We start from the raw sequence: 288,358 nt of genomic DNA, 5'->3' as shown, positions 1-288,358 counted from the left end.
TTGAGATAACGTTATAGCATAAAAAAAAGTGAAAAGGAAATTTTATTGGCATTAAATTTTATTGAAAATTATTTCTTAATTCCTGCAAACCTCAATGCTATGAATTCTGAAACTTATGATTGAGTTCTGAATCGTTCAAGTCTATACCACCAGACATTAGGGAGTTATGCAAATGGAATACCTCGTAAACATTCTATAATGATAAAGTTTAGATTTTTGGAAAAAATCAAATTTCTGATTTTCGTAATAACAGCTGATAATCCAACATGATGAAAGTCTTCTGCCATGGTATAATGCAGTAAGAACTGTTGCTATAAATTCTGAAACTTATGATTTAATTCTGAATCAATCAGACATCGAAAGAATTGATTTAGAACAATTTTGGAATATGGAACAATATCTGATGATCAACCCATTGCGTCTAAATCAGTTATATGTCATGTCATAACAGAACAAATGTTACCTAATCATCATATTTAACCATCATGTTCTGAAAACTTTTGAAATTAATTTAAATCGTTGATTACTTATATACATACAGTGTAAAACAAGAAAATCAGATCGGCATTTACCGTGTTAAATAAAAAGAAGTAAAAGCGACTTTCCTATCTACCACTTTACAGATATCTTCAGGTTTCAGTTTGTTGTAAAAAAGTGGTTTGTAGAAAATCCGCGGTCCTTATAAATCGCCATCAGGACCTGGAGCATTAATATCCATTACTCGTCGGGGAGTGCGGACCGGTAAAGTGCCCCCACTGTGTGCTATATAAATTATTCGGTCTCAGGGGCCCCGGAGCGGTTCGCGATGTCGCCCGTTTCGTTCGAAACGAGTGGCGGCGGCGGGTTCCAAGAGGGATGTAAGGGGGGAGCGGTGGAACGACGACGACTACGAGGACTACGACGGACGGGGGCCACGGGATGTTTTTTCTCACGCGGCCGGAGCACGGCAACGCCTAAATTACCGAGAACAGGGGCCGCGGCGATTTTAAACTGTGTCAACGTGAATGGGTACAGCTACGGGTTGGAAAATTTGTCTTACCCAAGCAGAAAAAAAGAATAAAAAAAAAGAAACCGTCCTCGAGAAGTACGAAGACTACGAGGACTACGAAGGATCGACCCCGTTCTTGTTGTTGGTCTTTTAGTGTTATTGTCCCGAAGGACGATACCAAGTAAATAAATAAAATCGAGGATTTATTTAACACGAAAAATAACGCATTAACTTACAATTTTTTACTATAAATACTTAGATTTCGATATTTATTTTGTTTGTAAACACAATTTATTGTTTGTCTATAAAGGGATCGTCAAAGTCGGTCTCTATGGCCAGAAATGAAATTCTTACAGTAGTCAAAAAATGCTTGGCGCCCGCGGAATGTCGGTGACGGGTCGGGCCCCTCGGGGCACTGCGCCCCTCGGACGGGGGCCGACAAAGCCCGCGCTCTTGTCTCAAAGACACAGATTTAGTATTAAGTCGACGCGGCGGCGCAAAAATAAAAAGCGACAAATTTATGGTGCCCGGCAGTGTTTATAAAACATCGCGGCGACCGCGGACGGCCGTTTAGCGGCCCCCTTCGACCCCCAGACTCTCTTCTCTTCCTTCTCAAACCGTTAATGGACCCAAGAATCTCACTTTCAAGACGATACGTTTAAAAATAATATTTTATAACCACAAAAATCATTTCCCATTTTAGCCGAAAAGTTCTAGTTTTAGTTCAATGAAAAATAGATTACATTAGACCTAGAAGTCTTAAGAGACATACGGCTAAACCCGAATGGTTCTAGTTCTAGGTCTAGTGTTGCAATAACACTGTCACTAGAATTAACATTGTCTTAAGAGACATACGGCTAAACAGTAGCTAGAACTAGAAACGAATGTTTCTAGTTCTAGCTTTAGTGTTAGTTCTAGTGACAGAGTTAGTGCAACATTAACGAACGATTTTTTTTTGCTCGCTAAAGTTCGCAAAAAAAAACTTTCGTTCTCGAATGCAAAAGTGTCATTTCGCTATCTTGTATCAAAAATAACTATTTTAATTCCTTCAAACCTCGTTGCTATGATTTTTTTAGTATAACTTTGTTCATATAACATAGTTATTGAGATTAGACTGATTTTTTAACAATCGTATCACAAGAATTAATTAAGATAACGTTATAAGATAAAAAAATATTGAAAGAAAATTTGATTGGCGTTAAATTGTATTCAAAATTATTTCTGAATTCCTGTAGACCTTGTTGCAATGATGTTTTAAATAGAATCTTGTTCCTATAACTTAGTTATTGAGATTAGATTCATTTTTAAACAATCGTATCTCAAGAACTAATTGAGATAACGTTACGAGATAAAAAGATGTTGAAAGGAAATTTAATTGACAGTAAATTTTATTGAAAATTATTTCTTAATTCCTGCAAACCTCGTTGGTATGATTTTTTAGGTATAACCTTGTTCCTATAAGTTCGTTATTGAGGTTAGACTGATTTTTAAATAATCGTATCTCAAGATCTAATTGAGATAAAAAATATTGAAAGGAAACTTAATTGGCATTAAATTGCATTGAAAATTATTTGTTAATTCCTGCAAACCTCGTTGCTATTATTTTTTAAGTATAACCTTGTTCCTATAATTTAGTTATTGAGGTTAGACCGATTTTTAAATAATCGTATCTCAAGAACTAGTTGAGATAACGTTATAAGATAAAAAAATATTGAAAGGAAATTTAATTAACATTAAATTGTATAGAAAATTATTTTTTAATTCCTGCAAATCTCGCTGCTATGATTTTTTTAGTCCTATAACTTAGTTTTTGAGATTAGACTGATTTTTTAAATAATCGTATCTCAACAACTAATTGAGATGAAAAAATATTAAAAGGAAATTTAATTAGCATTAAATTTTATTAAAAATTAGTTCTTAATTCCTACAAACCTCGTTGCTATGATTTTTTAAATAATCGTATCTCAAGAACTAATTGAGATAACGTTACGAGATAACAAGATATTGAAAGGAAATTTAATTGGCATTAAATTTTATTGAAGATTTTTTTTTATTATTGCAAACCTCGTTGTTATGATTTTTTTTGGTATAACTTTGTTCATATAACATAGTTGTTGAGATTAGACCGAGTTTTAAATAATCGTATCTCAAGAACCAATTGAGATAACGTTATGAGATAAAAAAAATTGAAAGGAAATTTAATTGGTATTAAATTTTATTGAAAATTAGTTCTTAATTCCTGCAAACCTCGTTACTATGACTTTTCAGGTATAACCTTGTTCCTATTACTTAATTATTCAGATTAGATTGATTTTTGGACAATCGTATCTCAAGAACTAATTGAGATAACGTTATAAGATAAAGAAATATTGAAAAGAAATTTAATTGGCATTAAATTGTATTCAAAATTATTTCTGAATTCCTGTAAACCTCGTTGCTATGACAATTTAAGTATAACCTTGTTCTTATAACTTAGTTATTGAGGTTAGACTGATTTTTAAATAATTGTATCTCAAGATCTAATAGAGATAATGTTACGAGATAAAAAGATATTGAAAGGATAGTTAATTGGCATTAAATTTTATTGAACATTATTTCTTAATTTCTACAAACCTCGTTGCTATGATTTTTTAAGTATAACCTTGTTCCTATAACTTAGTTATTAAGGTTAGACTGATTTTTGATTAATCGTAACTCCACAACTAATTGAGATAACGTTTTGAGATAAAAAGATATTGAAAGGAAATTTACTTGGCATTCAATTTTATTGATAATTATTTCTTAATTCCTACAAACCTTGTTACTATGATGATTTTAATAAAACTTTGTTTATATAACAGAGTTATTATACAGGGTGTTAGATAAAAAACGCCCCAAGCTGTAACTCTGTCATTTATATTCCGATTTTCATGAGGGAGGTATCAAATGAAATGGTTTGATGAACACTATGATTCATGCTATGATTTCACTATGATTTCATGCTTTTGTTTTTCAAATTGCTGCGTATATTTTTCTTCGCGTCATTGGGTAGAGTTTGTTTTTCTGAATCCATTGATGTAGGTACAATACATCCATTTTAAATGTAATATTAGCAGGGAAAAGACACCTGTATATACAGGTTACCACACAAGAATGCCACAAGCTGTAACTTTGTCATTTACATTCCGATTTTCATGAGCGAGATATCAAATGAAAAGGTTTGATGAATGATTCATGCTACAAATAAACTTTTACAAATAAACATAAATATTGGATAGAGATTTTTTTACTAAATCCATTAATGTACAATACATCAACATTAATTGTAATTGTAGTAGAGAAAAAACATTCTCTTAAAGTCACTTGTGTTATACTGTAGTGTGCCATGGGAAAAAATAATCAACCTGTATATACAGGTGTCTTTTCTCTGCTAAAATTACATTCAAAATGGATGTATGATTTTTAAATAATATCTGAAGAATTAATTAAGATAACGTTATGAGAAAAAAAATTAAAGGAAATTTAATTTGCATTAAATGATATTAATAATTATTTCTTAATTCCTGTCTTCTCTTGTTGTCTATATATTTATTTTATCATGTCTTTATTCAATAGATGTTTTAAAATACTTTATAAAAAAATCTTTCAGTTTTTAAAATTGTAACTCACAAGAGAACTTTACTTATTCACCTATAGGTCTCCATCGAGAATCGTTCGAGATGCCGACGTGGCATTCCGCAAATTTCCTATTAGAGTCTTAAAGTGTCCGCGAGCTTCGCGCAAATTCGCCGCTTAAAATACACTCGCGGTTGTAATCGTTCACCTCTCTCTCCTGTTTAAGACTCCGTTCGGTTTAAAACGCGTCATTATCGAATTTATGGCTCGACGAAGCGTTTTTAACGATTCGGTCGGCCGGGTTTTGTTAGATTCGAAGAGATTTCAGATATTGTTTCGAAAACGACGGGGTCCCCACGGCTAACGACTACCGGGTACGATACCCCATCGGGGGAATAGAGGGGGGCGCCCTCGACTTTCCGACTACCGGCACCTGTACATTCCGCCGACAAATATTTGAATAGTTGTCGGACGCGCGGCGACTCCGATCGTAACTCTTTCGCGATGGGGCCCCCAACGCAACAGTAAATTTTCGGACCCGGCCCAGTCCCCTGACTGTCTTCCACAGTCGTTTGTCTCCTCTCCTTTTTCTTTGTTTCAACCAATTTTAAAAAATTCAAAACGGTTCTTTTAAAATAACTAGATTTTGAAATTTTTTTGGTCAACTCTTACGAAAATTATTCTTGGGATATTTTATGATGTTCGGTTGTCAGTGTTAGCTACCGTTAGTAATCGAAAGAAGAAACTTTACGATGTGACCCCCCGATTAATTTATGCAAAGGAGAAGCGTCGATGGCCCTAATGGGTCTTGGAGGGGCGCGGGGGTCGCTATGTCGATATGGGCACGCGGTATCTTCCATGGGTTATTGTAGTCCGACGACGGTCTTAACAAGGCCACCCAAGAGGCTGCCGATCGTTCTTATCTTTACGATGGTGCCCCTATCCGGTCACCGGGCGCATCGACTACCGGCGATAGCGCGTAAATTACGACCCAACGTTCACAACCCGTGGGTCGTAGAAAGAGGAACCCCTCTCGGCACCTCAAATGGACATCATAACGGCACGACTCCAGATATTACCATCACAATTCAGCTACCGTTTTGAAATAACTCAAAATCTAATTATCTAACTTAATATCATATAAACAATAGTTATTTACTTAATTCCATTATAAAAATTAAATTTTACATGTCTTTTTGACGTTATGTAACGTCACTTTTTTTATAACTAGTGATGTAATTGCAAAATTTGACTTGATTTATCAATTTGTAGTTAAGTAATGGAATTCATTATATCACTAGTGATGTAATGAAATCATTACATCACCAGTTATAAAAAAAGTGACATTACATAACATCAGAAAATCATGTAAAATTTAATTTTAATAATATATTTTATTATTAAATAAAAAACTTTATAGATTGAAAATAAATTAATGGAAGTTTAACAAATAGTTTGAAATTGACAAGATTCTTATAAAATTAACGACCACTTTCCATGCAGGGCACATAGAATACACGATGGCACCGGTATGTCTGGAAAACGAAGAGAAGCGAACCTCTTCAATAGCTCCTTGGGTCTTTAGGGTTAGAGTAGATCACGCGACGCGCGAGCGGAGTAAAAGCGGTCGGCACGAATCGACCATTAGTCTCTTGGATGAGGTAATATCGCAGCCGTCATAGGCGGCCATGGAACGGCCACTTCTTTAATCGGACGATATTTCACCGGAGGCGGCGGCGGCGGCGTCGAATAAGCTCCACTTGGCCCCGACCAAGAAGAAACGGGTTCGAGGGAGACGGAGTTTTCGCGGAATCGTAAACGAGAACGAAAAGGACGCAGAAGATGGGGCGGGGGTTAAATTCAACGTCTCTTATCGAGCTTTAAAAGCTTGAGCGTCGGTAGTAGTAGAAGTAGGAGAAGAAGCGACGGGAATTTCAGTTGATTTCTTTTTAAAAAATTGTGTTTGTCGGATTGAAATTATTCAAAATTTTTATTTGATTTATTATTTTGTTGTTATCATAAAAAAAAGTTTTCTTATTATAAAGAATTTTGAATGAAATTAAAGATATTTTTCATAGATTGACTCGATTAGTTAATTCTTTTAAATTAGTGCTTAATTAATTAAGGGAACCAAGAATCGCAGAACCTAGTTAGATTAATTCTTGTGCTAAAGTGAATAAATAATTAATTTTATTTATTTATAACACACTTATTTAGTTTTATTTTACCTTGTATGCGATGAATGATGCAGTATGCGATATTTCACACAATTCACAAAACCCTACATGCTTATTCCCATGGTTCATAAGAATGAACATCAGTTTATTACAACAGATTTATTTTTTAACTTTTTATATCATATCAAAAAAATTTAAGAAAACGATGTTTACGCTTAAATGACTTTGAACCTGACTCTGAATCTTTTCTTGATGAATGACTTTTGAGTAGGCAGAGAATTTGAAGTTACCATGCAAGCTCAATAAATAATTTCGTGAGATTGCTTATCCCAGGCATGATTCTTTTCTAAGGAACAATAGAAAGAGGAAAGTATTAAGTATGATTTGAAAGAAAAATAAAATTTGGCCATCATTGTGTAATCCTTCTGAATTCATAGCTTATATGTCAAAAAAATCTGCTTATGTCAACAATAAATCTTTTTGAAATTGGATGAGGCAGTAATTTAATAATTCAAAATTTATTTTCAAAAGAAAATTTAGACAGCTTTTTTGCAAAATTGCTAAGCAAATTTTGTTTAGATGGGAGGCTCATGCCGATCTTTCGATCTAAAATATTTTCAACGCCTCAACTTCGTTATTTTAAATGGAGTGCTGTAGTTTTTATTGCACCTTTTAATTGTATGTGAAAAAATATGTTGACTTTGATAAATGTTACTGGTACCTAGCATTTCTTGTTTTCGAGTTATTTCGTTTTCGAGTTTTTGTTTGATAAATTTCACCATGCTTTTAAAACCAAGCAAATTTTCTTTCTGGTGAAGTAATAAAATATGGGACACTTGAAAAATAATCGTGCTAATTTAGAGCTTTTTTGAATGAACGTTTGCTCAGATATGCAGTTTTAAAGAGCATGGTGAAAATTGCCATAATATCAAAATAACTCGGAAACGAAAAACGTTGGGTACCAATAACTTTTATCCAAGACAACTTATTTTTTCGCATATAATTAAAAGGTGCAATAAAAACTATAGCATTCCATTTAAAATAACGAAATTGTGGTCTACTTTCGGGGGACACTGTATAAGGCGATTTTGGCCAGTGCTAATTTACGGAGCAGAAATATAGAGAACGAAGTAAAATCTAAGCAACTAAGAGTTAATAAGATACAACGCACTTGCAATAACCAAAACCAAAACATTGCAATAATTGCAGAACATTCGAGGAAAAATGAAGAAGATGTGGACGCACAGACTGATAGATATAATGTATATAAAAAGTGCTACTTGGATAATGTTAAAACGGCTCAGCTTTTGATGTATTGTACTCAAACTTGATAATATTACAACCGTCTTTAGGTCTTTCCCCAAGTTCAATTATCGCTTTCTGGATTATAAAAATAATGTTCTGTATGAACTTGACTTTTGCAAATAGTAATCGTATTGAAATCTACACAGTCAGTAGTTCCTGAAACTTTCTAGTTTTAGGTCTAGTGTTAGTTCTAGTTTTAATTTTTACGCAGTGTTAGACCACGAACTAGAATCATTCGGGTTTAGCCGTCTCAAGAGACCTACGGCTACACCCAAATGTTTCTAGTTCTAGGTCTAATGTTAGTACTATTGACAATGCTAGTGGAAAACTGGAACTAACACTATACCTAAAACTAGAATCATTTGGGTTTAGCCGTCTTTAGAGACGTGCGGCTAAATACAAATGATTCTAGTTCTAGGTATACTGTTAGTTCTACATAGCAACAGTGCTAATGTAAAACTAGAATGATTGGAGTTCTAGGTATAGTGTTAGTTCTACATAGTAACAGTGCTAGTGTAAAACTAGAAGTAACATTAGACCTACAACTAGAATCATTTGGCTTTAGCCGTCTTTAGAGACGTGCGGCTAAACCCAAATGATTCTAGTTCTATGTCTAATGTTAGTACTATTGACAATGCTAGTGGAAAACTGGAACTAACACTATATCTAAAACTAGAATCATTTGGGTTTAGCCGTCTTTAGAGACGTGCGGCTAAACCCAAATGATTCTAGTTCTAGGTATACTGTTAGTTCTACATAGCAACAGTGCTAATGTAAAACTAGAATGATTGTAGTTCTAGGTATAGTGTTAGTTCTACATAGTAACAGTGCTAGTGTAAAACTAGAATTAACAATGGGATAGGGCTGCTCTAAAGAACGGGCAAAGTATTAAGTATGATTTGAAAGAAAAATAAAACTAGTTCTAGGTATAGTGTTGGTTCAACATAGTAACAGTGTTGGTGTAAAACTAGAAGTAACACTAGACCTACAACTAGAATCATTTGGGTTTAGTAACACTAGGCTAAACTAAAATGATTCTAGTTCTAGGTATAGTGTTAGTTCTAAAAGTTAGTTAGTTTCGAAACTTTCTAGTTCTAGGTCTAGTGTTACTTCTAGTTTTAGTTGTTACTCATCATTACTGCTGTTGTACATTTTTCATAAAACTAAAACTAGAACTCACATTAAACGTAGAACTAGAAAGTTTCGGATTTAGCCGTACATCTTCAGCCGTTATATCAAATTTGTACTATATTAAGAAATGAAATTTTTATTTCTTATTACTCTCTTAATGTTTCTACATTATTAACCTCATTTTTTTTATCGATTAGATGATAAATCGTAAAAATGACCATTGTAGAATGTAATTTCTGAAAGAATTTTTCAATACTTCTGTTATTTGAACGTTATTAAGTTGGTGCGTCGGTTCGCATGAGAACAACTTTATTAAAGCCCATCGGGCACGAAACAATGGCGGATTCCCGCACATCCTCTCTTGCGGTCCGAGAGACGCGGTCAACGTCGAAATTGCGCCGTCGCCATACGGTCCCCCATTCCCCGGTCTCAATATCGTCACAGTCATAAGCCATAAAGGAGCCGTAAAATTTTTACTGCCCCTTGTCGCTTGCGACGTATGAAATTTCCAGGATTCCGTAGCGGGCGTCGCAATTAAAATTTCGTTAGTTGAACTTAAAAAAGAAGGAAAAAGAAAAATAAATAGAGGAGAAAGAATTTTTTTTAACGTCCGTCTTATGGGCGTCGACGGATGTTAATTTTCTTCATTCGCCCGTCAGCTATTACACGCTCAATTTAACCGGAATTTTCTCGTACTTATCATTAATTTGTCTTCAACTAAATTAAAAGACAAAAAACGGCTTTATTGTTTTTTTTTTATTGACGATGTTGATTCCGTGGTTGAATTCGTAAATTTTTGAAGATGTTGTTAAACGAGGTTTGGAGAAGATGAGTTAATCCAAAATTCGATCGCCGGATCAACGGCCGGAATGGCTTTTGGTGGTGAGCAAAAAGCGTCGGACGCGTGGCTCCAAAATTTTTCAAGCTGCTCGTACATAAGCGATTCCGTCGCGCGGCCTGCTAAAACCGGTGCTGGTGAATTTAAACTCGACGAATAATTCAGCCCGAACCGATCGACCGAATCAGCCCTGTCAACTACACCAACCCATTCGCAATTTGACGACATGATTCAAACACACGCCTTATTTTATATGGTAAAATTTTAAGAAAAATTTATTTTATATTAAAATTCTCATTGAATTTGTAATATTTCAAGATAAAAATGCTTTTAAAATATAAAGATCAGAATTTTTAACAATCTTTAACAATTTCTTTTATTGATTATATAAAATATCTTAAAATATTAAGATTATGTTTCAATTTAATTTAAACATTATTAATTAATCCTTCCTTCTGAATAATGTTATTTTTATATATCATATCAATTTTCTATATTCTTGGATAACAGTAAGAGGTGGCCCAAGAACTCTTATCTTCATTGCGAAGTTCTATGGTTAACTACATCATGTTCAAAACCCGACATTGTCTTTCACTGATAGTTTCATTCGCAGAATTTTCATTCAGGTTATATACTCTTCGATACCCATTTAAAATGATTTAGCCATAGGTCAATTTTCATAGACGAATATCGATAAATTAAGTTTTCTTTTGCCACTCCTAAGAACAACATAAAAATTATGTTTGTAGGGTTTCGCAATAACTTTGAAACACATCTTCTTCATTTTTCTTCGAATGTTCTGCAATTATCGCAATGGTTTGGTTAAAGGTGCGTTGTATCTTATTAACTCTAAGTTGCTTAGATTTTGCTTCGTTCTCTGTATTTCTGCTCCATAAGTTAGCACTGGCCAAACAATCGCCTTATATATTTTGACTTTATTGTATGTATTAGTTTTTCCAAAAAACTTGTCTGAGGCGATCTTTAAAAACTCGATCTTTAACGAGTTTTGTGACTCCCAGATTTCTTTTGATTTTCTTTGATTTTGCCTTCTAGTTGCAGCTTGCATCTTTGCGGTTCCCTAAACGTTTCTTTCTTACCACGATAGAAATTAAGACAAAGCTGTATTAGAACTTATTAGAGTCCAACACTAGTCGCTCATCATGCTATCATCCCAAAATCCTTGGTATCGTCTCTCAATTTTCACTATGTTTTGGTCTAACTGTTCAGGGAAAATATCAAGATGAGAATGCAAGAAATGAATCTTGAGAGACATTCGAGCTTCAATCTTGCGATAATTTTGCAACAAATTGCGAATTATTAAGTTGGGAATAAGGCCAAGATTGATGTGAAAAAGTGGAAGAATTATGTCTTGTAGATTTGTAAGGGACAACTCTACCTTTTGTTTTGATAAGCTCAAATCATTAAGTTGACGGAGATGTAGTTAAACTTTTAGGGCATTTTCACATACACCTGGGTAATCTGGCAAAACTCGTACGTGGAACTGATGATGATATTTGATGATATTTGTTATGCTAGTTTTTTTGTATTAATACCGACAACATTCATCAAGCAAAAGTAGCAATCTTTTACATGATTTTTTATTTCTCTCCGAAGCATAGCACTTGTACAGCTTTGTTCTGCACTCATAACAAAAATAAGGACACGGCTTCCAAGTGTCCCATATAGAAAAACCAAAATAATGCAAATACTACTTTTTGTTAAAATAATAAGAAATGCGCTAACATTTCTTATTATTTTACCACTTTTAAGTTAGTTCTAGCTTTACACTTGCACTGTCAGTACTATTAACATTAGACCTAGAACTAGGAACATTTGGGTGTAGTCGTAGGTCTCTTGAGACGGCTAAACCCTAATGATTCTAGTTCTTGATCTAACACTGCGTAACAATTAAAACTAGAACTAACACTAGACCTAGAACTAGAATCATTTGGGTTTAGCCGCACGTCTCTAAAGACGGCTAAACCCAAATGATTCTAGTTCTAGGTATAGTGTTAGTTCTAGTTTTATACTTGCACTGTCAGTAGTACTAACATTAGACCTAGAACTAGAAACATTTGGGTTTAGCCGTACGTCTCTAAAGACGGCTAAACCCAAATGATTCTAGTTCTAGGTATAGTGTTAGTTCTAGTTTTATACTTGCACTGTCAGTAGTACTAACATTAGACTTAGAACTAGAAACATTTGGGTTTACCCGTACGTCTCTTAAGACGGCTAAACCCGAATGATTCTAGTTCTTGGTCTAGCGTTGCATAACAATTAAAACTAGAACTAACACTAGACCTAGAATTAGAAAGTTTCAGGTTTAGCCATGCGTCTGAAGACGCTAATTTATCTTCAAAAGTAGATAAAATTAATAAGACTGAATTAAAATAAAACCTTTTATATTACTAAATATTTCTATATCACTAATTTGACTAAAACTAATTTTTAAACAATTTTTTGATCATTTTCAAAAAAATAAAATATAAAACTAAATGTTTTAATAAAAATATTTCTTAATCATTACAATACACAACAAAAACATAAAAGCTCCCCATTATCATCTTCGTTATGCAAATCCAGAATTCTTCATTAACCGGGTTATTGAATGCAAAAGAGGTTTGTTAAAAAAAGTTACGATAAGATATCAACTAAAGCTGCTTATAACTTATAACTATATACATTGCAACTCGTTAATATTAAAAAAAGGCAAAGACTTTTCGCATTTAATGATACTGGCGGTGTGAACAAAAGGTTTGGGGTGCGATTGAAACAGGATATTAACTTTGGCGGCGTTTTAGAAGAAATAAGTACTTAGAAATGGAAAGAGAGATAATTTATGCAGAGTCTCGGGTGAATTGCGTCCAGGTATGCGACGGACGTTAAAACGGCGATATACGCAACGGTATCGGTTAAGAATACTGCGGGTTCAATTATGTATACGATACGTTTTGCCCCCTTTTGCGCCGCTTATGGACAGCAGTTTGTACGGGGCGGAAGTAGTCGTTTATGCGAAAAAGGGAAAAAAATAAAATAGAAATGAGGTTCAATTGAGTACAGTAGGGTAGTGAAACTAACTTCTTACATAATCGAATAGTTGGACGGTTATTTAGCTGTTTATTTTTTCGTCGTGAACCACATATAAGTGAGATTTCTTGTTTCTTAACCGCAAAGATCTAATTGAAGATTAAAAAATGAATGAATTGGTTTAATATGGGAAGTTTCTAATTGATTAATTCGCTCTATATGTACTGAGTAACTCCGTTTTATTGTATAATGCGTTTTATTAGAGGTTATTTAGTTGTTTTAATAAAATAAATAATTCAGTTGGTATATTATTTATGGCCTTACAAGATAGAGAACATTAAGTTATGTCAAAAACTATCTATGCAGTAAACTATCTAACATGTCATTCAAACCAAATTTGGAAACGTTTCCATAAACGTAGCAAATGTTATTACTGTTTACTACTATTTACATTGTCATTTGGTTGAAATGTTGATCCAGTATAGAACTCTGCTGATTTCGTACTATAATAAGAGCTCTAATAAGATGTCGTGGTAGTTGTTGTTTCTTTCCTTTTTGTTGGTGTCCAAGATCTGACTTTAACCTTATGATATCTGACTTAGAAAGGGGTAGAACTCTTCACAGGAAAAGCAATAAGTAAGTAAACCGTAGCACACCTGCCGAAAAATGAAGGAGCGAGATCGGAAGTTCATAAAATCGACTATAATGGTCAAGGAATTAATGAATGAGTTATCGCAGTGGCAACTAAGCGCAATGCTTTTGGTGGGTAGTTGGGACTTCTAAGCAGTTTTACAATCTTGTCCGAAATATTAGATATCTATTTTCCGCCATTATTTCCAGGCGCCACTAATAGAGAAGACTGACATGCGTCAAAAGAAGAGATTGGGTTGTATTGAGTTCGATTGGATTAGGTTAACTAAGAAGAACTAGAACTAGAAGAACTAGAGCTAGAGCTAGAAGAACTAAGGATCCTCCCGTATGACGCATATTGCTGATTGCGCAGATCTACTCTAAAAACACATCACTATAGCTTAGTGGTATTACTCTGCAGATGAATTCCAACATGAACAAGTGATCTAACAAGAAATGATTATAAGAAGCTGCATTCCGTTAGCTTCTCCTATCCAATTCTGATTCTCATCTTGTCTTATTGTACCACCTGCCCATAGAACTTCATTATTTCAAAGATCTTTCTCTTATCATATCTATAAGTCCTATAACCTCATTATGGAATCGGATTGGACAGCCAATGTCTCGGTTTTCAGGTCTCGCCTTTTTAGACGAATGTTTGATTCACAGACTGAGGCATTGAGACGAGGTGTTGCCTTATCTCAATGTGCTGCTCGATACGCGTCATAGCTTCCCTTGTTTTTTTGCTTTTTCTTGTTTCATCCATTTCTTTTTTTTTATTTGGCTACAAGATTCATTTTATGCTTTTTTTATGATGCTTACTGTTTAGTTTTATTATATTATATATATATTTATTTTTGGTTATTTACTTTATTTATTTTATTTTTAGTTACATATTCTTAGATATTGGTGCCATAATCAGTACTTATAAATGCGAATTTATTGTTTCTGTTTTTTATGTTTCTTATTGTGCTCTTTATTCTCAAATTTACTTGGCTTTATTTTGTTGAGGTTCCAATGGAAGAACAGGAGCTTCGGCTTCCTGAATTGGCGCCTTGTGGTTTGTACCAAAAAAGAATTATTCATGTTTAATTTTCTTTTTTTTTCTGCAATTTGTATTTTGTTTTTGGTACAATAAAGTGTATTATTATTATTATTATTATCTTCTAGCTGGTGGAGTAACCCTATGAAAGAGTGTGGAAACCAACCCAGTGTAAAGCAAGGTCAGTGTTAATGAGAGCGAGATAAATGCTTCTCTGAAAAGAACTCAACTACCAGCTACCGTAACAATAATACTAGTTATGAACGACCTCACTTAAGCTGTAATTCAAAACCTTCTTCACACATACATACCACTAAAGACGATTCTCCTCCTAAATGGAGAGCACAATAAAATCTTTGCTTTAAAACAGGTGGAGAAGAAGAGTCTGGGGTTGTTGGATACGTGGACAATCTTGCGATTGTAGTGGGAGGAGCAATAAAAGAATTAAAAAATAATTGATAAAGCCGAGTAATTCATCAAAATAGTCGCTGAATGCCTCACAAATATGGGCCTCTATGGGGACGAATCAAAAACAGAAGTTATTGTTCTTGAGGAAATAAGAAGACTCAGTTAAATTACCATAAAAGTGAGTGACACAATGATCTTCAGTATATTTTGCGTAAGGTGTCTGGATGTAACTGTATATCTAGAACTTAGAATGACAACCCACTTAAAATCCATATTTGCAGCAGTCCAGTTGCAAAGCGTGATATCCAGATTAATGTCCAGAATCAGCGGACCTTCACACAAGAAGAAACGAGTGCTTGTAACAACGATTAGATGTTCTGAACGTCCTGAAATGTATAAAAAATGTCAACATCCTAAGAAAGATCGAATTCCTAGTCTAAGAGAGGGCAAGGCACTGGGAGAATAATAGAATCACTAAAACATATAGATAAACCAGCAAATGATGGCGAAATGGCAAAAACAATAGCAGGAATATGATAGGTGAGTGAGTTTATAGAAAACTTGTCGGTATGGCGCAGTAAAATCCTTCAGACATGAAAGCGATCACCGGCCATGATAGCTTTTTAAGCTACCTAGCAGAAATTAAGAAGCTTGAGACTGATCAATGCGGGTTTGGATGCGGCGAATCGTAATCTCCTGAGCACCCAACCTTCCATTTTGCTTGATTCCTGGAGGAAATGAAATAGGCAGAAAAAACGGAGGGGCGAGGTTGGAAGTTCATAAGGTCGACTATGATGGTCAAGTAACGTGCGGAGTGAAGTATAAGGAGTAAATGAATGAATTATCGCAGTGGCAACCATGCGCAATGCTTTTGGTGGCAGAGCTTTTTGGCCGAAATATCAAATTTTTGTTTTCATGTCATTATTTCCAGGCGCTACTAATAGAGCAGGGTGACATAACGCATTTTCTCCACCTCAGCCTCAAAAGAAGAGATTGGGTTGCTGGGACCTCTAAGCAGTTTTACAATCTTGGCCGAAATATCAAATTTTTGTTTTCATGTCATTATTTCCAGCCGCCACCTCAGCCTCAAAAGAAGAGATTGGGTTAGGTTAGCTTGAATTAGGTTATGTCAGTTTTTTGAGTACTAGATTTAAGTACTAAACATTAGATTGGACCAACATCGACTATATTTATATTTTGAATTGGACAAGACAAATTAAAGATAACCTCAATAATTTTGTTAAGGAGATTTGTTAAGATACTGCTGGAAGAAGTCACATTATGATTTTCGACATCAATTCATTCAGTGAAATAATTTTTGCCAATCCTTTAATGATCTAGTACAAGTTATTTTAGTACTTCATAGTTATTGAATTAAGATTACTTGAATTAATCAATTTTATTGACACAACATAAAAATTCTAATATAACCCAAGAGTTTGTTCACCTTTATTTTTCTTTAGCCTTCCTAAATTTTCCAATTTCGCCGAATAAATATGTTGTATAAAGGTACAAACGAATATTGAATCAGGTAGATTGTGAGTGAACTATGCCGTTGGAGTCCCGCGGTATAGTGGTGGCGGTAGCTTCGGCGGCGGGCCGTTTGAACTTTCCTCCGGGAGTGTACCACGCAAACATCAAATGCGGCAAAGACACGGGCCAGGCCGACAGTCGCAATTCCGAATGTACGCGCGCCGGCCGAGGTGGCGGCCCCGCGACAGGGGTTCCCCCCGACATAAAGGGGGCGTCGTCATGGAGACCGTATTCCGCCAATCGGCGCGTCCATTACACGGCCGCCCCGCCGCCGCCGTTCAACTTCAATTAGCATATTCGGTACTGCCCGTAATGGAGTTCAAACCTCACCGTTTTGTTTCAATTTTACCCTTAAACACGTATCTATTTATAATTTAGGCGTTTATTTTAATTTATAGGTTAGTAAACATTAAGTCTTTGATTTTATAAAAAATTGTAAATCAGTTAATAGAAATTAAATGCAAAAATTTTCAATATCACGGTTCAAGTAATTAGAAGAAATAATGAGTGTCCTCAGATGTGATCTACAATTAAAGTGGAATAATACATAAATAAATCATGATTTTGAGCAAATTTTTTAACTTGTTCAGCAATTTTCGACTTATTAAATGTAATCAATTTGGCCAGACAAAAATATATTTATGTAGTTGCTTTGAAATCATTATTGGACTTGCGCCATTTATTAACTTCAAAAAACGATTTTTAACATGTCGTCATCACTCAATTCTAAATGTAGAAATACGCGCAGTCAATACAGGATTTATGGTTATAAGGTCAACTTATATGGCAATAAGAAAAAGAATTATTGCAGGGATATTAAGTTTAATCCTATAACCAGTAGTCGTTTGTTATCAAGAAATAGGTCACACCCAATCTGCTGTCCATAAATGTTTTCGAAGATATTTTTCGAAGAATCATCAATCATCGGTCTACATTTTCTGCCAAAAATCCGGAATACTCTAACATGCAGTAATTTTTGCGAAAATATTTTGCCAGGTTTCCGAAACGACAACCTTTACAACAACATGCAATAATATTTTTTCAACAATATGGAGCGCCTGCATATGCTATATTATCAGTACGGGAATTTTAAATCGTTGTTTTCCTAATAAATGGATTGGGCTAGGTCATAACGTGGTCACCCCGCTCTCCTGACATAACAACAAAAGATTTCTGGATGTGTGGATACATAAAAGGAAAGGTATATTTTAATATGCCTGTCGATGCAGTTGACGTTATTGTCTGTATTCAGGAAGCAGTAGCAGAAATAAGTGATAATTGCAGATACTTGGCAATCTATCATAAATTTGCCCTAGGTGTGGCTGTATGTATTAACCAACTTATCAATATTAAACCTTATCTAATTTGTGCAACCCAAACTATTGTCTTTTGTACACACAACTTAAACAACGATTTGAAAATCAGAATGCTGAAAGAAGAGAGAACGCTGAAAACTTGATTATTTTGGATATATATTATGTGTTCAGACTGCCTAAAAATACGTTTTACTGTACTTCTAATAAAGCAGGGGAAAATAATGGGAAGAAAAAGTGTCAGAAGGAGTTTTTTATGGCTAAAAAAAGTTATAGCGTGGTAGTGATAGCTAATTTAATTGCCAAAATAAAAAAAAACATTTTCTGACAACACAAAGAGAAAACATATAACAAATAATACCTATACGAACTACTTATATGGAAAACTATTCCATAACAATGTTTTTACCAGTTTTGGTTTAATGTGGTGTTTAATATAGTGCTTCAGGCGCAAGCGTTAATCACTTTTGACTTGGTATGGTATTAAATATAGCGTCTTAGCCACAAGCAACCTCAGCTTAATAACGTGAAATCATTCATTCTTTGTCCAAAGTTTAGTATCTATGTGCTATCAATTATAGCACCTTGGCCGCCAGCGAGCTCGTCTTAATCAAGCAGATTGATGTAGTCTCCGTCATAAACCTAATCATGATGTAATTATATTGACTACTTTTTGATTGATATGATATTAAATACAGCGCTTCGGCCGCTAGCAACCTCGGCTTAATTAAGCAGATTCATGCATTCTTCATTATAAATTTAGCTAAGGCGTTGCTATACATATTGACCAGTTCCGAGTTGATATCCTCTAAGTTTAGCTGATGCAGTACAATGTGTTGCCTAATTTGTATCAAAGTGGAATCAATTGTACCACCACGACCGCAAGCGACATCAGCTTAATTAAGCAGAATTGAATAGAATAATTTATCATCAATTTAGCCGAGATGATGCAATGTATATTGACCAGTTTTTAATTGATATGGTATTAAATAACGTCTTATACTCGGTCTTCATTAAATAAAATCATTTTTTGCCTTAAGTTTAGCCGATATCAACTTTTGTATAAATGTGGAATGAATTGTAGGAGAATCACACACTATCCACAATAAATTTAGCCAAGGAGTTGCTAGGCATGTTGATCAGTTTCGAGTTGGTATGGTATTAAATATAGCGCCTCGCGCGTAAGCGATCTCGACGTAATATGGCCAAATCATACATTTTTGCTCTAAGTTTACCACAAGCAACCTCAGCTTACTAAAACAGAGTCTATAGTCTCGACCATAAATTTTCCCCAAATACTGCAATATTATAGTGATCAGTTTTTATTTAATTTTAATCGTATTTCAACATGACATTTAGGAAGCCTTTATTTTTGCAAATTGTTTTTCTTGAATATAAGGAAAAATTAGAAGAAATTTGTTTATTTCTATTTTATCTAAAAACGACTCCTCTAACAGATAGAGTAATTGAATCGATATAGGAGGGCGGTGAAGTGAATATTCAATATACTCACCTTGTGTATGGAATGCTTTGATAGATCTAGTGTGCAAATTTCTGTCCAGAGGACTTAATATGTTTGCCGTCTCTAAACTCGGTTGTGGAATGAATCAAAAATACCCGCGTCATGATCCATCCAATTCTCCTTACAACTGTTGACGGACGACATAGTTGCGTTAATCTCGTTCTTTGTCATATGCATTCATAAAACTTCACTAATAGTAATGCGTAGATCGTCTTCATTTCTAGAATAGTTGTATATAGGTCATTTAATGTGTTATATTTCGGAGCTAACTCAAAACAGCCAGTTACCAGCTTTTGCACTAATAATTCTTTGTTAATCGGGTGTATGCTTAGGATTATTTTTGTGATTAACATGCTCACTGGTGCAGTTAAATGGAGTTAAATGGTGGAACGTTGCAAAAATCTTCATATCTTAAACTAAGTTGATGTTTTATTGAATCTCTTAAGCCAGATATTTTAGTTTAGATATCTAAACATAAATATCTTGTTGAACTTTATTAAATATGGCATTTAATATTTTCATAATAAATTATGCAAAATAAACTCAACCGGTTTCCCTGTACACAGCGAAAGTAAACGAGCGTAAGAAAATTTCCTTCATTAAACATCGCTGAAATTTAATAATAAAACCACTCGAGAAGCCCGTTAAGAGAGATGATCCCCGACCATATAACCCCGCGTTCCTCGCTCCCATTAAATTTTAATATACCCCTTTTAAATTGGGCACACTTACTTCAATCATCCCCACGTAAAACGAAACATTAAAAATGTTACTTACTTATTAAAAGGTTATGTAATTACGGTTAAAAAGTTTCGATGATTCAAAAGTGGGGGGTTAATATATTATTATAATATATTCCCATTAATTATGGTGAAATTAATATAAATATCTTTGTGGTCGGATACACGGATGGTCGCTTAATCGTACAACGTAAACATTATAGTGCCGGTTTACGGTTGGTTATAATTCAAAACCCGGACTACGAGAATCCATAAGCAGGTGACCGGGAGCGATGACGCGCCGCGACGATCGGGGAATTCGGCTTATTCGGTTGGCATCCGTGCGGATCTCCGGCCGGCCATTTTACGCGCCCGCGCCGTGCGCAAATTTCGGATTCCTGAAGGCTTTCCGCGGTGTTTATTGAGGTCGGAGAGGAAGGAATACTTGATGCATTCACCGCCCTCTACGTCAATTAGGCATCGAGTGCATGAAACTCCTGATAATGGGGAACCATCCCCACAACCCCCCAAACTTCCTCATATTTCACATTCTCTTACGTACATATAAATTCGAAATATTCGATTTAAAATTGTGATTTGCATTGCACCGCTAATACGGATTTGATTTAATTTTTGTTATCTAAAAGATCAAAATAATTTGGTGTACCGTACTGAAGAGTCATAACTTAACATTTCAATCGAAACGATCTGTCAGCGGACGTCGACAGGTACAAGATGGGACTGGTTGGACCGTCATAAGTCAGGGGCTAACGAGGGTGACCCGGCCCCCTGCCGGTAACCATCATTATCCCTCCCCATATTACCGACACGTTCTAATCGTCAGTGTAATCAATTTTCACGGGTCGTATTATTAATCGTCCTTTGACTATTCTCTAAAAGAGAAATCAAAAGAGTTTAATAATGGTCCAATTTATTATACTTTTTTTAATTGATACACAGAAAATTTGTACTAGAAACATTTGGGTTTAGCACTGCGTCTCTTAAGACGACTAAACCCCAATGTTACTTGTTCTAGATCTAGTGTTAGTTCTAGTTTTAGTTAAAGGAAAAATATAACAAACATCACAACTAAAGCAAGAACTAACACTGGCAGAAAAACTAACACTTAAGTTAGTACGTCTCTTAAGACGGCTAAACCCGAATGTTTCTAGTTCTAGGTCTGAACAATTAAAACTACAACTACTATCCTTGATCTCTACATCGTATAGACAACTCAGAGAGTCTCCTGAGTTAATCTATGAACATGAAATAGAGCAACTTGAGCAATAAATTAAGTTGGATTCTATCAGTAAGGCCTTGTAATCCTTTCAGGGCCTTGCAATCATTCATCATATTCATTAGTGGTGAAACGGATATCCGGTATACAGCCTATCCAGCAATTTTTTAAAATCCGGCCGGATACGGGATAGTTACCAAATATCCGGTTTCGAAAATTTTGCAATTTTCGCAGATTGTGTTTTAAAAATTCGTATAAAATCCAGTTCTTGGAATATGACTATGAAAATGTCCCAAAATATTAATAAAAGTGTCCTCTTTCCAATGAACCAATCCGTTTTGAAAAGTAACATTTACTTTTTGAGAAAACAATATTTGAAGTTTTGATAAAATATTCGATGTTGCAATTTCATCGATAACTTTCAAAATTCGCTACAAAATTAATTTCTTAAAGAATCCTTGTGGACATATCACCAATTATTAATTAAAGTATCCTCTTTTTAATGCAAAAAGCCGTTTTGAAAAATTACTTTTAGTTTTTGAGAAAACAATATTTTGGCAATGTTGGTATCACTTCAAAAATGCACCAGAAATTATAACCATAATGGCCGGATAGATATGCCGAATAACCGGATATCCGGCCGAAGGGGATGCCGAATATCCGGTATCGGGCTTTTCGCAGAATCACTATCCGTTCCATCACTAATATTCATCATCTTGGGAATAGATATCAGAACCATATTAATTTAATTCTGACATGTCATTTACGAAGCAAGAAAGCTTAAAAACCAGCCTGATATGTCTATGATTGAGTTATCAGAATCGAGTGATTAAACAAAATTAAACAATGACCAAGATACCCAAAATTTAATAAAGAAGAACTAAGGATCCTCCCAAATGACGCATATTGCTGATTGCGCAGATCTACTCTAAAAGCACATCACTATCATGATCATGATTACTTTTATTGATATTAACAAAAGTTTGAACGTCTTGAGTCTTCTTACTAAACCGAAATTGTCAAGGACTTGGATAGTTTTGAAGTTAAAGGAGCTCCTATAACATCGTATAAATCTTTCTGTACTATGAACCAAGCTCTATGCGTTTCTTTTCGGCATTCACTTTTCAGTGTAGTTTTATGACCAGTGTCCTTCCGTGATATTTTGATTTTACATAAAGAATCTAAGCATTGTTTATTAGTAAGGAAATATGTTGGCTCTTTTTACTGGTAAAGTTGACATGAAAACATTTGTTTCCATTTTTTTTCATTCAACTTAATACGCCCTTCATTTCCTTCAAGTACTAATTGGGTGTACATATATTTGAAATTTATTGTTAGCTTCCTCATGGTCTTCTGAGGTCTACTGCGAGGTATTGTTCTTTTTAATAGGTAAAATATTAAGAGTTCTGTATATTGTCATGGTGGTAAAGTCTTCAATTTGTAGTTTAGATTTTGGAGTCCAAACTTTAAAGAAAACTATGGAGCAGATTTTCTTTTCTTCTAGGACCACATTGAATGAGAGCTTTTGAGAAATAATATTTCGTACAGTTCTGAGATGATAGGCACGTGTACGATGTAACTTCATAAGCAAGTTTTTTTGGCTAGAAATCATTATTACCTCCACCATATTCCACATCTGTGGTACATGCTCCCATGCTTTCATGAAAATTGTTTACAACTTCTCTAGTAATAAGCCTTCTTCGTCATTGGACTGGAAAGTCATCAGTAGCTTTCCAACGAACTTATTTACTTTTTGAGTATTGTCTCAAGAACAACATCCATTTTCATTATGTGTAATTCTATTTTCTTCTGATATTTTTTCTGATATATGGTATCTAATCTTTTTTGAATGAACATGTATCAAGAATGGAGCAGTCGTGTCTGGCAAAACTTACAAGAGAATCTGTTTTGAATAGTTGTTGCATTTGTTCTAGATCTAAGCTCTAGATGGATTATTTTCTGTAGTTGTGTGCAGCATGTTTTGTCAAAGAGTTCAACCTCGTGATGTCTTAATGTGAGAAATATTTTGGAATGCTCTGAGTTCATATTTCAGCGTTACATAATTTGATAAGGTATTCCTTGATTATTATAGAGAAATTATGAGATTTTGAGGAATTTCATTACAATATCTAGGACAGGGCATTTACACTTGAGTTGATTACATGTTATTAATAGTTAATTGCCTTAATTTTTGTCAATCTAGATCTCAAGTGAATATGTTCTGCATTAAAGTCTCATCTTCCTATGAATCTTTAGCCTTCATGAGCAATATAAAACAAGTTTTTGTCATGATTTTAACAGTTTCGTTTAGACTTGCGTCTTTGATTCATACATCGTACCTATAGAGCAACTTGAAGAATAACCCGAGTTGGATTATATCTATAAGCTCTAACATTTATATTTAAATATACTTAAGCGATTACTATTTTTATTGCAACAATAAAAGATGCAATAAAAACTTTTCCTACAATGTATTTTTGAATGCGTAGTTTAGATTTGGCACGTTCTAGAAGTGGCTGTTAAAAGCCGATACCTCGTGTCAATCTAAAATTCCTTGTTTATATTGGATACCGGCCATAGTGTCCAAACGAGCTAATCATTCGCACCTGAACTTTTGCGACGTTCCGAACATCGCAACGACGACGACGCCATTGGCGACCGACAACGTCGCGACGCCCCGGTCTTTTATAAATACACTAAACGTCAGACGGGCATCCATCTGACCCGGTGACATTTAATCGAGGACGTTGGACATCACGTCGCGGAATGTATTTTAATAGTTGCGAGAGGTCCTAATTGCGTTTCCTAGTCTTGAAGTGAAGGGGACCTTAAGGCTGTGGTCGTAAATTATGAAGAGGGAAAGATTTGGGATACACCGGGTACGTTGCTGCTATACGTTGGAACGGGCGGTTAAAGCTCAAAGCGCGCTTAAGTTGTTCGCTGGTCGAAGCTCGACCGTCCAGATCGTTATCTGATTGCCGCCGAAGAGGCAACAGCGTGGTTTCGAAACTGTCCCAGACCAACGAGGACAGATTTTTACGAGGAACGCGTGAATCGTGTGTGTGAAAACGATTGGCTACCAACATATTCAATCGGCAAATTTTTTATCCGAGATCTACATCGCGATCGCAAATAATTGAAATGATTTTCACAACTTTATTATCAACGTTATTTTATTTAATTGTTATGTAATATTTAAGTTAGCTTGAAAAACGTTTCATTTTACAACAAAATAAAGTCACCTGACAAAGACAATAGCAGCCCTACACGATGACCAGTTAGAGATAAAGTCAGGTTTTAAGGGTAGTTTGGAGGCAGATGTCGCCGTGAAGAACGGTCGTTTTTCTCCGCGACCTTAACGTCTGTAATAAATGATGATTAACCACCGCCAGATAAGACATAGAATCCCCGAGTCACACCGGGCTACGACGTCGACGTCTATATTTGTTCGGTGGACAACGTTTTTATCTTAATCGCATGCATTTTTCATTCTATCGATCAGAGACGAACAATACTGAAGATAAAAACTAAAGATATCATCTCAATTTTTTTTATTTTGATTTATTAAACAAGTTTGAATGCTATGGTATTATATGCATATCATCATTCTTTAACTTTTTGTTGGTTTTTCGATGGAAATTTTCAGAAGCAACGCCCTTTTGTTAACGGGTCGATAACCACCCCTTTCGCTTGAAGGGAAAGCTCCCTCCCCCTTAAAGCTCTCTCTCAGGATCAATTGTTATAGCGGAGGCGAGGACGTCTCAAGACGCCGTAGGAGCGGCTCTTAGTTAATTTAATCAGCAGAGGATCCCGCGGGAGAGTGGTAAAGCGAGTAAAGCCGACCACTTCATAACCAACCCGGAGAGAGGAGAACTTATTTCGAACGATCGAGGAAGATTATTAGTTTCCACGATGAGGTATCCAACAAATCGAAATTTAGAGAGTCACGAAAGCATTCTAAAGAGAGCAAAAAATATCTACTTCTTTTTTTTTGGATGTGACGTTTGCAGGACTAATTATACTTTGATGTATGGGGCTTATCAAAAAGCAATAAAGTCCACGCAATCGTCGCAAGTCTTTCAGAAAAAAACCGCAATGGTTGAATAACACGCGAGTAACTAACTATTTTAATCCGACAGTAAAAAGAAAATAGCGTAATTAAGTTTTCATTTATTTCTTAGGTATTAATTGTTAAAGTATTGTGTCAACAATGTTTATTTAGTGTACAATAATTAGAACCTTGGTTGGTGATAAAATTGATAAAAAGTGATAAAGTGATAAAATTCTGACATTAATTTCCCTTCACTTAAAATAATGCCATAAAATAATTAATAAGTTGGAAATTGTGGAATGTAAGAAAGTCTTGTTACATCACCAAATTTTGCTTGAAGCTTGCCCTAGATTATTGATTGAAGAGTTTTCAATAAAATACGGAATGTTCAGTAATTGCATATTTTTGGATCATCAAAAATTTCCAGATCTGAACTAAAATCAAAGATACTATCTTATTAGGAAGGCGAAACTTGTATGTGTACACACAATTTTATTTGAGGTAAACAATATAATAAGCTTTATGACTTGTTATGACGCATCGTCATCCCTGGTTCTCCTTGTCTTCTTTGATACTAAGGTCCAGCTATCTTTCCATCGCTTTGAAGGTCTTCTTATCGGTCTTTTTGTGTATTTTTCCCATCTCTTGTAGATTTTGCCAAACACGATTTCTCCATTCTTGATACATGTTCATTCCATTCTCGTCATCTTTTCCGGATCTAACATAAATAGCTTGGCAACTTATATATTTACTGATCTCATATCAGAATCAATTTATATGAGGAGGTAACCCTCAAAACGAGATTTGTCAAAACGCAGAAAGAATCAATCATAACTTGTAATGTTAAATCAGAGCTTTTTATCGCAGTGGTCAATAATTAAAAGTATTTATTTATCAAACTAGACAGCCGACATAAAAACAATAAATTAATAAATAAGTTGGGAGCATACTTGAGCAACTTATACAAAAAACGTTTCTTCTATCATTTATCCAGTCACCTCATCATCAAGTTTCAAAAATGAAATTGAGGAATGCTTTTACCCATGCAAAATTAATTTTCTTTCCATCATTGTGTAGTTCTCAGTAGATATTTGCTATATTCAGAGATTGGATAAGATGAAGTAGCACGTCCAAAATTAGCTTAGTATAGCTATGTTACTGTTAAAATCATATTTAAAAAAAAAGGTATTTCAAAATAGATCAGAGAGAAACAAACTTTCATTTTAGAGAAATAAAGACAACAATACCTCACAGAAGCAGATAAGAAAATCACGAAGGAGCTAACAGAAAATTTCAAACATATTGTAATAACCGATTACACATAATTTGGTCATAGGTATTTGATTGTCGTTTTGATCGTAGAAGAGTTTATGAACAATTGTAAAATAATGTTAGATACTATACACTAGTGAATTTCGATACATTTTATTGTTGTTTAATGTTCTAATCCTAAGATATCACTCGTAAAGTCGATATGAATTAATTTTAAAAATTCTCGATATCAGATAACCTCAATTTAAATTTTTCAAAATTATTTATTTAAATCTTTATGTACCCGGTTCAAACCTATTGAAAACGATAACCTTAACTTAGTTAACAAAGAAAATAATCAATATTTGTATGGAATAATGCAATTTGGATGAAAATTTACAAAATTAATTTGAACATATTGGAAAATTTATCGTTGTAATCAGAAGAAAATGAATAGATATTTGAAAAGTGATTTAAAAGAGGATCAAAATTACGAAATATCACGCATAATTAAAAATAATTTAAAATTTTTTAAATAATAATTTGACAAATTGAATTAGAGATATTTCAAATGTCAAAGTTGGTAACATTGAAGAAACTAAAGTACAAATTTCAAACCGGTGAATTTAACCAATCAGGAGACGTTATTTGAAAATTTAACATTTGAAAAACGGAATTTATCAACAATAATGGTGGTTTCTGTTGTCTGAAGAGACGCACGTATTTTTTTTGCTCTCCAAAAAAATAAATTAAATCAACGTTTAAAAAAAATATCCGTTCCTGTCCAACCACGGAAGAAATCATTCTTCTGGTGAAGAGAAAAATTGGTTCCCAATCCTGAATCCAACTGTTCCTGTCACGAAGAAAATATTATCCTGAGTTTAACCTCCGAAGTTTTCACAAAAACAAACTGGCTAAGTTAAGTTATTTTTTTTTAATAATTTATTGTTTTGTTGATTCAAACTTTAAAAAACTCTTCTTACCTTCAATACGAAAAGTTTCTTGATAAGTTCACTATAAAATTTTGAGGTTAGGATTACAATTTCCCTAATTAATTTAACGTTTCACGAATTTAAAACCATAACAATATCCGAGTTGATAAATATTACTTCGTATTAACTAATCTAGAGAATTTGTTTCTTATGTTCAGTAAATTCTGTTAGTTTTGTCAACATTTCACCTTAAGTTTCACGTGTTTGTCTGGACCGTTGGTCTGGACCGTCTGGACAGTGTTGCCAGAACCTGCTTTTGACCCTGAGATATAATTCGACAATTATATCTAAATATTTAAATTTTTTAATTTAATAAAAATCAATTTATTAGTAAATTTAGTAATGTAATTTTTATTAAAATAATTTCTTTCGAAAGAAGAGCCACATTACAATATGTACACCAAATTAATACTTGAAGGAATCAACGACGTATTAAGTTGAATGAAAAAAATTGAAACAAATGTATTCATGTCAACTTTACCACACTGAGAGGAATGGATTGTACTACGCACTAAAAATATACTATAAGGTAATATAATATTTAATACGTATGTGATAGCGAGACGAGATTGTACTGAAGCATTAAATATAATATATACAGGGTAATTCAAATTCGACCCCCCCACCATTGGGATCTCAGAAACCATAAGAGATACAGAAATGGTTAAATGGGGGCAATGTTGCGTATCTTAATAATACATTGAATAACATTGTTGAATAATTTATTGTTTTTTAAATGAAATACACTGTGTGACATATCATTGAAATCAGAATTAATTATCCTATTTTTTTTTGTGTGAAAATCAAATATAGCGTTCATAAGTTCTTCTTTATTAAATTCTGGGTATCTTGGCCAATGTCTAATTTTGTTTAATCACTCGATTCTGACTACTCAATCACAGACATATCAGGCTGGTCTTTAAAATTTCTTGCTTCGTAAATGACATGACAGTGTCAGAATTAAATTAACATGGTTCTAATATCTATTCCCAAGATGATGAATATGATGAACGATTGCAAGGCCCTGAAAGGATTATTTTTGTCATGATTTTGTGTCCTATTGATACTGTCATGATTTTGTGGATTGAATGTACTTTTTGCGAATTGATGTAAACACCTTTTGTATGTTCTTTCAAATTTGGGCTGAAAATAACACAATTGAATATCTGCATGTTGCCAGTTCAAGTTTATGCTTAGGTGTAGCAGTAGTGACACAAAACGGTAAAATCACTGGTTCGGTAGTGTTATCTTAGCTAATCAAACTATGAGCATTATATCTTAGAAATAAACTAAAAGTTTTAATTCGATTCAAGTATAAAAATCTTTTTTCAGACTTAAACTAAAATGTATCTAAATTGTGAAGGTGACATTAAAAAAAAATTTCATCTCGTTAATTAAAATGACTATTTCGTTGTCTAAAGTACAATTATGTCCTTTAAATTACGAGTACCACATCGATGTTATCCGGTTGAATTAATTTTATTTCCTCAGATCTAGCACAAGAAGGAAAGCCGCCCGCTGTCAACTTATAAATCGTCCCGCGTATCAAGTTACGAAAACGTTTTAACTTTTTACCCGTTTCTCAAATGGCGTCTCTACACAATAAGTATTCTCTTACACTCCGTTTCTTTATTTATAACACTTCCCTTTTTACGTTTAAAATATTTTTTTCTTTAAAATTTAAACTTGTATAACATAGATGTTTGTAAAAATAAAAAAATAAGATAAAGAAATAATAGAAGAAAAAGTCGGAGTGTAAATGTTTTGAAGAGATAATAACTTAGTTTGTTTTGACTTATGGTCGGTAATTACCAAAGACGGGAAAATAAATCAGGGCCGTAACGTTGTCGATTGTGTTCGGAAATAAACGCGGGTGACGTGGTGCGGGATTTTTTGTGTCGTCTATGGGTAAAAATAGCGACGGGGTTGGAATGTTCTCCGGTTCTAAAACAAGAACAATGCCGGGAGCTTCGTGCTCGTTACCGATTTTATTCAATGATGTGTCGAATCCCATCCAGAAATGAAAACGTAACAATAAAAACGGAATTTCGTACATAATAGAAAAAAGACCCGTGAAATAAGACGTTTCCGAATTCTAACGCGGTAATTAAACCCGAAACGGCCCCACGGCGAAAGTAAAACAGGTAACTATTTTTATTACCACCATAGTAATGATAAAACGGTTTGATACGAAATCGTAACGGGGCGGAACGTTGAATAAAATTTAAGCGCCGTTAAAAAATGCTGTTTATGACGAATTCCATGGCACCCAGAATCCGATGTAGATAAGCTCAATTAATACGGCTCCACGACGTCATTTAAATAGTTTCCTTCCGGATTTAATCATTCTTAAATCGCCCGAAAAGATCAAACGTAAAAATGTATTTCAGGAAACTTGCAACTCTATAAAGACGAGGGTTGGGGCTAATAATAAACCGAGCCATTTGTCAGGAACCGAGAGCAAAGCGACTCGCTTGGCGTATGAGCGATATCAACGCCTCCGAGTTGATTCCTTGCATGAAATTGCTAGCTGCCGGGTGAATTTTCCGGAACGTTTACGATGAAATAGAGCCGTTTATTAAGTTTTGCTTGATGATGATGTCTCCAAACATTTAACACTTTAATTATACGCCTCTGAAAAGTTTTTGATGACTTCACCTCATATATTTCACTAAAAATATACAACAATTAAAACTACTAAAACTAATACTACTATTAGAACTAACACTATACCTAGAACTAGATACGTGCGGCTACACCTAAATGATTCTAGTTCTAGGTCTAGTGTTAGTTCTAGTTTTACACTAGTACTGCTACTATGTCGAACTAACACTATACCTAGAACTAGAATCATTTGGGTTTAGCCGTCTTTAGAGACGTGCGGCTAAACCCAAATGATTCCAGTTCTAGGTATAGTGTTAGTTCTAGTTTTACACTAGCACTGTTACTATGTAGAACTAACACTATACCAAGAACTAGAATCATTTGGGTTTAGCAGTCTTTAGAGACGTGCGGCTAAACCCAAATGATTCTAGTTCTAGGTATAGTGTTAGTTCTAGTTTTACACTTGCGCTGTCAGTAGTCCTAACATTAGACCTAGAACTAGAAAAATTTGGGTTTAGCCGTACGTCTTTTAAGACGGCTAAACCCGAATGATTCTAGTTCTTGGTCTAGCGGTGCATAACAATTAATACTAAAATCTGTATTAGTTCTAGTTTTAGTTCAATGAGGCTCGTTACTACCATCTTCTGGTTAAGCTATCTAAGGGATTATTACCATGGTTACGGCTATTTTACGCGCTCTCATTGGCTAGTAGATGGGTTTATCTATTAGATAAATTTAACTAAAAGATGGTAGTAATGGACCTGAGAAATATACAACAATCGAGATTTTACTGTATTTGGATATCTTTAGGAAATGTTCTCTTCTAAGCTTCTCTTCAAATTGTATGGAAAGAATTTGAAGATATGATAAATAATGTTGAAATGTTGTTTTATTTTAAAGATTAAAGAAAAAGTATAGAGTATAAGTAAGTTCGATCAAGGACTAATTTTAAAATTCAGAAAGTGATTCTTCGATCCATAGAACACCGAAGCAATCAATACCCATTCCGACGTCGGGTCGCACGGCATCATTCCGGTGTGCTATTGGTGTCCTTAGGGCCGTACCGGTGCCCGAAACAAAGGCGCAATAACTATATCTCTTTTGTTTTTGCGCCGCGACCGGCATTGTTCGATATCGAGTAATGTTCCGGGCGTCTCTCTTGGTCTTTGTCCGTTCCAAACGTTGGCTCATGGAATTGGGAAAAGGACGGATGGCGGAGACGGCAGCCTCCGTTATCTGTCGGCCCATCGCGCGTCCTTTCTCCGGCGTCCGCAGGAATGTTTGTAAATTGGCCTTTATACAAGCCGCTGTACAAGTATTTATTGGGTCCCGGTGTCCGGCGGCGGACCCGGCCACGATAAAAGGCTTCAATTATACGGCGGCCGGTTTGTTTTTCGTTTCGGCGAGAATTGGCCGTTTGTTATATCTCGGGAGAGGGTGAGGATGAATTTTTTAAAACTAAACATTTTTTATTTTATTTCTCCTTCGATCAAAAGATTTTTTTATTTCAACTTTAAATAGCATTTATAAACCAAACAAAAAATAGGAAACAGGAAATGATTTAAAGGAATTCTAGGCCTATATGAAGAATTTTATCAGAGTAGGTAGTAATGGTCAACGATGATAAATGTGATCAGAATCCTAACTTATGTTTAGGAGTAGGAATTTTGTTTAAGGACTATTTATAAGGAATTGTACACGTTGACAGCTATAGTGAATAAATTCCAAACCTAATCCATATCTAAATGGCTTCAATCACCTGCTACAAACAAAACCAACGTCCGTATTTGAAAAAGTAAATTGCATTTTTGCTTCAAAATGAGTTATGTAAGGCTATAAACAATCGAGAACTTAATTGAATGAGATAAGTTACCTATGATATCCTTTTAATAACATCTAAATTACACAAGAAACATGGAAAAGAATGAAGAAGATGATTGTCAAAATCGCTTCCAGAAACGATTTCCATTGAAGGCTTCAATTGCTTCCTTCGCCTTGATATTTTAACTTAAAGTTCCTTGTAAATTTCTCCAAAGCCTGATTTGTATTGACATAATATCATGAATAATCCCTTACAAGGTTACGGTATACTACCAGCATAGTCTGGCGGGCATGTTCAAGATGGCTGAGAATAAGGATGAATGGAGAAATGCTCTGGAGAAAAAAGGATATAAAGATCAATGCTACCCATGATTGAAAAATGGAAAATTAACAGAATGTGATGGGCAAATAAAAGAAAAATTTGGATAATCACTACCGAATCAGTAAAATTTTACTCACTACAACATTTTTATTTGTACATTGTAAGAATAAAGGAATATGAATACTGATCAAAATAATATAACGTTGCGTAATGGTGGTTGCTTACAAAATTGGTGGTGGTTCTAAATTTTAGGTTGGTATGAGAACTTACATAATCTCCTTCATCCATATCAAAGTGACGATTTGCTGAAAACTCTGATTTTACTGAAAACGAAGCGTAACTGTCTTGGGTATACTTCCGACGTTAGTGATGTTATCAGCTGTACCAAAATTTGAATAGTCATCTGGATCTTTTTAGGATGGAAATGAGGAAACTGTTGTTTTAACACAACTAGGTTAATAATAGATTAAAATTAAAAAAACAATCGTCACAAATTGTAGCAGCTGGCCAAAGCTGACTATCACGTCTTTTAAAATTTCAAAACACAGCTCATTGCAAATCCAGTTCAATCTGAGAAATAATCCAAAAAACAATTATATATTATGATATGAATTCTAACATACAGGAGTAAGTCTTCACAGATGAAAGAAATTATATCTGAAGCTTTTGATCAAGTAGTAAGTGAAAGAAGCGAAGAGGCAAAATTCAGTGTTCAATAATGCACAAGAAGAATAAGTGCAAATTAGGTTTTGTAATCAAAAGATGTGGAACTGTTTTAAATGAGTTTGAACTTTTTGTCATATGATTTCACCATTTCCAAAAAAACATCTTGGTAGCTCTTCAAACTCTAGTCATTCTGCATATAATGCAATTATTCTTAATCACATAATGTGTCACACAGTGTTTCACATAATGTAATCTTATTAAAACTGGACCATTCTAAATAGTCTTTATCCTGGTATGTCTGAATCTGTGCTCATCATCAACCTAAGTATATCGCAAATTAGCCTCTATTTTTTTCTTTGCTCTTATTTCCTTGTTTTGTAACTTCTAACTTCTTATTCTTGCTCTTATTTCGGTAGCTTCTTGTTTCTATTATCTGTAATCTTGCTGCGTTTACCGCATCTTTGTTATTTATATTTTGGAATCATCCTGCTTAATTATTATCTTATTTTCAATTACTTTCTCAGAAAGAATTATTTTTAAGTTGTCAAAAAGATGTGATTTGAGCAACATATAGTAAAGTATCGACATAATCAGCAATAACAAATTTTAGGTTTGGGTTTTATGGACTATGTAGAAATGGGGTTATTTAATCCAGAATAGACCATTTTTTTCTCAGTTTATTCTCCGACTAAAGATAAGATTGAGTTTTTAAACGTTAATAAGTGTCTGAATTTTGGTTCTATGACAGAATCTTTTCGGCTAAAAACGAAAGAATAACAATGCGATGTTGAGTAAAGGTTTGAATACACCACACTAATTTTGTGGTTGGATGATGATTCCACAGTATAGTCGAACAAACAGATCAAGGACACCAAATATTATACCAATTCATAGAACTTAGCTGTCCATCAAAGCCTGGGCTTTGCCTGATTCAATGTCTTGCAGGGTTTTTTGATAACTGGATGATTTTTTTCACAAGACTTTAAGTGAATCCATGTAGTCTTGATATAGCTGTACACATTCATTATTCCATCCGGGAATTTGTTCAAATGGACAAAACAGAGAATGTTGGGTTGCTTCCAAATTCACCTCACTTGAGTGAGTTGCTGTTTCTGCTAAAAAACTTTTCAACCAAGTAAATGTCTGAAATAATCGAATGCGTTTTAAGAGAGAAGTCTCTCGTTCATGCCAACTCTACTATTTTTAAGTAAAATACAGCTGATTTTTGGACTCCTTATATCTTCGATCGATTCATGTTCCTTCTGAACTAATCATGCTATGATAAAATACAAAAGATAAATTTTTTCTACTACCATTTAGAGCACTTACCTGGGTAGGTGGGCATCGTATCTGTCTTCATCTCTTTCCCACTCTTTTTTTCGTCTCAAAGCCTCCTAAATCTTATACTCTCAATAGCTAAAACTTCCCTCCTAAGATGTCGTTATACCAAGATTTTTGTACATAACAAAAGAAGTTAAATTACAAATTAATTTTTGTTCTAAGCAAACTGACCAGTGATAACCTATCTTGTCAGCACTTTTCAGATATTTTTACTCTCTTTGTCTAATACTAATACTATCGGTGATATGGCTAGATAAATAATAATATGTACATAACCTTTGTGGTTGTAGACCACAGAATTTATCATTTCATGTCCTTCTAGTAGTATATTTTTATTTAAGCCATCGAGGTTCTGATTACGAGTTATCTGTTAATTGCTTGAACCGTAATATCCATTATCTACGTGTAAATTTTATTTAATTATCATTACTTTAGTTAATTTGTTAGCACTCGAGTAAATAATTAGTTTGTGTTTAATGCGTAACAGAAAATACTCGATGGAGTTAAAATGGAAAGAAAAATAAAACGGGACTTCTTTCCCATTTCCTTAATGAAGTTTGCACACAACAAATTTTTTACTTTAAACCCGACACGTTTTAAATGATACCGCTTCCTACTACTAATGGCATGAAGAGGAGGAGTTTTGGGCACGGGGACATTTCCTATTTAAGTGGGTCTCGCACCGTTTGAATACCAACTAACTCCCCAACTCCCCGGGGTACATGTTAAATATTCCAAATGGCTAAAGACCCGTTAGCCGTAAAGTGTTAATTAACCAAGACAACTCCTTTTCGAAGCTTTACTTTTTTTTGCAATTTGTTTCTTTATTTATTTTTTTTTTTAATTTTCCTTATCCAGAACAGATAATTTTTTTTATGAAACACACGGAAAGGAGAAGAAGGGAAGTGCCTTTTCTGGTTCTTAACATACACGTGTGTCTCAGTAAATCATTTAGAATGAGGGGGACGGAAGCACGAGAAACCGAGCAGTCTGCGGGAGTCCCGCGAACAGCTGTGTTTCTTCTCGGTTGTGCGTTTCAAGAGCTTCTTCTCGGTTCCTTTCGGTTCCTGCTGCTGCGGTTATTCAAGAGCGCGTCTCCCACAGTGGTGCTGTTCGCGAGTAGTATCCGCATCTGCCCGGTGATAACTCATCGGAGACGGCGTGTCAACACGACGGGGCCGTGGAAATCCACGCCAACGAATCGCTTATAAATCACGAACGCAAAAAGCTTCTTCAACTCGTGAGAGGAGAATATAGGCGGACGGACGGGCGTCAAAATAAGGATTTGTAGTTTCCTCCCGGACGTAAACCTCCACAACAAGATCATCATCTCTTGTTGTCTCTTTGTTAATTAGCTACGCGTGGGACAAGAATATAAGATTCATGTCATGGAATCGTTTTACATGTGTTGGTTTAAGATGATTTAATTTCATTATCAAAATGTATGCTAAAGTCTAAAGTTAGCTGTATGGTTAAGTTCGTAATTCATAATATTCTTTTAAAATTTATTTCTTTGAATTGTTATTATTAGTTTAATTGGTGACAACGTAGCCTAATGCCAAAGCGAAGCCAAAGGTAGAGTGGAATAGTTGGCTCAACTCGGACAATCGGTCGGCGTATATATATAGACGAAGGTATTAATCACTTTGAAGAACTGTAAATAACTATAACGAGTGATCGAAAACTATTATAAATCTGTCAAGCGGTGCGCCGCCGTTGCGGCCCGGGAATGTCGTCGACAAAAACAAACGATAAGTGGAATTGTCTTAAGGACGTTACCCCGCGCCTCCCGTTGTCGTCGACAACTTCGAGTTTTTCCCTTAATTTCTATTATCCTAGAAATCTCCGGTCGTTTTTCGGGTGACCGTACCGAAATGATTTATTCCGATCTTCGATCGAGCTGCGCGATTAGCATAAGATGCACGGCTTCGGGTCGCAAGATAGGGAGACTAGAATGTCGACGGGAAAGTCGCCGACACTTGTCAAGGAAGAGCTCGGCCCCTGTATCAATTGTTAACAAGGGAACACGGATGAAGAACGCGCTGTCAGAAGCGGATGGCGGCCGCCGAAGGACAACGCCGCCGACAGGACTTCGTACCGTATCCTATTAGTACCGGATTACCATAGAATACCGTCGACCATCTCTCCAACTACTTGTATTTTATATCCTTTTTCTACCGGACCTTATAATTGTATCGATGACGTATCACACATTGTATTTACAAATTACTAAGATATTGTTCTTAATTGTCTTTAACATACTGGAAAAATGCACGATTTCTTATACCAGGAATTTCATATAACTCGTAATGTATGAATGAAAAGTTTTGCTTGGAAAAAGGTAACGTCATTATGATAATCCTGAGTTTTTGGAAGTCTTAAGAGATGCACGGCTAAACCCAAATGTTTTGGTTCTAGGTCTAGTGCTAGTTCTACTTTTCGTTCAATAAAAATATACCACAATTTAGTTTAGCCGCACGTCTCTCAAGACTGCTAAACCCGAATGATTCTAGTTCTAGGACTTGTTAGTTTTAGTGATAGTGCTAGTGTAAAAGTGGAACCAACACTAGACCGAGAACTAGAAACATTTGAGTTTACCGCAAGTCTCTAAAGACGGCTAAGGTAGGTCTTTGAGTATGTCATAATAAGCTAATTTGTCAGCACAACTTAATTGTTTCTTTAGGAACTGAAAAGATTGTTGATGTTCGTTAGTCCAAATCCATTTTCCTAACTTTGATATTAATTTCCGCAGAATTTTTGTATTGCTTGATAAATTAGGAAGGAATTTTCCTACGTACGTTATCATTCCTAGAAAACTTCTCAGTTGTTGTTGATCTTGCGGTGATTTCAAGTTTAATATGCTCTCTACTTTTTCAGGAACTGGATATATTCTATCTGCAAATATGTATCCGAAGAATTTAATCTTATCGGTGTTAAATACACATTTTTTTTACATTAATTGTTCGATTGTTTGTATGAAATCGTTCAAGTACTTTTTCTAGGACTTTGTCATGTTCGACTTGAGTTTGTCCAAAAACTAGAATATCATCACATATATGATGTTTAATACACCGTTTATTCCTGTTAACACTTATTTTAAAATATTTCAGCTGCTGTTATGTATCGTGACTTTTCGTTTAAAGTTAATTGGTGATAACCTTCATTGAGGTCAATTTCAGAGAACTTTGTTGTTCCATTTAAAAGTGATATAACTTCATGTCTACACAAATTCTAAATTTGCTTGTTTCTCTTTTTGCTACAATTACTATAGGTGTTTCTCCTGTTGCAATTTCGATAGTTCCTTGTTTTTCCAATCAGTTTATTTCTTCTTCTACTTGTGGTCTTAAATGAAAAGGTATCCTCCTATGTTTGTTTGCTACTGGTGGAACCATCTCAGCTATGTACAATTTTATTTTTGTGTCAAGAAGATTTGGTATCATAACAATAACGTTAATCATTTAAACATAAATATGTTGAAGAAACAAGCGGAGAAGCATTACCTCCAACTTAAGAATATCTGAATTATATTAAATCTTGCCGTCATAAATAACAATCAAAGGGGATAAGACCTGAGGCCAAGTGATGAAGGCATTTGCTTTTCATCCAATGCTATGGCTAGTTTTGATGTAACATCTCCTTAATTGTAGTGATACAATGTGGGGTTGGTCCACGATGTGAATAGGTACCATACTTGTATTGTACTATTGTTTCATGTAAAACATCGTCTGATCTTTTAGTGCAAGTTACCAGTCACAAGGTTTCCCCGCCTCATTCATCATTGTCTCATATAATCATACTCTCATTTTACTAGCTACATTGAATTTGCATTTTTATGACAAAAAAATTGGGACATCAAATGTCTAAATGCTTCTAAAAATTCGAATTGAACACCAATTATCTTATAATAACAGTGGTACAACAGATAGATAACATGATTACTCTATAAAAAATGATGATGAATGCTTTAGGGAAGCGGCTAAACACAGTCCAGACATTCGTATGTGAATATCCATTATTGATATACTTTTCATTCATTTTTATATAGTACTTACAAACTTGGGTTTAGGCAATAACTGGAGACTGACATCTGAAATATTGAAAGCACAAATTTGTCCTTTTGGATCTTATATTCTTTGAAAATCACAAATTTGTGATTGCAGAATTCGGGATAACAACTGATTATCAATCCCTAATTAGGTATCCCTAATTTAATAACAAAATTTATCTCAAGTATGTTAATTTATGATAACATCTTTCAATCACAAAGTTAATTTCCATCTAGAATTCAATTTGACACCCTTCTTGTCATGTTTTCTGTCATGATTTGATCTAGTTCCATAAGTTCTGTATGTTGTTTGAATGCTAAAATTTTGCAAGTACCATATACTTAATAAATTGAGTATGTTAAATTTACACTAGAACTTAAAACAGCTCTGATGCAGCTTTACTGTCATCATCTACTTATGATTTATGAAGTTTGAGATGCAATTATTAACATTACTTGACATATATTCTACTTTTTTAATTTTATAGTTACAATTTCTTGGTGTAGATAAAAGAAAGCTCTCCATTTTGAGATCCATGCAAATCACCTAAAGGTATTCGTGATGTTGGAGTAAATCAATAACTATTTTAATGTCATTATATCCTTCCTATAAATTCACGGGATGACTAAGAGTATCTTTTCTGCTGAATTTTACGATGTGATATCTAATATCTTTAGTTATTTACTAACAAAATCTGGATTTCAAGTAAACCTGGTATTAATATCTCAGATGCTTTCTTAAACAGATCCAAATCATTCTTGTAGACTGAATTTCTGAGTTACTAATATCTATTTGATATAAGATAACTAATGATCAGATACTAAAATAAATTCCAAAATCACAACTTTGCAATCATTGGTACCAATTCAAAATGAAAATCTTTTGAAGCAGTTAAAGCTACAATACTTACTCAAAATTAGTTGGACATTCTTCTATCTATGCGGATTAGAATTCCTTCCATCCTTATACCCAACTAAATTAATTAATTTAGTACCTTCTTTACACAAACTTGGTGTATTAAGTTAATATGTGCAAAGATTTGGCAAAAAATCTTTTACAATGAGTAATGAGTATAAATTTTTAAAGAACCAGAATTCTTGGTAAGATATTTGTTATTCAAGTTTTGTACATTAAGGATGTGGCCAATTTAACATCCAAGGGTGACTTTAGCTCTATTAACTTATCATACCTGGGCTAAAACATACTAATAATTAATAATCAAGTTAAGTTGCATAGTAGTGCTACCAAGCACCTCGGTATGACACTAAATGTATTATTAAGGAGATTCTCTATAATAGGTATTCACAACAAAGATTTGATATATACCCACATGCTAAAGCTGGTGTGTATCTACGAATCCAGTTAAGGAGTTGCACGAAGCTAACTAATCTTTGCATAAATCAAGTATTGTACGATAAATTATGTGCGGACGTAATGTTGTCATTACTACTTTTAGTGTAAAGAGATATTTCCTATTCCTGTACATCACATATAATCAAATAATTTAGTAAAAAAGGATTAATTAAAGCTCAATTTTGGCGAAAACTTAAATTCTCAAGTTAAAACCCGTTAGTGACAATTAAAGAAACTCGCCCATGAACCCGCCTGAAATTCCCGTATGACATAATTACCGGACCAAGCGATTAAGTAAAAATACTTAATTATTCATCAAAATTCTTTCGCTTTTTTTATGGTTCGGCCTTACTTCGAATTATCCAACTTCCCGGTATCGAATTATACACCAAAAAAGTAACCCTAAAAAAACGTTTTAAAAGTTTTTTTTCTATATTTTGACACGTGGAAGATTTCGAAATGCGAATTTACGGTTTGTTTTTAGTTGAAAGAACAGCTTTACGAGGTCAGGAAGTAGACGAATTGATTAGAATTAGTGGTAGTCCTGCCCACTGCCGGTCGTTTATGGCCATATTTCACGTTTTTGGGGCGTCCGATTGGGAAGTGTCGTCTGATTGATGATGTTTTCGGGGTCCTCTCGCTCAAGTGTCCCGCATCTGGTCACCTGAAGTTTCGAATAGTAATAGTCAAAAACCGCCGCTGTGCGTGCCGAAAGGACATCAAACGGTTTTAAGAAGTCGAAGTGTTCCGGTATAGTGTTAATTAACACGTGTTGCCATCTGTTCGACATCATTAGTTTATGGGATGTTGGGGTGTTAAATTTGAAATTTTACTTTAATTTTTTGAGGATGAATTAAGAATAAGTTAAAGATTTTTTTTAATAGGTTCATTTCGTCGCGATATTAAATTATTTGGAACGACATTTTTCGTCGAAATATAAATGATAATTTTACTCACACTAATTTACAAGCGTATCGAGTGACAGGAAAAGTGACAGAGACAAAGTTTAAAAGCTTCAGTTGGTATTCATCATTTTGACGGATAAACCGTCTACCGACTTAGGAATTAGGCTATAAAAGAACTAATTGCGCCGTTTTGAAATTCATGTATCGTTAATTTTACGATCTCGCCGCATAGATTTATGCGTCTGCTGCGTTGAACGTGTGTATGTGTGAGTGCATGAATTATAAATAAGTATAAAATTTTAATTTATGAAAGGAAATAACTTAGTCAAAAATAAAACTGAAAACAAATTCTTTTCTGTCAATAGCAGCTACTTTATTGCACGGACAATGCTTTTCGGTATAATTACAATAGTTATTAAATCAATTAGTCAGTAATAATACACATTTATACATATCTTATTAAATAATCCGCATTGTTTAATATCGTCTCCTTAAACGGGTTCGATTCGTTTTTTATTTACCACTCGTTTCAAAATTCTTTAAATAATTTTATTTTTCATTATTGGCTCTAAAAACATATCACTTGCCAACGTATGTATATTAATTATTTATGTATATATGTAGTAACAATAAGAGCGGAAACTTCTCGTCTCCCTCTTCTTCTCCATCTTCTACGTCCATTCGCCTGAATCTTCTTGAATTCGGATTCAGAAGCGTGGTTCAAAAACTGGAGGAACGAACGCGTTTTCATCGCGCGTCCATTGGGCACATATTTTATTTAAACAACAAGTCTTCACAGTTTGTACTTTTTTTCTCAACGAATTTAAACTATATTTACACGTAAACCACAAGTTTCTGTCCTAGAACCAGTACAAGTCCTTCGACGAATCCTGCACCTGAGCCTCTAAACCTACGGCAAAAAGAACGAAACCAATTTAAACCTATAAGTTTAACACCCTTTAATTAAAATTATCTTTTATTATTTTTAAAATTACTTTCTTACTAATAGCAAACTAAGCTTGAACTTGATAAGATATTGTTATAATAAAATGCGTTTATTTATTAAATTAGAGAATAGGAACTAACTTTTCCACTTTTCGAGACTGGCAGTGGTGATATTACATTGGAGGTGTGGTATTTAGGAGATCGTGATAGCCTGTTGATAGAAAGCACACTTTTAATTATCGAAATTAGTTCGATCGCGCAGGCAAATTATGTGCAAATTAGCTTTTTGATGGGATGTGAATTTTAACACCACGGTATTTGGTCAATATGGAGAGGATTGTTTTAGGGCAGAAGGTTGTTGGTGAGGTTCGTCTTTTCTCAAAATTATTCCAAATGAAATTAGTCAGATTTAAATTGAAGTGATTTGATTCTTGTCTATAGCAATCTATGATTTCTGTAAATATCTTATGGACAATTGATAAAAATTAACCCAATAACTGAATTGGCTATTTAGATTTGACTTGATGAACACGCCAATGCATATTCAACGACCTACGAAAGGCTGGATAACTTTTGGAGAATCAGTTAAAATCCCAGTTCGACAACAAAAGAAAAATTAGATGATAATATTGTAAAGAGGGTTGAACAAAATCACTGGGGGAAATCCAGAAACTTTAGTAATGACGGAGAGAGAGATCCAAGTCCAAGAAACGCGACAGAAATAGATACTAAATCAAATAAGATACTGTCGATAGTCGTGAAGAATGCAAATTATGAAGATAGTCAACTATGGTGCTTACAATCCCAAAACTAAGAAAAGATGCATCACTGCTTAGGAAAAAGGAGTCCTAAAATAAAGAGACTAACTTTGCTGGAGTGTCTCCAAGAAGAAGTAGGAAGGGCAGAAGTACTCCAGAAGAATCAGTTTGGATTCAACGAGATAATAAAATAGAATTCATTCCCAAACTTGTGGATCAGCGATGCTGTTAACAAATCCCAAATCCAAGTAAAGATTCATCACTGCTCGGGAAACGGAGTTCTAAAATAGTGCGACTAAGTTTTCTAGAATGACTGCAAGAAGAAGTGAAAAAAACAGGATCAATTTGGATTTAGAGAACGTAAAGGTAGTGCACAGCAAGCAACGAACCTCATCAGCACATTGGAACTTGCCCAGAAAGAAAGATTTCATATGATTGCGGTGCTATTAAATGTCAGAAAAGCTTACGACCCCATCTGACAAGATGGCCTGATGCTAAAAATTACCGAGAGTAACCTGGAAGGAAACCTAGTCAAAATGATGACTCGCTTTCTGCAGAATAGGTACTCCAGACGAAAATTAGAGATAAAGTGTCCAACGTAAAAAGAATGGAAGAACATCTGCCGTAAGGATCTCCATATTCCCTATCTTAATACCAAGGAAGAAATTTTTCTATTTATGGATTTATTTTTATAGCACAAGACCAACCAACAATTTACATCTCATAACTCTTTTGCCAGTTTATAATTAAAATGTTTTATCCACTGATAACCAAGGTTTAACAAGCGAATACGAGAAGATACCGTAAGATGGGGTTACTTGGCCACCCCGGGGCTACATGGACACAACGCATACGTATTCAATCCTGTGTCACGAAAGCGAGGTTAGGTTGTGTTTTTGTTTCTGGTGCTTTTTTTCTTGTTATTAAAGGAAATCACTGATTAAAAATGGTGCAAAAAACTAAAGAGTCAAAACACTACATAAATTACAAAGTGGAAGACTTGGAAAAGGCTATAGATGCAATTCGTGACAACATTAGTACGGAAGATTCTTGGAAGGAATTCAAGACCCGTTGAACATCCGACTGTTTTAAGCAAGTCTGAGTAGCTGTTGATTTCTGAAACTTTAGCTGTTGTTGCGAATTGGGGGTTCCCCTTGACAAAGGCTGACATTCGAGATGTGGTGAAAAGATACCTAGATAAACAAGGGAAGCAGGTCAAGGTCTTCAAGAACAACAGTCCAGGTCCAGATTTGATATAGAGAGCAGGAATGTTAAAAACCACATGAACGAAAAAAAATAAAGTTTTATAAATAGCTTCTGCGTTCAGAATACTCCATTACTACGTCAGAGACGTGGACATACTGGAAGCAATGGAGATGCAGGCGTTCTAGAAGATTCTAGAAGAAAGTTCAAAACTTGAGCAAAAAATTGAAAGAAAGTGAAGATCCGGACATGGTAAGAGTAGAATGGAAAATAGAAGTCTGGTTCTCCTACTTCAAAGAAGATAATCGACGAAGAAAGTTTAGCACCAACCCAATACTATTCTATCGATGATGGCAGGGTGTCTGTTAAAATATTCCTAACTCCCATAACTAGCTCAGTGTCTATTAATCTCAATCGCGACACACTGCCTAAAATGAAGTAACATAATAGTGGAAGTACTGATAAATACTGAAATACTAAAACTGTCTAAATCATTAGAATTGTGTAGATAAACCTAGAGATTATAGAATAATGTGAACTGGAAATAATCTTAAAAAATTCAAAGAAGATGCAAAAAGTTTTGTGATAATGAATGAAAGCCTTTTGAATAGAACAATAGGTGTTTAAAACTTATTCAAGTGAAGTTAAAAAAGTTTTCTGATTAAGAAGACTTAATGTTGGTAGACTTTGATAGTACAAAAATGTTACCAATACTTTTTTAGTAAAAATTTCTGAATGGTGAAGTATTTTGAAAATTAAAACAATTACAGATTTATAGATCTATTTTGGATGTAGATACGAGAAATTGATGGAATTGAAGTTAGAAGAAGCACGGATAACAGTCGAAGAAGCTCGTTATCGCCTTACGCAACTCTCGATTTGCGGTAAACGACTTTTCCAGTCGTTTTTGCCTCGCCGAATGGCCCGATATAGTCATAACAAGCGCTCCGAGTTGCGTTTTGAATTTTTCGCGAAACCGGGGTCTCTTCTTCGGCTCCCGTCGTTTCCTCGAAGGCCGGCACCGCCGCCCGAGATCAATAGGCGTTCTGACCAATCCCCATCCGAGAGATGACCAAAGCCCCGCGCGGACCCCCTTCACAACCCCAAACCCTCCTCCGCCTCCTCCCCCCGGGCGGCAATACCGCGAATTCCGCCGTAATTGTCATTCTCGCTATGCGACCCTCTCCCTTTATCTTTGTCGATTTCTCTCTCGCTCTTCATCTCACGTTTTTCTATTTCTCTCTCTTCGTTTTGCGACTTGGGGGAATCCCTACGTGTAACGTCTTCTCTTTTCTTCTCCGGCCATGTCGTCGGGGACCCTTTCGGTTGGCCGCACTTCTTCTCGTATCCTTTTCGGTCTCGCTCACTCTTTGCATGGGACAGAAGAGGCGCAAGCGTCTTCGTCTCGTCTCCGGTGAGGTTTGATCTACGCGAAATAGCGGCCTATTACACGGGCGTTTTAGATATAAAGACTTTCACTGGGCCGTCTTTCTTCGGCGCGGAATTTAAATTAGACGCATTCTTCGACGTGCACTCTTCGGTCTGGTTCACTTCTCTTTTTAATATTACCTTAATTCTTCAACTAAAAATGGACATAAAAAGTTTTTGTGTTTAACTTATTTCGAGAGATTCTAATCGGGGAAATAAGACAGATTAAGTGAAGTTTCAATATCTTTTTGTAATTGACATAATTGCTTTCATCAATTACACCCACTTCACAACCAATGACAAAACAACATTTTCCTTTCGAATTATTGCTTAAAAACAACTCCAACCATTAAGAGACTTTTATCAGGTCGTTAACCCAATCCCCCCAAAAATTTTATTCTCACGTAGATAAAATTCTCCAATTAGCTTAAGAAATTTCAGAAATCGACTAACAATTTTCTTGTTTTATTAAAGACGAACCCCTCCACACCTCCTCGTAAAAGAACTACTACAAAGGCAACTAAAAACAACTACTTTTTACAACTCTACCAAACCACAAGACAAAATTGTTTTATTTTTTTTTAAATAATTCATAAGTATTTACCTGACATGCCCGGGTATGATGAATAAGGATTGTCAAGAGAGGGGTGTTGCCAATCCATTGCTTTACATTGCGCCCCCATATGCAGTCTGCTTCCGGGTAGTAACAACCCCGAGTATTGGGCCATGTTGTGGTGATAATCGTGTACCGCCCTGTGGTGTTGGCTGTAAGGGTACCAAGCTGCTTCGCCGGGGTGGTAATGCTCGGGGTAAAGATCCGCCGATGTCGCGTGACCATGAGCTGTCGCACCCCCATATTGTTGACTATTCCAAAACGAAGCAGGGAAATTTCTAGTCGACATTGGAGATATTTCTATAACAAAAAAATATTTCTATAAAAATACAGCAAAATGAGTTAATATGAAGAAGAGAGTGTTCGTTATAACAAGTAAAGTTAAAATTTTTAATTTTTACTTTAAAAACTCTTAAGATGTACTAGGAAACTTTCTAGTTCTAGGTCTAGTGTTAGTTTTGGTGCTAGAACTAACACTAGACTTTCGGGTTTAGCCGCACGTTGCTTTATATTAAAAAAAATCGGTTTTTTATAATTTTCCATGAGATAAGATGGAATGAAAAGTATAAAAATGTACAGGCGTTTGAAAAAAAAATTTTTTTATGAGATGGTAAAAAATGCACTACTGGTAAGATAAACGAACAACAACATTTTGATTATCATTTATTAACTAAGTAACAAATTACTCATAAATAAATAATAAAAGTAATACAACATAATACTAAAAAATACCAACTTTAGTATGAAGTTTAATACAAAAAAATATTTATACTAAAATTGGTGCAAAAACGCACGTGATACTTCGCAAAGCACTCTTCATGTAAATAAACGTTAAACTTACTACGCATATATTGACACACTATGTCCATAAACGACTATTTCTAGGGAATTCACCGAATAAATGCGTTTAAACTGGTTTCTGATAATACGAAAGATGATGTAATCCTTATATCCCATCATACATCTCAATGGTGTATTTTTGCACCATTAATGTTTCAAGACGTATTTTCAGACTTCATATCTTTATTTCAATGTCAAAATGTTAAAGAATTTTATGCATTAAAAATAGTTTTATTTCTAATGTATTTATATTTGAACAGAAATATTCAATAGAATAGAATTGATGCAAATATGGTTTAAATAGCAAGAATTATGAAATATTTTATCGGGTTTAGCCGTACATCTCTTAAGACGGTTAAACCAGACTGTTTCTAGTTCTAGTGTTAGTTCTAGCATCAAAACTAACACTACAGCTAGTACTAGAATCATTTGGGTTTAGCCGCATGTCTCTAAAGACGGCTAAACCCGAATGATTCTAGTTCTAGGTCTAGTTTTAGTTCTAACTCTAAAACCAACACTAGACTAAGAACTAGAATCATTCGGGTTTAGCCGCACGTCTCTTAAGACGGCCAAACCCGAATGATTCTAGTTATAAGTCTAGTATTAGTTCCACTCTTGGTTCAATAAAAAAAGCACAACAATCTAACGCTAAATAATAGTTAAAACTAGAACTAACACTAGACCTAGCACTAGAAACTTTCGGGTTTAGCCGTGCGTCTGAAGACGGCTAAACCAGAATGTTTCTAGTTCTAGTGTTAGTTCTTGCATCAAAACTAACACTACACCTAGTACTAGAATCATTTGGGTTGGGTTGAGTTAAAAGTAGTTCCACTTTTGGTTCAATAAAAAAAGCACAACAATCTAACGCTGAATAACAATTAAAACTAGAACTAACGTCTGAAGACGCACGGCTAAACCCGAAACTTTCTAGTTCTAGGTCTAGTGTTAGTTCTGGTTTTAAATCAATGAAAAATATACAACAGTTTAACGCTGAATAATAACTAAATATAGAATTAATACTAGCATTGGAACTAACACTTGACTTAGAACTAGAAACATTCGGATTTAGCAGTCTTAAGGGTGGGTTCATGCAACGTGTTTTAGTCGTAGTTGTTGGCATAGTCGTAAGAGTGAAAAGTTAAGGTATTGTGTTATAGTAGTACTGTTCATGCAACACCTTACGACTAAAATGGTTTTTGTCCTAGTCCCAAGAGTTGCCCAACTTTTAACTTCTTAAAGCTAAAACAATTGGTCGTAACGTGACGCATGCGCACTTTTCTCTTTTGCGTCCTTATAATATAGCAGTGTTTCGTTTTATTTTATAAATTTGGGTTAGGTCAGTTAGGTTTTGTATTTTATTGTAGGGTTACTATCAACCTTTGACAAGTCTTAACAATTCCTTAAACTCTTCGAACAACATGCACACATATTTAAAAAATTGATTTGCAACCTTCCTCTTTCTCCAACATGTTTCTAATCAGAATGGCATAATTTCCCTCTAATTTTCTAATTTTATTGATTGGTCTTCTGCCAAAACGCCGTCGTCTATTATTTATTTATCACATTACTCAAGCAGGACAACAATTTTCTTGTTGTTCATAATAAACAAAACAGTTTCACTCCCAATTTCTTTTTTTTTATTTGGCACGAGTTGTGGCACGACTGTTTGTATGTCAAAATCCTCCTTTAATGTGCTGTGCTTAAATATTGCATGAACCAATCCCTTTCCTTATAGCTACAGCTAAAGCAAACGCTTATGACTATGACTAAAACTAAAACACTTTGCATGAACCCACCATTAAGAGACGTACGGCTAAACCCGAATGTTTCTAATTCTAAGTCTAGTATTAGTACAACTTTTAGTTCAATAAAAATCTAGCGCTGAATACCAATTAAACGAGAACTACTATTCTTGATTTATACATCGTATAGACAACTTGGGAAATAACCCGAATTGAATTCTATCTATGAGGACTACATTTTAAGGCTCGTTACTACCATCTTATGGTTAAGCTATCTAAGGGATTATTACCATGGTAACGGCTATTGTACGCGCTCTGATTGGCTAGTAGATAGGTTTATCTATAAGATAAATTTAACTAAAAGATGGTAGTAATGGACCTAAGGCCCACTTTTACCATCCTCCTGATAAACTATCTAGAGGATAGTTGCCATGGTTACGGCGGTTTTAAGCGCTCTCATTGGCTACGACCTGGAATTATCTATCGGATAAATTTATCAAGAGGTGGTAAAAGTGGGCCTAAATATTTTATCCAATTGAGGTTTTACTGTACGTTGTTTTGTTTTTTTTAATATAAATCGCTCCGTATTTTGTATACAAGAACATAAACTGTAAAGAGATGTAAATCCTGTAGTCTTATTATGTTGGTTTTACAGCCCCCGTTTTCGTTCGAGATTCTTTTCGTTTTCTATCTGCGATCGCGGCGGTTAACGTCAAAGCAGCAAATAATTAGTTGTTGGTTTTATGTAAGCCGCTCTTTACTGGCGAAGAAGAAGAAGAGTGGCGATAAATTGACCGATCCACTACCGGCGTAAAATCTGAACCGCCGCCCTCGTATAGAGAATCGTTGCCGCACGAAACCCCTACTATAAATTTAAGCGATTACTGGAGAGGATTCGAATCTTGACAGAAAGGATCTTGACGACCATGTAGTAGTTCGACGAAATCATAAAGATCAAGTTTGTTTAAAGAATTTCAAAAAAAAAATTAAAACCATTAAACTAGCTCAATAATTAGGATTATAAATCGATTCCAATTTGGATAATCTAAAGAAAAAAAAAACTGGTTGATAGAAATAGGAAGAGGAAAATCATGTTAAAACCGTTATTTTTCTCTTTTTCTTTGAATGTTTTATTCGATCGTGTACGCGTTGACGTAACGCGTCGCTAATTAGTAATTATCCGTGGCATTTTAACAGGAAAACACCGCATACAAATTGGTGGCGATAGCCTAATGGAACAGTACCGTACCGGTCGATTTTTTAAGAGTCCACCGAGTATAAATCTACTAATCTGGACCGATTAATCCTTTGCCCTTCTCGTTTTCCATTGGCCAGATCACGCTTCGCCTCATCCAAATAATAAAAAACTAAAACGACCAACAAGTTCCAACCTAACCGAAGAAGTTAAAGGCACAGCAAGCTCAAACGACGAGAGAGAGAAAAGGAGTACATAAGTCGAAGAAGAACCGACGGCGACGGCGGCGCTGTGGGAACCGGGAGCGAGTCGGAACGAGTTCAAAGGATAATCGACGGTATAAAACTGTGGACGGGCAACATTCGGAAATGAGGGGTCTCGCGGGTGGAAGGGGCGACGGTAATCAGATGCGGTTTTATATAAATCAACGGCGCGGTCGGGCACCTTCTGGTGTCTTCGAGACCGCGGATTGATCGATGGCGGACGCCACGAAGGACGCGGGAAGACAAAGGAAAACCCGCCTATCGATCTTGGTTACGTAACCGTCTCATCCGGGGCTTCCGATTCGTGAATTTTTCACGTGGGAGCGGAATGCGGATTAGGGGTCATTTGTCACTCGAGTCCCGATCGGTTTTTCAATTTAGGACTAAAGTTTTTCTTAACTTTCAAACTTTTTGACCTTCAACCATCATGTCAAAATAAATTCCATCAAACTTCAATACCTTAAACTTTATATTACTTATTAAATCAAGTATATTGAAATTAATTAAAGAAATACCAATGTTGGGAATTGTCACTTTAATTGTATATAATGATATACAAATGTAATTTGTTTGCAATTTCAATGCGCACATTTGATACATTTCATCAATAATTTCAATAAATTTTCTTCTGCTTTAAACGAATGTACATTTCATTACAATAATCGCACCACATCGTTATACTAAGGTTTCCATATGTACTTGGTAATACAGCAAAGTTCAATTTTGAAGAGTATCATTGCAGCTTTTAGTACTTGTTAGGAAAGGACCTTGACTTTTGACCTTCTAACTTCAATGTTATTTCTTCCGACTGTGATATGGGGGACGAAAATAGGTAGTGTTAAGAAGTTGTTCTTGCTCATTGAGTTGCAAGGATCTCACCTTAAAGAGCACAATCATCGTGGTTAATGTATAAGAATAACATTTACAGCATCCCAGGTAACTTTATTATCTTTTGGATTTAGCTGTAAATGATTGATGACGATATGTCCTGTCTCACTTCTTCTTCGTTGTTATTAGACATCAACTTACAAAAAACAGTGATCAGCTATTATCTAGTTCTGCAGGTCAGAAGCGTATGGTTTGTAACTGGAGCAATCTTGTATATTAGATTTGTAAAACGCAGCCCCGACAGGAAACCTCAAGCGAGATATCCACCTCTAACATCATTGATGATGTTAACTTGAATATGAGGAGGCTATGATTGTCAAAAATTAACTATTTTACCCGCGCTTGCTTGAATTTCTTCACTATGACATTCAAGCACTGTGCAGAAATCACATTACATCAACACATTGCTTAAGGATTGAATTTCAGGAAATTTATTTATTTTTTTGAAAACTGCTTATGGTTTTGAAAATGTTATAATAGCGAATGTTACCTCAAATCAATACCGTTCCATAATTTTTTCGTCACTATCCACTTAACACCACGATTGCATAAACTTGAGTAACTCCAAAGAAGGAAGGTCAAATAATCTGGGACTATATTTTCATGAAGTGTCATTTTGAAATCGAAATAACCAATTTATTCAAGAACGGATCAGATTCAAAACGATCACTTCATTGCGGTAACTGCTTAAACAGGAACTAAGAAATACTTTATTTGGTGGATTAACACAAATTCATAAAACTAGTTCACTTTACACACACTTCGGTTATAATGTGTATGTACCGGTTTAACAGCTGCTGCAATAATGACTACGTAAATGCCACGTAAATATAATTAGAGATTTTACGCTTTAATTAAATATTTTGATCTACTAGTTTTATGTTTTCTCGTGTTGCATTTCTTCTTATGTTTATATCTTTTGCACTTCTTTTGTACTCATCTTCGATAATCTTTTATCCCTTAGAATAGGATCTTCACACCAGAGTTATCATTAAGCTTGCTTGCCTTGTTGTGAAGGTGCGCTTTGCTAAATACTAGTTTCTTCGACCTAATGAAATATACAGGATGGCTGGAATGTAAGTGAAAAGCGCATGAAGAACACAGATCCCAGTGGTCCTAACTAGCGTGAAGTTGCAAAAAATAGAAATTGTAATTAATTATTAATAAAGTCAGAGATATTATTGTTAATTACTTTTATCAAAAAATGTCTGCTTAATAACTATACAAGAGAAAATATTAATTACTTGATCTTTCACCGTTTTCGATAAAATTGATCATAACGTTTGATCCATACCAGTTGGAATAACACCACAAAGTGTGCTATTTTCTTGCTGAATTTCTCTTTCTTACGTGATATAGCATGCCAATTTATCATTTTTATTCTTTGTTGATAACGGTTTATAATTACACTTTGTAAAAAGCTTTAAAAAAACATTAACCGAACTAAGCGTTACGATATTTTAGCATTTTAATGAGTAATAATTTACGATTTTGCATTATCGAGGTAGAAAAAGTAACTGAAGAGCGAAATAATTCTAGCAATTACAGATTAATAAGAAGCCATATTAATTTTTCCATAAAACTAATTTGGATTACTCTCAAACAGCAAAATTTACAATTTTCATGTGTCATACTAAAATCACCTCAAGCAGTATATAAGTTAGTTATTTACATTCTGATTTTCATAAGATAGGTTGAAATGTTCAAAAATTTTTAGCAATTGTCATATTTTGTTGTTTAAATTGAAACATTTTGGATATCAATTTATTAATCTAATTACGTAGAGGTTCCTGTCCCATATTAATGTTATTTTGAAGAAAGATTCAATGGTCAGGTTCCCAAAGTGTCTAAATATATAGTGATTCAGGTTTCAATTTAAAAATTCAATTCGAGAAAGATTCCTGTATCTGATTGAAGTGCAACTTAAGTTCCAGTTTGGCAAACACTTTGGAAATCATTTTGGAGAATGATTCAAGTCATATTCTACGTTAGCAACAACTTAAAAACTAGTCTGGAGGATTACTTAAAGCCCAAATGCACAGAATTTCAGGTCTGCAAACATTTTAGAGGTTGATTCAAGGATCTATTTGCACAAATATTGATGTACCATTTTTATGTCATTTGCAATGAGAATTGGAAATTAATTTACAAGATAAATCAAATACCTAATTGCATAAAGATTCAAGTACTAATTGGAAATGAGATTACAAGATAGAAAGTTTAGGTAGTTGTCCAAATATCGAAATGTAAGGAGATTCAGGTTTCAATTTTAACCTAAATCTGCAAAAAGATACGAAAAAATATCTAATGGCAAAAATAGTTAAGTTTAGTTTGGAGGATGATTCCGAGATCACTTAGGAAGATGATATAAGTATAAATTGAATATAAATTCAAGTTTCAATTTAGACATTACTTTGCAGAAAGATTCAACTATCTGTTTACACAGAAATTTGAAATCACCCATAGACCCATATACAGACGTTTCTGCAACATAGCGTCCTTTACTCACAACGCAGAGGGTCAGATCCAGTTCTGAAACTAGATCAGCTATCATTCAGTTCTATAGGTTAGAAGTTTGTGGTGTGCAAAACCTAGCCGTGACTCTAACTCCATTAGAAGATGAGGTTGAGTTGAGTACGAGAAGTTATGTAGACTGTTAACTATGTAGACTTAATCAATACTGTTGGTAAATACTTTTGCAGGCCAAATCTTAATAGTTCGATTTGAAAAGCTGTTTATAGTAAGTAGCTAGCCCTAGATATGTTAAGGATTGAACTTCAAGCAACTTTTTTTTGTTCTAGAAAACTAATTGTTTAAAGATTCAAGCACTAGTTGGGTTGGGTTGGGTTGGATTTAAGTTTTATTGTAAAAAAACATGTGGAAATCAGTTTGGAAGGTTGCCCAAGTGTCTAAATGCAAAGTGTCTCTTGCGGAACTGCGTAAACTACATTTTCCACAAGAATTCCTTACAATACAGGAATAAATATTGGTTGATTGAATCGAAATTTTAACAAACAATGTACTCGGTCATATGGACATAGTTGGACATAACTGAGTACATTAGGTACATAGGGGTCCGTTTTGTAAGTTTCTGGTCCTTGATTTGTTCCTTTCCTTTCTTCCTTGTGTCTTTGATGTTTCCAATAACAAAGCCATCTGCTCTCTCTGTCGAACGTTAACCTGGTGACTTTTATTTCCTTAAGTTTTTCCACCAGAGACAGTTGCCGTCCCTTGTTCGATCGGTTTCACGCCCTTTATTAACGGTTGATGGCGTTGGAGGTTAGCCACGTTGTCGTTAATTTAATTACTTCTAGTATTTTTGGTCTGGATATCACCCTCCCTCTTTCTAATGTACTAACGTAGTAGTTTTTACATTTTAACCTCTAAATGTAAGTTTCGAAATGTTGTTGGAATTACGCGTAACTGTCCCTGTATTCTTTTGTAGTGTACCCTGATGAAGTTGGCTTTTTGATTCCTTCCTCGTTTTGGTTGCTTTCCCAATAACTTAAACTTACTTCTTAACGTTGTACAATCAGTACTTCCACGTCTCTAATAGGTACGCTATTACACAAGTGACTGGTTTGTAAACTTTACTGCAATTCTTTTGATCAAATGTTAACAAGATGTCGAACCATAAAGTTGAATGTTTTATGATGGTAATACCAAGTATAAAACTATACGAGAATTTGGGAGTGTAAAATTTATGAAAAAAGCAATTTAATTTGTATACATCCCGGAAATACCAAATTTGCCTTTTTTTTCTGGCAGTTTTAAAAGCGAAGCTAAATTTTCTGTTATTTTGCCCAAAACTGTTTGAGCTAAATTTGCCCAAAATAAAAGACATGTTACTTTTGCAAAGATTTGCAGAATTTTTATAAAGTTAACATCAATAATCGAAAAAGTGTTATATTAAAGCAAAAAAAAATCTGCAAAGGATTACGGAAGAAATAATAATTTTCAAGATAAAAAGTTGTATATTATCATCAATGATTATGATTAAAGTTACATAAGGAAATAAAAAGAAAATCTAGTTTTTATAGTAACTTTTTCTTGAAAATGTAAATTAAATGTTGAAAAGTGAACATAAAACGTCACGCAAGATACCCGAACCAGATAGAGTGAGAATTGCAAATTACAAAGGAAAGAATTCGCACCTGGAACGTGCGGAATCTTAATTGGATATTTGTTGGTCTAGATATCCTTTCTCCACTGAGAGCCAGTGTCGGTCCCGTTTGGTAACAAGACTTTCTTTGGTTGTTGTTTGAAACGCTGTTTGAAAACCGGGTGTAAAGTTTTTAGAAATTTCTTACAGAAACGAATTTGGATAAATGGTTTATTTTCATTTCCTTCTTTGAACAGCTTACCTTTGGCATGGTTATTTTTATCTAAAGCCCTGGAAAAATGTTCGTCCACTACGCTGGCCGTATCCCCTTGGTAATGGGTGAAAACGACGCAATTTGCCGAAACGTATTGCGCCCTGGAGTTCGTTTCCTCCGAGGAATCATCATCGGCTCCTTGTTGAGGATCTAAAACAAAATAAGATTTAAGACAAACAATTTAAAAAATTATTGTGTAAAAAAAAATTACCGTAGCGAATTATCGTCGTGATTTGTTTGCTAGCGAAAAGAACAAAAGACGGAACCGAACGCGATCCAAAAACGAAACGAAAAAAAGTCAACGAACAAGCGCCTTTTTTCTGGAGTCGCGCACATAAATTACCTTATTTATACAACAAGTTGTCCCCTTTCCACCTTGTAATTTATTTCAAAGACAGTAGATTACCGGGACCCGGGCCGTTTATAAGTGGTGTGCTTTTGTCGCCGACCGTGGCACACCCCGCGCTTCCCCCCGTCCTCTCCCCATTTTTAGGGCCCCTTTCGGCCGCCCGTTTTTTTCACAGTCGCGACTTTTTGGGGGCTCCGACGCGCCTGTATATCTTCGCGGCGACGCCGTATTTTATTCGAAACAAATAAGCGAAATAATAAAAAAAAGAGCAAAAACGAATAACGATGACGAAAACGAAGACGCCTCGCAACCCCATTTAACAATCTACCTGGGGAGAATATTACGGCGAATAAAAAGATAATTAAACGGGTAAATAGAGGGGAAACAAAACAGAAGTCTACCTACTCCTCCTTTAATGAATAACCGCGATAAGTAACTCTCTTCGTATCGGAAGACTTTTAAATATGATACCCGCGTACGTTGCGAAGAATTGTCCATAACGGACACGTCCGTACATGTACAAGCGAGATAAACAGCTGCTTCAAAAGGAGACCACGCGAAGTTCTTCTTCCTTTGCTGTATGCAAATCAACTATACCGTAGATCGCGTGTCGACGCTTACTTGATTAATCGATTCAATTCGTGATCAAGACGGAAAAAGATACATACACCTTTTACATAACTAGTTACGAACATTTCCTTCTTTTAAATCTTAACGTTTTAAAGAAAAAAGTTATACAATAGTTGTTACATGTACGTACGGTTTCTACTAAATTTACTTTTAAAGAAATTAGAATGGGTTTTAGTTGAGATTACTTAAATCCGAGGGGCTACATCGACGTATCAAGATCAAGATTTAAATTTATATATATTTTGGCAAGAGTATGTTGAAATTTAGTACCTACTTGAATGCAGGGCATGTTAAAAAAATGTTAAGAAAACATTGTGTTCCAAAAGACTTCAAGGTCATCGATCGGACGAACTACACAACAAATCGGAATCAACCGGGAGATTGCGACAAATGGTTTTTTAGAGATCTGAAGCTCTTTTCTTACAAAATCCAAACTTATCGGGCAAGTCGGTTAATATTTGGAGTGATATTCATTGAAGACAAGATCATTGGAGAATAATATGTAAAAATTTTAGAAAATGATCATTTCTATTATCCAAAGTAACCAAGATCTTGAGAAGATGTGCTTCATGCAAGAATGAGTAGACCACCTCATCGAACCAACAGAGTATCATGTGTTGAAAGAGCACTTTGGAGAGCGCATTCTGACTTTAGAGTACCGAGAAGCCACTGAAATGGAAGTAGCTTAACCGCCTTATTCTGTGTATCTGAAGCTGCGTGACTCATTTTTGTGGAAATAACCCCATATTGCGCTTGTAAGAATAAAGTCTAAACAATGTTAGGTGTTAATCTTTTCTATCCCACGTGTTTTACGGTTTCTTGTTTTGTGATGATAAACATTTGATGTTTGATAAACGTTTCCATACTTTCTTTCGGCTTGCCCAGCATACAAAGACAAAATCAAATCATCTGAAATCTTTGTAATGTAATTCTTGTCATTTAAAATTACTTCTAAGCTTTCGGCATGAACCCTTGTAGTGCAATTTCAGATTTGTACTTAGTCTGGAGTTAGAGGAATGATTTTCACAACTTGGTCTAAAGCAGTATTGATTGAAACCATGACTGATATATATCACAGAATTTCGCTATTGAAAACTCCTTTTGCATTGAATCTAGAAGATAACCGCCACAAATATTCTTGGGTTGTAAAAAAGAGAATGTAGTTATTAAAGTCTACAAGTGATCTCCTATTTTGGATAACTAATTGTTGAATAACTAGGATATAATGACTCCTCAATGTAATAAAAAATGTTGAAGATTGCAATTATAGCGCCTCGGTTGTAATTAATTTTGGTTGTAATGTCGTGTGATCATCAAAACAAAACGCGATTTGTTGTGAACAACAGTGTATTCCATCACGCTGCGCAGTTACAAATCACGATGGCAAATAGATAAACATCTTGTATTATTAATTGGTGTATGTAGACATACGGAGACCAATTTTAGACAAGAGACCGACGGCACGCGATGTATTGCTATCCGTGACGTTAATTTACAACTGCACCATGAATTGGGATGGACTAATACTTAATATCTTCTATCTAATATCTTTTTTTGTCATAGAAGAATAAACATCGCAATCTTGGTATGCCACTTACAAGCGTGGTGTTACAATGGACACCATTAAAGATAAAACAATCAAGGTATACATTAGATGATACATACAAGCTGCCGAGTGTGAGAATGTGGCGAAGAAAAGCAGATAGACGGGAGTAGAAGCAGCAAATAAAAAAGATCAGGGTTCAATTTGGCCTGTAGTGCCATAGCAAAGAATCCTTATTTAAACATTGTAGGTAATGGTCCAACATGGCAAGTTGCAGGTGGTATTCATAGTTGTTCGAATTTTTCTGTTTTATCTTGCAAAATTGTCAGTGTTAACTTTTACTTCTGCCCATATACAAATTAAAAAGTAAGCAAAGGAAGGATGTAATTAGAATGCTACTGCTTGAATCTTTTTTGGTCATCGAAGAATAAACATCGCAATCTTGGTACACACTTACAAGCGTGGTGTTATGTTATAATGGAAACCATTAAAGTCAAAATAATCATGGTATACATTTCGAAGTGTCCGATGAGACATATAGCTGCTGAAAGTGAGAATGTGGCGAAAAACAGCAGATAGAGGGGAATAGAAGGATAAAATAAAGAAGATAAATAAAGATAAAGAAAACATAGGAAAGAATCCTTATTTAAACTTTGTAGGTAATCGTCCAACACAGCAAGTTATAAAATCTAGAATTTTTCAAATTAAGATTTCCAATGATGTTTTTTTCAAACAACTGTTTAATCGAAACTCTAACTAATAATTTATGCAGATTATGTGGCAAGGGAGAAAAGTTATCTTGCACCATTTATTGCTACGTCTTATTTGCCCAGCAATTTACTTGCACGACTAATTTTATGGAATTAAAAAGTTATTAGTTAAAAGTTAATTAAGTTAATTAGTTTCTAGGGAGAAAATTAAAAACGAAAGCTTTTTTGGGGTTTTTGATCTTAGGTTTCGAAGCAAACTGAATCTCATGTCATATTTAATCATTAATATTAATTTCTGCAGACATTTGCGGGGAGAGGGGAGTTCCAATCGGAAAGGATGGTGCATTCCAGACTGAACGTCGCGCCTTTATTTTACCTACATAAAGAAATAACGAGGCGACGTCCTGTCTGGGACACATACACACCAGCACCATCATTTCCGGTTGAATGGAACCTCCTCTCCCCGCATGCCTTACTCCCCGCTCCAAAGATCCTACTAAATCGTGAATTCGCTATAAGACATTTCAAATATATCGACTTTACTGGTTTTTGGTTATGTTTCCTGATTAATTATGGGCTGTATTCTAACAATATTTGTTTTTCTATGTCATTCTTGGTTTATAAGCAAACTTTGATTTATATAGAAACCTCTGATATAGCATAACGAATTGTATTGAAACAGTTCCTTTGCATATTCATGGTTGTTCGAATTTTTGTGTATTATCTTACAAAATTGCCAATGTTAACTTTTACTTCTGTCCATATTAAAAACTAAATGCAATGATGAAATAACTACCAAGGACTAAGAAAAAGCATTGTAAACACCACTTCTGAGTAGATAACGACTTATATTAAGCAGTAAGCAGTTATTATTGCCTTAGTAATGAGTTGGAAATAATAAAACTCGAGTAAATACAGGAAATTAAGAATTCATGTGGTAAATTAGCGATTTGCTCGTTTGTCATGCTCAGTTTGGCGCAGATTTGTGCATTATAAAAAAACATAAATCCCAGATAATATTACTAATCTTCGTGCTCAACGAAATAACAACTGGAAAATTGCTTTTTTTTAGATTAAATTAATACAAAGACGAATGTGATAAAATTGAATTGTATCAAAAATGGTGTAAATAATAAGTTCTCGATTAAATAGTTAACTAAAATAGTTTTCTCCAGTTTCCAACTAAAACCAGTAACCGATCGACGTTGGATATCACCACGATAAATTTTACCATAGTTGTAGAGGCCGTTACGCAATTCCCGTGTTCCGAAATTCGAATAATGCGGGGCTCTTATCGGCGCCGAGAACGCGCGTCTATAGATTAACTTGGAACGTGAAAAAAAAGTCTCAAGACACTTTGGCTATGCGCCTCATCGTCGTTGCAAAACCGTCGTTGTAGTTGTTGTGTGTACCTACTACTTTATAAACTTACCGTCCGTACTGCTCCTGCCGTGCAGACTACAATCCTCCTCTTTTTGGGGCCGTAGGGGGCTGCTCGGTGTCGAACCACCCGTGGAACTATGAGCATACATGCTACTGGTCGTCGTTGGTTCACCCAAGTGATGACCGCTTTGGGCCAAGGGATGCGTCGTTTCTTGTAATCTTTGTACGTTAAACTACAAAAAAAATATATAAATTAAAAAAATTAATTAAAAAGTAAAAATGAAGTTGTACTGAATTAATTCAAAAATAGCTACATAAATTTGAAAAATAAACAATTAATTTATAATACTTAAAGATGTGTGTGATTTTAGAACAACGCATTATACGTTAGACGAATTAATTTATGCACGCAATTAATAATGCATGTAATTCAATTAAGTCAATGCAATTAAGACGCGTATTTGGCAATGTGTAACGAAGTTAATTGCTACGTCGAAGTTGATTAATTTTACGTCTTTAGTTACCTATGTCGAATAAATGTATAAATAGCTTTTCATTTTGTAATAAAATTCAGATATTTTTAAACGATTTCACATAAGAAATCGGATTTCAACATTGAGATTGAAATTTTTTTTTCAATTTGAAGGTAAAATCGAAATTAAGCCAAAAATAACGTTTTATAAGTTAAATGTAATAATAAACTTTTTGAAAAAGGAAATTTTTACTGTGTGATAAGAAAGTCATTAATATAATATATTGATAAGCGATGATGGATGAAATTAAAATTAATGAACATTTTTTTAAAAATAATTAATTAATTAATCTTGGTAAAAATATAAAGAGTTGTAGAGTGATTTAGAAAAGATAGTGTTCAAATTAGGACTATTAATTTAAAGACAAAGAATATTTTCTTTTCTCATTTTGATATCCAGTTCAACAAGATATCTTAAGAAATCATAAAATTTGAAAAATCTAGAAGACTTAGATGAATACCAATTTTAAACTTGATTTGAATTTAAACTCTGAAAGCTTAAAAAGCTCTGAGTTTAAAAATTGCAATTCCAAAGTAGATTCTTGTTGAAGTGTCTTAATTTAATGAACAGTGAAGACCTAATCAAGAAAAGACATAAACAATGTAACACAAAATATCACAAAGACATATAGATTCAGAATTTAAAAATTAAACTAAAATTATGATAATTAGCCGAGCAAACGATAACAGATCTGAAATAAGGAAGATCGACGCAGTCAATACGTACGAGAAGTCATGCAATCTTTTTGACACCGAAAATGAGGCTGGTAAGCAGCCTGGCCTTCTCTATCTATCTTTATGGATCAAAGTGCTGGTCATTAAAAACGATGGAAAAAAAGAAAATCGATGCCCTGGAGATGAAAACATTGCAAAATTTGTTGACCCGTGAAAGACCTACCTCAAAGGGCATAGTAGCTGGCAAAAGGTCACGTGGAAGCTGGCAAGATACACCTTATCACAAACATCACAGGACAAAGTCTGACGCGCACATCCAATATAACTGAGAATAAGAATGAATGGAGAAATGCTCTGCAGACCAACTCATAAAAGCTCGTTTCTACTATACTATACGAGATTCGGATTGAGAAGAAGATATCTATGGTCATAAACCATAGATCTATGGATTACCTTATTGAAATTAAACAAATACTCAAAACCCCACGTAGTATGAATATAGAACTGTCAAACTGATCGAAATACAAATAACTCCAGAAATCGTAAAGTTAATGGCAACGCAACAAACTTACACCTCAACATTCCTGCATCCTGAATTGTTCCCACAACCTCCTTCTTCTTAACTTTGATAACAACATAACATAATCAGACGCGGATATTATATTATACATAAACGAATAGTCATACATAACTACATAAACCTTAAGTAAAGCAATCCTATCAATAATTCAAAATCCTAACCCAACCTAACCCATTTTCTATCTTGTTTATCTTGGCAAAAATTACGGAGAGTCTTTTCGCTGATAGATACATACAAACAAACATCTCCATCATATTTGAACAAATAGTAAGTAATAAAGCAACCTCACTCGCTACTTTGGCATCGATAGAGCCTATGATTCCATGACGCTCTCATCCACAAACTGACCCAGCTGAATAGCTGCTTTGAACTAGAGCGATTAAAAACTCAATCAGCTGGAATCACTGGACACCGTGAAAAAACTAGTTATGTACACAGGCAAAACACTGATTTTCGCGCAAACTTTTCAAATAAATCAACTTATCAAAAAACTTCATATTCATCAACCACCATCCTTCAAAACTACTTTCAGAAATTGAAAATTAACGTTAACATTAACAGAACTAACGTAACTAACTTCATCTGCGAATTAAAACTGTCACACCTGTCACAACTTATAACAGTCAGTCCCTCACTGTGACAAATTCCACAACATATCTTAGCATATCACTAGAAACTGTCATATACACATCAATCAAAGCAAAAGCTATTTGAAAAACATCAAAAGTAACTAAGCTTTATGAACACGCTGTATAGCGTATCTAATATCTTTGGATATTATGATTTTGGAAAAACAATTGAATATCTGAAGAACTATGCGCGCTATGAGTTAGTAACATATACGTCTGTATAAACAAATTTAATTCTATTCATAATATGATAAAATATACAGGTGTTACATTTAAAAAAACATATAGTCACAAGTCATGAATGTTTTAAGTTGCCATTTGTAAAGAAGGATATGTTTAGCCCAAAAATTTATTGATGAGCCAGAACTACCTCTAATGCTTCCTGTATGTATTATTTTCATCTGGCACATAGAGCTCAATTTTTGCTATACAAAATAGATCCTGATTTAGCATTATTTAATCAAATATGAAATGATGAATACCAGACACAAGTTTTAATACTTGCTAAATCTAGATGACAAAGAGTATGTCAAAATAAGATAAGTACAGTATAGTTCTAAACCATCTAAAAAGGAATTAAATAAAAGAGGGCTTATAGAGAGGGGATATTTGTGTACTTCCCATAAGGAAGACTCAAAGCATCAACTTTGATTGACACATCAAAAGTGAATTATAATTAGAAAAGATCATTTGAAATGTTCTGTCGCTGACATTTAAAATAAACCTCGAACTAGTTTCAACATAGTTCAAGTTAACTATATCAAAAAATATTTGTAAAAAAAAGAATTCGTGCGATTAATGAAGACAGAATTTTTTCCAACTTATTAGCAGACAATTCCAAGTATATTTTCATATAATAAATTAAATGTGATATCATAATTTTTTGACCAAAAACTTTGTGATCAGATTGAATTTCCTTTGAAATCAAAATTTGTCAAAATCAACTTATAATATTGATAAGCATCAAATATATTTTTCACCGATTCAAATTTAATAAACATAAAAAACATAAATTACACAAAAAAAGGCAAATATGCGTAATTATTTTTATTTTCCCAATCATTTCGGTTCGAATTAAATTGTTTTGATTCTTTTATTTTTTAATAAAACCCGATAAATGTTAGTACAAACTTCATATCAATATTATTCGTTGTGTAATTCGCTTGTTTCGACGTTATTTATTGGAACGCCATCCAGATATTTTACATTTTCTGCCATTTCACTGTTACAACAAATCGCTTTAATTAAACATAGAATCAAATTAGATATAACGATTTAGTACAATTAATTATTAGGTTTTCGTAATCATCAATTAAACATACTAATTTGATGATAAATTTGATGGCAATAATAATTAAAATTTAAATATTTTTCACAAAGTTTATGTTTTTACATAAACTATAAGTGTTCGATACAAAAAAGAAGTTATCTTTAGTGTAATTAGCTTAAAGCTTGTAGACCAGCGGCTTCTTTAGATGTTTGCTTTTAATTATAACGGCCATCACGGTGGCCTCCGTGTTTTCAAGATAACGTCGACAATAAAATAGGTCATTTATGTATTCTGTCGGGATCTGAAAGCTCACGGTATGCACTAAAAAACGCTATGTAGAGATAAAAATAGTTGATAAAGATGGAAGAGGGTTGAAAACTTTTTTTTAAAGAATGAAATTTTTACTTGTTTCTAAAAACATATGTATATTTATTTCTCTCACTCGTTAACCATCAAGACCGCAATCAGAGGTTACACAGAGCAGTAATTGATGATGGCACCAACGCTAATTGGTATGCAAATTACGTTCATTGGCAACGCACCTGGTGATTATTCGAAACTTAAACGAATACCATCTAACAGAGCGTTTAATTTATTTTCAATCAACTCAAACACTTTAAGAGTAACATTAGTACTTATTAAGTATTCAAACATTTATTTTCTCATTAAACATATCTTAAGAATTTCTTCTCGCTTCTAATAACGACTTGATAACATTTTATTTTGTTAATTTGAATTTATGATTCAAACTTCACATGTTCAAACTACCTTAATATCCCCTATTATTAATCACCATCATCTATGATAAAGTAATATGGAAATACACAAAAAGTGGCGAGTGGAAAATGGAATATCTCCATGGGGAGATCTCCATCGATCAAAAAAAAGGGGAGAAAAATATGCAAATGTTGTCCGTTTCGTGGGGGGAGCGAGCTTTTAATTTATTAAAACGTCACGCGTCGGTCGTATAACGTCTTCTTGGGTCTCCGTATTGTTCGCGAACGATTCCGCGGAATGAATGGGGGGTTTGGTGAGAGAGAAGGCCTTTCTGGTCGGCGGCCACTCGAAGCGGCCGCTACTAACTGGAAGTGTTCATTAATTATGGATGGTATAATAATGATAGATTCACGGAACACTTCGCGTCCGTAGATAGTTGGTTCTTAGAGATGGCGGCGGCGGCAGCGGTCGCATAATTTCCGATGTGAGACGCCTTTTTATGAGGTGGTAGAGAGTTCTTTGGGTTCGATTCAAGAATGAAACATTTTTATATCGAATACAAATAGAATCAAAGTTAAAGAATTTTTAACATTTAAATCATTATCTTGGACAGTTTTCAATCGGCAGAAAGTCATCTTCAGGATGATTTCATTTTCATCATCAAGATTTTATTCCTGGATTAAAACAATAGCAATTTTGATCAGCACATCTTTTCGTAATGATTTCTGCAAATAATGAAATGTTTAAAATGTCCATTACAAATTTAAAACGCTTTTTGCACTTTTTGATGAAATAAGTTTTATTTTTGTTTCTGCCGGTTTCGATGACTGGTTTCCCGAAACCGGTAGAAACAAAAATTAAACTTATTTCACCGAAAAGAAGAGCAAAGAACTGCTTTACTAATTAATTCCCTATAGATAATTAAGATTATCTACAGGTATTTCATACAAGAATAATTTTAATAAATTATACAATATTGGCACAACTCAATTATAAGCGAGATATATTTCTGGTGTTAATTGTAATCATTGCAATCACATTCCCAAACTGGTTGTTTTAAATTTCTAATTTTACTGTTAATTTTTGAAACAATATTAAGACTATAATAGAATCATCCTCAAGAATTTGTTGTCATACCGTTTTTTATACAACATCAAGTGAAGTTCTAACCTTAAATAAAAACGAATTCCCAACGAGTACATTCCATAGCGCAAAATGTTTATTAGAGAACAACTCCAACAAAGAAATCCTTATCACCTACAACATGTATTAGTCCTTTGGACCGAGATAAAAAGTTGCAATTTTGCGATTTCCTTTAATCTACGATTAAAAAAGGTAAAGAAGAGATTATTATTTTTTGATGAATCATCACAAATGTCCATAAAACGTCAGAACGTCAAAATTTTTCACGTTTAGATTTGGTAACATTAAAATTGAAGAAGACTTGTCAAAATTATTTATCCACAATGACCAGTTTTAAATATATGTAATTTTATAATTTGAGATATTTTGAAATCCAGTCTATCAAACAAGAATTGATGTTGTAAATCAGTTGGGGACACGCATTCGGAACGCAACTAAATGGTATCCATATTGAGCGTTTATTGCAAATGTGTTGCTTTGATTGTTCTAGGTATTGTTGTTGTTGTCCTTGTTCTTATTACTTTTGTAATTAATAAAATAAAAATAACCTTTCTTCAGGAAAAAAACGTGACTTCTATGATTAGTTGGACCTTAGAAATAACTACTTATTTGCAGATAAATAGTAAATAATTATAATAACCATTAATATTTCACCAAAGTGGTCATTCTTTAAAACGGCAGAATTTAACAGACTTTTTTCTCTTGGTATTCGCATTCAAGAAGAAAGAGGGAAACCAAGAGACAGCTAACTTAATTCTGTTTTTTTTTCTGTAACATAGAGGTCATCACCAGAAGCGGTAATATTCATCCCAACAAGATGTAGACTATTCAAAGACCATAGAAACGGTTTCCTACACCTTCAAATACCAATTTCGATAACAACGGAAGAAAGTATAAATCGATATTTCATCCTACTGGTATCCAGACAATCGGTTTATATTTTGATTCATATTAATATCTACTCTATCTTTATGTTTAGATGAAATCTTGCTCTCTAATTATATCATATATCTGTCTCAGGATATCTATCTCTATATCCCGCATTTTTAGAGATTAGAATCTTATAGTTTCTTTTCATGTCTCTGTATCGGATATGAAGCGCAAAATTGTTAAAATATTGCCACATATCCATATCGCATCATATACATCTTTTATGATAACCGAACCCTCTTGGGGAACCTTAAACCAGATCGTTGATACTTCTTCCATGGTAACTTCTAACTCGGATTTCATGTAGTGTTGATTGTTCTTGATAGTATTCATTGATGGAGTATACACGAAAAATTTTATTATCAAATCTCTTTATACAGTCTCTTTTGAATATGGCACATATAGCTTGTTCTAGAGACACTTCCATATCGTTATTAGTTCTTTCTCGAAGACTTTTATGAAAATCAAATTGTACAACCAACAGTAAATCGCCCGCATATACAGGGTGATTCTCAAATTATACGCATAAACTGAGGGATTTATTCCTCAGGACAAATAATGACTAATAGATGAAAAAAATTGTAGTAAAAGATTTTTTAGCTTCCTAAATTTCCGATATGATCGGCGACATCTAGATAATGTGTTTCCTGGAAGATGGATAGGCTTCAATCCTCTTGATTTATACCTTTCTAGTCACTTAAAAAACATAGTGTACGCCACAGAAGTTAATACTCAGCAAATATTGCAAAATCAGATACATGCTCCTGCCTAGATAATCCGCCAACACCCTGGTTTAGGCCGCGCTAGTGTGGGATCGTGGATTCGGGGAGCCCCAATTGATAGAAAATATGGGAAATAACTTCGAACACTTGCTGTGATGTTATTTTAAAATGTTCTATGTTTTCTTGATTTGAAAGTAAATATCACGGATATCTATGAAACAGAAAATCTTTTACTACTAATTTTTTCGCCTATTAGTCATTATTCGCCATAAAGAGTAAATCCCTCAGTTTATGCGTATAGGTTGAGAATCACCCTGTATATTAATCTCCGTTAATAAATTATAACTTTCAAATCCCCAGTTGGGTTCATGTAGATATCCTTCTTTTAGGTACTTACTCATTTCATCCGTTTGGTTGTATTAAATGTTTATAACTTTTCATATTCAATTTTTTTAACTTTATCTTTTTCATTAGCTTTAATAAACAATGTCACCACATATTTGGAGTATGAATTTTTTACATCCTGTATGACGTTATTAATCAGTTAGTTTTCTCTTTTGGTATGCATTCTGATTTGGTGTATTACGGAGAGTCGTTTTTACCAGTTTTTCTACAAGGTTCAAATCCTAGTTTTTGTCGTCTTATAACGCTCTATGCTAAAGTTCATTGCATCCTTTATAATACTTGTTAACTATTTTGCCGCCGCGTTCGCGCTCAACAAAAAGTTCCTGCCTATATCTGCCTCGACAACTCCTAGTCTTAATTCAACGCGTTTTTATTCTTAACTTTTATAGTTTTAAATTGTCCTGTAAGTTCAACTTATACCATTGATTATTTTGATTAATTCTGTTTCTTCTTGAGGCTTGTAGCCTGGACTGTTGTTGAGATGCTTTTTTTTTTGTAGTCTTGTAGTAGTAAAATTGCGATAAGTTATTATGTGATAATTGCTTCACTATTAACTAATACTTTACGTTCAGGAAAGATGATGGAAACTTCTACAAACATTTTCTTTATTGATTTAACCAAAACTTTCAACTGCATTTCTTAAGAATGGATTAATGGAGAACTTTCATAAAAAGAGATATGGTGCACTTTATAATCAGTTCTAACATCATCTATATCTACTGATATCTTACATGAGAGCACAATATCTACTTTGAAGCAACTTGGTTAATAATAAGAAATATTACATTCACACTTATACTGAACATATCATTTAATTTTTGGGCATTTTGGAATTTGGTTCAATATTTCAGCATTAATCGGCAAATTTAAACTGTCTTCAAAGTGAGATTTCATTGAATTTTCTTTGGAAGGTTTCTTTATGTTATCAACTTATTTATAAACATTGATAAGTATGCATAGACATTTTATGTTTATAAGAATCCCTTTTCTAAAGAAAACAGAAAAGTTGTGTTTGGAAGGTATCATCTAATATCTAATATTCTTCTAATATTCTTGTCATCATCACTTTCAGTATTCATTTGTTTAACAGTATTTAGGTCAGCATCTGGCATGATAGTTAGCGTATTATTTGAAGCACAATTTCTCTGCACAATATCACATGTATAAGTGTTAGCAGTCGCCATCGATTCTCATAGATATATATATCAAATAATTGGTTCAATATTATTACATCACATCCTTTATAGTATTATTAAAGTTAATTGGCAAGTATAACGTTTCTAATTGATTTTCTCCACTTTTTAATTATTGGACACTTTTTACAATTGTGACAGTCCAAAAAATTGGTTATGTAGAAAGATATCAAAGAAATGCAAAACAATTTATTATTCTTTTCCATTCAAGCATATCTTGAGTAGCATAGGGTCATCTTTAGGAATTTGTTACAAATACCATGTGAAATTTTCTTTGTTAGATCGGTTTTATGTGTAAAAACAAACATGTATTGGCGATAAGAGAACGTTAAAGGTGCACTTTAATCTCGAATCTGCCATTAGATATTTTTTTGGATCGGTCGGCACACGTGGATAAAAATCGTCAGGTCGGGTGCCAAAAAAGGCTAAACGTCGGACGGTCGTAAGTCTTGCCCGCGGTGCCTGTTAAATTGCCGTGATCGCACCGTATATGCTTAGACGTGCGCCAATAGAAAGTAAAATAAAAATGCCGCGGGAACCGGCGCGGACGTGTTGGTACGATTTCCGAGAACCGTCGAGAGAAATGATTTCCCCCTAAGCGCGGTAATTAATCGACAAAACCGCGACTGTTCACAGCACGCCAACTAAATGTTTTTGCAAAAGTTATTATTTGAGAAAAATTCAAATTTTGCCTCATTACAAACAATACGTAATATAAATACATTGAAAAATGTTTATAAAAAGTGTTGAGAATATCGTTTTTCTTTTTTGTATATCTCCCTTTTTTATCACCGGAAGAAACGGCGAACACACTAAGTAGGTAACTGCAACGTTACTATCGGATTTAATGTCAAAATTAATAATAAAGAATCAAGAATGAAAATGAGTACAAGAATATTAGAACGGAAATATTTTTATTATACTTTTCATTCTTCTTTAAACGCATGAATTATGATTGTTGCATGTTTCTTTCAACGAGATCAAACTGATGATATGAAGCTTTAAACGACATTTCTAGCTTAACGTTTACATAAACGTGTTAATTTATTATTATGTAAATGATTCGAATCACTAATCAAAATATGATTCTTGCAATAAATAATGAAATACCAAATTTCCGTGTTTTACCATCTTCAGGAGCATATCAGATGATTTCAAAAATGTCATTTGAAAAGATTAATGATGATATTGAAAAACATATAAAGTGTCCAAGATGTTATTGGAAGATTTTAAAAATTTTAGACAATATATGAATTAATCTGACATACTTCCAATGAAGTAAAAATCATCTAAAAAGATTTCAGTAATCAAATATTGAAAAAATATAAATTCCAATAGTGTCCAAGAAGTTGTTGGAAAATTTGAAAACTTTTAGACAATTTCTGAATTAATCTGACAAACTTCCAAAGAAGCAAAAATTGCGAGTAATTTTGATGGGTGTAATAAAAATGTTTTAGAATATAATGCTAACCCTATCATATTGATGAGCAGCTCCAAAAGGTGAAGTAAATGGTCCGGCTCTAGGTACCGGATGTGCAGAAACGGGCGGAGCACCACCGGCCCTCTGGTACAAGTACGGGTAATAAGCCTGGTACATCACTTCAGAGCAACTCATAGTACATCACAGGATCCCGCCCTAATCATGCCACTGAATCACAGCACAAGTACAAAAATACAATAGTAAGAATATATAAATCGCGCTTTCTTTTAACCGTTTTCACCGATTCTTAATTTTTTTGGTCTTCTTCTACTAATACTTTATTTCTGTGCGATTTTCCGACGGTAGCCGATCACACTGATATAGTACCTTACACAAACCGTCGCCCGATGTCGCGCGTATCGCGTATCCCCAAAGTTTTCCTATTGAATCTAAGCTGGACGCGGCCAAGTCCGATCACTGTCGACCTTAGGACGCTTACTAAGCACGGGATCCTCCGGCAACCCCGAACACGTCGTTCCTCCGGTTCGAACACGCCCAGTACTTCCCCTCTTCCAACGTTATTAACATAACCGGGACGTACCTTCCGGGCGTGGTTTGTTACTTGGTTGTGTTTCGACCAATCATACTCTTCGTTTCACCGACGGTCGCCAGTTTGTCAATAGTTGGACGCACTGTAGGTGATCGCGATACGGATAGGGTGGGATATCGAACTGGTAGAATTACGCTGTACCTAGTTTTTAAGGGGAGTATAGTTTTTATGCAGAACCGTACTTCACATTATTTCAAATCTTATTTTTATCAAGAATAAGTAAGATTATAGATACATCTAGTCGTCTTATCGACAATAGAACAATGGGAAATACATAAGATCGAAATATGTCGATTAAAACCAAAATATAAATAATGATATATAAAATCCGTGTTATATTAGATTCCAGGAAGACAGCAAAACTTTAAAGTTAGGCAGAAATTTGTTGGTATAATAATTGTTTTTATTTTTGACATAATTTGTACGGCGATCTCCACAAATATAGGGAGAGAATTAGAATTGAAAATACTAAACTTTCCAAATAGTCTTGTTGCAATTTCTTGAAGAAATCTAGAAAGTTCTACATAGTTCTAGAAAATTCCACAAAAAGCATCATAAATAATACAGATACAGAGATGAACTTGTTCTTTGGTTGGTATGTCAAAAATTTTTGTCGTGGTATACCCAAATCATTGTCTGCATTTAATTGTCTTAATCAGTTCTAGGTGCATTTTTGGGGAGTTCCGTGTTCATTTTGGCCAGCTAAGCAAAGACTGTGGACTTATGTCCGTTTTTTGCCAAGTACTGCATAAAGAAAAAAAACTTGAATTTGGCCATTTTTGATACACTCAGGCTATATTCAAACTCTAATATTATAACAGTTCGAGGTTTGTTAATATTTAGTTCTCTTTGAATTCCAAATACAGGCAGATTTGTTGCAAATAAACATTCCAATTTTACCTTGTACTTGGTACTTGACTATAGAGGTTATATATCAAGATTTAAGCTTAGGAATAACAAAACCTGAATACGTCCGTGGAGAATTGAATTATATCAATGGTTGTTCCAGAAAAAGTATCAATCTCCATTATTCTTAAATAGAGCGTCTGCTTCTCTTTCGCAATACTCTGTGTATGATGAGTAACACAGATAATCAGCCTACAATAGGCGACAATAAGAGATATAGAGTTAGTTAACTTAACTTTAAACTTCAAAGTTGTTATTCTGCAAGTCTTAACGTATCTGTTTGAGAACTCCTCTGAATAGACTTGGTGTTTTGAGTACTTAATGAGGACATCTTAGAAATGCTTAATGACAACGCTTATTAATGCAGTGTTGTTAAAAAATTGTATTTCCTTAAATTGCGTCATCCACTGTGCACTTCTTTTTGCAAAAGAATTATAGTGTGTCTTCAATCCTTTCTTATTTAGTGTACTTCCGGGTAGAATTCTTGTACCATAGGGTGTGTTGCTTCATAACTGAAGGTGGTAATATGGCAACAATATCTGGTTATAATAATAGCTACAGCTATGATTTAGTGTATTTTACTTCCTTAAGACTCGCTCCTGTGTTATTACTGCTTCTTACACTATCAGCATCATCATCGGAATCCTTTTGTACTGATATGGACAACGTGTAGTTTTTGCATAACTAGTCTCAGCACTTAATTTTTCTGACCAAAACGCCTTTTTGCGCAAAAGTTCACTTAGAAAGTCCTTAAGCATGATACAAGATGACTGTCTGATATTACTTTGACGACGTTGTGGCGTATAAATTCATGTTGCATAAAATCATTTAAGTAAATGTCGTATTATCCCATTTTGGTCATGTCCTGGCTTCTCTTTATTAGCATTGGCTATTACCGTGTTTATTTGTTTAGGAGCAGTATTTATCAAATCTCAAAAATGCGTTTAAAAGCTTAACATCCAACGGTTGGCATAAATTATTAGAAGATATTGTTATATTTGTAGCATGGAGATCTTGGTCTTCCGTAATAAACCTCAAAATAAATTCTTCCTTAATTCTAGGAAGCTTAACACAAAATCATTGTGGTACAGCTTTTTGTCTGATTCGTCTCTATACAAGTTCTTTACTATCTGGACCATCGGCTATATTGATTCCATCATAAATACAATATATTACATCTTCGAATATTTACTCAATTCTATTCAAGAATACAACAAAAATTTCCCAGGATCTTTATGCCTGCGCCTTATTAACGTTTTGTGAGACTCATTGGGCAAAATTTTTGGTGCTTGTGAAGAAGAGCCTCGTCCTTTCCATGTGAATTATTTTCAACCTGCAATCTAAACATGATTTTGTTAAGTATTCTAAGAACTTGCTAGCTTCAACAATAAAACTTAAATATGACAATATGACGCTTGTTCTGGTAGTATCCTTATAAAGTCTGCTTCAAATTTGCTTCAACACACCAATATCAAATTTGTTTCGTGATATATTTGATTTCAGTTCTTCAAAGTGATCGTGTCCCGACATAGCCTCAGTATTTCAACTAACATGTGTCACCGCCGTGAAGATCATAGCTGTAATGGATAAGTGTTAAGGTAGCAAATTTAAAAATAGAAAGTGTTTATCAATACCATAACTGATTTTGAAGCTCGCTTCAACTTAAGGTAGAACATGTTTTTCACATGTACCGAAGATGCTATTTAAGGTTGGACTTTGTAATTAACTGCCGAAGTCAACTAAATTGTGGATATTGGACTGTGGCAATTAGAATTGGTAGAGAAGAAATTCAAATATCCCACAAGATGATATTCGATTACAACCTAAATGTAAAGATTGCGTAATGTTGAATGCAGAAATAATGATAAAAGTTTTCAGACTTCAACATACTCAAAATTCGAAAGATTCAGATTCAGGCATGATAGAAGATGAGATAACTACTGTATGCGGTAGTTAAACTTGCTTACTCCTAAAAAATAAATAGCTGAAGTTAAAAAATTGTTTTTGGTAATGGAATATAGACAACCAAATCAGAAATTATTAGCCCCTAAGTTTTCTTTGGCAAATAGTTGTTGTCTTAGATCAACTTAAAAGAAGAAAATCGGTTACTACAGATCTCAAAGATTATCAAGAGTCGTAACTACCAATACGTCATTTGAATCTAATAAATTTATTTGATTATCATTCGATCTCAAAGTCAGTTCCATTACCTTTCATGTTTTACCGTGTTTATGAAATTATATATAGAAATGCAATGTTTTTTCAAAGTGAAATAACCCGACTAGGACAAAGAATAACAAGTTGAGTCATATTAGCACATGACTAAAAATGCTATATAACATTACACAAATAAAAATTTAAATGTTATCTTTACAATGATGTGGTTCTTTCACTTGAATCACTAGATGTAGTCTGCAATCTATGTTTTCGAAAGTAATTTTTCGCAATGAGACGCATATTCTCAACTTAAGAAATAATAATAATAACATAGATAATCCGAAACTTTTGGATCGTAATAAAACTCCCTTAATACGGTTCTGAATATAGTCGATGCGCAGGCCCCATTTCAATTACGACCGGAACGAGGTAAATCAAATGCTCTCGATTCTCTCGATGTTTTTAATGTTCCCCATTGAATGCATTAGCTTTGATGATGACGATTTTATCACGAATCGCGCAGCAGTAGCGATTGATCGGTCGCGCTCTTCACTTCGCGGAAATTATGAATTTTCATCACGAACACAGCAGTCCGCGCGTACACCGTGCGTCAGGTTATTACTCTTTACTTATTAGGCTGAGATAATGAACGGCAGCCATTTATCTTTTACCCAATGTCCGGTGGCCCAGGCGGGGTTAATAAAATTTAATCAGATTTGTAGATCTTCAGATGATGTTCATTACCTGCTAACAGGAAATTAAATACTTTTCCATTTTTATTATTGAGATTTTCGCGATATCTTTTCGATGTAAAAAGAATATTAACGTAAATGCATTTAATACCAGCGTTTCAAACAGTCATATAAAAACCGTAATTAACAACGGAATAAGAATGATCAGAATTGAAATACTTTAAACCGGTAACAACTTACTTTAAGAATTTCCATTGGAATACGAAAATCGTATATGATTAATTTAGTTTTAACAAATTACCGCATAGCAAACAAGTTTAAATCGCAAAATTCCCAAACATCTATAAGTGAACATCAACGGGTTCTAAACGAACCCATTCTAAAGCATTTGTAACATCTTTCACCGTATTAACATACTTCTTAATGTAAACAAATTTCTACCGAATTCTTAGCTGCTATTAACGTGTACATAAATTTTATGACATTTTAAAACTAAAACTGTTATTCGGCCTAACTAGTACATTGGAATGGATGATCGGATCAACCATATTTGGGTTTATTTCCATTTAACTGGCATAAAAATTTCTTCAAGGAAATTTTAATATATAGAAAAAACCCAACATAATATTTCGCAATTCATAAGTACTTTTGCATATATATTCCACGACTTATTTGTGGTGAAACGGTAAAAATGCGAAAACTAATGACGCAAACGTCATATGTGGATAACCGTAGCACAGTTTCTTATCGCCGGGTTCTCATACCTTTGCTATCGCTAAGCGCATACTGCAAAATAAAAACATTAAAAAATATTCGCATTAGAACCAAGAACGTGTGGTTGTTTGTTATTGCAACGGCCGGGAACCGGTCTATTTTTTTAGGGCAGCGTCTGGCATTACACGAATTCCGAATTTCCATTGCCGTTTATTGCTAGCAATTCGTTCTTTTGCGCATTTTCCTATTAAATCGATGCGGTAATTTAAATTCTGACAGTTTCTTACAGAAAAACTTATCGGTTAAAACATTCAAAACCTATGTAAAAACTACGTTAATTTCAAATTTATATTTATGTAAAATTATTGGAAAATCTTTCATTACCTATTACTCAAAATTGTCGATGGAAGAGACGAGAAACGAGATGTTATATCTAACAAGTTTACATCGTTCATTATCATAACAATTTTCAAAACGAAGCTAGAAATAATTAAATGACTCCTGTATACGAAAGAATGATAAAATATTTACACGAAATGTTATAAAACACAATTCCTGCAAAAAATAGGGTTGTTACTATCATAGAAGAAAACGTATTTGCTTACCTATACGAACTTATAAAGAAATTAATTTGCATAAATTTTAACTTACGTACACATTTAACATAAACTCGTAAATAACTGATGTCCGTTGACGTCTTTAAATTCATTAACGCCCTCTGTTAAACATTTGCTAATGTAATTTTGCCAAATACGAGAGATGCCTTTTTTTGCAAGCAAAATTTCTTTGTTTCAAAAATAAACTGTTTTAAAATTGCCAGGAAACTCCCACCCTTGTTCGTTTGTAATCCAGAAAATGACGTCAGCATCGGACCAATACGTCACACCACGCATCACGCTCAATCATTTGTTATTGTGTTGATGAAGATGCACGGCTAAACCCGAATGTTTCTAGTTCTAGATCTATTGTTTGTTCTAGTTTTAATTGTTATTCTTCTCCTTCTACTTTCGATGATGTTGGTCAAGCCTTATGTTTGGATTCAACTATGCACACAACTCTTTGTCCATCTTTTGGGCAATCGTCTTTGTGATCATTTTCCTTTCGGTCGTCCCTACATACATATTCTGCCCAATCTCCTCTCATCCATTCTTTCCACATGCTCCTTCCACCTATTCTTTCTTATTTTTGTCCATTTTACTACATGTATGTTACATCTCTCTCTAATAGAGGTGTTGATCTGCCTGCCTCGCAGTCGCAGTGTCACATTCAACATAGATCTCAAGACTTTCATCTCCATCACGTCATGTTTCTGCTGTCGTCCTCGGTACCATATTGTAACACAGCAGACGTTGGGCACCAGCAATTGTCGCATTAAAGCCAGCTGCGAGATTCATTTGTTGATTCTGAATTGGAAATAAATGACAATACCATTGTGCCGTAGATAAAAATATAAAGAGAATATCAGATAGACTATACTGCACTCACGAAAAAACGCAACAATATGTTAGTATGGGTCGTACTATGACATTATATATTTTCCTTCTATACGCATGTATTTGTTCTGCCATATAGTGTCTCTTAGACAGCCTGCCATTTGTGTTGCTCTTGTAACTTGTGTTTGTACTTCTATACATCTCGATACCTTGTAATTTCTACACCTAGATATTTAACATGCATAAATTGTTCTAATATAAAGTCTTCAACTTGTAGTTCGCAGCGTCTTGGTTTTTTGGATATTACCATACATTTTGTTTTCCCGTTGATATTTTCATATTGTATTGTTTAGCTGCTATATTGAAGTAATACACTAGTTTTTGAAGGTCATCTTCGTTACTTGCATTCAAAACGGCGTCGTCGGCATAGCAAACTATGTTAACATTTTGGGTCTCTATCTTGTATCCTAGTTTGGGTCCGATGGCTTCTATTACAAGAACGGACTTAGTTAATACCCCTGTCGAACTCCTTCGCTCACAGGTATTTCTTTTCGTATGCTTTGGGCAGTTCTTATTTTAGAAGTATTGTTGGTGTATTTATCTTCTAATATATTGATAGCGTCGTGTTTCTTAACTCGATCAAAGTTTTAAGTCAAGTCGACGAAACACAAAAAGACGGGATTATTAAATTCTATTGATTTTTCTATAATCTGCTTAATAATAAAGATGGCGGCATCCGTTGTGCTTCTTTTCTTCCGGAATCCCTGCTGCTCTTCTGCTATTTCGAGTGTTCCTTGCAGATCTTCATGTATTATTGATGTAAATACTTTCATTGTGGTATTAAGGAGAGTAACTCCCCTGTAGGTATCGTCACACTACTCTAGTGACGTGTTGGGGCACCCTGTTTTTATGATTTTATTAAAAAGTGTGTATAGTCGATCTTGAAGTGCCTGACCACCGTGCTTTAACATTTCATTCGTAATTAAATCAAGACCTGGACTTCTTCTGTTTTTCAGTTTCTTTATACCATACCAATTTGTTCCGAGGATATTTTGAAGTCGGTGTCATTTCTACTTCCATTTCTTGGACTTATTTGAGATGGTGTCTGCTCATATTGTTCTTTAAAATATTCCATCCATTCTGTTTTGCTGATATAATTGAGCTTAATTGTTGTTCAATGCTAACTTTTTGAATATGTTTATTAAATGAAAAGTAGAACTAACACTAGATCTAGAACTATTAACACCTGTATTTAGTTTATTTGATACCGAAATCCCGATTTTTGAAGAACAAGCAGCACAACACAGAGACAAATGTGCGAACTTGCTGAAATAAACCAATGATGAGCATTCAATGAGTCTTAGGTTCAGGCTTCTTAGGTTCCATTCTGGCTACATGACCAATCCATCTCAACCTTTCAATTTTGATAAATTTTACTATATATGGTTCGCAATATACTCGAAGTTGAGGAACAGCGTTATTTATTCTTCTAAGCAGTTTCATATCGAATCTCTTTAGTGTTTCTTTGTCTTTTTACACTAAAGCCCATAATTAAATACTGGCAGTATTAAGGTCTGGTATGGAAGCATTTGTTGGCTAGGATTAACTCCCCTGTAGTTTTCCGGCATTCACGCTACTTTCCCACTGTTGGGGCACCCTGTCGCCTGTCGGTATGATTTCTACTTCCATTTCTTGCTTTTATTTGAGATGATGTCTGCTCATACTGTTCTTTAAAATATTCGATCTATTCTTTCTTGCTGATATGGTTGAGTTTAATTGTTGTTCAATGCGCTAGATTGTTGTTTATGTTTATTAAACGAAAAGTAGAACTAACACTAGGCCTAGAACTAGAAACATCCGTATTTAGCTGTCTTAAAAGACGATTAAACTTGACATTGTTAATATTTTGTTTTATTAGCGCCATCTATTATAGATTTGCTTATATAATATTATAATCATAAAGAGTGATGCCTTTCTTTAACAGTAAAATTTCCGTTTAATAAAAATTAATTTTTTGGTATTAAAGATTATTAATTATTGAATTAGTAAACAATAAAAATTGCATAAATAAAAAGAAAATCTTTTAATTTTATGTAAAAACGTGAAATTAGTTACAAATCAAAAAGTTACTAGATTCGACCGGCAAACATTAAATGAACTTGATAATTCTATGGTGATATACCGGTTGAGTATAGTGTTTAATTATTCTTATCGTAACCCGATTGTATTACACGCGTTTCGTTATCAAAAAAATGTTTCAAATTACTTATTGCATTCTCACTATAAACGCGATAAATTAGGAATATTCCTAAATAGTAAAATGGCGCATGCGTTTGTTGTTTGGTCGGCGTCCTAATGAACCGTTAATGTTAAAATTCAATCTTTTTCTCGGTTAGTGAACTTATATACTGGAAGAATTACTCTTCATTTTATGCGTTCGTTTTTGCGGACTTAAGCATCATGGAAAACATCCTAAGCTATATAAGAAGTTTACTTCCTACAACTGCTTTTGGACGTAAGCGAAGGTGAGGTTATGTCCGTTCGTTGACAGCAACCTGCGTTATAAAATATTGCAAATTTTTTTTCTTTGAAAGGGCCGCGGACGATTGTGAGTCCCCGTTGAAAATTAGACGAACCAGTTATTCTCAATTGTCGTCACCAGAAGGTGAGTTTGTTAAAATAAGGGTTAAATTGTTTGGATATAATGTTAGGTTATGTTAATTATCGTCTTAAATAAAATAATTGTGACTTACCATTGTTTATTTTATGTAATGGAGAGTAATTAACGTAGCAATGTGTTGTTAATGAATGACCAAAACATACTTAAGCAGGTGCTGTTTTTTAGTAAATAGATATATCAAGCTTTGCACGATAACACGGTGCTTGTTGATAAGTCTTATACTTGGAACTGGTAAAAAGTATTGGTCATTCCTATATCAGCACATTAACACTTTTTTTTATGGTTTAATCAAGTTTGATTCAAAAAAGTAAAATTTTCTTTAAATTATGTTTCTAGAAGATTGGTATTCCACAGTATCATCTCCGAGTATGAAAAAACGATCAAATTTATTACCAAAACCTGAAAAATCCCAATGGTCTTTAAAAGATCTTAGTCCGATAGTTATAGACGAAGACGATGATGTGGTCACAACAAAAGAATCCTCTTTCGCGTTACCGCGTCGATCCTTTTCATATAAACAAGCAACTTCCACCCCGAATTGTACTGCAACAGGTTTACAAAATGGGGCAGCCGATGACGACGTGATCTTCATCAATGCCAAACTATCTTCCACAAATAAATCGAGTTTAGCGAATCGGAAAGGATTTGATTATATAAAACCAAACGTGTTATGTTTAAATAATAATGAAGGAAGTGGTCCTGAAAGGAAAGTTTCCATACAAAATGGAACGATTAAACGCAGGAGCACCCCGTTTTTTAATAGCTTACAAAATTCAAAATCTAAACTTTTACCTGAACCAAGAAAACCGATTCAAACAACCGCGTTAGAATACTCTTATAGATTAGATGAAAAGAAGCAGTACGAGGAGATGTTGGGACGAAACGTTGCTGCTAAATCACCTTTAAATAATTATAACGATTTTAAAAAGTTTCATTTGCGCGGAAAAAGAATCGTCGATTTGGCTTTGAAATCAACAAAGAAAGCGCCTGATTTTATTGACTTAACTAATGATAATAATAAAACAAAAAAACAATCTACTTTGGAAACGATACAGAAAGTACTTAAAGAACATGACAATGAGAGCGTTCTTAAAAATAATCAGACAGATATTGAGATTTTACCTTCACCACCTTCACCAAAACCAGATTTTCAAATTGAAAAACATAATAGTTTAGCTAGTTTTAAGCATCCTTCAGATCCTACACATGAAAATTGGATACAAAATGAGTAAGTATTTAAAAAGATCTTTATTTATTAAATTGAAATGTTTCTTGATGATTACTTACATTGTGCAAATATGAAGACATTGTTTGTAATTCCACTAAACACTGAACGTTTTTGATTGAATTTAACTAAACCACTGACAGCTTCCTTAAACAAACTGTGGTTACATAGAGGTGTGTTAATAGTAAGGGAAAGAATTTTTGGTATGTAAAAGATGCCTTGTATTTGGTATGTTTTAGTCATTGGTGGCGGATGGAATTTTTCGATTAAATTCAATAGTAAATATTTGAGAAATATTTTTTTTAATGTGTATAATTAAGTATTTCGCAATGATACAGTACACTCGCATTTTTCTAATTTTTTTTTTTAATAGAAAATATTTGGTAACATTACCATTGTTTTCAAAACTTGATACCTCTCAACATGCGGATTGAAACGGCAAACGATCGTTATCATGAAAATAATTCCAGTAAAGATTATTGTAATCAACAATAATTTCTAAGTAATACTTGTGATTTTGAAAATATCAACAAATTTCCTACAAATTTGGATGTTTTATTTTTTTGAAACCAAATTCATTATCTTTTAATTGTGAATAATGAAGTAGGTTTGGCCTCAATAATTTAAGGACACTTTTACTCATAGCGATTTTATGTTTTAATATTTTCACTCATTTAGTTATGTTGTGTCACAATATTTTATCACATTTGGATTGGTCGCTATGTTCATATCGCTATTTCTTATTGTTCGAATTGTCGTCCATGTAGTTCTTGTCCTAGAGGGAACTACATAAACTTCTAGTCCTATTCCAGTCTAGAGGTCTAAAGCAACTTTCATTCTGCTTTACTTTATACAATTTATCTTTGTTACATATTCTTCACTTCAATACAAAAAAAGTTGCATAAAAGTATAATGAATTAACGAAATACTATGGTTTGGCACATTCCAAGTCTGTGGAAGATATGAACAAAAAAAAATTGGCAAAATACTATCATAAAAGTTCCACAGATGATAACCCAATTATTTTAGGTAATCTTGTCAGGATGCTAATGCTTCTAGTGTCTAATGCATCTATTCTGTCCATCTTCCAGTTGTTCTTACAGCTAAGTCAATTCCCATATTAAATAAAAATATGGTGTGTCTGGAAATGTCTGAAATATAGCCAATAACTGTGGTTTTAAAGAAAAATGTTTCAAATAAAAAATTCTTTATTAATCGTTTACATTATTCTTTGTTTCGTTGCTATGACAACCAACATTGTTATTTTAAATGGGATGCATATGTTTTTTTTGCACATTTTAATAGAGGATAAATCCCTCTACGCGATGAACATATTAAATCATATGGTTATATTAAAAAAAAATAGAGAAAAAATGCGTTCTCTGAAAATATTAAATCAGAAAATTACAATCAAAGTAGGCGCCGAAATAACGCCGTGAGCTTTAAACAAATATGGCGCAATTAAGCGAACGACAAAGAATCCAAATATTAATAATGTATGGGTACGGTGCAGGTATAGAGGGACTCTATCAAAGTATGCAAAAAAATATATGCATACCATTTAAAATAACAATGTTGGTTGCCATAGCAACGAAACAAAAACAATACAAACAAGCAAATATTGCCAAAAAATGTGCCTTGATTAATAAAGAAACTTGTTTTTGAAACATTTTTTTTTAACCATAAATGGTGAAGTTATTGGCTATATTCAAGACATTTGATAATATTACGCATAAGCTAAAGGACCTACTTTTATTAAATAGTTTGGAACATTTTCAGATTTAATTCATGTTCCAATGTAAGAAGTTTTTAATAATGTTATTTCATTTTTCCAACAACACATAGATACAAGTACAAAAAGGCGCCTAAGCGATGTATCATAATGTAGCCACAGGAAATGTATTAAATTTTTTATCCGACGCTCTCATTATAGCCGATTCTCATTCCACATTCGATGCATGTTTCACTTATTTTACAATATATCAGAAATCTGGAATATTTCAATAACTGCGTCGACTTTAATTTTCTCATCAAATCCTATATATCTTGCTCCAGATCAAGGTTGTATAATATTCTCAGACTTTTCTGCTATTATAGCACGTGTAGTTTCAATCATGTTGCTAAAAAGAATATGACAACTTTCTGCAAATTTTTGTATTTTTGGTTGCTGAGAAGATAATCGAATTTTGATAACAATGAGAAACTTTTGTGATTTTGACACTGACAGTAGATTTTTTTAATTACGTTTTAAGGTGTTATGTTTTTATTAAATTCTGACGCCGACAGCTGATTTTAAAAAGAATGGGCTATAATACAACATCAAAGTCATTTTAACAAGGTGTACAAAATTCTCGTTTAAATAATGGGCCAATTTATAAGCATATTAACACACCTAATTTACCTCTTGTTTTCTCCATTAGCTTATAGAATGTAGAGTTTGTAACACATATAAATTCATTTTGCACCTCTACCCTCTGTTCTAGAATTAAAAAACACGATGAAGCTTTCCAAAAGAGACAACGAGCGATTGAATTGCAAACCCGCTCTCTGGCTCAATTTTCCAGAATAAGCGACGAAATTCGAGAGAATTTATTAACACAAAAGGTAAATACATGTTTAAATATAAAGAACGTATTAATCCCTGTGGAAGAACCAGTTGAAAATGCGTTCAAAGAACTAACACAGCATCAAAATGCGCTCGTCGATAATGCATTTAATAGACAACGACCGGCGACGGAAGTGTTGGTTAGTAAATTTAATATGAATATAACACGCGCTGATATGGGAACATTACATGGATTAAGTTGGTTGAACGATGAAGTTATAAATTTTTACATGAATTTGATTATTGAAAGAGGAAAATCTAAGAGTTTCCCGGCAGCGTATGCCATGAATACATTTTTTTATCCGAAAATATCAACTGGTGGTCAATCATCTGTAAGAAGATGGACAAGAAAAGTTGATATATTTAGTTACGATATGATTGCCGTTCCAATACATTTAGGAATGCATTGGTGCATGGCAATGATAGATTTTCGGACTAAAACAATTAATTATTACGACAGCATGGGAAGTCCGAATAAATCGTGTCTTACAACTTTATTGCAGTATTTGAGGGACGAACATAATGATAAGAAGAAGACTGATATTGACCTGTCGGATTGGCGACTAATAAACGCTAGAGATATTCCACAACAAATGAACGGAAGCGATTGCGGCATGTTCTCCATTACGTTTGCTGAATTTTTAACACGAGACGCTAAGATTTCATTTGCACAGGAAAATATGCCGTATTTAAGGCGAAAAGTCGCCGTCGAAATTTTAGAAGGAAAATTATTCATTTCGTAACGATTTTCTCGCCTTTGTAAATACGGAAGAATAAAAATACTTTGATTTTGTATTATTTATTATATCATGTCAATAGAATATTCGAGATATTTGTACACTCTAAGAGTCCCTGTGTCTTTATTTTTACTTTTATTATAATTATCTTTTTCTTTGAAGTTTTCTTTTTATATGTAAGATCTTAGATTTTTGTATAAACTAATGTAATACAATTTTTTTTCATGTATAATTAAATGGTATTTGTTTAATTTTTTTACACATTTACCTATTAACATTTTAAAAGTAAATTACCTATTTATCCTCTTAGATTTAGCCTCATATATCCTCTTACAATATAAAAAAATGTGTTTTATACTCTACCAAGACCGCATATATAAGGTCGTGAGGGTTAATATGAGAAATTTTGATCAAATTTTTTAATTGGGTTTTGTTTAAATTTTAAAGTTTTGATTTTAGATAAGGAAGATGATTTCTATAGCAAGAATGTAGCCAAAACATTAGATATAACAGCAAAATTAAGAAAGCATTTAGAAAAACAAATGTGTAAAACAATGCAAAGTTTGGTATAAATGGACAAGTTGGGTTGCCTAATTAACCTTATATCCTTTAAAACGTTCTAATAGAAATAACATTTTAATTTTATATCTATATACTAATTTATCATTTTTTTAGTCAATCAACTAACCAAACGATTATTAAAACAGTTTGACGTTGCCTTTGAAGTAAAGCAGAACAAGATTGTAAGGAGTCAGATAAGCCAGTTATATGTTAGGAATACGATAATAAGATCTATATTTTGGCAGCTTGGAACATAATTTTAGGAAATAGATAACATTAGTCAATGCTAACACAAAAGTTGTAGGCTTGCAGATGCAGAACTAGATAAAACAGCTCTAATTACTGTGTTGATGAGACTAGATATTTCTAGATAAGCTTGTATATGTTGGGCAAAAACAATTGTATCGTCAAGGATCACTGCTATAAGTTGCTTTACCTTAATGGTGTCTATTAAGGTAAGACATCCGACGATTGCGGTGCTATTAGATGTTGAGAAGGCTTAGTATTGCGTCTGGAAAGATGGTCTGCTGGCAAAAATGATCGAGGCCAATCTAGAAGGGAACCTCATCAAACTGGCAGCTTCGTTTCTAAAGAATAGGTATTTCCAGGTGAAAATGGAAGATAAAATGTCCAACGTAAGAAGAATAAAAGAAGGATCTCCGATTTCCGCTCTGCTATGTAATATATTTGTAAGGGGGGCGAATGGCCCCGTGGTAAGCTCTCGGGCTACCACGCCGGCGTCCTGGGTTCGATTCCCAGTGAATACACGCCGAGTCGCCTCCCCGTCCTTCGGAGGGGACGTTAAGCCGTCGGTCCCGGCAACCAGTCTAACATCTCTGGTTGTCGTCAGATACATGTGTAGTTGGAGGTTGTGAACGTAAAAACGGGTTGAAAGCGCGTCTGCGCTCTTTGAGCTGTACTCAGCCATGCACCCAAGCTTCTGGGCGTTGGAGTACCAGCCCGGCTTGGGGGTCGTCTTCAAATTGCTGGGCGTTGGAGTACCAGCCCGGCTGAAGGCGAGGCGAGAAGCGGTATCAGCCTGATCGGATGCCATCTTCGAACATCTTTCACTCCTCCAAATAGACCTATACATGGCCGAAGTAAACCGCGAGGATGTACAAAGGGACCGTTGGGGCCTAAGTGCTTTGGTTATACCACCTGTGGTTTAACCAACCTCACCTGAAACTACATACATACAATATATTTGTATACCATATCCCGGCTATGGTGTAAAAACCAAGGCGAAATTTTTTCAAATCTTTCAAATGTCGCTTTGAATGCTTAACTGGTGGATTGAATGCATAGAAAGCTGAAGTGGTAAACTTCATCAGCAAAAGCACGAAGAGCAGCTTCTTGAATATCCTGAGGGGGATAGAGATGAAGAGAGAAAACCAAGCTACCAAGAAAAAAGTAGCAAATAAGCTGTATTTCGTCAAAAGAGGACAGTCGCCGCTGTCAGCAACAACAAAAATAAGGATAATAGAATCCATAAAAATGCCATAATTAACATATGCATTAGATATCTAGAAAATTCGCAAGAACCCTGGAAAGAGATCAAGAGGAGAGTCAGTTTGCATTGAAGATTCAGGTTATTTACATTGGAGAGAAGTGTGCAAATACAACAGAAATTCATAGACACTGACTCTCAATAATTGGACTCCATAGTAGGTATATAAACTCATAGTAGCTTATTACACATTTTAACCATGAAGAATTATTAGCCACACTAAAACATTAAATTTAGTGTGCAACCCTGTTATAGTATTTTTTTTGAGGCGCACGTCAGTGACTTTTTCATCCTCAAAATGTTCATTGGACTAATACCACTAATAGCACTAATACCCATACCCTTCGGATCCAACTGTCTTTGAAGCATCAGTGGCTCCTCTTTTAAGTTGAGGCTCACCATTTGTCCAATCATCCCTGCATCAACTTGAGTGAAGAGCATGTTTTCAGTAATAAAGCACTTAAAGCTGCCTCCTTTTGTATGTATAAATGAGGTGGTGTGAGACCAAGTAGGGTCTCAAGAGCCTTCAAGAGCAGCTCTTGAGAGTTAAGACATGCTAACCGCAGGATTTGTGCTAGCTGTTGTTGTGCTGTCTTGTGTTTTCTTTTTGGCCACCAAACTAATGAGGCATAGGCGGCCATGGGCATGGATCTGATTATTGCTACGTAGGCCCAGTGAACCATTTGTGCTTTAAGACCCCATTTCCTTCCAACGAGCCTGCGGCATATCTGGTTAGCCATAATGGATTGTTAAAGTGTTGAATGTTTTAATCAAGTCATCAACTACCAGGCATTATAGAGGTGAACCGACTTTTCAGAACTTTTCTTTGTACTATAGTATTACTTCATTCTGCATCCTCATAAGGGCAGCGATATAGAAGCAGAAATTATTTTGTTTTACAATCACACAAAACCTCTTCTTATCACTTAATACTTGTGGTTGCATTGATTTCAAGAATTGCCTATTGAGAGTATGATAAGTTCAAAAATAATTCTCACCTTTATTAATATTGAATCGTTGTACTCAGTGTCTATTTTTAAATCGAAATAATCTATCCACTCTACTAATCAATCAAGTACACACATTATTTCTAAATAATTGATAATTCAATATACATTAAATTTCGCTTTATTACAAAAGAACACTTAACACAAATCTATAACAAAAAAATCTACAAACAATAGTGCAATTAATTTAACATAATTACATCTATGTGGACATACAATCATATCATATCTCTTTAATAATTGAGAACAATAAATAAATCAAAAAATTGATTAATATTTTCTTTCAACCAATTTCACTTTAATACCATTTTTGGGTTTGTGCACTATTTGAGGTACTAAAACCATCTTGAAACCATCAATCGGGAGAAGTTCGAAATTCCTAAGAACGCTTGAGACGACAATTTTCATTTCGTGCATAGCAAATTTCTGTCCGACACAATTTCTATGTCCGGCACCAAAAGGTAGATAACTGAAGGGTAAAATTTTCGATTGATTTTCCGGGCTGAATCTTTCAGGATCAAATGTATTGGGATTTGGGAAATACTTTTCTCTCCTATGGATACAATGAACCATACCGAGAATGCTCAATCCTTTAGGGAGCACGTAACCATCTAAAAATACAAGTCAATTATAAATAGATTGTTATCGCGTAATCGGCAATTATGTGTTATTGATCGAGATTGGAATCCCGTGTCCAAAATTTCAAGGTTTTTATTGGACACTCTATCTTTATAATATACTTACTGAACTCGTAATCTTCCAATATTTGTTTGCTGATAATTGGAGCAGGCGGGAACAATCTCAAGGCTTCTTTGATAACCATTTCTAAATATTTCATTTCTTGTAAATCTTTATAGGTCGCGACTTTATTTTTGTCATCACCCAATATATCTCTTAATTCTTCAAAAGCTCTTTGTTGCACGTCAGGATGTGTTGCCAACAAATATAAAGTGCAACCCATTGCAATTGCGGTTGTATCGTGACCCTATTAATACCAAAAAGAAAATTAATACATAATTTTAAAGGATGGAAATTAAAACTTACAGCGAACATAAATCCTTCAACAGAATTTGAGATATCTTCATCGGTAATGCTAACGCCACGATTTTCTAATAACAAATCTAAATAAGCCAATCTTCTACGTTTCTCTTGATTAACAATGCGACTCTCCCCATTATCTAAAGCTTTTTGTTTCCTTTCAATAACTGAGTTGGTGTATCCTTTTAAAACTCTCATCGCTTCCTCTTCTTTTTGGTAATCACTGGTAAGTCTGAAGATCCAATCGTGGACTTTTAATGGCGAAAAAGATCTCACAGCGATGATTCTTAACATTTCTTGGACGCAGTGGACGTATTTTGAAACGGAATCGCGTTGTGCATTTACAGAGACGCCCATTGCAGTTTCTAAATATACAAAATAATATTTTTTTCTTTTCATTTTTATTCTAACTTACCAGAAATGATATCCAAAGCGCAGAGATTCACGTAATGATAAATATCGATTTCTTTATTAACTTGTGTTTGTAAAATATCAATAAATTCAGCACTAACAGCGTTAAAAGTGTCAACGAATTGTTCCAAAATTTGGAAATGAAAAGCTGGGGTGACCAACGATCTGTGTTTTTTCCATAATTCACCTTCAGCTGTGAATAATCCATTTTCGCCTAACCATCTTTCAAAAAGTTTGTATCTGGGTGATTTAATAACGTTTTTGGTGTTGGTACATAAATATTCAAGGAGTTTGTGATCAGCAACGGCGAAATAATTAATATTTGGCCCGGGATGGAGAAGAACCATTCCATCGTATTCATCCAAAAATCCACCAATCATTTCCATCATACCTAATAAAGGAAAAAAATTATTTGTGAGAAAAATAAAATTTGTGAAAAGTTTTTTGTTACCTTCTAATTTTCGAAAATGTTTAACATGTTTTACGATGGGAGCTGCTGGTGGTGAAGGCAATTTCTTTAACATATCATTGAACCGCTTATTTTTGAAGTATCTATGCACTAAGTACGCCACAATCGTGGTAACCAATAAAACCAAAACGGTCGACATTTTCTTTTTGTGGTATTGCACGTGTCGATTTCACACACAATATTAAATTTTTGGTGGATGCAAAACTTATTTTATACCTCCCCTAAAACTGGTTGCCAGCTAATCAGATTGTTTCGCTTATACTGATTTGATAAAATCACTTTTTAAAATTGTTAAGTTTCTATTGATCAAAAACGAAACGTTTAAAGTGGTTTTTAAAGATAAGTCGATTACGGCAACAGATTTATTATAATGAATTTTACTGAATTTGTCGCGTAGCACATTTTCTATGAACGTTACTAATGTTTTTTTGGTAGAAAACGTAATTCCTGGCAACTATAAATGATTGTAGTAAGATTTTTGTGAATCATAAAATTCTTATAAATTTCTAATCTAAATTTAAATCTATATCAAATATACCAAATCTATATCAGATATGATATTTTTTTCAAAAATATGCAACAAACATACATGCGAATGATTCAAATGATTTATGGTGTTTTGCCAAATTATATGTGAAGCTGTTTCATTGGAGCAGGATTATATATCTTCATATTTAGTCAAAATTATCTTCAAACAATGACATGCAACAACAAAAAAGTGGATTTTGCCACTTACGTTAGATGAGTTCTAGAAATTTTTGATGGCAAAGATCCAACACATACTAAATTTAATCACCATTTTTTTTAATTTAGCAATAATCATTTTCATTGGAAAACCCTACTTGATCAATGTATTAGTGGAAAACGTGTATACAAGTTATTGGTTGCAGAGTTAAATGTTCCTCTTCATTTTTGCTTGCAATTAAAATGTCATCAATGTAGACAAAAATGGAATTTAAGCCTCTAGTTACTTCATTGATAAAACGTTGAAATGTTTGTGTGGCGTTACATAATCCGAATGGCATACGCATAAATTCATAAAGGCCAAAAGAAGTGGTGATAGCAGTTTTATAAATGTCTTATTTTGCCACCGGTATTTGATGATAAGCACGAACAAGATCAATTTTGGAAAAAAATGTACAATTATAAATGTGAAAATTAAAATCCTGTATATGAGGCAAGGGATAACGGTCAGGAATTGTCATATTGTTAAGTTGGCGATAATCGTCGCAAGGACGCCAATCGGTTGAGTCTCTTTTTGGGACAATATGTAAAGCAGAAACGACTGAAGATGAGAAAAGTCTACAAATCATTAAATTTACCATATGCTCAAATTCAGTCTTTGTTGTATTTGTAGTAGTATCAATTAATCTATGATTTTTAATATCTACTAGAATACCAAATTTGAATAAAAAATCAGCACCTATAATCTGTAGTGGTAATAACAAAGTGAAGAAGATTGATCTTCATTTGTACGATTTCTAGAGTTAGAACGTGATCTATATATTTGTTGACAATTTTGACAACTAAAATGTGGTCTCTATCTTTAACTTGATTTTGAAGGTTGGTAATTTAGGTTTCCATAATTGCTTGTTTTTGAGAAATATTTGTAATCAGTGATTGACAAGAAATGTTTAGATCACTAATTGCTTTAATCAAAGATGTATTTTGTTGTTATTCAATTGAGCTGTCGAAACATCCGAATTTTGATGAATGTTGGAAACATTATTATAAGGAGCAAATTGATGGAAAGAATCCCAGATTTTATCTGCTATTTGTAAAAGATTTGGAATGTGGCAACCTGCGCTTCCACAATTTTAAAAGGAGATCGTGACTAACCATCTGTGTTCATCAAGTCTTTTTTCTTCACTGAATGATAGTCGAGAAATTAAAGCAGTTTTAATTGTTTTATACATATCTTTATCAGGAGGTGAAGAGACAAAGTCATAAATATTAGATATGATATCGAACGGCAAATTTGCAACCACCAAATGATATGTATGTTTTTTTAATATTTTTTTACTAATACTGTCGGAAATTTTTTACCTTTGAAGATTCTGTCACCTTCGTTTAGTAGTATTTGTCGAAGTTGGCTAAACCCATCATTCTGACATCTTTCAACATCACTTAAATTCTACACAATCTTTTTCTCTTTAAGTTAAGTTTTTGAAGGTCGTTTCTTCAAAGTTTTCCTCTGTATTCACGGAATTCTTAGCATTCTGCGTCAGCAAAACATCTCCAGAGCATCGATTTTTCTTTTTGACCGTTGTTTTTAACGACCAGTATTCTGACCCAGAAAGAAACATAATGAAGACCAGACTTCTTCCCAACTTTATTTTTGTTGTTAAAGAGATTACGTGACTTCTCCATATATTTGTTAGTCTAGTCCTGGCTTCCATCTGTAGCGTGCATATCCTGATAATCTCTCCGCTGAAGTCTTCTTCGTTAGATCATCAACCGATTTCATTGCTTTAGTCATCCGATGAGGTCGTCGCTTCTAATGTCGCAATTAGGAAAACCATTGTTATTCCTCCATTCTAGTCTTCTAAGGCTTTCCTCATGGGCCACTCTCGCTGTAGATATTGACTAGGAGGAAACTGAGTATACACTGACACCCTTTTCTACCTGAAATAACTTAGTCAGCTCGTTCTCAACTCATACGTATGCTGTGTTATTCTCGCAGAGACTCTTGATGATGGTTACGAGTGGTGACGATATGTAGTGATGTATTTGAAGCACGATTGTTTGATAATTGTCACATACCTCTCTGGAATCTTTTTTGTAGAGTGAGACATATATCTACTTATTACTAACACTTTCATTTCGTCGTCCATTCAATATTTCTCTCCAATTAGATAACATCTGGATCTCGCCACCAAACTCTTTTCTTCTATACTTTACTTAATTTCTCTATACTTGGGTTATCTACTTCTGTACTCTTCATTCTTTTTATTGTTTACTTCCTGTGTTTTCCCGCCCTGATTTCTTTCAGATTTCTCCCAAATCTATCTTCTCATACATACTGTCTCCACTTTCAACCTATCAGCCTCTTTTGTTCCTTTCTAACTCATATGTGTATTTATGCGTGATCAAGCTCTTCATCAAATTTCTCTCATACTCATTATTTCTAAATACTCCTTCAACTGCCAAACTCTTTCCATGGTCATTTTCATTGCTACCTTTGTCTTCTCCTTCCCTTGTCAAACTTCATTACGTAGGTTTAACTACATTATCTTCAAAATACTTTTCCTTGAAATACTTCTCCAAACATCTTACCTTCCACCTTACATCCTTCACCTTTTTGGCCACTCTTTTCAATGTGTCTTCAATATCTGCACAAACATAAAACGTTGTCCAAAACACATCACTCATCTTCTTCCTTTCTTCTTATCTCTTCCTACAACATTTTCCTACTCATTGTGTCAAACGCGGCTTTCAAATCATTAAAAATGAAATGAAATGACACAGTATTTAGACACTGCGCATGATATTTATCCGATAATAAGATTTTAGAAAAAGTCCATTTCAGATAAACGAATTAGGTACAATTTTATCAACTTCTGATTTTGAGTCTGTTGTTTCCTATATATTGCAATAAGTTATTATGTAAGTCCATGCTCAGTTTTCTTTTGTTATGAGAATGAAAACTCATTACATAATTCGATGGATGTGTTGTTCATTATGTGACTTATTTCTAAACTACTGCATATTTGCGAAACACCCAGGTTTTGTGGACGAACCTAAGTGTTTAAGTTGTAACGGCTTTTTGATACAATCTATTGTTTTATTTTATTTTTTATAAAATTTAATTTGTTATAAAAATTATGTCCGTAAAACAATAAATAATTTGTAGAGGTTTATTCTTTAAGTCAACCTGTCTTTGATTCGTAACTTATATTGAAAGTCGGCCATCCTTTTATTTTCTGTTGAGTACAACCCGTCCAGAAATGACTACAATGCGGCATTCGGTCCGCATGCAGTTCTAAATTAACAGCGATGTGATCCAGTAGATCAGTGTCCAGTGTGTGAGAGTTGCGTCCCAAATTAGATCATCCACTTCGTCCATCTCCTTCAAGTTACAGAGCCACAAGCAAGTTAAGAAAATTCTTACCGAATGGCAGTTGAATTACGACTGAAAAAACCCGATAAATCCCCGTGGGGTTTCCGTTTAGCCGGCGGCGCCGATTTCGACGTCCCTTTGACCGTCATCAAGGTACAGAATAAAAAAGAAATACAAAACATTAAAACGATGAAGATTTTGATGCAGAATGTTATAGGTTGCTCCAGGAAGTATTGCCGAAAATGCTGGAATGCAAATTGGTGATGTTGTTGTTAGGATTAATGATGTCGCGATATCACCATTGACGCATGTTCAAGCTCATGACGTTATCGTTAGTGGCGGAAATGAATTTGTTATGGCTGTTAGAAGGTGGGTATAAAAAAGAATAATTTATTGATAAGTAAACAAAGAAATACTTTCTAAAAAGTTGTCACATCAATATTTTAATTAATTAAATGAAATTAAGTATTGATATCACATTGTATACTTATCAATTAATTATTGTAAATTAAATTACTATTTTAGTATATTCTTTTATCAGATTAATCCAAAAATTCCCTTCTATATATTGCATATTATTTGATGTATTTAAAAAAAATTTCTTCTCAATATAAATTTAAATTTTTCATTAATAAATTTTTAAATCTATGAATGATTTAGGTCTTAATCAAAGTCTTAATGAATTATTGTTATAATAAAAATCGTAAATACACAAGATAAATAATAAAAACGTAGTCGTTGTGTAAAAAAAATTGTATTGTATTCTAATTGAGCAAAGATTTTATCCATAAATGACGTTATTAAGGTACTCGACGAACAAAAACAGAGCGAAAATAAAATTAACTATTTAGTATACAAACATTTTTATGTCCCAATTTATTGTTTTCCTTATTAAATTTTTTCTAAATAATTTAATAGATAAAAATCTTTAATAATTTTATTATCGCACTTCAGTCAATTGCCTTCGAGTATTATAAAATTGTTAAGGTGGGGATCACGTGGACGGAGGGTGACATTAAGACTGGAGAGTTAAGTGCCAAATATCCGAGTAGATGTTGGGAAACACTTGGCAAAAACCTTTCGGATTGGAATATGTAGGAACATTTCATTGATTTTGTTGGCGCATGGATGAAGAATTTAATTGAAAGATTTCCAACCACAAACAAATTATTTTTTTTTAATTTCAGGGGCGATCTTTCCAATTTACCACCAAGACTACTCCTGGTAAACCTAATTAACCAACAAAAAATCCCCAATTTTTAATCGTTTCATTTCCAGTACGATTCCGACGTCGAAAATGAAGCAACCCCAAAAGGCGAAGCTGATTTAAACATAACCGACGAAGAGATTGCAACGATAATTGGATCTCAAGTCCAATCCACACAAAATCACGTACAAGAAGTTTCAATTTGTCACCAAAAAGAGGAAAGTGTGCACGAAGAAACCGTAGAAGTTAGCGTGCAAAAAAGTCATGTAGCACAAGTTATAATCGAAGAGCAATCTCAACAACAACTCGATGTAGCAGCTGAGAAGAAATGGTCTACGTTTCTTCAAAAACCAAAAAATGCTAAACCTAAACCGAAACCGCAACAAGAAGATGCACCAAAAGTAATTCAAAAAAATTATGTGTTAAATCATATTTAATTGAGATTTTTAGGCGGCCCCTTATAGAGTTGTAATAAAGAAGCAACCTAAAAAAAGCGAAGCATCCCCACAAGGAAGCACAAGTAATAATAAACCCGATGATGTTAATAACAACGAAGAAATACAAGACACAGAAAAAAATGACGAAGATAATAAAGAAGATGTTGAAATTAAAGCAGAATCAATCGATGAAAACGAACCTGAACAAATTATTAATGAAGAATCAGAAGAAGTGATTCAAAAAGAAGATAATGAAGAAGTTCAAATTGAGGATGATGAGGATTTAGAACGAAATGAGCGAATGTTGCAAGAACAATCACAAAAAAGTAAATTATTTTTTTTTAATTTATTTTTTTAAGTTTTATTAAAATTTAATTTCAGAACTTTCGGTTAATCTTGAAGAACAACTCGCTGAAGTGCAAAAACAACTACAAGCTTTATCACAATTACCATCTGCGATTCAACAAACTTTAAACGCCGTAACCAGACAATTATCAGAATTAGTTTCTGCGTCACAAGTAAATAATCTAAAATCATTCTAAATACAGTAAAATCTTGGTATAACAGATCTTGATATTCATAGATAAACTATAGTAGGTATTCCTCGACTTGTATGATGTATAAATCAAAGACAACAATACTGCTCCCTTTCAGTTTTTGCTCTCAGATGCTTAAATATCGAGAAAGTACGAAAATATGAAAATTTGAAGAATTTCGTTGCGTTAAAAGTTGTTAATTGTAATAATCGGGAATCGGCGCATATTACTAAAACACTTTTAGAATAAAAATTGTAGCAAATTTTATTGTTAACAATATTGCTCTCTTGCACTTTTGCCTTTAGATGCGTCAATATCGAGAAAAATATGAAAATATGAAAATTTGATAAATTCGTAATTTTACAAGTTGTTAATGGTACACTCAGGAATTGGAGCGTGTTATAAAAAAACTTTTAAAATAAAAGTTAGAGCAAATTTTATTCCTAACAATATTGCTCTCTTACACCTTTGCTCTTAAATGCATCAATATCGAGAAAAATATGAAAATGTCAAAATTTGATGAATTCGTAGATTTAAAAGCGGCTAATGGTAACACTCAGGAATTGGAGTGTGCTATAAAAAAACTTTTAGAGCAAAAGTTATAGGAAGTTTTATTCTTAACAATATTGCTCTCTTTTACTTTTGTCCTTAGATGCGTCAATATTGAGAAAAATATGATAATTTGATGAATTTGTTGCTTTCACAAATTGTTAATGGCAATATCTGGGATTCGGAGCATATTACAAAAAAAATTTTAGATCAAAAATTGTAACAAATTTTATTCCTAATAATATTGCTCTGTTGCACCTTTACACTTAGATGCGTCAATATGGAGCAAAATACGAAAATGTGAAAATTTTAAGAAATTTGTTACGTTCCAAGTCGTTAATGATAACAATCGGGAATCAGAACATATTACAAAAAAACTTATAGAACAAAAATTATAGGAAATTTTATTCTTAACAATATTGCTTTTTTGCACTTTTGCTCTTAGATGCATTAATATCGAGAAAATTATGAAAATGTCAAAATTTGATGAATTCGTAGATTTACAAGCGGCTAATTGTATCACTCAGAAATTGGAGCATGATATAAAAAAACTTTTAGAGCAAAAATTATAGGAAATATTATTCTTAACAATATTGCTCTCTTTTACTTTTGTTCTTAGATGCGTCAATATTGAGAAAAATAGAAAAATATGATAATTTGATGAATTTGTTGCTTTCACAAATTGTTAATGGCAATATCTGGGATTCGGAGCATATTACAAAAAAACTTTTAGATCAAAAATTGTAGCAAATTTTATTTCTAACAATATTGCTCTCTTGCACCTTTATTCTTAGATGCGTCAATATTGAGAAAAATATAAAAATGTGAAAATTTTAAGAAATTCGTTGCGTTCCAAGTCGTTAATGATAACAATCGGGAATCAGAACATATTACAAAAAAACTTATAGAACAAAAATTATAGGAAATTTTATTCTTAACAATATTGCTCTTTTACACTTTTGCTCTTAGATGCATCAATATCGAGAAAACTATGAAAATGTCAAAATTTGATGAATTCGTAGATTTACAAGCGGCTAATTGTATCACTCAGGAATTGGAGCGTGATATAAAAAAACTTTTAGAGCAAAAGTTATAGGAAATATTATTCTGAACAATATTGCTCTCTTTTACTTTTGTTCTTAGATGCGTCAATATTGAGAAAAATATGATAATTTGATGAATTTGTTGCTTTCACAAATTGTTAATGGCAATACCTGGGATTCGGAGCATATTACAAAAAAATATAACAATATCGCTCTCTTGCACCTTTACACTTAGATGCGTCAATATCGAGCAAAATACGAAAATGTGAAAATTTTAAGAAATTTGTTACGTTCCAAGTCGTTAATGATAACAATCGGGAATCAGAACATATTACAAAAAAACTTACAGAACAAAAATTATAGGAAATTTTATTCTTAACAATATTGCTTTTTTGCACTTTTGCTCTTAGATGCATCAATATCGAGAAAATTATGAAAATGTCAAAATTTGATGAATTCGTAGATTTACAAGCGGCTAATTGTATCACTCAGAAATTGGAGCATGATATAAAAAAACTTTTACAGCTAAAATTATAGGAAATATTATTCTTAACAATATTGCTCTCTTTTACTTTTGTTCTTAGATGCGTCAATATTGAGAAAAATAGAAAAATATGATAATTTGATGAATTTGTTGCTTCCACAAATTGTTGATGGCAATACCTGGGATTCGGAGCATATTACAAAAAAACTTTTAGATCAAAAATTGTAGCAAATTTTATTTCTAACAATATTGCTCTCTTGCACCTTTATTCTTAGATGCGTCAATATTGAGAAAAATATAAAAATGTGAAAATTTTAAGAAATTCGTTGCGTTCCAAGTCGTTAATGATAACAATCGGGAATCAGAACACATTACAAAAAAACTTATAGAACAAAAATTATAGGAAATTTTATTCTTAACAATATTGCTCTTTTACACTTTTGCTCTTAGATGCATCAATATCGAGAAAACTATGAAAATGTCAAAATTTGATGAATTTGTAGATTTACAAGCGGCTAATTGTATCACTCAGGAATTGGAGCGTGATATAAAAAAACTTTTAGAGCAAAAGTTATAGGAAATATTATTCTGAACAATATTGCTCTCTTTTACTTTTGTTCTTAGATGCGTCAATATTGAGAAAAATATGATAATTTGATGAATTTGTTGCTTTCACAAATTGTTAATGGCAATACCTGGGATTCGGAGCATATTACAAAAAAACTTTTAAAACAAAAATTGTAGCAAATTTTATTCCTAACAATATTGCTCTCTTACACCTTTACACTTAGATGCGTCAATATCGAGCAAAATATGAAAATGTAAAAATTTTAAGAAATTTGTTGCGTTCCAAGTCGTTAATAATAACAATCGGGAATCAGAACATATTACAAAAAAACTTATAGAACAAAAATTATAGGAAATTTTATTCTTAACAATATTGCTCTCTTGCACCTTTGCTCTAAGATGCATCAATATCGAGAAAAATATGAAAATGTCAAAATTTGATGAAATTGTAGATTTACAAACGGCTAATTGTATCACTCAGGAATTGGAGCGTGATATAAAAAAACTTTTAGAGCAAAAATTATAGGAAATATTATTCTTAACAATATTGCTCTCTTTTACTTTTGTTCTTAGATGCGTCAATATTGAGAAAAATAGAAAAATATGATAATTTGATGAATTTGTTGCTTTCACAAATTGTTAATGGCAATATCTGGGATTCGGAGCATATTACAAAAAAACTTTTAGATCAAAAATTGTAGCAAATTTTATTTCTAACAATATTGCTCTCTTGCACCTTTACTCTTAGATGCGTCAATATTGAGAAAAATATAAAAATGTAAAAATTTTAAGAATTTCGTTGCGTTACAAGTTGTTAATGATAACAATCGGGAATCAGAACATATTACAAAAAAACGAATAGAATAAAAATTATAGGAAATTTTATTCCTAACAATATTGCTCTTTTGCACTTTTGCTCTTAGATGCATCAATATCGAGAAAATTAGAAAAATATGATAATTTGATGAATTTGTTGCTTTCACAAATTGTTGATGGCAATACCTGGGATTCGGAGCATACTACAAAAAAACTTTTAGATCAAAAATTGTAGCAAATTTTATTCCTAATAATATTGCTCTGTTGCACCTTTACTCTTAGATGCGTCAATATCGAGAAAAATGCGAAGATGTGAAAATTTTACTGAAAATTTTTACATTTTCATATAACAGTATTTTGGCTATAACGGACACTTTTCCTAGTATTAATCCGTTATATCGAGATTTTACAATAATAATGTAAATTAAAACAATTTTTTGTTAGGAAATTTCAATTGAAACAAATGTAAGAATAGAAGAGGAGGAATCAATTGAGGAACAAACAGAATCTGTTGGTGAGTTTTTTTCTTAAATATTCTCAAATTTTTTTAATATTCTTTTTTCATTTTAAGAGTATCATGAACAAGCTTTATCGGTTCTTGAAGAAGCGAGTTGCGAGGAAGAAGAAACGGGGCAAGTGACCTTTGAAGCAGCAGTAGCCCGAACGGAAAGTGATGATGAACAGGAATTATTCGAAGCGCTCGAGAGAGAATGCGAAATGGAATCGCAGATAATGACCGAGGAAGAGATGGTGGCCCATCAGCTCGAACAAGAAAGACTGGAAAAAAAGGAAAAGGTTTGTGTGGTGTAATTAATTTTTTTAACTTGGAATTAAACGAACCGGAATTTTAAAGTTTTAAATTCAATCTAATTGAAGTCAAAAAGTTGATGGTCCGAAATAATTAATTATTTTAAAGTAAAACAAAAAGATTTAGATTTTTTATTAGAGCAAAGAAAATCGTTACAGGAAAGACGCGGCTCTTCCTCCCATCCTTTAACACCGTTGCAACGTCCAATAATATTACCCGGTGGTAGAAAATGGTCCGATCCAAATGATGTGACGCCAAAGTATCGAAAACCATCCCTTACCGATGAACGAATAGCAAAGACCATCAACTCGTACACTGAAGTGGTTTCCGGTCGCACTATGGGGTAGGCAATTTAAACTTTCTTGGACACTAAGCTTCACTATTTTCAGGTTAACCATTGGAATGATATCTGGCCTTGGTGTGACGAAGATAAGCCAGTTTATCGGTAGGTAAAATGAGATCATTAAAAAAAATTAATAAATAATAAAAATACGATCAGTTTTTTGCCTCATCTTGTAGTTTTATTGTTTTTCATTAAAATAAAATAATTACCTCATAGAAATCGATATGGATAAAACCATGGGTAAGTTTAAAGAAAAAGTCTTAATACTAATTACTTGGAAATAAATAAATATAAGGTAAGTTAATTTGATTTTGATATATTTATTTCTTTAATTTGATTTAATTTAATAATAATAATTTAACCTTATATTAATCAAAATCTTTGTTTCAGTATAAATTTCTTGAAATACCAACCACCCCCGAAAAACCTCGATTATCTTCAAAAAAGCGCCGTTTATCGTCTAATTCACGAGATGGATCCTCCACCACAAGGTATCGTATCGCGAGATATAACTGTTTTAGCGGAACAAGACTATTATGGTCAAGTAGAAGTAAGCGAATCTTCAGCGGACCTAGTTTAATAATTATTAGACCATCTTCATTTTCTTTTTCTTTCCAATTTTATTCTGATTATTATTATTTTTTTTTTGAAATTTGTTTTTCTCTTTGCTTTTACCTTGTTGATTTTCAGTAATGTAGATAATTCTTTAGTATAATAGTATAAATAAATTTATATAAACCTAAGTTAATCTTTTATTATTACCAAGAAAAATTAACAAAAATTTTCCTACATTCAATATCTTCATCAATCAAGTGATATCCGGTTATCCGGCATATTTATCCGGCCATTATGGTTATAATTTCTGGTACATTTCTGAAGTGATAAATGAAATTAATAAGACAGGTGATATGATATGTCAACTTATTTGGATTTAAGATACAAAATGAACTTTTTTGATACTGATTTAACTAACGAAGCAGCTCTAAAAAGAAGATACTTTATTTAATAATTGGTGATATTTCCACAAGGATCCTTCAAAAAATTAATTTTATAGCGAACGTTTACAGTGAAAATTGTGTCAAAACTTCAAATATTGTTTTCTCAAAAACTAAAAGTTATTTTTCAAAACGGGTTGGTTCATTGGAAAGAGGACACGTTTATTAACACTTTGGGAAGTTTTCATACTCATATTCCAAGAAATAGATTTTATACGAATTTTTAAAACTTAATCGGCGAAAATTGTAAAATTTGAAAAAATTGTCGATTATTTGAAAAATTTATTTCTCAAGAACTAAAAGTGATTTTTCAAAACGGCTTTTTGCATTAAAAAGAGGATACTTTAATTAATAATTGGTGATATTTCCACAGGGATTCTTCAAGAAATTAATTTTATATCGAATTTTGAAAATTATCGATGAAAATTGCAACATCGAAAATTTTATCAAAACTTCAAATATTGTTTTCTCAAAAACTAAAAGTTATTTTTCAAAACGGGTTGGTTCATTGGAAAGAGGACACTTTTATTAACACTTTGGGAAGTTTTCATACTCATATTCCAAGAAATAGATTTTATACGAATTTTTAAAACTTAATCGGCGAAAATTGCAAAATTTGAAAAAATTATCGATTATTTCAAAAATTTATTTCTCAAGAACTAAAAGTGTTTATTCAAAACGGCTTGTTGCATTAAAAAGAGGATACTTTAATTAATAATTGGTGATATTTCCACAGGGATTCTTCAAGAAATTACTTTTATATCGAATTTTGAAAATTATCGATGAAAATTGCAACATCGAAAATTTTATCAAAACTTCAAATATTGTTTTCTCACAAACTAAAAGTTATTTTTCAAAACGGGTTGGTTCACTGGAAAGGGGACACTTTTATTAGCACTTTAGGAAAATTTCATACTTATATTCCAAGAAATGAATTTTATACGAATTTTTAAAACTTAATTAGCGAAAATTGCAAAATTCGTCAAAATTGTCGATTATTTGATAAATTTATTTCTCAAGAACTAAAAGTGATTTTTCAAAACGGCTTTTTACATTAAAAAGAGGATACTTTAATTAATAAATTGGTGATATTTCCACAGGGATCCTGTAAGAAATTAATTTTATATCGAATTTTGAAAATTATGGATGAAAATTGCAACATCGAAAATTTTATCAAAACTTCAAATATTGTTTTCTCAAAAACTAAAAGTTATTTTTCAAAACGGGTTTGTTCATTGGAAAGAGGACACTTTTATTAACACTTTGAGAAAATTTTTATACTCATATTCCAAGAAATGGATTTTATACGAATTTTTAAAACTTAATTAGCGAAAATTGCAAAATTTGTCAAAATTGTCGATTATTTGAAAAATTTTTTTCTCAAGAACTAAAAGTGATTTTTCAAAACGGCTTTTTGCATTAAAAAGAGGATACTTTAATTAATAAATTGGTGATATTTCCACAGGGATCCTGTAAGAAATTAATTTTATATCGAATTTTGAAAATTATGGATGAAAATTGCAACATCGAAAATTTTATCAAAACTTCAAATATTGTTTTCTCAAAAACTAAAAGTTATTTTTCAAAACGGGTTGGTTCATTGGAAAGAGGACACTTTTATTAACACTTTGGGTAATTTTCATACTCATATTCCAAGAAATGTATTTTATACGAATTTTTAAAATTTAATCGGCTAAAATTGCAAAATTCTAAAAAATTGCATGAATAGTTGCCGGATATTCATTCCACCACTACTAAAAAGGTTTCCTTCCGAAAAAATGCTTTGAAACATCACATGGAAAATACTTACTACATTTCAAATGAACAGCTCAGGGGAGAAAATGTCTTCGATCAGGCTCAAGTACTTCAAAGAGTGGCATTTAAAAGTGACATTTACCACTAGATTCTGCTTGGGTTTTTCCAGTTTTTGTCAGTTCAAATTTGTAACATTCTGTACAGTCTTTCCATTATGATTCATACACATACAATATTTTTAGGGCTAGGAGGTTTTTTCCCTACTTTTAATTATAAGCATTTGCTGATGTCGTTTTAGCTGCTAAAACAAACCACAAATTCACCACAAAGCTAGGTTATCTTTGGGAACCTGCAATACACTTCATGAAAAGAATTACGACTAATCGTTGATATGTTATTGGCTCGCATGGTACGGAGCACCAGATAGGTATAAAAAAGAACAAGATCACTCATATCAGTAAACGATCACAAATGTAAAGAACTGCCAGATTGATGATTTTTGGAGCGATAAATGTTAACTCCAACCTTGAAAATATTGCTTGAAAACATCTTATGCTTTTAAACAATTTCTTCATATTCTCCTGTCTGATATGTCCTACTTAGGGTATATTTAGACCTACAATCGGATTATATTGTAACTAAATTAAAATAAACTGAAGTACCTTACACTCAATGGTATCAGATTTTTATAGGACACCAATAGACTTCATATTCAATTTTAGTGCATGTTCAGATCAAGTATTAGATCAAATTTATGATTTGATTTAATTGTCAATTATATCGTGAAAAATGTTAGGTAAGGTTAGGTCTGCAGTGAGATGTGCAATAGTTGTGGCAAGAAAACGGTTGTGTCGAAAACGGCTGGGTGCATTTCAATGTGTTTTTAAACAAAATATATCAAATGTTATGTCTCTTTATTTTTTTAGAGCGATTTAAACGAATTATAAAATCCTTCCATTCGGAATGTGTATGTTCCAGACTGGACGTCGCGCCTTTTTTTCTTTATGTAGGTACAAAAAAGTCGCAACGTCCTGTATGGAACACACACCAGCCGGATTTGACATATATTCATAATGTTTAGTGATTACAAAACACTATATAACTTAATCGTTGTCACTGTAATCAAGACAATCGCTATGTAGAACTCGTATATGAACTACATTAGGAGGGTTTTCTGATACTTATAGAATAAAACATCACTAAATCAAGAATTACATTGCTGCCACAAATAATCAAAGAAGAATTGGTTTATTAGACTCTGACATCATCTATTAGTCTTAGTTACCCATACTTATAGTTCTGTTGTATGAGTTCTTTTTTCCTGTCTAGTTTGTAAGATTTAACGTTTCCAAGAATTAACAACAAATGAACCTTAATGGTTCGTGATATTAAAGTTCTTTTATCATGATTTTGCTGACTTTTCCAAGTGAGAATGAAATTAAGTTGGTTTTTACTAAATCGACATTTTTAACGTTTTATAATTACATCAGCAACTTTTAGTAAAACTTTTTCTTAAAATAATCATAAACAGTTATTTTTAGTTTTTAGAATAGAATAAATTAATTTATACAACCCCAATTTAATCATTTATTAATACAAAGATAACAATTCCAATATTAAATCCGCAGGTGTTAATAGCAATAATTACAAAACGATTAATAAACCAATCTATGTAGAACATTATTCGAGATAAGATAGTATTGATTAAAAAAAAAATTAACAATCGTGAATGAAAAAAATATATATACGTAAAGATCCTAAACTTTGACATACCGCACTCGATCGCGTGCAAAGATATCTAAAAAAGCGATTCTTTAAATAATTTAACCACTCGATCTAATTGCCTTTTCTTATCACCAATAGCAATCTTATAAATCAATTTTTTTTTGAATTGCATTCTTCGCGATAACATTTTGTTTATATTCAATTTCAAATTTTATTTGAAGATTATATTGCACACATTCGTAACGTGTTTTTGTTGATAATAACATATTATTTATAGAATACATTATTGCTACTTATACATTTAGAAAGTAATATAAAATAATATGCAAAACATAGAAAGTTACCTATTTTGCTTAAGTAGCTATAATTAACGTTGTGTGGAAGAGTTTAAGTCTGGTTTAAATTTAGTTTCATCCCAGCTGTGTAACTACATGAACCACTTTTGGATGTTAAATTGGAATCAAAATTATACCGAGTGTTTAAATGATTCGAAACATCTTTACATTAAAATTATTAAATTATAAAGTATTATAAAATCTTTTTGCTAATTGAGTAAGTAAAAATAAATAAATCAATTTATTTTAAATAAATTTTATTTTGATACAAAAAAGTTAAAAAAAGCATTTCAAATCAAGACGATTTTTCACCCATTATTCGGAATTAAATTTCCACCTTGTTGGATAATCCCTTGCAAAGGATTATTTCCTGGATTGTTCGGAATTAAATTTCCAGCTTGTCCCGCTAAAGATCCAATTGGATTCGACCCTGTTGGAATTGGACTTCCAGAAATAGCCCCACCGATTTGTTGGGCTACCCCTTCAATTGGATTCGTTCCTGTTTGTAAAGGATTTCCTGGGATTGCAGAACCGATTTGTTGAGCAACTCCTTGTAATGGATTATTTCCGCTTTGTAATGGATTCCCTGGGATTGCAGAACCGATTTGTTGACCAACCCCTTGTAAAGGATTATTTCCCCCAACCAAAGATCCAATTGCTGCACCTGGATTTTGAAGGTTTTCTGAAATTTGTTGTCCAACATTTGTTAAGTTTGGTGGAATGGTAGGGATTGAAGGAACGTTAGGAATTGATGGAATACCTGGTATGCTTGGAATTGGATTAGCTGTTGTTGATGATGCATCAGACGATTTCACCGTCGTTTGCTGAAAAGGATTAAAATTATTCAAAGCGTTTTGAATCGCTTGAAAAGGATTATTTTGCGTCGAAGTTTCTTCTCCAGCCGGACGATTCGCAAATGGATTAAAATTTTGAAACGCTTGACCAATCGAATTAGATATGGTCTGAATTGGATTTGGTGGCGACGTGTTTTGATCGGCTTGATTATTTTGTTGTTGGGGATTAAAAATGTTACTTAGAGTACTTTGAGCTTGTTGTACGAAACCTTGAATCGGATTTGTTGGAGCTGCTGTACTCGGATTATCCCCTAAAATTGTTGCCGACGTTGATTGTTGTCCCGAAAAAACGTTGCTTATTCCACTTTGAATTTGGGATATACCGTTTTGGAAAAATCCGGCGATGTTTTGTGGAAATCCGGGTTGTTGGGAATCTTGCGGTACGTTGTTATTTTGACCAGTGAATTGGCCGAAGAAATTACTGGCGAAATTTTGGAATTGATCCAAAATGGGTAAAGAAGAATTCGAGTTTTGTCTTAAAGCGTTTCTATTTCTCACTGATTGAAGGAAATTTTCGACCCCTTCATTAAAAGAATTCCAAATGGCAGGTTGAACGACTTCTTGGGAAGATTTTACGTCGGTTTTAATCGTTTCAATGCCGTTATTAATAATTTCTTGGATCTTCTCATAAAGATTATTATCATTTTCTAAATTTTCATCAACTGTAACTTCAGGAGGGGTTACAATTCTTAATTTTTTTTCTTCAACCTTTTCTTCTTGATCCAGAGGAAGTCGTCTTGTAGCCAGCAACAACTCCTCTTGAGATAATTGGACCTTTTCTTCGTGGTTCTTCAAAGCTTTCAAATTTACAGCTTCATTTTTTTCTTGTTCAATTGATTCTTGAACCGGAGTTAATTTCTGTATTTCTTCTTGAGTGGTCTTATCCAAATTTCTTACGTAAAGTCGATGGGTGACTTCTTCGTCGTAAATCACTTTAACAGGAATTTCACCGTGGAATACCGAAGCGGCTTTGGCCGCCGCCAAAACACTGAAGAACAAAAACCACTTGTGTTGCATCTTGAGACGTACTGATGCTCAGAAACCGCAAACGTTTGGCTTTATACCCAACTCTTCTTCGGCAGATAAAGCGAAACGCTACGCTAATAAGAAACAAGGACCGGTTCCTCCAGTTCTTCGATTCCCTTCTTGCTGCTAGGGGACACTTAAGGATGCTTCACGAAGCAAACGATACAAATCGACTTCTTGGAAAAAAATTAACTTACTTAAGTTATTTCGAAATTAAGGAAGAAAAAAATTTTACTCGGAAATAACCTAAATTAAAGGTATAAAGTATAAATTTATTGCGATGTTGAGAGGTCGAGGACATTCTAACTGTTAAATTTTAAGACGAGATCACACTCTCGACGTCTTTTTAATGTGATATTTAGGCGAATTCGATGAACTCTCGTCCGTAGATACCACAAACATAAACATTATAATAAATCATGAGAACATCTCGTAAAAGCGAACGTTTGAATCGTTTCTTGTGCATAACGGTACATTTTAGATTTTATAAAGTTAATTGATGTTATAATATAGAAGTACCAAGATTAATGTTGATTGTTATGTATTAACTTTTTTAAATATAATAAAATTAAACATTTTTATTGAACTAAAACTATAACTAACACTAGACCTGGTACTAGAACCATTCGGGTTTAGCCGTCTTTAAAGACGTGCGGCTAAACCCGAATGATTCTAGTTCTAGGTCTAGTGTTAGTTCTAATGACAGTGCTAGGTAGTACTAGTTAATATTAGATAAATTTTCCAAAGTGTTAATAAAAGTGTCCTCTTTCCAAAGAACCAATTAGTTTTGAAAAATAACTTTTAGTTTTTGAGAAAAGAATATTTGAAGTTTTGATAAAATTTTCGATGTTGCAATTTTCATCGATAATTTTCAAAATTCGCTATAAAATTAATTCCTTGAAAGATCTTTGTGGAAATATCACCAATTATTAATTAAAGTATCCTCTTTTTAATGCAAAAAACCGTTTTGAAAAATCACTTTTAGTTCTTGAGAAATAAATTTTTGAAATGATCGACAATTTTTTCGAATTTTGCCATTTTCGCCGATTAAGTTTTAAAAATTCGTATAAAATCCATTTCTTGGAATAAGAGTATGAAAATTTCCCAAAGTGTTAATAAAAGCGTCCTCTTTCCAATGAACCAACCCGTTTTGAAAAATAACTTTTAGTTTTTGAGAAAACAATATTTGAAGTTTCGATAAAATTTTCGATGTTACAATTTTCATTGTTAATTTTCAAAATTCGCTATAAAATTAATTTCTTGAAGGATCCTTGTGGAAATATCACCAATTATTAATTAAAGCATCCTCTTTTTAATGCAACAAGCCGTTTTGAAAAATCGTCTTTAGTTTTTGAGAAATAAATTTTTGAAATGATTGACAATTTTTACGAAATTGCAATTTTCGCCGATTAAGTTTTAAAAATTCGTATAAAATCCATTTCTTGGAATAGGAGTATGAAAATTTCCCAAAGTGTTAATAAAAGTGTTCTCTTTCCAATGAACCAACCCGTTTTGAAAAACAACTTCTAGTTTTTGAAAAAATAATATTTGAAATTTTGATAAAATTTTCGATGTTGCAATTTTCATCGATTAATTTCAAAATTCGCTATAAAATTAATTTCTTGAAGGATCCTTGTGGAAATATCAACAATTATTAATTAAAGTATCCTCTTTTTAATGCAACAAGCCGTTTTGAAAAATCGCCTTTAGTTTTTGAGAAATAAATTTTTGAAATGATCGACAATTTTTACGAAATTGCAATTTTCGCCGATTAAGATTTAAAAATTCGTATAAAATCCATTTCTTGAAATATGAGTATAAAAATTTCCCAAAGGGTTAATAAGAGTGTCCTCTTTCCAATGAACTAACACGTTTTGAAAAATAACATTTAGTTTTTTTTTGAAGTTTTGACATAATTTTCGATGTTGCAATTTTCATTGATAATTTTCAAAATTCGCTATAAAATTAATTTCTTGAAGGATCCTTGTGGAAATATCAACAATTATTAATTAAAGTATCCTCTTTTTAATGCAACAAGCCGTTTTGAAAAATCACTATTAGTTCTTGAGAAATAAATTTTTTAAATGATCGACAATTTTTTCGAATTTTGCAATTTTCGCCGATTAAGTTTTAAAAATTCGTATAAAATCAACTTCTTAGAATATGAGTATGAAAATTTCCCAAAGTATTAATAAGAGTGTCCTCTTTCCAATGAACCAACCCGTTTTGAAAAATAACTTTTAGTTTTTGAGAAAACAATATTTGAAGTTTTTATAAAATTTTCGATGTTGCAATTTTCATTGATAATTTTCAAAATTCGCTATAAAATTAATTTCTTGAAGGATCCTTGTGGAAATATCAACAATTATTAATTAAAGTATCCTCTTTTTAATGCAATAAGCCGTTTTGAAAAATCACTTTTAGTTCTTGAGAAATAAATTTTTGAAATAATCGACAAATTTTTCAATTTTTGCCGATTAAGTTTTAAAAATTCGTATAAAATCCATTTCTTGGAATATGAGTATGAAACTTTCCCAGAGTGTTAATAAATGTGTCCTCTTTCCAGTGAACCAACCCATTTTGAACTAAAACTAAAATTATAACTAAACCTCTAGTTCTAGTTGTTATTTAGCGTTAGATTGTTTTATATTTTTCATTGAACTAAAATTAGAATAAAACGAAAAAAGCGTTCTTCAAACAACATTTATTTTTATAAAAGTTTATTTCAAAGTTTTAAATAAATATATTATTAAATAATTATATTATCTTATTCTCATCATTTATTGTCTTCCATTATTTTGAACACATTTTTTAACTTGTTGTGCAACTTGATTCGCAGATTGAATTGCGGGGATAACACCTCCTATTTGTTGTACACCTCCAATTAAATTATTTCCTGTTTGAAGAGAATTAGAAGGAATTTCCGAACTAATTTGACTCCCCAATGAATTTCCTGGTAAAGCAGAATTAACTCCATTCAAAGAATTGATTAGATTCGAACCAGATTGAACTCCAGGATTTCCAGTAATCCCAATGTTAGATATACTTGGACTAAGAGTAGTTGTTGCAAGTATCTTTGTGGTTTGTCGAAAAGGATTAAAAAAATTTAAAGCGTTTAGAATCGGACGATTTGCAAAAGGATTTAAACTTTGATTATTTAAATTAGATGGTAAATTTGGAGGTGAAGATGTTTGAGCAACTTGGTTATTTATTAAAGAATCAGCGATTACAGAATTAACTTGTTGATTACTTGATTGTATAGGAATATTTTGAGTACTACTTGATAACGAAGCTGGATTTGTTGTAGTTTGCCGAAACGGATTAAAATAATTTATAGCGTTCAAAATGGGACGATTTGAAAAAGGATTTAAGTTAGTTGAATTCGACACATTTTGAGTTTGAACAACTTGGTATGGTTGAGGGTTCAAATTGTTACTGACAGCATTTTGTTCTACACTTTGATTGCTTGTAGAAGTTGCTTGTGGTCTTGAAAAAATGTTGCTTATACCATTTTGTATTTGGGAAATTCCATTTTGGAAGAATCCAATGGGAGTTTGCGGCGATTGTTGTTGCGATGTTTTATTATTTTGTGCATTGAGTTGGCCAAAAAAATTATTTGCGAAATTTTGAAATTGACTTACAATTGATGTCGAATTCGAACTTTGTTTCAATGCGTTGTTATTTTGCACCGATTTAAGAAAATTATCGATTCCTTCATTGAAAGAATTCCATACATAAGGTTCAACCACTTGTTGAGAAGACTTTAAGTTATTTTTAATTCTTTGGACACCATTATTTACAATCTCTCGGATGTTTGCATAAAGATTGTTATCATCGAATTGTTCTTGAATCGCATCTAATTTTTGTGTTTCTTCTCGAGTAATCTTATCTAAATTCCTTACGTAAACTCGATGAGTGACATCTCCATCGTAAATTACATTTGCAGGAATCTCATTGTTGAATACCAAAGCAGCTTTGGCCGCGGTTAAAACACTGAAGAACAAAAACCACTTGTATTGCATCTCTGGTTAAACTGATGCTCGGAAACTGTAAACGTATGGTTTTATACCCAACCCTTCTTTCAGATAATGCGAAATCCAACTGTAATAAGTATTAACGACCGGTTCATCCAGTTTTAAGTTCTTCTTGCTCCTAAAGGGATTCTTAAGATGGCTCAACGATGTAATTCGATTTGGTGGAAAAAAATCGATTTAGAGGTCATTGTAACTGTTAAATCTTAAACACCATTGGGATAAACCCACTATAAATCCCATAAAAGTGAAGGTTTCAACGGCACCGATAATGTATTTACGCTAATCTCGTGTAGCGGTTCTTCTCGATTCTCTTCAAACGGTCTGTGGTGGAGTCCGATTTCTTTCTCTGGCCTAACGATCAAATGCTGAAACAGTTAAAAGGTACCGCGCTCGTAAAACCGATCACTGAAAAAAAAAAACATCTCCAGTATCCGCCGATTTATTGCATCAGGGGCACGAGGCAGGTGTGTTCTTCGTTCGCGCTGTCGACCGTAAAGGCCAATGACTTTGTCGCGGGATTCTGGTACCTCGAACTCTATTGATACTCAACGTACTAATTTCTTAAGCGAACAACGTTTTCTTAAGAAATTCATCGCACATGTTTGAACTTTGTAAATATTTTCCGGGGTGTGTAACGATTTGTATCTCGTGTTTGTTTGGAATAATCAATCTGCAGATTAAGAATACAGATATAGATACTTAGATACTTGTTACTGTCTTGTAACAATTCATTCATTCTCTTATCAGATCTTTGTCAGAATCCTTCTGATAATACCAATGGTTATCTATACAGATTTTTTCTATAATCTTCCAAATCTTATTTTAATCCTAGATATGAAAAATTATTTGAATTTTACCTTAAACATATGCAACCCAAATTACAAGTAATTTTAAAACCGTAATAAAACAATTATTTTAATTTATATATTATTTTCTTATTACGTTTGAGGTTTGCCATAATAAAAAGAATTTAAATTTATATAATAAATTAAAATTTAAAAATAAATTACAAAAAATATTAAAATGACTTTTAAAAGTCAACATAACCTCAAATTTAAACGTCATCCACACGTGGTATATAGTAAACAATCTTTTATTTAATTAATATCACTAATACCTTATTAAAAATGCCAAAAATAAAAACTGAGAAGAAATCAAGAATACACAATGAAGTTGCTAGACAAGGTAACACCATAATTATTTTAGAATAATCACTAAATAAATAAATTTTTGTAGGAATTATGTTTAATAAGGACTTTGGCCAACATATTCTCAAAAATCCTATGATAATTACGGCAATGTTAGAAAAATCTGGTTTGCGATCGACTGATGTTGCTCTTGAAATAGGTCCAGGAACAGGAAATATGACCGTTAAATTAATAGAGAAAGTCAACAAAGTCATTGCTTGCGAAATTGATACACGGTTATTTTTGTCCTTCATCATATTAGCTTATTAAATAATTTAAATTATTTATAGATTAGTAGCTGAATTACAAAAACGCGTTCAAGGCACCCCCATGCAACAAAAATTACACATTATGGTTGGAGATGTTTTAAAAACAGAGTTACCTTTTTTTAATGTTTGCGTGGCAAATATCCCTTATCAAATATCATCACCTTTAGTGTTTAAATTATTATTACACAGACCGTTTTTCCGGTGTGCTGTTTTAATGTTTCAAAAAGAATTTGCACAAAGATTAGTAGCTAAACCAGGTGATAAATTGTATTGTAGATTATCAATTAATACTCAATTATTAGCCAGGGTTGATATGTTAATGAGTGTAAGTAAAAAATGTGTAAATTAACAGTTTAATTTAATTTTTGATTGATTAGGTTGGAAAAAATAATTTTCGTCCACCTCCAAAAGTGGAATCTGCTGTTGTTAGAATAGAACCAAGAAATCCTCCACCTCCCATTCCTTACACAGAATGGGATGGACTTACAAGGATAGCTTTTACACGAAAAAATAAAACTTTAGCAGCTGCTTTTAAACAAACTTCAGTTGTATTGACTTTAGAAAAAAATTACAAATTGTATTGTAGTTTACATAATAAGGTAAATTTATTTTAAAATACCTATTTTAATTAAAAAATTATGTTTGAGTAATTTTAGACTGTCCCTGAGGATTTATCTATTAAAGAAAAGGTTGAAGAAATCTTAAAAAGCATAAATGCAAATGAAAAACGAGCTAGGACTATGGATATTGATGATTTTATTCAGTAAGATTCTCGTTTTAATCTTAAATAATATTAAAATGTTAATTTGTTGCAGGTTACTTCTTGCTTTTAACAAAGAAGATATTCATTTCTCATAGAAAAAAAGATTCAAATTTTTATAGCTCTAATAACAATTTATTATGTTTAAAAAATATTTATAAATAAAATGATTAAGATTAAATTCTACAATAAAATTCAACATTTAATATAAACAAATATCTTTGGATCCATTATCTTCAATAAAACGAAACTTAATTTTAATTACTTTATTAATCAGTGTTTCGTCCTTTCAAGTTCTTCAAAGAATTTGATTCGGTTTCTTGTAATATCAGCAGGAAGTAATTCTTCATCTTCTTCATTTGTAGGTAAATTTTCTTCTTCTATAAAAGAATTAAATTTTGAATAAAAACATTTTTTTTTAGTCACCTGATTCTGATCAACATGTTTGGTTGATTAAATTTTAGAGTTTTTTTTGAGGTCAACAATGAAAACATGGAATTTGTTATGAATTTGAACTATTACTATCTTCAAATTCATAACAAAGGAGTTTATACATACATATTAAACATACATAATATGTTTATGTGATGTCTTTAATTCATCTAATTCTCGCAATATTTAATTAAGGTGATGTTTTGTATGGACCATGTTTGACAGTGTTCATAGAAAGAGTTGAAAATGGGATTTAAAAATAAAGTTAGTTGTAAAATCTCGAGAATAAGACATGGGAAAAAAATTCTACCTATACTACCGCTACTATTTTTGGTGTTGTAGCTTGGGTTGGGATAGGTTGAGTTGGATTGGGACGCTTTTTTACTATGAAATCATTGTATTGTTGAAAAAGGGATAGCAACCAGCAGTAGTAAGCGACGTTGAGATTAAACATCAAAGACATTAAGAAATTACAGATTGTTTCTGCTTATTCTCAGAGAATAAATTTAGATTCAAGGAACGTCGAGGAGTTGTACAGCAAGCTGCGATTTTCATTAGCACACTGGAACGAGCTCAGAAGCAGAAAAGCGATTGATATGAGTATAAAAATATCCCAAATTGTTAATAAGAGTGTCCTCTTTCCAATGAACCAACCCGTTTTGAAAAATAACTTTTAGTTTTTGAGAAAACAATATTTGAAGTTTTGATAAAATTTTCGATGTTGCAATTTTCATCGTTAACTTTCAAAATTCGCTATAAAATTAATTTCTTGAAGGATCCTTGTAGAAATATCACCAATTATTAATTAAAGTATCCTCTTTTTAATGCAAAAAGCCGTTTTGAAAAATCACTTTTAGTTCTTGAGAAAAAAATTTTTGAAATGATCGACAATTTTTTCGAATTTTACAATTTTCGCCGATTAAGTTTTAAAAATTCGTATAAAATCAATTTCTTGGAATATGAGTATGAAAATTTCCCAAAGTGTTAATAAAAGTGTCCTCTATCCAATGAACCAACTCGTTTTGAAAAATAACTTTTAGTTTTTGAGAAAACAATATTTGAAGTTTTGATAAAATTTTCGATGTTGCAATTTTCATCGATAACTTGCAAAATTCGCTATAAAATTAATTTCTTGAAGGATCCTTGTAGAAATACCACCAATTATTAATTAAAGTATCCTCTTCTTAATGCAATAAGACGTTTTGAAAAATTTCTTTCAGTTCTTGAGAAATAAATTTTTGAAATGCACCAGAATCTCATCTTTGGCAATAAATGAGATATTCGAGTATGTTGTTTGGAGCTTTCTGTATTAGCAGTTTCTCGAAAAGCGGGATCATAATATGTACGCTACTTTTTTTCTATCTCTTTTAGTTCAGGAGATATTTATAGCCTATGTGAACAAAGAATTTGAGACAACTGTATAGTATTGTAGTATTGTTTTTGGTTCTGATTTACTTGTCTAAAAAATCTTTCTCTAAAAAATCTAGAATACTTGGAATTAACAATTACTATTCTTATTAATTAGAGAAAAATGATTAAATAAAAATGACTATGAAATTGTTGTGGAGCAGTTTTTGCTTCAATATGCAAGATACAAGTGAAGAAAGAAATTAGAGAATGTTTTTTATTGGATTGATTTGTTGCAAGATTATATGTTTGGCATGATTACATATTTCGAAGAGGTCACTAAGTCATGTACACAATGTGCAATACATAATGTAATCCAGAAATGTCACCATTATTATTTGCTTATATGTACTTATTTGAAAAATTGGGAAAAAAATTTCCTCTTTACATCTATAGACATGAATGTTAGTTCCTGCTGCCAACAAGTTCTTCTCCAAAGACCAAATCATTTTGCTTTTCTTAAGTAACTAGGTTAGATTTTAAATTCTGCATATATTCCAACTCATCATCAGTCGACATGTTTAGGATAACATTATTTAAACAACTGGGGGTTTAGGGGCAGGAAGATTTGGAATGCTAAGAGACAATTAAGTTCAATTCTAATGAATGATCTTAACTAAGCAATACTAAGACAACTAGAATCGCTTTTTGCGCTACAAGTCTATTGACGTGTAAGGTATTCACGCCAAGCAGCAAGGATAATAAATAACAAACAGGATAAATTTTAGTTAAGATGGTAAATGAATTGAAGATGGAGGGCTCTATCTTTCCTGAAAACCCGGCCAGTTTGAAGTGGCAACAACAGAACAAGATAAAATCAACAAAACTTTTGATTTCAAGACACTATCCAACCTAAGGGAATCTTAGGGGAATACTTGTTGTTCAGAATCATTGTATAATAATATAATAATTAAATAAATAATAAATACCTGTTTTAACAGATAAATCTTCATCATTTTTTAATTGTTGAGTAATACTTTTGGGTAAACTCCTCGCTGTTAAACTATATACATTAACAACATCCTTCTTTACTTCGAGGATTTCCTAAATAATACAACAAAATAACAAAAAAATTAATCTAAATTTAAAAAATATTTACCTTTGGTTGACGATCAAATATTTTTTTCAAATTTTGTACTGAAGGAATATGATTAAATTGATTATTTTCATCACATCCATTTTCTTCTAACTCAACTTCATTCAAATTTTCCCCATTTTGAACAATATTTTCCAACGAGATTTGTTTTTTAATTCCCGTTTCTTCATTTTTCTTTTGCGGAATCAACGCGACGTTAGAAATACTTTTTGAGTATTTTCCCAATAAATCCTTCACAAGCTTTTTTTCTTTCAAATCGATAATTTCCGGATCAGTTTCTAAAGCACTTTCAGGTCTTGAAGCATCATCAGTGATATCGGTGGAATACTCTAAACTAAAATCTTTGTTTTCGAATGATTCTTCTTCGGAATAATCCGACGTTTTCGTTGCGGGTTTATCATCAACTAAACTTTTAACTTCCCCGAAATATTTTGCGGGGATTTGGGGATAATCTTTCATTTTTAAAACGAAATCGAACTCTTGAACTAAATTTTTATCCAACGTAACATCAATTTCATCGTGTTCGTTTTGATTTTTTTGGTCGTTAATAAGATTGTATTCGTGAGTTTTATAAACGATTTCTTTGGTGTTACTAAATTCGTTTGTGATATCATCGAATTTGCTGAGGCTTTTTTTTAAACTTGGTGCTATATCTTCTTTTAATTGGTTTCTTTCAAATCCGTTTGAAATAGATTCAAATTCATATGGCACATCTTCAATAATAGAAGCGGGGGTTGCTACGATATCTTCGATAATCGGTGTACTTTGATCACTTTCTATGGTCAACGACCTCAAAAATTCTTGTTTTTGTTCTTCGATCGATAGCGATTGATTATGATTTTCATCGATTGGTTCATCAAATTCCTTTTTTATGTATTTTAACCCTTCGGGGCTTGTAGAAGGATTACTACTCACCGAAAATTCTTGAATAACACCCCCTGAGTTAACGGTCATCGTTCCAGTTTGAGGATTATAAATCCTTTCGATACTCATATCCGAATCGCTTGAGATATCCAAACGATTTGGTCTAAGTGAAGTTATTGTTGCTGAAGATTCACTCATTGATGGGTATTGCTGGTCTTCTTCTTGATATATTACCGCAGGAACTGCTGTGACTAATGTTTCATCGTCAAGTTCGTACCCGCGTATCTATGTAAAATAAAAAAAAAACCAACGGTTAAATAATGAGGTATTTACAACTTTCGCGGCTGTATATGTAGATAGGATTCCGGCGTATTCGATAGGAATAATAAGTATTGTCTTAGTCATGGAATGTTCAAGGCGCATTAAAAATAGGTACGTGGTTTGTTGAAGGATTTTGCACGTGATTAACTAGATTAAGAACAGTGTTATCTTTTGATAAAACTGTTAATACTTTTAGTTAATTCGTTTATATAAAAAAATAAACATCGTAATTTCGTGTTTTTTGGTAAAAATGATACCTTATGAGTGAAATTTTAATTTAAGCAGTAAAGGAAATGCAAAAATTTTATCATAACGATGATGAGAGGAAATTGTTAATATTATTTAGCGATAACAAAAAATTGTTAAGATAACACAGTAATAATTGATATGATTGATGTTTATTTAAGATGAATTTAGCTTTATCTCTCATGTGATTTACAAGTTGTCTTTTGATGATAGATAAAAAATAAGCATTTGAGTATTGTTAGTATTGCAACCTCTCCAATGACTTAAAAAACGATAACTTACCAAATTTTCTATCAAAAATGGAAAAAAACGAGGTACACGTTTATTAATTAATAAAATAATTAGTTGTAAATTTGAATTTATTTTAACAATATCAACAATACCCAACACAATACATCACAGTAGCTAATTTATAACGTTTTATACTGTTCGTTAAAATGTAACAAGGGATTTTTAGCGAAATTTCTACTTGAATTTCTCGGCGAATACAACCTTCTGGAAACACTGTGGTGCAAAAAATTTCCTTCTAAAGACGCCAAAGTTTCCTTTAAACTTACCTCCTCAGTAGCCGCAGCGTAATCTTTCTTACTAATTCCCGCGGATCTAGATGCTTGTCGTATATAATAATCTCTTCCAAATCTACACAAAACCAAAAACATACAATTAATAGAACGTCAAAGAAAATCTTTTTGTGAAGTTTTATTGTCTACCTGACATTTTTATTTCTGTCAGCGGCAAAAACTTCAGCTAACGTTTTTCCCATCGCACAAAACGCGAACTTGATACAGTTAATTGACGCCGTCGGGACTAAATAATCGCGATACTTATGTTTCGCGTTTAATTCTTATTTCGATACTATTATCTAAATTATCAAAATGATAACGTAACATTCCGTTAAATTTGATTACGTTATAAACAATCGATAATAATAATTATTAGAGCGATAGGATTCAATTGAACACGTTCTTTTATTTTTTCAGGAAAGTTTCAAAACATTTTAACCTTATCCCAAATTTAAAACATATCTAATATTTACTGTTAATGTCGTGGAGGCAGGTATTAGATATAACAAAGGTATAAACAAAGTACTTGAATGGTTTATTTGGAAACATTAGAATTGTCTACGCATTCTTTATACTCATTCAATACCTACTATACCAAAATCAGATTCAGTTAGTGCCTGGAAAGATTTGAGTCTCATTGCAATATGGTTGATGATCGCAAGAAATTAAGCAACCTCAACCTAGGTTGCTTAATTATAGGATATTTTAATGTATTACTGCATCGCTGAACCAAATGGATTGTGCATTGTATCAAGATAAGCCACCAAACGAATCCTTGATTTCACCAACGGTTTTCATAATACAACTTATTAAATATTTTTAATGTGAATTTCATAACTATTTCCGTGGGGTTTATTATTAGCCCACTGTTATACACTTTACTTATTACATACTTGCAATCTAATCTCGGAAATTAACACTTGATTAACATCTTTAATACACAGATAACCAGAGATATCCAGATAACCAATACCAGCTATTGAGCGTCAAAGAAAATACTTGTCACATATCATTCTTGAGTATATCAATGCACAAGTATGCTTCTATGGGAAAATTCAAAGGGATAGAAAAGTGCATCTTTTTGACAGTTCTTGGAAACTTTCAAAATCATTAACGTTTCTTGAAAACTATCAGGAAATGCATGGAAATACTTAAAAAATCTCTCAATTCCTAAGAAAAAGTTCGGAAATTAATTGGGAATGGTCGTCAAGTTCTTGGAAATGGTTTAAGACTCTTTGTTAATGCTGATTCATCTCAAATAAATCCCTGGAGCCCTTTGGCAATTCTTGGAAACATTCAGAATCCTTGACATTTCTTGGAAATAATCAGGAAATGCATGGAAATGTATAGAAAATCTCTAACATCGTAAAATCCAATTCCGCTATTTGGAAATCTGTTGAACTCACTTTTTGTTACATTTTCTATCCAAGGCGGCAAACAAAGGAAGGCACACATTGATTTTGTGAGGTAGTGAAGCTAAAAAGCCAGATAAAAGGAAACGGCTATTCCATGTACAAACCAGCAACTAGAGGAAGTTATGACAATTCACAATGAAAGAAAAGTGCTGGTAAGGATGTTGTGAAGAATGTAGGGCAATTCACAATAAAACAAACACACTGGTACGGAAACAATCTTCTTGCTGCAGTGGGAAAAGTTCTCAAAAGCACTGAAATATGATTTTAGTATGAAAATTTCCTAAAGTATTAATAAAAGTGTCCTCTTTCCAATGAACCAATCCGTTTTCAAAAATAACTTTTAGTTTTTGAGAAAACGATATTTAAAGTTTTGATAACATGTTCGATCTTGCAATTTTCATCGATAATTTTCAAAATTCGCTATAAAATTAATTTCTTGAAGGATCCTTGTGGAAATATCACCAATTATCAATTAAAGTATCATCTTTTTAATGCAAAAAGCCGTTTTGAAAAATCGTCTTTAGTTTTTGAGAAATAAATTTTTGAAATGATCGACAATTTTTACGAAATTGCAATTTTCGCCGATTATGTTTTAAAAATTCGTATAAAATCCATTTCTTGGAATATGAGTATGAAAATTTCCCAAAGTGTTAATAAAAGTGTCCTCTTTCCAACGAACCAACACGTTTTGAAAAATAACTTTTAGTTTTTGAGAAAACAATATTTGAAGTTTCGATAAAATTTTCGATGTTACTATTTTTATCGATAATTTTCAAAATTCGCTATAAAATTAATTTCTTGAAGGATCCTTGTGGAAATATCAACAATTATTAATTGAAGTATCCTCTTTTTAATGCAACAAGCCGATTTGAAAAATCGCCTTTAGTTTTTGAGAAATAAATTTTTGAAATAATCGACAATTTTTTCGAATTTTGCAATTTTCGCCGATTAAGTTTTAAAAATTCATATAAAATCCAGTTCTTGGAATATGAGTATGAAAATTTCCCAAAGTGTTAATAAGAGTGCCCTCTTTCCAATGAACCAACACGTTTTGAAAAATAACTTTTAGTTTTTGAGAAAACAATATTTGAAGTTTTGATAACATTTTCGATGTTACAATTTTCATCGATAATTTTCAAAATTCGATATTAAATAAATTTCTTGAAGAATCCTTGTGGAAATATCACCAATTATTAATTAAAGTATCCTCTTTTTAATGCAAAAAGCCGGTTTGAAAAATCACTTTTAGTTCTTGAAAAATAAATTTTTGAAATAATCGACAATTTTTTAGAATTTTGCAATTTTTGCCGATTAAGTTTTAAAAATTCGTATAAAATCCATTTCTTGGAATATGAGAATGAAAATTTCCCAAACTGTTAATAAGAGTGTCCTCTTTCCAAAGAATCAATCCGTTTTGAAAAATAACTTTTAGTTTTTGAGAAAACAACATTTGAAGTTTTAATAAAATTTTCGATGTTGCAATTTTCATCGATAATTTCGCTATAAAATTAATTTCTTGAAGGATCTTTGTGGAAATATCACCAATTATTAATTAAAGTATCCTCTTTTTAATGCAAAAAGCCGTTTTGAAAAATCACCTTCAGTTCTTGAGAAATAAATTTTTGAAGTTTTGCAATTTTCGCCGATTAAGTTTTAAACATTCGTATAAAATAGATATGCCGGATATCCGGCCGAAGAGGATACCGAATATCCAGTATCCGGGTTTTCGCAAAATCACTATCCGTTCCATCACAATTTATAATGAACCAACAAATCGTTATTCAAAAGTTATTATAACCCAACTACGCCCATTACTAATTTAAAAGATTTTAAAACCCAAACATCTCAGATTTGACACATTCAACAAAATTATCTTTAACTCAAAAATAAAAAATTATTATTGAAAATGATATTAACAAAAATTATATAGAGTATTTCACATTAATAGATATACGCCATAAAATGTCCAAATCTCTAAATTGGCATTTATGGATAACAAATTATGTTATAACTCAAAAACTAATTAACTGGAGTGGTTACACTTAACTCTCTCGTATTTTTTTACTGATAAACTAACAAAATTTGTAAAACGTCCATCAAAAGATGATAGAGTATTAAATTTCGAGAAGTACAGTAATTTTAAAAGACCCATTTTATACTATTTTCATCAATCAATATTTAAATCAGTTATATAACTTATTTAAGTGGTTTTATAACGAATATTAATATTAATTCATTGATTTACTTACAAAGAACTGCTTGTTGATGATGAATTACTTAATCGCCTTTCTAAATTTTCCGGTGAATATGGATTATTTTTCAAATCAACAGCATGTTTCCACTTTTCTTTTTCCTTCTTACTATAAGAACCTAAAAAATAACTTTTTAAATAACTAAATTATAATAATTATCGCTTCATTTACCTTCAAAAGCAATTAATTCTTCACTGATAGAATCCCCATTTAATTCAGACTTCTCTTGAATTCCATTTTCTTTAAAACCGTTTGATATAACTCCAGGAGTTTTCATTTCTTCCACTTCAATATGACCATTTTCTTTTGTCTCTTGATTAATTTTAGCTTTCCTTCTTGAAGCGTAAGTTCTTGGCACTGGTTTGGGCTCTTTAACTATAGTTCTAGGTAAAGAAGCGTATTGCTCAGTGTATTCCGTATCTTTTTCTGTTTGACTATCGATTGATAGCAATGATACGTCCTGAGTTTCTTCGCTCACTAAAAAAATATTTAATGTAATCGAACTAAAATAATTAATAAAGAAAATTTACCTAAATGAGCTACTTCAAAGTTATCAACTTCACGATGATTTAACCCATTTTCTTTTATAACAGAAACAGTTTTTTCTCTTTGTTCAACACCGTTTTGATTATTGGTGATGTCAGCGACCACTTCGACGTTTTCAAGAACATTTTTACCCCCGATTATGGTTCTTGAATTGACTAGAATGTGTTTTATATCGGGTACAACTTCAGCTTCTCCATAATCTGATTCAATATCGGATATTTCACCAGCTTCTTTATCTCCAATATAAACTTTAGCTTCTTCGATCGGATTTGGAACCAACATTGGTACAGGAACTGGAGAATTGCTACTTCTTAATTTCTTTTGAAAATACCAATTTTCACTCCACGCATCCTCAGCTTCAAGGCTATTTGGATTTGATTCTACGTCCGATATCTCATCACAACTTGAATTATTTTCATTAATATGTTGCTTAATCTAAAAATTGAAGTTAATTAAAAAAATTTATATTAATTAATATTTAAAACTTGCTGTTAATGAAATTCGATCAACGTATTTAGCTGATCCAATACTAGAATCACTCCTAACCCACTCATCTAGACTAGAAACCGACGAGGTATCATCATGTTGTTCTTCGGGATTATCGATGTTCCTCCATTTATCGTCCAAAGTTTCTCTAGAAAAGAAAATATCTTTTCCATTCGTACTCGGAATCGTTCTTCTTGAAGCCCGACTTGAGACACTATCCGAATTCGATCGAGCACCATTTTGACTACACTGAACCACCTGAAACGAAGAAAATCTTTTTTTATATGTGTAAAGTTCTTCGTGAGGTTTAGTTTTATGATGCACCAGAACTAACGCCATATTTAATTCTTACTCGAAATACTCTGATTGCTATCGATTTCATACGAAGCCATAGATTTCGAATGGGATTTATATTTATTAGATTTACGCTCCTATTAGTACTTGAACTCGTCATTTTAATTGAAGAACTAATTGAGAAATGAAGTGGAAGTCGTTAAAAAATGTTTTTGATAATTTTATGGAATTTTTTTGATAATGATTAACTTTTTATTGTCTAAAAGAAAATTTAGATATATTTGATTATGATTAAGTTATCTACATATTTTAGTTAAAATTAAAAATCGATTTAAACAAAATTCCAATTGAACTCGAGAATGTCCGTGACTAATAAATAATTTAGCCTTTCTACTACTTTACCTACATCGTCATTTCGACCTTTCGAACAACAAAATTTTCTATGATTAAAGTAGTTATCAACTCAATTTCCTCTTTGACGACATTAATAATCATAATATTTCCTTTAACTAACCCACAAAGTCCAACGGCGTGAAACGATCGAATTTTCCGCGTGGACAATAACAGATAATAAATATAATTGCCGTAACGAAACGTCCTTGTTCGATTTCCTATCGCTCGGCTAGACATCTAAATAATTACACTTATTACTCAGAAACACGTGCAGTTAATTAAACTTACTTTAGTTTTAGATTAACAAAAAAGTAATGTTAATGACCATTTAAAAATGTTCTTGTGGTTTCATGTTGTAATACTTCAATGAATTAGGTAACAATCGATACATACTTTTAAAAACGAGATAAAACGATAAGTGTACAAAGATTTTATCCAAACATTATAGATAATGCAACCGAATGATTTTCGAATTTTAATCAAAACATTAAAAATTAAAATTACCTTATTTATTATGGCTGTGGATAACAAATCTTCATAAGTCCTATCAGAAACTTCTTCCTCTGGGACAGCTGGATGATTTTGAATTCTTTTTAATTCAGGTAATTCCCCGGCTTCGCTGCTAAATCTCTGAATAAGTTGTTTTAAAGTTGCATGGGCTGTACAAGGAGATTGTCCAGTAATTGGCAAATCTATTTAAACAACACCATCATCAGCAATTTGACTCTCAATGATTTTCAAAAAAATTAATTGATTAATGATGCTAAATTATACGGGTTTTCTATGAAAAAGCAACAAAACATAAAATGAATGTACAAAAAAGAACCTTGCACTTTGAACTTAAAAAAAATTATTTGATAATGTCTAAGTAATAAATTGGTTATAATGAGCAATGACGTAAGTTAGTAAAGTTATTAATTTTGGTTGACAAGGAGTTGGATTTAATGATTTTTATGGATGATATTCCGGTTTGGTGTTTACATTAAAAAAATAATTAGATATTTATTCTTCGTTTGCTTTAATTCAACGTTGTTTTAATTAATTTTTGTTTTCTTCTTCTTAGTAGATGTTTGCAGAAACTTTTTAACTGAATTAAATTTGAAAATAAAGATCGAATTCGAAGTATAGTATGTAGAATGATTTTTCACCTGTTCTTATATCTGCAAATTTTTGCAACGACTTTCACACTTTGTTATTAAAAATATGATTCCCGATTTCTTGTTGAAGTCTGGAACGTGGCCAAAAAAGTTTCGAACTTTTTCTTGCAATTTAGAGCTTTGTCACAAAAGTCCAAAAATTTATAGTATAACAACGTTCGTTTTTGTTGCATGAATGTGAAATTTTGCACATATGTTGTGCAACGATTTTGAGATTGAGCCAGGCCGTTCTAATCAATGCACAATTCATCGTTATCGGGAGACCGGTAGCATCGAGGATCTTTCCAGAAATAGAAGTCCAAAGACTGCTGTGACTCCCACCATGGTCAAACATGACCGAGATAAAGTCCTCCAGAATTCTAAGAGGAGTCTTAGAAAAGTGACTCTCAGAAAGTGATCTCCCCACAGAATCGTCAAACATCTTTGGAGCATCATAGCAGGAAGATGTAAAAGAATCGCACTTTGACAGAGTAGATATATTTGACAGAATTCTTTTGCGAACGGTTCAGGAAGCCAATAAGAGAGGTTGATTTTCTCCCAGAACTAGATTCTGATGAAGGAAGTGCTTCCTTGGAGTTAGTTTTGCTTCAACGGACGGTTGTGGACATTCCAAAAGGATTAAGTGTCTGTAAAACGCTAATCTGAAGGCATTTAGAAGACTCTTCAGCATGATTTCGACGTTTGCTATGGTGGCTGCATCCCCAAGCGTCTACGGGTCTTTATGAAGGCGAAGGGTGGATAAAAAGCAATATTCCAAAGCGATAAAATACGTTATTCAAGTATTTGAGAATATCAACCTCGGCTTTTGAACTATTACATAGTCATTTGAAAAATGTTGTGCAGCGTCAAAATGACAAGTTTCTTAGATTTCGGAAATGTTAGCGATACGGACAAATAAATTTGATAAACTACTAATCTATAACAAATCTACAATCTAATCTCTTACGACTTTCTGTAGCACGATCTTTTTGTCAAAAAATAAAGCACCCTGTTTTGAATTGGAATACACACTTGCGACAAAAAATATTCTACGAAATCATGATGAATTTGATAAAATTGACTTTTAAGCAGTCTTTAATATACAAGTGGATGTGCCAAATATTTTTTGCGCCGTTTTCTAGCTTTCATTCGTAATAATAAGGCCATCACACAAGTGGACTCCACAAAACCCATTATGTACTGATTAAAGCAAATGCGACATATCTTTCACTTTATGGCTACTGCGATTTTTTTATTTCCGCTACAAAAAGTCGTAAAGTGTGCTAAGCCTTATAGAGAAGTATTATAACCATAGGAATTAGTTGATGATTGTTTAATAATGGCGATGAAATTGATCTCGTTCTCTACAAGTGAGGTACAACTTGCTGAGTTTGTGATAATGAACATATTTGTATAGTTTGGTGCTATATTATACAAGTTATATCAAGAATGTTGGGTTGGGTAAGATTTGGCAGAAAATATCAAAATCTTTTCTTCTATACACAACTTTTTATAATAAAAGTTCAGCCACTAATTTTTAACTTTCCTTTCGTTCAGTTTTTGCATTTATAAAACTTCTTTCTTGTATTACTTCGTTTTTAATCCAAGTATCATTAACCAGTTTCTTTAGTTTTTCGAATATAGGCTTAAAAAACACGCACAACCTAACTCTCTAGGTTCCAGGCACAATAATGGTTATGCTCTAACAATAAGGTATCAATTTTGAAAAAGTTAAAATTATCAGAGGAAAAATGTCATCCGCTGCAATGTATGCTAAGTCATCATACTTTTTTGACAAATTTTACTTGATACAAAAATGTATATTTAACTTAATACGCTTATACCGTCTACACTGAAGCTGGATCATCGAAAATATGATAAAAGAGGAAGTTGTGAAAATTGTTCTGCCAAAGCTAGACCCCACTCAAAATGTACTGCGTGCAATGTTTATTTATGTTGTAATGAAAGAAACAAACCATTGTGTCACAAGAAAGTGGCCATTCTGTAACAAAGTTTCAAAATTTTTGACTTTTGGGACACAAAGGGTTAATTTCTGTTATCCTTTTCCCTTTCTTATTGTTGCCATTATGGCCATTTTCTTGGTTATTTTTATTCCAACATATTTTTTCTCTTTCAAGCAACAAATTGTGAACGATGTTATCATGCTTTTAAAATTAAAACGAATTTAAGTGAATTTATCAATAATCCAAGTTGAAAATCAAATATTGATCCTCAAAACCAAAAGGCAACAGTAAATAATATATATTGTATCGAACTATTTACTCATATTATCCTTAAAATAGCGCGATAAAAGTGAAGTGTGTTTAAATGTTTTGATCTTTCAATAAACATAGCGTGCATTAAATTGCATCGAAATCATTTGAATGTAACAAAATTTTACTACACTTATATACATGTTCAAGAAGCTCAATTTCCCCTTTAAGTTATAAATGTTTTAGAAGTAAAAAATACAAGTTTTTATCTACGAGATTAATCTTAAAACAATATTTAAGTCAATAAATTAATATTTAAGTCAATATTGCTTAAATAATGACACAAAAAGATAGAAAAAGAAAATTAAAATGTTCAAAACAACCTGATAACAAACAATATTATGTTTATACTTAATACTTGAAACAATTAACATAAATTAAGTAAATTAAGATTCTTGACAAAGAAAATAATATCATTAAAAACAACGTTCTTTTTAACTCACCTAAAACAACTTCAACAATATAATGAAAATAGTACATAGCTGTACTAATAGCAATCCAAAATCCAAGAAAATAGGCGATAAAAAATCCAGAAAACATATTTGCACAAAACTCGTACATCACCAACATTACATACAGTCACGAAACGCGTAACAAATTGAATTTGACAAAAAAACACTTTTCAACTCGGTTAACGTGAGTGTTATCGTTGTTGTTATCGCGATCTGATTAATTTACATATCTTTGATTCTATCATCGCCGCAGCTAAAGGTAAACTGACGATGAATAAACCGAGACTAAAAGTAAATAAGAAAAAGCGTTGTTTACACTTTGACTCGGGATGCATTTCTAGTGAGGAATTCCTCGGTTGTGCTGCGAGAAAATAAGACGAATAAACGTCTTATTGTATAGTATAGTACGGGTGAGATACCTCAAAGATAAAAAGTACTGTATTTCCCGGGGCAGTAAGAATCGAAAACGGTATATACAATCGGTGTTGAATGAGCAAGACTCCACAAGATCCGTTGGTTTAATTTAGAGAATTTGATTAACGGAAAATTCTTGGTAACGATCATAATTAAACGAAAAACGTTAATTAGAAATCGTTAAGATATTGTAAATAAACTTAACATTTTCAGTTGGGAATGTTTATTCTTAACTTTTAACTTTCTATATGAACTAATAGAGAATATGTAGTTGGAAATCACAGTTTCCTTGCTCCGGGCGAGACGAGTAAATAAAATCTCTGAATGACTTTATGCGGAAGAAAAGAGGTAATCAAGCTTTCTTTAATATCTTTTTTGAGTTGATGGAAGTTATGGCTAATCGTAATTGGTGAAACTGTAATTGCAAAGGAATTGCTAATATCTTTTTACTTAATAGTGCTAATTTGATATTGTGGGTTAAAAACTGTTTAAATTGAAGGAAACCTTTCACAAAGTGATGATCTAATCTTGTATTGAAACTAAATAAATATATATGTTAAATAAATAATTGCACAATAAAATATCTCTGAATCAGTTTTTTGTAATCGTTTGTAACTCGAAATCTATATATAGATTTTATTAAAAACAATGATTCATAAGATTATGTAGTAACGAAAAACGATTTACCAAATAAGTTGTAAATCATAACGTGAAAATAATACGTTTTAATTAATAACATGTTTTTATATGGACCTTAACGCTAAATAACTGCATCAAGACTTATTTTGTTCACATTCTCCTTCGATTTTGATTAAAGTTAGTTACTTTTAGGTAAATATGCAGTGAACTCAGTGCAGAAGAGAATATTTATTAGTGGTGGAAAGCCAGTTTTAAAAATTTGTATAAAATCCATTTCTTGGAATATGAGTTTGAAAATGTCCTAAAGTGTTAATAAAAGTGTCCTCTTTCCAATGAACCAACACGTTTTGAAAAATAACATTTAGTTTTTGAGAAAACAATGTTTGAAGTTTTGATAAAATTTTCGATGTTGCAATTTTCATTGATAATTTTCAAAATTCGCTATAAAATTAAGTTCTTGAATGATCCTTGTGGAAATATCACCAATTATTAATTACAGTATCCTCTTTTTAATGCAAAAAGCCGTTTTGAAAAATCACTTTTAGTTCTTGAGAAATAAATTTTTGAAATAATCGATAATTTTGACGAATTTTGCAATTCTCGCCGATTAAGTTTTAAAAATTCGTATAAAATCCAGTTTTTGGAGTATGGGTATGAAAATCTCCCAAAGTGTTAATAAGAGTGTCCTCTTTCCAATGAACCAACCCATTTTGAAAAATAGCTTTTAGTTTCTGAGAAAACAATATTTGAAGTTTTGATAAAATTTTCGATGTTGCAATTTTCATTGATAATTTTCAAAATTCGCTATAAAATTAAGTTCTTGAATGATCCTTGTGGAAATATCACCAATTATTAATTACAGTATCCTCTTTTTAATGCAAAAAGCCGTTTTGAAAAATCACTTTTAGTTCTTGAGAAATAAATTTTTGAAATAATCGATAATTTTGACGAATTTTGCAATTCTCGCCGAGTAAGTTTTAAAAATTCGTATAAAATCCAGTTTTTGGAGTATGGGTATGAAAATCTCCCAAAGTGTTAATAAGAGTGTCCTCTTTCCAATGAACCAACCCATTTTGAAAAATAGCTTTTAGTTTCTGAGAAAACAATATTTGAAGTTTTGATAAAAATTTCGATGTTGCAATTTTCATTGATAATTTTCAAACTTCGCTATAAAATTAAGTTCTTGAAGGATCCTTGTGGAAATATCACCAATTATTAATTAAAATATCCTCTTTTTCATGCAAAAACCCGTTTTGAAAAATCACTTACAGTTCTTGAGAAATAAATGTTTGAAATGATCGAAAATTTTTTCGAATTTTGCAATTTTCGCCGATTAAGTTTTAAAAATTTGTATAAAATCGATTTCTTGGACTATGAGTATGAAAATTTCCTAAAATGTTAATAAAAGTGTCCTCTTTCCAATGAACCAACCCATTTTGAAAAATAACTTTTAGTTTTTGATAAAACAATATTTGAAGTTTTAATAAAATTCTCGATGTTGCAATTTTCATTGATAATTTTCAAACTTCGCTATAAAATTAAGTTCTTGAAGGATCCTTGTGGAAATATCACCAATTATTAATTAAAGTATCCTCTTTTTAATGCAAAAAGCCGTTTTGAAAAATCACTTTTAGTTCTTGAGAAAAAAATTTTTTAAATGATCGACAATTTTTTAGAATTTTGCAATTTTCGCCGATTAAGTTTTAAAAATTTGTATAAAATCGATTTCTTGGACTATGAGTATGAAAATTTCCCAAAGTGTTAATAAGAGTGTCTTCTTTCCAATGAATCAACCCGTTTTGAAAAATAGCTTTTAGTTTTTGAGAAAACAATATTTGAAGTTTTGATAAAATTTTCGATGTTGAAATTTTCATTGATAATTTTCAAAATTCGCTATAAAATTTATTTCATGAAGGATCCTTGTGGTAATATCACCAATTATTAATTAAAGTATCCTCTTTTTAATGCAACAAGCCGTTTTGAAAAATCGCTTTTAGTTTTTAGATTTGATTTTCTTAAAGAGCATTTTTTCATATGCAACCTAAGTTAATTAGATAATTCTCAGAATATTTTGTTAGAAAATCCTCAGAAATTTTAGTTTTAAATTAACTCCAACTCTCAAATCAACAGAGAAAATACAAAATTTAAAGGAAATCAAAGATAATTAAACTTTCTTAGATTGTCCATTACAATAAATCACGTCGAAGAATGTGAAAATCTATAATACAGAGAAATTGCATCCGTTTACTTCCACAATATCTCTCGTTTACTCATTTTTTTGTTAACACATTTTTGCTTAGCTAAAAAATTGAAATACTAATGAGGTATTGTAGTTTTGTGAAAATCTAAAGAGGAAGGAAACCATTCACAAATGACCTTCATAAAATTGGGTTACCAGTGAGAGTCAAGATGTTTATTATTTTTTGGTTAATCAGAATTTAATTTCAATTTTTTTAAGATCAACAGATATTCCACTTGGTTGCGCATTAACAACATTAACTAAATGAAAGGTTTAAATGAATCATGTTTTAAACAAAAACCGTTTTACATCATCGTAATTATCTTCAAGTATGGTAAAATCATTTAAAGTTTTCTCTGTATTCAACACGTGTTGAAACACAATTAAAAAGGCGAGTTCTAGTTCGATGATGTCACTTGGCCAGATGGAAAACGGCCGATCTGACACCTTTTACGCACGCGGTTTACCTGTAATCAATCGTTTTGTCACAGGTAATAAGTTACCTTTTAGTCACAGTTTTCTCGTAACACGTTCAAATCGGTCCCGGTTTCCATTTTTATGGCTCTTTTAATTATTCGATTACATTTTTTTTGCAATCGATTAATACACGATTTTTCAATTACGAGGGAAATTAAAATTGGATGTTACAAAAATAATTATTGTTAGAGTCAAGGATAAGTTAAAGTTTAAAATGTGTATTCGTCATGTTTACGTGTATTAGAAATAATTGGCATTGTTTAAATTTAAATTTGTAGATATTGTTTAAAGTTGAAAATACTCAAAAAATTTAAAAAAAAAAGTAATTTAAGAAAAAAAACTGTATAAATAACAATTGTTGAGAATTTGCAATCTTCGTGTTTAATAGAAATAAATTATCTCTTCAAACAACAAGTGAAGAAACTGCAAAACAACAACAAACCAACGGAGAAGATCCGGTCTCACTTTTCTCACAGCACCTCCGAAGAGTTCACATTCACACGTGATAAAACTATTCTAAAATAGAGTCAATTTAAATCAAAACCACCTCTCCAATTAAAATTAAACCCAAAATTGAAATAAATTAAACTACTTGATGTTTCACTAAAAATTTAAATAACCACTCTACGTAAAGTTCGATCAATGAATGAACGTTTGTAGTACGAATCGTCCTTCTCGACCGACTTTGTCAGACGAACAAACTGGAAATGGATTTTCACCACGTGCGCTGTTGCGGAGAGAGAGAAACTGTCGTTTCGATCGACTAGAAACGTTTGTGTGCATTTTCCGATAACGGGAACTGATTGGAATGATGATAAGGAAAGTTTTCGTGTAGTTGTGGAAAAACGTGCGAAATTGGAAATAAAAGGAAACTAGAACAGATTTTTTCTTTTCTGCATCCAGTAGAAGATTTCTTGAATGTCTTCTCATTTAATAAAACATCTTATAAGAAATCAAACGAAAAAAGCTGTAAGTAGATTTCTTTTTATGGTCAATGAATTTAAAACATTACTTATAGATGAATCTAAAATATCTAGGCCTCAGAGCAAAAAAAAAGGTTACTTTAAACACTTCGGTCGATCTTGGCAAGACATTTATATAAAAAGTCGATTTTGATCAAAAATTAGTGGACACTACTGCTCTAAATCGATTAAACATCAAAATGTTGATTTTCGAAAATTAACTCAATCATAACTCAAAAACTAAAAGCGATGGGGAAATATTTTTTATACATAAAACCTTAGTAATGGACCATAAAGACTAGATCCATAAAAAGATTGAACCCAATTATTACCATTTTTTATTTATAAGCTCTAAACCGATTAAACATCAAAATTGTTGATTTTCGAAAATTAACTCAATCATAACTCAAAAACTAAAAGCGATAGAGAAAAACTTTTTATACATAAAACCTTAGTAATGGACGATAAAGACTAGATCCATAACAATATTGAACCCAATTATTACCACCTTTTATTTATAAGCTCTAAACCGATTAAACATCAAAATTGTTGATTTTCGAAAATTAACTCAACCATAACTCAAAAACTAAAAGCAATGGAGAAAAACTTTTTATACATAAAACCTTAGTAATGGGCCATAAAGACTAGATCCATAACAAGATTGAACCTATATATTACAATTTTTTTATTTATAAGCTCTAAATCGATTAAACATCAAAATTGTTGATTTTCGAAAATTAAGTCAATTATAACTCAAAAACTAAAGGCGATGGGGAAATACTTTTTATACATAAAACCTTAGTAATGGGCCATAAAGACTAAATCCATAACAAGATTGAACCAAATTATTACCATTTTTTATTTATAAGCTCTAAATCGATTAAACATCAAAATTGTTGATTTTCGATAATTAACCCAATCATAACTTACAAAGTAAAAGCGATGGGGAAATACTTTTTATACATAAAACCTTAGTAATGGGCCATAAAGACTAGATCCATAAAAAGATTGAACCCAATTATTACTATTTTTTATTTATAAGCTCTAAATCGATTAAACATCAAAATTGTTGATTTTCGAAAATTAACTCAATTATAACTCAAAAACTAAAGGCGATGGGGAAATACTTTTTATACATAAAACCTTAGTAATGGACCATAAAGACTAAATCCATAACAAGATTGAACACAACTGTTACTATTTTTTATTTATAAGCTCTAAATCGATTAAACATCAAAATTGTTGATTTTCGAAAATTAACTCAATCGTAACTCAAAAACTAAAAGCGATGGAGAAAAACTTTTTATACATAAAACCTTAGTAATGGGCGATAAAGACTAGATCCATAACAAGATTGAACCCAATTATTACTATTTTTTATTTATAAGCTCTAAATCGATTAAACATCAAAATTGTTGATTTTCGAAAATTAACTCAATCATAACTTATAAAGTAAAAGCGATGGGGAAATACTTTTTATACATAAAACTATAAAACCTTAACAATGGGCCATAAAGACTAAATCCATAACAAGATTGAACCCAATTATTACCATTTTTTATTTATAAGCTCTAAACCGATTAAACATCAAAATTGTTAACTTTCGAAAATTAACTCAATCATAACTCAAAAACTAAACGCGATGGAGAAAAACTTTTTATACATAAAACCTTAGTAATGGGCCATAAAGACTAGATCCATAACAAGATTGAACCTATATATTACTATTTTTTTATTTATAAGCTCTAAATCGATTAAACATCAAAATTGTTGATTTTCGAAAATTAACTCAATCATAACTCAAAAACTAAAGGCGATGGGGAAATACTTTTTATACATAAAACCTTAGTAATGCGCCATAAAGACTAAATCCATAACAAGATTGAACACAACTGTTACTATTTTTTATTTATAAGCTCTAAATCGATTAAACATCAAAATTGTTGATTTTCGAAAATTAACTCAATTATAACTCAAAAACTAAAGGCGATGGGGAAATACTTTTTATACATAAAACCTTAGTAATGGACCATAAAGACTAACTCCATAACAAGATTGAACACAAATGTTACTATTTTTTATTTATAAGTCGAATAACGTCGATTGCTAAAAAAATCATGAATCTGAAATATCTATATCTGGCCCTCAGAGCAAAAAAAAAAGGAAGGTTACTTTAAACCCTTCGGTCGATCTTGGCAAGACATTTATATAAAAAGTCGATCTTGATCAAAAATTAGTGGACAACACTGTTATAAATGTTTTATTAGTCATTGGAACGTATTGCAATTAATGAATCGATGATGGAATCTACAGGGTGGTTAAGTTTTTAATCGGGAAACTTTACTAGAACGTAGTACTTGCCAAAATAACAACGCCAACAATAACTTTTTTGTTTTCGAGCTATGAGCTGTCAAAGTTGAGCCAAAAATTTAGATTTTGTATTGTATTTCGGCTGTAAGTAAACCGTAAAGCTTATTCATTAGTGGTACTTTTTTGTCTCTTTAGTATTTTCCTTAAAGTTATTAGTTTCCGTGTAAACGTCCTAGTAAAGTTTGCCGATTAAAAACTAAACCACCCTGTGTAATAAAATCAAAAATCATACCATTCAAAAGTGATTTTGGAGATTAAAATAAATTTAATTAATTTAAATTTAATAAATTATCATGTTCAATTCATTAATTGTACTGGTTGTGTTATAGGAAAAATTTGTAGAGTATTACATGTTTAATAAAGCAGTCTAACTGATTTTTTTATTTAAGCAATAATTTTGCCATGACTTTATAAAAAGTCCTTTTCTCAACGAGTTTAATGATATACCATTGCGTCATGGCCAAAGTCATGGCGAAACTATTTGCCTAGGCAGATAGTATCTGACTAGGATAAAGGTAGAACAAACAACGAATTAATGCTTAAACAGCTATTTGTCTGAAAATATTTTAGCCATATGCTATTTGCCTAGGAAAGTAGAATTTAGACAGAAATAAATGGAATAAAACTATTTGCCTAGGCAGATAATATCTGACTAGAAAAAAGCTATTTATCTGAAACAACCATTTGCCTGCGACATATATACTTTCCTTCATTCAATTGACTTTTTTTTTTAATAAATGTTGTTATTATTATTATTTACGTCATTTTTTAATCTTGTTTAGAAAAGATCTACTGTATCAAAAGCAAGACTTAAGCCGTTTGCACACGGAGCAACTGAAAAGGAACTGATTAGTGGGCAACAAATACGTCTGGTGAAGACTCTGCCTGTGGACTTATTTCAATGCAAGATGAGCGTTAACCAAAAAATTATCAAACCAAAAAAACCTTTACGATTCTTTGTCAAAAAATTATAGTCATACAACCTAATATTTACTAAATATTGGTTTATAGTAGAAGAAATCTTCATCTTTAATTTACGATTAAAATTAGCCTTTAATTTCCATAAATAACCCTTCCACGATTTTTTTAAATTTCGGTTTACATTTGATAAAATAGGTTAAATAGAAACTACATTCGATTTTGTTTCGAAACATTTTAACCCAACATTTATTAAATATCATTTCAGTTTTTTTTTTTTTTAAATTTTCGATTATAATTTATTCTTGATTTTTCATAAAAGACTTTACAAATAATTAAAATATAACGTATTTCAAACTTAGTAATTCAATTTATACTTAAAGAATATATATAATCATTAAATGATTTATTGAAATATAAAAATACAACTACATTTATGAGATATTAACACATTCTACAAAATATTTAGTCATAAAATTTTCTTGTTATTAATTAGATGTGCGAATGCACGAAAAAGATATATAAATAGGTTCATCCTTAAAAAAAACAGTCCGTAATACATTTTTCGCTATAGGTTGAGTTTCAATAAATGTAGCCCAATCTTGATAATCCAAAGTTTGATTGGAACGAGTAAAACTCACATCGGCTTGATTCAAACAAACGTCGTATTTATAATTACAATATTCTGTTTGCTCATGTAAACCAAAAACAGAATACCGTAAAACCGTCGAAGAAATTTTAATTGAGGCTACATAAACTTTGTCACCATGTAGTAATAATCTACGATAAACCGATGGTTCATCGATGTCAATCCTCATTTTTTCAAAAGGCTTGATTATTTTTGCAGGATGACTCCTTGCCACGTGCGTGGGGTTCTTGTGCATAGGTCCCGTCCATTTACAACCATCCAGAAAACAATTAATCGTTTTGAATTTACAAGAAAATTCGTGTTTTGTAGCGGCATTAAATTTAAGCAATTCCACACAGCCTTGTTGGTAATATCGGCACGGGAAAACACTATTTTTTAAAACCATTTCAATTAAAGGAACTACTTCACCATTGGTTATCGTCGGAGAACTTAATGTCGGACATCTTCCGCACAATAATTTCCTATTAATTAACCGTATCGGAGCCACGTTAAGAAAACAACCACATTTGAAACATTTAAAATGTTTCGATTCAGTTTCGGAGATGTGAAATACATTAACAAACATATTTCTTTGAAAACGATGTGATTGAACGAACAGGAAGAGATGACTAAAACTTGTTATTATATCGAATAATACTTAAGAATACGATAAGAAAAAAGTTGTCTTTTTAAGCCGGAACTAATATTATTTTATTTTAAATGGAAACAAATATGAAAAATGTACAGTTAGGAATTGTTATGATTTATATGGATTTGTTATTTATTTAGTTTAAATTAGATATGTTTCAACGTGCAATTAGTTTAATAATATAAAATTATTTAGAAACTAAAGCATTACAAGAAAATGGTTTATGTTGTCGTAGTAATAATGAAATATCTGTATTTTTGCTATTAAAACAGTGGGATTATTAAAAATAATCGAATGTTATGAAATAAGTACGTTTTAAGTGTATTTAATAATATAAATTATAAAAACGGCTATAAATAATAATAATAAATCTGAATGAGTTAGTTTTGCTAAATGGTTCAAATGCAAAAATCAAATATGTTCCTATCAGTAATATTAAAGCACCAAACTGAAAATATAAAAACATATAATCAGAGGAATAAACTAATCACTCTTCAAAGCACATCAACTACAAAGTAACTCAACTGCTAAAAAGCAACCCCAAAGATCAAACTTAACCGAAAAGTAAGTCAATCCAACTCTAAAGCAACTTAACTACAAAGTCATTCAACTCCAAATCAAGTTAATCCAACGCTAAGTGAACATAACCACAAAGGAATCCACCTTTCAAGCTAGTTGAAACACCTCTAAAGTAACTCAACCGCAATGCAAGCCAACTTAACCCATAAACAATTCACACTTGACAAGAACTAAAGCCTTCTTAAGTATATTCTAAGAAGATTTAAAGAATTCTAAGTATATTTAAGAACCACAAAGCGATTTCTTTCTACATGTCCCCTATGATTCTGATCTATTGTATGTCGTCGATAATTGAAATTATAAGAAGCGATACAAGTACCGCAACTCTTAACAACAAATGCAAGTGTGGCATACCGCATAGAGCAATGCGAAATTTCCAACCTAAATTTGCTCTCTCTCCAGGACTAATTATACAATGGATATGCCAAAGTCAAGAAATAAAAGACCTATTTCAACAATGCAACGAACACCTAAAAGATTATTTAATGTTATGGAAGAGCATTTGAAGAAGAAACTTAAGCTTCTGAAAAAAGCTGTAATAACAATTCGAGCATCTCCTGCTGTCAGGACTAACACGTAAAGAAATTAAAAAGCAAGGAAGATTTGCTTCGAAAAGACATAAGGAAAGCATATGATCATGATCAACCAGTAGTGTCGCAAAAAGATATGGTAAGCTAAAAAAGCAATGGTAATCCAAAAATTTTAGAAAGATCGTTTCCATAGATGTTTTCCTTTTCATCACAGGTTATGATGACTGACAAAAATTCTCCATAATTGGGTTATGGACAATGTTTTTCGTGGGTTACAAGAGAATGATACCATCGAAGAACCTCGAATAACCAAAATCTCGAAAATAATGGCGACGCTACAAAGTGCTAATTTCCATCTGAAATGATAAGTATGCAAAAATCCAATGGTTCCCACTTTCAAAAACATAAAAGGAAATAACATCTGTTCTTGATCTACTGGTTTAATTATAGGAAAAAATAAATCATTTATATAATGTTTATAAATATAAAAAAAACTATTGAATCATCATACAAAGACACATCATCTCACACTTCATTACGCCAGACGCTCCTAATGTTACTCTGAAGCCATATTATCACAAGGAAAATCGGACAGGCTAAACTTATTTGTCTCGCAAAAGTGAATGAGAAACAAAAAGAGCCGCTATTCAACCAAGTAAAAGGTGCTTTTAGCTACTATACGCTATAAAACAATTCAGACCTTATATTTATGAAAGAAACCAATGATGATGCTGCCTCACATAGTAATCCTCATCCTGTCAGGTTCGTGTTTTGATACTATCCATTTGCTAGTTGGGTTTAGCGTACTGCCAGTATTTGTATGGATCACTATATTATTTCTACTTATCTATTATTCCTGTACTAATCGGATTTCTACACCCACATCATGAAGTCAAGTTTCTTAGCCAACTGTGTCATGTTTCTCTAGGACACACTAAATGCGTTATAATACAATAAAACACAATTCACTACAATTGTATCGTCGAATTTTGTCTCTCCACCTAGTTCTGGACCATCCAATGCTCCTTCATCACAATTAACTCAACATTATGCGATTAATGTAGTCCAGGGATTTTTAGTAATATCTTTCTGTTCTTCTATCGAATTCGTTTCAATTTTTTCTTTTAATCGAATTTTATTAGCCCTACAGTGATTCCATGTTTATTTTATGTGCTTTTGTTTTTGGTTCTGGATTATTTCTCAGGTTAGGTGTTATTTTGATAAATCCAAAAAGAAAAGTATGGTCACTTTCTACATTCTTGTATATGGTTGCAATATAAAATTACATAACATGCGTAACATCTGATTGGAATTTATTATTTGATTAGGATATTGTATGAGCATATTCTATCTAAATTTCTTAAGTACTTTTATTTTAAATCTTCTGTTTAATTCACTGATTATGAATCATCCTGCAACTTTTTCGCATTTTGACTCTCAGCCAACCTTGCTTTTATAGTGATATCCTTTTTCAAAACTTTGCTCCAATTATAACAAATTGTTGTTTTATTCCCCAATTTGAAAATAAGTTATTATCAGGTATTAGATTTTGAATGAAGACATGAAATAACAAACTCGCAAGTCAGTAATCTATTGGATCGTCAATATCATATGTCAAATATTGAAATAAAAAGAAATCCAGAAGATGTTCCCCTTTGAAAATGGAAGTCCTAAAAATTGCAGAAAACTTATTCAGCATCCCTAAATCATCCTAGAACTTGGATCATCGGAGCGAGGAGTTACCAGATAGGGGAAGACTCGAATTGAGATGACCTTCTTTATTACTTTGTATGTCACAAATTTTTATAAATCAATCGGAGAGCTAAGAAATGAATTTAGAGATTGGGCTTTTCTTAGAATTTAGTGTAAATACGAATGATCGAACAAAAAAGAACTTTTTTATACAGCTATTTAACCCAACCTAATCTATATATATTGTTAGATCTATTCGAAAGTCCCATTACGATCATGTTGCTTTCAAATCTTTTTTCCATCGATGTCATTTCCCCATATCCGTGAAATTAAATTTCTCTAGTCTACAATCTACGCCATCATACGATATTGTTTTTGATCTTTTAACTTTTGATTCCGGTTATACCATCACTATCACGATACATAAGTCAAAAATAACTATATTGGAGATAGAAAATACAAATATTTATTTATCCTATTATTCTTTGTCTGGACATTTTAGGTTGAAAGAAATTTTTAATAAGAAAATATTCAAATTTTACACTATATACATAGATATATTTGCCTGTGTTAGATTTTACTAGAATATAAACATGAATGTTTCCTTATTACTGCGACATTATCAATATATCATTTAATTTTCTTGCAACAACAGTTAATAATTTAGTTTTGTTTAGCACTTACTGGATATGGAGATATGCAAGGCTGACCCAAGGTCTGTTAAAGCGTTGCTGAGATCTGAATGATACCTCTCGAACAGAGCATCGTCTGTAAACCCAAGTTAGTAATAACCACAAAGCGAGTAATTAGTACTTTTTCTTATTTCAAAATTAATCACGATTTACCTAAGTATTATCTAAACCAAAATTTAAAAAAAAACAAATAAATAAACTTACATTTTCTATCGTTGTATAATCGCCTTATATTTACATCATCCAAAGTGCCACCTAATAAAGATTCGACTAATCGTTCGATAAAATCACGAACTTGCTCACGTTCTTTCTTCCTTAATTCCCTTAAGTCTTCATCTAATTCGTCGATTCCTTCTTGGTCCATATTTGAAAAAATTGTCCCTAAAAGGTTAAAAATAAATCTAAAAGGATAAAAAGTGAATTAAGAGATGTACCTTTATTTGGATGTATGGCGTTTAAAATTACTTTGAACCAAGCTTCTGGTTGCTGACAAAGCTGACAAATCCATCCTTTCAATGGATCTCGATTCGAGCATCGAATTTTGCAAATTTTTTGTTTGCATTTCGTGCACGTTGCGACTCTTTCAACCTCGAGAACTCCTTGGATCGATCTAAATTGTCCACCGCAAACGTTACAGTGCCAAGGTTTTGAAGCTTTGGTATTTCTATAAGAAAATCATAAAATTTTATAAAAATTAAATTTGAAACAATTTTTCTTATTTAAAAATAAACCATGACATGTTTAAATGTAACAATGATATCATTTCTTATCTTAAAATGTATCAAAATATTTGCAGATTCTATATGTTTCACGATTTTGATATAATAAGTTTGTTAAATATTAACAAACATAATATGAACATAACAATTGTTAACATGTAGGAAATTTGAGAACACAAAGTTATTTAAAGAGCCAAAAATAATTTTTTTTTCAATGAAAATTAAAATTAAAAAAATAAGAAACCCTAAAAATGTTGTTACCCAACAAAGTTGCGCAACACTCTCATAACAACTACTGACACACATCTGATTTTTACTCCAATCCAATCCAAAGAAGAAAGTGGCGAACCGCGACGTATTCCGCTTTTACTTTCTTCCTTTAGCCAACAAACAGCGTGAGTGCTCAACAGTTCAGTTTGGTACGGTAAAAACAGCCGTTCGGGTCGAAAACGGTCGCAATAATTCGTACCTGTACTTAAAGCAAGTACATCAAGGTAGAAAAGAAGAAAAAAAACGTTTTAAATCCCATAAATGGGGCGCGCGGAAGGCTACAACTTATTTGTACAAATTGCTGTGGCGGTTCAAGTCTGTGATGTTGTTCTTCGGTCTCGTGACGAATCTCGATGAAATCACCGTAAAACATACGTTCAATCCCGCTTTACAAAAAATTGGACACGCTGGGATGGATTTTTTTATGATGATGTTTATGATTTGCGCCATCGAGGCTGTTATCGTTAAGATTCTCCTTTACGATCATCAGCAAGAAGCTACAAGGACCACTTCAGCTAGTATTTTCTTCGATAGAGATTAAGAAATTCATTAAGGCTTTTTAATGTGAAATAAATTTGTGATTATTTTTACCTTTTAAATTGTTTTTTATTTAATCCTTAAAGATTTTTAAAGAAACTTAGTATTATAATTTTTTTTGTTTTATTTTTATTGGTTGTTACATAACAAGAAGTGTAACCTGGTTTTAAAGTACCAGTACTTTCTCTTCAATTGTGACGCTCTAAGAGTATTATGTAACTCTACAATACTAATCAGTTAACAAGTTGAGTATGAAAATTTGTTTATATACAACATTAACTCCAAGAAATTATAACAGTTATAATAAAAACTATACGTAGAACATTATAAGAAATAAAAACTTAAACATTTTTAAATAATTTGATTGTTATGTTAAATAAATTTTAAAACACTTTTATTATAAAAGCTGATTTTATTTCGCATCTGCATTGTATGAAGACATAAAGAATTCACAAGTTTGGAGCGAATTGTTTCCTTTTCCTCTATTGTAAGGCTGTTCAAGCATTAAAATATATTTCAGTGATGTTGCAGTATAGAAAAACTTTTATTACTAATATAAAAATAATACATTTTTTATTACGTTAGAAAATAAGTAACACTTGCTTTAGCTAAATCACATTATGATATTCAGAAAAACAGTTCTTTCTTTCATTACAACATAAATAAACATTGCACGCAGTACATTTTGAGTGGGGTCTAGCTTTGGCAGAACAATTTTCACAACTTCGTCTTTCTTTTGAACTTGCGCTACGACATTTTCGTGGCCGCAGTAAATTTGAATATTTATTTATCAGAGTTGTAGCTACAGAACGACGAAAATCTGATAGAATATTGAGAAAAAACATATTGAGCAAAACTAACATTTTCGTGTGTCAAAAAAGATGCTAATTCAAAATTTTCTGGAAGCCGTGTTTATTGAAATTAAGAAATGACAGTTATTTTAAATTGAAGCTTAAAACTTTCTGTTTAAATTGATATATAATAATCGTTGGGTTGGATTGGAAAAATATTGAGAAAAAAAATGTTGAAATAAAACTTACATTTTCGTATAACCTAAATGTGTCAAAAAAAGATGCTAATTTAAAAATTCTTGGAAGCCGTATTTATTGAAATTAAGGAATAAGACTTGTTCTAAATTAAAGCTCAAAGGTTTCTCTTTAAAATGATGTATAATAATTGTTGGGTTGGATTGGAAAAATATTGAGAAAAAACATGTTGAAATAAAACTTACATTCTCATATAACCGAAAAGTGTCAAAAAAGATGCTAATTTAAAAATTCCTGGAAGCCGTATTTATTGAAATTAACGAAAGAGACTTGTTCTAAATTAAAGCTCAAAGTTTTCTCTTTAAAATGATGTATAATAATCGTTGGGTTGGATTGGAAAAATATTGAGAAAAAAAATGTTGAAATAAAACTTACATTTTCGTATAACCTAAATGTGTCAAAAAAAGATGCTAATTTAAAAATTCTTGGAAGCCGTATTTATTGAAATTAAGAAATAAGACTTGTTCTAAATTAAAGCTCAAAGGTTTCTCTTTAAAATGATGTATAATAATTGTTGGGTTGGATCGGAAAAATATTGAGAAAAAAAGTGTTGAAATAAAACTTACATTTTCGTATAACCTAAAAGTGTCAAAAAAGATGCTAATTTAAAAATTCCTGGAAGCCGTATTTATTGAAATTAACGAAAGAGACTTGTTTTAAATTAAAGCTCAAAGTTTTCTCTTTAAAATGATGTATAATAAGCGTTGGGTTGGATTGGAAAAATATTGTGAAAAAAAATGTTGAAATAAAACTTACATTTTCGTATAACCTAAAAGTGTCAAAAAAGATGCTAATTTAAAAATTCCTGGAAGCCGTATTTATTGAAATTAACGAAAGAGACTTGTTCTAAATTAAAGCTCAAAGTTTTCTCTTTAAAATGATGTATAATAATCGTTGGGTTGGATTGGAAAAATATTGAGAAAAAAAATGTTGAAATAAAACTTACATTCTCATATAACCGAAAAGTGTCAAAAAAGATGCTAATTTAAAAATTCCTGGAAGCCGTATTTATTGAAATTAACGAAAGAGACTTGTTCTAAATTAAAGCTCAAAGTTTTCTCTTTAAAATGATGTATAATAATCGTTGGGTTGGATTGGAAAAATATTGAGAAAAAAAATGTTGAAATAAAACTTACATTCTCATATAACCGAAAAGTGTCAAAAAAGATGCTAATTTAAAAATTCCTGGAAGCCGTATTTATTGAAATTAACGAAAGAGACTTGTTCTAAATTAAAGCTCAAAGTTTTCTCTTTAAAATGATGTATAATAATTGTTGAGTTGGATTGGAAAAATATTGAGAAAAAAAGTGTTGAAATAAAACTTACATTTTCGTATAACCTAAAAGTGTCAAAAAAGATGCTAATTTAAAAATTCCTGGAAGCCGTATTTATTGAAATTAACGAAAGAGACTTGTTCTAAATTAAAGCTCAAAGTTTTCTCTTTAAAATGATGTATAATAATCGTTGGGTTGGATTGGAAAAATATTGAGAAAAAAAATGTTGAAATAAAACTTACATTCTCATATAACCGAAAAGTGTCAAAAAAGATGCTAATTTAAAAATTCCTGGAAGCCGTATTTATTGAAATTAACGAAAGAGACTTGTTCTAAATTAAAGCTCAAAGTTTTCTCTTTAAAATGATGTATAATAATCGTTGGGTTGGATTGGAAAAATATTGAGAAAAAAAATGTTGAAATAAAACTTACATTTTCGTATAACCAAAAAGTGTCAAAAAAAGATGTTAAATTAAAAATTCAACAACATTAAACAAAATTAAAAACCCTACAGTGCGGATTGTATCATTTTTTATACAGTTTCTTTCTTGTATAATAGAAAGTACCGACAGCTCTAAATGCACGGAATACAGTTTAAAATGCACTACAGTTTAAAATGAGTGTTTAAAACTACCGGTACTTTAAAGTACCGTCGGGACACAAAGGGTTAAATGTTGTAAAATGCTATGACATTATGTATATTACGTTACGGCTTTAAACGTCGTTATCTAATGGTTAGGTTGAGTTAGAAACTCAAGCTTTTCTTATATCAGTTCAAAATTATGTAACTCAAGTAACTCTACAACATCTGAAAATTAAAGATCATTAAATGGCAAAAATAAGAATTGCTCTCCATTTTTTTGGTCATTACGAGTCGCATTTTTAGCTTTTTGCTACGTACCTATGCACCTATGTACCTACAGTAAATTTTTCTGAACGCAGTGTTATAGTGAAAGACTGCGCTTTCAGGATATGTGATCGAGCAATCTTAATGTAGTCGATTTCATTAAAATTTCTAGTGCCTTTGACAACCGTTCATTTACTAGCAAGACTTAGTATGGCAGGGATTAGAAGGATTTCTTTATCCTAGAAGCTACCATTTTAAAATTTTTAAGGTCCGAAAAAACAAGATTTACAAACCAACATTCATTAAAGCTTCACAACCTTCCAAGAGACCTCTGAAAGCTTCTGAAATTGACAGAATTGGTAAAGTTGCTGCTTCATTGTTTAATTATAAATGCAGAGCAAAGTTTCTTTAGACATATAAGTATCTAAAAAGACGAAATTCAATAGATAATAAATTATACTAATGAAAGTTTTGAATGGAAAAGCGGGCCACATAGTGCATCAAGTGGGGAAATTAAGAAGAAAAGATTAATTAACTGCTGAAGGAGAGTAGCGCTTGCTCTCGATACTTGATAAAGTAAATGATAAAACAGAACCTCCTGAGGGGCGAAAGTAGACAAAGATATGTAGAGAAAGATCACTAATTAAAAAGTACATCGGTTAATATAATGGATAATGAAAGCAAAATTGGCTTGATTGTGTTACTACAAAGACTGGTAATAGCAGAAGACAGCAAAAAGTATTTTTAACAAAAGGTCAAACTACATTACATATTCAACCTACATTATATATAAAACACCTTTTTATTAGTTTTTGCATTAAATACTATTAAGAAAGTGATTCACAAGGTTATCTTACTTAACAAGATGCATCACAATAGCTATTGTAGAAAACTTCTGAAAGTTGTCATTTTATCATTGTATTTCTAATGTTGACATAAAAAAAATTTCTCTTTATCTTCTCATTTAACTGCTTTACAACTATTTTCAAAACCTTCACTTAAAAAATAAATAAATACAATACCACAATTACCAACCTTAATAATAAATCGAAGCTTTCTATTTTAAAACATTTAGGTTACTAGTACTATTTTAGAATATATGAGCAAAATCCATGAAACAACTAAGGTCGAACGATGAAAGTGCACCGAAGCATGTATTGATACCAAAAAGAATCATAATCGAAATGAAATTTTCTCATTTTAACTTGAAGAATAAAATTGTTGCAACTTAAATTATTACTCACTATTCAAAATCTTCTTGAAATTCTCTCACGCTTCTTACTGTAATTATGAACGATTAAACGGTTAATCCTTTAGAAAATATTCACACTTTGATTTGTAATAACACAAAACGATTAAGCCAAGCATAAACTTCAAACCATTCCAGTAAACCAACAACACAATTACTAAACTACATAATCACAACTATTTCGATTATCTCATTAATTGTAAATGCGATTTGTAAGATTTAATATTAACCGAGGTGGAAAATCCGTTTGAAAATGTTCTTTATAATTCACAATATAAATTAACGTTGATTTTGCAGACGGGAGGTATAACAACGGTATGAGCTTTATAGAGGACTGAATTTCGCCGGAAGTAAGGTAATTACAACGTCGTTCTGGTTGACCGGAACAACAACACATAGGTAACTGTTTATAAAAAGTGGTGGGCTTTATCGACTACCTCTTTATTTTTTAAATACCTTTATAATAAGCCTTTTAAAACCTTTTGGTCGCTCTTTCAAGCATTAAATTTGAATTGGTAATTTCTCGATTACTTGTATCATAGTAAAAGTTTCTTGGTAATTATTAAGACTTTTAACTCGTAAATCGTGAAACGGCATTTTTTGCTTACCATACGGTGTTTCGTTAATTATTACCAACGCGCTATCTAACAATATAGTAAAGTGACGCTTTTTATTTGCATAAATTAACGGTGTATTGGCATTAATGTCGCAATAAATCTTACGAATAACTTTATTATAAAATATGTTACGTTAAAAAAACTCCAGGTTGATTTGTTTTCTTAAAATAATCGTAATAAATGTAGGACAGAAATAACTTATGAATATTTTTGTAATTAGCAGACGATTTTGAATTTGAGCTACTAAATCAACTATAAAATCATCAATATTTCGATGATAACATATCTGCTGATTTTCAGATAAGTGATCAAGTATTCCCAAGTTGCTCTGGAGTCAGTCGTTCGAAGCATCTGGGTCAGTTAGACCAAACGTGATTTGTTGTAATTTCGAAATCCAAACACCTGCTTCTCAAGGATGTGGTGTTTCATATTGATAACTTAAGAATTCGATTTTTTAAATTCTAAAGATTAAACATAGATAAACTGAATGCTGTATAAACAGCTTTATCTTAAGAACTAATTAATATTTTCAAAAATGAGTTTTTTCATTAAAAAGATGACACTTTATTCTATTATTTCTGAAAATTTCATAACGATAACTTCACAATACGATTTTTAACGATTTTTTAAAATCGAATGATTAAATATAATGTTACAAAGTGAGAAAAATCAGTTTAAAAGTTAATATCTCAAAAACCAAAAAATATTTTGAAACGCGGTTTGCTTCATTGAAAAGCTCATGGTTTTCTTTATAAGTGGTGATAATTTCGTGTTGATTTATGAAAAAATCAATTTTTCACGAATTTTTAAAATTGATTTCAAAAAATTTTTATCGTAAAAACTGAATACTGTATAAAAATTTTTATCTTAAGAACTAATTGATATTTTCAAAAACGGTTTTTTTCATTAAAAAGATGACACTTTATTGTATTATTTCTGCAAATTTCATAACGATAACTTAAGAATTCGATTTTTCACGATTTTTTAAAATCGAGTGATTAAACATAACTTTACAAGGTGGCGAAAATCAGTTTAAAAGTTAATATCTCAAAAACCAAAAGATACTTTGAGATGCGGTTTTCTTCATTGAAAAGCTCATAATTTTCTTAATAAGTGGTGATAATTTCGTATTGATTTATGAGAAAATCAATTTTCCACGAATTTTTAAAATTGATTTCAAAAAATTTTTATTGTAAAAACTGAATGCTGTATAAAAAGTTTTTTCTTAAGAACTAATTGATAGTTTCAAAAACGGTTTTTTTCATTAAAAAGATGACACTTTATTGTATTATTTCAGAAAAATTCATAACGATAACTTAAGAATTCGATTTTTCACGATTTTTTTTAAATCGAATGATTAAAAATAACGTTACTAGGTGACGAAAATCAGTTTAAAAGTTAATATCTCAAAAACCAAAAAATATTTTGAAACGCGGTTTGCTTCATTGAAAAGCTCATAGTTTTCTTTATAAGTGGTGATAATTTCGTGTTGATTTATGAAAAAATTAATTTTTCACGAATTTTTAAAATTAATTTCAAAAAATTTTTATCGTAAAAACTGAATGCTGTATAAAAAGGTTTATCTTAAGAACTAATTGATATTTTCAAAAACGGTTTGTTTCATTAAAAAGATGACACTTTATTGTATTATTTCAGAAAAATTCATAACGATAACTTAAAAATTCGATTTTTCACGATTTTTTTAAAATCGAATGATTAAATATAACGTTACAAGGTGAGAAAAATCAGTTTTAAAGTTAATATCTCAAAAACCAAAAGATATTTTGCGATGCGGTTTTCTTCATTGAAAAGCTCATAATTTTCTTAATAAGTGGTGCTAATTTCGTATTGATTTATGAAAAAATCAATTTTTCACGAATTTTTAAAATTGATTTCAAAACATTTTTATCGTAAAAACTGCATGCTGTATAAAATGGTTTATCTTAAGAACTAATTGATATTTTCAAAAACGGGTTTCTCCATTAAAAAGATGACACTTTATTGTATTATTTCTGAAAAATTCACAACAATAACTTAAGAATTCGATTTTTCACGATTTTTTAAAATCGAATGATTAAACATAACGTGAACAAGGTGAAGAAAATCAGTTTTAAAGTTAATATCTCAAAAATCAAAAGATATTTTGAGATGCGGTTTTGTTCATTGAAAAGCTCATGATTTTCTTAATAAGTGGTGATAATTTCGTATTGATTTATGAGAAAATAAATTTTCCACCAATTTTTAAAATTGACTTAAAAAAATGTTTATTACAAAAACTGAATGCTGTATAAAAGTTTTATCTTAAGAACTAATTGATATTTTCAAAAACAGTTTTTTTCATTAAAAAGGTAACACTTTATTGTATTATTTCTGAAAATTTTATGACGATAACTTAAGAATTCGATTTTTCACGATTTTTTAAAAATCGAATGATAAAAAATAACGTTACAAGGTGAGGAAAATCAGTTTAAAAGTTAATATCTCAAAAACCAAAACACATTTTGAGATGCGGTTTTGTTCATTAAAAAGCTCATAATTTTCTTAATAAGTGGTGATAATTTCGTGTTGATTTATGAAAAAATTAATTTTTCACGAATTTTTAAAATTTGATTTCAAAAAATTTTTATCGTAAAAACTGAATGCTGTATAAAAAGGTTTATCTTAAGAACTAATTGATATTTTCAAAAACGGTTTTTTTCATTAAAAAGATGACACTTTATTGTATTATTTCAGAAAAATTCATAACGATAACTTAAGAATTCGATTTTTCACGATTTTTTTAAAATCGAATGATTAAAAATAACGTTACAAGGTGACGAAAATCAGTTTAAAAGTTAATATCTCAAAAACCAAAAGATACTTTGAGATGCGGTTTTCTTCGTTGAAAAGCTCATAATTTTCTTAATAAGTGGTGCTAATTTCGTATTGATTTATGAAAAAATCAATTTTTCACGAATTTTTAAAATTAATTTCAAAACATTTTTATCGTAAAAACTGCATGCTGTATAAAAAGGTTTATCTTAAGAACTAATTGATATTTTCAAAAACGGGTTTTTTCATTAAAAAGATGACACTTTATTGTATTATTTCAAAAAAATTCATAACAATAACTTAAGAATTCGATTTTTCACGATTTTTTAAAATCGAATGATTAAAAATAACGTTACAAGGTGACAAAAATCAGTTTAAAAGTTAATATCTCAAAAACCAAAAGATATTTTGAGATGCGGTTTTGTTCACTGAAAAGCTCATAATTTTCTTAATAAGTGGTGATAATTTCGTATTGATTTATAAGAAAATCAATTTTTCACGAATTTTTAAAATTGATTTAAAAAAATGTTTATTACTAAAACTGAATGCTGTATACAAAGTTTTATCTTAAGAACTAATTGATATTTTCAAAAACGGGTTTTTTCATTAGAAAGCTGACAGTGTATTGTATTATTTTTGAACATTTCATAACGATAACTTAAAATTTAGCTTTTTCACGATTTTTTAAAATCGAGTGATTAAACATAACAATCATTATATTTATTACGTTTCTTGGAAAAATGCAACAGCAACTCTAAGCTTTACAAACTTATTTATCACTCAATTAACAGTGAAGTTGCTAAAAAAGGTTAATACAACTTTATACTTATCGTTGTTTTCAAGGACTTATTTAAAAAATTTCCATATAAATAACTAAAAATTCTTAAAATTATTTAAATAATAAATCAAACAAATAATATCGCTTACAGTCATAAATAATAAAGCCATGAAATTGTATAAGAGTACACTTTAATACCCAAATAATTAAATACAAAAACTTTTTGTAGTGTTATTAAAATTCATTAAATGGGCTTTTACTTTAACCATAGAAAGTTAACATAATCACGTCCAATTTAAACGCTTTTTGCACCTAATTAATTTATCTATGGTAATTGTATAACATTCAAACATACAATTTAATCCCATTATAAAACCTAGCTACTTATTAGATCATCGTTTAACGAAATAAAAAGTACTAACAACAATAAAAGTGATTGTAAAATAGCTACGATTTTCGTAATAACCGTATTTATGATTCTTATTCCTATAAAAAAATAAAAAAAGGTAGTGAGCGCGTAATTCTTATTTCAAATAGGACTAAAATGTATATGGAAATGATGTCTTATGTAAGTAAAAAGTTCAATCAAAAATTCTACGTATAATTTAAGTTTATTAAAGTGTGATAAAAGAAATCGGATAATTATGATGGAAATATGAGATAAATACTTTTCAACGCTCGTTGGTGCATCGAATTGAGCAGTTATCGCGGACATAATAAGACTATAAAATAGGCAATTAACTGCGTTGATGAATAATCCACATTTTCTATTTTCGCAATTATAAGATGTAATTAGGTAAAGACATCTTTATAATAATAGATGAAATCGTAATAATTATTAAAATGCTACTTAAAAAAATATTGAAGTGAATGTGTAATAATAGTCAATTAAGAGCAAGTACCTTCCAACAAATGGGAGAAAATATTGCAGGTATGTATGTCGAGAGGAAAGCTAACATTAACGATGGCAGATATCATCATGTTTGTAGGACAATAATCAACGATAGAAGATGAGGAGAACGTAAAAAATTCCTTACAATCAATATTATTGAGACATGAGAAAGAAATTTTTGAATTAATTGAGTCTTCTTTTGAGCAATTAACTGACTCACCCAGTATAATAAAAAATAATCCATGTTTAACCTTAGCTATAAAACTCACGTAAAAAGTACATAAATCGTAAATCACACTAAAAACATCTCAGCATCGTCGTCATTCATCACGTGCCAAACAAATTTTTATTTAATCAGCAAATATTACGTAAATTTTTTTACAATACCTGCGTCTTCCCAATCCTTGGCTTAAGATATAACAAATTCCCGAAAGGAGTCCAGCTAAAACGCTCACACCCAACCCAGTGGTAACCGCCACGGATAGGGCTTCTGAAGGCATCTCGAAAAACATACACCACTTAACCCTCCATTAAAACTTTTCCAAAAAAAATTCTTTTTTGTAATCGATGAAATTCTCTTGATGATCAACTGGAGACTAAAGAAAATCGTACAAGCGTAGAACCGTCCGTATACACAACTCAGAGGACTTTCACGTCTTCTGCGCGGTCCAGCTGAGAGAATCGAGAAGGTTCTTTTTGGGGTTCAACTGGTCGTATCGACGACCTTCGTCGTTGGTAAAACGAGCCGTTGGGAGGCAAACGCGCGAATGAACACCCGTTGCAGTCGGGAAATCGGATAAATCGCAATTGAAGCGCACTTGAAGGTTTTCAAAACGCGCCGGCGACGAATAGAGGGACAAGTTTTATTACACGATGTCTATTTCAGGTAAATAGTGAGACGAGATACTGATTGTTGAAAAGATAATCAACCGCTTTGCTGTAGCTTCACCGTGGATGACCTGGTGACCAGAAGACACGTGATATTGGGTTTAGACGAAACTAAAAAGATTATTCTAATTGATTTAAATAGCAAATGGATTTTTATACGGTTTGAAATAAATTTATTTAATAAAAAGAATATTTCTAGTTAAAAGATTTATGGAATTTCCTTTAGAAAGAATTATTCTGTAAAGGGGGGCAGAAAATAAAATTAACTGGAATAGCCTGTGATTAAATGATTTTATAATTCAGAATGGCAGTTGTCATACTCTGCTGATACTTCAGTTATGTTTACTACTGTTAATAACTTTCAAATAAAGAATCCATTTTCCAACCTGAATTAGACTGGTTATATTAACTGCCAAAAATATTTGATAGAAACCCTCAGTTATGGAATATTTGATAAGGTCAGTTGTATTTACTAGATTAAGTCGAAATCTGCTCGATATTCACTCAAAGTCTGCTCACGCCTACAACACGGTGCGAATCACATCGTATTATGATACTTCAAAACGATCAAAATTTAACATTTCTATATTTCGTAAAGCTTCCTTGAGGCTGTGTGACATTTTTAGCATGGTGGATCATTTTATTAAACAAAAATTGAATACAGTTCTTTAATGGCAATAGATTTTCTCAAATAACAGTAGTAGACACAAGGATAATGCATATACATAAGTGAGTTGTAAAGATTTGCAAACCAGTTAAGGTCATTTTCTACTCACTTGTCATGTTGGCACCTTTACCTTTTATGCCATCGCTTTGGAACTAAACTGTGTTTAGATTTGGAAAGGCTACATCGATTATACTTTCATAATGATAACTTAACAATTCGATATTTCACGATTTTTTTAAAATCGAATAATTAAACAACGTTACAAGGTGACGAAAATCAGTTAAAAAGTTAATATCTCAAAAACCAAAAGATACTTTGAGATGCGGTTTTCTTCATTGAAAAGCTCATAATTTTCTTAATAAGTGGTGATAATTTCGTATTGATTTATGAGAAAATCAATTTTTCACGTATTTTTAAAATTGATTTAAAAAAAAAGTTTATTGTAAAAGCTGAATGCTGCATAAAAGTTTTTATCTGAAGAACTAATTGATATATTCAAAAACAGTTTTTTTCATTAAAAAGATGACACTTTATTGTATTATTTCTGAAAATTTCATAACGATAACTTAACAATACGATTTTTTTAAAATCGAGTGATTAAACATAACGTTACAAGGTGACCAAAATCAGTTTAAAAATTAATATCTCAAAAACCAAAAGATACTTTGAGATGCGGTTTTCTTCATTGAAAAGCTCATAATTTTCTTAATAAGTGGTGATAATTTCGTATTGATTTATGAGAAAATCAATTTTTCACGAATTTTTAAAATTGATTTCAAAAAATTTTTATTTTAAAAACTGAATGCTGTATAAAAAGTTTTATCTTAAGAACTAATTGATATTTTCAAAAACGGCTTTTTTCATTAAAAAGATGACACTTTCTTGTATTATTTCTGAAAATTTCATAACGATAACTTAACATTTTGATTTTTCACGATTTTTTTAAAATCGAATGATTAAACAAAACGTTACAAGGTGACGAAAATCAATTTAAAAGTTAATATCTCAAAAACCAAAAGATATTTTGAGATGCGGTTTTCTTCATTGAAAAGCTCATAATTTTCTTAATAAGTGGTGATAATTTCGTATTGATTTATGAGAAAATCAATTTTTCACGAATTTTTAAAATTGATTTCAAAAAATTTTTATTTTAAAAACTGAATGCTGTATAAAAAGTTTTATCTTAAGAACTAATTGATATTTTCAAAAACGGCTTTTTTCATTAAAAAGATGACACTTTCTTGTATTATTTCTGAAAATTTCATAACGATAACTTAACATTTTGATTTTTCACGATTTTTTTAAAATCGAATGATTAAACAAAACGTTACAAGGTGACGAAAATCAATTTAAAAGTTAATATCTCAAAAACCAAAAGATATTTTGAGATGCGGTTTTCTTCATTGAATAGCTCATAATTTTCTTAATAAGTGGTGATAATTTCGTATTGATTTATGAGAAAATCAATTTCTCACGAATTTTTAAAATTGATTTCAAAAAATTTTTATTTTAAAAACTGAATGCTGTATAAAAAGTTTTATCTTAAGAACTAATTGATATTTTCAAAAACGGGTTTTTTCATTAAAAAGATGACACTTTATAGTATTATTTCTGAAAATTTCATAACGATAACTTAACAATTCGATTTTTCACGATTTTTTTAAAATCGAATGATTAAACAAAACGTTACAAGGTGACGAAAATCAATTTAAAAGTTAATATCTCAAAAACCAAAAGATATTTTGAGATGCGGTTTTCTTCATTGAAAAGCTCATAATTTTCTTAATAAGTGGTGATAATTTCGTATTGATTTATGAGAAAATCAATTTCTCACGAATTTTTAAAATTGATTTCAAAAAATTTTTATTTTAAAAACTGAATGCTGTATAAAAAGTTTTATCTTAAGAACTAATTGATATTTTCAAAAACGGCTTTTTTCATTAAAAAGATGACACTTTATTGTATTATTTCTGAAAATTTCATAACGATAACTTAACATTTCGATTTTTCACGATTTTTTTAAAATCGAATGATTAAACAAAACGTTACAAGGTGACGAAAATCAATTTAAAAGTTAATATCTCAAAAACCAAAAGATATTTTGAGATGCGGTTTTCTTCATTGAAAAGCTCATAATTTTCTTAATAAGTGGTGATAATTTCGTATTGATTTATGAGAAAATCAATTTCTCACGAATTTTTAAAATTGATTTCAAAAAATTTTTATTTTAAAAACTGAATGCTGTATAAAAAGTTTTATCTTAAGAACTAATTGATATTTTCAAAAACGGCTTTTTTCATTAAAAAGATGACACTTTATTGTATTGTTTCTGAAAATTTCATAACGATAACTTAACATTTCGATTTTTCACGATTTTTTAAAATTAACTGGAATGGCCTGTGATTAAATGATTCTATAATTCAGAATGGCAGTTGTGTGACAGTTTTAGCATGTTGGATCATTTTATTAAACAAAAAGTGAATACAGTTTTTTAATGGCAATAGATTTTCACAAATAACAGTAGTCATATACATAATCATACATAATAATGTATATAATCATATACATAAATGAGTTGTAAGGATTTGCAAACTGGTTGAGATCATTTTCTGTTCACACGTCATGTTGGCACCTTTACTTTTTGTACCATCGCTTTGGATATAAATAGTTTGTGATGTAGCAAATTGTAACAAAACTGTGTTTAGATTTGGAAAGGTTACATCGATTATGGCATATTAGTTTTTGAGCCACAATATACTAAAATACTCGATATGAATTCAAGGATTATTTGTATTGCATTAATCTCTCTAAAACAATTGATTTTAAATTTGGAATATCTTTTTCGTGTACAAATACATGAATTGATTAAAATATGGGTGGGTTTGGCCATCGAACCCAAAAAAAAACCAAGTCATCGTCCGAACTGGACTTGACTCTCGAAGTGATAGTTTTACGGTTTTCTCTTTCGATGCGAACAGCGCAAGGTAACGTTATATTGCAGCAAAGGTGTCACCTTTCGCGGACTTCTCGTCCCATAAAAAAGAATCGCTCGAAAGCCATAAAGGGATCTGATCAAAACTCCACTTAAAGACCTTAACCGCTGCAAGCCGGTGCCTCTTTATCCAGTTCCAAGAGACATCTCCACAACTCAACATCTCAAACATACCCAAGAATTTCTACTTTTCCTTTCAAAGACGACAAATTTAATGCCAAACAACGACTACGTGAGAGATTTTTTAATAAAGTTTCTCTTTTTTTTGTTTGTATTCGAATTTTTTACTTACTTGTTAATGGATCTCATTGGATAAGTTTTTGTACAACCAGGCTGAAGTTGTTTTAAAATATTCTTGTATTCATCACTTTGTAACGCAGCTGAAATAGACACATAATTCTTTTTATTGTTAAAGCTTCAACGATATTATTACAACTGAAACAATTATATTAAATTGATCTTATCAACTTATCTCCAGTTAATAAATTAATATTAATGAAGTCCCTAATAATAATTCTTAACGAATTGAGCTTATCTCGTTTTACCTTTTTTCGCTGGGGAGAATGAATTCATTGTTTTTCTTGCAAAACGCAAATCAATACTGATGAAATAAACAATAATCGATATACGTTCTGCGTATAAAATCATAGGAAATCAATACGTGATATCCTGTTGAGACACAGGAAAATGTCTTTTAAAGTTGAATTGTATTAAGATTGCATAGTAAGCTGTTTATTAATTGTTTTAAAAAGATTTATATAGAAATAAAAACAATAATAAGTTTTATGCTTAAAAATGATTATTTGTATAAATAATTTTTTTGTTATTAATTACATTCAATTTGAATTTAAAATTTAAAAATTGATTTGATTCAGCGCCATCTTTCGGAAAATTTCAAAATTATAAATAATTTGAATAAGTCATAAATAAATTTTAACAAATAAACAAATTTTAAATCATTCCATTATCTAATAATAAATATTTGAACTTCAAACAATATTTATTTAGAATAAAGTGATTATTACGAGATAAACAAGTGGCACCACCTTTGGATTAATAACAAAAGTAAAATTAAATTGTTTTTTAAATTAGTCGATTTAATTAATTAATTAATCACAAACCGATCGTTTAACAGCAAAAACATTAATAATTCCTTAAATAATTGGTGAATTATAAATAAAACATGTGACCTTCAAATAATTTATCTTTAGAACAAAGTTGTTTATTTATCACTATCGGTAATACAGAGCGCACTAAGCGGTTGCCATCATTGACGTTTTTTGGCGTGCTTTCAGCCGACTTGACAAGATGGTTCCGACGCGTTATATCAATAAATAACGTAACGAAAGAAGAGCTTTTACGCGTTTTTAAGACCTGTAGTGATTAAAAATGAGTAAGTGCGCGTATAGAATAACGATATTAATTGCGTAGGGTGCGTGAAACTGCGTTTGTGATCAGAACGAAACACTTTTTCGGCGCGGCTTTGGTGTTGTGCGGCAGCCACCCATCATCATCAATCTTTAAGGCGGGCAAAAACAATTAAAAATAAAGAGGAAATAGTGTACGGAGATTGTATTTTAATCTTATCTTAAGATAGCCTTTTGTATTATGTAAACGGAAGTTAAAACGGTCGTAAAAGATAAAAAAATTCGATTTTTTTGTATTACATTTTGTAAATATTCATTGTTTTTTTAATTTCTTATTTTTAAAGTTGATAGATGTTTTAAATAAAGTTATTATTAACCCTGTTATGTATTTATGTTAATATTTGCTTAAAATCCTATTTATTTACTTTCAAATAAAGGCATTAAAGAAACTCATTAAATTTTATTAATTTTTTATTCGAATTTATGGATTTTAAGCTAATATTTATGTATTTTATAAAGTAAAAGGATATTTACGTCAAATTTTTGATTTATAGGTTAGGTTAAAACAAGTTATGGCGCATTCAATTGTTAAGGTAACTGAAAGTCAAGGAAATGACAGTTTATTGTTGGTAATTGGTGAAGATGGTACTGTAACTCCTGATAAAGAAACAGTTCAAAGTTATTTAAGTAAGTTTTGATTAGGTTTTAATTGTAAAAGTGATTCATAACATATTTTAAGTAATTTAACTTGAAACCATGACAGATAACAGACCGGGTGCAACGGAACTTCAAGTGATGCATATGAACAAAACTGATGGGAGAAATATTGATATTACATTAGATACATTAACATATATTCATTCTGAAGAAATTATAGGTAAATATCTTTGTGTTAATCAACCTTCACTATCATATAATTGACATTTTTGACAAAAAACCTTAAAATATAACTCAATTTTTAGAAAGTGAAGAAGACATGGATAATTTACAAAGAAATTTATTAAATTTCCGTATGGATCATGATTATACGCCGTTGACGTCTCCTAAAAGGCAAACACCATCTCCTCAAACGGAAACCATCGACGAATTAGCACACACATTAAGTTTATTAGATGGATCAGTGGAAGAACCTGTTAAAATAAAACCAAAACAACCTGGAAAATCACGGAAAGTTATTTCCTTATCAATGAATAGAAATCAAAAAGCTAAAATGATAACAACATCCCAAAATATAACCAAACCCAAACAAATTGCTGTAATTAACAAAATCACAAAAATTTCAAAACCACAAGATGAGGAAGAAGCTGAAGATGATGAAAGTGATGAGCACTTTAATGAAGAAGAAGATGATGATAACGATTCTGATTTTGAGTTGGAAGAGAAGCCCAAAATTATTAAAAGGGGGATATCAACGCGAACAAGAAGATCAACTGATACACCAAAAATGAAAAAAGCATTTAAAAAAGAACCTAAACCTGAACCAGAATCGCCTAAAAACGAAAAAGAAATTGAAATAAAATCAGAATCAAAACAACCCGATAAAAAAACCCCTAAAAAAGAGAAAAAAGTCCCAAAACCACCCGATGATTTCGCTTTATTTTCAACCCCCGATATAATACGTAGAGTTGGTGGTAAAGAACCTCAAACTCCAACAACACCGACCACTCCAGAGACACCGAAATTAACAAAACCAGCCAAAATTTCAATGGAAAATCGTAGTAAAAGTAACGACGTTAAAAAACGACTCAGTGTTGATCAAAAAAGAATTTCATTAGATGAAAAAACACGTAGAACCAGCTTAGATAAACAAAATAAATCAACAGAAAAAAAAGAAAGCCGAGTTACTGTTCAAGGATATGATGAATCACTTGGAAGTAATTCAAGTGAATCTATGATGGAGTCGCAATTAGAACCACTTCCTTCAGCGGAAGATATTCGTTCAATTATACAAAATGAAAATACGAAATCTTTTACGACTTCTTTAATAATACCGGAAACTGATATGGAAAGTAATGATCAAAATCAATTGGAATCTGGTGGATTAGAATTGGATCAATCGATTTTGGATAATATAAACACTGATTTAATTTCGGAAGATATTTTGTATCAAGTTGCGCAATCTTTAGCGGAAAATCCCGATTTGCAAAATGTAATTGATAAATCGATTGTTGATGGAAATTTAATTTTAGATCCGTCACTTCAAAATTTAAATGAAGAGCAATCTTTGCAATCGAATCAACAAACACAATCGAATAACGTTCAGGTAATTTTCGTCTTTTTGATGTATACTAAAATTAATAAAGCGCTTTTTGTATTTGGATTTTTTTCCGTTTTTTCCTTTCTTCCAAAAATTTTAACTAAAATAAAAATAAGTTAAATAAAATTTATTAAAAATACCGCAAATATTAATTTTTCCCTTTTTGATTTATTTTTTTTTTTTTTCTTTTAATTAAAAGTAATAATTGGTGTTACATTTAGATATTTTTTTATATTTGTAGCACGCGACATCATCATTTGGCGAATCATCTAATACTACCCCTAAAGGTACTCAAATTATTCGACCGGATGGAAGGGTACTAGTTTTACCACCTATTGAAAGGCCAACAACAAGAAGTAGGAATCGAAGGGGCGTTGATAATACGGAAGTTAGGCAAGTTACAAGGTCTGTTTTAATATTTTTACTTTCAACTTTACTAACAAGAGTTTTGGTAATTTTGCTTATTTTAATATAACCTAAATTTAATGAGAAAAACTTGAGTCTGCCACTCTCAGGTTTTTGGCCACAGGAAGAAGTTATAAACAATGAAACAATTCAAGAATCGAATGACGATTTTTTTTAATTAATGTGAAATGACCCAAGAATCACGTTAAAAATAAAAAGAAAATGCGGAAAAATGTAGAACATATCGAAAAATCACAATAAAGTTTCGATGTGACGTCACGTTTTATGACGTCACAAGCAATGTTAACCATGCATCAGTGTTGCCATACGTACGGTAATTCCACTAAATGTACGGTTCAAAGGGGAATATCGTACAAAAATATACGGTAATTTAGAAATCTGTAATTTAATTTGAGAAAATACGAACTGTACGCAGATGGGCGTCGTAACAGGCGACGTAAAATGCTGTTCAATCAATATAAAAGCTTTGTTCGTTGGGACTGCACTACTTGCACTAAGCAGTTTAGTGCAGATGATGTGTGTTCGTTGAGAATAGTGTAGTTTAGTGCACTCATACTGTTCGTTGGGCCATGCGCAGTACAATTTCGTGCAAATTAGTGCAGATTTTGTTGAACTTGCTTTCAGTTAAGTTCAACCGGTGCAGTGTAACTACGATGGCGAAATATTTGGAAAAAATCAAATTAAAATCAATTACTTATGAATATCACCATGTCCAAATTATTTTATTTTTACCTCAGTGCAATAATTTCTTATGGTTGTCCTCACGTGCTTGACAACGCTATAAGATTATGATTATTAATTGATTCTACATCACTGTCAAATGAATCGCTACTAAAAAAACATTCTGCGATGATTTTGCTGCATCATTTTCCACGACTATTTTGCTGACAATCTCCTATTCGTCCATTTCAAATACTATTATACACTTTCTTGATAAAAACCTGTTCGTTGCGACCACGCTTTACACACTTTTCTAACCTGCACTCAGTTGACATAACATTGCACTTACTTACACTAAATTGCACTATGACGTCATACTAATGCCATGTCTTGCAGAGTAAGGAAGTCCCAACGAACAAAGCTATGGTAAACCACACTGTCATATAAGTATAACCAATGAGAAATCGCCGTTAATTGCACACAATATTTTCGTTGATTATATTGGCGTATAATATTTTTGTATATTTGTGTCTATTCTTGATTCTGTGTTCAAATTTTATAATATTCCATTTGTGACCCGATATATACAGGTGTCCCGAAACTCAACGTCAAGCGGGTACCGCGCGAGGCACCAACCTATACCTGTTTTGGTAAAAATAAGAATAAAATTCCATATCTCTTAATTAATAATGTAAATCTTATTAACTATGCTACTATAGAAATCACAAATCAAACAACAAAAGTCGGTAGTTTTGTGGAAAAATATTAGTCTGATTGAGTGAAGATTGAAAAATGTATTAAGTTTGACCCACCGTTTTTAAAAAAGGGGTACTAAAGCACCCATGGTAATGAATTTTAAAAAGATAACCTGTTTAGTCAAGATTCCCAAATGGTACAACACTTGCCATTTTTCGATTCATAAAAATGTTATTGCCTGTTTGTTTTACAAAAAAGCACGTTGTTTAAAAAATTCATACTTTCATAAGCTATTTGTATTTCCTCCAAAATAATTTACCAACTTTGTTAGATGTGTCACTCAATATCTACCAAGAAATGTGGTTTCAACAAGATGGGAATAAACTTAGTTATTTTGTTATACTTAAAATAAATTTTGAACTATTTGTTTGCACAGTTTATTTTATAGCATTTATTTCGCAAAACCTGTTTTGTGCCAACAGTACCATTTTTAGTACAAGTACAGTATTTTTATATAAAATACGGTAATTTTCGTTTTCAAGTACGGTACTACAGCGTCCTCTGTGTGGCAACACTGCCATGCATTTTCCTATTAAACCGGCCAACACCTAACCTACAAATTGTTTATTTTATAGCCAAACACTAAATCAATCTGATAAATTTAAAAGTAAAGTTATTTTCACTAAAGTAGGGGACATTACAATGTATATTTTCGGATGAAACACCCTTGTTTTTCCTAGGCTTTTAATGCATAACGACTGACTACCTGTCGTTAGATAGACTGTGTGTCAATAGACTCTGTGTTAATACTAGAACTAACACTAGACCGAGAATTAGAAGCATTCGGATTTAGCCGCACGTCTCTCAAGACGGCTAAACCCGAATGATTGTAGTTTTCAATCTAGTGTTCTTAGTTCTAGTGCTAGTCTAAAACTAGGACTAACACTAAAACTAGAAATATTCGGGTTCGATACTTTCTAGTTCTAGTACAATAAAAATATGCAACATAGTGATATCTTATGCTAACTAGCGCTACCTACCACTAGAACTAATATTAGAGTGTTGGTTCTACTTTTCTTTCAATAAAAATATACCACAATCTAACGCTAAATAACATCTAAAACTAGAACTAACACTAGAACTGGAAACATTCGGGTTTAGCCATACGCCTTTCAAGACGGCTAAACCCGAATGATTCTAGGTCTTATGATAGTTCTAGTGATAGTGCTAGTGAGTTAGTGTAAAACTAGAACTAACACTAGACCTTGAACTAGAAAGTTTCGGGTTTAGTGGAATTTCTACACAAAATTCTGAAATAAATCAATAAATTAGGTGGATCTTTAAATTATCTTTAGTTTATAGATGGTAAACAACGACATTTTAGTCATCGTGCTTCGAAAACCTAAGAAACAACCGTATTTCACCCGAAAATATGCATTTAAATATATGGTTAGCACGGTCGATGACGTCACGTCGAAACTTTAAAGTAACTTCCAGTCGATAAAAAAAAAATTGTCGATTTTTAAACAACATGATCATTCTTGAATTATACCGTTTACTTGTTGCTACTAAACTTGTTCTTCACTTACCTTTTTAATCTCCTTTGTTGTTGATTTCGTTTTTTATCATCATGGGTTAATTATTTTTTCTTCGAAACTTAATATTTACCGAACATAACTTATGATAAACAGGTTATGAGTACTCACAACTTTTTAGATTGCGAACCCAGCATATAAAGCTATAGATTCACCTATAAATAATAAAAGCTGACGCATGTGTAAAACTCACGCAGATGTTGAGATTGTTTGTGCGCGTGTGCTGCTAGTTGATAAGTTCACTCACTATATAACCGGCATTTACTCTGCAAGTTGTAACATGTTCGCAATGGCGACTAATAATAGCAATATAATAAAAATGTAAATAGTGTTGGTATTAATCTATAAGGAATCTATTAATTACGTGTACTGAGTATTGTAACTGCAACAAAAAAAAAAATCTGGGCCGTTTACATTTGAAAAAACACGTGGGTCTAACACGTGTTAATTTCGCGAGATATACAAATAATTAAATATGTAACAAAACAAACAATACTCAATACATAGGATTACATTAAGCTGAAATATTAATTTTTTTCATTTTTATTTAGACCGGTGAAGCCATTAGACGATCAACATGTCTCTGGGAACGAATTGGATAGCTCAGACGAAGAGGAGGAATCAGAAGATGACCCAAATAAATTATGGTGCATTTGCAATCAACCCCATAACAATCGCTTTATGATTTGTTGCGATACCTGTGAAGAATGGTACCATGGAAAATGCGTTAATGTTACTAAAGCGATGGGTCAAATGATGGAACAAGAAGGAAAAGAATGGATTTGCGTCTATTGTAAGGTAAAAAAATTAAAACGATTATACAAGGAAACACTGATTCTGCTGCATGGGGTTTATTAGTCAATTTTAGGTAATTTTGGTCTACTGAATACAAAAGTAATAATATTTTTGTTGAATTGACTCTACTTTTTAAGATAAAGGCAATCCATTTATACTGGAAATTAATTTTAAAAAGGGGAGAGTATTTTATTTTATTATTATCAAATGATTTTAAATAAATAAAGTGGTATAAATACAAAAAATAATAAAATGAATCTTAAAAAACCAAAAACATGTCAATAAGATTTGAGAAAAACGTTTTGTATGAGATTTTCTTTGGTGTTTTTGATTCTTGCAACTTCCAGCAGTAGTTTGCCATCATATGGCGATCCCAACGACCTTGATATCTTTCCTCCATAACGTTGATGTCCTGGTGGAATCGTTCCCGTTTTTCTTTGCTATAATAATCGCAAATTATGCTATTTGATACTTATATTAGCTCCTAATTTCTGGAAATTCTGGAGCATTTTGTCTACTACTTCAGAATATTTCAGCTTTATGATTCCCCAAAAAAATTTTGACAACTAATACAAAGCTTATCCATCCTTCCAATTCAACTTACATCAGTCATTTGGTGTGAAATCATCGTTGTTCATAAGAGTACAGATTTGTGGCCCATCAAAAATTCCTCCTTTTAACTTTTTCTATACTGAGACCAGGAAATAGACCAGGTTGATGAATAGGTAGGAAGTTAAGTTATCTATATCCAACAACTTCAAAGTTAGGAAAATAAATGTCACCAGTTTTAGAAGTGATTCCACGCAAGTTTTACAAATTTTGTGTGGGGGGTTTTCCAAAAGATGCCCAATAACTTTGTTCTACTAAATCATTTACGTTCCATCATTGCTTTTCTTGACAAAATTTACCACATATGTAGTAGAACTGGTCGGTGTTATTAACACAAGATTTTTAGACATGTATCTAAATTGACGCCATAAACTTATACTGCAGAAAAGAAAAATTTTTTTTCCCATTATTAATTGTAATTATATTAGGATCATTCGTTAAAACGACCAAGTGCTGCAGCCAGACGTGTTCGAAAGGCTTCGCGCGCATCCCGCACTTCAACAGACAGCGCAAGCAGTCAAAGGAAGTCAACTTCCGCGTTATCATCGGAATCTACGAAATCACCCGCTTGTATAGTATGCAGAAAATCCTCGCGAAGCAATTCGATTTATTGCAGCGATGAGTGCATCCTTAAGCACGCTCAAGGCGTTGAAAAAGTAGTCGTTTTCGATCGAAGAACGGGTAAAACTTTATCTGGAAGTGCAGCCCCCTCAGCTGCGAATTTGGAAAAGTGGCTTAAAGAACATCCCGGTTTTGAAGTCGCGAGGCCCAGACCCAAGAAAATGATGCAATCTAAACTGCAATTGGTGAAAAATTCCGGTAATGATGGAGTTTCGTTGTCGGTGAATAAAAAAGGGGTTAGTATCGGTGTTTTGGAACATTCTCCAAAACAGGAACAAGGATTAAAGTCAAAACTGGTAAGCTAATTAATGTCAGTTTTTGAGCTTTACTTTAAACTCTTCATATTAACTTCTTGGCAATAAATTAAGTTAAATAATATGTGCAATATTGTCATTTAAAACAGCTAGTCAACAAAAGATGACGCTAGTGTATTGGAATGTTAATGATTGAGGTATAAAACATTAAAGTGATGTTTGATTTATATTTGATATTAAAAATGTGTCGATAAATAAATTAACCTCATCATTGAAAAAGTCAAATGTCAAAATTAAAAAAAACAAACATTTTAAAAGTTCCTATATTTAAGGTAAATTATTTTCTTGTCACTTTAGATTACTGGTGTAAAAATTCTAAATAAAAACGCACCATCGACTCCCCAAAAAACGGTTAAATTAATTCAACCAGTACCAATAACAAGACCGCAATCAGCAGTAACAAATACAACAACACCAACAAAACCGAGAATTTTAAACCCTGGAGTGAGACAACAAACGACACCACCGCCCCCAAAAGAAAAAGTGGTCGTAATGAAAACTCCTAAAGCACGCCAAGCGGAAGTTAATCAACAACCAAAAACTGAAAATGTACGCGATAATGTAAGAAAAACTTTAATGGAACAATTAATGAATCGATTAAAAATGACCGACGATTTAAAATTAACCCCGAATGAAGTAACAAACATTTCTAACGACATAGAAAGTCAACTTTATAAATGTTTCGGAGATACAGGGCAAAAATATAGGACGAAATATCGTAGTTTAATTTTTAACATAAAAGATGTTAAAAATCAAACTTTATGGAGGAGGATTTGTGAGAAAGCGATCAATCCGTATCAATTGGTGCGTTTATCGCATGATGATTTAGCTAGCCAAGAATTAGCACTTTGGAGACAACGGGAAGCTAAACACCAATTAGATATGATTGAAAAATCTGAATTGGAGTTATTAAATTGTAATAGACAATACGTATTTAAAACTCATAAAGGAGAACAAGTTTTCGAAGACGATCGACCAAAAGATCAAACTGTAACGGAAGTTATAACCGCGTTAAACAACGAAGTTGAAAAGGATGATGGGAAAAAGGACTCGTCGAAAGATAAAGATAAAAAATCTTCGAAAAAGCGCGAAAGAAGCCGAGATAGAAAATCGAGTAAAGAAAAAAGCGATAGTAAAGAAAGAAGGAAAGATCATCGTTCAAGCAGTAGAGATAGAGATAAGGATAAAGATAGGAGTAGAGATAAAGAACGCGATCGAAAGAAAAGATCGCGTAGCAGGGATCGTTCTAGGCATAGCGATAAACATAGATCGAGAAGTCGCGATAGAGATCGTCATAGGAAAAGCTCGCATAAAAGTTCAAGGCACAAAAAAGAACCGGCCGCAGAAACTAAGTTGGATAAGAAATCGAAGGAAATTTTGGAGCAACTCGTTGATAAACAAATCGTGCCACCGCTTGAAGATCGATTATGGAAGCATGTTCCGCAAGAAGATGTTGTTGCTGGTAATCCAGAGAGCGATAGTGATCACGAACCTAGTTCTACCGTTACAATTCCTACACCACCAAGAAATAGCGAAAGTGATGAACCACAGAGTACACCAGTTATGACAGTTACAACTGATAAAACAGGTAAAAAAAGTCTTATTTTTTAAATTTGTTTTAATACCTCATATAAGAAAAAAGTAATAAACTGACACTTTTCTTATTCCTAGGCATATACTAAACATATTGTGTAGATACTAATAGAGGGAAACCACATCATGGACTTTTATGATTTTGAGTTGTTTTAAATTTTGAATTCTTGAGTTGTTAATACTTTCCTATAGAAAATAAGATTACAATTTTCTAAATTTGTAAAAATAAAAGATAACTTGATATCAAAACCATTACAAAATGTGGGTATGGCATATTATAATTTCATTTAAATCGCTTTATGGCGAAATTCTGCTGTGTTGAAGGGGAAATTGAGATAATAATAATAATATTTTACTAGCCAATCAGTTCTTTAATTTTATTTCGGAATTAATGAGCGACATTTGGAACATCTTCAATAATAATTAGAGTACATTGCAATAAAACCATTATAATAATTAATAAAACAAATTGGACCGCGTTATGCATCACTTAACTAAGCCATAAATGAACAATGTTAAGAAAAACGAGATTTTCGTTTTCATCTCTTTAAAAATATAAGACTTCTCAGAATAGACAGGCTCAAACTATTGAAAATTGACTTTGGAAAAATTCAAGAACCATCATGTGACTTAAAAATCGACGATTTTTTTTTAATCAACGTGAAATGACCCAAAAAAAATAGGTTAAAAATAAAAGACACTAGGTTAACTTCAGTTACAAAACTTCTATTATATGATAACTAACATCAGGTTTAAAATGTCAACCTCAATTTAGACATATTTGCAATCTTCATGAAAAATCCTTTAAAATGAGTACAAACACGACATATTTATCTTCAATATTAATGAAGTTATGGTCAACTTCCGGTTTGAAATGTCCACGTCATTTTGACATAAAATAAAAATTAAGGTTGGTATTAATATTTAAAATTGAATTGATATCTTCATTGTTGCTAATTTTGGGTTTAATGTTTTTTGTTCTTTGAAATAAGTGATCATCTTTGAACTCACTTTAAAGGTTTTTTAATGAAGATGACATTTATGTCAAAATTGACGTTGACGTTTCAAACCGGAAGTGATTGTATCTCCATTAATATTAAAGTTAAGTATGTCGAGTTTGGACTCATTTTGAAGGATTTTTTATGAAGATTACAAATATGTCGAAATTGAGGTTGCCATTTTAAACCTGAAGTTAGTTATCATATAATAGAAGTTTTATAACTGAAGTTAATCTAGTGTTAGTCACTTTTCCGCACTTTCTTTTTATTTTTAACCTGTTTCATGTCAAGATTAAAAGTTGGAACTTTTTGGATTTATGAGATAAATGCGTCAAGTTTGGACTCACTTTAAAGGTTATTTTATCTAGATTACGAATATAATAATAAAATTAAAGTTGACATTGACAACTGAAAGTTTTTTTCACGACTAAACCTTAAGAGGTAAGACATTGTCCAAAAGACACATAATATTTGATACAAAATTTACTCTATTCTTAGATTTCTTATTGGCTCATCTATCTCAAGGGTTATTACCAAGGCCCGGACAATTTGGGAAAGTACCTATCAAATGCCTTTAACCCAAGTTCAGCAACATAAAGCGTGTGGAGAGTGCACGTTACCTAAATTGTCCGGGCTTTAATTGTTACAGAAGAATACTTTTTTCGTTATTTAAGCTATAACTAGTTTAAGATCTAATAAATTGTATATTAAATGAAATAAATGATTAAAAATTAATTGAATGCAACATTGCAATAAGGAAAAACATCTGTATAACTTCAAGTTATTGAAAAATTGGGTCAGACGCTTGGAAATCTAAAAATACATAGCTGTTACTAACTTCAAAAGAAGTGAGTCAAAGTATCTCTTCGAAATATAAACATTATTGCTTTGAATATCATTCTGTTCTTATTTCGGCCGCAGATTTCCTCCTCTCCTTGTAATTACTTCCTGCCATTTACACATAAATAAATTATACTTTCCATATTTCTAAACAAAGGTTGTAATTGCCTGGAGTATTTGTTCTGGGTTAATGTGGCTCCCTTGCCCCTTTTCAAAGGCACAGTCTGTTAGGTTGCCATCTACCCTATCTCTTTATATCACTTGGATGAGAAAAATTTTCGATTTTTAGATATTAATACTCTTTCCAATGTAACTATAAATATTTTAAAATAGTTGCCTGCGTATCCCGCTCAAGTACTTACCTTAGCTGAATAGTTGAATAACCCCTACCTGTTTTGTTGTAAGGAAACCTTTAAGGAGATAATTTTTGGTATTTGCTTCAACAACCTCTGAATAAAAGGATATTGTTTTCTGCATTAACAATTAACTGTTAGATAATTCCAAAGAATCAGTTTTATCATCAGATGAACTTATCAATACTTCACTTGATATAATTTTTCTTCTAAAGGTATTTATTAATAAAGGTACTATTTGGTGCATATACAATTAATAAGAAGAGTGTCACTTTATTTAATGCTTATTTTTTTATTTATTATAAGTACTAAAATAATATTAATATCAATTGCAGAAAAGAAAAAACCAATAAAATCAATATCGGTAGAAACTATTGAATCGATTTCTCCTAAAGCAGAAAGTGTTGAGTCTCGAACAGCTGATAATATATGGACTGGAACAATTAATATGGTGGATGTTGCTCAAATATCAATTACAGCACATGAAGTTTCTGGTTAGAAATTAATGTACAATTTAAAAACATAATTACAACAAATACATTTTTTTAGGAGATTGTAATGGGTTAAGTGATGAACTTCCACCATCATTAGATATAGTTGGAAGAATTACTCCCGAAACTGTGTGGGATTATATAGGAAAAATGAAGTGTTTACACAGCAAAATGATCTCGTTACTCCGCCTAAACGCGACAAACATAGAAGAAAAGATGCCTTACATCGCACTGTATAGTTATTTATCAAGCAGAAATCGTTTAGGAGTCGTTAAATCTATCAACAAAGCAGTGAAAGATTTTTACATTTTGCCATTGGGTAGTAACGATCCTATTCCGCCAGCTTTACTCCCAATAAATGGAGCAGGTAAATTAAAATTAAAAATAATCTCTTAATTTTTTAATTTATTATTTATTTGTAGGATTTGAAGATAATCGTCCACCTTTGTTGGTTGGAATAATCGTCCGTGATAAACGAAAACGACCAATGTTAGATTCAATAACAAGCGCCGTTTTGAATAAAAAATCAAAAATTGATTCATCCGTTTCCTCCCCAACTGTAAAAGCCCGTTCGGCAACGCCTCCACTTCCTGCTACAACTACAAGATCTTACACTCCACCACCGAGTCGCGATCCCCGATTAAAACCTGTTTATAACACATCAACGCCACTGCCAGCTCCTTCAGCAACGAGTACTGCTGATGAAGATGAACCTTATAGTCCCGAAGATTCAGATCCTGAAGCTACAACTCCACCACTGCCATCTACAGACTCCACTAATAAAACTGCTACCCAAGCTGCTTCTACTACTACAACAACCTTAATAAATCCAGTTATTAAAAGTAATTCATCATTTCTTTCGTCGCAAACCTTTAAACCTTTTAGTAATAAATTTGATGATATACCAGGTAAGTTGTATTGAAATTAATTTGGGATTATCATTTTTAATTTTTTTTGTGGGATTTTAGGCTTAGATTTGCAAGACACCAACAATCTTCCTGCAAGTACGCTGGAATTACAAAGAAAAATGGCTGAATTAGATCAAATAATCGCGATGCAACAAGCGGAAATACAAAACATGTCCCAAGATATCGTTTCTTCAGCTTCAGCCACAAGTTCTGATATAGGAACGTCAGCTTTAGCTAATATAGCTTTACCAAATAATCTCCAACAGATTCTAGAAAACATTAAAATCATTGGAGCACAAACAAAAACAGAATCCGATTCGCCAGTAAGTTAAATAATAAAGGTTATTTATTATTCAATTATTTAAATCTCATTTTACTTTTAGACTAGTAAAGTGGTATCGTCCCCTCAACAAGATTTGACAATTCCTTTAATGCTTCCGAAAATAAGTTCGCGTACAAATCAAAAAGTTGAAACGTCATCTCCAACGATTCCGTTAAATCTCCCTAAATTGAAAGGAAATAAACAATCGGCTGCTAATTCTCCCCAACCGTCTGCAGAAGCTGATAAAAGTTCTTCAAGCGTGTTGAGTTCCTTATCTGAAGAAGATCTGATTAGGAAAGCGGCTGAAATGTTGGGAGAAACCGAAACGCCGGTGAAAAAACAAAAAAGGAATGAACCTGAAAAAGAGGTTCCACCACCTCCAATTTATACTCCAAGTCCGAGTTTGTTTTCTCAACCTCCACCATTAATCGTCGCCCCTCCACAAGCACAAAATGTGTGTCCATTGCAAAATAAAAGATCTCGGGACATGAGTCAACCTCCTATTCCAGGGTTGGAAGATGAGTGTTGAGAGTTAAAATATTTAATTTTATGAATGGTGTAAGAGAATTTTTTTGTTGGACATTGGTGCTAAAAAAAAGTTTGAATTAGTTTTTTATTTCGTCTTATTAAAACAAAGTTTATCTCCATTTATTTAACATAAGTACAAACTTTTATTTGTTATTTTCAAAAACAAGATAATTTAAATTAATTTTGAATGGAAAAATTATTTGAAAAATTATCTAATTTATCAGATATGTAAAAAAATGTTTGGGTACATGTAAATTACCTTATACTGTTTATAAACTCATATATTTTTTGTACAAATTGATTTCTTGGTAAGTCACTGTAGCTCTAGAATAGTTAGTTTAGGTATTTTTAAGTTATCTACACTCCATTTTGTAAATACATTATCGATGTTTTATTGTAATAATTAGGAATATATTTGTTTTTAACAACCTTAATATGTTGAACTACGTTATAATTCTTGTTTTTCTTTTCTCTCCTGGACAATTTTCTGTAATACTACATATATTGTACATTAAATAATGATTTATGGAAACCAATAATTATTGTGTTTTTATCAAAAAATTTAAATTTATCCAAATCCTAACCTAACTTTCATCTGTCAAAAAATCTAACCTACAAACGTAAAATTTTTCATAAAAATTTATCTTTTCTATCGAACGATTTAAAATAATTTCTTTTACTCCTGTATAATTTTCTGTAATACAATATATATTGTGCATTAAATAATGATTTATGGAACCCTAAATTTATTATTGGGTTAGTCCTAACCTTACTTTCACCTGTCAAAAAATCTAACCTACAAACGTCAAATATTTCATAAAAACCAATCTTTTGTATTAAACGATTTAACACAAATTAATAATGGAAATGCGTGATATAACATATCGGAAAGGTGATTACGTGGAAACAGCTTCCGGTAACAAAGTAAGCAAACAATCGGTTCTGTGTGGCTCGCAAAATATAATTCTTCAAGGAAGGGTTATAGTTCAAGCGGATGCTATAATTCGAGGCGATTTGGCGAGTGTAAAAACGGGACGATACTGTGTAATTAGTAAAGGAGCAGTTATTCGACCCCCTTTTAAAAAATTTAGTAAAGGAGTCGCATTTTTTCCGTTAATTATGGGAGATAATGTGTTTATTGGTGAAAATTCTGTGGTTAATGCTGCTGTGGTTGGATCGTACGTCTATATTGGGAAAAATTGCGTGATAGGGCGACGATGCCAGTTAAAAGATTGCTGTGTTATAGAGGATAATGCTGTTATCCCTCCTGAAACTGTTATACCACCGTTTACTAGGTATAAAGGAAATCCTGGGATGCAGTTTGGAGAGGTTCCTGAGTGTGAAATGGATTTAATGATTGATTTTACCAGGGCTTATTATAAACATTTTGTTCCAGCTAAATTAATATAATTAATTTTTGTATTAATATTTATTGTAAGAATAATATATATGCATTTTTAAATCTTTATTAAGAATAAATAAAGTAACATCAATAAATAACTATTTTCTATTAATAATAATAGTACAATTAGTACAATTATAAATATTAACACAAGATCCAGAAGTAGTAACACGTGGTTGTTGATTCGTTTCAGGATTTACATCATTAGATGATTCATTTGAAATTTCTGGGATTGTTGCAGTAAATGTTGCTTCATTAATGTCGCTATCGTCTAATGGATCATCATTTGGACAAATTTTAATCTCAGTTTCCATTCCATTTATTGTTATACCATCCGCTATATTATCTTTAGTTAAATTAAATTCATTAGAAGTAGAGTTATCGTTAATATTAACGATATTACTTCCAACAGATTCTTCCGCATTATTATTTTTTTTAGTACTAGAATATCCTTCATCAATATAACGTCTAGCTATCGAAGATGTTCTCCATCCAACAAGTCTTCTTAGCGCAAATGCATCAGCACCAGCGCTTGCTAACCACAAAGCGGAAGTTCGACGAAAACAGAAACCGGTGTATTCTCGTTGATTCGGCAATTGTAAATACTTTGCAATCAAACTGGGAATTTTTGAAAATGAGTTGATACCAATTACTTGTACTGAACATTTCCCCATTTTATAACTAACAAAAAATGTGTTGTGTTCGCAGTGAATTGGCCTTAATGAGAAGTATTCTCTGTAAAGTTGTAAAGGTTCTACTCCGTCAAACATGTCGTTTGTAATCGTAAATGTTCGCATTTTCCCATTCGAATTTTGTATTGTTATTATCAATATATCCTCTTTATCGGCGATATCTTTTACTCTTAATTTTCGTAATTCATCTTTACCACAACCTCCAGATATCCCAATTAATAAACAAACCTAAAAGTTAATAAGTTATAAAAATTAATATACAGGGTCTCTGATGTGTATGGAGATAACTAAGATATTTTTAATTTTTTTATAAATTCTACAATTGTTATTTGACAAAAGAAGTAAACGATTAAATTAATTTTTCCAAGCAGTATATAAAATTTTGTATCACATCCATGCGTGTGATTAAACCGGATCATACGAAAATAAATTATTGTACTAAGCTCCGGTTACAAAGTAACTACAGCACTCGTGTCATTATACGAGTCGGGCTATGACCTCGTCCTGGAATACTACAGCCTCGTTATTGTGATCATGTTTCTACCCTATAAGATATATAATAGCTATTTATATTACACATGATATAAAATATAAGGGTTGATAATAAAACATCTTTCTTTAAATTTAAATTATCTAACTCCATTATGAAAATTAAATTTTACGTAACCAGTTATGAAAAGACTAATTTTGTTCGACGAGCGAAGCGAGCGAGCTCTGTAAATTACGTGAGTTAAGTACAAAATTTTATCTAATTCCATTGAAAAAACAATATTTGTTCAAAACTTGACTTATTCTATTACTGACAGATTGTCAATTTATCAATTTGTAGTTAGGTAATGGAATTCATTACATCACTAGTTATAAAAAATGTGAAGTTACATAACGTTAGAAAGATATGTAATAGTTATTTATATTACAACTCGGCTAGAAACATAATTATTGTACGAGTGTGGAGAACTGCACGACGAGGTCGTAGACCGAGTTGTGTAATCACACGAGACCCAAGGTCCGTCGACTAAACATATTGTATTATTTTTTTTGTAATTCGCAACGATAATGAAAGCTATTACAGTACTTCAACGAGTGCTGTAATGAGACAACAATGAGTAACATTTTATGGAACCAGTTCAAATTGTGACATAGGGTCATTAATTTTTCTAGTTGTCAATGTGACAATTTTTGTCTATGGATGTTTAAACACGTTCTTAGCATCGACTACAGAATCCACAATGATGAGGACATCGAACTGTAAGCAATTTCTCTTATTTTGGAAGGTGTACATGAAACATTCTTTTTAAGGTGAATACATTTTATGTTTTGACAATTTGTAATTGTCAATTCAATTTCTATTTTCAAGTGTTACCAACTGCTACATACCCATTCCCCTACATTGTCAAAATTTATTTTAATTTTGTTAAAAAAAAGGATAACAACGCGAATTACAAAAAATAGCATAAAAAACACGTTTCATAAGACTTGAAGGACTCATTCATTAAAAAACTCGTTTTTCAACTGGAATTCGTGCATTTCAAGCGTCCTTACGAAACTTGTTTTTTAGTATACTATTTTCGAGTACACAACTACCTTATAAATGAAACCTTAATAATCAGAGTGAATAATAGCGGTGAATAATCATTATTCACGGGTAATCAACTTGACAGACTAATAATTATTTGAAACGTCAAAATTTCAAAAAACGTCAATTTCATTTAATTTTTTAGAACTTTCTAAAAGTTTGAAATTGAAAAAACGTAAACAAATTCCTTTTTTCGTATGATTTAAGCATAAATTAATTAATTTTCAATTTGACAATAAATAAATTTTTGAATAAAGTTTAAACGTCAATGTGACATAAATTCAATGTTACTAACTGTAACCAACTTCACAACAATTTGTCAAAATTAAATGTCAATTTTATAAAACGTCGTTTTACGAAAAAAGGAATTTGTTTAGGTTTTTTTAATGTCAAACCTTTAGAAACTCCTAAAAATTGAATTAAATTGAGGTTTTATGAAATTTTAACGTCTACGTTTAACCAGGGATCTTTGATAGGAAAACTTGAGACTGATTGTATGTATGTCGAAATCCCACCGTAAGATAGCATTAGCGGCTATACTGAAATAATTTAATTAAACTAACAATTTTATTATTAATAGTGGGAATGATGAGAGACAGCAATAACAATTATTACCAGTATCATTCTTTTAATTTAAAAAGTATAGATTCCAATTCGTGTTATATTTTTAAATTTGCCGCTAACTTCAACTTTTAAAAAGTTGAAGTTTGTTCAGAATGACAGATGAAAATGTCATTTTAAAGTGATTTTTCGGTAAGAGTATAATAAAGTAATAATGGTATGATTAAATAATTAGATTATAATTGACATTATAGCTTTGTTTCAGCTAACGTTAACCTTGTTGGTTGGAAGCTCGTCATATGTAATCTCACATGTCATATGATGCAGTGATATTCAAACGTGGCGGCATTATTTGACAGGTGTAATTGCCATAGGTAATTGTATCTGAAGAACTCCCAACCAGTCGGAACGTTAATTGGAGCCACATAGTGGCTCCAATCACTTTCCAAACAGTTATTCTGTGGTGTGGTTGGAGCTTTTATATATAAACCCGATTCACCTGTATTCTAGTGATTCGGTTCTTAGCTGAATAATTCCAAAATATCCCCAACAGATGGCGCCACATGCGTTCAATTTTTTTAGTACGAAGTTTTGTTTAGAGAGTTGCATTTCAACGAAGCTATTTTCTTTGTTATTCACTCCGTGAAAAATGACTACCCTTTTGTTTTAGAAAACTCATTCATAAGGTATATATTACAAGGTAGTCGTGGACAAAATAAATTTATGTAATCAATTTCAATAGTAGTCGTGGACAAAGTATTGTATTCTACTCGCATTTAATGAGCTATTATTCACTCAGGTTAATTATGCCTCTGGCTACGCTCGTGACATAAATTTAACCTTAATGAATAATAGCCCTCATTATTATGCTCGTATAATAATATACTCACGACTATCTTATAATATATACCTTATAAATAAGTTTTCTAAAACACAAGGGTAGTCATTTTTTACAAACTGAATAAAAGCGGTGCAACTTGACAGACTAATAATAATTTGAAATGTCAAAATTTCAAAAAAAACCTCAATTTAATTTTTTTAAGACTTTCTAAAGGTTTGACATAAAAAAACGTAAACAATAGTATATTATTCAACAAGCGTATAATGGCGGCTGTTACCCACGGAGATGATGTTGCAACACGAGCGAGCGAAGCGAGCGAGTGTTGTAATCTGAGTGGGTCACATCCATTATACGCAAGTTGAATACTATACTTTATCTACAACTATTTACTTTTGAAAAAAAAATCAAAAAAAGAAAAAAAAACTTGATAGACATTTCAGACATAACCTCAATATAAGAAAGCTGTAATTTCTGTTATATTTTATTTTTTGATTAGTAGGTCGTATCAGAACTGGGGAATAATGGTTTTATTATTCAACACTTGTCAGTCATGCGAGTAATGCGTGTCATTACCCGTCAAAAATCAAATGTATAACGAATAGATAATTGAATAGTTGTAGATAAATTCCTTTTTTCGTATGATTTAAGCATAAATTAGTTCATTTTCGTAAAAATAAAACATGACGTTTCATAAAATTGACATTTAATTTTGTCAAATTGTTGTGAAGTTGGTTACAGTTGGTAACAGTTAATTTGTGTCACATTGACGTTTAAACTTTATTCAAAAATTTATTTAAAAAAATAAATTTATAGATTCAATTTCAATAGTAGTCGTGGACAAAGTATAGCTATTGTTCACTCAGGTTAATTATGCCACTCGATACGCTCGTGACCTTAGTAAATAATAGCACTCATTATATGTTCGTATAATAATATACTATTATTTATGATCCTATTTTAGAAATCATGCAAAAATCGTTGCTGTACGATGACTTTTGAGACTGACTGTATCTTTGGCTTTAATTTTTGTTATGTATGTACTCTTTATTTTCGTCTGCTTATTATTTAATTATTTCAAAATATTTTTATAAATGTCAAAATAGAACTTTTTAAAGAAATTGATTTTTAAGTAATTTTTAGTAGTCGTAGATAAAATGTTGTATATCACACGTCGGCTAAAGCAGCGATTCCCAAACTGTGTTCCGCAGACAGTCGGTAAGTGTACCGCAAAAAAGTATAAAATAAATGAAATCTTTAATGAAAAAATTTTAAAGCTTTACATGTTTATTGCCTCGTTGATTGCTACCACAAAAATTTAAAACTTAAGGAGTGTTCCACGGTGAAAAAAGTTTGGAAAACACTGGGCTAGAGCATAATTACAGTCATTACAGTACTCCTGTGATTATACGACTCGGTCTTCGACCTCGTCGTGAAATTCTCCACACTCGTACAGTAATTATGTTTCTAGGCTCTGCGCTTGCGCAAAATTGACGTATAAGCAGCACTTAATAAATAAATAACAATAAATTTCAAAAAAATTACCTTCCACATCAGATATCTTTCATTAGGGGCTTCCCGAAGAAATTTTAGAATCTCTTGAGGAGTAAAAACCTTCGATTGCTTACTTTTATATCCAACATTTTGTTGTTTAAGAAATGCAGTAACTCTCGTGTACAATCTAATATCAATTTTATTTTTGATTAACAACGTCGATTTTAGCATCGAATAAACAGCCCATAACGTTGTTGGTTTGCAATTTTTCGCCAAGTACATAAAATATCTTAACATTACGTTTTCAGAATAATGCGTTTCTTTATTACTCGCGCACCATGTCATAAATAATTTATATCGCTTCTCGTACAAATTTTGCGACTTTACAGGTAACGATTCGATTTGCGATATATTCGGGGGCTTTTGTAATCTAAGCTGAGTGAGGGAATTATTTGAAGAATCACTATCTTCCGCCATCATTTCACACAAAAAACACGCTTTACTATTATTTAAACAAATGTTGTCATGACAACCACAACTAGGTTGAATTTTTACTTGCGAGAATGTCGAAATGATACTTTCTAAACGCTTTGACGTCTAAAAGGAGACTGAAAAGTACAATTTTAGCCACACCAGACGGTAACACACGTTTATATCGCGGAGATTGCGCAGAAAGAACTAAAAATGAAATAATTATCAAACTGTAAGTTTCATTACTAAAAATATGTGTTAATTACTTTTAATTAATATAATTTTGTATTGAAAAGAAAATAAGTTTATAAATAAACATTAATTTTTTCTAGTCCATATTTATTAATGTATCCATCTCCTTTACTTTTCGCCCCACTCCATATTTAAAGATATCTATGGACTTAACACAACACAATAACCTCACTTTTTTTGACATTTTTGACAGCGAAAACGTCATTTTTTATTAGAAAGAGTCACGATTAATTACTCATTTAAAGTCTACTTATTATTATGTAAAGTAAGCTCAGTATTGTTTAAAAGTGTAAATCGTAAAGATGTTTTCGAGCGGACCGAATTATACAAAATTAAAAACGCATTTAAGATTAGCTATAAATAGGTTAAAACTGCTCGAGAAGAAAAAAGAGTGAGTTGACTCAAAAATCTCGGCGAGAAATCGCCGATTTTATCCAAGCTGGAAAATATGAACGTGCTAAAATCCGTGTTGAACATATTGTTAGGTCAGTAATTACAAATTAACTTTTAAATAATTCTAAAATTAACTTGTTTTTAGAGAGGATTACTTAGTTGAAGCTATGGAAGTTGTTGAAATGTACTGTGATTTATTATTGGCACGATTTGGTTTAATCACCCAAATGAAAGACTTAGATGAGGGTATAGCTGAAGCTATCGCTAGTATAATGTGGGTCGCCCCTCGTTTACAATCCGATTGTCCTGAATTAAAAGTGATTGCTGATTTATTAGCAGGAAAATATGGTTTGCAATTCGCTGAAGCGTGTAGAAACGAATCTGAGACAAGAATAAGCCCTAAATTAAAACATAAAATGTCAATTCAGAGCCCTCCAAAACTTCTTGTTGAAAAATATTTGATTGAAATTGCTAAAACTTATGACATTCCTTATGACCCTGATCCACAAATCTTAGGAGAAGGAAATCGGAATGGAATGTTAATAAATTTAAGTGATAAAAATAATTTGGGTGGAGGTAATGTGTATCCACCAGGATTTATTGGATATCCACAACCCCCACCTTTACCTTTACAAGGTCCATTTTCGTGATATAACATATCGGAAAGGTGATTATGTGGAAACAGCTTCCGGTAACAAAGTAAGCAAACAATCGGTTCTGTGTGGTTTGCAAAATATAATTCATCAAGGAAGGGTTATAGTTCAAGCGGATGCTATAATTCGAGGCGATTTGGCGAGTGTAAAAACGGGGCGATACTGTGTAATTAGTAAAGGAGCAGTTATTCGACCCCCTTTTAAAAAATTTAGTAAAGGAGTCGCATTTTTTCCGTTAATTATGGGAGATAATGTGTTTATTGGTGAAAATTCTGTGGTTAATGCTGCTGTGGTTGGATCGTACGTCTATATTGGGAAAAATTGCGTGATAGGGCGACAATGCCAGTTAAAAGATTGCTGTGTTATAGAGGATAATGCTGTTATCCCTCCTGAAACTGTTATCCACCATTTACAAGATATAAAGGAAATCCTGAGATGCAGTTTGGAGAGGTTCCTGAGTGTGAAATGGATTTAATGATTGATTTTACCAGGGCTTATTATAAATATTTTGTTCCAGCTAAATTAATATAATTAATTTTTGTATTAATATTTATTGTAAGAATAATATATATGCATTTTTAAATCTTTATTAAGAATAAATAAAGTAACATCAATAAATAACTATTTTCTATTAATAATAATAGTACAATTTGTACAATTATAAATATTAACACAAGATCCTGAAGTAGTAACACGTGGTTGTTGATTCGTTTCAGGATTTACATCATTAGATGATTCATTTGAAATTTCTGGGATTGTTGCAGTAAATGTTGCTTCATTAATGTCGTTATCGTCTAATGGATCATTATTTGGACAAATTTTAATCTCAGTTTCCATTCCATTTATTGTTATACCATCCGCTATATTATCTTTAGTTAAATTAAATTCATTAGAAGTAGAGTTATCGTTAATATTAACGATATTACTTCCAACAGATTCTTCCGCATTATTATTTTTTTTAGTACTAGAATATCCTTCATCAATATAACGTCTAGCTATCGAAGATGTTCTCCATCCAACAAGTCTTCGTAGCGTAAATGCATCAGCACCAGCGCTTGCTAACCACAAAGCGGAAGTTCGACGAAAACAGAAACCGGTGTATTCTCGTTGATTCGGCAATTGTAAATACTTGGCAATCAAACTGGGAATTTTTGAAAATGTGTTGATACCAATTACTTGTACTGAACATTTTCCCATTCTATAATTAACAAAAAATGTGTTGTGTTCGCAGTGAATTGGCCTTAATGAGAAATATTCTCTGTAAAGTTGTAAAGGTTCTACTCCGTCAAACATGTCGTTTGTAATCGTAAATGTTCGCATTTTCCCATTCGAATTTGGTATTGTTATTATTAACATATCCTCTTTATCGGCGATATCTTTTACTTTTAATTTTCGTAATTCATCTCTACCACAACCTCCAGATATCCCAATTAATAAACAAACCTAAAAATTAATAAAGTATAAAAATTAATATACAGGGTCTCTGATGTGTATGGAGATAACTAAGATATTTTTAATTTTTTTATAAATTCTACAATTGTTATTTAACAAAAGAAGTAAACGATTAAATTAATTTTTCCAAGCAGTATATAAAATTTTGTATCACATCCATGCGTGTGATTAAACCGGATCATACGAAAATAAATTATTGTACTAAGCTCCGGTTACAAAGTAACTACAGCACTCGTGCGATTATACGAGTCGGGCTATGACCTCGTCCTGGAATACTACAGACTCGTTATTGTAATCATACTTCTACCCTATAAGATATATAATAGCTATTTATATTACACATGATATAAAATATAAGGGTTGATAATAAAACATCTTTCTTTAAATTTAAATTACCTAACTCCATTATGAAAATTAAATTTTACGTAACCAGTTATGAAAAGACTAATTTTGTTTGACGAACGAGCGAGCGAGTTTTGCAAATTACGTGACGTAATAGTTATTTACGTAACCTGTTATGAAAAGATTAATTTTGTTTGACGAGAGAAGCGAGCGAGTTCTGTAAATTACGTGAGTTAAGTACAAAATTTTATCTAATTCCATTGAAAAAACAATATTTGTACAAAACTTGACTTATTCTATTACTAACAGATTGACAATTTATCAATTTGTAGTTAGGTAATGGAATTCATTACATCACTAGTTATAAAAAAGCGAAGTTACATAACGTTAGAAAGACATGTAATAGTTATTTATATTACAAGTCGGCTAGAAACATAATTATTGTACGAGTGTGGAGAACTGCACGACAAGGTCGTAGACCGAGTCGTGTAATCACACGAGTACTGTAATTATGCTCTAACCCAAGGTCCGTCGACTAAACATATTGTATTATTTTTTTGTAATTCGCAACGGTAATGAAAGCTATTACAGTACTTAAACGAGTGCTGTAATGAGACAACAAAGGGAACCAGTTCAAATTGGTAACATTGGGTCATTAATTTTTCTAGTTGTCTATTGATGTTTAAACACGTTTTTAACATCAACTACAAGGTCCACAATGATGAAGACATTGAACTCTGAGCAATTTCTCTTATTTTGGAATGTGTACATGAAACATTCTTTTTAAGGTCAATACATTTTGTGTTTTGACAAGTGCTAATTGTCAATTCAATTTCTATTTTCAAGTGTTACCAACTGCTACATACCCATTCCCCTACATTGTTAAAATTTATTTTATTTTTGTTAAAAAAACAGGAAAAAAATGCGAATTACAAAAAATAGCATAAAAACACGTTTCATAAGACTTGAAGGACTCATTCATTAAAAAACTCGTGGCTTCGCCACTCGTTTTTCAACTTGAGTTCGTGCATTTCAAGCGTGTTTTACGAAACTTAGTTTTTAATATACTATTTTCGAGTAGACGACTACCTTATAATATGTATACCTTATAAATGAGTTTTCTAAAACAAAAGGGTAGTCATTTTTCAGAGTGAATAATAGCGGTGAATAATCATTATTCACGGGTAATCAACTTGACAGACTAATAATTATTTGAAACGTCAAAATTTCAAAAAACGTCAATTTAATTTAATTTTTTAGAACTTTCTAAAGGTTTGAAATTAAAAAAACGTAAATAAATTCCTTTTTTCGTATGATTTAAGCATAGATTGATTAATTTTCGTAAAAAAAACATGACGTTTCATAAAATTGACATTTCATTTTGACAAATTGTTGTGAAGTTGGTTACGGTTGGTAACATTGAATTTGTGTCATATTGACGTTTAAACTTTATTCAAAAATTTAGTTAAAAATAGTATATTATTATATGAGCATATAATGAGAGCTATATGCGAGTAGAATACTATACTTTGTCCACGACTACCTTATAATATATACCTTATGAATGAGTTTTCTAAAACAAAATGGTAGTCATTTTTCACGGAGTGAATAATAGCGGTGAATAATAATCATTATTCACGGGTAGCCATCTTGACCAAACTAATAATAATTATTTGAAACGTTAAAAGTTCAAAAAACGTCAATTTAAATCAATTTTTTAGGAGTTTCTAAATGTTTGACATTAAAATAACCTAAACAAATTCGTGCTTAATGCAAAATTTATGCTTAAATCATACGAAAGAAGGAATATGTTTAGGTTTTTTTAATGTCAAACCTTTAGAAACTCCTAAAAAATTGAATTAAATTGACGTTTTTTGAAATTTTAACGTTTCAAATAATTATTATTAGTCTGTCAAGTTGGTTACCCGTGAATGCCCGTGAATAATCTTTTTGCACGATCGGACTATTTTGTTTATTTACGAGTAGCGTTTCTATGACGGTAAGTTGATTTTACTGGTTGCTACGGCTAAAACGACAGAGCGGTAAGTATAATAAATAAAATTTCAAATAAAAATATAATTTATTTGAAATTAAATGTACAGTTATTACAGCTAGAAATAGAAATTGAAATATTGCTTTTTTCGGTATTTGTATCAACAGAAAATGTCCGTGATGTAGAAGCACAAGCTGATGATTGTAGTATATTATCAGAAACGCTGCAAGGCGATTCATTATCATCATGTAGAATCTTTTCTGCAAATTGATTTTTGTTTTGAAGAGAATCTTCAACATAACTTTCAGCCACAGTCGAAGATTTCCAACCTCCATGTCTTTTTAGTCCTAAAACGTCTACACCTTTATTGGCTAATAATGTGGCTGAAGTACGTCGAAACGAGTGACCAGTGTAATTAACTGCGTTTTCCAATTTTAAGTATTCAGCAATTTTCGATGATAAAGCTTCAATAGTACCTTTACCGACTACCTGATTTTTACATTTCCCATTCCGATAATTTAGGAATAAATGCAACGACTTTGCATTGTCTGGCCGCAGTTTAGTATATTTCCGAACAAAATAATTAATTTTTTCGTTTTTTTTATTTATGACAGTAAATGTGCGCTGAATATTGGTTTTTGTATTTGGAATGGTTATAATAATAAAAGATTCACGATCTTCTATATCTTTAATAGTCATTTTATATAACTCTTCTCTGCGACATGCTCCTGCTACCCTTAATATCATTGCTACTTAAAAAATACATTGTCGGAAATATATCCTCGTATTTTTACAAGTAATCTAAATTTACCTTATGGATTAAAAACAATTCGTCTGGTGCTTCAATTAAAAATTTTAACACTAGCTTTTTTAGGTTTGTACCCAACATTTTTTCTTTTTAGAAAGGCAATTAATGTTGAAAACTTGGATATATCAATGGATTCGTGTAAAAAAATTGTCGCTTTCAACATTGAGTATAATATATACTCAATATATACCATAAACTACCTGCAGCTTTTAATTTTCCGTTTCTTTCGACCAAATATGCCAACAAGACTTTTTCACTCGTATTTTTATTCTTTACTTCACACCATTTTTTGAGAATTATTGCCGAATGTCCAATATTCCAAGCTTTTTTTCTATATCATCACCATTTTCCCTCTCAGAATCACTCATTTTGGTTATATAGTAATATATATTATAATTTATATTATATTAAGTTTTAATATTATTGTAAGCACTGTTTACAATACAATTTCCGACACTATTGGAGTCAAACATTGTCGTCAACCGGTAAATTGTACTTACCGTTCTGGATACTTAATATACTATTGAATCGTTGTTATATTAATCATCCAGTTCAACGAGAAAACGAACGTTAACTGTAATCCGGCCGAATAATATTATTTTCTGATTCTAGTTTAAAATTTATTTAAGAGATTCTTAAAACAGTACCTAATAGTTATTTATGTACCAAGTCAGCAAAGTGAATAACTATAAATAGTTATTTATCTACGACTGCTTAGATAAGTCATCATTACCACACTCATTTGAGGTGATTTGAGTTACGTAATGTCAATCACCAATCAGAACAGACTTAATTTATTGAAACGAGCAACAATACAAAAGAAAAAGTGCGACCTATTTAAAGTGAAACAATACTATTTATTATAAACATTAATTGTTATGTTTTTACATCTTGAAACACTTATTCCAGATGAGTAAACATGTTATTGAAACTGACATTAATTCAAAATTGTCAACAATTATTTCAAAATATTTTTATAAATGTCAAAATAGAACTTTTTAAAGAAATTGATTTTTAAGTAATTTTTAGTAGTCGTAGATAAAATGTTGTATATCACACGTGGGCTAAAGCAGCGATTCCCAAACTGTGTTCCGCAGACAGTCGGTAAGTGTTTCGCGAAAAAGTGTAAAATAAATGAAATCTTTAATGAGAAAATTTTAAAGCTTTACATGTTTATTGCCTCGTTGATTGCTACCACAAAAATTTAAAACTTAAGGAGTGTTCCACGGTGAAAAAAGTTTGGAAAACACTGGGCTAGAGCATAATTACAGTACTCGTGTGATTATACGACTCGGTCTACGACCTCGTCGTGAAATTCTCCACACTCGTACAGTAATTATGTTTCTAGGCTCTGCGCTTGCGCAAAATTTTCGTATAAGCAGCACTTAATAAATAAACAACAATAAATTTCAAAAAAAATTACCTTCCACATCAGATATCTTTCATTAGGGGCTTCCCGGAGAAATTTTAGAATCTCTTGAGGAGTAAAAACCTTCGATTGCTTACTCTTATATCCAACATTTTGTTGTTTAAGAAATGCAGTAACTCTCGTATACAATCTAATATCAATTTTATTTTTCATTAACAACGTCGATTTTAACATCGAATAAACAGCCCATAACGTTGTTGGTTTGCAATTTTTCGCCAAGTACATAAAATACCTTAACATTACGTTTTCAGAATAATGCGTTTCTTTATTACTCGCGCACCATGTCATAAATAATTTATATCGCTTCTCGTACAAATTTTGCGACTTTACAGGTAACGATTCGATTTGCGATATATTCGGGGGCTTTTGCAATCTAAGCTCAGTGAGGGAATTATTTGAAGAATCACTGTCTTCCGCCATCATTTCACACAAAAAACACGCTTTACTATTATTTAAACAAATGTTGTCATGACAACCACAATTAGGTTGAATTTTTACTTGCGAGAAAGTCGAAATGATACTTTCTAAACGCTTTGACGTCTAAAAGGAGACTGAAAAGTACAATTTTAGCCACACCAGACGGTAACACACGTTTATATCGCGGAGATTGCGCAGAAAGAACTAAAAATGAAATAATTATCAATATGTAAGTTTTATTACTAAAAATATGTGTTAATTACTTTTAATTAATATAATTTCGTATTGAAAAGAAAATAAGTTTATAAATAAACATTAAATTTTCCTAGTCCACATTTATTAATATATCCATCTTCTTTACTTTTCGCCCCACTCCATATTTAAAGATATCTATGGACTTAACACAACAATAACCTAACTTTTTTTGACATTTTTGACAGCGAAAACGTCATTTTTTATTAGAAATGAGTCACGATTAATTACTCATTTAAAGTCTACTTATTATTATCTAAAGTAAGCTCAGTATTGTTTAAAAGTGTAAATCGTAAAGATGTTTTCGAGCGGGCCGAATTATACAAAATTAAAAACGCATTTAAGATTAGCTATAAATAGGTTAAAACTGCTCGAGAAGAAAAAAAGTGAGTTGACTCAAAAATCTCGGCGAGAAATCGCCGATTTTATCCAAGCTGGAAAATATGAACGTGCTAAAATTCGTGTTGAACATATTGTTAGGTCAGTAATTATAAATTAACTTTTTAATAATTCTAAAATTAACTTGTTTTTAGAGAGGATTACTTAGTTGAAGCTATGGAAGTTGTTGAAATGTACTGTGATTTATTATTGGCACGATTTGGTTTAATCACCCAAATGAAAGACTTAGATGAGGGTATAGCTGAAGCTATCGCTAGTATAATGTGGGTTGCCCCTCGTTTACAATCCGATTGTCCTGAATTAAAAGTGATTGCTGATTTATTAGCAGGAAAATATGGTTTGCAATTCGCCGAAGCGTGTAGAAACGAATCTGAGACAAGAATAAGCCCTAAATTAAAACATAAAATGTCAATTCAGAGCCCTCCAAAACTTCTTGTTGAAAAATATTTAATTGAAATTGCTAAAACTTATGATATTCCTTATGACCCTGATCCACAAATCTTAGGAGAAGGAAATCGGGATGGAATGTTAATAGATTTAAGTGATAAAAATAATTTGGGTGGAGGTAACGTGTATCCACCAGGATTTATTGGATACCCACAACCCCCACCTTTACCTTTACAAGGTCCATTTAATTATCCTGTAAGTAAAATTGTAGTTATTTATTATTTTGTTATAAATAATTTTTTATTTAGCCTATGGGGGGAAATATTCCCGATCAAGGAGGTTTTGTTGGTCCATTAAACCCATCGGCTCCTTCTTCAAGTAATAACCCACCTTACGGGGCCCCTTTTTCTTATAACATTCCACCAGGAGCTGAATCAAAAGAATCAAACACCGATTTTGGGGTAAAAACTTTTTAATGCACCTATTTTTAATCTATGAATCATTTTATCTCACTTAAAAATCATTCCTTATCTTTTTATTTGGTGTTTTTTGTGGTGCACAATTTTTTTTTTTTAATTAAAGGAGTCTTTACCACCACCTTATTCATCATTACCACCAGACAACTTTAACAAGGTGTGTATTTATCGCTTATTTCATAATGTTTTCTTATTTCTGTGAGTTTAGAATAAAGAACAACCTAAACCAGCCCCGCGGACGAAAATGCCAGAAGGAAATAATTATCCGGATCTACCCGAGTTGCCTTCAGTACCAACAGATGACCATTTAACTTCGCCTACCAACAACGACGACATCGATTTCGACGATTTAACTCGTCGATTTGAAGAGTTAAAGAAGAGAAAATAAATGAGCACAATGTTGAATAATGAATTGACTTAATAATATGACTTCTTGTTAGAAATGCTTAATGATATATATTTTTATATTTAATCACAATTGTTATTTAATCACTCTGGTTTTATTACAAAGCTAGAAAATGTATATTTCAAATAATGGCTTGAATTTATTAAAACAGTAAAATCTCGATATAACAGATTAATATGAGGATTTGTTTGTTATAATTAAAATTCCGTTTTTATTTTACACTTTACACTGTTATAATGAATAATTTTAATGGATGCAACTTATAATAATAACTAAAACTAGAGCTAACACTAGAATTAGAAACATTCGGTAATTAATATTTGTATTCATACTGCAAGTTAATTTAATTAAGTATTAATAAAACAACAAAAATTTCTTCCTTGCTATTTATTAATATATATAGGACTAATTTCGGGCTAAATGTCCATCTTCAGCCAAATCTATATACACAACATGGAAAACATTATACAAAAACCCAGTTAACATGATCACTGCTTACTTACTGTCAAAAAGGAACTAATGGTAAAACTATCTTAGTTAAAAATGCTATAAATGTTGTTATTATAGTATTTTTAACTAAGATAGTTTTACCATTAGTTCCTTTTTGACAGTAAGTAAGTAGTGATCAGTGATCATGCATATAAATTAGGCTGAAAATGGGCATTTAGCCCGAAGCTAGTCCCATATACAGGCTGTCTCACGTAACGGGTACGTTAAAAGCTTAAACTGCTTGGTTTTTAGGTTCCACTATTCGTACAGTTTTGAAATTTTGGTAGCATGGGTTGTTCCAAGGTCCTTTGAGTAAACATACATAAGGTTATCCAACTCCATACGAACGCTGTTATGAACTTTATGAACGTATCCCCCCGCAAAGGCTTTGCTGTGGCGTCATTGGAAGAATTGATATTTCTATGTTTTTATTTATACAGTGTATTTCACTTAAGACGCAATACACAAAAATATAAAAACATAAAAAAAGATAAAATAAAAATTAAAATATAAAGCGAAATATTAACGGTTATAATTTTATTATTGTTAGGTTATCCAACTTGACTCGGTTACCATGGTGATTAAGATACAAATATTGCAGGTGCTTGTCAAAATTGGCGTTGAATTTAAGTTTTTTTAATGAAAAACACATAATATTAATTGGATAATAATTAATTGGATTTAAAGGTTGTATTTAATTCAAAACGGGTAAATGGATGAAATTATAAGCAAGGTAAGTGGATTAAATCAAATAAAAAAATATTTTTAGATCAATTAAAATGTACAAGAATTTAGGGTTACATAACAATTAAAACTAGAACTAACACTAGACCTAGAAACAGAAAGTTTTAGATTTACAAGGGGACCTTACGGGTTCGTCATCACCGATTTTGTTCATATTTATAGGGATTGAAGATCAGTACTCGGACATCATTTTCCTGAAGCAGTTCGATCCCATGCTGGAAAATATCCGAGAAAATCGATTTCAAAATTTTCAAAATATTTCGCAACAATAGAAATGCGGTAAATTGAATCTTCGTTCATAATGCCGATTAGCCGAGCGGCGTGGGTGGGGCTTTGGATGCCCAAGGTCGCAGATTCAATCCTTACTGTTGCTTTATTTTTTTTTATTTTTTCATTATTGATGATAATCATTATTTTTAATGATTATTAACAAATATTAAATAAATTCAAAAATAATATTAAAAATAATAGCACAATGTCATCTGTTCATTGTCAAACCAAATAATCCAGATTACGCATACGGATGGCATAGTGATGACAAAATAATTTATTTATTGTTAGGAGTATTATATAATATGAAATATATTAACAATACGAATAATATACGAACCGCCGTGCCGATCAAAACACGTTTCTCACGTGTACTTACCAATAGATTCGACACGGGAAGAGAAATAAACTTTTTCGGTGAATCAAAGTCGTCCGCTATTGGACAATAGCGGATGACTTTAAACAGTTCCCGTGCGGTTATTATAAACATTTCGAAAAAAATTTATTAGAAAGATCGCTTCAGAAAATGTATCCTACAACCGTATAATGCTCTGATGCGAAAGATACCGGGCACCCTGTATATAGATATAACAATAAATTATAATAACAACAGATTACTATTTTTAATCAATATTACATGAACTGCCCATGCCCTGCTGTTAACCGTATCAGATTCTCGATTTTTGGGTGGCAGTTTATCTCCCCAAAGGATTTGAATGACCTTTTATCGAGCAAGGTATTAATGTTCGTTAAGAGCGACTGCACGGTAAAATTTGATAACAATATCTATCGGGGTGCAATAGATACTTATAGTCGAGCCGTCGAATTTGTGCAGTGATAAATCACCGTGACAAGTAGGTAAATTTCTCACATCGTCGGTCGCCCTGTCCGGATTCGTCAAAGTAAGTGACCACACCCCTTCTGGGGGTAGCGCACTGAGCGCGTTACTGGAGACAAAAAAATAATAAAAGCCGCCGACGCACTGTGAACGGTATTCATAACTTCTTATCTGACTGTAAAGAAAGGTTTATTCTCGTATAGTGTAGCTGCGCCTTATAAACCCTGGTGGGAGTAGGCGGTTACATAACGAAGGAACCGACTACCCCTTTTTTTGTAAGTATCTGTCACGGTGATTTACCACTGCACAAATTCGACGGCTCGACTATAGGTATCTATACCTTGCTCCGCGAGGTTGGTTAGTCCGCTTATCCCATATGTAATCTATGTAATGTAATGTAATATATATTGTTATTATCGTATTGTTCGTATATTATTCGTATTGTTAATATATTTCATATTATATAATACTCTTAACAATAAATAAATTATTTTGTCATCACTACGCCATCTGTATGCGTGATCTGGATTATTTATTTGGTTTGACAATAAACAGATGATATTATGCTATTGTTTTTAATATTATTTTTGAATTTATTTAATATTTGTTAATAATCATTAAAAATAATGATTATCATCAATAATGAAAAAATAAAAAAAATAAAGCGAAGAGCAAGGATTGAACCTGCGACCTTAGGCATCCAAAGCCCCACCCACGCCGCTCGGCTAATCGGCATTATGAACGAAGATACAATTTACCGCATTTCTATTGTTGCGAAATATTTTGAAAATTTTGAAATCGATTTTCTCGGATATTTTCCAGCATGGGATCGAACTGCTTCAGGAAAATGATGTCCGAGTACTGATCTTCAATCCCTATAAATATGAACAAAATCGGTGATGACGAACCCGTAAGGTCCCCTCGTTAGACGAACTTAGAAAAGTCTGAAGACGCACGGCTAAACCCGAATATTTCTAGTTCTAGGGTTAGTTCTAATTTTACACTATCACTAAAACTATAAAGAGAATCATTCGGCTTTAGCCGTCTTGAGAGACGTGGGACTAAATCCGAATGTTTCTAAGTCTCGGTCTAGTGTTAGTTCTAGTGGCAGTGGAAAGTAGCGCTAGTTAGTAGGTATAAGATATCACTATGTTGTATATTTACAAATAAATAAAATAAAAAAAATAGTCGGGTTTAGCCGTGAAAAACACTTTCAGTTGTACAACTTTAATTTTATTATTATATTCGTAATTTTCATAAAATAACCCTTAAAATGAGTTTAAACTTGACGCATTTATCTCAAAAAACCAAAAAGTTCCAACTTTCAACTTTTAATTTTGACATATTTGTCATCTTCATTAAAAAACCTTTAAAATGAATCCAAAGATGACGCACTTATCTCAAAAAACAAAAAAAAGTTTGAATAAAAAAACGTTAAACCCGAAGTTAGCAACAATGATGATAGCAATTTACTTATTAAATATTAATACCAACCTTAATTTTTAATTTTTGTTTATGTGATAAATTTTAAGACATTTTATAAAAATTAAGAATTTGTCAAAATGACATTGACATTTCAAACCGCAAGTTGCTTATATCTTGACTAATATTGGAATTAAACTTATCATGTTTGGGCTCATTTTAAAGGATTTTTCACAACGATTACAAATATGTCAAAATTGACATTGACATTTCTAACTGGAAGTTGACCATAACTTCGTTAATATTGAAGATAAATATGTCGTGTTTGTACTCATTTAAAGGATTTTTAATGAGGATTACAAATATGTCAAAATTGAGGTTGACATTTTAAATCTGAAGTTAGTTATCATATAATAGACAAATGGACAACTTCATAGTTGTCCATTTATTCGTGTTCTTCTATGATGTAGTCTTTATTAAAAAAAAAAACATTAAAATGAGTCCAAACATGATATTGTTAGATATCACTATGTTGTATATTTTTATTGCACTAAAACTAGAACTAACTACTAAAATAACGAAGTTGAGGTCTACTTCCGGGGGACCGGAAATAAAACGGGTGTTGCTGACTTTTTGGCGGACACTGTATACTATATTCCATACATAATGGGCACCTGTATATTATACTATACTTTTTCTCCAATGACGTCACGTTTCCTACCTCACTCCGTTAACGTCAATTTGTTTGAGTTGGATAACCTTATAACCAATATTCCAGACCTTGGGGTTGTTCATTCGGAACATTCGATTTAAAATATTTTCAAGATGGCCGCCACTTCCGGTCTACCGGAAGTAGATCATAACTTCATTATTTTAAATGAAATGCTATAGTTTTTATTACACCGTTTAACTGTATGTAAGAAAAATAGGTTCACTTTGATAAAAGTTCATTCATTCCTCATGAAACATTCTGTATATCGAGGTTTTACTGTATGTGTAAAATATAAGGAATTAATCACATATATTTAAATAAAATTAATGTTCCATTGAAAATCAATGTTATTTCTATAATGTTGCTACCAAACAATGGGAATGAAAATTCTAAATTTACCCAAAAATGTATTTATTTTGCGTAATGACCTACATAACAAAACAATAAGTCAAATTAAGATACACATTGCATTGAAAATATTCTTTAACGAACGAAACTCGAAAATTAAAAGAAACTAACTTTTGGTGTAGATATTACACATGGAAACAGCGTGAAAAGAAAAATAAGCTCAAAAATAAATAAACTTAATAAACTAAATTAAACCGTACAGCACAGAAAAATAAAATTAATAAAAGAAAACCTAAAGGAAATCGGGGAGTTGGGTTTTTAAGGTAAGAACTAACGATATTCGGACGCAGTCGATGGTCGAACCAACTGAACACACTAAAAAAATTAATAAGAAATAATAATCGTATTGGTATATATTACAGTGCTGCTTCTTCACCTGCGGCTACTTCAAAAACAAAAAAAAAACTTAGTTAGCTATTGTAGAAACTGAAATCACATTTATGGCAAATACGGTACATATCATATTTGTAGTTCATCAGGACTGTTTATATCACCTTAAACTATTCATTTTTTTATTTTATGTATTTATATATAGAATATATTAAAAGCTAGAAATATAGTAAGTCAGGCATTCCACTTCACACGCCTAAATATTATTATTATAGCCTATTTCTTAACTACATACTTATTTAATTTATATATTTTTTCAAGGTTTTTTTACGTTTTTTTTTTAATCCTGCGGGACGAGATAAAGTAAAAGTAAGGCAATCGCGATTGGAAATTGTCGCTTTTGGTCGACCGATACTTCACTTCTTCCAAAAAATAACATTCGAAACAATTTAACTTGTCCTTAGTAATAATAAAAAACGAACCTAACCAACACATTCACATTCTCTCTCTTTATTAACGACAAAAAACGTTTTATCAAATATCGTATAACGGAAAAACGGCCTTGAAACAAAACGAGAAGCAACTACCATCTTATAATCGGTAAATTATAACACCTCCTATATACAAGAACAGAATGTAATTACCGATCAATTCCAAAAGTACATATATATTTATATACAAATCGGCTAGCAAAACGGTATTTGATGTAAGGCAGACAAACCTGCTAGACGATATGACTGTAAAACGTATGTATACATATGCAATAACTAGGGGTGTGTGTGTGGTTGTGGTTCTTCTTCATCTTTTTTCTAAAAAAAACTCGGGGTAGGAGTGAAGGGCTGAAAACAGCAATCGAAATATCCTTATGATAAATAACTAGGTACAGCCGCATAATTCTTCTGTATCTGGTCGTAGGTAAACTTGACGAATGCGTCGTATTGTTCAGCGAGTTTTGTCGTAAGAACATTATCGTATTCTTCTCGGATTTCAGATTCTTTTTCTCGAAGCATACGTTCACAAATCAACCCAACCTAAACATTAAACAAATACTTTATTAAACAATCCAAAAACAATTTCATTTAGTATGCATAAATGATTCATTTTTACCTGTTTGAAGGTGAACAACGGTTTTTCTGAACGTGAATCAGTTTGTTCACCACCTGAGCTACTACCATCTGAGGCATCTGAGCTGCAACTAAATTGTAACTGCTTACGCCTTTGTAACCTCTTGAATTCAGCGTGAATATTCGCTGCCATGTGTTCTGGAACAAAAAAAAAGTTACTAAAAAAATTTATATCTAAATGTGTAACATATTTCGATCATGAGTGTGTCATTTTTAGAAACGATGTCTTTTTAAATAAAGGTCATTTTAAGCAAATTTGTTGACCGAAGTTATTATAAACTGACCGACTGTGATGGAATAACGGAATTCTATAAACTATTATTATTCAAATGTAACACTCATAGTACTCGAATAAGTAAGATAAATAGCGGTGAAAACCTTGTTTTGTTTAAACTTTAATTATTTCCTTGAGGATAGAATTTAAGATTCTAATCTGGATGATATTTCTCCAACACTTCCTGCACACAAAAAAAAAACATTTATAAATGCCAATCTTCACTTTTAAGTACTTTTTAGATATATTATTTTCATTATCTTAGTTACATACAGTGTGTCCCAGGATAGATGTTACAAGAGGTAGAATGACTTAAAAATTGTTGAATGTTATTTTAAGGGTAAGGAATTATGCCCTGCTTGGTGTGAAGAGAATTTTAAGAATATTTTCATATTTTGAAAACAAAGGCGGCCTTAACAGTAAATCGAAAACTATTTTTAGTTTAGATAAAGTAATCTTTCTTTATTAAGAAAAGTTGTTCAAAATGAGAAATTATGGTCCTATACAAAATTTCAGAAGACTTTTTCTACTTTGGTTGAACCATCACATTTTAGATTAAATAACATAAATATTGTATAGTAATTGAAATGTGAACTAAAACTGAGGGCTAATACAATTTATTTGTCAATATTTACGACTACTTAAGTCATTCATTTTCTTGGCATTTTTCATTGTTTTTCTTTCTTCACTCTGATCTAATCTAAAATATCGTGGTTTAATCAATCTTTCTGAAATTTTGCATAGTGCCATAATTTTTCATTCTGAACAACTTTTCTTAAGGATATTTTGCCGTATCATGAACAAAAAGCTTACTTTACCTGAACTAAAAATAGTTTTCGCTTCACTATCAAGACAGAGTTGATTTTCAAAATATGAAAATATACTTAAAATTCTCTCCACACCAAGCACGGCTTAATTCCTCAGCCTTAAAATAAAATTAAACAAATTTTAAGTCTTGTAACATCTATTCTGGGACACACTGTAGATGTTTTAGTATTTTTTTAATATTATGGGCGCCCACGTTTAGAAACGAGCTCATATCTTTTTGTGAATAACTTGAGAACAATGTATGTAAGAGGGTTAACCACAAGGTATTTTCCGATGCAAAGTCATCTCTGTATATTTTATTGTAAAATCTGAATCTGTGGATAAAAGTAAAGTAATTAAAAAAAAAAAAAAATATTTTACTGTGTGGTTTTGCCAGTACAACGGCAAAACATCTTTTGGAAAAAATTGAAACTTCTTCAGAAACAATTAACAAACGATATAATCCAGCAAGAACAAATAAGTTTTATCAATTTTTAAACATTTTCCTATCCGCTTCGATACATTGTCTTTAGTTCTTAATTTTTAGAATACTATCTAAGAATACTCAACAAAAAAAATCCAGAAGAGGTACATCGGGTGACCTGGTTCGTCAGAAATAGCTTTGGAAAGAGGTCTGAAAGGTTCCAACATTTCTCCGCCTTTGTCAATTTGATAATAGCATAACGCATAAAAAACAAGAGTTTGCGGAACTGCTTATGTCAGCATTTTCAGAATATCGCTTTCAGAGACTTAATTGGGTGAATTGTTTTAAAATGTAACTGGTAAAACTAAATTTGCATAAAAACTGCTTGGCAACAAATTCTGAATTCATTTCATCGTTTTACATTAAGGCATGCATACTCTAAGTGTGGCAGAAAAAGTCGAAATGATTTTTATTTATGGGGAAAGTGGCAGAAAAGTTGCTGATAGTATAGCTTTTACAGAGTTGTTTACAGACTTAATTTCACTAACACTGGAAATGTGGAATCAAGAAAAAGAACTCGGCGAGCAACTGTAACTACGGAAGAAAAGAAAATTGCGGTATTAGCTAGCGTTGAGGTAAATCCTCAAGTTAGCACTGGACGACTTGCAATTGACGCCGGAATATCGAAGACCAGCATTTTAAGAAGATTAAAGCGCAACAAGTATACCCACACCACATTTAATTGCATCAACAGCTTTATGGAGGTGATTTTGAAAATCGATTAATATTTTGTCAATGGGCACAAGAAGATTATACTTTTACAAACAAAGGAAAAGTCAATAAACATAACATGCACTATTGGAGTGTTGAAAATCCGAGATGGTTGCGTGAAGTAGAACATCACCAACCTTGGTCGGTTAATGTTTGGTGAGGCATAATTGGTGATAAATTCATCGGTCCATATTATCGGTCCAATTTATTGATGGTATGCTGAATGGGAAGAAGTACCAAAATTTTTTAGATGACATCTTACCAACGTTACTTGTAGATTTGAGCAGAGAAGAAAGACAAAATATGTGGCTGCAAAATGATGAGTGTCCAGCACATATTGCACGTGAAGCTTTAGATCGAGATTATACTGGACGATGGATTGGAAGGAGAGGTCGAATTTCCTGGCCTGCCAGATCACCTGATTTAACACCTCTTGATTTTTTTTTGTGGGGCGTCGTTAAGGATAATGTTTATCGCGAAGTACTGACTACGCCAGAAAACATGAAAGAGCGGATAAGAAATGCATGCAAAAATAGTAGCCAAGAAAACCTTTTAAGATTTAAAGAAAGTTTTAGTTAATAAATGTATTGAAGTGGGTGGGGAAATATTTGAATATGTATTATAAATTTTATACTTGTTGTTGATTAATAGTATAGTTTAATCATTTTTTTATATTTAAAACTATTTGAATAAAAAAATTATTTAGATTTTGTCTACAAAAGATGTTTCGCCGTCATACTGAAAAAAAATTGGTCGTGAACTTCATATAACCTTGAAAATAACGCCAAGGTCAAAAATGTTATCGTCATATGGTTTTCCCCTTTGCACAGGACAACTTTCATTTTTATGTAAAATGAACAGTTTTTGAGATAATCGCTTGTCTCACGTTAAATGGACCAGCCTGTATAAGCTAATCCAAGAATATTTCATTACAATTGCTAATGTATAACAATTGAAACTTTGTATATCAAAACCAATATACAAAAACCACACAATAAATCGATCTGGTATACTTAACTACTTCGATTTCCACTTGACTTGTGTATCGAATTCGAAAGAACTTACGAATGCAGTAATAAGATCGTGTGGAACTGATATCAAATCAATCTGTTGAAATCTTTGCTTAATTTGAAGTTAAAAAGTGAATACGAGCTGTAAATAATGTTGGCTACGCCAAAATTCACTTTATTTACTGCGAAAGGGGAATTACCAGACATACAAGCTCAAAAAAAAGTACAATCAGCTGCAGAAGTCAGTTAAGGATATATGCTAGGAAATCACAAGGTTGGAATGCGTGACAAGACCAGGCACGTCAATGACATAACCATAGAATAATCAGAAAAGACGCTATCCTGACAAAACTGATTTTTCTGCGTCTGTTTAACTTAACCTCACTTATGTTCGATGTATCCTGCTGTGCTGAAAATAAATTTTCGTAAATGGATAAATTACGAGTGTTAAAACTCTAAAAAGAAATACAGTTTTGAAACTCGCGCATTGGACATTCCAACCTATAAGATGGCGGACACATTGTAAGTAGGTCAATAAACCACAAAATTCGAAGCCTTTGAAGATCAAAGAGTTCGCCGTCACTGTCCTTTTTGGTTATTCTGCAGCAGAACTATTTAAAACCCCAGTTTGATATTAAGAAATTCATTGACAACAGTACTACAAGAGGTAGTCAACTTGGGGTTGCATATAGTTCTTGTAAGAAATCTAGTAGTATTCGGAATTATGACGACAAAGATTAGAAAATCCAAAAATTTCAAATCCAATTTTCCAAAAATAACAGAAAACGTATCCCACTAACCCTCATACAGCGTTACTCTTCAACGTCTATGAAGTGCAATTCAGAACAAGCGCAGAGGAATGTAGACATCAGACATCATCTATGTACAGCAGCTGCAACAAAGCAGCTCTTGCAGTCTTTCCTATGAGATGTCCTTTGTCACTCACCATACAGCTTAGACTAGACTACCTCCAATTTCTACCTCTTTGCTCACATGAAACGCTGATCAGGAGGACAGAAGATAGAGCTGCAGATCAGCGTCGAGAATTGGCTTAAACTAGACATAGTAAAGATTGGAAAATTGGACTTAATACTCAACAGACAGAAATACTACACTTCAGCAAAAAAAAGTATGAAGGAATGATCAATGAATCAAAAAGATGAAAAAGATGAAGAGGGTAATACCTTCATACCTTGAAGTGTCATTTAACTGGAGGCTAAACGCCAATTAATAAATCAGAAAGAAGTTAAATATACCAAAAAGAACAACAAGGTATATTTTGTATAAATAATGACATAATATTCCTTTCAATAACATATTCCTGAATCCTTCTTTATGTATTACTATCCAACAGTCTATTTGGACCTAAATGTAAGTTGAATCACAGACTTATGAATTACAAAAGCTAAAAATCACGAAATTAAAGATATAAGAGACTTGTGAATATAAGGGCAAATAAACACCAAAACATTTGGAACACATGCTCTAAAAGAAATTGTGGGAGGTTAATTAAAACAAAAATGAAAAACAAGGTTTGTGATGAATAAGCATTACACATCACATTCTTTTACCAATAACAATTATTATTGATTTGTTAATATATAATAATCAATTCTATATTTAAATAAACAAATAATTTAAATTAGGCTTAAAGTATTTTCATTTAACTTAGGCCCACTTTTATTACTTTTGTGTTTTTTGTTGGCTAACAGCTGGAAATAACATAACAAAGTAAATAATAAAGTTGACTCTGAAAAAAATTGTGTAATTTACTTCAGTAATTTTTTTGATCAATAAAGATAAAATGATGAAACTTACATTTTGTGTAATACCTAGATGTTTAGAAAACAAATATTTTAAGATATTCTATTCCTTCCAATCTTGAATAAAACCAATAAAATTTAAATATTTCACGCCCACAATATATGATTCAAACATAAATAATACTACAACATCCCAAATAACAATGAAAGGATCTAAATCTTTCAGAATAATAAATAATTCGTTTTTCTTTATAACATATTTTCAAAGAAATAACATGACGCCCACAACGCATGATTCAAAACTAGAAATAACATTCTCATAACTCCAAAAATATGATATAATAACATTGGTCAACAAATGTTTTCGGATAAAAAATCTTCAAAGTATGAAAAAACATAACCTTAAAAATAAAAATTCAAAATTATTATTTTATATTTAAATGAAACGTATTAATATTTACATTTATTTGTAACATAAAACGATGATTAACTGCAACCTGCACCGATCAAACAGTTACAAATAATAAGAAAAGTTGTTGACAGAAAATCACAAAGTCATCAGTTGTGTACAAACAAAAAGATCTAATCAGCTGACATCAATCAAATGTCAACAAGAGATCACGAACTTTACTAAAAAAAAATATATAAATCAAAAAAAAGTTTGTTGAATCGGAAAAAGCGGCTCTTTCTTTAATCGGTTAAAAAACGCATCAATTAGAATATAATCGGAATTGTAAATTACCTGGAGTGAACTTTTTGCTAACTACGTCAGGGAAAATGGATTTTGAGGGCGTCGTGCTCGAACTGGGGCTGCTTGTTTGGCTAGTACTCTGCTTGTGGGAAGGGCTCGCGCAAAACGGGATGCAACGTCTCCTTTTCGCCGGTCTCGTCCCCAAAACGGGTTCCCAATCTAAGGACCTCTTCAGTGTAGCACACGCCATATTTAATTTGGCTTTCTACCGTCTCCAACGTAACAACTATATCGTCCGGCACTTGTTATACGGCCCTCTTTGTAATGATTCGAAACGTTTTTACGACTAAACGGTACCGAACAAACGCTTTTTTACGCTTTATTAAGAATTTTATGCCGGGTTTTAATGCTTTATTGGTTAGAACTCACTCCGTACTCGTCAATATGGCGATCGCCGACAACGAAATGGAACCCAGTTTCATTTTAGGCTCCAATCGCCTCCTTGAAATTTTAATAGGAGTGACATCTACGCATGCGCAAACGCTTGAACTAACTGTATGTGTTCACAACGATCGGCATTTATATAAGTTTCGATTAAATTTAGGATTCACGCGATTTAAGTTAAAATAAAAATTTTGTTTAAGGTGATTTATAATTAATAATATTTGTATGTAGTTAATATCGAAATAATTAAATGAACGTTTTGATTAAGTAAGTTGAATTAATTTATTTAGAAAAACTAAAATTGTAGGAATTTTGATCACCGCATCAATCGAAACTTTCTAACATTACCAACCTAAATTAATGTCATAAAATGTCAACCTAAAATTATAATTTTATCTGTCATCTATGTTATTTTATTAAAAGACTATTTATATGCGAGACACCGTTTTATTGTGAAATTTTATGAGTTTATTCATTAAACAGGAATCTTAAGGAAATATAAATCGTTTATTTTAATTTGAATAAATCCGGTCATGCGCAATTCCCCCTTATGTTTATTTCATGTATTGTGGTTAGAATCAAACAATAATTTCTATAATAAAAAGAATTATTGAGTTTAATTATTTTATAAGTAGAGTAATGGATTTGGATTTAAATAAAATTTGTCGTGTATGCATGAAAGACGGTATTATGATGCCAATTTTTAAAGTAAATGTTTCCAAAAAGTTAATGTCTTGTGCTTCGGTACAGGTATAAAACTGTATTTTTTTGTAATAAAGTAGAATTGATTATCGAAAAAATAAATATAAATTATTTTACGTAGGTTTGGCCAAACGACAACCTCCCAAAACAAATCTGCAACAAATGTTCGGCGAAATTACACATTTCCTTTCAATTCAAAAAGCTATGTGAAAAATCCGACGCAAAACTTCGCCAATATGTAACAAAAATAGAACAAGAAGGTGAAATTCTTCGTCAGCAATCCACCCAACAATCAATTCAACAACAAGTCCAAGTCAATGCTGTGAACGGAACGGGAAATTGCGTCTTCATAGAATGTGCCCCAATTCTAGATATGCAAGGCGAAGAAAAATTTGTCCATTTCAATACAATCAATCAACCCCACGAAACGCTAACACAAGTCGATTATAATATTCACACCGACGGTCATCACAGTTATAATTTACAAGCTGTCCAAGTTTACAATGGAACTTATACCGTTCCAGTACAAGACGTCCAACCAGGAACAATTATTCAAAATCAAGTCATTACAACACAAATCCCAATTCAAAATCAGATAGTCCATCAACAACAAAGCACTGTAATCGAAAATGAAACTTTAAATCAATTACAAGAACCTGATAAAGATAAATTAAAGAAAGAAATTAAAATAAAAAAGGAAACTGTTGATGGAAAAATATGTAGAACTTGTAATAAAATGTTTTCTACCACAGCTAAATTAACAAGGCATATGAAAATACATTCAGCTGATATGCCATATAAGTGTAATTTTTGTAATAAAGCTTTTACACATAGTAGTAATTTTAAAATACATTTACGAAGTCATACTGATGAGAGACCTTATAGGTGTTCTGTGTGTAATAAAGGGTGTAGACAAGCTCAGGATTTAGAGAAACATATGCGTACACATACAGGTTATTATTAAGTAGATAATAAAATAATTAATTTTAGGTTAAATTTAAAAATCAAATTATTTAATTATCTAATAAAAGAAGTAACAGAACTGTGCCACACCAATTTAGGTCAAATTTGGTGCAGCCATTACATATTTTTTGCCTCTGAAACGAGTTTTAGGGGTTGAAAGTTTGTTACTTTTTTGAATATATTTTGAAAACGAAAAGAGCTATCAAAATTTGATAAATTGAAACTGATGTTCATTTTTAATAAGCTTTCATTTGATGTATCATTCATATACCACAGGGTGAAAAGGGGAGAACTCAACCTCAACTTCAACCTTATTTTTTTCAGGTTTATTTAAAAACCAACCTAAATATAATTGTCCACTTTGCCCACTTTTCATAAGAATTTTTCAGTAAAGTATGTTTCAGTAAAATTTTTAGTGTGAAGTACGGCATATACGACATTTGGGGGTAACTACTCCCTTAAAAATTAATCCTATTCTAGGCGTTACTCTATCCGTGCAAAAAGCCAAGGCCCCTTCACTTTAGAGATCGATATCTTCGCAACCGCTCGATAAAATAAATTTTGGCCAAGTTTGTTGTAATCACTGAACATTTCTACGTAACATATGTTAATTTGAAAATTTTCGGAACCACGGTTTTCTTTTTATTGCGAGTTAAATGAAAAAAGTACACGATTTTTTACGCTACCGGCAAGTTTGGTAACTTTTGTATTTTTTTTCTCGAAAATTATCGTACGAAAAAATTTAAATTTTTGAACAGATGGTAGCCTGATGTGTTCTTAATGAGTGACATGTTTTATTTTTTCAATATTGAATACAGTTAGAATACTATAGAGGTTAAATTTAAGAAGGAATAGTATTCTAGGGTTAAAAGCGATTTAATGGAATTAAAAATTAAAGAGAAACAGAAATAAGCTCAGCGGGGTGATGGGGGTTCCGTCCAATCGGAACAGATGGTGCGTCCCAGACAGGACGTCGCGCCTTATTTCTTTATGTAGGTGAGATAAAGGCGCATCCTACTAAACCGCGATTTTTCGCGAAACTATATGGAATATCGAAAAAATAAAATATGCACCAGATTAAGAACACATCGGTTTACCACCAGTTCAAATTTGAAATTTTTTCGTCAAATAGTTTTGGAGAAAAAAAATCGCGAAGTAGACAAAGTTGCTGGCACTCTCAAAAGTCGGGTACTTTTTTCACTTAACTCGTGATAAAAGAAAAACCGCTGACCCGAAAATTTCCAAATTAACATGTGATACGCAGAAATGTTCACTGAATACAATAAACTTAACCGCAATTTTTTCCATCGAGCGGTTACGAAGATATCGATCTCTAATGTGAGGGCTTTGATTTATTGAACGGATAGGTGTTGTTTTATATGTAAAGTAAAAATGTTTGAAAATAGTTATAAGGGTTGGAAGTTAGGGTAAAAGGTAAATATAAAATAAGTTATTTACTTATTTATGAATTGAAAACAAAAAAATTTTATCGCGTAAAAACTTTCGTTAAAGAGGTAAAGCAACAACTCTAAATATACAGACTTCCACTTAGGAAAAGCATTAAGCAATTTAGGCGTTAAATCAACTATTCAATATATGTAGTTATACTATTTAACCCATAATATCTGCTGATGGAAAACTTCTTTCCCCACTTTTAAATGTTTTAAAAGAAACCTCCGACACCTTTGGACCGAGGGTAGCAAATACAACGTATTTATCTTTTTGTTTGAATAAACACAAGTTAGTTACTTTTGTATAGAGTTTTTACAACGGAGGCAGAGACGCATCTTGTTCACAACATGTAATTACATATTACATATAATATAATAATATGTAAAACGAAGAGTTCCATAAAAAAATTATCTCGAAAAAGGGTTCCGCGCAATGACAAAGGTTGAAGAACACTGGCCTAGAATAACTTCATTACCTAGACCTCGGTTTATAAATATTTTTAAATACGCATGGTTTCTAAGTAGATATCTAGATGAGAGTGAGGAGCCAACGTCTGATATCTGTCTTATTTTGGTCCATTCTATGGCTGTACCAAATTTTATCGAAATCGGTGTTCCACATTTATGTTACTTCCCTTGTAAAACAAATTTTAATTGTGTTTGTTTTTTAAGCTTTTAATTAAAAAATATTTATTCATATTTCTTTGTAGGTGAACGTCCTCATAAATGCGATATGTGTGAAAAAGCATTCTCAACAAGTTCAAATTTAATTGCTCACAAACGAATTCATACTGGCGAACGTCCTTATGTTTGTTCAGTTTGTCAAAAAGCTTTTTGCCAATCTAACGAACTTACAAAACATATGCGAACTCATACAGGTGAAAAACCACATGTTTGCGATATTTGCCATAAAGGTAAATCCATTTCAATTTTTGTTAAACTTTAATTACATTTTCATTAATTTGTTTTTGGTAGCTTTTAATGGTTCAAGTGCTCTTATAGTCCATCGAAGATCTCATACAGGTGAAAGGCCGTACATTTGTATTATTTGCAATAAAGGATTCATACAATCAAGTTGTTTATCGTTGCATTTAAAACGACATAATAGGGAGAAAAAGAAATTGGACGAGGAGTTGGTGTGTCATGTTTGTGATGAAAGATTTGCCACTAAAAGCGAATTTAAAAATCATAATTTGAATCATTTTGAAAGAACGCAAGAATTATTAAGTTAAAATGTTTATAAAAATAAAAAAATTAGGTAGAGTGAGTTTTTATATTTAATTTATTTATTGATTTTAAAAATCTTTATAGAATTGTGTGTAATTTAAAATAAAAAATCTTAATATATAATTAATTTGATTAAAATCACGTCTTTTTTTAATAATAATCTATTTATGGATTAATTTATTTCCACGCTTATTAAAAGCACTTTCAACATTGTATAAAACGAAAAAATACAAATAAATTCGTAGAGGGCCAAAGTTAGTTATGATTTTGTGATGTAAGTAGTTTATGGTGAATTTTATGCACTGAATCTCGTTTACCCCACTTTTGAATTTCGATTCGACGCGGTCGTTTCGTGATATAATTTACTCGTTTATAAAGCGACAAAGTCTATTTTCACCTCTTTGATATTGTATTACCGGCGAGGGCGACCGCAAAAAGTGAATTATATAATTTTACAGTATATAAGGAAATTTTATTCGAATCGTTTAAATAAACCATTAACTTAGTTCAACTTGTCTGTGTCTGTATGTGTTCTAAAATCATGAAGTCAACTATTTTGTTATTATGTGTAAGTAAAAAGTGTTTAGTTTTTAATTCTTTGAATTTAAATTATTTTAAACTTTCACTTTAACAAATTTAGATCAGAATAAAAGTATTTATTACATTCTCTTTACAGATTATTTCAATTACATCATCTTTTCCAGCCAAACAACCCACCGATGATAGCGTTTCATATCATAGATTTAACGGGCCAGTTAGTGGTGATATAAAAGAAGTTATTTTGCCAGATCCCACCGTTCATAATCCAAATAGATTAGCTAAAGATTTTGTGGTATATTAATTTTTTTTTAAAATCAATTTTTGTTTTTAACAAATTTTATAAATAGGCGAAACCTGATTATCAATATTCTTACGGAGTAAGAGATCCAGTAACCGGAAACGCACAAGAACACCAAGAAAATCGAGACGGAGACGCTGTCCATGGACAATATACGGTTCTTCAAGCTGATGGAACTATGAGAATAGTGAGATACACCGCCGATGATGCTCAAGGTTTCGTCGCTGAGGTTGAATACATTAAACCGGATGGTACAAGACATAAAGAAAAGGTTTAAAACGAAAAAAATGTTATCTCTTTAGTTTTTTTTTTAATAATAAACATTAAATAAAACAATTTTTGTTAAATTCTATTCAACAAACTATATTTAAGAATAAAAAAGGATACAAAAATACAAAAAAAAAACAGGAATACAAAAAAAACTTAAAATACAACTTAAATAACTAAAGATATATTTTAATATAAAACAATAAAAAAAAGTATTTAACTTAATCTAAAAGATAATACTCAAGTTGTACGAAAATAGATAATTAACGACGATAAAATAAATCTGCCAAACGGTCATAATTGAATAAGAAATTGAAAGAATTTTTTTTAATGATACGAGTTTAGAAGTCCATGGGAATTAATCGGTATTGAAATTTTCGGTGCAGCGGCCGGATGTGAAGCATGTCCTGTTTTAGTAACAACCGCATTAAATCCGTTATGACTGTCCGCTTCATATTTAACATTTCGAACCGTTCCGTCTGGCTCGACCAAAGAATATTCTCCTTTTACGTGATCACCGTCTCGTTCTTCAGATTGTTCCTTAATATCACCAGTATGACTATCTTTAACACCATAATTAAATTGATATTTTGGATAAGCCTAAATAATTGAAAAGAAAATTAACTTAAACTTAAATAGACTATTTCACTTTTATTTATGTCATTGGGTTAATAATCATTGCAATTTTAGTAATAAATTTAGAATTTTTGATTCCAATGCGCAATTCTGTGAGAAAGTATTTGGTGCAGTAGTACGATAGGTATTGGGTGTAACAAGAAATGCAATCCCATCAAAATTTGGTAAAAGTGGACTGCTATTAAAGTATGAGGCAAGGTTTCTTACTTCACATTATTTCATTCAGCCAGAAATTCTAGCAATTAACTGGGTTTGTAAAAATTAGACTACCAATTCTGCTCTTATTCTGTAGAAGACACTGAGGTCTGTGAAATATCGTGTCTAAAGAATAGAGAAAAAAATTTACACTGTGCTGAACCCAATAGATTTCGCTTCATACAGTGAGAAAACGTATCCATAAACGAAATTAGCCAAAAAGCAGGTTGGGCAAGCAAGTTATTCATTAGTCAGATTTTTCAAGCAGAATCTTCCGTTTGAACAAGCCCTATGGGAACAAGATCGTGATCAATGGATTTGTTATCTAGTAGCAATAAAGCTGCTTTCCAGAAATCCAAATATAAAAGTATATGGAATACTGAATGAGTATCTCCTTTGTTATTATCTGAAGCCAAGTCTTGATGACCACTTTTGTAGAAGCGAAATATATAAAAATGCAGTTGCTTATAATAAGTGTGCGTTTTTGGATCAAAATTACAATTTGGGTTGGAGTCGAAAGTGCTGATGAGATTTTGTACTGAAAGCTATACTTCTCATTCCACAATTGGATACAATAAAAAATTTACACATTTGACACAAGTAAAGTGTTAATCTTAATTTATGTATATTGTTGGAAAAGTACGATTGGCTAAAAGTAAACTTCTTATTCAGTCAGAAAGTCTTATTAACTAGTATTGCAAAAAGGAGACTAAGAATTCAGTCCTTCTGTAAGATTTCTTGTTCTGCACTGAATCAAAATATACAATGTTAGATGCAGTAAGAAACTTTGTATCACTGATTTGTCTAAAGTACAATTTTGTCGAATTATTGAATAGAATTTCTTATTAAATAGCAGAACAGGACTATACGTTCCGAAAGTAAACTGCAAAAGGAGTGAAGGACATGATTTTGCACTGAGCCCAATACATTTCATCCTGTACCATAATTGATTTAGTTAAAAGTAGATTTCCAATCAAGTAATTGAACAAAATTTCTAACTTTATAGCAAAACTGGACCAAATTTCTTAAAAGTAGACTGTAAAAGCAGTAAAGCACGTGATTTTGCACCGAACCCAACACATTTGATCCTGTACAGTGTTGGAGAAATCCTGTACCATAATTGATTTTGCTAGAAGTAGACTGCCAACCTACCAATTGATCAAAATTTCTAACTTTATAGCAGAACTGGGCCAAATTTATCAAAAGTAGACTGCGAAAGCAATGAACGACGTGATTTTGTATTGAACCCAACACATTTGATATATATGATCGTGTACAGTGTTGGACGAATCCTATACCATAATTGATTTAGTTAAAAGTGGACTGCCAATTTAGTTATTGAACAAAATTTCTAACTTTATAGCAAAACTAAGCCAAATTTCTCAAAAATAGATTACAAAATCAGTTAATGGACGTGATTATGCACTGAACCCAATTTTTATTAAAGTACGTTATTGAGAATCATATCCAATAACTGGATTGGTTAAAATTAGACATCAAATTCAGTTATTTTATACGATTCCTTATTTCATCCAGCCAGAAAACTTTATTAACCGAAATTGCAAAAAGTATGTATCGTTTAATTGTTATACAATGTAAGATATAGTATGAAATCATATGCCATAATTAGTTTGGCTGAAGTAATATTCTGCCAATCCACTTACTGAACAGAAATTCTTATTAAGTAGCAGAAGAGGATCTTATTATCAAAATGTTTCGCAATTTTTGGACGTGAGTTTGCACTGAGCCCAGCATTTCTTATTCAAGAAGACTGTATACAATGATAAATCCTGTCTCATAATTGGTTTATCGCATTGGATTAGTTACAATATTGCAGATTGTAGCACTGGGTCAGATTTGGCAAAAATTTACAAGAGTATTACAACATTTTATCCATGCCAATTTAGTTCTTGTTACAGAGTGAGCAGTGAAAAAACATCTAAAATAATTAGGTTGGCTAATCTTTGACTGCCTATCCAGACAAAATTTTCTGCTCCATGTTTCTTGTTAAGAAATCTTATGGATTAATTGTGAGGATTTTTATTTGGCCACGAATTAAAATGGATTACAGCATTTTAACTAATACAGCATGAACATTTAAATATCAATGTATGACAATGAAAGATATCCAGTAGTTTCATTGACCACTAATCTAAGTATTGAACAGAATCTAGCACTTCAAATACTAGTCCAGTACTGGATTTCAGCTGATATAATGTGAACGAATGAATATTATTTCAGCATAGTGTTGGGTTCGAGATAAAATTCTGTGCACCAACTAAAAAGACAGTCAAAATACATTATTCGTCCACGCATTGGGCAAAATCTAGCTATATTCACAGCAATTAAAAAATGAGATCAATATCTTGATTTCAGCATTTCGGAGTAGATCTATTGGGTTGTGTTGAAATCAAAATGAGATTATGGCAATGGAAGGGCAATATTAATTTTGATAGCTGCAGTTCTATCGTAACTTTCTGGTCTTCAATTTTAACCAAAATAATATGATCTGTTGAATTTGGTGTCAGTGCAGTATCAATTGCAACTAGAATCACACCATGTGTGATATTCTCTAGATTCTATTACCACGCTGGAATCTAGAACTTGGAATTTAGGCCAGATCCACATCATTATGTTGTATTCGTTTAATTTAGTACAATAATTTCAGTACAATATTAGACTAAGTTGTTATTAAATTTTCTAATTGTTAATGACAATGAAGAGTTCAAGAGTTGTAACAATGGAGTTAAAGTTTAAACCATGAATGGAAATGTCTTGGGATGTTTCACTTTCTATAAAGTTACCTTATACGTATTAAAAGCGTGATCTTATTGATTTTCTCCGCATTAGTACATCATCGACGCGGCCGGTTTATTTTATCAAAGGAAATAGAAAGTAAGGAAAAGAAAATTGTAAAATTCTTTCAAGATTTTTCGACCAAATTTGGAACAACAATTAAAGTTCACGATTAAGAATTTTTCATTATGGTTTTGTCTGACTTACGTCTGCTTCAACTTTTTGAACGGCCGGTGCTGAAGAATAAAGAGATCCGTGTAAACCGCCATCGTATCCACTTAAATCGATGGGATTTGTAGTTACAAGTGTAACCAAACCAAAAATAATTAAGTAATTCTAAAAATAAGTTTTCTTTAATAACTATTTATTAAACTAAAAAGTTTTATTAAACTTACCTTCATATTAAATTTTGTTTATCATATAAACTACGCAATACAAATCGAAGATTACTTTAACAAGTTTACTCTTCACTGGCGATGTTCTATCGTATTTATACACAACCAGCAAATGTGAATCCCACCACACTCGTTTTCTTCTCTCCCCTTTACGATTTGTGACTTCTCCTTTGAGTATCAGTTAGGTGAAATGGGGAACGATTAAAAAAACAAAATTCTTCAGGAGATCTCTGGACGATTAAACTTTATCAACGTTTAACAGTCGTTTTCCTGGATTTATTCCCATGTCTATTATTTAAACACAATTACATAACGTGCTCTATGGATTTATACCGTGTAGTTTAAACTTTAAAGTTAGATTTGCACAGAAACGATGTGATATAAGAAGAAGCGATTGGTTTAATTGGTCTATTGAGAATTTATACAAGAAAGTTCAAAATTGTGTTTTTTGTAATTAATTTTTTTTCACATCGTGAGATGGCTTAAAATAAAATGATGAGTTTTACGTAATTGTGGTTTTGTTTTTGTTAAATGGCGACTTTGAAGGACTTTTCTGTGTGGTTCTTCAGAAAGATTATCTACGCTTTCAAATTGTAATTATTATGAAATAATAAATTGCAGTTGTCAATTTAAATTAACTTTTATATTATAGGAATTTTATTTATAAATAATTACTGGCATGTTTAGATTGTTCTAAATTCTTAAAAGAAATTAAGAGATTTTTACTTTCTTGAAACGCCATATTAGCCATGGCATTTTATGTATAAAACCCGTTAGAATTAATTAATCAATTTCCCACGTTCCCCAAAATGTATTAATGTTACAAATCGTGTAGCACGTTTTATCGCCCTCAATACCAGAAACAGGTAGTCATTAATACTTTGACTACCGCGTAATATTCTATCGTAACAACCTCTATTCACTTAACAATTTCTGTTCTATAACAACCTCTTTTGGGTGCGCCAAACCGGGAACCGTCAGTCGTTCGTATAGCTTCTTAACGTTTTATCCCACATTCGTTTTATAGCGAAAGCGAAAGTGGAATAACGACAGAAAAAAAAGCGGGTGTCGAGAACCCACCGAAATTGCTATTACTTCTGTATCTAGATCGTCCGGTGCGCAATTTGCCTTATATGAGACGGGACTCCTTCTCCGTAGTGTTACGTTGAATCGAATTTCTTCGTCGCAAGGGACACACTTCCTAATTGTGTGTGCATAATTTACGGCGTCCTTGTTTTTCGCACGGCTTCGATAGCTACGTAGATCTTTTGGGGAGACAGACAGAATGCCGTTTATGGTGTTTTTAGTCAGTTTCAATGGTTGAAATGAGGCAATTTCTTAAGATTTATTTCTTTAGCTACAACTTCACTCGTTTTGAGTGGATTTCGGAAAAGTGAATGTACCTAATCGATGGTGTAATGTGATTTTAAAGAATTTAAATTAAACATTTAAGTCAGTATTTACACTCATTATTTTGTTGTGTAAAGACTAATTTATCTAAATAGTCTAAATACTACGTTTCTCACGGTTCAAATTAAGATTACCCAGATTTTTTCAAAGAATATCTCACTCAGTAAGTCATTGAAGGAGTCTTTATGAATTTTTTGATGCCAAATTAAAGCTGAGATATTGCTTTTTATGTGTTATCATCATCATCACTCAGCCCTCTGTGTCTACTGCTTGACATAGGCCTCCCTTATTTCCGCCCATTTTTTCCTGCCTGGATCCAGTTAGTTCCATTTGAGACTGGCGATGTGAGAAATGACGTCTGTAACGCCTTCTCTTCGGCGCAAGTCCTCATTTCTGTTGGCAGATGTTATGGTCAAAGTCAGTGTTTCTGCCCCATAGGCTTTCTAGCTCCACTTTTCTTTTTAGATATATTAGTAGGTTGCCATTAAACACATCTTTGAGTTTACCATATTCTGCCAATGAGAGGATTATTCTCTTCCTTAGTTCGCAGGTCTGGTTGTCTCTTGTGATTTATGACATGATAGGTATAGTACATGTTGGGTGGAAAAAAAATGTGTCAAAATACAAGTAAAACTTAAAACATCTCAAATTAAAGTTTAACAGTTCTTCTTTTAAATAATATAAATTTCATCTTGAGTTGTATAAGGCAAATTTTCAGAAAAAGAATCTTGAAGTCCTAAAAAGTGTCAAATTAAAGATCAAAATATAGTTAATCGTTGAAAGATGATGTATGAACCTTTTGCAATCATTTTAATATGAAATTAAAGCTCAATCATTCCTATTTCAAATGATATATAACATGGTATATAATACAAATTGAATTAAATTAGAAAAAATAAATAAGATTGTGCTTTACGTTTTCAACTTAACCTCAAACTGTCAAAATCCAACTTAAAATTTAACACAAGGAGTTATTTATGAAAATTAAAAAGTGGTTTTCATCTCAAATTAAAGCTTGAAAATTCTTCTTTTAAATAATATAAACCGTTTTTTAAGTTATATAAGGAAAATTTTCAGAAAAAGAATCTTGAAGTTCTAAAAAGTGTCAAATTAAAGATCAAAATATCATTAATCGTTGAAAAGTGATGTATGCACCTTTTGCAATGATTTTAATATGAAATTAAAGCTGCATCATTCCTCCTTCAAATGATATATAACATGGTATATAATACAAATTGAATTAGATTAGAAAAAATAAATAAGATTGTGATGTTTCCGTTTTCAACTTAACCTCAAACTGTCAAAATCCAACTTAAAATTTAACACAAGGAGTTATTTATGAAAATTAAGAAGTGATTTTCATCTCAAATTAAAGCTTGAAACTTTTCTTTTAAATAATATAAAATGCTTGTAAGTTGTCTAAGGAAAATTTTCAGAAAAAGGATCTTGAAGTTCTAAAAAGTGTCAAATTAAAGATCAAAATATCATTAATCGTTGAAAAGTGATGTATGCACCTTTTGCAATGATTTTAATATGAAATTAAAGCTGAATCATTCCTCTTTCAAATGATATATAACATGGTATATAATAGAAATTGAAAAAGATTAGAAATAAATAAGATAGTAATGTTTACATTTTCAACTTAACCTCAAACTGTCAACCTGCTGTCAACATCCAACTTGAAATTTAACACAAGGAGTTATTTATTAATTTAACACCAAGTTAAAGCTTGAAAGCTCTTCTTTTAAATAACATAAAATACTTGTTAAGTTGTATAAGGGAAATTTCCAGAAAAAAGATCTTGAAGTTCTAAAAAGTGTCAAATTAAAGGTCAAAATATAATTAATCGTGGAAAGATGATGTATGCATAATTTGCAATGATTTTAATATGAAATTAAAGCTGAATCGTTCCTCTTTTAAATGATATATAACATGGTACATTACACGTATTGAGTTGGACTATAAAAAATAAATAAGTAGTGAAGTTTTCAACTTAACCTCAAACTGTCAAAATGCAAGTTAAAACTTAAAACATGAAAAGTTATTTCTTTATTAAGAAGTGATTTTCATCTTAAATTAAAGTTCGAAAGTTGTTCTTTAATATAATATAAACCACATATTGAGTTGTATAATGAAAAATTTCAGAAAAAAGCTCATGATTTTATGTAATTAATCGTGTATAGATGATATATGCTTTTTTGGAATGATTTTGATATCAAAATAAAGCTAACACATTCCTTTTTAGAATGTTATATAAGATGATATATAATATATATTGGGTAGGACTACAAAAATAAAATAATGTGATATTTTCGTTTCTAACTTAATCTCAAAATGTCAAATTACAGGTGAAAATGTGGAGGAATTATTTATGAAGTGATTATGACTTCTTTATAATGATGTATAATACAGAGTTGAAGATTACCATTGAAAAATGATTCAAGAATGAAATGGACTTAATTTAAAGAACTTATAATAGAAAAATCTAATAATAGATATTTTTGTAATACAGCAAACTATTAAACACAGGAAGAAAATGATGGATTATGAAAGTAAAAGTAATTTATTACTAAAAAATAAACGAATAGCAGAGATTAAGTTGAATAAAACCAGGAAGAAAACACCCACGATTACAGACAAAGTGAAAACATGAATTCCTTTTTACATATCATTTGAATTTGGGCGCGCCAACATAACGTAACACTATATAATTTCCAGATTTTTTCTACACCTGAATATCCAATGCGATATGACCTCATTTGTAACCAAATTGAACTTTGTTATTTGACACTTAATACTTGATGAATACTATGGATCATTTTCTGTAAGTAAACAATATTTTTTTATAGCACTTTCTTTAATTTTATGAGCAATCAAAGTGTGTATCCAAATTGGCTTGGTTAGTTTTGAGAACACTTCGATAATGGATAATATTACCATAAAATTAGAAGATCTTTTTATTTAATGAACATACATTTTTCAAAGTCGATATTATTTATTTTATTATTCTCACAGTTTTATCTTGTATTCTACAAGATACATTGTATTATTCCATATCAATCTTTATAATAGATTCAATTAGGCAACCAATTTAACACATCTGAAAAATAAGTTTCTTTGTATTTAATGTAATAAATTATTTATTATAGCTTATTTATTATTATAATATATTTTATAAGACTCTAAAATCTAATTACTCAAATTTTAGAGCATTTTAAAAATATTTCTTACAATTTGATTTAGTATGTTTTGTTAAATTGTATAAACTATAGTGAGTATGTAAAATGAACAATATGACGTACAAACATAACCTTTAAAATGTAACTGACAGTTGAAATTTCAACCCTATTGCACCTGTAAATAAGTGGATTGAGTGCTCAGTTCACTTTTGAACCTGAAGCGATACCCACCTGAGAGCAAAACGTTGATAAATAGTCTCGTAAATGGTATTGTCTAACGTGTCAAATTATTATCGTGCGTCGTCTTGTGATTAGTGATGGTGTGAATTTATGTTTTTACTCGTAAAGTGTTTAAAGGAAATTAATTTTTAATGCTATTGCGGTTTACGAAAAAATGTAAAATGAAAGTTTTCTTTAAGTTGAAGTTTTTCGTTTGTTAATGCCGCGTGTTTTTATTGGATTTTTTTAAAGAGATATGGCATCCGTTTATAAAAGATCCCACAAATTGCGTAAGTATCTAATCAACTTATACATTAGTATTTTCCTACTTGGTTTGTTTGTTTTTAATTAATCGTTTGTGTTCGATTTTTCAGAGGAGTTTGTAGCTCACAATGCCAATGTTAATTGTTTGTCTTTGGGGCGCAAGTCTGGGCGCGTTATGGTCACTGGCGGAGATGACAAAAAGGTGAATCTATGGGCAATTGGTAAACAAAGCTGTTTTATGAGTTTATGCAGTCATACGACTCCTATTGAATGTGTGCAATTTAATCATAGTGAAGAGGTAGTGATTGCTGGCTCCCGTGCTGGAGCAATCAAAGTATGGGACTTGGAAGCTGCCAAATTGGTGAGAACGTTAACAGGACACACAGATGGTATCAAGTGTATAGATTTTCATCCTTACGGTGATTACTTAGCATCTGGAAGTGCTGATTGCCTAGTTAAATTTTGGGACAGTCGCAAAAAAGGCTGCATATTTACTTATTGTGGACACAAAGGTCGCGTGAACAGTTTAAAATTTAGCCCGGACGGTTATTGGCTTGCCAGCGGTAGTGAAGATGGTAGTGTTAAAATTTGGGATATTCGCGTTGGACGCATTTTAAGAGAATTTAATGATCATATCGGTTCTGTGACCAGTGTTACATTCCACCCCCATGAATTTTTATTAGCCACAGGCGGTACCGATCGAACCGTTAATTTCTTTGATTTAGAAAATTTTAATTTGGTGTCTACAGAGAAAAATGTCGGATCTATTCGTTGTTTGTGTTTCAATCCAGGTGGAGAGTGTTTATTTACCGGAGTACAAGATTATATGAAGGTTGTTGGGTGGGAACCTACAAAACTTTATGATACTGAGGCTACCATGTGGGGCCGTGTTTGTGATATTTCTACTGCTCAGAATCAATTGGTAAGTATTAAAAAGTGTGTAAATAAAGCTATAGTTAAGAAAGATTTTGAATCATTAACTGGTTATTTGTGGAAGGAGTCTACCTGAAAACAAACTTCCTTTCTGTACATTCAAGGCTATACCTGTTTGATGACTCAGTGGAAACTTCTTCCACAAATACCCCATAAAAGACTTTGTTTCTTCTTTCATGGAACAAAAAATTTTAAACTCGTCTTAAAGAACTTTCATTTGTAATATTTGAAAATTTCTACTGGAAAATTCCAATTATTAACTTATAATGAGTAAATAATTTTTTAAATGTAATATTCAGAATTACTTTTATTAAAATTCTTGACCATACAAAGGGGTCAATAAAGTTTGTCCTTTTTGATAAAATGATGAAATTAAAAATTCTTATAATTTAAAGATAAATTTGTTGACCTTGATCACAAATAACCATTATATTTCTTAGCCTTTAAATCGATTTTCATGAACATTTTATTACCACTTATATTTGTGACGACATAACCTTGTAGAACTCGGAACACCGTCCTTCGTATTCTCAATAGTTTTCTGTATTTGTAATAGATGCATTTCTAGACTGCGATGTAAACAATTAGAGCAAGTGCTGCATCAAGAGCACTATGTGCTTTGTATGCTGTATACATCGCTAGTTCCATTCTATTGCGTTGATTAGTTTATTTAAGGATGGTTATGGTAGAGGTAGATTGTAATGGAAGGGTGCCATTGAATAGGCTCCAACGGGTCTGAGTTTAAATCCAATAGGTTTAGGAAACACTGATAAACGATAATCTTCACAGCGACACCCTACTACTAACGAATACAACGCTGTTGTTAGATAACTTATGAAAAAAATACAATATCTATAACTAATAGTGTTATTTCGAACACTGACGTGAATTCGGACGTAGTACTTACTTATTAATATCTTTGAACAATGTTTATCTCAACTATATAATATATTTTTTCTATATCTCAACTAAATTTAATTTAAAGGTGAAATGGTAAACAGCACAAACTCGAAAAAGAATAGGAATAGAAAAACCGTTAACCATTGTTCATTATATCAACATTATTATAAGGCATATGGACGATTCTCGTCTTGTCTATATTGTCGTATGCTATAATGGGTCTTATAGTCGTTTTATATATCTTGATTTAGCTTTTAGTTTGAAGGTGTTTGCTCTTCTAAACAATCTCTCGCCAGCATCCCGAAATGCGAGCCTCTTTCATTGTTTGCTACTTTAAAAAGATTTCTACGACTCGTTATTTCTCCCTTCAAATATTTGAAGCGATTCACTTTTTCGACAGTCTTGGAGTCGATTTCTAACTTACTTCCTATCGATTTCTTGGATGTTATTGAATTTGGAATCAAAATTTTAAGCACTCCAAGCGGTCAAAAAAGTCATTTATGCAATTCGTACTTAGACTTTATGAAATTCTTCTGTTAATAGCTAAAAAATTTTATTATAATTAATATTCAGCTATATTACGAATCATCGTTAGCGCCATCTATTGAAATGTATTAAAATTAGATTGCCTATTTTTGGCGTATTAAGTTGATTTCGTTGTTACAAAATGTGTTGAATGTTGAACGGCTAAAAAATCAAGTTATTCAAAACAAATTAAGTTAATGTTTAGATTTAACCCGATTACAATTTTTACACATATTGATGCCTTTTAGTTTTGTTCTCACGTAGTGGAATGGACGTGGTGTTGGTTGTCCAGCACTTGATGAGCTTCTGCGTTGTCCTGGAGTTGAAATCTATCTTCGTGCAAATCCTTTAATTTCTTAACAGTTGAAATCTGAAAGTCTCCGTTAATATCGGAATTTCACACATACCAAGGGCATTAACCATGTTGCGTAGCACTTTATTTTGGAATATTTGAATTAACTTGAGTTCGAGTCACTGGTTCAACCTCAGAGCTGGACGCTGTAGTGCTATATTGGTTTCAGAATCTGATTACAAATCACTAGTTTGTTTGTTAGTAAGTTTGGAGTTTCTCCAATCAATCCATATAGTGCTATTTATATTTTCACCTAAAATTGGTGTCTAGAGTTAATATGCCTAAGTATCTAGGCATTGTTCTCATATAGAACAATGATGCTATTTATATTTATAGGCAGTGGATCTTTTTGCAGGTTAGTTGCAAAATTGATATGGACGAATTTCAGCTCGTTTAACTCTATCCTCCAGTTGTTGGTCTAGTCAAGTAATGAATTACTAACTGGTTGTAGTTTCGTAGTGGAGAACATGTACAATCGTAGCCACCGTAATCTCTTCCAACTCTTGTATGCTAGTAGTATATAACATATACAAAGTAGGACCCAGTATCTTTTTTAAGTCCGTGTATTCATCTTATTGTTTAACTCTGAAGAGTCTGTCCGAGATGTACGTTGTTAATAAACGTAAGCTTTCGCGCCAAACTTTTATTTTTTACGAATTGCGACATTTAAGACTGCTAATCAAACTTTCTTTTCTTCCCGGGCCATTTCAATGATGTCGGTTATTTCAGGCACTTGGTCTATGGTTGAGTGCTTTTGCCTGAATACAAATTGATAATCTGGGATTATATTATCAATTTCTACTATTGGCCTCAGTCTTTTGAGCAATGTTTTGAACTCTGCGTTGAAGATGTAAGTTACCATGACAAATCTTTTGATAATGTCGAATCCTGAAGATGACTTGGGATTTAGGTGAGATCTTATTTTCTGTTCTTTGGTTTTCAATATTGATTGTTTTTCATGGGTTTGGAGTAAACATCTCATTCAGACGTTCAGCAAACATTGTTGCTTCTAATAGAAAAACGTATTTTATTGGAGTAATAATGTTTAATATTTTAAATAACATTCTACATCTTAACAGGCAATATTTTAGGTCTATTGTTAGTTTTTATGGTGAAATACATTTTATTTGTTTACTCCACAAATTACTCATGATGTTGACATAAATTCCACGTATAATCCTCAAAACAAAAACAAAGGTTTATTTTAATATCTGAATAAAAATTAATTTGTGACGATTAAAATCAGATGACGAAAACTGTTATTGATCAATTAGAAATAATGATTCAAATTATCTTATCTTTACTTCTCTCCAATGATTTTCTATTTTACTGCTTTTTTTAACTTCCTTGATAAGAAACCTTTGTATCTTTACCATTCATCTTTACATTTCCTCTTCTTTCTTCACTCAAACGCAATCTTTTAAAACCATTCTCTCGTCATAATCTTTTTACTGTGGAATAATTTGTGTAAAAAGCAATGCAGGAAGAATCGCCTGCGTTTTAATTAACATTAAACGGCCGTTAAGCAAAGCTTTAACTCCCTTTTGACTATTTGAATCGTTTATAAATATTTATAATCGAACTTTAACCAGCTGGCTAAACGCAAGCATTGTATTGTAATGCGTATTGCAACACACCAAATTGAATAATAAAAGGTATGGATTGAAAGCAAAATTGAATTGAATTAAAATGAGACGACGGCCACCTCCTCGTCATCCAGAAAGACACTTTCCAGGTCAACGGACTTGGTCGGCATTTGTTTTTCCTTCGTCCGTTCCGGCAGACTGTTATTTTAAAGGCTTTATATTTAGATTTGAATGTAAAATATATTATTTTTATAAGTTCCAAAACTTTCCCAAGTTCCTAGAAAAGAATTGTCATTCCATCAATCTTGAGGACTTAAAATTTAAAATTTTTAAAACGTATAATTACTTAAAACGAGTTTTTAAAAGCGAACGGTAATTAACGACCCATTAACCACACCATGTGATTATTACCCGTTGAGTGAACCAAAGAGTTTGTCATCGAACCTTCTTTGACGATCCCATGTTATTAATGTCACCGTAATAAGCCTTATTACGGTGATTATCTTCGCTAAAATAAAAAGATAATAACCGGCCCCCATAGTCGATGCGAAAAAGGAACGTTTATGGTTTATTTTCTGCATATTTGAGGAACAATGTCACTTACGGTACAACGGTGGCGGGTCTCGTCCCAGATCTCAAACAACATTAAAACTCATTAATTTCTTTTTCTTAGAGACGTAGAAAATAGGTAATAATGCCACTAGCTCATGGTATACATTGTTTTTATTGTAACTTATAATTCATTAAACGCGTATATCACCAAAGAAATAACTTCTCGGCCAAGTTGGTTGTTCGTCGTCCTTCACTCTTCCACCATATAAAGCACTTTTATCCCGGAACAAAGTCAATCGCTCGGATTCTTTGTAATCCAAGAATGAGCCTATAATGTAACCCGTTATTGGTATTATAGCCCAATGAAATCCTTTTGGTAAAATCATTCTTCTTGGTAAATTGTTCAAGATTTTTTAATTTTGGTTTGACTTATACGTCAAGCTGATTAATTTGTGAAACCATAGATAATTCGATCAGATCACTGACACAATATGGCGAAATAAACATATTAGAACTGAAACCATAGCCTGAATATACAAGGCCCTAATTAGACCTGTATTAAGATATGTGGCAGAAACTCGACCAGAAAGATCCAAAACAAAAAGAATGCTAGAAATTACGGAAATGAAAATCGTAGAATAGTTGGGAAAATATTGATGGGCTGAGAAAGAAGTGAGAATATTTGACAGGTTTGCTGGATAAATAACATCAATGATTGGGTATTGGACAGAAAGAAGAAATGGAATGAGCACATCGACCGAATGACAAAAGCATTAGAAGACCTAGAAAAAGATGGAGAGTTATGTCCAAATACAGAAGGATGAAGAAGAAGAAAAATTTGAAAGTTATAAGTAACTTTTACCAAATAAAACTTACTAAACCCAATCCATTCTAATAAATTACGCAATGCTGTTCGCAAGGTGAATTATAAGTAGTGTTGTTCGGTAGAGCACGCAATTTTTCACGTAACACTACCTTACTTACACTTTTTGTACGTATTTTTACTTTTTTTTATAAAATTAATCCGCTGAATTGAAAGTTTATCATTACAACGTTTAGTGACTGTATTTACCTTCAAGAATGGGTCAAGCGTACAAAGTTTCGAATTATAATGGGTTGTTATTAATTATTGTGTTGCACCTCTCTTATTATGCGAACGAATGAATTAACAATGACAATTTGTGGGATTTTTCTTTAATTTTTTTAAATGTGTTTTTAGGTCAAGCTTCAATGTTCTTTTTTAATTATCCACAATACCAATAGAAAAAAAAAAACAAGCCAGGAAATTAAAAATGAAGAGGTGATTGCTACTGGAAACGATCCTTTTACTTTAACGAACGATGACCTTTCGGGTGCAAGGTCTTCCGTAACGAGCGTGTCCTTCAATAAACGTCGACGTCCACGACGACGACGTCAGTCACAAATCCAGTTCACCGGCTTTTTATCGATTTCTACCTGTCTGGTTGCTTCCGTATTTATTCTTCGGTACGCACAGCCTTGACATTGCGCGTAAATGGGAACTTGACGGCTGAAAAAAAAATCATTATACTCAGAAAGCCGGTTTGTAATTAAAATCTGCCTATTCATACACTTCAACTGTGAGGCCTCTTTCACTATATGAACTAAAACCAGTTATTACGTCAATGGCTTCAGAACTAACTGTTAAACCTACGGGTTCAGCTAACGTTATTCTACGCTTCATTTCCTAGACCGTACACACGGATGAAATACACTTCCGCTCGTCTAATTTAAAATATTAAAATATGAATTACTTTACATAGAATTTCCTATATGTTACCTTAAGTTTTCATGTTGCCTAGTAGATTTAACTAGCTTACAAGTTACATGAATGGAATCGGGTCAAATGCAAGAAATAACTCGTGCGGAATCCATTACAAGCAAATATTGATTAGCAACAACGGAGGCGTCCTTCGAAAATATTTGATTATTAAGAGCACGTTAATCGACAAGATCAATATGGAGAAACGGATTTGTTTATTGTTATAGCAGAGATAATGTTTAGATATGCGTAGATATTATTGTGCAACACTGACATTAAATTTATCTATTGAATAAAAAGTATAATTATCAGATTTTGATATGTTTAAATCGAACACTTAAATAATTTTCACTTTTTATGTTTGAAATCTGATTGTACACTAAAATCAACATAATATTGCTCTCTTCCTGTATGGGTGAATTGCGTGTGTTTCGCTTGACTAGATATTTTTCAAATATCAGATTACTTTGGATAACACTATGTAAAACGACCTCGTTGACCACGCTATTCTATATGTTTGTAAATTATGAATTTTTGAATAAATATGGCTTAGTTGCAATGAGTCACATTTTAATTAAATATTACACTGAATGTATTGTTAAATTGGTAAAATGTTTTACAAGTTCGTCATATCTGTTACTATAATTATAGTAAAACATTATTAACAAAGCTAATGCAGTGCATCAGCAAATATAATCATTAGGATAAATTAGAGCTTTATGCAATTTCAACAATTGAATATTTGCGTTAAATTTTGCTGCATAATCTTATGTGTTATCTAAATCCAAACTGCGTCTCACTTATTACAAATTTACTATTTTTGTATATTACAATAAAACCTGTATGAAACAGTCTTCGTTCCAGTACCAATACGAAACACGTATATTAATCCAGTAATACGAATGAAATATAGGCAAGTAATAAAGATTATAAGAAAGATAAATCTTACATATGTTACAGTTATAAAAATTATTTCATTATTATGCATATTCCTTCAGAACCCGTTCTGTACGATGTATTTAGCAAGATACATTGAAGTATCGATCTCACACCGGTTTCAATGCTCATGCGAATTTAATTTTATATTATTGCGCATGATAAGATTGCAAAATACTATGCGCAGAAGCTGTTTTTAGTCTTCGTGATAAACTGGAATTTCAATTGTCAAGGAGCTGGATATGGATATTAACTTCATTTATAGAAGTTTGTAATTTCCTTTTAGTTTCATCATAATGTTTTCAACGACCAGTATGGGGGTATTGTCAGAAATGTTTGTAATAACTTTTTTCAGGTTTACAAATATACTCTGCGATTAGGAGCACTTCTGAAATACAATTCTGCTCATTCTGAATTCTTCTGGAGACTATTTAACGATCGCGTCTTTCGCTTTAAATCCGTACCTGCGAGAAGAATGCCTTCCTCTTACTGTAGGTCTTAATCTCTCAAGAAGTAATTTGTCATAAAGTTTTGGAACGACAGGTATCAAAGATATGGACTTGTACGATGTTACTTGATGGGCAGGATTTTCCCGCTTAAGTATCACTATCACCTCTATCATTTCCACATTCATTTGTAAATCTAATTGCTCCTCAGTTTTGAATTGGACTGATTTGGACTGGGTTGACTCAAAAACTGTACTGTTTAATTTGAAGAGATATTCTTAATTATATAGATTACCATAAGGTTAAGAATTTTGTTTGTATCTATTGGGTTGGGTTTAATTCACTAATATATTGTTTGTTATTAATAGTTTTTCAGTTATCTTCTTCCACTATGAATTTTTATCCCTCCCCTTCTAGGAAGTTAACATATTGTTCCCTTCTTGTGGCATACCTCGGTGGGCAGTATAAATTTGTAATTATATCTTTATAAGTGTTTGTTTGAGGTTAATTAAGAGAAATGCATGATATATCACTTGTCAGAAATATCCATTAACTTTCTTAGTTTTTGCCGCAGCACCAAGAATTGCAGACACTACAATTGTGTACTTCCATTTACATTAAATTTAAGAATTCTTAAGTGAAAATAGCAATTTCAACTTTGGCTCTTTTGGATTAGTCTTTGGAGCATTATATCAATACTATTTTTATGCTGAGTTGGTTGTTATCTCTGTTTTCTTTGAATTCGATCTTTGATTTAGGATTGGTGACTCTTTTTTTATCATTTTTATTTCCCGTTTATCTATCACCTTACTTATTATTCCATTGTTATCCATTATTAATCCATTGAGGTTGACCACAAACTGGCTTTTTCTTTTCTGTGGTTCTTTAGTTACAATACATCCACGGTAATTAGCTGGCAAGTCTCCACGGCAATGAACACATTTTGGAGCAGCATCCTTTGGTTTGTTACATTACACTGTTTGAAATTTTTCAGTGCACTTGATACACTTTGGTTCTTTTAAGCAATGTTTTGTATATTGTCACAGATACAAGTTGATAGCCATAACCTTTATTTGATATATTTATCATTAATTATTAAGTTATAAGTTCATGAAGATGATTAAAGTTCTCATTTCTATCTAGCGAGGTGATTGCTGTAGGTACTTTTTTTTAGTTTTTTGTTGGTCTTGTCTTCTTCTTGATTTTTTATACGGGTTCGAGGAGATGAAAGCAATGCATTAAGTTGATGAGCTTTGTCTCATGTTTGTTTTTTTCCCTGAATATTTGTTTCTGCCTTTCACCTAATTGAACCTGAACTGCTTCTGTGTATTGTTTTTTAATATATAGTTTATGTATTTTATTTTATTTATTTCAACTCCAACTTTTTCCGAATTTCATTGATTATAAGGTCTCTACTTAATTATTAGTTTTTTTATTGTTTTCGATAAGTTTGGTTTCGATATTTCCACAATATACGAGTTAATTTTCCCCTCTTCAAAGATGAGTGGGTAGCTCAACATAAAAAATTGACCTGAATAGAACCCGGAACATCTGTGTGTTAACGCAAGAGTAGGTACACACTGAATCATTTGTCCCCACAAAATCAACAGTGTTCCCTTTTTGTGCATCCTTATCGAGTGTATTTTTATATTTAAATTTTAGTATTAATTCTTCAACCTTTTTAAAACAAATTTGAATAAAAAATCAATTTAAAATATATTTTTGAAATGATTTCACAATTTTCTTTTAATTTAATTTACCATAGAAAATTTATAACGGTATTTTTTTTTTATGATTTCACAACGTATTAAAATTTCATTCAAAAATTAAGTGGAAAATTCTCCTGGAATATAAATCGATGTATTATCGATTTTAAAAGCATACAAATAGACTTTTCAATATAGAATTGCCTTTGAAAAAACGACGATGTTGAATGTAGAACATGAAAGGAATCTTTGGTCAGTCGTATAATGTGAACATATTGATACTGTATTAATGACATTTTGCGGTTACACATTCAAGCCATAATATTTTATGCGAGTCGTTAAATGATTTTTTGTTTGTTAATGTTGTAGAGATTAACCTTAATTTGGAATGATGGAAATGATTTTAATTACAAATATGTTATGACATTGATTAATAATATAATTTTTAACGACAATCAGTTATAAAGTTTTTGAGTGAAATTTTACTATTTTACGGTATGGTTCGTCTGCCAGCTGGAATTCATTTTGCATACCATAAGGTGGTTACACGCGTACCATACCTGAGGAATTTTGTAATAAATTAACTTTAACTTATGCAAGAGTTTAAATTTATCTACCGGTAAGAAGTTACGTGATAGAATGTTAATTTTTTTCTTCGTAAAAGACAATTAAGATTTAAATGTTTTCTGGAACAATTTCTCAGATAGTGATGTGTTCATACGATCGGAACTTGATGAAGTAGGAGTCGAGACCTATAAATATTGATGATATTCCATGAAAACGAAAACACACTTATGAAACCCGAGCTATTAACATATTTTTTTAGGTAACTTTCCCTTTTTAAATACCATCGCCCACATGTTCTATACCGCGTTTGTTAAAAAATCTACGTGAATTGGTGCATGTATTGTGTTTGTTTACGACAATAAAAGGTTTATTTATAACTTCAAAATAAAATTGATTCTTATCTTAAAAATATTTTCTCAAATCATCTGGTCTGGGTTCAAATGTGTTTCATTTATGATAATACCTTATCTTGAATACTCAATTGCAGTTGTGTACAGTCATCGAACTCTTACATAACAGTGTAGCATTTCATTTGCATCCGTAAGTGGAGAGGTTTCTCCCGCAAGCATATTTTAATACTTAGAAAATACATAGTACAAAGTAGTACACAACAAGTTCTTGACTTCCTTTTTGTTTCAACGTATGCCGGCCAACTCTTTGAATGCCTAAATTAAATATATCGGACCCAAGGAGACTCGTATATTTATAGTCCGGGGCAGTGTCACATATTTTCCGTACCACGAATAATTGAAGTTATATTTGTGCGAAGCCCCGCGAGCCAACTTAAAACCGGCATCAACAACGTTTTGTTGTGTTAGATATCTACGCTTCTCTGGGGCTTCGTGTTCTATATTTACAAAATTTCGATTTTATTTCCGGATTTACACCTGTATACGTGTTGTATGTACGTCTTTATCTTTGGGAAGCAGTTAAATTCGTTCGTGTTTGTGTTTCTCAAACCGTATTTAACGGTGAAGGCGTCTGTTTTTCTTGAAAATCAACGTACCACCCAGTCATTGATGGACTGAAGAAAGGTGGTTTACAGAGCGATATAAGATTTATTGCAAAATGTTATTTTAGAATCAACTTCAAATATATACTATAAAGGGCATTAACCAGATGAACTTTTATAATTTTTATTTATTTAACTTTATTTTTGTAGAATTACAACATGTTTTATATATTTTTTAATTTAATCTAATCAGTAGGATGTGGTTTTACATTACTATTCATGTATAGATTTTGTAAATTTTAAGTTGGGAGGTTTTTATTTAGAAACTGCTTGACCTAGTTTTATAAAGAAAATATCGGCGTGTCCAAAATAGTTTGGTGCAACTTTTAACAAATGCAAATTCACCCAATTAAAGTCATGCAATCTGACCACAAAAGTGATCGTCTTGTGAAGAATTGTTGCGTTCACTATAGTTTAAAAAAATCTTTCACATAATATTAACAATGATTTTATCTTACATTATACAATAGATATACTTAATCACTTATATAAGATACAAATTCTCCTAATTGGAACTTCTATATTTCTTTATTGTCTCTAAAGACGACTAAACCCGATTGATTCTAGGTATAGTGTTAGTTCTACATAGTAACAGTGCTAGTGTAAAACTAGAACTAGAAATATCCGGTTTTTCCCGAAACTTTCTAGTTCTAGGTCTAGTGTTAGTTCTAGTTTTAATTGTTGTGCAGCGCTAGACCAAGAACTGGAATCATTTGAATTTAGCCACACGTCTCTAAAGACGGCTAAACCCGAATGATTCTAGTTCTAGTGACAGTGTAAGTGTAAAACTAGAACTAACACTATGCCAAGAAGTAGAATCATTTGGGTTTAGCCGCATGTCTCTAAAGACGGCTAAACCCAAATAATTCTACTTCTTGGCATAGTGTTAGTTCTACATAGTAACAGTGCTAGTGTCAAACTAGAACTAACACTAGACCAAGAACTAAAATCATTTGGGTTTAGCCACACGTCTCTAAAAGACGGCTAAACCCGAATGATTCTAGTTCTAGTGACAGTGCAAGTGTAAAACTAGAACTAACACTATACCTAGAACTAGAATCATTCGGGTTTAGACGTCTTTAGAGACGTGCGGCTAAACCTAAATGATTCTAGTTCTAGATATAGTTTTAGTTCTACATGGTAACAGTGCTAGTATAAAACTAGTACTAACACTAGACCAAGAACTTGAAACATTCGGGTTTAGCCGTGCGTCTTCAGGCGCACCGCTAAACCCGACACTTTCTAGTTCTAGGTCTAGTGTTAGTTCTAGTTTTAATTGTTGTGCAGCACTAGACCAAGAACTAGAATCATTTGGGTTTAGCCACACGTCTCTAAAGACAGCTAAACCCGAATGATTCTAGTTCTAGTGACAGTGCAAGTGTAAAATTAGAACAAACACTATACCAAGAACTAGAATCATTCGGGTTTAGCCGTCTTTAGAGACATGCGGCTAAACCCAAATGATTCTAGTTCTAGGTATAGTGTTAGTTCTACATAGTAACGGTACTAGTGTAAAACTAGAACTGTCACTAGTGTTAATACTAGTTTTAATTGTTTTTCGACGCTAGATTGTTGTATATTTTTGATGAAGTAGTTGAAAGGTTAAATATACCTTTTAAAAAAGTACATATCTAATTTTTTCTTTCGAGCTGAAATCCAACTAATTTTTCTCTAACTCGGAAGTTTTTTTCCTTTCCCTTAGCGATTCGAGTTAGGGGAATTTCACTTTATTTACAAACGAAATCAAAATTTTTATTAGTTAATTGTTTCTTGTCTTAATTACAAAAATAATTACATTTAAAATTTATACTAAGAGAAATTGGATTCAATAAAATTCTTTTCTAAATCATTTCTTTTGCAATTTGAATCACGTATAAAACCCTGAATCCGGGTTAAATAAAACACATCAAGTTTACTAAAAACTTTTCTAGAAAGTACATTTTTACAACTATTTATTTCTTTAACAAATTTTTAAATTTTAAGATCATTTCCTTCAGTTCCTTTTAATTAAATCCACTTTAAAAAGTCATAAAACCCATCTGGATTCGTTTCAAACAATTTAACAGTCTGTTGATTCGAATAATTTCCAATAAATTTTGTGTTTTTTGCACTTACAATTTTTTTAGGTCTCATTTTAAATGTAATTGGCTTTATGGTTAAGATCGTAAATAGTTTATAACATTAAACGTTACAACTTCTTAGACGTTAATCGGCTTGTCCTACTTCAGGAAAAATCAGTTTTCCACTTTAACCGACGCGACGACGTCGTTGTCGGCATTTTTTTTTTTTAAGTCGATAGCTTCGTTTTTCCAGGTTAATGCCATGCGACCCCATAAAGATCCTTGTACCCAAAGGCTGTTGACCACCTTACGGTCACGTTATAACAATTGTAATTTATCTTATTCCTGCTCCTTTATTATTACCTTTTCATTTTGTCGACCTAGTTTTTTCTTTCATTTTTTTTTCATTCTAGACAGGGGTCAACCTTGGTTCTAATTCAACGGTGGATTACTTTACTTTACCTTATCCTTCACGGTAACCTGACTGTACACTATTCTAAATGTCAAGAAATTGGTTAACTCATTCATTTTTTTAAGTAATTCTATTATTGCGCTATATCTTGATGAGAGATGTTTCGAAAATTTTCATTATAATTTTCTTTATGAATCGGTGTGTTAAGAAATTTTCCTATTAGGATTGTGAATGAATTCAGAATGATAATCTTGTTTGGATGGAGTTAAATGGTTTATAATTATGGTTAAGTTATTTATATTACATTAACTAACTAAATAAATTGTTAAGTCAGAGTTACACTGATAACATTCGTTTTGTTTAACTACGGTAATTATTATCTATGAGTTGTTTGAAGGTTATTACACGCGTTAAATTAATATGATATGTTTTACTTTGTCAAATACGGTTAAATTGCTTAAGGTGTATAAAATTTTTTTTAGATATTTCTTATTTCTTATTCAAAATTTTATCGCTGTGTTTTGAAGAATTTTTTCAACAGCCGTAGTTTATAGAACAATGTCACTGGCTTGCGACGTTTTATAATGGAAACGTAGATTAAAAATAGTAAGCTGACAAAGCCAAATTTAAGCAAAATGAAAAAATCATAGTGTTGTGTGTTTTGATAAGATAAACCTTACACAAAAACCTTGAACACTTTTTTGGCAATTTGTTGAAACACGCATCACATTATGTAGTAAGCAAGGATACCTGGAGCAGCATTATGTTAAAGCCTCTAAAGAGCTCGGCGAAAATTGAGCCATACAAAGTTATACAGTTATCACATATATTTATACTATTATATTTGCAATAGTTGTTACTGTACAATACAAATTGAATTGATGAATTCCAAAAATTGTGATGTCTTCAATTTCCTACAGTAATACAAAGTTTGTTTAACTGTTACAATAAAGAACCTTATAAGGAGAAAACTCTGAAGAACATTTAACAGATGGCAAAGATGTGAAACCTCAACAAAAATATTGGAGGGGTAATCTAAAGCCAAAAAATTAAAATTACGCCAAAATAGTGTAAAATTTATTTAATAAACTCACATACAATGTTTTTTATCTTGTAAATAGTTCATGATAAAACCTACTATCTACATTATTTATTAGATTTTAATTCTGTTTCAAGATATACAAAGAAAATTGCTATTCTTTTTAGTATTTATGACATTTAAACAGAATTTCAACACACAGTTGTAACTTTGTTTACATAAGACCGATTTTTGTTAACCTTGTGAAGATAGTGTAAAGAATTTTCAACAACCGGATGAACACATTTTCAGTCAGATCTAAGTAGTTTCTAAATTGTCGAAGTCATCTATTTCAGTTCTTTGTTTTTGGGAGTACGAAATTATATTAAGTTTTTGTATTATTATAAGACACAAATTGCTTCTGTTTTATTTGGTGATTCAATTCGCAAACATTCTATTTGTTTGTTACTTATTATTAGTAACTCTGCTTTAAACAACTTTTTGTTATAATATGACGAAGTACTTTCAATATAAGTTATTTCCATCATCGTCATTTCATAACTGAAATTGCTTCGTTATTTGTTTTGCTAGAAAAGTAAAAGTTAGAATTCACTTCTCCAGTTAAATTAAGTATCAAATTATATATAATCCAATGTTTGTCATCACGCAACTAATTATGTACATTCATAAACATTCTTTGTACAAAATACACAAACAAACAGGAAGTTGAAAATATTATGGTTTCGGATTATTTTTGACCCAGTTTTAGTACTACTGTTATTTTATAGCAATGATTTAGAATTATGTAATATAAACTTGCGGCTAAATTATGACTATAAATAATACAGCTTACCTATATTTAAGGTTAAATTTTACCTAGAGTAACTAGCATTAATTTAGCCAAAGAATTTTTTGTTGCCACAAATTAATTTTTTCTATTATAAAGTAGCCAATTCCAAGTATTATGTAAAAAAACGTTACAAAACCTGTTCACTCCGTGACATTGCAACCTTGAGAAAAAATTACAACTATACTTTACACACACCATCTGGTGTAATCTGTGCACATATCCTATTTTAGATCTTGAAGTTACCTAATTTCTAACACCCACGTTACATTTTTGAATCTCACTTATAAACATTCTTTTATGAATAATCTTGGATTATTTTCAAGAATTTTCTCAAAACAAAACAAAAGTTACGAAATAAAATTGTCCAATTTAACAAATTGCGTTTTTCAACCATAAACCTTTAGAGTCATGAAAATAATTATTACACCTTGAATTTCCTATAAAACTTTCTGACTCAACTTCTTATCGTTTCTTGGAATACTTTAAAAAGTTGTCTAATAAATACCCACAACAAACCAAAACGGTTAAAACGTACATCTTGTCGCGTTTTATACGAGATAATCCCGTCTTGATAACAACCTTGCAATTTCGCAAAGTTGTTGGTACAAAGTCGTCAGTGTCAGGGTCATAAATAGCGAGTTTCTATTTACTATTATGGGCGCACGTGGACACCTTAAGGCTATTATTTTATGACGTTATCTCTAAAAAGAAAAAATCGAGATTTTCTTTAAAGTGAAAACGAAAAATTTTAAATTCAGTTTTATTGGTATAGATCGATCACAATAATTTTTAATTAAACTGTATTTTCTTAAAGAAATATTACGCCGAAGGTGTCTTTAATCCTTAAAGTCACGCTAAAACGCCTCTAATTCATCCTGGAGACTGTTTGCATAGGTAATTATCCGAAGAATCGCCACGATACGCGCCAACGAAGCATCAAGAAAGCGACATTACTTTCTAAAAAGTACCCCGTTGATAGAAAGTTCTCAGATTTCAGTGTCGATTATTACTTTTTTTCGGTTAATTGTTCTTAATCTCACCTCACTTTTAATTTAGTAAATAAGTTTAGTTTAAAACATTACATGACTAATTCTTATTTCCTTAATATCCTAATTAAGTTATACAAATTAATTAGTCAACTATCGTGTTCCTTAATAGCCAATGTCTCGTGTATAACGTATATAACGACCTGTTATGGATAGTTTATGTTAATGTTCGTTGACTTTCTTGGATATCAAGGTGAAGGTGGGAAGAAATTAGTTTTAAAGTTAGGGAACGAAATAATTTCATTGTGAAAGTAAATGGAAGGGATTATTATTTGCGTATTTCCTCTGGAATTCAAATTAAAATAATTGTAGATCAGTAAACTCAGCTTTTAATGATTTATAACGGTTGAGAAAGTTGAGATAAATTTTCACGGAGGAATTCGAGTTTTATTTAGTTTATTAAACACAGTACATTTTAAGTCATATGGATCATTTAAAAGATAAGATTTTTAATGAAACAAGTACCATTATATAAATTAAAGAAGAGATGAACTCATCTTATCATTAGCTTTATTGTCTTATCTTTTATTATTCAAAAATAATATCTTTGTATTTATTGTTTTAGGTTGGTGCATCATTTCATCAAACCAATGTAGCGGTCTACCTAATAGATTTACAAAAGGTTCGACCAATAGGAAGATCTAACGATGTATTAAACAATCCATTTACGCCAAATCAAAGTACAAGAAAAAGTTTTTCCAAAGCTGAGAAACCCGTTGGATTAAGAAATAAGTCAACGATTGAGGTAAAAACGATCGAGGAGAGCACATCTGGCACGGACCCGGAAGAAGATTCAACGGCTGATATCACCAACTTGAAGGATTACAACGAGATCTTCCATGGGAGGAGTTGTAAGTATGAGAAAAATTCGTCGTTTCTCGGTCCGTTACTGGAGCACAATGCGTAAGAACCGTTTCTTGAGTGGGCAATTTGTGGAAAATTAACGGTAACAACGAAATTTAAAGAAAAAGAAGAATTAATGAATTTTTTTCTCACATTAAAGACACAATTTCCTTGACATTATTCGTTCAAGTAATGTTTTATAAATCTTTTGTTAGGACAAAAACTATAAATGGTGTTATAATTCAAGGTTAGCCTTCTGCTTGAACAGGCTTTGTTGAACGTTTTGTCTACGATTAGTTTCGATTTGGATTATTGGCAACATATGGTGTTACAGTTAACAAGATCACATTACAATAATGACTATTATTTAAATTCCAACATTCACGACATTTTTCATTCTAATGTGGTATAATTAAATTTTTTATTGCAAGAAATTTTATAACTTTCTAATAAGTACCTATAAAAATAATTTTTTTGTATATTACCATCAACAAAAAATATGCTTCATTTTATTACTTACATTTTAAAATATTACATCACTGCATTTTATTGTACCGGAAACTAGTCAGACGTTAATACGTGCTTAAATTACGCACCTCAAAGTTATCGCAATCGTATTGGGTGTTTATTTTAGTGAAAGCCCCCCATTGCTAATGAACTGGTAACTTTCTGCGTTTGAGAGAAATGTACTTTACGAAGGAAACTTCTGTTAGAAGCTGCAATTTAACGAGATGCAACTGTATTGATTTACTTCATTGTTTTATTATTCATTAAAACTGTTCCTTTTCCCTTTATTATTCTATGAATGCATCATTTAAATGAATACATTTAAAATTTTTGGTTAAAGAGACGCAAAATAAATTATTCATTTCATTTTGAATAATTTTGTATTGTTCATTCAAAACGAATAATTTTATGTTTCCTCGTTTACTTAAATTGGAATGAATACAAATTACTTTTAACCCCGAATTTTTCTTATAAATTCTTGCTACGCATCCTCGTTTATATTTTAAAGAGCTTGTTCTCAATTAATAGCATAGAAAAGATTGATGCTTCATGTAACACACAATACACACTCATATACGATACGTTACACAATAGAAGAGAGGATAACAATAGGAGTTTCATTCCGTACAAACAATCGTATCGCAATAGGAGATCGTTTGAAATTCTTTTTGGGTAGTGGTAAACGTCAACGAGAGCGCGACTGCTTCAACTGGGTGAATGAGTCAGTCGGCCGTATTAGCTTGACCTCCAAGACTTATTTGGAAAGAGGAGGCTGCTTTACCTGGTTACGACAACCGCTTTGGAACCATTCCATAGATTGCCTCGTGTATTCAATTGAAAATTAAATGAGATTATTATAAAATTTAATTAAAAAAGCCTTTGTCATTTCGTTTTGGTTTTGATTTTTAATTGGTGTTTAAGAAACTTGAATTGCAAAAGTTTTTGTGCTGAGATCTTCTATGTTTAGTAATTTTAGACGATTTTATGGTTCTAATAAATTTTAGTAATTTTAGATACGATTTTAAACAGTTTTGCATAATTATAGATGTTGTCTTAGTTTGAGGGTTTTATCTGCATTGTGTACTTGTTTAAGTGACGAGTTTTTGATTTTGATGTTTTAAAACCTGGGTCGCCAACCAGAAGAGTGAAAATCATTAAAGAAAAGTTCGTATTTGCGTATTTGGACGACATTATTTACTGTAATAACTGGAAAAAATCATCTCCACCTAATATTTGAAAGGTTTTCCAATGTGCAATTTGTCCGGAGAAGCAAATATTGAATACCAGAGCGGGGTCTTATCACTGGGGAATTCCAGATGCTTGCAAAACTCTCCGCGGCATTAGGTGATTTAAAGGCTTTAGCCGGATATTAAAAATCTATTATCTCTTTTAGGTGTTGGACACTACAGATAATAAGTTCAACCCCAATAGGATTTTTTTCATTGAATACAACTTAGCTAGCAACCTCATTGTAACAATCCCAATACGATATATAAAATCTCATGTTGCAGTTTCGTCTAGTTTTCATCTCTTCGCTTGTAATTCATCATCACATTCATTACTGTAGCTGTTATCACTTTCGATTATTAATTAAAGTATCCTCTTTTTAATGCAAAAAGCCGTTTTGAAAAATCACTTTTAGTTCTTGAGAAATTAAGTTTTGAAATAATCGACAATTTTTTTCGAATTTTGCAATTTTCGCCGATTAAGATTTAAAAAATCGTATAAAATCCAGTTCTTGGAATATGAGTATGAAAACATCCTAAAGTGTTAATAAAAGTGTCCTCTTTCCAATGAACCAACCCGTTTTGAAAAATAACTTTTAGTTTTTGAGAAAATAATATTTGAAGTTTTGATAAAATTTTCGATGTTTTAATTTTCATCGATAACATTCAAAATTCGCTACAAAATTAATTTCTAGAAGGATCCTTGTGAAAATATCATTAATTATTAATTAAAGTATCATCTTTTTAATGCAACAAGCCGTTTTGAAAAATCACTTTTAGTTCTTGAGAAATAAATTTTTGAAATAATCGACAATTTTTTCGAATTTTGCTATTTTCGCCGATTAAGATTTAAAAAATCGTATAAAATCCAGTTCTTGGAATATGAGTATGAAAACATCCTAAAGTGTTAATAAAAGTGTCCTCTTTCCAATGAACCAACCCGTTTTGAAAAATAACTTTTAGTTTTTGAGAAAATAATATTTGAAGTTTTGATAACATTTTCGATGTTTCAATTTTCATCGATAACTTTCAAAATTCGCTACAAAATTAATTTCTAGAAGGATCCTTGTGAAAATATCATCAATTATTAACTAAAGTATCATTTTTTTAATGCAACAAGGCGTTTTGAAAAATCACTTTTAGTTCTTGAGAAATAAATTTTTGGAATAATCGACAATTTTTTCGAATTTTGCTATTTTCGCCGATTAAGTTTTAAAAATTCGTATAAAATTCAGTTTTTGGAATATGAATATGAAAACTTCCAAAAGTGTTAATAAAAGTGTCCTCTTTCCAATGAACCAACCCGTTTTGAAAAATAACTTTTAGTTTTTGAGAAAACAATATTTGAAGTTTTGATAAAATTTTCTTCAGAATCAACCCGACGCAGATGGGCGACTTGGAATCATACCTAGTATGTGTTGAGACAAGAAACTCTTTGTAGTGTCGTAGATATTGAGGACAAACCCGACGCCAGAAAAGTGGCACCATCCAAAAACAAAATAAAAGATATATTCACCTCATCTTTTCAGGTCTTTATGGGCACCACAGATCCTACATAAACATTTCTTTATAATTCTAAGATAATTAAATGACCTTAAATAACTTCCTACATGAAAGTAGGAAATAAAAACTATATTATGACAATATTTTTGATTAAAAGTATACTTTGTGGTTTCATTTTGGTATAGATTTCTAATTGTCTTAAGATGTTAAAATCGAAAAGGTTTTCGTTCTGCCACGTTTGGTTAATGTTGCCAGCGCGTGTAATGGTAATTGTTGTTTGTGGGTTGTCCTACTTTTAGATCGATATATCTATATCAATTTTTTTCAGTGCTTTCTGTGCCTGGTATACGCCTTCACGCGTAAATTAATTCAACGGCGCAAATTAAAGCATTGTGCGAGCTCTTAGAATTTTTATAATGAATTCAAAAGAAAAATTTCTTTGTTCACTTTATTTTTGTGATACAATTCTCCAAAATTTCCGTTGTGTGTCATCACATTAAATTTAATGTTTACAAAATCTTTTGTTCATATAAGATAGGATTTATTTAAGCATTTAAGGTCGTTAACATGCAGTGGATTACAATTTATCTTGATTAATTGAACTCAATTCAATTTCATTCAGAGTTGATTTAAAAAGGAATGATTTCTTGCTTAACATTTATGGTACACATGCAACCCAGTTGGTGTTTCACTTTCATTCTAATCTTCTATAACGCAATAAATTCAACCATGAAGTGGTTCAGGATACGGGTTGAGTTTAAATAATATTGGTTCACTTTGTTACTGTTGACTTTACCTATTGCATAAGTGAATGTCGTGATCGTACCGGATTTTTTTAGAGCGTTTAATGCCAACGGTACAATTTCGTGTTCGAATTGTTTTTAATAGAACCACTTTGGAGAGATAATGAGCTCTCTATTGTTTGCAATCACAATGCAAAAGGATTCATTCAACAGGATGTATACCCGATTTGGGACAATTAACGGTTACTTCCTTTTTCATGTTCGATACAATCTTTATTAGATATTGCTTATCTTTAATTTGACAATTTACTATTTTATGTTTTTTTTATTTTTTTAGTAGTTCGAACGCCACCACCTTTAGACTCATATCTTTACGAAGACAACGGTATAGAAACAATAACAGGTAATTATAATTTAAATCTATAATAAAAATCATTACTTAATTTAATTTTTCTTAGATCCAACTGCACCTCAAATTTTAGTAAACGAACGATGGAATAATACGGAACATCCATCATCTTTAGACGAACGTATCAATTGTGTTCCATTTCCAAAGCCCGTAAAAAATCCACCTTCTCCATACACCCGGTCTAAATCAAATTTGGACCAAGTGTACTCAACGAAAATTGCGAAAGCTGAAAAAGATGAGGTGCAAACTAACAAACCGAAAGTACAACAAGCACCGAAACATGCAATTCAACGTCAACACAGTCGGGGTAATGCTCAAGAGAAAACTAATAATCACAGGAATAATAACGCGATAAAACATAGCGCGTCTGATGCGAATATTAGTAAAAGTTTATCGTCGGCAAGACAAAATAACCACGTGCGAAAGAATTCGTTTTCAAAACCTAATAGGATACTAAGTGTTCCGAATGTAACGTCATCGAAAATACCGTTAAATTCAAATAGAAGTGAGCATAATGTGCCTAAATCTGTCCCTATTATGCAAACGCAACCAATTGATATTTATGTTAGTCCAAAATCATCGCCAGAAGAAAGTTTACAAAACAACGAATTTGACGATTTTATTCCTGTTTCTATCGATAAACCTGTTGGACTTGATTTGGACGATTTTTTACCTGTAAGTATTTAATCAGTGAAATTCTTGCACTTTGTTCTGTTTCATTTCCAAAAGAAATCTTATCATAAAACTCCCACTCTTAGTACTTATTGTTATTTAATCTTCAACTCACCATTATTTTTAGTTATTCTTAGTTATTCTTTTGTTGTGTTTGTTTCATAGAAATCGGCCAGATCATTTGGGATGCAACAACAATTGCCGGACATGTCGGAAACGGAAGTTTTGGGAGTTATATTGGGTGGACATGTCCCAATGTTGTCAGTGTTAAAAAGTAGAAAGCGCCAGCTTCAAATAGTTTTAACACAGTACCACAGCAAGGATATGAAGTCCGGTGTTGAAACGGCTCTAACTTTTAACGATTTAGCTCTAATTATAGACTTATTAGGAATCATCAATCAGAAATAGTAAGATTTTTAATTATTTTTTTGTAATGTGTGATTATGATTTATTATTTTCTTTTAGTACTTTATGGAATTTGGATATATGTGTTTTATTATTACCAAAAATTGAAGAGTTGTTATTGACTAAATATGAATCGTAAGTACTTTTTTTTGATTACATTAATGATTTTAAAAATTTTCAGCAGTATAGGCAACTTAATATACATTTTTTTGATTTATTTCCAAGTTTGTATGTTTAGTTGTCAAATTTTAATCAAAAATTGATGCTTATAGAATATAATAATTCAAATTTATAATTCGTATAAATTAGATCAAAGATAATTTAACAATTTATTTAATTAAAATTTTTTAATTTAATGAAGCGCCATCTATGCATTTTAGAGTCAACGAATAAAAGCGAGTTCAATCTTTTATTGCATAGATGGCACTAATTATTTATATTAATAATTTTCCAAGGAATTAAAATGATTTCATTAACAAAGAAATTGTTGCAGAATGCAGTCTGCGTGATACATGTCATGATCTTTGTTTAAAAGCAATAACTTTGCTTTTTTAATATTTCTACTGAACTGGTTCTCCTTTGTGTTCTATATCACAGGACTTTCTAATTTATCTGGGTTATCTTTATCCCTAAGTTACTCTTAAATATAATCTAAATTTTGCATTACTTGCTATTAACAGTTACTATTCTATGTTTAATATGTCATTAGTCATTATTCAAGGGTCAGGGTTCAAAATTTTTCACTTCTAAGTTCGTTAAATTTATATCATTGGAATAATTATACAAATAAACAATTAACCAGTTATCAAAAACAAATATCTTTAGATGTAAAACCCCTTCAACATCGTCATCAAAATTTTGTATTATCTCCAATTTAATGTGAAGTGGATTTATAAAACCTTGTTCTTCGACACATATCGTTTCATATCTATGGTCCCAACCTATCTATATAATCTTTTTCTACTTTCTGGCTGTCCCACTTATAAGTGAAAAAGTTATTTCCATAACTTTAAATATACAAAATACGAATACAAGCTCGTTTGACTACTCTATTGCTTTCAAAACGGTGTTTAATATTGGGATTGGATCAAACATAACTATTTAGCTATTTGATTTGGTAGCAGCACCAATTACTTTATCTTTAGTAAGTTTAGTAACCACAAGTAATCCATTAACAACTGAATTGAATGTTGTGAAAACCAATGTTATTTGTAGAGAGAAAAACACAAGTACATGCAGCGTTTTCTGACCTTTTTGTTTTTACAAACCGATTTATAAGTAAATAAAAATTTCAGTATATTTTATCGCGTTCAGTAGCTTTCGTGTAATGTTGGTTGCCTATTCGTCTTATGAAGACTTGCCTTTTTAATGTGTATAAGCTTATAATCATTGTTTCCATCACAATCTATAATCGATTTCATAACTATTTGTAAACAAACACGTTATTTAATGTATCTATAGTATGTCTATAGTCACTCTTATATACCATTTAATTTTTTGACACTAAATATTTAACATGGCTAGGTGGAGGTTGAAGAGAAATAAAGCATACACTGTAAGAAGAAGGGGTACGATTTGGATATTTGTTCATGTGATCTCTTCAAATAAATAAATAAAAAGGTTATATTTGCGGAAAGGTGCATCACTAACTAAAAACATATAATTTTGGGTTTTCTTGGGTTGGTTAAGTTCTAAGAGTGTCTTCAGACGTATACTAAACCCAATACATCTTTGCAAATTTATTGATACTGCATTAAAAACTTTAGAAATGGTAATAATGCGGTATTTGGCGTTATTCATCATTATTAATTTCAAAATTCTATATTCGTTTAGTTATCATTAAGTATTTGGTTATTTCAAGTACGTCTGGTCAGCTTTATCTGATTTTTATTATCTCAATACATATTCATGATTCGGTATCGAAACCTGATGGAATTTTTTTTCTATTGTACAATGTTATAAAGAAAATGTTTCAACATTATCTACTTAAACAACGCATCTCTTAATATTGCAACCTAAAATATAAAAATTAGCTGTTACTATATCATCCAAACAATGCTATAGAACTCAATAATATCTTCTGCAAATTCGCTCAATCTCAATTATGCTTAATTGCTTACTTTATATCAATTTCATATTCATAACCATAACATTCAAAATCATCACTTGGCAATAATCGGATTTGAATTAATTTGCAAGTTGTATCTGCAACTATTAAAGCTTTATTTATATTATGTTCTTCAATGTTATATTCTGCGTGGCTACTATTGCTGCTTATTTTCATTATATTCTGGATCATTTTCTTTGATTTAGAATAGCTTCTTGAACAACTTATTGTGTATTTACAACTTTAATATGATTAACTTTAGCAAAAATATATCACATGTACTGTGACTACTGTAAAGAAAAAGATGTAGACTTTTGTGATCTCTGGTATGTTGAGAAATTCTTGAGCCATGAAATAATAGGTTTTCAAAGTAACATTTTTATAGCTTACTAGGAAAAGAAGTTTGTAACTTAGAAGCTTAAGGGAATACAAAAATCAATTGAAACATTAAGTGTGAGGAGAAAAGGAGGTACAACAAGTGCGTTGTATGTTATGTTGGAAAAGATTTCTGCTGAGATTACCAATTTTATTTTGTGTTTCAAAACAAGAACCCTTACAAGTCTTCTGCATTACTTTATTTCTTAATAAATCATTCTAATATTATAACTATAACCCAAAAGTTTGAAGTACATAGCTGTGCGCAAGTGGAATGAATTCACATCGTATTAGACAGAAATTTGAAAAAATTGGTGTTACACAGCGTCTAGCACATTTTGAGGGCAATTGTTAGTTTAAATGTAATGAAAGAGTTTTTTTCGGTTTAAACAAATCCCCCTTTATTTAAATCTTTTATAAATCCTTACATTAGATTAAAAGAATTATTTGATATAGAGAACTTCAAATTGATAAGTGATCTTTTGACTAACAGTAAAAAAATCTGTTGTATTAAACATAGAGTTATAGATGAGATTTACAACAACTATTTGTTAAATAAATGAAAATGAGAAAAGTAATCTGATTAAATCATCGATTAATAATTTTTTACAAAAAAAAAATAATAATATCCTGTTAGAAATTGATGAAACGGCTCAATTTATTATATTAATTCATAATGAATTATTTATGAAAATGTCGAAAATGTAATCGATTTTATTAATCTAATTAATCTTCGCATATCATTTTAAATGTTTCGGAATTTTTATTACATGCTTACATGGGCAGACGTTTTTAATTTACGGTTCGGTTAACGCTAATTTTGTTGATAAATAAATTTGTAGATGGTAATTCCTGGTGGTAATTGCTGGTGTAACTAGATGTTATTATTAGAAACTACAAATACCGTTCGTTTGGATTTAATTTCTTTTTAATGATCACTACAAAACGCGAAACGCATGCAAATAAACCTGACGAGAAGCCATAATATTAAATACGCTTAATTGGTTACGTGATGTTTCCTCATAAAAAAAATAAGTAATAAATTTAATTATTTATAACATTTACTTTAAAAAAGGAGAGCTTATATCCGTTTAAAATGGTATTAAAAGCTTTTTTGTCCTGTTTATTTATTAATTACGAGAGATAAATTGAGCTTTATATTTAAAAAAAATAACTCATCGAGTCGGAATTCGTTTTTCTCTTTACATATTACACATTTCTGGTTTATAAATCAGTTCAATTTTTTTTCAACGTTTCCTTTTCCTTTCTCACTTCCTATTTCTTAGACGTTTAAATAATTTTATCGTAATTGTATCGACAGAGATTTTCATATAAATTATTATTAGCTATAAGTCTTTCTGATTTTTTTTCATTATTCAAAGCGGCGGAAATCTAATTTATTGCCGTTGTATCTCGATTAAAGGAATAATCTGATTTACCTCGTAATTTTAAAGCAAAAAAAAACAACGAGTTAATAAAGGAGGTTATCAACAGTTTTTGCTTAATTATGTAATTACGATTTCTTGATAACAGCATACAAATGAACAAAGTCAATTTAATGTTATCTTGTTAATATCTAACCTATTTGGAGATTACTATCATAGCAAAAAATCTAAATAATCTCGCGCGGCCTCCGATTGGTGTGTGTTCTAGACAGGACGTCGCGACTTTATTTTACCTACATAAAGGAATAAAGGCGCGACGTCCAGTCTGGAACCTTAATCGAATCGAAACGATGGATATTTATGATTTTAAAGAGGTGTTAAAAGTTGCGCTTAATAGGGAGTGTCCAAAGCAAATTATTATAGAAAGAACTAAGTATAGATTAATTCCTCAGCATCTTTTACCGATTCTTATGTTTATAAGTTTTAATATCTTGGTTAAAACGCTACAAACGTTTTTTAATTTAGATATATCATCATTATTTTCATTCTCATTACTATTATGGTGCGATTATTACTATGTTATTAACTTTGAAATTATAATGAGAATTGAAAAATTAATTTTTGTTTTTAAATTAACTTTAGTCCAAAAAAACTGTTCTTATAATCTGATTGAACTCACTCCTTTCGATTTTTTTCATCTTATTTACAGTCGGGTTCGGTGTAAAGAGGCCGAGATTTGCGATGGAAACCGCAACGCGGCTTCTGTCCCACGAAATCCCGATCGTTAAACGTTACCGCGCCGCGATTGTAGTATATAAAAAAGAATAAACGCGTTCCTCCTCCACACCGCGCGCGTTATTGTGCAATTACCCGGCCATTTTTCACAGACGAGTGACTGCGCGTAGATGCCGAACAGTATTGGAAAACGTGTACGAGCATAATGGTACCAGAAAAGAGTCAGAAGGAGAGTAACCCTTCACCGATGTGCTTCTCCTCAGTTTGACCCCTTTTAATTCGACTTTACACGGATCGTTTGTTACGTTGAATTTTATTTTTATTTTGAAACTTTTTAAGAAATTTACTTAAGTTGTGGTTACAACTAATTAATATAATTTAAATTTGCGTGAGTTTCTATTTGAATTGCATTTACTTAATTATCCGTTAAATTGTACATTTGTAAGAGGTAACACTAATTAAATTTAATGTATAAACTAAAACTTTAAATATTGAAAGATTTTCATTTTATGCAGTGAATTTCAGTTAAGATGCAATATACAAAAATATTTTTCCATAGAAAATAGAGCGTACCTACTTACTTTGTCCCGAATAAAATGTAACATGTCTGAATATTTCTAGTTCTAATGTTAGTTCTAGTGATAGAACTAACACTAGAGCTAGAACTAAAAATATTCGGGTTTAGCCGTGCGTCTGCAACCCAACCCAACCCAAGTCATTCTTAAACTAATCAGCAGATCTGATCCATATTCAATCCAGACCCATACTAAAGCATGCATACTTAAGCCAAATCCATCTACAAATAAATTTAATCGATCTGCTTCCAAGTAAATCTTAAACGAAAAAGATGATAACTTAAAAACGTAAGTAGCTACGTTGATCAAATTAGATATGTGATTACACCAAGATCTGTATTAACCTTTAAACCCCGTCAATATAAATTAGGACTTTACTGAAACGAGGATGGAATCTTTTTAATTCTTCATTTTTGAAGACTATTAATCTGACTCAACGGTAAATTCAATACCAGTATTTTACTTTTGGTTTTGTTCCAAACATAACGGAAAAGGAAAACTTTTTTGTCAGAATAAACTGCTCTAGTCTTCGTAATAAGAACAAATCTGAGTTCATCGGACCAATTATTCTGCATACAAGAAGTCAAAATTTCCTCTACATTTTGATTTGTCTTTTCAATAAAATCTTGGATTGATTTCGATGCTGCTTTCCATTTCCATTTAAGACGCCAACTCCTTTAAAACTGATTTTACAAATATTACTTTTTTATTATCATCATTAACTTCTGTAGGTCTTTTTGTTTTAAATAATCTTGTTGTACCAGGTTTTGACACCAGGTCTTGTTTTTGTTTTTCTGCCTTTGACATGTTTCGCACATTGATAAAAATGTGCACCCAAACCTTTCTAGGTCTAGTGTTAGTTCTAGTTTTAATTGTTATGCAGAGCTAGACCAAGAACAGAATCATTTGGGTTGGGTTGGGTTGGGTTCGAATGATTCTAGTTCTAGGTATAGTGTTGATTCTAGTTTTACACTTGCACTAGAACTAGAATCATTCGGTTTAAGGTGGAATTTCATATCCGCGCCTGCCGCAAACGTCTTAAAGACTAAAATGGTGTTCAAATCCAACTCAAGACTTAAGCCGGGTTTATACAGACGATTTAGCTGTAAATTTAAATTTAAAAATTTAGCTGTAAGAGTTAAATGTATTGAAACCCCATGTATCGTTTATACAAAGCTGTAAGATTTAGCTGTAAACATAAAGTTGGTCAACTTTTCTAAATTTACAGCGTCACACATGCGCAAAACGACTTCAATCAGCTGTATCCAATGATCGGCCAGTGTAAATAGCGCGTTTTAACCTAACCTCAACTGTTGTTTATTTCTGTGCCAACAAAATGAGTGAATTCGATGGAAAATTAATTAAAATTGTTGAGAACTACCGATATATTTACGATAAAAAATATTCTGAACATAAAGATAAGATATTGGTAGAAAATGACAACACAAAAACCAGTAATATTTTGTTTCTTGAGGTTGTGATTCTGTAAATCTTAAATTCTGTATAAATCAATTTTTTTCTTAAAGCTAAATAAAATCCTTAAATCTAAATCTTTAAATTTAAATTTACAGCTAAATTCTGTATAAACCCGGCATTAGGTTGGCAATGGTTAGAGCGTTTAGTCTCTGTTATCTTGGTAATCTTCAACAAATATCGATGCTAAGACTTTAACAATTAGAAGCTGACGAGTTTTGGTCATGAATATGGATTTGATATCTCAATACCCGAACACATTTCAGCTTTAAGAGTGTCTATTTGAAACTAAATAACTGTAAAATCCATCTTAACACTTCCCAGTGCAAATATTATAGTCTCCAATTTCCCATTATTTCTAAAAATAAGTATAAGACTAAGATTGGAGATTTTCTTTTAAGCGCAGAATCAGATACTGACAGATATCAGCTGAAGACTTAGCATGTATGGGTTCCAGAACAGTTTAGTCTTGATTTTGATAAGTCTTAGGACATGAACCTAAATTTTGACTCTTTAAATTTTAGCTCAACTAGACAATAGATATTTATCTACATGGAAGTATTGCAAATTAGAATTTTGACAAGCGGCAAGACGCAAATTTCCAACAGAAATCTCTATATATTGGTTATAGTAGATAAAAAATCACATCATTTGATTTGGTGATGCTAAGAGTATTTTAGTTCCCAGTATCTTGTTAATTCTGATCATATAATAAAATTAAGGCTAAGAATCTTCTACCAAGTGGAAAAATAAAAAGTTATAAGTTTTGGAACATGAATCTCCATTTATCATCTGGATACTTTCTCTTAAATGAACGAAGGCATTTCGAATTTGACTATGTTTATTTGATATTAAAATAGTTATCGAAGATCCATCTCAAGAGTTGCCAATGTAAATATTTTAACCTCAATATTTCATTACTTTTGAAAATAATTGTAGGATTTAAACTGCAGATTTTTCTTTGGGTGATTCTAAACAGATCCCGAATTTCGAACATGTTCCTCACGACACTGCCGTTGTGACAGACGTACGGCTAAACCCTAATATTTCTAGTTTAGTGTTAGTTCTAGTTTTAAACAATCACTATCACTAACACTAGACCGAAAACTAGAATCATTCGGGTTTAGCCGTCTTTAGAGACGTGCGGCTAAATCCGAATGTTTCTAGTTCTCGGTCTAGTGTTAGTTCTAGTTTTGCACTTGCACTATCACTAACACTAACACAAGACCTAGCACTAGAATCATTTGGATTTAGCCGCACGTCTCTAAAGACGGCTAAACCCGAATGATTCTAGTTCTAGGTCTAGTGTTAGTTCTAGTTTTGCACTAGCATTATCACTAGAACTAACACAAGACCTAGAACTTGTGTCTAGTGTTAGTTATAGTTTTAATTGTTATTTAGAGTTAGATTGTGATATAGAACTTAAGTAGATTTGTTTCTTCAATCCCGTTAGCAACTCGAAATGACACGCTAATTCAGGATAGGAGTGAGGACACTAAAGAACAATTATTTTTTCATTCACCAATATTTCGCAGAAGAGAACAATTTTTTGCAAGAACTTTTTGCTTGTTCTTATTATTTGATCGATGTTGAACCTTTACGGTTCTCTCATGGTTTGAGATGTACGTTGCAGCTGATTTTATTAATTATTTCGCCCTTTTCAAATCAATTTGTAAGTCTTTAACAGTTTTTTTGTTAACGTTAAGGTTAATTTGTTGTTTGATTGTAGAAATTCAAACCCTGAAGAAGCTTTAATAAACAAAGCGAAATATTTCGAATTGTGATAGAGTATTTTGATTGAACGAAAAGTAGAACTAAAACTAAACCTAGAACCAGAAACATTCGGGTTTAGCCGTGCGTCTCTTAAGAAGGAATCTCACAGTTATCATAAGGACGTCACCTTTTTCCAAGCAAAACTTTTCATTTGCAAAACTACCCAAAACCTGTACTATTAAGCTATGTTGCATTTTATGTTGGACAGTGCAAGTGCATAGTAGTTTCGCAACTATATGGTTACTGCATTCATATATTGCGAGTTAAATGAAATCCCCGATATAATAAAAATTAAATAAATTTCAATATTGATCGTTTTGAGTTCTTGTTTACTTTTAAGTACAAATTTTCTTTTTAGATACTAAACACACCGCTACTCACTTTCATATTTTAATTGGTCTGTCGTAAGAAAGTGGGAAATGATTACCCGAAGTGAAGTACATTAGCAAAACATACGTGTAGTTATACCAAAAAACAATGCACGGGTTAATTAAGAGCGGGCAATTTAAGAATCATTTCTTATTCAATAGAAAACGGAACACGTTGCTTTCTACGCATAACCCAGCCCCTTTTTTACGCCGCATAATATTATATTTAATTTATGGAGTACGTAATCGAGCGTTAGGTTGAGTGCAAGGCGAGACTCGGCCGTGTCAACTTCTGACATATTTTAACAATCAGAGAGAAAATATGGTAATGAGTTAAGAAAATTAGAATAAACTTATTATAAAGGAGAAACCGAAAACTTTTTTGTTGTTGTTGGAATACATTTATTTAAAACACTTTAACATTTTTTGTTGTTATACTTTAGATTTTGCGATGAAGCGATTAATTAATCAAATTTGCATATAGATAGAACACAACTTTAAACGTTCGTTTAATTACTATGCAATAATTTTCGATTTATACATATTGGATGTAATAAATTTTTGATTAGAATTATGCAAAACCCGGTTTAAAATAATTAAACGGTCTAATTTTCTTGTTGTTTTTTAATTTCAGTTACATCACAAGAGCTTGTAATTCCCTGAAGTTAATTTTACGACATTTTGGATCTGTAATCAAGTCAAATATACAATCACCAGTGGGATCGTTTGGAGTTGATATACCACGTGAGGAACGATATAGAAAATCGCAAAAGTGTCACGAAAGCATAATGAGTATTAAATCGGTACTCGGCAAGAAAATTTCAATACCAGGTAACGTTGGTTCAACTATAAAAGAGATTTATACGCAAATTAAATCGATGTTTGACTGACAATAAAATTGTTTGTTAAAAAAATATATATATCATCATCGGATCTCTTTAACAGGTTTAACTCGCCTTAGAATACTTTTTTAATACGTACAATTTCAATAATAATTAGTCTCGAGATGAGCGCACAAAAAAAAAACATACTTATCGCTATTTATTATTAACAAAAAATTGAAATAACTAATAAAAATAAAAATTTTAAGATTAAAAGAAAGATCCGTCCAGTAGTTGTATCACGATAATAATAATAATAATAATAATAGCGTTCGTAATAACGTATTTTTACACGACTGCATTTGAGGCATCCTAAAATTTATTGAATACTAGTGATGAGTGACGGCTAAAATACTTAACGACTTTTGTAACAATAATTACGGCAAATTAGAAAGAAAGAATGAAGAAAAAATTGTTTTTTTTTGCGTTTAATATCCTAGTGTTTGTTTTTTAACGTGTGTATCTTGCCTGATATACTAATTTTGTGCCATCGTTCTTGTTTAATTAATTTGTATTTGCCCGGTATTCGTTTTATGTCATGTTTTACGAGGGGCTGGCCTTATAAAAAAATTAAATAGGTTGATTAAATGATTTTCTAACTCTGTAATAAATTGTAAGATACTACTATTGTAATAATATTTATAATAAAAATGAGTAATTATAAATTTGTAGGTTTTTTTTTATCACTTAATACATATAAATCAGTCCTATATCACCTATCCATTTTCGTCTGACAGTTTCCATATCGAACTTTGAATCGGTGCTATACAGGGTGATTACAACTTACCTCTATACCTAGTTGTGTCCCTGAGGGGTTATAGGCCTTCAAAGTTGGGTTTTAAATTTTTAAAACATTCAATATCTTCGTAATAGTAAGATAGAAAAACCAAATTAGGTATACGTTATGAGTGTACCAAGGGTATTAATTTGTAGCAAGTTGAGATCAATTGAGGCATTTCAAAGAGGAACAATACTTCAAATTAAACAATTTAATCCTGTCTGGGATCCCTGAGAAAAGAGATGAGATCTTTGTTCTACATTATCAAAGATTGGAGAAGTAATAAACTGTCCAGTAACCAAACAAGACTGCAAGACCAACGTTTCCTGCTGGAAGTGACACTGGTATTCCTAAACACTAAAACATTGTGGTTAAATTTCTATCCCGCGATTTGCGTGATCATTTTTTCACGGCTTCGAAACGGTATCGCAGAAACAATAATAATGGCTTCCCTGGTTTAAACATTCCCAACATTACTGAAAGGTTATTCGTCAACCAACATCTTAGCAATCTAACTATACGCTATACCGGGCTGTTGAAGTCAACTAAATCGGCTTGTCGTAATACAGGTTATAAATACGTGTGGTTGAAAAATTGCGTCATTCATGTACGTTGGAATGATCAATCAAGAGCTATGGTAATCAAGTCTGAAGCTGATTTAATAAAACTTTAAGTTTTGATCCCTGACATGATCCGGCTGTTCTAATGTGATTTTCTGCAGAGTCATGGCGTGCGTGGTTTGCACAGTAAAACTGAAACTGCTTACGTGAATTCGTTACATTGTAATTGTGACGTTATTTGTCTGACTGAGACTAATTTTAATGACTCGATTTATATTTATTTTTAGACCTTAATCGTTTGCAAAATTACTGCACAAACAATTTTCTTTATCTAAATTATGACAAATGCATACATATTACCCTCAGTACTTCTAGTGTAAAGGATCTGGGTAACGTTTTCGACTCTAAATTGCTCTTCACAAATCATTCGGAAGAATTATTCTCTAAGGCTAATAGGATTTTAGGTTACATCATCACAATTTCCAGACCTTTTATTAACCTACAATGTATAAGGTCCTTATACATGGCCTATGTAAATAGTGTTCTAAATTATGCAACGGTTGTCTGGAATCCTGTATAGATAGATAGATAGATAGCCATTTATTGTCACCAACAAAAAGAAACAACTCATATAAACTTTTGTACATTTAACACTAAATTAATATTAATATTGTAAACTTTACTTTTTTTCATTTATGATACAATTTAACAAATCAAAATCAAAATTCCCATAATGGGACTGAGTTCGTATGCTCGTGATATTTAGTGCGTGTAAAGCCATACTTCCTTGTATATCTCGTTCATTCTATTCCATTCTTGTCGGTCCCAAGCTACCCTGTGCCATGTTACTCCTCCACAACTCCTCTTAAACTCATCTTCCCAGCTGGCAGTTGGTCTTCCTTTTCTTCTCTTTTTGTCCATTGGGTACCGTTCTAAGATTTTTGTGGTCCATCTTTTGTCATTTACTGCTATAATATGACCCGCCCAATTCCATTTTCGGTCCAATACCATTTTTCCAATATCCTCAATGTTTGACTTTTCCCTTATCCATTGTTTTGTTTTTTATCTTTCTTCGTAATGCCAATCATCCTTCTATGCATTGCCCTTGCTGTTACCCTAATCTTTTAAATTTTGTTTGTTAATATCCATGTCTCGCCGGCGTCCTGGGTTCGATTCCCAGTGAATACACGCCGAGTCGCCTCCCCATCCTTCGGAGGGGACGTTAAGCCGTCGGTCCCGGCAACCAGTGTAACATCTCTGGTTGTCGTCAGATACATGTGTAGTTGGAGGTTGTAAACATAAAAACGGGTTGAAAGCGCGTCTGCGCTCTTTGAGCGGTACTCAGCCATGCACCCAAGTTTCTGGGCGTTGGAGTACCTTCCGGCTGCTGGAGCCGGGCTGAAGGCGAGGCGAGAAGCGGTATCAGCCTAATCGAATGCCATTTCGAACATCTTTCACTCCTCCAAATAGACCTACACATGGCCGAAGTAAACCGTGAGGATGTACAAAGGGACTGTTGGGGCCCAATTGCTTTGGTTATACCACCTGTGGTTTAACCAACCTCACATGAAACTACATACACATACATCCATGTCTCGCATCCATAAATCATGACAGCGAGGACACAGATTTCCCATAATTTTTTCTTTTTTTGCATTTCTATGTTTGATTTCCATATATTTTTGTATCTGTTAAACATTTGCCACCCCATTGCCATTCTCGGTGTTATTTCTTCTCCTGTGTTTTTAGTTGTAATCTTTTGTCCGAGATATACAATTATTTTATTTTTTTGTTCGCAATTTATGTACATTGCTTTTGTCTTACTCATATTTATCTCCAGACCAGTTTGCTTTCCTCTTCTCGATATTGTTTCCAGCATTTTTCTTACTTCTGTTTCGTTTTTTCCTATAAGTACTATGTCATCAGCAATCTTTATTCTTATTCCCAAGTTTTTCCATTCTTCTTCTACAAACATTGTTTCCAATACTGCATTTAATAGCTTTGCAGAAGTCACATCACCTTGTTTCAATCCATTTCCTAGAGTAATAGTTTCATAGTTTTTATATATATAGTTTAATATACGAATGTACTGGTCTTCCATACCAGACGTTTGCATGACCTGTAAGAGTTTTTCTGTTCTTATATTATCAAACGCTTTCTCAAAGTCTACAAATAATATCATTGGGAAGTCGTAGTCATTCGATTTTTTTATCAGTTGCTGCTCGGCTAAAATATTGTCTAGCGAGGAGAAGTTCTTAAATCTTGTTTGATCTTCCGAGGATGGTAGGTGTTGCTCTATTCTCCTTGTGATTATCGACATAAATATTTTATACATCACCAGAAGTAAACTTATTGGTCTGTAATTGTTGATCGCCTTTTTTGTGTATTAAGGCTAATTTAGCTACGAGCCAGCTATCAGGTATCTCTTTTTGTTTCAAGCAGTTATTAAAAATTTCCTTCAATATTATCATTATATGGTTTCCACCTGCTTTTATTTCTTCATTTCTTATCTGATCTATACCTCCAATTTTTCCTTCCTTCAGTTTTGATATTAGATCACTTATATCTTCTGTCATTATTTCGTATTGTGTTTGTTCATTCTCCCTTTCTTCTGCCTCCATTATGTCTGCTCCCGTATTCCATTCAATTCTTTCTTTTTTCGCCTTGTTGTATAGTTCCTTATAAAAGTCGCATATAATGTTTAATATTTCTGCATCTTCCCTTTTGCTCATACCGTTCTTATCTTTTATTGCTATTATTTTGTTTTGTCCCAGTGATTGTTGTCTCACACTTTTCCTTATACTTCCTCCCGTAGTAACTTTTTGAACATCCTTTGTAACCTTTGTTATTGCCTTAGTTATTATATGTTTTTGATTTTCTATGTTAGGGTTAGCTTGAATTTCTTCCAAACTTAATTCGCATTTTATTCGGTCTTCAATGTTTTCTCTTTTTAATTCATCAGTAGATCATCTTTATCGCTCTGTGATCACTGCCGATATCTATTTTCTGTTCAATTTTTACGTTTTGTATGATTTCTCTCTTGTCTACTATGAAAAAATCAATTTCGTGCCTTGAGGGATTCGCCTTTTGAATATCATTCCTGTTATTTTTTAGTTGCTTAAATTGTAATTGAGTTCTTTTGTATTTTTTGTTAACTTGGTTTTTGTATTTTAGAAGATATTGTTGTGGGGATTACTCTGTATGTATCCCAAATAGTGAAATAAATAAATCTGCCATTTCCTCTACCATTCCTTTAAAACTTACCCAACCCAACCCTATCCTTAGAGGATAAGATAACAAGTCAATTTTGTATTTTTTAACTTGAAGTCTTCATTGTGCACTTTAATCAACCTGAGTAGCTTCTTATCTTTCATTTTATCTCATAATCTAGAATGAACATAAAATAACATTAAACTATTAAACGGTAACGGTGAACTTCCTGAACTTCTCTATTCATTTAAACGCACAAATTTTCCATTTCGCCGCACATCTCGTCATACAAATCAAACAAAACCAACTGATTATGACCCATAAAATAGAGAACCCACGCCAACAATATCGCCCTCTTTATCAAATATTTCTTCTTAATTTTCGTTTTTTGCTTCTTCGTTAATGCCTCTATAAAACCTATTAGAGTCAATTACGACCGCTTTTTTAGCAAAACCGAAAACCGCCTCTCTAATTATCTCTATAAGATGATGAGGAAAATGTCTTAGCGGAAGAATCTGCTCCTAAATGGACCCCAATTAAGCGCGAGGATTAATTAATTCGCCGCATCAATTACTAATAACTACTACGACTACGAAGGTCTCTCGGTGAATTAATTAATTAACGATTCTCGATGCTAACATGCCATCTGCGCGAGCTTTAACAGAGACTCGGCGCCAAAGCTCTTCCGATTTAATAGTTAACACACGCGCGAGGTCCGACGAAAACGTGTTGTTGCGCATAATTTAAACGTGTAGGGTACATTTTCTACACTTGTTGTATGCTTAAGTCATTAAATTCAAACACAGGGTTCGGAGAATCAACTAATTGCCCCCTTGGTTACGACGATATGCATATCATAAATGTTTTGCATAGTGTTAATGAGGCAAACTCGACATATGTGGGGGAGTTGAAAGCTTCCGTTTAAGTTTATTTATTGCGTAGTAAATAGAAAATAATTAAAAAACAGATTGTAATTAAAATATCTTTATTTATTAAGACCTATTTTTGTAGAAATCGGACACTAAACCTTTTGTATGTCTATTTGAAGGGTTCTTTCTATGATTGTATGGATTAGGGAGCGTTGAAAACGTTTAATACCTATAATTTTCTGGGTACGTATAATGTCCCTATGAGATTTCAATGAAAATGGGAGAACATTTAGTAAACGCGCGGGCGTATATTGTGTTGATTTTGCGCTGTTGAACGTTAACTGAAACAGCCGCCCTCGTTATACAAGCGACGTCAAAACGTCAATTTGTGCCGTAGTGAAAAGAGATTTGTTCAACGATCGACATCTGAGAGAGCAATTTGTGCATTTGACAGTATAATTATACCTGTCTATTTTTCGAATAATTGACTTTCTATTTCCTAATCGAAAAGCGATCATAAAGTTCAATTTTTTTTTTAATTAATAAGAAAAATAGATATATAGTAGTCATTATGAAGAGGCGATGGTTAATTAATTTTGTAATTAATTTTTTGTTAATTTTCTTTAAAAACCAACAGCTTATTTTATTATATTATTTTTTTTTACATCTATTTTCTCTATCCTGTTAGAGACTTAATAAAGAATAAATTGAAATAATTGATTCGAAAAATTGGATAAAGATATTAGCAATCAAAAGAAGAGCTATTACCACTGTGAGCAATTAAATTTTTAATTAAAATGTTGAAATTACACGGCTACCATTTGATTAATCTTGGGCGGTTCATCGGAGTGGCTAAATACTTCTTATTACTTACTGGATATATATCAAGTAATTATAGTGATTTATAATATATCTTGTTAAAAGCTGTCTATAAAAACATTGTAAAGATTTTGATGGTTTAATTTTTGGTGTGAGTTCTATACTGGACGTAGCGCCCTTATTTCTTTATGTAGGTGAAATAAAGACGCGACGTCTTGATAAGTTTTAATTAACTAGCAAAATTTAAATCTCTGTGTCGCAAACTAAATCCAAATGTCGTAATATTCTCCACTATTCTTTGTCCTCGCATAGATCTTCCACAACCTCTCTCTCTTTCTCTCATCTCCTTATGAATTATATGATCTATTAGGTCATTTAAAAGCAGAATATAGTCTTATTTTTAATTATATGAAAACTTTAGAAATCATGCAACAAGATAATTACTATTAGTTTGAACTAAACTACTATTAAAACTGAAGCAAATTATTTTGAACTTGTCATTTATGTTAGAAATGTTTAAATTTATCGTTTTAATATTTATGTAAAATATGAAAATAATTGTTTCCAATTAAGATTAATAATTGTAATTTTTTTTTGTATAATTACACTTCTGAGAAAATAATTTCTTCGTTATATAACAAAACAACAGGAACGTATTGAAAGAAAAAGAATAGTGTTTTTTATTAAAATAATTTTTGCTTATTAAAGAAATATAAATTTAATGACATTAAATCAAAATTTTTTTATTTGTAAGAATGACAATAAAATAATAACGCATTTTATCATCGATTTATTTATACTTTGTTTTCATTTCATTTTAATAAATCCAATAACCTGAATACAGTACTTATCTAATCGCCCGTTAAGAAATTCCAATGCAAACAATATTTATGAGCGGGCTGATAGTTGGTAATTACCTCACTAAAAGGACCTTAAGCGCACTTGTTTGACCACGTTTAATTAAGGCGACACTGTGCGAGGTTTATAAAGTTTATACGTGCCATAAATAACGCAAAAATAAGACACCAAGAAACTTGGTGTCGTAAATTACAGTTAAGCCGGAAAAATTACACCTAGATTCAAACTACAATAAAACCTCGATATAACGAATTAATATGGGAAGGCCAAAAGTTCGTTATATGAATAATTTGTTTTAATAAATAATTTTAATCCAATTTTACAACAAATTTTGAAAGTTATCGATGAAAATTGCAACATCGAATATTTTATCAAAACTTCAAATATTATTTTCTCAAAAACTAAAAGATATTTTTCAAAACGGGTTGGTTCATTGGAAAGAGGACTCTTATTAACACGTTGGGAAATTTTCATACTCATATTCCAAGAACTGGATTTTATACGAATATTTAAAACTGAATTGGTAAAAATTACAAAATTTGAAAAAATTGTCGATTATTTCAGAAATTTATTTCTCAATAACTAAAAGTGATTTTTCAAAACGGCTTTTTGCATTAAAAAGAGGATACTTTAATTAATAATTGGTGATATTTCCACAAGGATCCTTCAAGAAATTAATTTTATAGCGAATTTTGAAAGTTATCGATGAAAATTGCGACATCGAAAATTTTATCAAAATTTAAAATATTGTTTTTTCAAAAACGAAAAGTTATTTTTCAAAACGCATTGGTTCATTGGAAAGAGGACACTTTTATTGACACTTTGGGAAATTTTCATACTCATATTCCAAGAAATGGATTTTATACGAATTTTTAAAACTTAATCGGCGAAAATTGCAAAATTCGAATAAATTGTCGATTATTTCAAAAATTTATTTCTGAAGTACTAAAAGTGATTTTTCAAAACGGCTTGTTGCATTAAAAGGAGGATACTTTAATTAATAATTGGTGATATTTCCACAAGGATCGTTCAAGAAATTAATTTTACAGCGAATTTTGAAAGTTATCGATGAAAATTGTAACATCGAAAATTTTATCAAAACTTCAAATATTGTTTTCTCAAAAACTAAAAGTTATTTTTCAAAACGGGTTGGTTCATTGGAAAGAGGACACTCTTATTAACACTTTGGGAAATTTTCATACTCATATTCCAAGAACTGGATTTTATACGAATTTTTAAAACTTAATTGGTGAAAATTACAAAATTCGAAAATATTGTCGATTATTTCAGAAATTTATTTCTCAATAATTAAAAGTGATTTTTCAAAACGGCTTATTACATTAAAAAGAGGATACTTTAATTAATAATTGGTGATATTTCCACAAAGATCCTTCAAGAAATGAATTTTATAGCGAATTTTGAAAGTTATCGATGAAAATTGCAACATCGAAAATTTGATCAAAACTTCAAATATTATTTTCTCAAAAACTGAAAGCTATTTTTGAAAACGCATTGATTCATTGGAAAGAGGACACTTTTATTAACGCTTTGGGAAATTTTAATACTCATATTCCAAGAAATGTGTTTTATACGAATTTTTAAACCATAATCGGAGAATATTGCAAAATTTGAAAAAATTGTCGATTATTTCAAAAATTTATTTCTCAAGAACTGAAAGTGATTTTAAAACGGCTTTTTGCATTAAAAAGAGGATACTTTAATTAATAATTGAAAGTGATAACAGCGACAGTTCTGTTAGTAATGAATGTGATGATGAATTACAAACGAAGAGAACAAAAGTAGACGAAACTGCAACAAGAGATTTTATACATGTATCGTATTGAGATTGTTACAATGAGGTTGCTATTGACAAACCTGATATAAATAAAGTTGTATTCAATAAAAAAAGTCCTATTGGGGTTGAACTTGATTATTACTTGCAGTGTCCAACACCTAAAAGAGATACTAATTCCTGTGAATGGTGGAGTACTTCATCATCATTGGCACTACAGCTCCTGGTGGGTCTTGGCCTGTTCTAGGGTCACCTTCCACTCTCTTCTATCTCGTGCCTTGGCCTTCTAGTTTCTAACTCCCAGCATTTTTAAACTTTCTTCCACATGGTACTTATATCTCCGTGCTAGATGGCCGAGCTACCGTAACTTATTGATTTTGAAGAATTTTAGTTTTAGCTCAATGAAAAATATACCACAATTTAACGCTGAATAACAACTAAACCTAGAACTAACACTAGAATTAGAACTAACACTAGACCTAGAACTAGAAACATTCGGGTTTAACCATCTTAAGAGACACACTGTACTTCATCAATACACATTTTGTAAATATTTCTTAAAATTATCTTTTAAAATCCTCATTTTTTTACCTACTTTTTAGAAAATTTTTGTTATACTTACTTAAATAATTTATATCGCGTGCCTAAAGAAAATTAAGGTGTAAAATTTCGAAAAAATAAACACGTCTCTGTTTACAGTGTGCGATTTCATGCCCGGTGCAGGTAAAACGATAATAACAAAAGCGAATTGTCGGCGAATCCCTTTTGATTTTCTTTATATGTATAGTTTCCTTTTCGCAGAAACGTCTCTTCGTTGTCGACTTGCCTGCCTCTGGTCGTTGTGTCGCTCCATTGAACGGCTTCCAGATATGGTCATTGATCTACTGACTTGAACTATGCGATGAGAGGCAGGTGTAAATTGGAAATTTTTTTACCATTCAACCGTGACAAGGTCGTAAAATATAACTTATTCAAGACTAATAAAAAAAAATCTGAACCAAATGTCCTAGTAAAGTTTCTGAAAAGTAGTTCCCTCTTTATTTTATATATAGAATTGGATATAAATCAAATAGAAGGGGCAAGTGTATCGAAATAAAACACAAAAAGTCGAACGCACGCAAGCAATTTCACAGATTTAAGGAAAAAGGGTTCGTATTCCGTTGAGACACATTCTCGTTTAGTAAAAAGGGGTTATTCCAAAATGTGTTACCGTTCATAATTGAAACATAAAAGATCCCCTCTTTTATATAGATTACATAAAGAGGTTCCATTACAAAACTAGAACCAATTTTTATATTATGATATTACATCTGATAAAAATAAAATATCAATAGGGTCAAAACATCAACATTCTTTATTATAGAAAAAGCGTAATCTTCCTTGCACGTAGATTGTTATCAAGATCATGCTCACGATTGGAACAGCTCGGGTGCCGAAAAACGGCGTTTTTTCAAATTATATGGTCCGTGTAACACGAAAATTACTACCTCGAGCCTTTTACCTGGAAACAGTTTTCGGTTACCGTCAGTTGCATAAGGAACCACTCAGTCTGCTACGATGCACCACTTGATTTTCTGATTCACTCGCGTAAAAACGTTACATTACGTCTGTGCTGACGGAAATTGGTTCATTCGTGTTTAAAGCACGGAAAAGGAGAAGCCTTTTGTCGGTTTTGTAGAAAGGTCTAGTTTTCTAATATATGTATTCGATGTTTAGTCGAGGCGGGCTTCTTAAGTGAACTCTAAAGATTGTTATCTAAGTAGATAATTGCTGATGGTTAAAGATTAAATGAAGGAGGTAGTTTATGTGTGATAATTGTTTTGTTGGCAACACTCTTTTTTATCTTATTGTTAGTCAATTGTATAAGTATTTTTAGTTTTGAATAAATGATTTTAGAAGTTATAAACAAGTCATGCAATTTTGATTTTGTTGAATTAAGCGATCGATTGTCTAACATGACTAACATATTTTTGTCCATGATTTCTGCAATATGATGGTCCTAATTTTGATTTTGTAGTGATTCTCAGTACATGGTCTATCAGAGTAGATTAGCAAAATTACATATGTTCGCAAGAAAATGCTCTATAAGAATTTATGTGCTAATCCAACATTTTCTGCAACAAATAATAAGACGTTGTATAATATTTTATAATATTATATTTAGGAAATAATAGCTTCTAAAGTAGTTTGGGTCACTTTTTCTAAGAGCTTAAACACTTTTAGATTACACCAGCTGGTTCAAGACTGTGATTTAGAGAATTTAAAAACATTTTCTTTTATGTGCAAATACTGGATTTGGAATTTGGATGTTCAACCATCGAATGTTTGCCCAGCGCAATGCAGGTTGCATTGTGACTTGAACACAGGTGACTTTCTAGCAACAGGGATGACTAGATTCTGAACAAAGAAGATCTAACAGATTAAAAAAGAAAAAATACAATATCAGAGGGGACGTGAGACATGCAAGGGTTTATGCGATCAGATCACCGAAACTTTTACTGGAAACCACTCAAAGAGTCTTTTGCTATTAAGTATTCAGGAGAAGCCAAACCAGTTATCTAACTGAACAGAGAAAATGAGCAGTGATCTATTAAGAGTTTTGAACTGTTCAAACTTCCAGGATCAAATCAGAAGTTTGGTGAGAGTCCAAGTACTTACAATTTTAAACCAGAAATAAAAAAAAAGATTTGCTACCTAAAATATTGGGTAAAACTACCTAAATAAAGGGAAATGGTATTTTAGAAAAAGGTACCTTAATGATAATTTTCCAACATGACGATAAATGATGAATGACTTAAAATAAAAATATAAAAACAGCATTACTGGACTGTAATAGTTTAAGTTCCAGGATTTAGGCAAAAAGTATTACAACTACCTAAAAAGATTTCCTATTTTGGTGATAACCTTATAATGGAATCTTATTTATGCAACTAAAAATAGTACCTGGAAGGTCATAGTAAACTTTATTCCCAAACGTGATAAGCAAAATTATTTCATACCGAAGGGATACAATTTCTGGAAAGCAACTTTATCTCACTAGTTATCTTTCTTGAGATGTTGCCTTGGGAAAAACGTGAAGAATGCATTTAATATTCTGACATCAAAAAAGCTTTGATATAGAATATTGTTCCACTGTTACTCTGTGGCTGGATAGAGAACACTCAAACAAAGAATCGTTAAAATCAGGGATGAAATAGTAGTTAGTAGAGACTTTTCACAAGAATTTGTGCTTCATCAATTCAGCGAACTGTTACTTTGGTCATCAACCTAAGTCAAAATCATAGCACAACAAAATAATCCTTGTAATAATCCAAACACAAGTACCCTAGCATATTTTTGACAAAATGTATTGTGTTCAAGCTATGTGTTGGAGAACTTAGAAATGTATTTCTTGTTTATAATTGCTCTCCTCTAGTTTCTCACCTTGTAAATGTTTTAGTTTTAAGAAATACTTTGTTCCTTCTTATGCCGATGTAGTTTGATGAAGATCTTTTCCTTTCATTAAACCGTTGCGTGTGTTGTTCCTCATTTTGAACTGTTATGCCAAAATCCTCTTATCTGGTCTTTCCTTCATTTCTGCTTCTCGTTGGCAGCCGCCATACAACCAATTAAGTAATTCCTGTAAAAAAATGGTACACTAGAGTTTCTTTTTTGAAAAACGATATTTTTTTTACATCACACGAGATCACCGGTGATCCTCATGGTACTGCAGTAACAACAGTTTTACTTTAGTGCCATGAGGATCACCACGATTACTCAAGTCCAATGAGATCATAACTTACAAAAATTATCTTTGCATTTGATGAAGTTTTGTAAATGAAGACACATATACTTGTCACAAACATGATATCTTGTGGAAACTGGTTTTCCTTGTTTTTGTACTACTGAGCGTCCTTTTTTCCAGCTTCTACGTAACAATTTGTACATCTTCTTTTTCGCCGATTATTGTTATCCTTTCCTTCAATTTGCACTAAGCTGTGCCTCAGGGAATCTGAACGTTTTGGTATAACGTCATTCTTTTCAATACCTAGCATCTCAAGCACAAGCATCTCCCTGAATGAGGCAGTATGAATTTTCCTTTTGTGACAATGATTGTAAATGAAAAGCGCATTGACTATAGCAGTATTCAATAGAACCTCAAAAGCTACTAGGTGATACCATCTGATGGTTTTTCGTAAAAGCGTAAAATAACTTGACATTTGGTTAATCCCTTGCTTGCCCTTGTTGTGTTCTAAAACAGCAACTAGCTAACAAACTTCCTCTCCCAACCTGTTTTTTCGTCCAGTTGTCATCTTTTCCAAAGTATGTTTCGTGCTTAGGAAGTAAACATCACATTTGTCCTTCCACTTTCCAACAACTATTCCTTTCGAATTTTGTTTACCAACCACTTCTCCTTTTTTTAGTTTTTTTGTCATGATATCCTGTGGTAAGTACTTCCTGTTCTTCCTTAAGGTACCTAATAAATGGGTATCTCTCTGTAAAAGTGAAATTGCCAATGGCACTGATGTATAAAAGTTATCCACTACTATAAGCCTTCCTTCAGATAAATATAGCTCTGCAAGTTGCATAACTACTCTTTCTGCAAGTCCAGCAGAATCGTTCCGTTAGATTTCTAACTTTGTATAACCTATCACTTTTGTCAGCCGTCGAATTATCAGCAAAATGAACGAATCTCAGCAATAGTTGAAATCTATTTCTGCTCATTACTTTTGGAATGATACAATTTTTGTATAAAATGCACGTCTTCCTCTTGAACTGACATTTCAGGATCCACTTCATCCCCAGATTCCAATGACTCATCATCCACCTCAATTTCTAAGCAGGATGATGAGAATAAGCTTCCTTCAGAATCATCATCACTCTCAATGCGGCTGCAAGTTCATGTTCTTTCAATTTTTTTATAGGCCTACGTCTAATTACAGGGCGCAGGTTTGGAATCCATGATGAAATCTGTAATATCATAAATAAATTCTAATTATCACTTCAGTACTTGGTCGTTATAAATAATAGAAAGTGAAGAAAATATTCAGGAACTAACCTCAATATTGGTTTTGACTTGAGGATTTCAATGCTATTAGTCATTTTTTCAGTTATCATTTTTTCTTGTTTAAGATTGACTTGGAAGTATTTATAGATGGATTTGGCTTAAGTGTACAGGTGTTCCATTTGATTTACATGGTTTAGTCTGGTTTGAATATGGTTCAGATGTGCTGTTTGGTTTAATACAGGATTTGTGCTATAGCCATTTCTGCAAACTGTTACATTGGTCATCAACATAAGTCAAAATCATAGCACAAGGAAATAATCCTAATATTAATCCAAACGCAAGTACCCTATCATACTTTTCGACAAGATTGAGGTTGCATTCGATATAAATAATCCTCAAAAGAGTGAATATTTAGGTTTTCCTTTTTTTCTAGACTGTTAAGTGTGTTGTTCTTGATAAGGTTTCGGCAGACTGTTATGCCAAAATCCTCAAACACCTCATAATGTTCTGAACTCCGTAATGATCTTTAATGTCATAATTCTCAATTCTGTTCCATCGGGTCTTTCGTAAGATTGTCCTCAGGGTCCTCATTTCTGCTACTCTTAACAAGCTCTCAGTTTCATGTATGTCTTTGTATATTTCAATGCCGTTAGTTATTATTGGACAGATGCAGATGTTGGATATCCACTCTTTACTATCTATACGCCCAAATTTGTTCGACCAAACAGTATCTCGTAGGCAGCAAGTAAGAAAACTCCATGAAGTGTTCGATGGGGCTATTGTTGACTTCCAGCTTACATCTTGTCTAACACCATGCATATCAATAGATCCTGTGTCGTTACCTTTGCAGGTCGTCTAGCATCCATATTATGCAGATTGCACTTTCTTGATTGTGTTCATTAGTAAGGGATGTACGACTGTGTACGACTTAATTATGTTTGTAACAAATCGAGAAAGCATATGTATGCATGTATGTTGGACTCAATGTCAATGCAGCTTATTTTTTATTACACTTGCAAACAACTTGGTTGATGTATTTAAAACAGTTATTCCTGTATTCATTTCTAGGCTATTTTTTGCCTGTTATGCCATTCTATTGGTATTTCTGACTGGTATAGCACTTCGTTAAATAGCTTGGTCAGCGTTTCTGTCAGTTCTGCCATCCATATTTCAGCAATTTCTTAGGTATGTTACCTGATCCAGAAGATTTGAGTCTGTTTTTTTAGTTTTTCTTTGACTTTTTCTATCTGGTTAAACTGCTGTTGTACTTATGTTCGCCCAGATTTCAATTTGGAAAAATATATTCGTAATTCTTTTTACATTCTTTTAAAACAAAATATATATTGCAAATATTTGCATAGATTTACAGTATGATAAAATAGAAGTATGGCAAAACATGTTAATAATAAAACAATAAAAATACTAAGAAAATATTTACTTATTAAACATGATCAACATATTATTTACAAAATTACAAATATTATATTGCACATCATTCGATGTCAAGAAAACTATACATTCATACAAACATCCAGTTTTGTATTATGTTGGGTTCAGCAGACATTTCTATTTTCCCAGTATTCCTAAAACAAATTTTAAAACCCATTTTACTAACAACATTCAAGGATTTAAAAATTTGTGTTAAACTTATTTACCTCTTGTCGTGGCATTTCTTGTGAAATACAATATTTACTTTTTTCATCACTGTTGTGCGATGTCGTTTGGTGGCACCTTTTAATTTTCTCCTTTAAAATAGCGTCCTCGTATTCGCCCTTTTCTTCGTCGTATTCCAAATAACCGATCCCGTCTAAGATGTTAACATCAATCCATCCTTGAAATCGAACGCAAACGGCGTTCATTATAAACGAGGAGTTAAGATAAATCTGTAAATAAAAAAATGAGTAATGTTTGATTTCAATTTCACTGCTTTATTTCCTTCCCAATTATAATTTATCCATGCTCGTTAAATGGAAAATTTAAATTGGTGTCGCGATATATGATAACAAATTTCTAATCGAATTGATGACGGAAATTAATTAAATGAACTTTCACGAAGTTTTGAATTTGAATTGAATAAATTTAATAATTACTGTTAAATTTAAACTTACAAAGCAATTAATTAATATTAATTAACATATTTGTTTGTATCCTCTTTACCTTTTCTGGGGGGTTATTGACATCAATACTTTGAAGCGATACAGCTAATCCAATGGTAATTCCTTTAGATATAAAAGATATGTCCACATGGCCGTTTACACAATCTGATAAAAAACATTTTCGACGTTGGTCTATATTTAAGTCATTTCTTCCAGTATATCGAATCTTTAAATAAATTTATTTAATTTTAATAAAAAATTTCAACCTATTGAACTTGAAAACTTACCTCTGATTTTATACTGAGTGCTTTAAATGTTTCATCAGTTTTAAATTTTGATTTCTGATTTAAAACAACTCTTGGTAAATGATACATAACTCTTGGAGCAGGTGGAACATCTTGATAACCGTGGATGGATGTGTTATAAGGATACGCGTAATGAATTGGTATATTCATGATTTTTTGGGTTAAGATGCACGTGGTTTTTCGCACTGAGTCCACACTTTGTGCTTCGATGTCAGAACTGAACTGACGGGTAAAAGTGACCCAAACTGATCTATAGGGGTGCAACTTTTTTCCCTTTGAGGGCGGAGTTTCTTTGTACTTTAGTACCCAATCCGAAAGAAGACTCAAATAAGGGTAAACAATTTTTTGTGCTTGGAATTTTTCTTAACGAACAATATTAAGGTACTGCGATTAAATATTTATTCCATTCTTATACATATTTTATTTTATAACCACATAAAACACGATAAGATATCAACTGGTTTCCAGGAAGTTTTTACATTCCAATACAAAAAACTTCTTTAACGTGGCTTAATCAATTTTAACTTTTCGGTGTTTATTTAAAAATAAAGTGACAAAATATACATAACAATATAAGTAAATTTGTGTAATTATCGTAAAGCTTCCGACTAAAACTTTTTGAGATCATCATAAATAACGAAACAACTTAACTTTAAATGTCAAACAAGATTCTTAACTCTATGTACAAAAGCCTTTTCGGCTTTGGTAATTAAAAAGGATCCCCCAGTTTAACATGGTTATAAGGAAAGAGAAAAAGAGTCAACCCAACAAATCCATTAGGCGTTAAATTTATACGTGACATTTGTCCCGGGGGATGGTTGTCAAAAGGTTTTTCGATTCGCTTAGTTGGACGCCGACGTCAACGTCTATATTTAGGATTGGTTGAAGAGAGGAAGCTCTCGTTTGTAAAAGAACTTAAACCGGTATCCACTGCATCTATTGCGAAACAACTCGTCATCAAACCCGACTTTGTACAATGCGTGAAAATTTGTATTTCACACCGTATTAGTTTTGCTCAAACATGGAGATAAGTCATTCTTCTTTCGAACCATATTTGAAGACGGCAAAAAAAATAAATCGTCAAGAACCGTTCTTTTGGTTTAAACGTATTTGGATGTAAGGGATTTTTTTTTATTGTGGTGGTGGTAATTTTAATTAAAAAACATCCTTAAAGAATCAAAGGTAATATGTAATAAAGATTTTTTTAAATGGATTTAATAATTTTGTAATAAATAAGGAAAAATAAAACGTTAAATTGCTTTAATATTAAAGAAGCATATTAATTGCATGTGGAAAAAGAGAAAAATTATCACATTTTTATCAATGTGCAAAATATGTCAAAGGCAAAAAAGCAAAAACAAGACTTGGTGTCAAAATCTGGTACACCAAGATTATTTAAAACAAAAAGACCTACAGAAGTTAATGATCATAATGAAAAAGTAATATTTGTAAAATCAGTTTTAAAGGAGTTGGCGTCTTAAATGGAAATGGAAAGCTGCATCAAAATCAATCCAAGATTTTATTGAAAAGGCAAATGAAAATGTGGAGGAAATTTTGACTTCTTTGAATAATTGGTCCGATGGTTTATTTTGAGAAAAAAGTTTTCTTTTTTCTGCTATGTTTGGAACAAAACCAAAAGTAAAAGACTGGTATTGAATTTACCGTTGAGTCAAAATCATATCTGCCCTAATTGCAATAATTATAAAACGATTCATACTGCAAATTAAAGCTTAAAATGTCTTGTTTAAAATGATGTATAAAGAATTATATGTTTAATGTATAAATTTTGAAGAAAAACAGTTTTGAAGTAATTATTGTAAAAAGTGTTGTGATTTGCAAACTAAATTAAATTCAAAAAATCATATCTGCCTTGATTACAATAATTATAAAACGATTTATACTGCAAATTAAAGCTCAAAACGTCGCCTTTAAAATGATGTATAAAGAATTATATGTTTAATGTATAAATTTTGGAGAAAAACAGTTTTGAAGTAATTGTTGTAAAAAGTGTTGTGATTTGCAAACTAAATTAAATTCAAAAAATTATATCTGCCTTCATTGCAATAATTATAAAACGATTCATACTGTAAATTAAAGCTTAAAATGTCTTCTTTAAAATGATGTATAAAGAATAGTATGTTTGATGTATAAATTTTTGAGAAAAACAGTTTTGAAGTAATTATTGTAAAAAGTGTTGTGATTTGCAAACTAAATTAAATTCAAAAAATTATATCTGCCCTAATTGCAATAATTATAAAACGATTCATACTGTAAATTAAAGCTTAAAATGTCTTCTTTAAAATGATGTATAAAGAATTATATGTTTGATGTATAAATTTTGGAGAAAAACAGTTTTGAAGTAATTATTGTAAAAAGTGTTGTGATTTCCAAACTAACTTAAATTCAAAAAATCATATGTGCCTTAATTGCAATAATTATAAAACGATTCATACTGCAAATTAAAGTTCAAAATGTCGCCTTTAAAATGATGTATAAAGAATTATATGTTTAATGTATAAATTTTGGGGAAAAACAGTTTTGAAGTAATTGTTGTAAAAATAGTGGTGATTTGCAAACTAAATTAAATTCAAAAAATCATATCTGCCTTGATTACAATAATTATAAAACGATTCATACTGCAAATTAAAGCTTAAAATGTCTTCTTTAAAATGATGTATAAAGAATAGTATGTTTGATGAATAAATTTTGGAGAAAAACAGTTTTGAAGTAATTGTTGTAAAAAGAGTGTTGATTTGCAAACTATGAGTTTGCTCAAGTTGGGTTGCGTGGTTTTAAATGAGGGTTGGATTTGAATTAGATGAGCTTGGGTTGGTTTTGGTTAAGGTATGGTGGATTAATTATATTATGCTAAGATATGTTGACTGCTAAGGCACACAGAAAGGTTAGTGAGCAAAAAAAGACAAAAAGAAATAGATATTCATTAATTGGCTAGGAAATAGATCAGTTGGGTTTATTTGAAAATTCGATAATTTTAGTTAGGGTTCGGTTTGATTTCATGGTTTAGGTTGGTTTAGATTTACTATATAGATAGTTTGGATTAGATTGCGTTATTTGGATTGTGGCTAGTTGAGGGATGAAAGAGTTGGATTTATTTTGGTTATAAATCATATAAGTTCGATTTAGTATGTATGGAATGGGTGTGGATAAGTTGAATATTGCTTAAGTGAAGATTGGTTGGGATGTAGTGGAATTGGGATTTATGGTTTCTAAGTTGCGTAATACAATAAGACATTTAGACAATATTTCTCTGTTCGTTAATAAACAATATTCTAAGATAAGGCAAAATGATACTAAATAGTTGCTAGCCACAATACAGCATATATAAAACAGAATGATGGTAGAATGATTCTAAAATAAAGCAGAATGATATTAAAATATGAGTAGAACTAAGACTACTATATTTTAGTTACAAGACGAAAATCCCCAAAATATCAAAATTTGTGTTTTTCCATGTTAATTTTGATCATAACTCAAAAATAAAAAGTGGTAGAGAAAAATGTTTTGTACATAAAGTGTTTATAACGAACCAAGAAGACATAATCCATAATTAAACTTAGTTCAGATTTAGCTATATTTTAGTTAGAAGATGAAAATCCCGAAAATATCATAATTGATGTTTTCAATATTACGGTTTATCATAAATCATAACTCATATATGAGTACATAAATGATACTAAATAGTTGCTAGCCACAATATAGCATATATAAAACAGAATGACAGTAAATTATTCTAAAATAAAGCAGAATGATATTAAAATATGAGTAGAACTAAAACAGAAATATGGAAACTAGAATCTAGAAACATTTAGTTTGAAAGAACGCAGAATGACACCAAATAGATGACATACCCAAATGATTGTGCAGCGCTAGACCAAGAACTAGAATTATTTTGGTTAAGCCGCTCTAAAGACAGCTAAACCCGATTGATTCTAGTTCTAGTGACAGTGCAAGTATAAAACTAGAACTAACGTCACCTTTTTCAAGCAAAACTTTTCCTTTACAAAACTACCCCATCGTTGTCCTATTAAGTTATGTTGCATTTTATGTGCATAGTAGTTTCGTAATTATAATTACAGCATTCATATATTACAAATAATATTTAATAACCATTTTTTTAATTTACATAAATTGACATTTATAAACGATGTTACTTTATAATTCGAGACATCTGTTTACAACTTAATATATGTGTCAGCATAGAATAAAAAAAACTATTGCCGCTGACCCGTTGTCGGGGTCTCTCTTTGTCTTCGCAGAAAAGCGCAGCAAATCCGATGTGCTACCCATGCAAATGAACCCGAAGCAACCCTATCGACAGTGACTTATGCATGGGGTAAATGCAAAGGGACAGTTTCACAGTTGTTTAACACATAGAGAGGGATGGGGATCCCGTTGGATTCGAACCCGCCCCGTTCGTATGGACAATAATAAATATTCGATAGCTGGGGGGTCGTGCAGCGCAGAAGATTCGAGACGGGTTGTTTAAATGGCTTATTTCGTCGACGTCGTAGTCGGCGAGGTGAAATCAATAAATTCCGACGCCATTTACACGGTTGCCATAGCAATTCTCCACCCCCGTGGAATAATAGTGGAGAATTTCTTGGTGGACGTTTCTAGTTTAAAGTTTAATCGAAAAAGTTTTATGTTTGAAACGATAGTATATCAAATTGAGTTAACATCTATTACAAGCTAATATTTCATTATGTCCTTTTAAGCTACTTTTAAATCAATGATATCTAAAATAAAAATATACTATTTTTACTAGTTTATGAAATAATGTTTAGCATTAAAGGCGTAGAGTTAGGCAAAAACATGAACTTAGATTCATTCCATATAATTGGTTGAATACTATAACATGCGCTTTCACACCCAAGACTGATGTCACTTTATATTTTTTTATAACTACACCGCGAGATGGGACAAACTATACTCTTTAATTCTTTTTACATGTTGCGCAGAACTCAGCTATCATTCTTCATAGCAACAATTTAGGTTTTGTCATTTTACACGATGATTATAGAGGGATTCTGAATAGAACAGAACCCGTTTCGTCAAAGTTATGGATGATTGTGGATCAAAATTGTGCTCATAGTAATGTCATCAATACATAAAAAAAATGTCATTTCTGAAAAAAGCAACATAGAACATCATAGTCTAGTTCTATTTCTAATATTAGCTTAATTGACAGTATGTCAGAGCTCAAGCATTGATTTTGGTTGCTTCCTAAAAAAAGGAATCCTCCTCCAATTGGGTATGTCATCTATTTGGTGCCAATCTGCGTTTCTTTGAAAACTAAATGTTTCTAGATTCTAGTTTCCATATAGTTGAGATTTATAGAGTTGGGATTTTCATCTTGTAACTAAAATGTAGGTAAACCAAAACTATATTTGGTTATGGATTATGTCTTTTTGGTTCATTATAAACACTTTATATACAAAAGATTTTTCTCTGTCATTTTTTATTTTTGAATTATGATCAAAATTAACATGCAAAAGCGCAAATTTTGACATTTTGGGGATTTTCATCTTTTAACTAAAATATAGGTAAACCAAAACTATATTTGGTTATGGATTATGTCTTTTTGGTTCATTATAAACACTTTATATACAAAAGATTTTTCTCTGCCACTTTTTATTTTTGAGTTATGATCAAAATTAACATGCAAAAGCGCAAATTTTGACATTTTGGGGATTTTTATCTTGTAACTAAAATATAGGTAAATCACAACTATATTTGGTTATGGATTATGTTTTTTTGGTTCATTATAAACACTTTATGTACAAAACATTTTTCTCTGCCATTTTTTATTTTTGAGTTATGATCAAAATTAACATGCAAAAGCGCAAATTTTGACATTTTGGGGATTTTCATCTTTTAATTAAAATATAGGTAAACCAAAACTATATTTGGTTATGGATTATGTTTTTTTGGTTCATTATAAACACTTTATATACAAAACATTTTTCTCTGCCACTTTATATTTTTGAGTTATGATCAAAATTAACATGTAAAAACACAAATTTTGACATTTTGGGGATTTTTATCTTGTAACTAAAATATAAGTAAATCAAAACTATATTTGGTTATGGATTATGTCTTTTTGGTTCATTATAAGCACTTTATGTATAAAACGTTTTTCTCTCCCACTTTTTATTTTTGAGTTATGATCAAAATTAACATGGAAAAGCACAAATTTTGACATTTTGGTAATTTTTATCTTGTAACTAAAATATAAGTAAATCAAAACTATATTTGGTTATGGATTATGTCCTTTTGGTTCATTATAAACACTTTATGTAAAAAACATTTTTCTCTGCCACTTTTTATTTTTGAGTTATGATCAAAATTAACATGGAAAAACACAAATTTTGATATTTTGGGGATTTTCATCTTGTAACTAAAATATAAGTAAACCAAAACTATATTTGATAATGGATTATATCTTTTTGGTTCACTTCGAACCAGTTTCTGAAGAAGGTTACAACATGGCATCCGAAACATCAAACCTTTTCCTAAAAGACGCACGGCAAAACCCGAAAGTTTCTAGTTTTAGTTCTAATTTTAGTTTAATTTACACCGGCCGTGAAAGCCTTCGTACTTATAAAATTTGTGTTTGTTAAATGTGGTATTAATAAGAAAAATATGTAATCGTCATAACCAATTTATATCTTCCACATTAATATCCCAAGAAAGTTGTGAATTCCTATAACTGTTAAATCGGAATTTAATAGATGTGATAATTAGTTTTGCCATTTTCTGTGGCTTTCTCTAATTTTAATGAAACAATAATTGACGTTAGATATTAATTATGTAGTATATATAATGTGAGAATCATCATTGCAGAGTATGAAAAAGATATAAATTAGTTAAATGATACCTACTTTATTATAAATTAGAATTAATTATTGTTATAACACTTTTCAATTTAGAACTATTCCACCCTAATCTCCATCCGTCCATGTAATTGCGCAGTAATCGCTTGGTAAATATTGGAGGAGTAATTCAGTGTTGGCACCCGGTGAAGGAAAAATATGTGTGAAAGAGGCACGTGTTCAATGGGACACGTTAGGGATCTACATCGATTTTGTTTTATTAGTTCTCTTAATCCCAAGGTTTTCCAAGGGAATACTTTCAAAGAAGGAACATGTTATGAATCATCAAGATGTAGTTTAAAAGATTTTGTATGTAAAAATCATAAATTTTCTTTCGATAAACTTGTCTAAATATACACAATATTGGATTTGGCCCCTCCGAATCAATGCGATCACTTTTCAACAGCCCAATCAGAACGGTAGCCCTTCAATAAATCATCTGTCCGGCGAAAAGGGCATTATAACCGGGGCTATTTGCTGCAATTCCGCATCCTGCCAAATGTGCGCACAATGGGCTTGTCCTACACCGGCCAAACTCTCCCCTGTCAATAGTTAAAAGTACTATACATGTCCATTCTGTTCATAACACAATAACGTCGGAAGTTAAGTAGAAGTCATTTCAACATATATCGATCAGTTCAATCTATACATTAAAAGTTTTTACCTGCTTTTTCAACGTATCGTTTATGCTTCAAGAGATTTTAACAAAAAATTGATTTTTTTGTTGTGAATAATCTAAAAATAAGGTTTTTGTAAATTTATTTTTTTACTATACACTAATTATAATTAATTACATAAGAATTTCTACTATTAATAATTACAAAAACTATGAAAAGAAGAAAATAACAACTTATGAGCAAATATGGTTTTAAATGCCAATTAACGCATACTACCGGAGATGGAATTACACGTGGAAATTCTTGCACGTTTCTCTCTGAAAACCGATCGATCTTAATCCGGAATCAAGGCGTTGAAAATCGCCTTTACCTACCTATCATTAGACGCGATGTAATTGCTGACTGCAAGAAGAAGCCAATTTGCTGTGCCTAAGCGCAAAACCTAAACGGGGTTAGGAGAAATCCGAGATTATAGAGACGTAGAAATATTTTCTGCGTCGGTCATCGACGGGTTTCGTCTCGGTAAATCTCGTAATCCGATAACCCGATGATTCTGGTAGTTAGTGTGTTGGGTAGCAGAAACGCTGGTAAATAATAATAAAAACCGTCAGCTGGAAAGCGAGAAAAAATGTTTACCGGAAGTCGCCAATTAGTTAGTAGCAAATAGAGCGCGATCGTGACCAAGACCAATTAATATTTACAGCCAAATGTTTTGTTTCAACTGTTGTATCATCAGATTTTAATGAGCTTTCGTTTTTTAGGTAGAAAAAAAATAATTCGACGGGGTTGAATGGATCAGAACATATGTTGTTTTAACATGCAAAGTTTTTTAAACGTTTATCAAAAAGTTGAATGCTTTCTGAATTTGTTAAGTTTAAATCCAAGTAATACATGAATAAGTTTCGGAATAACTTGAATAAATTTATGCACCAATTATTGTTTATTTTATTTTTGTGACGATAACTTCTCTGGTCATTATCTGATTGTAGTGGCTACTTCTGCGAAGTATTTGACACACAACATAATCCAAAAGTTTGTAGCTATCGGTTAATTTTTAATAAAACCGGTCGAGGAAGCCTTTAAATTTAAATTTCCAATCTTTACGGGGAGAATTGTTTTAACGTTATTTAGGATTTGGATAATGTATGGATTAAACAGAGCAACCTCATGCAATGAAAAAATCTAACAACATTATTTAAAGTGCAACATTAACTCATCTACGTCCAATATAATCTTGTCAAAAAATTAGTCAGAACAGAAATTGGTGTTGGTCTACTAATTGAGGATTTATCACCAAGTGTTGTTACAATATTTGATGCATAAATCCCAAAACATGTCCTGCAGTGTATAAATATACTATACATAGCAGGAACTTGGATACTTTCTTATACTAATTTATGTTACTCAAGTGCATTAATCTTACCTCTGCCAACACATAGATGGCGAAATAAGCTAAAGCTAATACACTTCATCAGTACTCTCTTTATCATCAACCCACATCTCCTTCTTCATCTTCTTCCTTAGCCTATATTCATCAACTACTGAAGACAAATGTCTCCATTCATTTCTGCCTTTTGCTGTTTTTATCCATTCTTTTCCCGCCGAATTCGATTTCGATCCAACTCTTTTGCGGCCTTCCTGCACCTCTCTTCGTTTCTCGTGGTCTTCAAAACGTTATTCTTTGTGTCCATTTTTCTGTCTTTTCTCTTGCTGTTTTTATCTGTCACTTGTGTTCTTCTGTGAATGTCGCTATTTTGAATATTGTCTCCCAGCATTGCTCGTTCCATCGCTCTTTGTTGTTCTGCAGTTTTTCTTATTAAGGCCATGGTTTCAAGCCCGTATGTAGTCACTTTTCGTTTTAGGCTATAAAACTGAGTTTTCCAAATCGGATGCATTTGCATCATGCACAAACCCATATATATATATATACATAAAAATTTACTTATTGTCATCAACTGTTGTACAAACATTCATACAATCCGTTTTTATTTGTCTTCAAATCTACACCTCTAGTGAGATTAATTTAAAATCTTTCTGTTCCTACTCCAACAATGTCATCAAGTGATATATACATGAAGTATCTAGGCATAGCTGTCAACCTCCTCAATTGAGTAAGACTAATTCAAAAATCCCTTAATAACTGCAATAATATATCACATGCCTCAAAGAATCCAATAATGCCATGAATTCCCGACTTCTAAAACACATGTCATATTTTTCAAGGTGATACAGTACTTTAGTCATTTTTCATCTTGCAGAAGTGCAGGTCAATTATCTTATGCCAGTAATTAAAGAGAGGTGGCAGTTCCAAAGACCTTTGTTTCAATATTTTATTGTTCAAAAGTACTTTTACAAGTGTTCTAAGACCATCAGGATACATATTGCCTCGGCCGTAAGGAAACGTTTCTACAGAGCAGCACCCTTTGTCTATTAATGTGGGATTATGATAGTTACAATATAGTTTTATGGGTCAATAACATGCGATCTGCCAATAGAGATGTCCGAATCCCCAACTTCTGATTCACCAGATCTCCCCAGAGTCCAGTAACGTGCGAAGACGCTTCATGGACGTAGCCGAAAGGGGATTCTAAGTCATTTCTTATGTTTTCTTATGTCATATAGTACTTCAACCATTTGAGATTCTTTTATCATGATATAGTATGGATACAAGAAGGACATAAAGCAGAAGATCAGATAAATATGATTCAGTTGTATGGGTACTAGACTTGCAATATGCTCACCACACTTTAAGCAAATGATTTTCCACTCATTCAGTTGGACATAGCCTTGGTTATTAAAACAGGTGTACCAGTATAAAGTGAGGTTGACTTGAATACATGATGCTATGTAGACTGCAGTGTAGCCTATTGCCATCACTTCATATTCCTAACATAATACACCCACTTGCTTGAATTTCTTCACTACGATCACATTCAGTGCACTTGGCAGAAAACGCAATGTTGCTTCATAAATTGTTGCCTACTTCACAACTAGCAAGCTGTTGTAGTAACAAGTATGCAAACATATTAACAGTAAGTGAAGGAATTAAAACAAATATTCGAATAGAAAACAAAATGTTGAAGCAACAGAAATAGAAGTAATCCGGTGTTTAATATGACATAGTCAGGTTTACATAATATATGATGGAATTAATTCAAAAGATTAGAAACATTTATGTATTAACTGTATAGCACCATCAGCATATCCCAATGTACCAAGACCAAGAGCAGCAATTGGTGCAACATGAGCTCGAGTTACAGCACCGCTTACAACACTTCCTGGGATTGGAGCAATGTTTACAACTCTACCATGGGCTTCAACAACGTGGTTACTATCTGAACCTACAACAGATCCTATGGCTGGAGGAACAACAATGACTATTTCAATTGTATTTTTTTATGCTCATTGAGGAAATGATGTATTTCCTTGCCACTGCTTTTCATTTTCATTGTAAGCGCTGTTGTTCGTAGTAATTCTGAAACAAAACTTTTATTTACAAACATTAATAATATTTCTTTTTCAGCATGTTATTAAATTCATTGTGAAATAAGGGAACGTTGCTTTGGATTAAATATGATAGTCTTAATTTATAGTTTGACATGCAAATGTGCGGCTGCACGGTTAAAATGTTTGTTCAAAAGCTTACCAAGGTTTCCACTGAAACCCTATCGAAAGGGTTTTATGCCACTAACCCAATCTGCAAACATCGATATTAATCTAAATCGCACACCATATTTCATGGTATTTATGTCTTAATTTTACGTTGTGATGTGTTATTACGAAATATTTAAATAATTCATTTCGATTAAACAATTAACTTGAATGATGATTTTTATTAATGAGTTTTAATAATTTTTCTTTTGGTTGGAAGAGAAGTTGAGATTAAAACTTTTTGCAACCTTTCTCTTGTATATTTTTTTACTTGATTTCAAATAAAATGAATCACTTAAGCTGACAGATAAGAAGTTAATGATGGTTTATTTTAATAAACAGATAATCCGTTATTATTTTTGGATTAAAATTTTTCAAGATTACAGTTTAATAACATAGTATTAACCTATAACGTAGTGAGAAGTTGTTAAAATTAATTATTCTTTGTCGAGAACAATATGAATCTTATTCAGAATATAACACCAACCACTTCACCACAAAAAGTAATTGTTTATAGCTCGGCATCTTCAATACTACACACGCAGCCGAATTATGATATATTGTTTTCAAACCGCAAAAACGTTCAGTTTTTGAGGTTCCTGTTGCGGTCGTCTCAGATTTACTATCCATTTAACAATTTTAACCCTAACTAATTATTCGAAGAAACGCAACCTTCATAAAAGTACAAATGTCATAAAAATATTGTGTGAGATTTAATAAGAAAAGCTTGTGATACAATATTGAAACTAACATAATATAAATATAGGAGACCACAGACAATTATGGTAAATGAGATTCAGAATGTGGAGTGGCTCGTTTAATAAGTATGTTAGTGTCGATATACTGAGTGTACCGCGTAACTCGGTTCGGTTTGAGACCGCGTGTTCGCGATTATGCGGGATAACCAGACGTATGTGGTAATTTACAACGCTTATGGATCGGTTTTAACGGGATTGAGTTGCGGCGGTGGTTCGCGGTACTTCTTCTTTCAGAAATCCACCGGTTATTACGAAGCAACTATGCGGAATAATCGGCTCGTAATCTCCACAAACGAGACCAAATGGATTAATACAGAAATCCCTAGCATTTCAAAACCAGACGTTGTTAGTACCAATGTTTTATACCTAAAAAGGAGATTGTCGACTATTAAAACTTCGCCGACTAAGGTAATTAAGAAGATATTAAAAATGCAGTAGTTCTAAATGTTGCTATCTATTAAATTAATTTATTTCTTAATGCGTTTAAGGAATTTTAATTTTTTGTTATGGTTTTATTGGAAAAAATTGATTACAAAAGGAATCGATGTCAGCCTTTAACCGCCTTACAACTAATAATGTCACACGTTACAACATAATTAAACCCACCGTGATTTTTTTCCGTTAGATTTAACACTCACAATAACCAAAAGGAAGGGTTGAACCGTTTTTTAGTAATAGGTTGAATTTAAAATCACTCGACTAGAATAAAGAGTATCGAAGTGTATAAAATTTAATTTAAAAAACAGCTACCGGAACTTTTACCATTTTTACAGATGCTCAATTTAACGACTTCTTGTTTAAATTAAATTGTTCGATTATAGCTGTATCGATAATTAACTGTAATCTATGCTGAAATCAATAAAATCTTATATGTAAATTCTGAAAAAGGGTGTTTCATGCAAATACATTTATTTAGATACGATGTGTTACAGTCTGATGGACTCTAATCATTTGCATGTCGTAAAGTTGACGTAAGGAAATGAACACCGTTACTAGCATCTTCGCTAATATTACATTACTGTCTAATTGGCGTTAGAGACTTCGGTATGGAATTCAACTTAACGAACAAAACAAGAAGTATCGTCTACTTTTTATGTTTATGCATCTACTAATCTAGATGTTCGCCTATATTCAGAAGCTAAATTAAAGATTTTGATTATAAATATAACGATTTTTGTACTTTAATTAGTCATCAATTTTATTTTAAAATAAAATAAGATAGAAAAGTTAATGGAAATGCATCCCAAACGTTTCAAAGAATTTGGAAAATGCGAAAAGCTAATTGGTGTGAATTAGTAATTTTTCAAAACGTGTTGGTTCATTAAAAAGAGGACACTTTGGGAAATTTTCATACTCATATTCCAAGAACTGGATTTTATACGAATTTTTAAAACTTAATCGACGAAAATTGCAAAATACGAAAAATTGTCGATTATTTCAAAAATTTATTTCTCAAAAACTAAAAGCGATTTTTCAAAACGGCTTGTTGCATTAAAAAGAGGATACTTTAATTAATAATTGGTGATATTTCCACAAGGATCCTTCAAGAAATGAATTTTATAGCGAATTTTGCAAGTTGTCGATGAAAATTGCAACATCGAAAATTTTATCAAAACTTCAAATGTTGTTTTCTCAAAAACTAAAAGGTGTTTTTCAAAAGGGGTTGGTTCATTGGAAAATAGACACTTTTATTAACACTTTGGGAAATTTTCATACTCATATTCCAAGAACTGGATTTTATACGAATTTTTAAAACTTAATCGGCGAAAATTGCAAAATCGAAAAAATTATCGATCATTTCAAAAATTTATTTCTCAAGAACTAAAAGTGATTTTTCAAAACGGCTTTTTGTATTAAAAAGAGGATACTTTAATTAATAATTGGTGATATTTCCACAAGGTTCCTTCAAGAAATAAATTTTATAGCGAATTTGAAAATTATCAATGAAAATTGCAACATCGAAAAATTTATCAAAACTTCAAATATTGTTTTCTCAAAAATTAAAAGTTATTTTTCAAAACGGATTGGTTCATTGGAAAGAGGACACTTTTACTAACACTTTGGGAAATTTTCATACTTATATTCCAAGAAATGGATTTTATACGAATTTTTTAATCTTAATCGGCGAAAATTGCAAAATTCGAAAAAATTGTCGATCATTTCAAAAATTTAATTCTCATAAACTAAAAGCGATTTTTCAAAACGGCTTGTTGCATTAAAAAGAGGATACTTTAATTAATAATTGGTGATATTTCCACAAGGATCCTTCAAGAAATGAATTTTATAGCGAATTTTGCAAGTTGTCGATGAAAATTGTAACATCGGAAATTTTATCAAAACATCAAATATTGTTTTCTCAAAAAATAAAAGTTATTTTTTAAAACGAGTTGGTTCATTGGAAAGAGGACACTCTTATTAACACTTTGGGAAATTTTCATACTCATATTCCAAGAACTGGATTTTATACGAATTTTTAAAACTTAATCGACGAAAATTGCAAAATCGAAAAAATTGTCGATCATTTCAAAAATTTAATTCTCAAAAACTAAAAGCGATTTTTCAAAACGGCTTGTTGCATTAAAAAGAGGATACTTTAATTAATAATTGGTGATATTTCCACAAGGATCCTTCAAGAAATGAATTTTATAGCGAATTTTGAAAGTTATCGATGAAAATTGCAACGTCGAATTTTATCAAAACTTCAAATATTGTTCTCTCAAAAACTAAAAGGTATTTTTCAAAATGGATTGGTTCATTGGAAAGGGGACACTTTTATTAACACTTTTGGAAATTTTCATACTCATATTCCAAGAACTGGATTTTATACGAATTTTTAAAACTTAATCGACAAAAATTGCAAATTCGACAAAATTGTCGATCATTTCAAAAATTTATTTCTCAAGAACTGAAAGTAATTTTTCAAAATGGCTTTTTGCATTAAAAAGAGGACACTTCAATTAATAATTGGTGATATTTCCACAAGGATCCTTCAAGAAATGAATTTAATAGCGAATTTTGGAAGTTATCGATGAAAATTGCAACACCGAAAATTTTATCAAAACTTCAAATGTTGTTTTCTTAAAAACTAAAAGGTATTTTTCAAAAGGGTTGGTTCATTGGAAAATAGACACTTTTATTAACACTTTGGAAAATTTTCATACTCATATTCCAAGAAATGGATTTTATACGAATTTTTTAATCTTAATCGGCGAAAATTGCAAATTCGACAAAATTGTCGATCATTTCAAAAATTTATTTCTCAAGAACTGAAAGTAATTTTTCAAAATGGCTTTTTGCAATAAAAAGGGGATACTTTAATTAATAATTGGTGATATTTCCACAATGATCCTTCAAGAAATGAATTTTATAGCGAATTTTGAAAGTTATCGATGAAAATTACAACACCGAAAATTTTATCAAAACTTCAAATATTGTTTTCTCAAAAACTAAAAGTTATTTTTCAAAACGGGTTGGTTCATTGGAAAGAGGGCACTTTTATTAACACTTTGGGAAATTTTCATACTTATATTCCAAGAACTGGATTTTATACGAATTTTTAAAACTTAATCGGCGAAAATTGCAAAATTCGAAAAATGTTCGATCATTTCAAAAATTTATTTCTCAAGAACTGAAAGTGATTTTAAAAATACCGGAAAATAGATAAAGTTGATTATTGTTTGTCAAAATGATTTCAATTGATTCAAAACATTTTAAGATTACTTCAGCAACACAAAATAAGTTAGAAGAATGAATTTAGAACAATTTTGAAAATGAGAAGAACTGATTGGTGTGATTCAAAATGGTTCTAATCGATTAAAAGCATCTCTGAAATACTTTTAGATGTTGAGAAAAGTAAACACAATGATTTTGACGTTTGAAGATTACTTGTCAAAGACAAAATAAGTTAGAAAAGTTAATGGGAATGTTTTCCTAAAGTTTCAAAAAATTTAGTAAATGGAAAAAGCTGATTGGTATAAAACAAAATACTTTTAATCGATTAAAAACATCACTTAACGAAGTAGATACATCACTACTACATAAATGATAATAATCAAAAGATTCTAAGAACGATACTTTTGTTCCTTTTTTCTCAATGAAACCGTTCGCATCTCGAAAGTGCGTTATCGTTCAATTACAAGGCAATTTTTCACACGGCACAGACTGAAACGTTACGGTGAATATTGGTTTCGTGAACCGGCATAATTGTATTTCTTCGTTTCGCAACGAAACAAATAATTTTTTTTTGATAAATAACTTGGTCAATTTAAAGTGTTAACCTCTTTTAATTAATATAGAAAAATCGAATTTGATTTAGTTTTCAATTAAATTATTTTATTGAGTTCGACCCCTTTCGAAAATTTCATTAACCAACCCCTCCAAAACACTAACAGCTAGGGTTCGTTCTTTCAATTCGAGTCACAATGGAATCTATGTAGATTCGAACAAAAACTAAGTGGAATTCCTGCTGATTTTTCTTTTTAATACCACTCGAAAATCTTAAAAATCTCAAAATACTCTACCTGAATAAATAAAATACCACTTAGATTACAAAAAGGATCTCTTTTAAAGGGGGATTCTGCAAAGTGCATCTTGGATATGATAGCTTTGGGGGATGTTAATGGAAATATGCATTACGCAGGTGCTTACTTAATCGGATTAAGGATATTCGACGAGTTTAGGTTGGTAGGTAAATCGGCGTGGGAGACAGCACGGTGTATAAACAGATTTTATTCCTCTCTTTGCCCTAAAGGTCAGCTCTAGATTTTCAAGGGGGAGTATTTACTCAGCCTTAGGGTATTTCTGTGCTTCAACGCTTTCACGTAGGGAATTATAAGATTTAATGCTACTAAAGTATAAAATACACTTGCTATAAATTAATTGTATAAATATTTAAGATCGCCGGAGCAAATCAAAGCATTACTCAAATTCATTGACTTTAAAACACCATTTCCACGAAAATCACTAAAATGGAACCAAACAAAAACTATTGAACAATAAGAGAGGCCTAGAGAAGTCTTGCGCTAAACTAGGGCTTCTCGATTTAGAAGTTGACGACCAGGTAACGGAATTCCATAGAAAACAGGTCAAAACTGACTTTAAACCGACAAACGAATGGAACCCACTTTTTTTCTTCTTATGAATACTCTTTTATATTTTTATTTTGATAATCCATACAACTGTGATTACATATTTCAAATCAGTTAACACTTCCTATAAAAAAAGCAAACAACATAAAGGACACTATGTCCGCTACATTTAAACAATACCCATGACAAATGGACAATGTAAACGGTGACACGGTTATAATAGAAGGTGGGTATTAATTTTTGACCCCGCGCGTTAGGGTAAGATGGCGACCCTTTAAATGGGCGCGATTAAAAGGGTAAAACGGTTAGACAAAGGAGCGGGGTTCTCTAATTGTTCGTACACATGTTAAACTGGTTAAACTGACATTTTTTCTTATTTTTTATACTCCAGTGATTTATTATCGTAACTGAAACTGTTTGATTTTTTTTTGTTTGTTCGTCGTCCTTTTTGGTCCTTCTCACAAAACGGAGTTGCTACAAAAAGAATAACGTTCTTGTATTTAGGTCATTCCTTTTTTGTTTCTTAAAGTGAAATTCTGCGAAAATTCCAGTTTTTTTTTTAATTTTAGGGCAGAATTAACAAAAGTTTAAAACGTTTTTATTGCTCAGTGGCACTAAATACGGTAAAAGTTTGGATGTTTTTCATTGTACTTATTGACTTTGGGTAGTTTCTAGGTAGCGGTTACTTTTACATTTTTTACCTAACTACCAAGTAAAAAAGAAAAGCTAGTTATATTGAAAAATAAAAAAGATTTTAGCCCCCTTTTTAAAACATCCGACTGTTTTTATTTACGACAACAAACCCTTCCCATTAAAAAATTCGTCTCGGGATCCATCACCTGGTACCATCATCAATCCTCTTCCTCGTAGTAGGGAAGAGCTTAATATCAAAGTAATTTGTCATTACACCATTTGGTGGATATTAACTTTCACTTGTCACTTTGTTATTACTCCAACCCCATCACAAGAATACCCTTTACTTATAGATGTGAAGTGACGAATTTTATCAATTATCTCTTCCAGTAAATTCTCACCCTTGACAATTAATTGGACGAATCAAAATTTGATAGACATAAATCTGAATGATTTTTGGACTGATTGAAATAATCTCAAATATGGCATATTGGGAGGAAAAACTTGTATTACTCTGAAGATGTTAGCAGTATTGGAACTAACATTATTACGAAATCACGACTTTTATCATAAAGAAGACTTTACACCTTAAATCAAGTGCTGTAAAGCCGAAATGAAGTTTGTCGCATTTGTTACAAAACATCTTGCATTTACGTTTGAAATCATTATGGAAACTTTCCAATATCACCAAAGGGCTAATAGATGAGTAATAATAATCATAAAATTTGAGACATTGCTTGATCTCTGCTTAGATCGCTTGTAGCCGAGGCACTACAATTAATGCCACTAAATTGAACAATACATATTCCAGAGCCTCGGCCACAAAGGATTACGGCTAAACATAGAAGAGATAATCTATGACTTCGAAAGGCAATAAAATCAATATTATATAAAGTCAAAATTGATTCTTATTCACACTTATAGCAGAGACTATGACTTCGCCCGATCAAGCCGAGGTTGCTTGCAGCCAAGGCTCTATAATTAATATCATATATGAAGAACTGATCTATACAACTTAGGTTGTTAACGACTGAGAAAGTAATATTGCATGTCGAAAAACCTTTTCATTTTTTTACTTAGCTAGATTGCTGAATAGGATTATTAAATCTGCATCTAAGTTAAGTCTCAGTTAAACATTTCGATTTTATATCTAGTAAACATTATGATGGATAGAAACCACATGGAACCATATTACCACATGAAGTAAAGCACGTATTAGAACTTATTCAGGTTCATTTAGGTGCTTATCTCGAAAAGGTTGTCAACCATGTGCTTCTTTATAGTGCATAGTATCTAATGATTAATGTTTCCAAAAATGGCATAATTCTTTTTTCGGTTTGTACTAAACTATATCTTGCAGTTCTTTCGCAATTATTTTTGGCTTATCATTTAAAGCAGTTCATGTTCTGGCGTATAAGAAGGTATAAAGCAATACAAGTGTAAAACTAAACCAAATTCGGAAGTATTTATCGCCAATATGAATTATTGTAACGTATATTTTTCTTAAGTTTTAAGGTAAATTTTCCTAATTTCCTATATGGACGACCCAGATCGTGTGCGCATACAAAATATGCTCTATATTACAAATAAAAAAGAACCACCATTGACTGTAATGTATGAAATGACATCCAATGGCAAACAGAGATACTACAACGTTGTTTATTATTTTAGAGTAAATCTTGTTTGTACATATCGTACCTACATAAAAAAATAAAGGCGCGACGTCCAGTCTGGAATACACGGATTATTTGGAACGTTCAAATAGCTGGGTTGTTTCTGTAATATTTATCATCTGTATCTAGAATGTCTGTACAATGTTTGTTATGTTATTATTTATAATAAACTATACCACAAAGAAATCAAGAATTCATAATCCTCTCACAAAGCATGATATCCACATGAGTCATAATGTTAGATACAAAAAACCAGACGACATTCAATCAATTCATTAAAGGACAAATTTAATGGTCATTTCCAAGAAGATACTACAATTTCTTTCTCTGAAAATTATATTTGTAATTAGTTGTTAATTTGTTTTCGCTTACAAAACCAATTCATGGAATATATTCTTTATTTTAATATAAAAAATAGACACCAAAAATTGATTAAATGTTATGTTTTGACATTAAAATGGATCAACTATCTGTGAGTTATGCTATGACCACTTGGAAATTAAATTCAAATTAAATACAGTAGCGAGAACTAATTGATATGCTTGCGAAATTATGAAGGTTAATATCGAAGTTCGTAGAATGTTTAAATGAATCAGTTTCACGTAATTCTTTAGACACTTTTTTAGTTTTTACTATATTAAACGTAGTCATTCAAATACTTGTGTATTGCGACTAGAAATTGAAAGCCTTCGAGAACAATATGGAGAAATATGGTTCTGAGAAGAATAAATAAGGAGACGGAGATCTTGCAGAAATAAAAAAAGGAAACTGCAATATCTTTTCCACATTATGAGAGGTTCGAAGTACGAATTTCTGCACCTCATAATCCAGGAAAAAATTGTGGGAAAGAAAATAATAGCCTAGCTTAGGAACCTTCGACAATGGTACAATGTTACATCGTCTGATATCATCAGATATTTTCATTGGATATTCAAGATACTGCCAATGGGGATTATGGCACTGCAGAAATTGCAATGATTACTTTACCCATTAGCTTTGATGTCCAACCCAACCCAACCCAAGTCAACCCAAGCCAACCCAACCTCATCGTTCCATTAGATCCACATCCAGATATCCATTAGACAATCTTCCTTAAAAATTTGAAATTTGAGGTACTACTACTGAGGAACACCAGTTACTTACATAGGACAGAAATGGAGAACTATAGTGTCATAGTTTCATAGAAAATAAGATAATACAATTGGAGATTTTGGCACTACTGGTATTTTCATAGAATTGTAGATTCAACCAGTAGAAGCTCACACAAATAAAAAGCCTACCGTAGGATGCTGAGAATATCATGGACAGAACATATAACCAATATAGAGCTTCTGAGAAGAATGAAGAAGGAGACGGAGATCCTGCAAGAAATGAAGAATAGAAAACTGCAATATCTTGGCCACATTATGAGACGAGTTTCTGCACCTCATAATCCAGGGAAAAATTGTGGGAAGGAGAAAAATATCCTAACTTAGGAACCTTCGACAATGGTACAATGTTACATCGTCTGATCTATTCAGGGCTACAGCGTCTAAAGTTAAAATAGCAAGAAGAAGAAGAATATTCCTATACTTATTTAAAAGTGTTAATTTATTGCGAAAAGGAAACTCTTAAAGTTACAGGGAGTTGTCTGTAAAAGCGAGTTCTAATAAAACTTTGCAGGATGTCAATTACTTATTTGTTATTAGTGCAATAAAATAAATTATTAGATGAATGAGAAGTAAGCAAGTGCATCAAGAGCACTTCGATTGTAATAATTACATAGTAATTGAAATTTCTGCAATAAATCTTATTTGCTGTATTTACTACAAAATGAATTTCAAATTTTATAATTCGGTGTAGATTAAATATAGAATTAAGTTAGTTAGATGATTACAAAACGACGACATACATAAATATAAAGTTATTTCTAATTGTAGGTTTCAAGCGAAACTTCCCGTAGGTTCAATCGATTAAGTTGTCGCCATATCAATCAACTTTATTAATTTAAATGATTTGTATATCCTTTTCTCCATATTCAACGAAACGGTTATAAAACATCTAGAAACCGATGTAACCGTAGGTGCCTCAATTAATATCATTTAAATACGAAGAAGGAAATGGTGATATTCACAAATATGCCAAAAACAACTAAATTACTAGTGATAATTTTATTTTTTGTTATTTTAGTATTTTTGTCGACACACGATATCTATTTGCGGTCAGCGATAGAGTTGACCAGATCCGCTTTCAGCGGTTTCCGCTCTCAGTTATTTTATCTGGTATCAGTTTTCGTCAGTTGGTCGTGTGAACAACGAATTGAAAAGAAGACAAAAAAAAATAAAGAAATTGAAACATAAAAGTCGTTTTATTTTACATCTTTAACAAAAAGTTCCTATAATAATTGTGTCATAAAAAGGTTCTAATCTGGTAGATTTTCTCGTTAGCACGGGTCCGATGTTAAGCCTTGTCTTTAGAACAATGCACCTGCAAGATTTACGACTTCCCTAAACTAAATTGGTCACCTAAAACCGGTATAATCTTTTAAAACCGTTTACTAACTGGAGTCGACTTCTTCGTGCCAACGCAATAATTAAAGGCGTTAGCTCAACCGGAAAAGTTAAAGTTAAAACATCTATACCCAAAAAAAAATAATAAATGTTATAAAAGTGGATAGTTTAATAAGTCTTGGAATGCAGGAAATTGTAAACCGTTCGATTTCGATGCGTTTCGTTACGGTGACACGAGCCTATTGTTGGATAACATGGAGAGAATTACGATGGTTTTGATAAAAAAGTAGTGGTCGTTTCCGTTCGAAGTTCGAGTGGTTCACCGACCGATCCAACAACGGTGCGGTTAACATTAATGAAACGCCAAATGTCCTAATAACTAATTAACGGGACGTAAATGAGATACTCGTTTTTATAACTTGACTAACCTCAGAAGCTGGTCTCCACATTGTTTTATTGCGGCCGCGACTCGTTCTTCACTTAATGAGTGAATTTAATATTTTATTGAATACACCACACTTAAAGTTTTATACATTGTTTTTTTGCCAGTCAAAACAATTAACTTAAACTTAAAAACTTGGAAAAAAGTTTATTAATCCGAAATGTTATTTGAGTCAACAATAAAAAGCTTCAACGGATTTTACATTTTAAAACGGACGTCCACTCTTAAAGCTTCTTCTCGAGACAAGGCGGAGCTTCCATTTACATTGCAGCACCAATGGGCTGTGTTAGCATAAAGCATACGGTTCTCGAAGACCGTACTAATACTATTAACGGGGATATCCATGTCGGATTATACTGGAGTGTATTCGGCGGACCCCCGGAGCTACTCCCATATAGCGAATTATCTCCAATCTCCATCCTTTTTTAAAACATTTTTTCCATGCATCTGCAGCTTCCTTACATCCGCTTTTATTATTTAAGAGAGGGCGTTTTTGAAAGACGACATCTATAAGTATCCGTTTCAAATTTCTGTCACGATCACATTTTCTACTTTACGTTTTGAATATATTTTGGATACAAATTGTCTAAAAAAATTGATTCTTCATGGCCAATTAAATAATTATAAACGACGTGTGCCGTGCGAAAGGCAGAAAATGTAAAAAGACGGTGTCCAGATGGTGTTCTTAATTTTAAGTCGTTATCCGCACGCAAGAGCCATAATTGCGATTATCCTTTCATTATGTTACACCCTTTTGTTAATACTTTTCCTTTTTTGTATAGTGCTCGATATTTCTCCACGTCAACGCCGATGACGTTTCTTTAGGGTGGTTTCGAAACCTAAATTTCTTTTGTATCGAAAACTTTAAGTTTGTTTATTTAGGATCGGGAATGAATAGATAAGAAAACTTGTGAATTATATTTAGAGGGTTGGATTATTATATGTTACGTTATAGATAATAAAGGTTATTATTGAATTTTTCTTTGTGTGTAAGGTTTTTTTTTAAATAGGGGTAATTTTTGATTTATGCGGTTTGAAGGAAAGCTTGTTTCAAAAATTCCTAAAAAGTTACTCACATTGATATCAATAAAAAGCACTCCTGATAGGGATGAGGTGTTTGACATGATGAACCGGATTTACACGGTTGGATTGAGTTCATCTAGGTTGACAACGCTCTTCCTATATGATGATTGCTACCTACTTGGTACAGAAAATATTCATCTTCTACAATTTTTTTTCCATATCTTATGTACTATATATAAATTGAACGCATTTAAGGAAATAACATCTAACATATTCTGATATTTAGCTGAGTCCCCTCCACTCAGTTTTAGAAGATCCATGTGGTAATTTAATTTGGTCACGAGTAACTTGGACTATTTTGATGTTCTTATTATACATATACTAACTGATATTAAACTTTCATTAAAATTTTTCTGCTAGCATCAGATATTTTCATTTGATATTCAAGAGACTGCCAATGGGGATTATGGCACTGCAGAAATTGCAATAATTACCTTACCCATTAGCTTTGCTGTCCAACCCAACCCAACCCAACCCAAGTCAACCCAACCCAACCCAAGTCAACCCAAGCCAACCCAACCCATCCTCATCGTTCCATTAGATCCAGATCCAGATATCCATTACACAACCTTCCCTAAAAATTTGAAATTTGAGGATCTTGCTAGTGGAGATACTACCTTAGAATACACATAGGAGATCCAGTGGAGCTGGTATATTCATAGGATTGTAGATACAAACAGTAGAAGCTCACACAATTAAAAAGTTATAGAAGAGGTATTATTGTATCTGTATTGACAATTCATTGAAGATGCCGCGATGAAAGATCCATCCAAGGTACTTGCATTGGAATGTTAACCAAGTTAATTAAGATATGTACTGAAATAAGAGATCCAATTTGATTTCTGTTACACATACAACCTTTAACCCTACAGTGCGCAATTTTTTCTTTCAAAGTGCTAAAATCAAAATAACTTCCAAATATATGAGGAAGTTGCAACAAAAATTATTGCATATTTTGGTAATTTCTTGGAAAAAATTAGAGCAGGAAGAATGCTATCGGTTCTAATTGGTTTGATGTTTTGCTCGTATCATATAAAAAAGTGTTTATACCTTCAATACTTAAAAAGAGCAATGGAATATTAAATAGAGAAAAATTTTGGTTAGAAAATGATCATGTACAAAATACTTCGGCCATCCAGTTCCTTCTTTCATAGCGTTCTGTCTTCAACCCAGTAATCTTAGTCTTTCTGTGCATTAACAATATATCTGGAGACGGATATACACATGGTGCGTACAAGATCACAAACACAATCGCATCGATCTGCACTCTATATTTACTGGATAGCGACACCAATATTTACCATACAATGATATTGACATGGGTTCACTTATAGTTGAGGTATTTGCAAGAATATGGTCAAACTCTTGAACCGTTTTATCGCAGCTATCTTAATTCCCATATCTCCCATATCCACGTCATTTATTTAAACAACATCCCCTCCCATAATTAGCCTCAGAATATTACCATAGAAGATTTTGCGAATACCGGATATGGTGCATTTCTGAAGTGACAGCCTATATTGCCACATTATTGCGATATTTGAATAAAAATTAAATTAATAAGAAAGCTGATAAGATATGTCAACTTATTTGAGAAAGAGTATGCTTTAATTAATAATTGCTGATATTTCCACAAGGATTCTTCAAGAAAATTTTATCAAAACTTCAATTATTGTTTTCTCAAAAACTAAAAGTTATTTTTCAAAACGTGTTGGTTCATTGAAAAGAGGGCACTTTTAATAACATTTTGGGAAATTTTCATACTCATATTCCAAGAAATCGATTTTATACGAATTATTAAAATTTAATCGGCGGAAATTGCAAAATTCGAAAAAATTGTCGATTATTTCAAAAATTTATTTCTCAAGAACGAAAAGTGATTTTTCAACACGGCTTTTTGCATTAAAAAGAGGATACTTTAATTAATAATTGGTGATATTTCCACAAGGATCCTTCAAGAAATGAATTTTATAGCG

The 288,358-nt window shown here is 31.8% G+C and overlaps 20 protein-coding genes, 3 long non-coding RNA genes and 1 pseudogene across 29 annotated transcripts; 12 read left to right on the top strand and 12 right to left on the bottom strand.

The window, feature by feature from the left end:
* Positions 1 to 41,164: 41,164 nt before the first annotated feature.
* On the bottom strand, positions 41,165 to 70,397 carry LOC111424382 (transcription factor vestigial). 2 transcript variants are annotated; one of them, XM_023057889.2, is made up of 6 exons: positions 69,950 to 70,397; positions 59,732 to 59,915; positions 55,056 to 55,217; positions 45,755 to 46,063; positions 41,903 to 41,972; positions 41,296 to 41,726 (listed from the first exon to the last, which is right to left on the bottom strand). In XM_023057889.2, exons 1-5 carry the CDS (start codon positions 70,091 to 70,093, stop codon positions 41,935 to 41,937), a joined length of 837 nt encoding a protein of 278 aa, XP_022913657.1. In that variant the 5' UTR covers positions 70,094 to 70,397; the 3' UTR covers positions 41,296 to 41,726; positions 41,903 to 41,934. The 2 variants fall into 2 exon arrangements, with proteins under 2 accessions (XP_022913656.1, XP_022913657.1); XM_023057888.2 differs by lacking the exon at positions 41,903 to 41,972 and having other exon boundaries at positions 41,165 to 41,726.
* Positions 70,398 to 78,658: 8,261 nt separating this feature from the next.
* On the top strand, positions 78,659 to 83,766 carry LOC111424308 (uncharacterized). The gene is made up of 4 exons (XM_023057809.2): positions 78,659 to 78,935; positions 79,005 to 79,075; positions 79,427 to 80,318; positions 82,799 to 83,766. The coding sequence occupies exons 1-4, from the start codon at positions 78,871 to 78,873 to the stop codon at positions 83,661 to 83,663; spliced, it is 1,893 nt and encodes a 630-aa protein (XP_022913577.1). The 5' UTR covers positions 78,659 to 78,870; the 3' UTR covers positions 83,664 to 83,766.
* A 3,071-nt stretch (positions 83,767 to 86,837) lies between these two features.
* On the bottom strand, positions 86,838 to 88,913 carry LOC111424361 (cytochrome P450 4C1-like). Its single transcript, XM_023057868.2, has 5 exons — positions 88,633 to 88,913; positions 88,186 to 88,572; positions 87,777 to 88,135; positions 87,477 to 87,717; positions 86,838 to 87,343 (listed from the first exon to the last, which is right to left on the bottom strand). The coding sequence occupies exons 1-5, from the start codon at positions 88,787 to 88,789 to the stop codon at positions 87,003 to 87,005; spliced, it is 1,485 nt and encodes a 494-aa protein (XP_022913636.1). The 5' UTR covers positions 88,790 to 88,913; the 3' UTR covers positions 86,838 to 87,002.
* Positions 88,914 to 92,599: 3,686 nt separating this feature from the next.
* Positions 92,600 to 100,243, top strand: LOC111424409 (golgin subfamily A member 6-like protein 26). Of its 3 annotated transcripts, none has more exons than XM_071196596.1 (10): positions 92,600 to 92,863; positions 92,928 to 93,079; positions 93,898 to 93,934; positions 93,989 to 94,318; positions 94,368 to 94,680; positions 94,736 to 94,872; positions 98,794 to 98,863; positions 98,921 to 99,144; positions 99,547 to 99,602; positions 99,891 to 100,243. In XM_071196596.1, exons 1-10 carry the CDS (start codon positions 92,765 to 92,767, stop codon positions 100,078 to 100,080), a joined length of 1,608 nt encoding a protein of 535 aa, XP_071052697.1. In that variant the 5' UTR covers positions 92,600 to 92,764; the 3' UTR covers positions 100,081 to 100,243. The 3 variants fall into 3 exon arrangements, with proteins under 3 accessions (XP_071052697.1, XP_071052696.1, XP_071052698.1); XM_071196595.1 differs by lacking the exon at positions 99,547 to 99,602 and adding an exon at positions 99,316 to 99,500; XM_071196597.1 differs by lacking the exon at positions 99,547 to 99,602 and adding an exon at positions 99,316 to 99,500 and having other exon boundaries at positions 92,783 to 92,863; positions 92,918 to 93,079.
* A 4,307-nt stretch (positions 100,244 to 104,550) lies between these two features.
* LOC139429921 (uncharacterized) lies at positions 104,551 to 106,236 on the bottom strand. Its single transcript, XM_071196338.1, has one exon. It carries the CDS (start codon positions 106,179 to 106,181, stop codon positions 104,619 to 104,621), a length of 1,563 nt encoding a protein of 520 aa, XP_071052439.1. The 5' UTR covers positions 106,182 to 106,236; the 3' UTR covers positions 104,551 to 104,618.
* Positions 106,237 to 108,970: 2,734 nt separating this feature from the next.
* Positions 108,971 to 110,212, bottom strand: LOC139429975 (putative uncharacterized protein DDB_G0286901). Its single transcript, XM_071196490.1, has one exon. The coding sequence runs from the start codon at positions 110,210 to 110,212 to the stop codon at positions 108,971 to 108,973; it is 1,242 nt and encodes a 413-aa protein (XP_071052591.1).
* Positions 110,213 to 111,266: 1,054 nt separating this feature from the next.
* On the top strand, positions 111,267 to 112,634 carry LOC111424334 (probable dimethyladenosine transferase). Its single transcript, XM_023057837.2, has 6 exons — positions 111,267 to 111,409; positions 111,461 to 111,647; positions 111,702 to 112,005; positions 112,058 to 112,279; positions 112,337 to 112,443; positions 112,496 to 112,634. The coding sequence occupies exons 1-6, from the start codon at positions 111,352 to 111,354 to the stop codon at positions 112,536 to 112,538; spliced, it is 921 nt and encodes a 306-aa protein (XP_022913605.1). The 5' UTR covers positions 111,267 to 111,351; the 3' UTR covers positions 112,539 to 112,634.
* Positions 112,554 to 155,593, bottom strand: LOC111424332 (uncharacterized). The gene is made up of 14 exons (XM_023057833.2): positions 155,538 to 155,593; positions 155,285 to 155,372; positions 139,840 to 140,069; positions 139,610 to 139,786; positions 139,398 to 139,481; positions 123,260 to 123,447; positions 122,072 to 122,326; positions 121,567 to 122,017; positions 121,208 to 121,513; positions 121,034 to 121,154; positions 117,364 to 117,445; positions 115,379 to 116,524; positions 115,209 to 115,323; positions 112,554 to 112,820 (listed from the first exon to the last, which is right to left on the bottom strand). The coding sequence occupies exons 1-14, from the start codon at positions 155,563 to 155,565 to the stop codon at positions 112,714 to 112,716; spliced, it is 3,378 nt and encodes a 1,125-aa protein (XP_022913601.2). The 5' UTR covers positions 155,566 to 155,593; the 3' UTR covers positions 112,554 to 112,713.
* Positions 155,594 to 156,223: 630 nt separating this feature from the next.
* LOC111424390 (protein partner of snf) lies at positions 156,224 to 170,445 on the top strand. 3 transcript variants are annotated; one of them, XM_023057898.2, is made up of 13 exons: positions 156,224 to 156,553; positions 156,914 to 157,046; positions 157,123 to 157,236; positions 157,322 to 158,622; positions 158,858 to 159,009; positions 162,545 to 162,791; positions 163,826 to 164,314; positions 164,630 to 165,920; positions 168,452 to 168,610; positions 168,666 to 168,974; positions 169,030 to 169,515; positions 169,576 to 169,838; positions 169,899 to 170,445. In XM_023057898.2, exons 2-13 carry the CDS (start codon positions 156,932 to 156,934, stop codon positions 170,364 to 170,366), a joined length of 5,394 nt encoding a protein of 1,797 aa, XP_022913666.2. In that variant the 5' UTR covers positions 156,224 to 156,553; positions 156,914 to 156,931; the 3' UTR covers positions 170,367 to 170,445. The 3 variants fall into 3 exon arrangements, with proteins under 3 accessions (XP_022913666.2, XP_022913665.2, XP_022913667.2); XM_023057897.2 differs by having other exon boundaries at positions 158,858 to 159,021; XM_023057899.2 differs by having other exon boundaries at positions 156,243 to 156,553; positions 157,099 to 157,236; positions 158,858 to 159,021.
* Positions 170,446 to 171,144: 699 nt separating this feature from the next.
* Positions 171,145 to 171,865, top strand: LOC111424305 (Dynactin 5, p25 subunit). Its single transcript, XM_023057805.2, has one exon. The coding sequence runs from the start codon at positions 171,227 to 171,229 to the stop codon at positions 171,773 to 171,775; it is 549 nt and encodes a 182-aa protein (XP_022913573.1). The 5' UTR covers positions 171,145 to 171,226; the 3' UTR covers positions 171,776 to 171,865.
* On the bottom strand, positions 171,816 to 177,521 carry LOC111424374 (uncharacterized). Its single transcript, XM_023057880.2, has 2 exons — positions 176,980 to 177,521; positions 171,816 to 172,687 (listed from the first exon to the last, which is right to left on the bottom strand). Exons 1-2 carry the CDS (start codon positions 177,406 to 177,408, stop codon positions 171,866 to 171,868), a joined length of 1,251 nt encoding a protein of 416 aa, XP_022913648.2. The 5' UTR covers positions 177,409 to 177,521; the 3' UTR covers positions 171,816 to 171,865.
* A 432-nt stretch (positions 177,522 to 177,953) lies between these two features.
* LOC139428884 (IST1 homolog) lies at positions 177,954 to 178,495 on the top strand. The gene is made up of 3 exons (XM_071196485.1): positions 177,954 to 178,042; positions 178,190 to 178,392; positions 178,473 to 178,495. Exons 1-3 carry the CDS (start codon positions 177,954 to 177,956, stop codon positions 178,493 to 178,495), a joined length of 315 nt encoding a protein of 104 aa, XP_071052586.1.
* Positions 178,299 to 179,318, top strand: LOC111424372 (dynactin subunit 5-like; annotated as a pseudogene).
* Positions 179,269 to 185,254, bottom strand: LOC111424362 (uncharacterized). Its single transcript, XM_023057869.2, has 2 exons — positions 184,716 to 185,254; positions 179,269 to 180,140 (listed from the first exon to the last, which is right to left on the bottom strand). Exons 1-2 carry the CDS (start codon positions 185,142 to 185,144, stop codon positions 179,319 to 179,321), a joined length of 1,251 nt encoding a protein of 416 aa, XP_022913637.1. The 5' UTR covers positions 185,145 to 185,254; the 3' UTR covers positions 179,269 to 179,318.
* A 278-nt stretch (positions 185,255 to 185,532) lies between these two features.
* LOC111424338 (IST1-like protein) lies at positions 185,533 to 187,233 on the top strand. Of its 2 annotated transcripts, XM_023057842.2 has the most exons (5): positions 185,533 to 185,870; positions 185,924 to 186,431; positions 186,485 to 186,637; positions 186,759 to 186,809; positions 186,861 to 187,233. In XM_023057842.2, the coding sequence occupies exons 1-5, from the start codon at positions 185,689 to 185,691 to the stop codon at positions 187,038 to 187,040; spliced, it is 1,074 nt and encodes a 357-aa protein (XP_022913610.1). In that variant the 5' UTR covers positions 185,533 to 185,688; the 3' UTR covers positions 187,041 to 187,233. The 2 variants fall into 2 exon arrangements, with proteins under 2 accessions (XP_022913610.1, XP_022913611.1); XM_023057843.2 differs by lacking the exon at positions 186,759 to 186,809.
* Positions 187,234 to 191,927: 4,694 nt separating this feature from the next.
* Positions 191,928 to 199,691, bottom strand: LOC111424290 (akirin). The gene is made up of 3 exons (XM_023057790.2): positions 199,187 to 199,691; positions 193,379 to 193,533; positions 191,928 to 193,302 (listed from the first exon to the last, which is right to left on the bottom strand). Exons 1-3 carry the CDS (start codon positions 199,383 to 199,385, stop codon positions 193,135 to 193,137), a joined length of 522 nt encoding a protein of 173 aa, XP_022913558.1. The 5' UTR covers positions 199,386 to 199,691; the 3' UTR covers positions 191,928 to 193,134.
* Positions 199,692 to 200,012: 321 nt separating this feature from the next.
* LOC111424373 (zinc finger protein ZFP2-like) lies at positions 200,013 to 204,060 on the top strand. The gene is made up of 4 exons (XM_023057879.2): positions 200,013 to 200,329; positions 200,403 to 201,234; positions 203,406 to 203,609; positions 203,671 to 204,060. The coding sequence occupies exons 1-4, from the start codon at positions 200,219 to 200,221 to the stop codon at positions 203,925 to 203,927; spliced, it is 1,404 nt and encodes a 467-aa protein (XP_022913647.2). The 5' UTR covers positions 200,013 to 200,218; the 3' UTR covers positions 203,928 to 204,060.
* Positions 204,061 to 204,134: 74 nt separating this feature from the next.
* LOC111424335 (pupal cuticle protein Edg-84A-like) lies at positions 204,135 to 205,096 on the top strand. The gene is made up of 3 exons (XM_023057838.2): positions 204,135 to 204,490; positions 204,599 to 204,754; positions 204,810 to 205,096. The coding sequence occupies exons 1-3, from the start codon at positions 204,449 to 204,451 to the stop codon at positions 205,035 to 205,037; spliced, it is 426 nt and encodes a 141-aa protein (XP_022913606.1). The 5' UTR covers positions 204,135 to 204,448; the 3' UTR covers positions 205,038 to 205,096.
* Positions 205,097 to 205,107: 11 nt separating this feature from the next.
* On the bottom strand, positions 205,108 to 212,446 carry LOC111424406 (cuticle protein 19-like). The gene is made up of 6 exons (XM_071196706.1): positions 211,974 to 212,446; positions 211,615 to 211,913; positions 211,256 to 211,554; positions 209,050 to 211,195; positions 208,862 to 208,990; positions 205,108 to 205,627 (listed from the first exon to the last, which is right to left on the bottom strand). Exons 4-6 carry the CDS (start codon positions 209,053 to 209,055, stop codon positions 205,355 to 205,357), a joined length of 408 nt encoding a protein of 135 aa, XP_071052807.1. The 5' UTR covers positions 209,056 to 211,195; positions 211,256 to 211,554; positions 211,615 to 211,913; positions 211,974 to 212,446; the 3' UTR covers positions 205,108 to 205,354.
* Positions 212,447 to 213,807: 1,361 nt separating this feature from the next.
* On the top strand, positions 213,808 to 247,447 carry LOC111424283 (katanin 80). Its single transcript, XM_023057781.2, has 8 exons — positions 213,808 to 214,147; positions 214,232 to 215,043; positions 231,368 to 231,653; positions 235,962 to 236,027; positions 236,083 to 236,708; positions 236,871 to 237,112; positions 237,171 to 237,245; positions 246,536 to 247,447. The coding sequence occupies exons 1-8, from the start codon at positions 214,114 to 214,116 to the stop codon at positions 246,789 to 246,791; spliced, it is 2,397 nt and encodes a 798-aa protein (XP_022913549.1). The 5' UTR covers positions 213,808 to 214,113; the 3' UTR covers positions 246,792 to 247,447.
* LOC139430081 (uncharacterized) lies at positions 219,364 to 220,968 on the bottom strand. The gene is made up of 3 exons (XR_011640644.1): positions 220,768 to 220,968; positions 220,559 to 220,712; positions 219,364 to 220,497 (listed from the first exon to the last, which is right to left on the bottom strand). It is a non-coding gene; the product is annotated as an uncharacterized lncRNA (long non-coding RNA).
* LOC139430082 (uncharacterized) lies at positions 244,819 to 245,542 on the top strand. Its single transcript, XR_011640645.1, has 2 exons — positions 244,819 to 245,432; positions 245,490 to 245,542. It is a non-coding gene; the product is annotated as an uncharacterized lncRNA (long non-coding RNA).
* Positions 247,448 to 262,075: 14,628 nt separating the features above from the next.
* LOC111424337 (protein big brother-like) lies at positions 262,076 to 263,561 on the bottom strand. The gene is made up of 4 exons (XM_023057841.2): positions 263,039 to 263,561; positions 262,813 to 262,977; positions 262,311 to 262,538; positions 262,076 to 262,238 (listed from the first exon to the last, which is right to left on the bottom strand). Exons 1-4 carry the CDS (start codon positions 263,204 to 263,206, stop codon positions 262,209 to 262,211), a joined length of 591 nt encoding a protein of 196 aa, XP_022913609.1. The 5' UTR covers positions 263,207 to 263,561; the 3' UTR covers positions 262,076 to 262,208.
* Positions 263,562 to 273,643: 10,082 nt separating this feature from the next.
* LOC139430297 (uncharacterized) lies at positions 273,644 to 285,637 on the bottom strand. Its single transcript, XR_011640767.1, has 2 exons — positions 285,286 to 285,637; positions 273,644 to 274,041 (listed from the first exon to the last, which is right to left on the bottom strand). It is a non-coding gene; the product is annotated as an uncharacterized lncRNA (long non-coding RNA).
* Positions 285,638 to 288,358: the final 2,721 nt, after the last annotated feature.

The sequence above is a fragment of the Onthophagus taurus genome, chromosome 6 (assembly GCF_036711975.1).
Source record: "Onthophagus taurus isolate NC chromosome 6, IU_Otau_3.0, whole genome shotgun sequence".
In the NCBI taxonomy this organism is placed as follows: domain Eukaryota; kingdom Metazoa; phylum Arthropoda; class Insecta; order Coleoptera; family Scarabaeidae; genus Onthophagus; species Onthophagus taurus.
Note: the sequence above shows the minus strand (reverse complement) of the source record. Positions and strands in the feature narration are given on the sequence as shown.

What these genes read in the sequence shown, in the direction of transcription:
- LOC111424382 (XM_023057888.2), bottom strand. Translation starts at nt 70,093, where the DNA reads ATGAGTTGCTCTGAAGTGATGTACCAGGCTTATTACCCGTACTTGTAC. An exon ending in CTGCTCATCAATATGATAGG is followed by an intron (nt 59,916 to 69,949) that starts GTTAGCATTATA and finishes TTTTTTTTGTAG; the next exon opens with TTTAACGTACAAAGATTACA. An exon ending in ATCATACCCGGGCATGTCAG is followed by an intron (nt 41,727 to 45,754) that starts GTAAATACTTAT and finishes TTTTTGCCGTAG; the next exon opens with GTTTAGAGGCTCAGGTGCAG.
- LOC111424308 (XM_023057809.2), top strand. Translation starts at nt 78,871, where the DNA reads ATGGAAAACATCCTAAGCTATATAAGAAGTTTACTTCCTACAACTGCT. An exon ending in GCTTTTGGACGTAAGCGAAG is followed by an intron (nt 78,936 to 79,004) that starts GTGAGGTTATGT and finishes TTTCTTTGAAAG; the next exon opens with GGCCGCGGACGATTGTGAGT. An exon ending in GAAAATTGGATACAAAATGA is followed by an intron (nt 80,319 to 82,798) that starts GTAAGTATTTAA and finishes CCTCTGTTCTAG; the next exon opens with AATTAAAAAACACGATGAAG.
- LOC111424361 (XM_023057868.2), bottom strand. Translation starts at nt 88,789, where the DNA reads ATGTCGACCGTTTTGGTTTTATTGGTTACCACGATTGTGGCGTACTTA. An exon ending in ACATTTTCGAAAATTAGAAG is followed by an intron (nt 88,573 to 88,632) that starts GTAACAAAAAAC and finishes TTCCTTTATTAG; the next exon opens with GTATGATGGAAATGATTGGT. An exon ending in TTGAAGGATTTATGTTCGCT is followed by an intron (nt 87,718 to 87,776) that starts GTAAGTTTTAAT and finishes TGGTATTAATAG; the next exon opens with GGTCACGATACAACCGCAAT.
- LOC111424409 (XM_071196595.1), top strand. Translation starts at nt 92,765, where the DNA reads ATGGCAGTTGAATTACGACTGAAAAAACCCGATAAATCCCCGTGGGGT. An exon ending in GCAAGAACAATCACAAAAAA is followed by an intron (nt 94,681 to 94,735) that starts GTAAATTATTTT and finishes ATTTAATTTCAG; the next exon opens with AACTTTCGGTTAATCTTGAA. An exon ending in GGAACAAACAGAATCTGTTG is followed by an intron (nt 98,864 to 98,920) that starts GTGAGTTTTTTT and finishes TTTCATTTTAAG; the next exon opens with AGTATCATGAACAAGCTTTA.
- LOC139429921 (XM_071196338.1), bottom strand. Translation starts at nt 106,181, where the DNA reads ATGCAACACAAGTGGTTTTTGTTCTTCAGTGTTTTGGCGGCGGCCAAA.
- LOC139429975 (XM_071196490.1), bottom strand. Translation starts at nt 110,212, where the DNA reads ATGCAATACAAGTGGTTTTTGTTCTTCAGTGTTTTAACCGCGGCCAAA.
- LOC111424334 (XM_023057837.2), top strand. Translation starts at nt 111,352, where the DNA reads ATGCCAAAAATAAAAACTGAGAAGAAATCAAGAATACACAATGAAGTT. An exon ending in ATTGTAGTTTACATAATAAG is followed by an intron (nt 112,280 to 112,336) that starts GTAAATTTATTT and finishes GAGTAATTTTAG; the next exon opens with ACTGTCCCTGAGGATTTATC. An exon ending in GATATTGATGATTTTATTCA is followed by an intron (nt 112,444 to 112,495) that starts GTAAGATTCTCG and finishes AATTTGTTGCAG; the next exon opens with GTTACTTCTTGCTTTTAACA.
- LOC111424332 (XM_023057833.2), bottom strand. Translation starts at nt 155,565, where the DNA reads ATGAATTCATTCTCCCCAGCGAAAAAAG. An exon ending in ATTCTCCCCAGCGAAAAAAG is followed by an intron (nt 155,373 to 155,537) that starts GTAAAACGAGAT and finishes TGTCTATTTCAG; the next exon opens with CTGCGTTACAAAGTGATGAA. An exon ending in CGCCATACATCCAAATAAAG is followed by an intron (nt 139,787 to 139,839) that starts GTACATCTCTTA and finishes TTAACCTTTTAG; the next exon opens with GGACAATTTTTTCAAATATG.
- LOC111424390 (XM_023057897.2), top strand. Translation starts at nt 156,932, where the DNA reads ATGGCGCATTCAATTGTTAAGGTAACTGAAAGTCAAGGAAATGACAGT. An exon ending in TCATTCTGAAGAAATTATAG is followed by an intron (nt 157,237 to 157,321) that starts GTAAATATCTTT and finishes CTCAATTTTTAG; the next exon opens with AAAGTGAAGAAGACATGGAT. An exon ending in GAAGTTAGGCAAGTTACAAG is followed by an intron (nt 159,022 to 162,544) that starts GTCTGTTTTAAT and finishes ATTTTTATTTAG; the next exon opens with ACCGGTGAAGCCATTAGACG.
- LOC111424305 (XM_023057805.2), top strand. Translation starts at nt 171,227, where the DNA reads ATGGAAATGCGTGATATAACATATCGGAAAGGTGATTACGTGGAAACA.
- LOC111424374 (XM_023057880.2), bottom strand. Translation starts at nt 177,408, where the DNA reads ATGATGGCGGAAGATAGTGATTCTTCAAATAATTCCCTCACTCAGCTT. An exon ending in AAAGATATCTGATGTGGAAG is followed by an intron (nt 172,688 to 176,979) that starts GTAATTTTTTTG and finishes ATTAACTTTTAG; the next exon opens with GTTTGTTTATTAATTGGGAT.
- LOC139428884 (XM_071196485.1), top strand. Translation starts at nt 177,954, where the DNA reads ATGTTTTCGAGCGGACCGAATTATACAAAATTAAAAACGCATTTAAGA. An exon ending in CTGCTCGAGAAGAAAAAAGA is followed by an intron (nt 178,043 to 178,189) that starts GTGAGTTGACTC and finishes ACTTGTTTTTAG; the next exon opens with AGAGGATTACTTAGTTGAAG. An exon ending in TTTATTAGCAGGAAAATATG is followed by an intron (nt 178,393 to 178,472) that starts GTTTGCAATTCG and finishes ATGTCAATTCAG; the next exon opens with AGCCCTCCAAAACTTCTTGT.
- LOC111424362 (XM_023057869.2), bottom strand. Translation starts at nt 185,144, where the DNA reads ATGATGGCGGAAGACAGTGATTCTTCAAATAATTCCCTCACTGAGCTT. An exon ending in AAAGATATCTGATGTGGAAG is followed by an intron (nt 180,141 to 184,715) that starts GTAATTTTTTTT and finishes ATTAATTTTTAG; the next exon opens with GTTTGTTTATTAATTGGGAT.
- LOC111424338 (XM_023057842.2), top strand. Translation starts at nt 185,689, where the DNA reads ATGTTTTCGAGCGGGCCGAATTATACAAAATTAAAAACGCATTTAAGA. An exon ending in AATCAAACACCGATTTTGGG is followed by an intron (nt 186,638 to 186,758) that starts GTAAAAACTTTT and finishes TTTTAATTAAAG; the next exon opens with GAGTCTTTACCACCACCTTA. An exon ending in CACCAGACAACTTTAACAAG is followed by an intron (nt 186,810 to 186,860) that starts GTGTGTATTTAT and finishes CTGTGAGTTTAG; the next exon opens with AATAAAGAACAACCTAAACC.
- LOC111424290 (XM_023057790.2), bottom strand. Translation starts at nt 199,385, where the DNA reads ATGGCGTGTGCTACACTGAAGAGGTCCTTAGATTGGGAACCCGTTTTG. An exon ending in TAGCAAAAAGTTCACTCCAG is followed by an intron (nt 193,534 to 199,186) that starts GTAATTTACAAT and finishes TTTTTGTTCCAG; the next exon opens with AACACATGGCAGCGAATATT. An exon ending in CGTTGTTCACCTTCAAACAG is followed by an intron (nt 193,303 to 193,378) that starts GTAAAAATGAAT and finishes TTTAATGTTTAG; the next exon opens with GTTGGGTTGATTTGTGAACG.
- LOC111424373 (XM_023057879.2), top strand. Translation starts at nt 200,219, where the DNA reads ATGGATTTGGATTTAAATAAAATTTGTCGTGTATGCATGAAAGACGGT. An exon ending in TGTCTTGTGCTTCGGTACAG is followed by an intron (nt 200,330 to 200,402) that starts GTATAAAACTGT and finishes TATTTTACGTAG; the next exon opens with GTTTGGCCAAACGACAACCT. An exon ending in ACATATGCGTACACATACAG is followed by an intron (nt 201,235 to 203,405) that starts GTTATTATTAAG and finishes ATTTCTTTGTAG; the next exon opens with GTGAACGTCCTCATAAATGC.
- LOC111424335 (XM_023057838.2), top strand. Translation starts at nt 204,449, where the DNA reads ATGTGTTCTAAAATCATGAAGTCAACTATTTTGTTATTATGT. An exon ending in CAACTATTTTGTTATTATGT is followed by an intron (nt 204,491 to 204,598) that starts GTAAGTAAAAAG and finishes TTCTCTTTACAG; the next exon opens with ATTATTTCAATTACATCATC. An exon ending in GATTAGCTAAAGATTTTGTG is followed by an intron (nt 204,755 to 204,809) that starts GTATATTAATTT and finishes TTTTATAAATAG; the next exon opens with GCGAAACCTGATTATCAATA.
- LOC111424406 (XM_071196706.1), bottom strand. An exon ending in TTCAAAAAGTTGAAGCAGAC is followed by an intron (nt 205,628 to 208,861) that starts GTAAGTCAGACA and finishes TCAATTATTTAG; the next exon opens with GCTTATCCAAAATATCAATT.
- LOC111424283 (XM_023057781.2), top strand. Translation starts at nt 214,114, where the DNA reads ATGGCATCCGTTTATAAAAGATCCCACAAATTGC. An exon ending in GATCTTCCATGGGAGGAGTT is followed by an intron (nt 231,654 to 235,961) that starts GTAAGTATGAGA and finishes TTATTTTTTTAG; the next exon opens with TAGTTCGAACGCCACCACCT. An exon ending in TTATTGACTAAATATGAATC is followed by an intron (nt 237,246 to 246,535) that starts GTAAGTACTTTT and finishes TTTTAATTTCAG; the next exon opens with TTACATCACAAGAGCTTGTA.
- LOC111424337 (XM_023057841.2), bottom strand. Translation starts at nt 263,206, where the DNA reads ATGAATATACCAATTCATTACGCGTATCCTTATAACACATCCATCCAC. An exon ending in CACTCAGTATAAAATCAGAG is followed by an intron (nt 262,978 to 263,038) that starts GTAAGTTTTCAA and finishes ATTTATTTAAAG; the next exon opens with ATTCGATATACTGGAAGAAA. An exon ending in TCAATAACCCCCCAGAAAAG is followed by an intron (nt 262,539 to 262,812) that starts GTAAAGAGGATA and finishes TTTTATTTACAG; the next exon opens with ATTTATCTTAACTCCTCGTT.